At 45.2% G+C, this 283,973-nt stretch overlaps 9 protein-coding genes across 24 annotated transcripts; 5 read left to right on the top strand and 4 right to left on the bottom strand.

Moving 5' to 3' along the window:
- Positions 1-45,181: 45,181 nt before the first annotated feature.
- Positions 45,182-60,787, top strand: PTGR2 (prostaglandin reductase 2). 3 transcript variants are annotated; one of them, XM_040975316.1, is made up of 9 exons: positions 45,182-45,827; positions 47,897-48,015; positions 51,307-51,498; positions 53,956-54,126; positions 54,865-55,074; positions 56,304-56,425; positions 56,905-56,992; positions 58,940-58,979; positions 59,840-60,787. In XM_040975316.1, the coding sequence occupies exons 1-9, from the start codon at positions 45,791-45,793 to the stop codon at positions 59,914-59,916; spliced, it is 1,056 nt and encodes a 351-aa protein (XP_040831250.1). In that variant the 5' UTR covers positions 45,182-45,790; the 3' UTR covers positions 59,917-60,787. The 3 variants fall into 3 exon arrangements, with proteins under 3 accessions (XP_040831250.1, XP_040831251.1, XP_040831252.1); XM_040975317.1 differs by lacking the exon at positions 53,956-54,126; XM_040975318.1 differs by lacking the exon at positions 54,865-55,074.
- Positions 60,788-62,650: 1,863 nt separating this feature from the next.
- Positions 62,651-85,613, top strand: ZNF410 (zinc finger protein 410). 6 transcript variants are annotated; one of them, XM_040975310.1, is made up of 12 exons: positions 62,651-62,735; positions 66,082-66,245; positions 67,204-67,339; positions 69,748-69,966; positions 71,458-71,649; positions 73,603-73,753; positions 74,218-74,399; positions 78,132-78,221; positions 80,744-80,869; positions 81,563-81,703; positions 83,013-83,140; positions 85,544-85,613. In XM_040975310.1, the coding sequence occupies exons 2-12, from the start codon at positions 66,213-66,215 to the stop codon at positions 85,580-85,582; spliced, it is 1,437 nt and encodes a 478-aa protein (XP_040831244.1). In that variant the 5' UTR covers positions 62,651-62,735; positions 66,082-66,212; the 3' UTR covers positions 85,583-85,613. The 6 variants fall into 6 exon arrangements, with proteins under 6 accessions (XP_040831244.1, XP_040831245.1, XP_040831243.1 ...); XM_040975311.1 differs by lacking the exon at positions 62,651-62,735 and adding an exon at positions 64,300-65,171; XM_040975309.1 differs by lacking the exon at positions 62,651-62,735 and having other exon boundaries at positions 65,996-66,245.
- A 1,755-nt stretch (positions 85,614-87,368) lies between these two features.
- Positions 87,369-98,924, bottom strand: FAM161B (FAM161 centrosomal protein B). 2 transcript variants are annotated; one of them, XM_040975308.1, is made up of 9 exons: positions 98,871-98,924; positions 96,283-96,602; positions 95,229-95,773; positions 93,538-93,893; positions 92,661-92,788; positions 91,082-91,246; positions 90,733-90,832; positions 88,104-88,246; positions 87,369-87,660 (listed from the first exon to the last, which is right to left on the bottom strand). In XM_040975308.1, exons 1-9 carry the CDS (start codon positions 98,922-98,924, stop codon positions 87,525-87,527), a joined length of 1,947 nt encoding a protein of 648 aa, XP_040831242.1. In that variant the 3' UTR covers positions 87,369-87,524. The 2 variants fall into 2 exon arrangements, with proteins under 2 accessions (XP_040831242.1, XP_040831241.1); XM_040975307.1 differs by having other exon boundaries at positions 87,369-87,663; positions 88,107-88,246.
- Positions 98,925-99,213: 289 nt separating this feature from the next.
- On the top strand, positions 99,214-111,216 carry COQ6 (coenzyme Q6, monooxygenase). Its single transcript, XM_040975306.1, has 12 exons — positions 99,214-99,408; positions 103,452-103,586; positions 104,703-104,761; positions 105,011-105,134; positions 107,360-107,490; positions 108,115-108,222; positions 108,299-108,361; positions 108,569-108,676; positions 110,065-110,267; positions 110,344-110,459; positions 110,579-110,745; positions 111,097-111,216. The coding sequence occupies exons 1-12, from the start codon at positions 99,243-99,245 to the stop codon at positions 111,124-111,126; spliced, it is 1,410 nt and encodes a 469-aa protein (XP_040831240.1). The 5' UTR covers positions 99,214-99,242; the 3' UTR covers positions 111,127-111,216.
- Positions 111,217-112,125: 909 nt separating this feature from the next.
- On the bottom strand, positions 112,126-140,848 carry ENTPD5 (ectonucleoside triphosphate diphosphohydrolase 5 (inactive)). The gene is made up of 16 exons (XM_040975305.1): positions 140,803-140,848; positions 138,964-139,044; positions 132,215-132,287; positions 129,420-129,694; positions 127,500-127,579; positions 123,999-124,142; positions 121,586-121,661; positions 121,354-121,389; positions 120,950-121,038; positions 120,597-120,676; positions 119,977-120,038; positions 118,921-119,022; positions 116,974-117,114; positions 116,343-116,399; positions 115,611-115,726; positions 112,126-114,485 (listed from the first exon to the last, which is right to left on the bottom strand). Coding segments are annotated over exons 3-16 (1,347 nt in total). The 5' UTR covers positions 132,217-132,287; positions 138,964-139,044; positions 140,803-140,848; the 3' UTR covers positions 112,126-114,398.
- Positions 140,849-140,954: 106 nt separating this feature from the next.
- Positions 140,955-172,187, top strand: BBOF1 (basal body orientation factor 1). The gene is made up of 12 exons (XM_040975296.1): positions 140,955-141,140; positions 143,806-144,034; positions 149,388-149,453; positions 151,857-152,000; positions 158,411-158,491; positions 159,240-159,310; positions 160,705-160,849; positions 161,523-162,016; positions 164,100-164,201; positions 167,522-167,596; positions 167,754-167,866; positions 172,057-172,187. The coding sequence occupies exons 1-11, from the start codon at positions 141,085-141,087 to the stop codon at positions 167,860-167,862; spliced, it is 1,572 nt and encodes a 523-aa protein (XP_040831230.1). The 5' UTR covers positions 140,955-141,084; the 3' UTR covers positions 167,863-167,866; positions 172,057-172,187.
- Positions 169,439-196,820, bottom strand: ALDH6A1 (aldehyde dehydrogenase 6 family member A1). Of its 3 annotated transcripts, XM_040975294.1 has the most exons (14): positions 196,814-196,820; positions 194,780-194,782; positions 187,049-187,109; positions 181,703-181,759; positions 179,720-179,794; positions 179,414-179,575; positions 179,123-179,201; positions 178,463-178,765; positions 176,079-176,200; positions 174,402-174,591; positions 174,012-174,193; positions 172,538-172,717; positions 172,182-172,280; positions 169,439-170,891 (listed from the first exon to the last, which is right to left on the bottom strand). In XM_040975294.1, exons 3-14 carry the CDS (start codon positions 187,094-187,096, stop codon positions 170,787-170,789), a joined length of 1,602 nt encoding a protein of 533 aa, XP_040831228.1. In that variant the 5' UTR covers positions 187,097-187,109; positions 194,780-194,782; positions 196,814-196,820; the 3' UTR covers positions 169,439-170,786. The 3 variants fall into 3 exon arrangements, with proteins under 3 accessions (XP_040831228.1, XP_040831227.1, XP_040831229.1); XM_040975293.1 differs by lacking the exons at positions 194,780-194,782; positions 196,814-196,820 and having other exon boundaries at positions 187,049-187,243; XM_040975295.1 differs by lacking the exons at positions 194,780-194,782; positions 196,814-196,820 and having other exon boundaries at positions 179,453-179,575; positions 187,049-187,243.
- On the top strand, positions 187,525-269,408 carry LIN52 (lin-52 DREAM MuvB core complex component). Of its 6 annotated transcripts, none has more exons than XM_040975299.1 (6): positions 187,525-187,704; positions 192,502-192,576; positions 193,917-193,954; positions 196,806-196,872; positions 198,565-198,648; positions 268,398-269,408. In XM_040975299.1, exons 1-6 carry the CDS (start codon positions 187,674-187,676, stop codon positions 268,451-268,453), a joined length of 351 nt encoding a protein of 116 aa, XP_040831233.1. In that variant the 5' UTR covers positions 187,525-187,673; the 3' UTR covers positions 268,454-269,408. The 6 variants fall into 6 exon arrangements, with proteins under 6 accessions (XP_040831233.1, XP_040831232.1, XP_040831234.1 ...); XM_040975298.1 differs by lacking the exon at positions 268,398-269,408 and adding an exon at positions 228,955-229,280 and having other exon boundaries at positions 187,658-187,704; XM_040975300.1 differs by lacking the exon at positions 268,398-269,408 and adding an exon at positions 202,299-202,912 and having other exon boundaries at positions 187,658-187,704.
- LOC121152974 (ADP-ribosylation factor 1-like) lies at positions 205,914-206,459 on the bottom strand. Its single transcript, XM_040975297.1, has one exon. It carries the CDS (start codon positions 206,457-206,459, stop codon positions 205,914-205,916), a length of 546 nt encoding a protein of 181 aa, XP_040831231.1.
- Positions 269,409-283,973: the final 14,565 nt, after the last annotated feature.

The following is a 283,973-nucleotide window of genomic DNA, read 5'->3' as shown; positions in this document are numbered from 1 at the left end:
AAGAATTTAGCTCACAGGGAACACTTAGTGCTGTGTAAATATGATCGTGATTAAAACGGAAAGAACGCGCTTTACCAAGCAAAACACAGGAGCCGGGTGGAGGCAACAGAATCCCTAGCGTCAAGCTCAATGTGAGGATTTACCCAGGCTCTGCCCCAAACTCAGCCTCCCGGTTCGGCCCAGCTTTCCAAGCTTAACACCCGTGTGTGCAAAAACAAGCCTGCAGCCAATGTGGTAACATCTCTTTACCCCTACCAAGAGCTAGTCCTGATCCGTTCTGCCTGATTCGATCTGGCTCCTTCAGAAGACCACGCCAAAGTGGCCAACAAGCCCTCTTCCCTTAGAACTGGTGGGGGAGGAGCCAGGGTCAGAGCTGAACAGACAGGCTGACCCCCAGGTAAAAGAAGTTCTGGCAAATGGAGCAAAATACTGAAAGGCAAAACCAGGAGCAGCCAGAGAGAGACTAACAAGTTGGAAAAGGTAGAATTTGGGTACAGGTTCAGAAATGGAGGCCACAAATGACAGTCCTGGCGCTTAGCTGGATTCGGTCGGTGTGTCTATGCCCAAGTGGACAAAATATGATGACTACAGTCATTTGCATCATCATCCTCACCACCATCATCACTTCCTAGGGTAAACACAATAGAGGCTTCCGCTGCTTCTGACAAGGGACAGGGGCCGAACAAAGGATGTGATGGAAGCCACGACCCCCAAGGAAGGTGCTTAACATCTCTAAGCCATGCTCCTAGGTTTTCTCAGGATAGAACCCCACGGGGATGTGTGAAAATCCTTGGGGAAAGGACCAGAGAACAAGATGAAGCCAGCAGGAGAGAGGAAGGCGGAGGCATTCCAGGCGTCCAGGGATGCATGGGAGGTAGGCATGCCTGCCACCAGTGGTTTAGACAAACCCACAGACAGGGTCACAGGGTTAGGGCTGGGGAGCAAGGCAGGGCCAGCCCCTTGTGGGGACGGCCTGGACTACCAGCCTAGACAGTGGGGAGCCATTGAAGATGGCTGAGCAGGAGGGTGACCCTTGCAAACAGGCGTTGCAGGGGAGATTACAGAACAGCCCTTTATGCGAGGCTTATTCAAAGCCCTGTGTGTATTTCAAGTGGCACTTGAGACGGAAAGTCGTGCTGCCCTTGCCCCTCTGTCATGCAGACGGGGGACAGGAAGGTCTAAGGATCTTACAAACAGATGCTTCAGTGAAAATGAGAAACGGGGAGGTGTGTGGGGTGTTGTAGGAAGGCACAGTTTAAAGCAAGAAACTGATGTGCCAGCCATGGCGTCTGGGAGCTTGCTGCCCTTTCTTGTGGGGCTGGGATGCTAGGTTTGTTCTGCTTCCTTCTTTGGACGTGGGTTGTGATGTCAGAGCCCTGAGTTGCAGGGCTGAGGAGGCAGCTGCCAGGAGGCAGAAGGGGGGGCTCTTTTCTGCATCTCTGTCTTGGGGGGGGGGCCTGAGGGTGTCCACTGAGCCCCCGAATTACCTCCAGCTAATGCCCCTCCCCACCCCCACTTAGAACCAAATAACTTCTTTTTGAAACAATCCATCCAGTTTTGCATCCCTGGCCTTTTCATTATAGCTCCTCATTGTGCATCCAGTTGCTGCTCAGGGGACCACCCACTGGGATGTGGCTTCTTAGCCATAAATCAGCATTTGTGTACAGCGGGAGAGAAAGTCAGGATGAAGTTCTTGGCCTGTGTACAACAGCAGGGCAAGCTCCGTGAAGGCCAAGGCCAAGTCGTGTGAGCCAAGGAAGAGGCCCAGCCAGCCAACCTTCTCCTGCTGCTCCACACGAGTGCCAGCACTCAGAGGTGTCCTGGTCAGGTGATACAGCTAACCAGGGCTTTTGACGGTCAAGTTCAGTAAAGACCCAAATGTTCTTAGTACAACAGCAGGTTGTGCAACCTGCGGTGACTGCTCCTGCCCCGTTTGCTTCTGTTCTAAGCCTTGTTGCTCTGACTGTCCTGATTGTATGTTTGTCCTCCAGTCTCTGGAAATACATGGGGACCTGCCAGGAACTGGGCCTTCATGTTTGGGTTTGACAAACGGTCACTGTGTCCGTAACACACGGCTGGCTCAGGGCTGCAAAACAGTATTCACTCTCAGACGGAGCTCACTTAGGTCCTCCTCCTGGAGTGGGGAAGCAGGCCAGGCAAGGAGCAGCCCCCCAGGGGGCCAGGACCACTCTGAACACACACAGGCTGCCTGTGTACAGCTGCAGGGCGGTGTTGCCAGTTCACAGAGCAACCTGGCATGGCCGAGTGCTGCCCTGTAAGTCTTCTCGCCCTGACAGAGCAATAGCATGTTGAGGTCTGGGGTGTGGGGAAGACCCGCCCTGCACAAACCCGGCTCACACTTTCTGATGCAATATGAAACTCCTTTCCTGCATGCGGCCACCTTGGAGTCCCCCTCGCTGGGGGCTTGGCATCCAGCATGGGATGGTACCACTCCATGCTGCAGGAAGTTGGAGAAAATGCCCGTGAGTCACTTCCTAACACTATCCCTACCCCAGACACGGTATACTCTCAGAGTCCCAGCAGCTTCCCTTAGCCAAGAGCATAATAAAAGAATTAGGGCCCTCCACTAAGTATCTGCAGGTGTCAACATCCAGGCTGGCCGGCTCAGGCCCATATGCTTGGCCAAGTTTTACAAAGGGAGGCCCCATCCAGACACCCTGGCACTTTGGCTAGTTCGAAGATCTTTCTGTGTAGGGAAGGCAATAGCCATCTCCTAGCCCCTTTTCCTCCTGATGTCACCCCTCATTTTTCCCCCAGACACAAATAAGGGTTCAGTTCCTGAATTAGCTGTCCCCACTTCCTAAGGCTGCCCTCCTGGGTCCACCCCAACTTGTCAGGCGTTCAGTAAGTTGTCCAAGGTGAAGAGAGAAGCAAGGACATAAATCAGCCAGCTAAAGGCAGGTGAAAGGGCACCAAGAACTGGGAGACTGTGGCTCAGGCCCAGATCTGTGCTGGGCATTTGCAATGCAAAGCTGCGTGTTGTTCACCACCACTACCATCTTGCACAATAGCCTGTGTATAAACATGCACGCCAACAATGCCTGACTGCAATCACGCAGTAATTACAGGCCGGCAGGAAGCTGCTGCTAGGAACTGCACTGTTCAGTCTTCACACAGCCCAGCCCCAAGTCTCTAGGCTCCAACGGCGCATACACTGACCAGTCCTGCGCCCTCCACCCCGGCGGGGACACTGAGCCCCAGCTGCAGTATCCAGGCCTGCTCACTGACCCGCCAGCCCCTGCAGGGAGTTATAAACTTCTCAGCTGGCTCTTGCAAACACCCAGCACCACGAGGCTCCCCAGGGTGGTGGTGAACTGCAACTTTCCCCGGCACACACAGTCCTGCAGCCCCAGGGAAGTTTTAGGAAACAGAAAAGAACTCGAGGCCACAGAGTCCAGTGGAAGCAACTTTGTAAGCTTTAAATAGAAAACGCTCCCATATGTACGTAGGCGTGCTGACAGTTTTTATGGCTAAATTGCAAAGTGTTAGGCCTTAGCCATTACTGTAAGCTCCAGGCCAGGGTGGGGGAGGAGGGCCGGCAGGAACGTGTGTGTGTGTGTGTGTGTGTGTGTGTGTGTGTGTGTGTGTGTGTGTGTGTGTGTGTGTGTGTGTGTTGGTGGGAGAGGGGAGCCAGGGGATTTGTTGGAAGCGGGTGAGGAGTGGAGATGCGTGGGGGCTCTGTGGGTTTTTCGTTTCCTGCAAATGCCTCAGTTAGTTTTTCCCAACTTGTGAGTGGCTCTGCTCCTCGTCGCTGGAGGGCCTAGCAAATAAAAATGGGGGGGGGAGGGAGAAGTTCCTCCAACTTCCTTCCTGCGGACCTCACCACCGAGGGCTGCGGAGAGGAAGAGCGCACTTCCCAGGGAAACACGGGGGTGGGGGGGCGGTCTGCGCGGGGCGCCTAGGACTCACTCCACACACCTAGGCCCCGGGGAGCCCCTTCTCCCCGCACGGCTCCTCTCTCTCAAGCTGCGCCCCGAGCGAGTCCGGCTGCAGCCCTGCTTGCTTAAGATCCCCACAGCAAGCAGATGGGGTGCACCCTGCAACGCCATCACCCCACCCCCGCCCCGACCCGGTGTCCACGGTGGCTTCGCTGCAGCGACTCCCCTTTACCCCCGCCTCACCCCGGCGCCCTGCTCGGCCCAGTCAGGCCCGCCACATCCCCACCCGCGTGGCCGAGTCCGAATCCCGCCACACGTCCGAGCCAACCCCTCTCAGCCCGCAGCCCCGCGGCCGCTCGAGGTTGGGGGCTGACTGGGGAGGTGAGAGCGCCGAGCCCCGCAGCACCTCACCTTGCGCGCTGAGTCCGGAGGCTGCTTCGGAGGGACGCAGGGGCGCAGCCGAGCGCGGCCCGCAGACTCAAACTTTGTTGCTGTCGGGACGGCTCAGTCGTCACTTCCTCGCCGAGCGGGCGGTGCAGCCCGGCGGTGACCCAGCAGCTCGCGCGGCGGCGCGCGGGGCCCTGCAGCCGCCCGCCTGCCCCGCCCGCGCCCAGGGTCCCCGGCGCCGACTCCCGCCGCTGGACGCGTCCTCGGCTGCGGGAGCAGCAGGCGGCGGCCGGCGGGAGTCACCCCGACGACGCCGGGGGCAGGCCAGCTCACAGCGCGCGGGACGGAGTGCGGTGGGAGGCGCCGCGCAGCGCCCGGCTCTCCCAGGCTGGTGGGGAGGGTGGTGTTAGGAGAGGATTGGGAGCTCTGGGGGCTTCGTTCAGAGGAGCCTGGATCGTAGACGCCGGAAACACACACACTCACTCACTCACAAAGGGGCTGTGGGAGAGAGAGGGAAGTTACTGTTTGATCTTGGGGCCAGAAGCCCTGTGTGGCAGCCGGTGCGTTCAGTGCTTTGGGGAATACTGCCCAAGCTGGGCCTTCAAAACACCAGGGTTCCACAAGTGTCACTGCCCTCCCCCTGCCGCTCAGGTCCCTCCACCTCTTTCTCCTCCAACTCGCACTCATCGCCTGGGAGACCTCCCAGGGCCCTAATGCATTCCTAATGCACTCATTGCCGGCCCAAAGTGACTGCGAAACAAGGGTGGAGTCCAAAGAATAGGAGCGCCAGGCCGTGGCGCCCCAAAATACCTCTACTTGCAGAGTTTGGAGACTACCCCCACCCCAACAGAGGTCCTGCTTTGGGGTTTCGGGATAAGTAGCAACCACGTGATGACTCAGCGGGGGTTCGTGGAAGAATTCTTGCTCTCAGAGGCTGTAGAGGAAAAAATGGAGTGAGCCCTTTGCTGTGGTTTTGTTGTTATTGTTGTTGTTTGCAAGCAGCCTTTGGAAATGCAGTGGAGGCCTTTCCTAATGAAACATGAGATGTGTCTCACCAGGGGACTTTAAAAGATGGCCCAGGAGCCTCAGCAAGAGATTCCCCCACTCCCCGCTTTTCCCAAATTCTGCTTCTGTCAGCACGTTAATCAGATGAAATCTCCCCCTCCGTGACTGCTGTTTGTTGGCTGGTTTTGCTACAGCACAGCAAACCTCTGGCAAGATCCTGCCACCTTTGTCCTGGCAGGAAAAATGACATCTGGGAGCTCAGTGCCTCCCCGGAAGCCACAGGTGGACCCAGCCTCCCCTAACGCCGTGCCATCCTCCACAGGCTGGTTCTTTCTCCTCCTGAGACATTCATGGCACATGAGCGAAGAAGCAATCATGTGGCTTTGAGAAATACGTGCATTATTGTTAGATTGGGGGTTGAGAAAATACCAACATGCTTGTGACAGCACACTGCAGGGGGGACTCGCTCGAGGGGTTCCCCTGATCAGTTTTGCGTCCTGGTGAAGGTCACCAGAGATTAGAGAGGCTAGTGCCACTGCCGAGGGCCATCACGTGACCCTTGGTAGCCGACGAAACAATAGTGGAGTATTTCTTTGTTTAGTCTTGTGATTCTGAATCCTCGGGCACCACGCTTTCATGAATATTCAGGACTTCTGCATGCATAATTAACATACAGTGTCACTATGGGAAGGCCTAACATACACACACACACACACACATTGCTTTTGCTCTATGCAGGATGGCATCTGTACCCAGGCATTGTGTTGGAGGATATGGCAGACAGCCTGTGACATGAGCCCCTGCCAACCATCTCTACCTCTGGAAATGTATTCCTTTAAGTGTTTTCTGGATCCTTCAACTTAATTCTAACATGTGCAATGTGGTCCAGGCAAGATGCAGTAATTGAAAATACAGGGGGTCCTCAGGTCCTGACGCAGCTTTACTGCAACCTCACAAGACCCTGCATCCCTCCCCAGCAAGACAGTCAGAAGCACCCTGCTAAGCTGCCTTGATTCCCAGCCCAGGGCAACCGTGAGCTCATACATACTTGTGGTCTTAAGCTATGGTGTTTTGCAGGCAGGTGTAAGACAGCCAGGGATACCTGATGTAGCACAGAAGTCCATGGGGGCCAAATGACAACTCCACATGTCTTTCCCAATTCCCTCCTCTGGAAACTGGGACCTGGAAACCAAAGTGCAATGTGTAAATCCCGAGAATGGGAGCTCTGGCTCGCATTCCTTAAGCCAGCAAGAGTTGTCCGTGGGCTTGAACCAGGTCAGAGGGTGCAGAGTCCCACGCCTCCTTGTGCTGGGTTCACCTACATGACAGTATGTACTGCTGGCTTTGTGTCCCAAGAACTGACACATGTCCAGGCATCCTCTGGCTCCTTCTACTAGGGTAGTTATCTTGATCCCTGTCCCCAGGCTTCCACACAACTGGATGTCAGGGCTTGGAAGGAGAGCTGGGTGCGGGCTGGGAGAGCTTCCACTCCGGAAGGGGTGGGTGATTTAGGTGAAAAAAAAAAAAGCTAAATAGAAAGGCTGTTGGGTCCTGCAGTCCCAGAGCAAGCCAGGATTCTCTGGTGAGAATCCTGTCCATGCTACTACCAGAACTAGGCAAAATATTCTGTCCACGTGACAGTGTCTTCAGCATCATTTCCTCCCGGCTGGAACGAATGATTGAAAGTAGAAAGCAAAGTTGTAGGAAGCAGGAGAGATATCCTACTCTTCATCCCTCATGAGGCAGGCATCCATTTGCAACAGTGCCCCGGGGCCCCACCCCCCAATCAGTCCCTGTAGGCAGTTACAGAGGCCCTTTCTGTTTTCGCTCCACAGTCGCTGGGTTTTTCTAGTGTGCGGTGGCCACAGCTGTGGGTTGCCATGCCGTCATCCGGTTGCTATGACTTATGAGGTGGTGAATGCGCCAGAACGTGAATCTATTAATTTAACAGGAGCTAGGCTCAGCACATATATTCCTTGTTAGGTCATTTGCTTTGCTACCTAAACCACATCCAATGTGTTCCACCATGGGCACGTTTCCTAGAGACTGACTTGGCAGAAATGTCAACTGTTGTGAATTTTGAGTCTGCACAGTCAGTGTTACACGATGAAACGATGAAACGATGAAACACCTGGGGAAGGCATCAGACATTGTAGCACAAGGAGCACATGCAAGGTATGTTGGGGGATTCAAGGGAAAGAAATGGCTAAAGTCTCCAGGGTCTCTTGTCTCATTGAAGCCTCCCTGTAGGAGATAGCCTAGAATTCTCCCCAGCCCAGGCTGCTGACCTAACTTCTGAGCTCTCCAACCCCAGACAATCAAAGGCACCACTGATGCTTTTTGTCCTTGTTGTTTCATTCACCCTGTGAATCAGCCCTGCCTGAGTGTCTGTGGTAGCTGTGCTTTGAATGCACATGTGAAAAGGACAATTTCTCCCCAGTAGGACACACATGAACTCCAGGGCACTGGGGGCAGAATTGGATTACAACTTTGTGTGGGTATTCTGAGGTCTCAGCCTGGGAGAAGGGTCAGATGTCACTACCAGTGCTTGGTGCTTGCATTAAAAAAAAAAAAAAAAAAAAAAAAAAAAAAAGAGAGAGAGAGAGAGAGAAGGAAAGAAAAAGCAAAGAAACGAAATGTGGGGCCTGGTATGATGGCTCAGTTGGCTTAATCCTTCACCTGCAAGCACCAGGATCCCATACAGGCAACAGTTCTGTCCCGGCTGCTCTGCTTCCCATCCAGCTTCCTGTTTGTGACTTAGGAAAGCAACAGAGGATGGCCCCAGTCATTGGGTCCCTGCACCCACATGGGAGACCTAGAAGAAACTCCTGGCTCCTGGCTTCAGATCAGCTCAGCTTTGGCTGTTTTGGCTATTTGTAGAGTGAACCAACAGATGGAAGATCTTCCTTTCTGTCTCTCCATCTCTCTACAAATCTGTCTTTCCTATAAAAACAAAAAAAAATCCTTTAAAAAAATAAATAAATAAAGTCTGGTGCAGTGGTTTAGTAGCTAATTCCTCATCTAGCATGCACCAGGATTCTGTATGAACGCTGGTTCATGTTCCAACTACTCCACTTCCCATCCAGCTCCCTGCTTGTGGCCTGGGAAAGCAGTCGAGGATGGCCCAAAGCCTTGGGACCCTGCACCCACATGGGAGACCCGGAAGAAACTCCTGGCTTCAGATTGGCACAGCACCGGCCATTCTGGCAATTTGGGGAGTGAACCAGCAGTCAGAAGATCTTTCTCTCTGTATCTCCTTCTCTCTATAAATATGCCTTCTCTCAATAAAAATAAATAAATAAATGTATAAATAAACAAATATATATATTATGTGAGGCTTGTGCTATGACATAGTCTGTAAAGCTGCTGCCTGTGGCACCAACATCCCATATAGGTCCTGGTTCAGGTCCTGGCTGCACTTCTGATGCAACTCCTCCTAAAAAACAGGGTAGAGGATGGCCCAAGTCTTTGGGCCCCTGTACACATGTGGAAGACCTGGACAAGCTCCTGGCTTCTGAATTCAGACAGGCCCAGTCCCAGCCATTACAACCATTTGGTGAGTGAACAGACAGATGGAAAATCTCTCTCTCTTTCTGGCTCTCTACCTTTCAGGTAACTCTACCTTTCAGGTAAACAAATAAAATCTGAAAGATTAAATAAGATAATAGTGGGCCTGACATGATAACCTAGCAACTAAAGGCCTTGCCTTGCATGCACCAGGATCCCATTGAGGCCTGGTTCTATTACTTTTGGCCCTGCTTCCCATCCAACTCCCTGCTTGTAACCTGGGAAAGCAGACAAGGATGGCCCAAAGACTTGGGCTCCTGCACCCACATGGGAGACCTGGAGAAGCTCCTGGCTCCCGGATTCAGACAAACCCAGTTGCAGCCATTGCAACCATTTGGTGAGTGAATAGACAGAAAATAGTTCCCTCTTTCTCCCTCTCTTTCTGGCTCTCTATAACTCTACCTTTCAGATAAACAAATAAAACTTTAAAATTAAATAAGATAATAGGCTAAAAGGTTATATATTACTCCACTAAGTAATCATCATATTGCGTGCATGGGTTTCCTTTGCATACTGTATACATCTATATTCATATGAACTCAGAATGTAAGATGAAGATACTCCCTTCATGCAAAGACGTAGGAGAGTTCTGGGTTTTGAAGTGTCATGGTCCAATGTGTGTCGTTCTAGCAAAATACCTGAGGCTGGCTGACTTATAAGAAGGTTTATGTGGCTCCAGGCAGGATGTGGCGCCCAGGTTAGAGGAGCCTCTGGCTGCGTGACACCCTGGTAGAGAAATGAATTAGCCACAAACAAAAAGGAAACCAGCTCGTCACCATCACCTGTCATGGTGAGAACGAACTCACTCCACGAGAGACCCACGTGAAAGTTTTTCCAAAATAAATAAGTCTTTTTCTAAAAGGAGACTGTGAAAATGTGGAATTACAAGTTTCATTTATTTTATTTTTTATTTTTCTTAAGATTCATTTTTATTGTAAAGTCAGATATAAGAACAGGAGAGACAGAGAGAAAGATCTTCCATCTGTTAATTTATGCCCCATGTGGCCACAGTGGCCAGAGCTGCACCGATCTGAAGCCGGAGTCAGGAGCCTCTTCTGAGTCTCCCACAGCGGTGCAGGGTCCCAAGGCTTTGGGACATCTTTGCTTTCCCAGGCCACAAGCAGGGAGCTGGATGGGAAGCAGGGTCACCAGGATTAGAATCAGTACCTATATGGGATCCTAGTGCGTGCAAGGCGAGGACTTTTGCCACTAGACCACCATGCCAGGCCCAAGTTATGTTTATTTTAATGCAAAAGATTGAAATCCGTGCATAGATTTTTCATTAAGTTTTTAAAGACTACTTGTATGTACGAATTTTTGTTTTTTTTAATTTAGTTATTTGTTTGAAAGGCTAAGTTACAGAGAGGGGAGACAGAAACAGAGATCTTCTGTCTGCTGGTTCACTCCCCAACTTGCTGCAACATCGAGCCCAAATCCAGGAGCCAAGAACTCCATCCAGGTCTCCCACGTGGGTAGCAAGGTCTCAAGCACTCTGACCATCATTGCTCTGCTAAGGGTATTCACTGGGAGCTGGATCCTAAGTGGAACAGCTGGTACTCAAAACGGGGTTTGTATAGGATATTGGAGTCACAGGTGAATACTTAATATGATGTGCCACAATATGGGCCTTAAGATTTTGAATTTTTAAGCCCCAAAACAAATTTCTCTGAATTCCATGTTCCACAAATTATATACAAATGCATAAATGAGAGAGTGCTACTGTCCTCTGGCTGACTCCTCAAATACTAGGACCAGTCTGGGGCTGAAGCTGGGAGTTAGGAACACAAAATTCAGTTCTCCCATTTGGGTGGTAAGAGCTTAGTTACTTGAGCCATTACTGCTTTCTTCTAAATTCTGCATTAATAAGAAGTTGGAGTTAGGAGCCAGAGCCCACAGTTAACCTAGCTGCTGCAGTATAGATATGTCAATGACCAGGCTAAACGCCTATCCATCCGTGAGTTTTTTAAAGTCCCCTGATAAAGTATGAATAAAATTCGGCTCCTACACTCATGTGGATGTCATAAGTGAGCGATAACAAGAGTAGAAATAACCCAAATATGCTTGTTAGAAGTGGACTGGTGGGAGTGCTCAGGGCACTGGGGGCTTGCCCTTGAGGGTAATTTCCTTGGGAGGGGTGGTCACATAGCTTGAGCCAAACCCAGCATCCTCTCTGCTTCCTGGCATGCCACCGGATTGCTCCTCTGGCCACACGCTGCCAGCAAACAGCCACGCCAATGAGCCCCACCCCAATCTTGGACTGTGAGCCTCCCAAACATGAGACAAAATAAACCTCCTTCTTTTTTCATAAGTGGCCTGTGTCCGGGATTTAGCTATGACGAAAAGATGACTAATGATGCCATCATGCATACTTGATAAGGTTGTTAGGTGAATTAAATTAGTCTGAAATGGTTCTGTATGCATCAGGTATGTGAGTAACTCATTCACTGAGCAACAGATTCTATACGGCTATCACATGACTCCAAAACCTCTAAATAGGATTGCCAGTTAAAAAAAATTCCTCCAGGACCTGGAGGCGTGGCCTAGCGGCTTAAATCCTCGCCTTGAATGCGCCAGGATCCCATATGGGTGCTAGTTCTAATCCCGGCAGCTCCACTTCCCATCCTGCTCCCTGCTTATGGCCTGGGAAAGCAGTCGAAGATGGCCCAAAGCCTTGGGCCCCTGCACCTGTGTGGGAGACCCGGAAGGAAGTTCCTGATTCCCGACTTCGGATCGGCGCAGCACTGACCGTTGCACTCACTTGAGGAGTGAATCATCAGACAGAAGATCTTCCTCTCTATTTCTCCTCCTCTCTGTATATCTGACTTTGTAATAAAAATAAATAAATCTTTAAAAAAATTTCCTCCAAATATCAGCTAATGGAGGACTGGATCAGCTATAGACTTGCACACTTAAGATCTAATACAGGAACTGGCACTGTGGCTCAGCAGTTAAGCCACCGCATTCAACAAGGGCCTTCCATATTGGAGTACTGTTTTGATTCCCAGCCAAACCACTTCTGATCCTGCTCCCTGCTAATGTGCCTGGGAGGGAAAGCAGCAGAGGATGGACTAAATACTTGGGCCCCTGCCACTCCCAAGAAAGACACAGATGGAGCTCCTGACTGCTGGCTGCTGCCTGGCCCACCTTGGCAGTTGCAGCCGTCTGGGGAGGGAATCAGTGGATGGAATCAGTTCTTTATCTTCTTCACTGTGTCACTCTTTCAACTAAATAAAACTATCTTTAAGGAAAGAAAGATGTAAAATAAATTAGATTTAACTCCTCCACACAGTCCAGATGGGAAGACAGACATTTAAGCTGATGCCTATGGCTGGGCAAAGTTACTTAGAAAGGCCAAATAATGGTCCTCCCCACCCCCAGTCCATGTCTTAACTGATATGTGAATGTTTCATTATGGGACAAAAGGAAAACCGAGAGTTTGCAAATGGAATTAAGGTTGCTTATTAGCTGACTATAAGACAAAGGGATTATCTTGGGTTATCAGGGTGGGTCCAAATCATCACAAGGGGCCTTGCAGATGAATGCAGGGGAGGCAGGGAGGCATGCAAGCTAGAAGAAGATATGACCATGGAAGAATGTGGGAGTGGTCACACAGATGCAGCACTGCTGGTTTTGCAGATGGGAAAAAAAAAAGAGAGAGAGAGAGGTCACAAGCTAAGAAATGCAGGTGGCTGCTACAGGCTGGCATGAGCCAAGGAACAAATGCTCCCGTAAGAAGGAACACAGGCCTGCACCTTGACCTTAGCCTGGTGAACCAGTGTTGGACTTCTCACCTACAAAACAGTGAGTTTGAAAAAAGAACTTCTGGGCCGGTACAGTGGCGCAGTGGTTAAGGTCCTCACCTTGCACGCCTGGGATCCTATATGGGCGCCAGTTCTAATCCCAGCAGCCCCACTTCCCATCCAGCTCCCTGCCTGTAGCTCAGGAAAGCAGTTGAGGATGGCCCAAGCCTTTGGGACCCTGCACGTGTGTGGGATGCCCGGATACAAAATGGTGTCCGTATGGGATCCTGGGGGTTGCAAGGCAAGGACTTTAGCCACTAGGCTACCCTGCTGGGCCAAGAGCCCTAGTTTCTTATTGGATTCTGAACAGGATGTAGGGCTGGTGGACTAATACTGGTGGACCAGTATTCCAGACTACCAGGAGGACTTTGGAGTAGCTGGATGCTAGAAACCAAATGACTCAAAGCTCAAACTCAAACTCAAAGATAGTATCTTCAAACAAACACACACACACACACACAATGATATTAAGCATTTACTAGTTATATGCCTATGAATGTATTTTATTGAATTTTTATAATGTTTACAACATATTTTTTAGATATATACAATATTTAGGGCATGGTGTGGTAGCCTAAAGGTTAAATCTCCGCCTTGCAACCGCCAATATTTCATATGAGTACTAGTTCATGTCCCAACTGCTCCACTTCCCATCCAGCTCCCTGCTTGTGGCCTGGGAAAACAGTTGAGGATGACCCAAAGCCTTGAGATTCTGTATCCATTTGGGAGACCCAGAAGAAGCTCCTGGCTTCTGGCTTCGGATTGGCTGAGCTCCGGCCATTGCAACCACTTGGGGAGTGAACCAGCAGATGAAAATCTTTCTCTGTATCTGCTTCTCTTTATAAATCTGCCTGTCCAATAAAAATAAAATTTTTTAAAAAAGATTTATTTTTATTATTATTTTTTTTATTGGAAAGGCGGATATACAGAGAGGAGAGACAGAGAGGAAGATCTTCTGTCCGATGATTCACTCCCCAAGTGAGCGCAAAGGCCAATGCTATGCCGATCCGAAGCCAGGAGCCTCTTCCGGTTCTCCCACGCGGGTACAGGGTCCCAAAGCTTTGGGCCATCCTCGACTGCTTTCCCGGGCCACAGGCAGGGAGCTGGAAGGGAAGCGGGGCTGCTGGGATAGAACCGGCGCCCATATGGGATCCCGGGCGTGCAAGGCGAGGACCTTAACCACTTGTGCCACCGCAAGTTAATTTTTTTAAAAAAGAATAACACCATTTAAAAATACATACAATATTTTTTAAGTTATTTACTTATTTTATTTGAAGGGAGGAAGAGATCTCCCATACAGTGGTTTACTGGCAACAGATGCTTACAACAGCGAGGCTGGGCATGGCTGAAGTCAGGGACCTGGAATTTAATTCCTATCTGCCACAGGGGTAGCAGAAACACTCAGGTCCTTGGGCCATCATCTGCTGCCTCCCACAGTGCACAGCAGTGAGAAGCTGGATTGGGAGTGAAGGAGCCACAGGCCCACAATGGAATGTAGGATCTGAAGCGCCAAAGGTCTACTTCTTGAAATGTATTTTTGTTTCTGGTGGACATATAGGAATGGTGCATACTTGTGGAGCACAGTGGGACACTGATGTGTATAACCGTCAGATCAGGAGCTCCCTGCCACCTGTGATGTGAGTCATTTCTGTGTGTTGGGAGTATTGGGAAGATGCTCTGGGACAGCATCTTGAACGTGTGAGCCCTATGCAGACCCCAGGATGAAGGATAAATTTTAATTCACACATCTTTTCCTGGAATTCCTCAAACTTGCCAGTCTGCTAGATGTAAAATGGTTAGCAAACATAACCCAGAAGCAATGGCCAAAAGTTGGTTGGGGCTGGGGGAGAAACTGGTGTGGAGATTCTGGTCACTGGATGAACACAGGGGCACAACCAACATGGCTGGTAACTAAGTCTTGCTTTTCACAGTGACTAGACAAACCCCAAGGATGGAGACAACCAGTGGCATGGCATCCCTGGGCCCCAGCTGGTCAGTGATGCTGCCGTCAGCCTATGTTACCTGCTCAGGTGGCTTTGCCACATTTGAGACAGGTGAGTATTCACTTCAGCTGAATAGCTCAGAAAGAGGAAGGCCTTTCACCACTCTCCACTGGTCACACATGTCACAGGACATCGGTCCTAGCTTAACTTGTGAGGTTTCATTTGGGTTCACAGCCAAGAGGTTGCTAGGCACCATGACATTCCTTGAGGACCTCTGGCTTTTTTGGAGAAGTGCCACAACAGTCAGAACTGAGCTGATCTGAAACCAGGAGCGAGGATCTTCCATGCAGACCAGGGAACAAATGTTCCCTTAAGAGGGAACACAGGCCAACCTACACCTTGACCTTAGCCTGGTGAACCATTGCTTGAATTCTCACCTACAAATCAGTGAGTTTGAAAAAAGAACTTCTCTATTTCTGGGGGCTACCTGGTTTGTGTCCTCAGGCTTTGGGCCATCTTCTACTGCCTTCCCAGGCCACAAGTAGGGAGTTGGATGGGAAGTAGAGCAGTAGAGGCACTAACTGGCACCCATGTGGGATCCCAGCTTATGGAAGTTGAGAGCTTTAGCCACTAGTCTACCATGCTGGTTCCAGGAAATCTTTGCAAACTGAAATTCTTTACAGCTAGCTCTCAAAAACTCTGTTGTCAGGACAGACATTTGTGCAACAATGAAGACACACCGGTGGCATTCATCTCCCCACATCCCATGTTGGAGCCCTTGTCTTCAAGTTCTTGCTCAGCTCCTGATTCCAGCTTCCTACTAAAATACTTCCTGGGAGGCAGCAGGTGATGGCTCAAGAACTTCCTGCCACCCACATTAAGAGAGTTCTAGACTCCTGATTTCAGCCTGGCCCAGCCCGGCTGCTGCAGACATTTGGGAAGTAAAGCAGCAGACGGCTTCTCTCTCTTTCTCTCTTCCTCTTTCTGTCTCTTTTTCTCTATGTGTATATCTTTCAAATTAAAAGAGAGAGAGAGAGAGAGAAGGAAATAGTGGTAGTGGTCAAAAAGCCCCTGTAGTTTATTGGTTAGGCAAGGAAAAAGGCTTCGCAGATCTCCTCTAATTTATAACCCCCTATTTCCCAACTCCACGTAAAGTTCCCCAGAGGTGATGAGATTGGTGAGCTGGCTTTAATTACATCTACATCATACTTCTTGTTAGATCAGCCCCTCTCGGTTCACGCTCTTGTGGGCTCTGTGTTTAGAATCTCATTTAGAATCACTCTCAAAAGCTGTCCACTTAGACGGCCTTTGCCCTGTGGTATTGCACTCTGCCTATTTTCTTAATGCAACTTTTGCCCTTTGCCCCCCCAGTGGGAGGGTGTGGTCACTGAGTCATCTGCTGGGATCTCAGTGCCCAAGTTCAGCCAATGGGTTAACTCCCTTGTGATGTAGGTGACAAGGAGCCCAGGGACCTGTGGAATGCCAGACTCCCACTCTGGACCATATCTCAGTTCCTGGCCTGGTTTCGGCAGGGCCTTTGAGCTCCTGACCCAGGCTGCGCTGGCCGAGGAACAAAACCAACAGCCTTGAGGCCTGACAGCCCAATGCCTAGATTCTGGGTCTTGTTTCTGGATATACAATATCTGCCCAAGAGATGCAGCTCACATCACAAATAAAGCCTGATGTCATGGCCCATCTAGTCCTGGACTTGATACAAGAGATGGATGTGCATCCTACAAATAGCTATAGGATGAACCACCCTGGCCTCTCCTAGCATGTACCATGTCCACAGTGCACAGAGCACGTGCAAGCCTCCATACCTCCACCTGCAGAGATATGGAGCTGCTAGGGCTTCCTAACAGGGGCACAAAGGAAAGATGTGAATCATCTAACCCTTGTAAACATGGCAACTTGTAGGTTATATTGACTGGAGAGTGAAACATGTGCCTCGGTCCTCACACAGGATGCCAAATGCTCTCTCCATAACTGGAACCAGGAAGAGTTGATGTGGAAAGCATAGAACTAATCGGTGTGGGCCCCTCCTTCTCCATCCCTCGCCTTCCAGTGTAGCACACGACAGAGGATCAAGGAATAAGCGACTTGTATCTTGGGTCACTGCCAGTCTGCACTTCAGGCTGCTCTCATCTGCTACCTGCACAAGTGTGGTGCCCTCTAGCTCGACTTCAGTCTACCTCCAAGGAAAGTTAGAATTACAACCCAGGGGCTAGAAGTGTGGTACAGCAAGTTAAGCTACTGCCTGTAATGCTGCTATTCCAAATGGGTACCAGTTTGAGTCCTGGCTGCTCCACTTCTGATCCAGCTCCCTGCTAACGGCCTGGAAAGCAGCAGAGAATAGCCTAAGTGCTTGGGCCCTTACCACACACCTTGGAGACCCAGATGAAGTTTCTGATTCCTGGCTTCAGCCTGGTCCAGCCCCAGTCACTGTGGCCATTTAAAGAGTGAATCAATGGATGAAAGACTTCTCTCTCTATGTCTGTGAACTCTGCCTTTCAAATAAAGAAATACATCTTTTAAAAATGTTTATATGAACTCTGCCTACTGAATCTGCCGCCGCCTTCCACTCTGATCTCTTTATTCCCAGTGAGCTGGCCAGTGACTCCCTTTTCAGGCTCGGCAGGCTTGTAGGTGTGCCCAACACACAGCCGCTGCTCCCTGCATGGTAATTCATACACCGAGCCCTCTTGTCTCCAGTTGACATGGGCCATGCTTGCAGTTCAGAATGTTCTTTCCTCTCCTACCCTCCCAGCCAGTTTCGACTGGTCCTTTTGACCTCTACCTAACATCAGCTCCTCAAGGAAGCCCTTCTTGTATTCTTGTGTTAGATGCACCTGTGTGTGTGTGCTCTGGTCGTCCTCTGTCATAAAGAGGCAGGACTATAGCAGGGCAGCTGGGAGCACAGGCCCTGAAGTCAAACTATCTAGATTTAAATTCTAGGTATGCCCCAACTGTGTGACCCTGGGCAAGCCACTCAACCTCTCTGTGCCTCCTTTTCCTCATCTGAAGGATGGAAATAGCAATACCTACTAGTGTTGTTCCTATGAGGATCACATGAAGCAGTGCCTGGTCAGTGACTTAACTCAGAGTTGGCATGGAAGCAGCATTCAACAAGGTTTGCTACTGCATCAGCATACTTCCTAAGCTATTAATTTTTAAAAAAGATTTATTTATTTGTATTGGAAAGGCAAATTTGCAAAGAGAAGGAGAGACAGATAGAGAGGGATCCTCATCCTCTGGTTCATTCTCCAATGGCCTCAAAGGCCAGAGCTAAGCCAATCTGAAGCCAGGAGCTTCCTCTGGATCCTCCACATAGATGCAGGGTCATTCACACAAATTAGCCCCTCTCCTTGCTTCTTGAGGCCCATTTTCCTTGCTCTGCCTGTGGTCACATAGGGATACACACAGCACAGGTGAGAATCTGAGACAGGCAAGGAAGGCAGGCCCAGCCCCAGGACCCTCTGGCTCCCAGGAAATGGAGCAAGTCAAAGATGAGGACGGGGAGAAGCAACACCAGGAGAAGGCAGGAGTGAGGCTGGCAAAGCTCAGAGCCCTGCAGGGAGAAGGCAGGAGATGGCATCCTTTAAAAAAAATTATTTATCTATTTGAAAGGCAGATTTTGCAGAGAAGATAAATAGATGTTTTGTCTGCTGGTTCACCCTGAAATGGCCAGAATGGCCAAGAGCTGAGCTGATCTGAAGCCAGGAGCCTCTTCTGGGTCTCTCACTTGCGTTCAGGGTCCCAAGGCTTTGGGCTGTCCTTGACTGCTTTCCTAGGCCACAAGCAGGGAGCTGTGGCTCCTGTCTCCAGCTTCCTGCTAATACAGACCCTGGAAAGCAGCAGAAGGTGGGCGAAATAACTGCATCCCTGCCACCTACATGGGAAACCTGGCCTGAGTTCCAAGCTCTTGGCTTCAGCTCAGCCCAGTCCTAGCTTGGGCACTGGAGGCAGCTGGGGAGCAAGCTAGTGGGTGGGAGATCTCAGTCTCTTATTTCTTGAATAAAGAAATAAAATGAATAGAAATAAAAAAGGAATATGGAGGCAAGACAAAGGATTAAGAGCAGAGATGCCCAGAGAGAGATAGACAGAGATCTTCCGCTACTGATTCATTTCCTAAATGTACATGGTAGCCAGGATGGGGCCAGGCAGAAACTGGGAACCTTGGACTCAATCCGGGTCCCCTATAGGAAAAAAGATTAGCAGGAAGCTGACATCTGAGGCAGAGTCAACACTCGAACACAGGCACTTTGATGTGGGAAGCGGCATCTCAAGCAGCAGTTTTATAACCACTGCACGCAAGGCTTGTTCCATGCAGCTAAGCCTGGCACGATAGCGTGATGGCCTGATGGCTAAATCCTGACTTTGCAAATGCTGGGATCCCGTATGGGTGTCAATTTGTGTTCTGGCTATTCCACGTCCAATCCAGCTCCCTGTTTATAGCCTGGGAAAGCAGTAGAGAATGGCCCAAAGCCTTGGCACCCTGCACTCACATGGGAGACCTGGAAGAAGATCATGGCTCTCGGCTTCAGATCGGTTTAGCGCTGGCCATGGTGGCCATTTGGGGAGTGAACCAGTGGATGGAAGATCTTTGTCTCTCCTTTCTGTAAATTTGATCTGCCTTTCCAATATAAATAAATAAATGTCTTAAAAGCAAAACATTTCAAAGTCTCCACATGATAGCAGTGGTCATTTTGGTTTATCTGCTGATTGGACAATTAAAAAATGAAGGAGACTAATAGGTAAGATGCCCACATACCATTATCGTAGTGTCTGATTTGATTCCCAGCTCTGGCAACGCAGATTGTAACAGGAGGCTCAAATATTTAGGTTCTTGCCACTCACGTGAAAGCCCCTGATTGAATACCCAGCTCCCTACTTATGTACAGCTGTCTGTTGTTTGCTTTTGGCGAGTAAAAAAAACAGATGGGGGCTATGTATGTCCCTGCCTTTTTCAATATCTCTGACTTTCAAATTTTCAAACCATAAACTTTGTCTGGTTTAAGGAAATTTGTGTCCAATAATCACACAATGACATCTATGGCCCTTTACAAAAAATTTAAAATCAGCATTCTTTAAGGTTCAAAGTTAACACCTGCATGCCAAGCTCCTGCCCTGTTCCAGTCCAGGAGGCTTTCTTCTTTCTTACAACTTACAGGAACTAGTCACCTAAGGTTCTGATAAAAAAAAAAAAAAATACAAGGGGTAGGGTGCAGCGTGGTAGCCTAGTAATTAAACCCTTGCCTTGCATATGTTGAATCTCATGTGGGTACCAGTTCACATCCTGGCTGCTCCACTTGTGTTCCAGCTCCCTGTTTGTGGCCTGGAAAAGCAGTAGAGGATAGCTCAGGGCCCCGGACCCCTGCACCCACATGGGAGACCCAGAAGAGGCTCCTGGCTCCAGGCTAATGATTGGCACATCTCTGGCTGTTGCAGCCACTTACGGGGGTGAACCAGAAGATGCAAGATCTTTCTGCATCTCCTTCTCTCTATATATCTGTCTTTCCAATAATATAAATCAATCTTGAAAAACAAGTTACAAGCGAAACTAGAGCATTGAGCCAATGCTTCACACTTCCATTTAGTACCAAACCCATCAAGACTGATACTATGATGGAAGAGAGCTGTAGAGCAGGTGTGATTGGGTGACGCCTGTGACCTTCTGCCTACCCACCTTTGGAATCCTTTTCCTGGTTTATGGAGGACTCTGTCTTGTGAATCTCCGCAGAAACAGGAAGCCACCGTTCACCTCATTGTAGAGGCTGGAAGTGCTGACATTTGCCTTCCAGCCTCCTTTCTTGGCAGGGCTGCCACATGTGACCCCATCTCGGCTCATCAGGGGCACTGCCCCAGACTCCCCACTTCATGCTCTTGGATCAACCCCAGAACCTCATGAGAGTAACCAGAAAGGACCACTTGTCCCAACAGCGGCAGCAGGATCACTGTTCAGAGCCCCGGGCTGTGGTTGTGGCACAGGCTGACCATGGGTCTGAGACCAAGGCATCCAGCATAATTTCTGTGTTGCTGTTTTTGGCTACACTCCTGGCTGCCGTCCAACATCTTTTTGCTCTCTATCATGTCCTGAACCTGACTCCTCTGTCTTCCTGGAGACTCTGTGAACCACACATCACCTTTTCCATCAGTTCCCCCTGTGCTTGAGGGATTCAGAGCCAATTCCTCTTTCATTTTCAAGCCAGAGCTCTCATCCATTCGCAGTCTGATGTCTGCCTCAGCCTCCAACCTACTTTTTCATTTTGCTTTGGCACACTCTGTTCTGAGGGAATTCTGATCATACAGATGGAAGGTTAAAAATAATAATGATAGAAACCCTAGTGCAGTAATCATGACATACTGTTCTATTGGTGCCATCTATCCTGAACCCACTTATTAAGCCTTTGGAGATGGATCTGTCGTTAACAGTCTGCCCCCTCCCCTGGCCCTGCCCCCCTCCCGCCATGCCTTGGAATACATATTTATTTATTTACTTGAAAGGCAGAGTGATGGAGCAGTGAGAAGCAACAGAACGAGGAATCTGGAACTCCACCCAGGTTTCCCACAAGGGTGCCAAGGACCCAAGTGCTTGAGCTCTCATCTGCTAATTGCCCAGGGCGTTATCAGCAGACCGGGCTGGAATAGAGGTAACCTGGGCACAAACTGGCTCTCTGGTACAGGATTTGGGCATTCTAAGCAGCAGCTAAGCAGCAGCTTCATCCTCTTCACCCCAACACTGATCCCAAGTTCCCCTTTTGTAAATGAGAAAACTCACTGAGTAGTTTGCCCAACGCTGAGGATTTAAACCAAGGCAGTTTTGTTCTAGGGTTTGTGCTCCTAATTCCTACAAACAGAACTTCCCCCAGAGCTTCTTTTTAGATCTTCGAGTGTTCTTCATCTAAGGGTCCCACACTGGCACGGTGAGTTAAGCTGCTACCCACAGCACCAGCAATCCCGTATGAGAGTTGGCTTCAATTCGGTCTGCTCCACTTTGATCCAGTTCCCTTACTAATGCACCATGGTAGGCAGCAGAACACGACTCCAGGGCCTGGGATCCTGCTATCCATGTGGGGAGCCAGTTTGCAGCCTGGCCCTGTCCTGGCCATCACAGCAATTTGGGACAGTGAACTGGCAAAAGGAAGGTCTTCTCCCTCTATCTTTCCCTCTCTGTCTTTCTCTTGGTAACTCTGCCTCTCAAACAAATTAAATAAATCTTTTAAAAAATATTATCCAGGTCCCGACACCATGGCCTAGCAGCTAAAATCCTTGCCTTGAATGCACCAGGATCCCATATAGTTACCGGTTCTAATCCCGGCAGCCCCGCTTCCCATCCAGCTCCCTGGTTGCAGTCTGGAAAAGCAGTTGAGGATGGCCCAAAGCCTTGGGATCCTACACTCATATGGGAGACCTGGAAGAAACTCCTGGCTTTGGATCAGCACAGCACCGGCCGTTGTGGCTGCTTGGGGAGTGAATCATTGGATGGAAGATCTTCCTCTCTGTCTCTCCTCCTCTCTGTATGTCTGAGTTTGCAACAAAAAAATAAATAAACCTTTAGAAAAAGTATTATCCAACTAAACCAAACCAGGAGCTAGAAAGTTTCAAAGTTGAATGAGCAACAATCCAAATATTCAACAAGTGCTCTTCGCCTTCATCACAACCATAAAAAGCAGGCAATAAACAGCTAAAACTTGCAACCTGCACTAAGGGAACACGCTGGTCAGTGCTCCCGGTTGGAGGCCTGGTGCTTTATGGAGCCTGGTCCATGTAAACACGGGAAGCACTCAGCTCTTCATTGCTCTGCTCTTCCTGTGTAGGCATGCCCAGGCTGGCGAGGAACCATGAGCTCCACGCGACACACCCACCCACAGGGCCAGCCTGGGCTCAGAAGCTCAGAATGCGAAGGCGAGCTTGTGCCAAAGTCTACACAAAACTAAGTTTACAAAAAAATCTCTGGCACGCTTCTCACAGGGGTACAGAAGCCAATGAAAGAGCTCCTCGTGGCCAAAGTTGGGACTTGGGCAACAACAGCAAAATAGTTTTGGGTGATGACTTGAAGCATGAATTTACAGTTTCTTTCTTAAGAAGTAGAACTGGGTCCTGGCGCCGTGGCCTAGTGACTACAGTTCTCACCTTGCATGCATTGGGATCCCATATGGGCACCAATTTTCGTCCCAGCTGCTCCACTTTCCTTCTAGCTCCCTGCTTGTGGCCTGGGAAAGCAATCGAGGACAGCCCAAAGCCTTGGGACCCTGCACCCACATCAGAAACCCAGAAGAAGTTCCTGGCTCCTGACGTCAGATTGGCTCAGCTCCGGCCGTTGTGGCCGTTGTGGCCGTTGTGGCCATGTGGGGAAAGAACCATCGGATGGAAGATCCTCCTGTCTCTCCTTCTCTCCATAAATCTGACTGGAACGATGTCTGACTAAAATCCTTGCCTTGAATGTGCCGGGATCCCATATGGGTGCCAACTCATGTCCCGGCTGCTCTACTTCCCATCCAGCTCCCTGCTTGTGGCCTAGGAAAGCTCCTGGCTTTGAATTATAGAGTAAAAACTGCAGTTGGAAGATTTTTCTGTGTCTCTGTCTCTTTGCTTTTCAAATAAAATAAAAGTAAGTAACTTTTCAATGAATAATAAACCATTCTTATTGTGGCCAAGTAAACACCTTATAAGAGCAGTTCTTGAAATATTTCACTATCTTTTGTTGAGCTCCCTGGGTCCCCCCATGGTAACAGAGCACAGTTTGACCCCTCACAGAGCGGTTCTGGTAGAAGGGGAATCAAGGATAACGGCCTGAGTCTCTGTCCATAGAACTCTCTGGAACCTCTGAGCTGGCAGAGAAACTCCACGCTTCCAGACAAAGCGTTTAAAATCAACTGGGTAACTCCTTGCCGCCCCCACACTGCCACCTAAGACACCACAAGCAACTGTTGGAGGCCGAGAGTGCAGTTGTCTTTGTCCTGTGGCTGCCAGTCAAGGCCAGGGCAGCAGGCTGGGATTAAGTAGGGCAACAGATGGTTGGAACATGTCCCCTTCAGTCTCAGCTGCTAAACTGTGTACATTTCAAACGACAGAGGGTCCCCGAAGAGCAACACCTAACGATTTTACAACGCTTGCTGAAGCACTTGGCTAATCCTTGGGTGTCCTGGGAAGAGAGCTTTAAAAACCCCCACTTAAATCCAGTGCAGGGGACCAAGTACATCCTGGGTGCTTCCTTGGCTTTGAATCCAGATCAGGCTGTCCTGGGCGGGCAGTGGGACATTTGTCCGGGATCCCGTTGTGTGCTTTGCTTTCTGTGCCTTTGGGAAGGATCAGCTATTTAGATTCATTTGTTTACTGGGGTGAGGGTAAGGAAGGGAAGGGCTCTTTAGTAGGTAGGTCTGAATCGTCAGGCACTGCGCATCCCGGCACCTGCCTCCTCGTGTGGCCCTGGCAGGCTCCAGCTCTCTTCCCTGGACCTGGCTCAGGTGCTGTTTGTGTCCTTGCGTACTTGCTTCCCCACCCTGGATCATTACACTCTCCTGCTACACAGCAGCACCTCCCACCTTGAATAGCCCTTTTCTTGTTCCCCTCCCTCCATCACATCTCTCTCCTGCTACTACTTTCATTTTTCCACACTCACCACAAAGCTTCCTGAAATAAGAGTGTGCCATCACCCAGTTCTCTCCTTCACTTCCTGTTCACTCACCTGCCTTTATGGTTCCACTGAAATTTCCCTTGTCAAGATCAACAGCAGCTTCCGTGTCGTAAAATCCAGTGGGTCTCTTTCTTCCTTGAACTTGACTTCTCATTAGCATTCAGCACATTGATCACTTGCTTTTCCTTGAGAAACCCTTCTCTCCTTTTTTAATTTTTAGAGTGTATTATAACAGGAAGCCACAGAGATCTCTGTTGACTGGTTCACTCTCCAAATCACACCCTCCCCAACAGCTGGGGCCACATCAGGAATTCCATGCACAGCTACTGCGTGGGTGTCAGGAACTCAGTGCCTAGAGCCCCTCCTTGTTACCTCCAAGGGTGAGCGTAGGCAGGAAACTGGGATCAGAAGTAGATTTAGGGCTCAGACTCAGGCACTAGGATAACAGGATGTAGGCTTCCCAAGCAGTGTCTTACCCACTACGCGCAATGCCTGCCCATCTTTTGGTTTCAAGGATGACGTCTGTCCTGGTTTTCCTTCTTTCCCTTTAGCATCCTCAGTCTCCCTGGTCAGGTCAGTGCCTCCTGCCACTGCGTGTGGATACCTATGAGCTTGGTCCTAAATGAGCATACCTCATTTCTTTTTTTTTTTTAATTCATTTTTTATATTTTAAGATTTATTTATTTTGATTGGAAAGGCGGATATACAGAGAGGAGAGACAGAGAGGAAGATCTTCCATCAGATGATTCGCTCTCCAAGTGACCGTAATGGCCAAGAGCTGAGCCAATCCAAAGCCAGGAGCCAGAAAGTTCCTCCAGGTCTCCCACACGGGTGCAGGGTCCCAAAGCTTTGGGCTGTCCTCAACTGCTTTTCCAGGCCACAAGCAGGGAGCTGGATGGGAAGCAGGGCTGCCGGGATTAGAAGCGGCGTCCATACAGGATCCCAGGTGTTCAAGGCGAGGACTTTAACCACTACGCTATTGCACCGGGCCCGAGCATACCTCATTTCTATCGAAGATTCTCAGGATGATCTCAGCTATCCAAGAGCTCAGGCACCTAGGTCCTGCTGACTCCCAACTTTCCGTCTCCAAGACCAGACTGTTCCATCCCTGTCTGCACTTGACTAACAGGCACAGCAAATAATAATACCTTTCTACAAAGGAGCTTCTGATTCCTTTCACCTCCTCTGTTCCCTGCTTTTCTTCTCCCCTCCACAGTTACCTCCTATTCTAAACTGCTACCATGTTTCACTTGCACATTTTTTCACTGTTTCGTAATTGCCCCTCTCAAATTCATTCCCTAATGGGAGTGAACAATAAACGTTTCAAAATGTGGCTCAGTGGCATTCAGCCATTCTTTTCATAAAGAAACCTGTGGAGAGGGCCCAGTGCAGTGGCCTAGTGGCTAAGGTTCTTACCTTAAACGCACCAGGATTCCATATGGGCGCTGGTTCTAATCCTGGCTGCTTCACTATCTGACTTTGCAAAATAAATAAATAAATCTTTAAAAAATGTATCTGTGGAGAATGTCTGCCTACATGTATTGCACTGAATGGATAGAAAGAAGTCCCTGCCTTTAAAGAACTTGTAGCCTCTTGGTGGGAAACAGGCACTCGACATAATTAGAGTGAACTGATGTGGCCAGCTCTGATTAAACTGCCATTTGCATTGCCAGAACTCACATCAGACTGCCAGTTTGAGTCTCAGCTGTCCTGCCTCTGATCTAGCTTCCCGGTAACGTGCCTGGGAATGCAGCGGAAGATGGCCTGAGCACTTGGGCCCCTGGTGCTCATGAGGGAGACCCAGATGGAGCTCCAGGCTCTAGGCTTCAGCTTGGCCCCGCCCAGACTATTGTAGCCATCTGGAGCGTGAACCGGAGGATAGAATATCCCTGTCTCTCCCTCTCTCTCTCTTTGTTGCTCTGCTTTTGAACTAACTAAATAAATGCATCAGTTTTTATTTATTTCTTTAAGGAATCTACATTATATATAACAGGCTACAAAAGTGAGCCTTGTAACACATCAGGTTAAGCCACCACTTGAGACACCCGCATCGCATGTCAGAGCACCAGGTGTGAGCCACTGCTTCCCATCCAGCTTCCTGCCACTGCACCTGGCCCCTCTGCGCCTTGAGCATCTGCCATTCATGTGGGAGCTGGCTTTCGCTTCGGCCAACTCCAGTTGTTATTCCATCTTTCATATAGATGCAAACATTTTAAACAGGAACGGGTGATTAAGAAGTTTCATAGGTGATGTGTGCTGTGGGCCCCTCCTTTGCCTTTGAAGTAGGGTAATTTGAATGCACCGGCTAGGTCGCTAAAGTGCCTGTGGCAGGATGGCTTGAATGGAGTCATGGTTACCTTCAGGCTCCACCCTCTGGAGCCATCCATGATCCAAACTGCTTTTTGCTTTAGATTTAGCCCCTGCCCGTTGTGGCCACCTCAAAAGGCTGCGGTGAATAAAGGATGAGTGATGAAGGAAGTCCGTGTGGTCCTCCGCAGAGATGGTGGTCTTTGGACCAAAATGTAGTTGTAGATATATCACTGCCTTATTAAACCCCTAAGAAGTTTTTATTAGAGAGGAAGGGAACTGGAAGAGTTGAAAAGGGAGAGGGAGGGAGAGAGTGATCCCTTCCACTGGATCACACCCCGGAGGCTCGTATTAGCCAAGACTGGGGCAGGCTCAAAGGAAGGAAGGAAGGAGGGAAGGAGGGAAGGAAGGGAAGAAGGAAGGAAGGAAGGAAGGAAAGAAAGAAAGAAAGAAAGAAAGAAAGAAAGAAAGAAAGAAAGAAAGAAAGAAAGAAAGAAAGAAAGAAAGAAAGAAAGAAAGAAAGAAAGAAAGAAAGAAAGAAAGAAAGAAAGAACGAGCTAGCATGATGTTTCCATTGCTCCTGGTCTTACATCTGGCCTGGAACTGCCACTTCCATGAACTTCTCCAGCAAACTGAAACCCTTTTGCCAGAATGAACAGGCTTAGAGCTGGCCCCAGCACCAGGGAACTACGGGACAACCTCGGGGACCCAAGGGACCTAAAAATATTTTGAACGGAAGCAAATGGGGACATTCTGTCCTTCAAGTTAAGACCACAAGCCGGCTTTTGGACATGAAGCCTCAGAGATCGCAGTAATGCCCTAAGTTGCAGAAACAAAATGCCACCAACCAGGTGGCTTCACATTACAAACATGGGTTGTGTCTCTTCTAGAGATTCAAGTCCAAAATCAAGGTGTTGCTAAGGCCCTGCTCTGTGTGATTTGCCTTATTTGCAGCCCTGAACTCTAATCAGTTATCGATTTGAAAGGCAGGGGAAGACCAGTGTTACAATACAGCGGGTTAAGCCACCACTCACTATGAGTGCTGGTTCAAGTCCTGGCTGCTCCATTTCTGAATCAGCTCCCTGATAATGTCCCTGCTAAAACAGTGAATGATGGCTCAAGTGCTTGTACCTACCCCTACACCCACATGGGCAACTCCAGGCTCCTGGCTTTGGATCAGCTCAGCTCTGGCTGATGTGATCATCTGGGGAGAAACCCAGTGGATGGAAGATCTCTCTGTTTTTCCCTCTCTTGGTAACTCCTATAGCTCTGCCTTTCAAATAAAGAAATAAATAATAATAACAAGAAGAAGGAGGAGGAAGAGAAGAAGAGGAAGAAGAGGAAGAGAAAGAAGAAGAAGTTTCTGTTGTTTGGTTTACTCTCCAGATGGCTGAACGGCTATACCTGGACCAGGCTGAAAACAGGAGCCTAGAACTCCATCTAGCTTTCATGGATAAAGGGGCCCAAGAACCTGAGTATCTTTTGCTGCCTTCTCCGGAGCATTAGAGGGAGTTGGATCGGAAGTGGAACAGTTGGCACTCACATGGGCATTCAGTGTTGCACGCAACAGCTTTACCTCCTGAGCTTCTGTCTGTATGGACACGTGTCCCTGCATGTCTGGCTTCACTTGGCCATCTACGACACCAGTCACGCCAGATTAGGGCTCTGTTCTACTCCAGCACGACCTCATTTACTTACATTTGCAATGAGCTGTTTCTACAGGGGCTCTGACTTGGAGGTGTTGGAGTTCAGATATCATATTTTGTTGAGGGGATTGCAACGCAACCTGTCACGGAGGTATTTTTACAACCAAAACAGGATCTAGTGTCCTGGGGGACTTTGTGAGATCCACTTGTTCTGGGCTCTGGCACCTGCTTTCACCACAGCATCCCTTGTGCTACAGAGTAACTTACTCTCCATCTTGGCTGCTGTTGCTTTTTTTTTTTTTTTTTTTGAAGGAGCAACTGTAAGAGAGATTTTGCCCATCAACCGCTTAAATGCCGGCAACAACCAAGGCTGGGCCAGGCTGAAGTCAGGAACTTGAACTCCATCCAAGTCTCACACATGGATGTTGGGAACCCAAATACCATCTGCTGCCCCGTGGGATGTACATTAATAGGAAGTTGGGTTGGAAGTGGAGATGAGACTCGAACCCAAGACCTCTGGTATAGGATACAAATGTTCCCAGCAACAGCCTAAATGGCTGTGCCACGGTGCCTATTCCATCCTGTACTTTTATTAAAAGATTTATTTATTAATTTGAAAGGCAGAGTGACACACACACAGAGACAAAAGAGAAATGGTCCAAGCCAAACCAGATGTCAGAAATTCCATCGAGATCTCCCACTCAGGTGCAGGGAACCCAAGAACTTGAGCTAAGAACTGTAATTCCCAGATGCATGAGCAGGGAGCTGAATTGGAAGAGTAGCAGCTGTGACTTGAGAAGGTGCACAGATATGGAATCCTGGAGATTTAACCTGTTGCCCCAATAGCTCCAGCCCCAATTTCCTGCATTTCTTATCAGGTAGAAAGTACTGCCTCTTTATGACCTGGACCTAGCACACAAAAGCTCATCAAATAAAAATAAATGTAGCAAAGCACTTTGGAAACCATAGATGACTACTTCCAGGAACCAGCCTCCTTGAATACCACATTTGGTGCCCTTAGCAGCTGATAAAACTGGCTGTGCCCTTTAGCTCATTTCCCACCTTCCTGCCCATCCTCTTGCTCAATGCCACTTGCCTCCTTTTCCATAGGTTGCCACCTACCACAATTTTCCCAATGAGCAGTGACGTTTCGACGGGCGTTGGCTCCACTTCCTGGGTGCCTCCTCCTGACTGTCCCACACGCCTCCCTTGGACAGCTCCTGTGGGGGCTGGCTCTGCTCACTCCACCCAGAGTCATACTCAGGGGCCCAGGCTCCTGCTCACCCTCAGGGGATCATGCAGCCTATGACCTGCCTTCATTTAGATTGCTGTCTTTATGGAGATACAGGCCACATGTCATAAAATCCACCCTTTGAAAGTGTGCAATGCAGCAGTTTTAGTGTATGCAGAGTTGCGTAACTGTCACACCCCCAAGACACCCTGTGCCCATCAGCTGTCACTCTCCATTCCCGTGTCCCCTCTCGGCTGCCACTAACTCTCTACTCCTTTTCTCTACGGATTGCACCTTTTTAAATATTTCGTATAGAGGGGCTCACACACCATTTAGGGGACTTTCACTTAGCATGTTTTCAGAATTCATCGGTGTGCAAGGGCCTGGCATTCTGGGGTCAGTGTCTCATATGAGTGCTGGTTCCAGTTCAGGTTACTACACTTCCAATCCAGCGAAGGCATCTGGGAAAGCAGCAGGAGTTGGCTCAAATGATTGGAACCCTGCCACCGACGAGAGACCCTTACAGAGTTCTAGACTCTTGGCTTCAGCCTGGCTCAATGCTGGCCATTGTGGTCATTTGGGGGGTGAAGCAGCAGAGGAAAGCCCTCTCTCTTTCTTTCTGTAACTATTTCTAATAAATAAACAATCTGTAGGAGGGAAAAAGGCAGCAACACTTTGTTGCTTTTTATTGCTGGATACTATTTCATTGTGTGAACACGCTGCATTTTATTTATCTGCTTATCATTTCATGAGTTGTGGGGTTATTTCCCCTTCTTGGCCCATAATGGTTAATATTGCCATAAGCATTCATGTACCAGTTTTTGTGGGAAGATACGTTTTCAGTTCTTTTGGGTAATTTCCTAGGAGTAGGGCTGATGAGTCACAAGGTAACTGTTTGTGACTCGATGAGCTACCAGATTTTTTTCCGAAGGATCTGCACTGTGTTATGCACCTGCCAGCAACATCCAACGGTCCAGTTTCTCTCCATCCCAACCAACACTTGTTAATATCTGTCTTTTATACTGCAGACATTCTGGTGGGTATGAAGTAGTATCCAGGCACTCTGCTATGGGATATGGGCATCTTAATTTGTGGCTAAAACCATAGCACCGTGGCATCTGCCCCCAAGGGCAAAGCATTTTACAGCAGGTTGATTTGCAGTCATTTGCTTGGTATTGTGTGCCGCTGCCTTTACCGTGGGAAGAAGTGGTGGCTATTTCATTCTGTGAGACAGACATTCCCACCCTTGACAACATGTCTGGATCCAGTGTGCATGGGATCAGGTATGTTCTCCGCCATCCGCCTGAGCCTCTCCAGGCCTTGACAGCCCTGGGGGTGACTTGGTAAGGACAGTCGTCCGTGACCTCAATCATGCAGAAGGAGTTGTACAATTGTGACGTCTGGAAGGGGACTTGCTGCTCGGCAAGCTGTCACCTCACCACAGGCCTGACCACCCGGGGTCCCGGAGCATCTGTGGTTCATTGTTCTTGGCTTTAATTATTCAGTTCAGTCATTGTCTGAGCTGTTCTCTGCCAAGATATTTGGGTTTGGAAATCTTTCATTATGGCTTTGAGCAAATGACATCACATCTCTCCAAGTTCTGCATGCATCGATCTCTTTAAGTTGTTAGTGAAGTTAGCCGTAGTTTCCTGGGCTGTTGGTTATGTTTGCTTATTGCTCCTCTCTAATTGGTATGGGTTTTCTTTCCTAATTTTTTTTGACAAATCCACCAACGTTCTAATTACTGGAATTCCTTCCAAAACAAAAAATAAATTCATTTTTTAAAATGAAATTCTCTTTTCCATCCAATTAGACTTTTCAGGATTTGGATTTAGCATACCTAGAAGAACAAAACCAGAAAGAAGGATACTTTAAATCTGATACATCTTTGCTTATGAAGTCCTTACTTTATTCTGGTTTTGGACCTACTGAATATTGTGCTTAGCTAACCACATTGCTAACCTCCCAATACTTGGTCTAGCAAGGACTAACTCCGTATATTTCCACAATGAAATAATCACATTCCCTAAGGAAGAATTAAAATCTGGCCATCCTAAGTCTTTACTTTTTTTAACCTAAAAAGTAGCTAACAGAGAGAGGGAGAGACAGAGTTAGAGATCTTTCATTCATTGTTTTTCTTCCCAAATGGCCACAGTGGCCAGGTATGGGCCAGGCTGAAGCCAAGAACTCCATCCTGGTCTCCCACGTGGGTGTCTGAGGGTCAACTTCTGCTGATTGCCAAGGTGTACCAGCAGAAAGCCGGCTCAGAAGTGGAGTGGCTGGGCCTCAAACTAGTATCCACATGAGATGCTGGTGTTGCAGGTGCCAGCTATGTCATCATGCATAATGCTGCTCCCAAGCTTTTTTTTTTTTTAATTAAAAATTTATTTTGAAAGTCAGAGAGAGAGATCTTTTGTCTGCTGGTTCATTTCCCCAGAATGATCACAACAGTCAGAGTTGGGTCAAGATAAAGCCAAGAGGCAGGATCTTCTTTGAGATTTCCCATGTGAGTAGCAGGAACACAAAACTCTGGGTCATCTTCTGTTGCTTCTCCCAAACACACTGGCGGGGAGCTGGACTGGAAATGGAACAACCAGGGTACAAACTGGTACCCATATTGGATGCTGCTATAATATAAGCAGCTTTACCTAACATTCCAGTGCCCAGGCCCCTGAGTCTTTGGTTTCTAATAAGGTAGTCTACGCAGGATTGAATTATGGCTTGGTCACTCTTCTAAAACAGAGTGGAGGCCAGTGCAATGGCTCAAATGGCTAATCCTCCACCTCCATGCCCTGGGATCTCATATGTGTGCTGGTTTGTGTCCTGGCTGTTGCACCTCCCATCCAGCTCCCTGCTTGTGGCCTGGCAAAGCAGTCGAGGATGGCCCAAAGCCTTAGGACTCTGCACCCGCATGGGAGACCTGGAAGAAGTTCCTGGCTCCTGGTTTTGGATTGATTCATCTGGGGGACTTTTGTTTAGGGTGGATGGAAGATCTTTCTGTTTCTCCTTTTCTCTGTAAATCTGTCTTTCCAATGAAATTAAATAAATAAGTCTTTAAAAAACTAGAAAAAAAAAGCCCCATGACCATATCCTGTGTTGTAGGTGAAGAAATGGTCACCATCCTTCAGGAAGCTTCTGTGGCAGGAAGCTCCTGTAAGCTCCTGTACAGCAGCTTACAGAGCACAGCAGCTCTTGGCTGCCCGAGCTGCACACACTGGGAGGTGTGGAACCGAGGAAGGGTCTGGCCTCTGGTGCTGTTGACTTGCCTCTGGATGTGCCAGGCTTTCTGTCCTGTAAGTGTGGGGTCCCGGCCCAGGTCACAGAGCACCAGGAAGCCTTAAGGGCCCTAACTAGGCTAATAATAGCTATGCAAATTCCACATGATAATGAACCCTTGAAAGATGCTTAGGGTAGGCAGGCATTTGGCTCAGGAGGCAAGACGCCCATATTGCACATGAGAGCATCTGGTTTGATTCCTAGCTCTGTTCCTGATTCCAGGTTCCTGCCAGTGCAAACCCTGGGAGTCAGTGGTAAGGGCTGGGTCCTTGTCCCCACATGGAAGGCCTGGATCGAGCCCCTGGCTCCTGTCCCAGCCATTGCAGACATTTGGGGGTGAACCAACGAATGGGAGCTCTCTGTGATTCTCGAACTTAAAATTTAAAAATTTAACTTAAAAAAGAAGAATCTATTAGAGTTCCTACTGATGCAATTGAACTGAAGCAGCTATAAAGTGAACATAGTATGATGACTCTTTGGATAAAATGTGTAGGAAAAGAAATGTTTCAGAATGTTTTCACCATGTGATATACTTTTTCCATTTTATACTTTTTCCCAAAAACCCCTGTAATCTATTTTACTTCCCTGATAATAATTTAAAAAGTCACCTAGTTCTGTTTAAGAAAAAAAAAAATTTAGGTCTTTGGCCTGAACTCAAATGCATGTTTAGAATTTTAAAAATTCGCAGCCAAGAGCACACATTTGAATGTGTTACTCGACAGGAAACCTTAAAAATAAGCAGTCTTTAATGGCGGAGGAGCAGGCCAAATGTCTGCTGTTGAAGCACCCGGGTGGCCCTAAATTCCAGGTCACAGGGCAGGTTGCCAGCGCGGAAGGATCAGCATGCGTCTTCCCCCTGCTGGAGAATACAGGAAAGTGCAGGCATCAGCCAGTGCCGCTGCTCCGGGGGAATGACCCTGGAGAAGCTAGGGCTTTAGAATTCTGCAGCGCTTGCAAAACCTCATTGCTCAAAACTTCTGGAAGAATCTTGCCTTGGAGCAACCAGATATGTAGCAGTCTTTGCACGCTCCTTATCTCCTTACTTTAAATATATAAAAAGATATTTCAAAAAGTGTGTGGAAAAAGGGTATGGTGTACCCCTCAAATGCCTGCAACAGCCTGAGGATCCTGCATCCACGTGGGAGACCCGGAAGAGCTCCTGGCTTTGGATTGGCTCAGCTCCAGCCGCTGCGGGCTTCCATGTTATATAAAACATAGATAAACTAAATTTGTGTGTTTTTCTCTTATTTTGTTGTTGTTCATTTCAATGCATTTATTTTCAATGTAGTCAACAGGCATGGAGACAGAGAAAGACAAAGCCCTTCCATTTGCTGGTTCACCCCCTAAAATGCCCACAACAACCAGGGTTGGCCCAGTCTGAAGTCAGAATCCTGAAATTTCTTCCCAATTTACATGGATGACAGGGACACCGGTCCCTGAACCATTGTTCCCAGGATGTGCATTAGTGGGAAGCTGGATCAGGAGTGCAGAACCAGGCATTCCTGCATGGGGTGTGGGCATCCTGTATGATGAGCTCATAACTGCTGTGCCGAACACCCACCTTCTCTTGTCTTTGGTTATAGTGGTAAATAACAATTAATTTTGCATCAACATAATATTGGGTGAACTTTCTGACGTCCCCTGGTGCATGCCTGCTTCCAGGGGGACTGTGTGTCTGGGCATGGTGGACAGTAGGGCCCTGAGCAGCTGTAGCATCCCAAGGGTACCTTATGTAAAGAGACATGGTGGTTGACTGCAGGACTGACCGAAACCTGCCAGCACCTGCAAACCTCCTTAACATGAGTTTCTTTTTTGCTGAGCAAAAACACTCCCAATAATGTACTCAGAACAAGATCACATCGGACACCCACAATGCTTACTTTCTTCTTCATGGGTTCATCTTCTCGCTTTTACTAGGTGCCTGTCACTTAGCTGTTTCTCAGGATGATTGTAGCAGTTGGCTTCTTGGCAATTACTTCTCAAGTAGTTTCTGAAAATAGTGCTTAATTGAATGCTTTGCCTGAGAGTGATTTTATGCCATTGTCTAGGATCGGGTTGCCTGTTGTGTTTTAGACAAGGTGCATTTGACAGCCCTTGCGGTTTATTTTCATTTCTCATTTTCTTACACATACCCGACCCTTCTCAAGGAACAGCCTTCACCTCCCACTCACCCGACACATCAGTTGATAGCACTGTGCTGGCTGTTGGAAGATAGTATTGCAATGCTTATTAGTGATTTTGTGTTCAGGTTGAAAATTGGTGAAATCGACTAAAAGATAGAGTCGCATTAGTGTTCATGAACTATGTTAGAAAACAAAGAGGACACTGCTGTGCTTGAGAATGGATAATGGGTTAAAAACGGAGTTTTTAGTAATCAGTCACTCTACTGCTTATGTGCAAACTCATGAGTGCAGAGGTTGCAAATAAGGCTTCCTTCTCTGCTCGCAGCTTCTGTGGAACAAAGATCAATCAGAGAAAAACCAGTTTAATTAAGGAAGAATGCACTAGTGTCCCTTAAAAATATGAGTCAGGGGAGCCAATTGGTTCAGTCCTTGGGTCCCTGAACCTACTTGGGAGACCCAGATGGGATTCCAGGCACCTGGCTTCTGCCTGGCCCTGCCCTAACCATTGCAGTCATTTGGGGAGTGAACTGGTGGATGGAAGATCTTCCTCTCTCTGCCTTCATTTATAATCTCACTTTTCAGGGGCCAGAGTGGTGGCATTTCATGCTAATCCTCCATCTGCAGGAACAACATCCCATACGGGAGTCAGTTCACATCCTGGCTGCTCCACTTCCAATTCAGCTCCCTGCTTATGGCCCGGGACATCAGTGGAAAGTGACTCAAATCCTGGGGCCCTTGCACCCACATGGGAAACCAAAAGGAAGCTTCTTGATTCTGGCTTCAGATCCACACAGCTCCTGCAATGGCAAGCATTTGGGGAGTGAACCAGTGGATGGAGATCTCTCTTTTCTCAGGTTCTCTCTATAAATCTGCATTTCCAATGAAAAATAATAAATCTTATTTAAAAAAAAAAAAAGGAAACAAGACCAAAAGAAAGCCATTGCCTTTCACATAAATGAACAAATCTATTTTTTTAAAAGGCATGGAAAATGCCTTATATGAAAAATTATTCATGAATTCCAGAAAGTTTTTACATAAAGATGAACTTGTGGCGTTTAGGCACAGTGCGATGTCTCAATTGGCTAACTCTCCACTTGCAAGTGCCAGGATTCCATATGGGTCCCAGTTTACATCCCGGATACTCTACTTCTGAACTAACACTCTGCTTGTGGCCTGGGAAGGCAATAGAGGATGACCTTGACACCCTGTACCCTTATGGGAGACCCAAAAGAAGCTCCTGGCTCCTGGCTTCAGATTGGCTCAGCTCTGGCCATTGCAGTCACTTGGGAAGTGAATCAGTGAGTGTAAGACATTTTGCTCTGTCTCTCCTTCTCTCTGTAAATATACCTTTCTTAGAACAAAGTATTTGGGGCCCGGCGGGGTGGTCTGGCGGCTAAAGTCCTCGCCAGGAATGCACTGGGAGCTATATGGCACAAGTTCTAATCCTGGCAGTTCCACTTCCCATCCAGCTCCCTGCTTGTGACCTGGCAAATTGGTCGAGGACGGCCCAGGGCCTTGGGACCCTGCACCAGAGTGGGAGACCTGGAAGTTCCTGGCTCCTGGGTCCGGATCGGCACAGCACTGGCTGTTGCGCTCACTTGAGGAGTGGATCGTTGGATGGAGGATCTTCCTCTCTGTCTCTCCTGCTCTTTGTATATCTGACTTTGTAATGAAAATAAAATAAATCTTTAAAAAAAGAGGCATTAAAAAAAGTATTTGCACCAAGATGAACTTGTGTTTTTATGTGTATAATTTTCTTTTCTTTTCTTTTTTTTTTTTATTGGCAGGCGAGAATAGCCCAAAGCCTTGGGACCCTGCACCCGCTTAAAAAAAAAAAAAAAAGCAAAGCAAAATGTATTCAAAATAGCAGCTAAGGTTTTTCCTACAGCACTTGCTTTTTATCTGAAGGTCTTGCTTCTAAGCAATAACTCAGCCCAACTCTTGTTTTTAGATGATTGTGAGATGACAAGATCACAGATGACAGTGTCATTCCTGCCATAAAGTGTGCTGAAGGAGAAAACTCTCTAAGCAATGGAATTTAACACTTTATTTAGCAATAGCATCGCCTACTAATTCATATTGAAATATAAAACCAATTCAGTTAAGAAAACATTCAGAGAAGAGGAAATGGGCCATGATAATGGTATGGCCATTCAATTACAGATTTTATGTTGTGAGGCATACACATTCATTTCTTCAATGTTTTATTAATGTTCTCAATAGCTCCAGTGGCAAATGTGAAGGAAGTCAGCTAAGAGGTGAGAACAATGAGGCAAGAGATTTTGTCACTGCCCGAGTTACACAGAGGGGGCAGAGAGAGGGGGCTTCACAGCAGCCTGCGGCTTGGGCTTCTCCTTCTCTGCTTTCTAGTAGTGTCTCTTGTTCTACCCAGCCTCTCCTGTTGAATTTCTTCAGGCCTCTTGCTCGGGCTCTTTCCTATATTTCTTTGTATTCATCTTTCTGGGTAATCTCATCTAGTTCTACAGATTCTCACATTCTAATGTGTATCTCTTGTCCAGTTGTCTGTCCTAAGTTCCACATAAACTCATCCATTCTTTACCCACTGGCCATCCTCACTTCAGTCACTTCATTACCAAGTCTGTTCTTTCTAACCCCTAAACATCCCATACTCTGTGTGTTCTTTCCATTCCCACTCCCCTTGCCTTTATTCAGGCCACTCTTTTAAAAGAAAGCACATCTACACAGAGAAGAACAGACAGAAGGATTTTCCGTCCTCTGATTCATTCCCCAAGAAGCCACAACGGCCGGAGCTGTGCCAATCCGAAGCCTGGAGCCAAGATTCTCTTCTGGGTCTCCCATGTGGGTATAGAGTCTCAAGGTTTTGGGCCATTCTCTGCTTTCCAGGCCACAAGCAGGGAGCTGGATGGGAAGCAGGGCAACTGAGATTAGAATCGACGCCCATATGGGATCCAGGTGCATGCAAGGCGAGGCCTTTTTACCACTAGGCTACTGTGTCAACCTGGGTCTTGGGATTTTAAGCATTTCCTGACCCCTCCTTGTTGGGCAGGAACCTAGGGGTAAAAGGTTGCCCATTGGTGGTCTCTTAACCAGTTAGGAAATGGCTGGGTAACTCTTTTGCTAGCCACTTGATGGTGTGGCCAAGATTTCAGCAGCCTTGGGTGGTCTAATTCCCTCCTCTTGGAATCCCACATCCTGCTTCTATATGGGTAAAGGGCAAGGATGTCTTCCAGGTACTTCCAGCTGAAATGGGGCATCGTTCAGATAAAGGGGCCCCTGGAGGTGCGGGGACCACAGAGTGATGGTCTGAATTATCCAAGTTGCTGTGACAGAGTTGATTGTCACACAAGGTTGCTTGTTTAGGGTCATTTGAAGACCCCCTGTGAAGTCTTCAGTTGAGTTAACCACGTGGCTCCAGTCTATAAATATTTTTCATGCTGCATGTTGGGCGCCAAGGAAAATGTTACCAGAAAACCTTGATGGGGTCTTTCCGCAGCTTAAAAGCCAGGAACCGGTTGCAGACAGAGAAGTTTTATTTGCAAAGTGACCAGGTAAGTGAGAAGAGAAGAGGAAAGGGGAAAGTACCTCTTGAGAGAGAGCTGCGAGGTGAGGTGCCTCTTGAAAGGAGACAGGGACAGACCCCCTGAATTGGAGTCTGTAAAATGGTGGTTTAAAAGTATTTGCATCCAGCATTTTTAAAAAGATTTATTTATTTTTATTGGAAAGTCAGATATACAGAGAGAAGGAAAGACAGAAAGATCTTTCGTCCCCTGACTCACTCCCCACAGCTGAATCAATTTGAAATCAGGAGCCAAGAGCTTCTTCCGGGTCTCTCATGTGGATACAGGGTCCCAAGGCTTGGCCATTCTCTACTGCTTCCCCAGACCACATGTATCATGGAGCTGGATGGGAAGTAGAACATAGGGGCCATGATCCGACACCCATGCCATGTTCAAGGTGAGAATTTAGCCATGAAACTATTGTACTGGGCCCTGTCCAACTGTATTCAACAGTCCCTGGCTTGTGTTAAAGCCTGAAGCCTAGAACTCAATTCGGGTCTCCCACGTAGGCAACAGAGCCTCAACTATTCCAACATGAATAGGAATCTGGAGTCAGGTTCCTGATATATGAGATGCTAGCATCCCCTCCACTTCCCTCCCCCACCTTACATTTCATTTCATTTCATTTCATTTCATTTCATTTCATTTCATTTCATTTCATTTCATTTCATTTCATTTTTAGGGAGAGAGAAAGATAATTCACCCCCTAGATCACTTTCCAAATGCCTGTAACACACCTAAGCTAAGCCAGGCTGAAGCCAGGAGCCAGGAGCTTTTCATGGGTCTTTCACTTGGGTGCAGGGGCCCAAGGATTTGAGCCATCTTCTGCTGTTTTACCAGGTGTTTTAACAGGGAGCTATACCAGAAATGGAGCAGCTAGGACTGGAACTGGCATCCATATGGGATGCTGCCATTGCAGGAGGTGTCTTAACATAATATGCCACAATAACAGTGCCAATATTGGCATTCCAACATAATTCTTGTGAACCTAAAAACATTTTAAAAAAATTATTTATTTGAAAGGCAGAATGACATAGACAGAGAGACAGATAGAGATATCTTCCATCTGCTGGTTCACTCCCCAGCCACAAAGCCAGGAGCCAGGGTCCCGGTTCCGTACAGGGTCCAAGCACTTGGGAAATTAGCTGCTTTCCCTGGACATATTAACAGGCAGATGGGTCGGAAGTAGACGCAAACCAGCACTGTGACATGGGATGTCAGTGTAGCAAGCTGCAGCTTAACTTGCTGTGCCACAACGCCAGTCCCATCTCTAAGCTTTAGATCTGTGCGGAAGGTTTATTTACTTCCAGTCTTTTCTAGGCATGACAGGATGGAAGGTGCGGGAGGTTGGGAAACACAAAGTGAATGACACATGGACTTTGAACGTCCTGCAGACTAGAGACATGGGAGTGGTTTTTAACCCTCCCCTTGTTTTTTTTTTTCTGTAGGAGATATGTTTATGGTTGCATTTTCCACCTCCGTGGAAAGATAATTATTTAGCATTCAGCTCTCTCTGAAGTTGCAGTTTGTGCTGTCTGTCACGAGCATTGAAATATGCCTTCTTCTGAGTAATGCACATTGGGCAGAGCTGACTGCATAGACATCTGACAGAGATGACTACGTAGCCACATGAAGTCACTGTAATTTAAAAATAATTCATGAATGAACATATACACATATCATATTGAGGATGTGCATTTACACTGGAGTGAAACAAAAACATCGCTTATTTTGGGATGAGGTCAAGTTGACACCACTCTTCAGGTAGGTCTGGAAAAGGATCCACTACACTGGCCTGCAGGGAGGGAGCAGGGCAGAAAAGAGAATTTCAGATATATCATAGGGTGAGGTGCTTAGACACAAGTATGTGTGCTCCTTTGTTTTTTAGTTACCATACCTGACTCAGGGCTTAGTTAATTTAACCTCAGTTTCCTCATTGGTAAGATGAGGGAATGACAGCTAATGGGATTGTTTTGCAAAATAAATCATGCAGGCAAAAAAAACAAGGCATTCGCTAACTCACCCTACGTGATAGGTAAATAACAGAAATCCTTAGTGGTAAGGAGAACTTAGAAGTAGAGGAGAAACAAGATGAAAATGTACCAGTAATTCCTTCACTTAGTTCTTGAATTCTGGGGAGTGGAAACTCATCCTGGAGAGAAATGACCTTTGTCACAAGGAATCCACCAGCCTTAGATGAACTTACTATTGCAGGATGCTTTTTTAGTTTGAAATAGTTTTTAAAATTTACTTATTTTTATTGGAAAGGCAGATGAACAGAGAGAAGGAGAGACATTGAGGAAGATCTTCCATCTGCTGGTTATTCCCCAACTGGCTACAACGGCTAGAGCTGAGCCAATCCAAAGCCAGGAGCCAGGAACTTCTTCTGGGTCTCCCACATGGGTGCAGGATCCCAAGGCTTTGGGGCGTCCTCCACTGCTTTCCCAGGCCACAAGCATGGAACTGGACGGGAAGTGGAGCTGCTGGGATTAGAACCAGCACTGATATGGGATCCTGGGTGTCCAAGACAAGGACTTTAGCCACTAAGCTTCCATACCAGGCCCATGAAATAGTTTCTCTTAATATCCAGTTTAGATGATTGCTTTTTAAAAAAGAATTATTTGTTTTATTGCGAAGTTCAGATACACAGAGTAGGAGAGACAGAGAGAAATATCTTCCGTCCGATGATTCACTCCTCAAGCGACTGAAATGGCTGGTGTTGCACCAATCCAAAGCCAGGACCCACCTATGTGGGTCTCCCACATAGGTGCAGGGTCCCAAGGCCCTGGACCATCCTCCACTGCTTTCCCAGGCCACAAGCGGGGAGCTGGATGGGAAGTGGAGCCGCCAGGATTAGAACCAGTGCCCATATGGGAACTTGGTGTGTTCAAAGCAAGGACTTTAGCCTCTAGGCCACGGCACCAGGCCCTAGATTTTTTTTAAGTATTTATTATATTTTTATTTGAAAGGCAAAATACAGAGAGAAGGAGAGTCTGACAGAGAAATTTTCCATCTGCTGGTTCACTCCCCAAATAGTTGCAATTGCCAGAGCTGAGCCACTCTGAAGCCAGGAGCCAGGAGCTTTTTCCAGGTCTCCCACGTGGATGCAGAGGTCCAAGGACTTAAGCCATACTCTGCTGCTTTCCCAGGCCATGAGAGCAGGATGGAAAATGGAGCAGCTGGAACTCAAACCAGCACCCATATTAGATGCCTGTGCTGCAGATGGAGGCTTAGTGTACCAGGCGACACCGACCCTATATTACTTTTTTTTTTTTTATTTCTGTTTGCATTTTTTTCATCATTTGGTCCCTGTTATTATATGACATTATTGAAAGTGTTACCTACATACAACAGCTTAGCTGCTGTCTAAAAGTGCTTCCAAAACGGGACACTTCCCCTGCAAACTTAGTAGCTTCCCCAAAACTTAGTAGAACACAACAGGAAGTGATTAATCATTAATGAGAGCGAGACATCGCGTTCACACTAGGAAATCTATCTTTGAGGTGTTTGCGATGATCTGTGAAAGGAAAGACGGGGCGGGCACACGGCTATGGGCAAATCCCAGCGCTTCCCCCAAACCATCGGCTGGACGGCAGGTGGCTTTAATTAGGTCAGGTTCTCCATCGAAAAAATAATAGATGAGCTGGACGGTAATTCAGTGGAGCAGAGGGGAACAAAGCAGGAGCAAGCCACGGGACACGGATCCAGCTTGGCTTATTAAGGATCTTTGCCCAGATGAACATCTTTGCAAGTTCTGTCCAGGAGAAGGTGGCGCGGGATCCAGCCTTAACTTCCAAACACCGCCCCTGGGGGGTGGACCGAAAGAGGCCACGGAGCCAGCGGCGTCCGTCCGGCGCCTGCGTCCTGCGGCCCGAGCGGGGCCCCTCGCCGCCCCGGAAATCACGCGAGAGCTCCGCACGCTCAGCCCGCCCTCCACCTGAGAGAGTCGCGCGGCCGGCTGCTGGCGCTGAGGCCCCGGAAGCCAGGTGTGACCCCGCGCCGAGGGAGAGGACACCCGGGCAGGGTGACCCCCTGGCGTCCTCCCGGGCAGGGGGCTTCTGGGGGGGCTGTCTAGGACGCTACGGAAGGAGGAGGTCTTTAAAAGAGGCTGGGAGTTAGCCACTTGGAGCTAGTTAGAGTTGGACTCGTCCCTTGTGCCAGGCGCAGAGGGCACACGCACACATCACCGACCGAGTGGGCACGAAGCCTAACCCGCTCAGCGCTGCCGGGCTGGGCTGGAAAATGCTGGTGCTTCGGTGGTTTTCCTGGGAGCGATGGGCGCGACCCCTGGAGAAGGCGAAGCGCTGAGGAGGGCTCAGGTGGCTTCCCTTAATATCATGCCAGGCAAATGTGATTTACTGAGGTCCACCTCCCCCACCCCGGGAGGGCTGCATTGAGCCCCCCCTTTTCCTTTCAGATCTTGAACTTTTGTGTCTAATTTTAGATGCCAATTTTTATGATTAAGTTTCTTATATAAAAATATATATGTAAAGATTCATTTTTTTTATTTGAGAAAAAGCAGTTAAAGAGAGCAGGTAAGATGGAATCCACTGGCTTACTCCCCAGATGCCGCCGAGGCCAGGACTGGGCTGTGCTGGGGGAGGCAGGGATGAACTCAGGAACTCTAGCAAAATTCTGCCCAGGCAGGCACAGATTCCACTCAGGACATCTTTTGTTGCTCCCCTGCCCCCAACCCCTGGCACGTTAGTACGAGCTGAATCAGAGGTGGAGCACCTGGGGCCTGGAGTGATAGCCTAGTGGCTAAGTTCCTTACCTTGCACACAAGATGAGGACTCTAGCCACTAGGCTACCATGCTGGGGCCAAGTTCTTTATATATATTAATTAATATATATTAAATATTTATTATATTTTTATCACAAAGTTAGATATACAGAGAGGAGGAGAGACAGAGAGGAAGATCCTCCCTCCACTGATTCTCTCCCCAAGTGACTGCAACAGCCCATGCTGATCCGAAGTCAGGATCCAGGAACTTCTTTCTGGGTCTCCCACGCAGGTGCAGGGTCCCAAGGCTTTGGGCTGTCCTCGACTGCTTTCCCAGGCCACAGGCAGGGAGCTGGATGGGAAGCAGGGATGCCAGGATTAGAACCAGTGCCCATATGGCATCTTGGTGTGTTCAAGGCGGGAACTTTAGCTTCTAGGCCTCTGCACTGGGGCCAAGTTCTTTATATTTTTAAGGTGATGTATATTGTACTATCATGAGATATTGTGTAATCACCCTACATTATTTAAATATAATATTTGACATTTGGAAAAAACACTTTAAAGCCTTAGGACCCAGCACTCATTGGGAAACTGAGAGAAAGCTTCTGGCTCCTGGCATCAGAGCAGCCCAGCTCTGTCTGTTGCAGCCATTTGGAGAATGAACTTGAGGATGGGAGTCCTCTCTGTAACTCTACCTTTCCGATAAAAATGAATCAATATTTTTTGAAAAGTGGGGCCTAACGTGATAGCTTAACTGGCTAATCTTCTGCCTCCAGGTCCTGGATCCCATATGTGTATCAATTCCTGTCCTGGCTCTTTCACTTACTGTAGCTCTGTACTTATGGCCTGGGAGAAGAACAGAGGATGGCTCAAGTCCTTAGGATTTTGTACTTGCATGGGAGATCTGGAAGAAGCTCCTGGCTCCTGGCTTTGAATTGGCTCACCTTTGGCCATTGCTACCATTTGGGGGGTGACCCAATAGAAGGAAGATCTTTGCCTCTTCTCTGTAAATCTGCCTTTCCAATAAAAATAAATAGATCTAAAAAATAAATAAATAAATAAATCTTTTTTAAAATATGTACTTCTCGTATCAAAAAGCAGTTTTTGGAAAATCTGTAGTATGTATATTTTAAGGAAATAAAACATGCTATTGGATTTAATTGGAAAAAGGGAAAATATTAAACTTCCAAAAAATATGAAACTGCATATGGTATGACACTTTTGAAAATTTAGTCATCAAAGTTCTATTAATAACCACTTCAGGATGGTTTAGCCCCATTTAATTTGGAAAAAGAAAACTCTTTAATTTCTTAACATAATTTACTCGGTGATTCACCATGTAAATTTCATGGACTTGATGTGAGGAAGTGGGCTACAATGCAGCACCAATTTTAGAAATTTTTGCCTAAAAAAGTCTTCTTGAGCTTGAATCTAATGAAGTGTCTGGAGCTAACTGCCCGTCAGGGGCAAGGAGAAGAGACTGAAGCGCATGAGAGATGACAGCACGAGGAAGCAGGTGGAGGATGGCCACAGACAGGAATGAAGAAAGCAGTGATGTCAAATAAGGGAGGAGGGGCTCAGAACTTTAAGCAGGTGGGCCCTGAATTTTTTTTTTTTTAAGATTTATTTGTTTTTATTGAGAAGATAGATTTACTGAGAGAAGGACACACAGAAAAATCTGTCTGCTGGTTTACTCACCAAGTGGCTGTAGTGGTTGGAGCTGAGCTGATCCAAAGCCAGGAGTCTGGAGCCTCCTCCAGGTCTCCCACATGGGTGCAACTGCTTTCCCAGGCCACAAACAGTGTGCTATATGGGAAGTAGGGTCACCGGGATTAAACCAGAGTCCATATGGGATCCTGGGCATTCAAGGTGAGGACTTTAGCTGCTAGGGTACCATGCTGGACCCTATTAAATTTTTTTTTAAGTCATTATTACAGTCCTAGAGTGAGATCTTCATCTGCTGGTGCATTCCCCAAGTGGCCACAATAGCCGTGGTTGAGCCAGGCTGAAGCGGAGAGGGAGGAGCTTCCTCTGGGTCTCCCACGTGGGTGGCAGGACTCCAAGCACTTGGGCCATCTTCTGCTACTTTTCCCAGTCTATTTTTCAGGGAGCTGGATCAGAAGTGGAGCAACCGGGACACGAACCAACACTTGTACAAAATGCTGGCATCGTAGGTAGTAGGCAGCTCCAATGCTGCCCCAGGAATTTCAGTTTTAATAAATGAATAAAAGAACCTTTTAAAATTAGGTTATATTTCAATTAAGCAGGTAATTAGTGGTTTTATTTTGCCACCTAGATTAACTGGCTGGCTCCAGAGAAATAGATCATGTTGTTTTCTTTTAATCAAGCCCCAATAGGAAGCTTAATCATGCTACTGTGAAGATGAATGTGCTTGAATTCTGTGAGGCCCAAAACATTTGCCTCACTCAGCCTTCAATGCATTTGTTCTTATTAGCTGAGAATTCTCATTAGAGTCACTTCTGCCCTCCCCACTCCTCCCACCCCGCCGCCATGTATTAGCTTTAGGAGGCAAATTCTGATTAAAAAAAAAAAAATAGTGTATGTTTCTGGATCCTAAGTAGGAGTTTTTTCTCTTTGTTCTGGAATACAAATGGACTTCTTTGAATATTTTAAATCTTTTTTTGTGATTTAATGATTTTTCTATTGATAGAAGTTATTGCCTACAGAAATCTGTGAGACCACAAGGATGATCGTGCGGAGGGTGGTGTTGAACTCTCGACCTGGTAAGTATTTCTGATGAAAGAGCACCTGTGACTTTGATAATTACTAAGGCAAATGGGGAATTACAAGCTAATAGGATGTCCAAGTGATAAATTAAGGTTGTAAAGTACTAACATTAGTGAAGATATTAGAAGCTCTTGACATAATGGGCATTCAGTTTTACAGATACCTATGTCTTATTTTTTCTTTATAATATGTATCACTGATTTTTAAAGTTATTTGAAAATGTTTATTTTCCTTGAAAGTCAGATTTACAGAGAGAAGGAGAGACAAAGATTTTCTGTCTGCTGGTTCACTCCCCAAGTGGCCACAATGACTAGCTGAGCCCATCTGAAACCAGGAGCCAGGAGATTCTTCTGCGTGTCTCATGTGGGTGCAGGGTCCCAAGGCCTTGGGTCATCCTCTACTGCTTTCCCAGGCCACAAGTAGAGAGCTGGAAGGGAAGTGGGGCAGTCAGGAAATAAACCGGTGCCCATATGGGATCCTGATGGTTGTAAGGCAAGGATTTAGCCACTGGGCCATTGCACTGGGACCTATCACTAATTTAAAAAATTATTTATTTGAAGTGTAGTATTACAGAGAGAGAAGAAGAGACACAGATTTTCCACCCATTGGTTCGGTCCCTCCTGTGCTGCTGCCCTGCATAGCTACCATGGCTGGGGTTAGGCCAAGCTGAAGCCAGGAACCAGAGCTTCTTCTGGGTTTTCCACATGAGTACAGGGGCCTAAACACTGTACTAAACAATGGGCCATTGCCTGCTGCTTTCCCAAATGCATTAGCAGGAAGCAGGACGAGAAATGGAGCTTCTGGGACTCGAATGAGATGCTGGTGCTGCAGACCGCAGCTTAACTTACACGGCAGTGCTGGCCTCTGTCCTCGCTTCTTACTCCACCCATTTTCTTTCTTTTTTTTTTTTTTTTAAGATTTACTTATTATTTATTGGAAAGTCAGATTTACAGAGAAGGAGAGACAAAGACATTCTATCCGCTGGTTCACTGCCCAAGTGAATACAGTGGCTGGAGCTGATCTGAAGCCAGGAAGCAGGAACTTCTGCGTCTCTCACACAGGTTCAGGGTCCCAAGGCTTTGGGGTGTCCTCTACTGCCTTCCCAGGGCAGAAGCAGAGAGCTGGATGGGAAGTGGAGCAGCTGGGATCTGAACTGGTGCCCATATGGGATCCTGGCAAATGCAAGCTAAGGACTTTAGCCACTTGACTACTGCACTGGGCTTTTTTTTTCCCCCCTCTCTTCTCTCCTCTGCTGTCTATCTCTCTTTCTCTCCCTCTTTTTCTTTCTTTCTTTTTTTTTGTTATTATTTTCCTTGATGCAGTTTTGTAGATATAGGGATATAGGGATTCTTAGAACTCACTTTCCTGTTTTATAGGAAATGCACTGACTTATGTCAATGTTGAATTATAGAACTTTAGGTACGGGTGCTGGTGTTGTGGTACAGCAAGTTAAGCTACTGCCCGCAATGCCAGCATCTCAGATGAGCATCAGTTTGAGTCTTAGCTGCTCCACTTCTTGCTCCCTTTGAATGCTCCTAGGAAAGCAGCAGAAGATGGCCCAAGTGTTTGGACCCCTGTCACCCACATGGGAGTCCTGGATGAAACTCCTGACTCCTGTTCATCCCGGCCCAGCTTTGGCTGTTGAAGCAATTTAGAGAGTGAACCAGTAAATGGAAGATCTCTTTCTAAATGTCTTTCAAATGAACGAATGAATGTACTATGAAAGTAACCTGAAAGGACTGAGTAAACCACTAGATGGAAGCTCTCTCTCGAATTCTTTCAAACAAATGCCAAATTGAGGTGGAAGTATCCTGGGATTGAGGTTTGATTGAGCCCACTGTTGCTTTGGGCCATTGTCTACTGCTTTCCCAGGCCAATCGCAGGGAGCTGGATGGAAAGCTGAACAGCTAGGACAGGAACCTCAGCCCATATGGGATCCTGGTGCTTGCAAAGTGAGGATTTGTCTGTTGAGCCATCACACCATGTGGTGAAAGTGTCTTTTAAAAGAATAATGTCTGCATGAAAAGAAGTGTTTTTTTAATGTGTCTTTTGTTTAATATCTTAGGAATAAATGGTATTCCAGTGGCAGAGAATTTCCGAGTGGAAGAAGTCAGTTTACCAAATACTGTCAATGAAGGAGAAGTGAAAGTTAAAACTCTGTACCTTTCTGTAGATCCTTACATGGTAAGAATCAGGAAGTCTTGATGCAGAATAATTTTTATGTTATTGCATTTGAATGTTATTCTGATTGGTAAATATTTGTGCTGAACTTAATCTTTTTAAAATTTTTTTTGTTTATTTTTAATGTTGTTTACATAGTTGAGAGGGATGCATGCACATGTGGGCCTCCAATTAGGGTGGGGAGGGTTGAGGTGTGGAGGAAGGTGGGTGGGACAAATGTTTCAGTTCTTTTCTTTTTATTCTGCTGGTCTGCTGGTTGAGAGTGGGAGAGGGAACCCCTCCTTGCTATCAAACTACATCAGCACCCAGGGGTGGGAAATAGTCATTTGATGATGCCTTAGAGACCCTGATGTAGGGAAGAATGCTCCAAGGGTGTTACTTGAGTGATTTTTGTTGTTCTCAGACATTGTTGGCTTTGTTGCACCAGAGTTGAAAAAGTCATTCCCGGTTCTACTGGCTGACCAAGTCCACCTCAGTATGCATCCACAGACCCAGACACTTGGTGCAAAGGTTGGCCTGGAGTGTTATCTAAACTGTTGCGATTCCCATCCTCTGACAAGGCACTTGCTGTCCCTGCTGGCCTAGATGAGCTGGTTATTATGTCCCCTCTGTGCATCTAGACAAGCTGTCCACTTACAGGCATCAGCAACCAAGGAGGCCCAGTCCTGATACATGCTCTCCATGGTGGAACCAAATATCTTATCATTTTCTCTGTGTCTGGGATTTGAGTCTAGCAATCTAGTTGGGGATCCCCCCGCCGCAAGAAAGCTTGCCTGCGGTGACTTCAGGCTTGATTCTCATATGTGCTAGGTAGTGCAGGATCAGGTTCAGACTATTAACGTTCATCAGCCAAAGCACATACTGGTGAAAGCAGCTACCTGTTGAACTGACAGGTGCTGTGGCCTGGCCCAGCCCACCACAGACCCTGTCTTCAAGCACCAGCAGGTGCAGTCGCCTAGTCTTGGCAACTCCCAATAATCCTTGCCAGGCCCATTCCCAGCCCTGGTTTTTGCACATACCAGCATGTGCTGCAACCTAGCATGATCAGTGCTGTCTCTCATCTGGTTCTCATGCACACCCGTGGCTGCTGTAGATTAGCTCAGTGTGCCCTGCCCTCAAACCTGACCCATACATATGCTGAAGGATGCTGCCTCCTTGACCAGTCTGGCCTACCCCTTGCCCTGGCTGTCATGCTCACCAATGGGAGCTGCTACTCAGCAGGGGTGTGCCCATAGTTCCCCTTTGAGGCCTGCTTCCAGCCCTAGATCTTTTTTTTAAAGATTTATTTATTTTTATTGAATGGCATATATACAGAGAAGAGGAGAAGCCGAGAGAAAGATCTTCCATCCATTGATTCACTCCCCAGGCAGCCGCAACAGCTGTAGCTGAGCTGATCCGAAACTAGGAGCGGGGAGCTTCTTCCAGGTCTCCCACATGGGTGCAGAGTCCCAAGGTTTTGAATCATCCTCCATTGCTTTCCCAGGCCACAAGCAGGGAGCTGTATGGGAAGTGGAGCCACCGGGATTAGCCCAAATGGGATTCTGGCACATTCAAGGCGAGAAGTTTAGCTGCTGGGCTACCACACCAGTTATTATTAATATTATTATTATAAAAGAAGCTATATCAATATATGAGAAAGATTTACTAGGGGAATTGACTCACACTGGAATAGAGACTGAGATGTTCCACAATACCATGATAATACTCTGTGTATGCAGGGGCCCAAGGCTTAGGCCGTCTGCTGCTGCTTTCTCAGGCACATTAGCAGGGAGCCTGATTGAAAGTGCAGCAGCAGGGACTCAAACTGGCTACCCAGGACTGTTCTTTCATCATTAAATTGTCTTGGCACCCTTACTGAAAGTCAGTGAACCATACATATGAGGGTTGTTGACTCAACTCTCTTCCACTAATTCATGTGTTTATGCTAATACTTTCCTGCCTTGATTGCTGTAGCTTTTTGCCAAGTTTGAAAACTAGAATGTATGAGTTTTCCAACTTTGTTCTTCTTTCTCATGATTTGGCTATTCTAGGTTTCTTGGATTTCCATGTGAATTTTAGAATCAGATTGGCAATTTCTACACAGAAGCCAGCTGGAGTTTTAAAAGCAATTGCTTTGAATCTAGATCAACTGGGGGAATGTTGCCATATGTGATGGTTAATTTTCTATGTAAGATTGACTCTGCTATGGGATACCTAGGCATCTGGTCAAACCTTGTCTTTGAGGGTTTCTCTGGGAGAGCTTGGCACTGAAGAAATGGCCTGAGTAAAGCAGATATACCTCTCCCATGTGGGTGGGCTTCATCCAGGCCATTGAAAGCCTGAGGGGAACAAAAAAGTGGGGGGCAGTTGAAGTAACTGCCAGACTGGCTGAGCTGAGACTTCTGTTCTGAGACATCCAACTGCTAGTTCTCATGCCTTTAGACCTGGTCTGAGATCTGGCCTGTCAGCTCTCTGCTCTGAAGGCAATTGAGCCCATTGCTCTGGGCCCTAATTATTTTTCCTATAATCTAATCGCTGGGCTCCTGATAATGGAGCAGAGCTAGGAAGACACTATAAATGCCTCACCACAAGTAGAAGTGAAGGGCCAGGCACTGACAACACCAAGCCCTAACCCTACCTGAGTCTGCAAGTGGACCCCACATAGGACTTGGATCTGCAGCTTGGTGCAGTGGCTCAATGGGCTAATTGTTCCCCTTCAAGCACCAGGATCCCATATGGGTGCCAGTTCATGTCCTAGTAACTCTACTTCCAATCCAGCTCCCTACCTGGGAAAGATGGTCCAAAGCTTTGGGTCCCTACACCCAAACGGGATACTTGGAAGAAGCTCCTGGCTCCTGGCTTAGGATTGGCTCAACTCTGACTGTTGGAGCCACTAGGGGAGTGAACCAGCAGACAGAAGATCTCTCCCTCTCTCTCTTCTTCTCTCTGTATTTTTGCCTTTCCAACAATAAATAAGTTAAAATCAGTTAACTGTGAATGTGTGGTTTTATTTCTGGGCTTTCTAATCAGCTTCTTGGGTCTTGAGTCGACTTTATGCTGGTACTATGCTGTTGTGATTACTACAACCTAATTTTAGAAAATCCTTAAGTTTCTTTTTTACTTGTACTTCCTGTTAGTGAAAACTTTTTTTTTTTTAAGAATTAAAAAAATACGAAAGAGAGAAATTAAGATAAGTATATTTTAGTTGCCTAACTTGGCATTACTTGTGTTACACTTTTAATCACTTAGTAAATTAGTGACTGATTCAATATTATGTGATAAAATTGCCTTTATCTTTTTAAATTTTTTTTTTAGCGTTGTAGGATGAATGAAGACACTGGTTCTGACTATCTTACGCCTTGGCAGTTGTCTCGAGTGGTTGATGGTGGAGGTGTTGGGGTTATAGAAGAAAGCAAACACACGCATTTGACTCAAGGTGATTTTGTGACTTCTTTTTCCTGGCCCTGGCAAACCGAGGCTATTCTGGATGGAAATAGCCTTGAAAAGGTGATGTATATTGTAACAGTGTTCCTTTTTTCTTCGGTCTGATTTTCACTTTGTACATTTAGCATTCAGTTCTGCTTATCATCTGGGAAGAAGTAAAAATATAGTTCCTTTTTAGCTAGTTGCCAGAATGTGGAAAACTTTTGTTCCTTGTGCACTCCTGAGCTGTAACTGTCTGGAACAGCTATGAGGTTGCTAGAGAATGCTGTCACTTTGCAGATTTATTTCTCAAATTATATGTATGAAACTTGTGCTGTGGCATTAAAAATGTTTTATGTTGCTCTGAAGACAACGATGAAAGAAAAAGAGGTTTTAGACTAAGAACCAAAAGTTCCCTATAATTATGTGCTTTCAAAATATCCTGAGAAATGCCCGCATAAGAAATTCACTTGCTTTGTGCTTGAAATTCTATCTGCTGTCAGTTCGCTTTCTACCCGAAGGTTGATTCCTCTGAAATGACCCATATTATATATTTTGTTTTACATTTTCTTTGAATGCAGGGAGACAGCGACAGACACGGAAATCGTCCATCCACTGTTTTAAGTGATCTCCATAGCCAGAGCTAGTCCAGGCTGAAGCCAGGAGTCCAGAACTCAGTAGGGGTCTCCCCTGTAGGTGGCAGGGCCCGAGGGCCCGGGTCACCATCTTGCTGCCTCCAAGGGTGCACATTAGCGGGACACTAGATGGGAAGCAGGGGCAGGACTCAAGCATAGGCTCGCTGATACAAGAAGTGATGTCAGAAGCAGCATTTTTAACTTCTTACCAAACATGTAGTCCTTTTTATCTGTCTTCACCTACCAAAAGAAGTAATCTTCAGGCACTTCAGTTGAACTGCTGTGTCATTTAGGTAATTATTTCATATGCTTATCCCTCAGTCTTCTGATGTACAAAATAAAAAGAGTAACTCTTACATAGATGTAAGTGTTAGTGAGCTGGAACTGAGAGTTGGGAATTCAATCCAGGTCTCTCACAAGGGAGGTGGGACCCACTTAACCCGTTACTGCTATTTTCTAGGATCTGCACTAACAGGATGGTGAAGTCTGGAGCTGGAACCTGGTACTTGGAGAGGGGACACAGGCATCTTAAATGCTTTCCCCTCTAGGACCCAGCATGATGGCTGCAGTGATTAAATCCTCACCTCTTGTGAGCCGGATTCCATATGAGTGTCAGTTGTCCTGACTGTTCCACTTCCCATCCAGCTCTCTGCTTGTGGCCTGGGAAAGCAACAGAGGACGGCCCACAGCTTTAGGATCATGCATGCACATGGGAGACCCAGAGGAGGCTCCTGGTTTCACATGGGCTCAGTGTAAGCCATTGTGGCCATTTGGGGAGTGAGCAGCAGATGGAAGGTCTTTCTCTGTCTCTCCTCTCTGTAAATCTGCCTTTCCAATAAAAATAATAGATCTTCTACCTCTTGTAGTGTTTTTTCTTGTTAAGCATTTCATAAATTTTTATATATTTGGGGCATTACAAAAAAAGGATATTTAGTTTATTTTATGGGGAAATTATCTTCAAATGTTTATTTATTTGTTTTTAATATAAAGGGAAGTAATAGTCCTTTTTTTTCCTCTTTACAAGTAAATGACAGAGGGCCTGGCATGGTAGCGTACCAGCTAAATTCCTCACCTTGCTTGAGCTGGGATCCCATATAGGTACTGGTTCATATCCTGACTGCTCCATTTCCCATCCAGCTCCCTGCCTGGGAAAGCAGTTCAGGATGGCTAAAGCCTTGGGACCCTGCACCTGTGTGGGAGACCTGGAAGAAGCTCCTGGCTCCTGGCTTCAGATCAGCTCAGCTCTAGCCATTGTGGCCACTTAGGGAGTGAACCAGCAGATGGATCTTTCTGTCTCTCCATCTCCCTGTAAATCTGACTTTCCAATAAAAATAAATACAATCTTAAAAAAATAAATGACATAATTTTAACAAAACTGGGCCATAGTTTACTGTTCCAGTAACACTGTTAACTTGTTCATTAGACTGTTTGGGCTGCCATAACAAAATACCACAGGCTGGGCGGTTCAACAACAAAAGTATATTTTCTCACAGTGGCAAGAGGCTAGGAGTCCAAGATCAAGGAACTGGAAACTTTGAGTTCTGGTGAGGCCTCTTTATGTGGCTCAGAGAGCCTCTTCCCCAGTGTGTATGTAACTGGCCTTTGAGAGAGAGACAGACTTAGTCATGTTAAGAAAGGATTTCTGGAAAGCAGTTGAGGATGGCCCAAAGCCTTGGGACCCTCCACCCGTGTGGGATACCCGGAAGCAGCTCCCGGGCTCCTGGCTTCAGATTGGCTCAGCTGCAGCCATTGTGGCTGCTTGGGGAGTGATTCAGTGGATGGAAGATCTTCCTCTCTGTCTCTCCTCCTCCTCTCTGTATATCTGACTTTGTAATAAAAATAAATAAATCTTTTCTAAAAAAAGGATTTCTAGGGTTATTTTTGAATGCTTTGTGTTTTATTTTAGGTAGTCCCACCACTTGTAGATGGACACCTTTCCTATTTTCTTGGAGCGATTGGTATGCCTGGCTTAACTTCCTTGATTGGAATACAGGAAAAAGGTCATGTAACTCCTGGAGCTAACCAGACCATGGTTGTCAGTGGAGCTGCGGGGGCCTGTGGATCCCTGGCTGGGCAGGTGAGCCTGCTGGAACTAATTATTTTTTAAAGGAATCATAATTGAATCTCTGAACATATGTGTATAATTTAAACTAAAGTTTTATTTATAATTATTTCTTACGTTTCTGGTGGAAATACTGGTTTTATTACTTAGACTGTCTTAATTATGAAACAGTTTTTTTTTCCCCTCTCATTGTCTAATAGCCAAAAATAGATACAGTAAGTGATGATACAAGGCTCTCATCAATGTAAGGAAGAGAATCATATCGAATCTATCTAGAATTTCATGCATTACAACCAAATCTAAACTTTAAACAAATATTGTCAAATAAAACACTTTGTTGGCCCTTCATAGAATTTTATAAAGTACATTGTTTTATAAAGCATAACCCTTGTTGTGTGAAAATACTGAAAAAATATATTTTATCTTAGCTGTGATTTTAGTTCTTTGTGAGCCCAAAAAACACTGAATTGTAAGGTAACAATGTTTTGGATTTAACTATTTTTATGAAATGAGGTTTAAATTGTGAATGTATCAACTCTCAAACTAAGTCTACTTTCATTTGACTTTGTTTTGAAGGATGACGTAGTGTGCTCAGTGCTTTTGCTTGCAGATCACTTGTGACTAGAGGCAGTATGATAATGCACACGGTGATGAACTCTCTCACAGCCTGCAGGAATAGCTCGTACAGATTCATATTTTTACACTGAGATGTGATACTATACAGCCATTCCACTTTCAAAAATTTCTCCCTAGATCGGCCATTTGCTGGGCTGTTCCAGAGTGGTGGGAATCTGTGGAACAGACGAGAAATGCCTCTTCTTGACCTCAGAACTGGGCTTTGATGCTGCAGTCAATTACAAAAAAGGCAACGTGTCAGAACGACTCCTTGAGCTGTGCCCCGCTGGGGTGGACGTGTACTTCGACAACGTTGGTGGTGACGTCAGTGATGCAGTGATAAGTCAGGTTGCTTGCTGATTTTTTTTTTTCCAAACAGTTGTGATTATTGCATTGTATTTGTTTTAGAAAATTATAGGTTTACTGTGATAAATAACATGATGATCAGCATTATGTTGAAGTGAAACAAAAAGCTTACTGCTATTTCTTCCATTTTTATGCAGATTTGCATTATGAACTTTATTCTTAGTTCTTTGCTGGCAATATTATCTTTTTCATCTTAGTTGTATTTTTATAAAAGGTTTAGTTATGTCATAACAGAATAATTCTGTACCTGCTAGTGCCAGCATCCTATATGGGCACCAGTTTGTGTCCTCAATGCTACACTTCTGATCCAGCTTTCTGCTTATGGCTGAGGAAGGCAGCAACCACATGGGAGAGCAGGAGAAAGTGCCTGGCTCCTGGCTTTGGATGGGTCAGTTCTGGCCATTTGGGGAATGAATCAGCAGATAAAAGAGCGCTCTCACTGTCTTGTCCCTCCCTGTCAATCTGACTTTCAAAAAAATATTTTTTTTAAAATTTATTTGAAAGGAAGAATTAGAGATAGAGAAAGAATCCTCATCCATTGTTTCACTTTCCAAATGGCTGCAGTGGCCAGGGCCGGGTCAGGCTGAAGCCAGGAGCCAGGAGCTTCATCTGAGCCTCCCTTGTGGGTTCAAGGGCCCAAGCACTTGGGCCATTTGCTACTTTTCAGGTACATTATCAGGGAATTGGAGCAGAAATGGAGCAGTAGGACTCCAACCATTGTCCATATGAGTGCTGGCCCTGGAGGTGCCAGCTTTATCTGCCACGCCTCAGCACTGCCTCAGTTCAACTGCATTGTTGAAATTGTTCTCATCTCCAACTGACCATTGGCCAGTGCATAGTCAGGACTCCTGACTTTAGTAGGGAATGAACTTAAATACCAGCATAAACTACTGCTGCATGGTCCTTTTATACAATTGTTTGCAGTTGAGATTAATTAATCTAAATCCAAAGAAAGATGTTACTAAAAGTAGCAGGTACATGTAATTTAACACTTTTGCCCAAGCTGTGATTTGTCTTTATCCTCCTTATTTTTAGCTACTTAGAACTCTTGTATACAAAAGGATGGGTACCAAAGTTGATTGGCTGGAAATGATGGATTCACTGTAGGGGCTGAAAAGGCTTTTTCACTGAGGTAGCTATGAGATCAGCACATATAGGAAAGGGTGTACTCAGTCTGTCACAGGGTCTAATCATCCGTTTTCTCTGTGCAGATGAACCCTAACAGCCACATCATCTTGTGTGGGCAAATCTCTCAGTACAACAAGGATGTGCCCTACCCTCCCCCACTGCCTCCAGCAATTGAAGCGATCCTGAAGGAAAGAAACATCACAAGGTGTGTTCTCTCATTTGCATCTATTCTGAGGTTCAAGGTGGTTTCTGTATTACAGATGCATCAGAAATGCATTATTCTTCATTTACAGCTCTTCCTCATGAAATTAAACTTGGAAAAGAGACATTTTAAAAGTCAAGTTCAATGTTTAGGTTTTGGTTAACTAGTTCCCTGAAAGCTGAGACTTAATGAGTTCGACTGGCCTGGTTAGGTCCCATGAGAATGGGGAGAGAGTATGCCCAGAGAGGGAAAAAATATCACAGTGCTGTTACTAACTGGGGCTGTGGCTGTTGGCCTGGCAAAGACAACAGAAGCCTATGACACACCTGTCGCCATAATTAAAACCGAAAGTGTATCTGACCAGACACGGGATGATGAAATCCTAATATTTTAAGGGCTCAATGAGAATTATAGAATACTTTGAAGGTGAACTCTTTCCATCCTGTTTTCTGATCATTATCCTTTTTTTCTCCCGACTACAGAGAAAGATTTCTGGTGTTGAATTATAAAGATAAATTTCAGCCTGGCATTCTACAATTGAGTCAATGGTTTAAAGAAGGAAAGCTAAAGGTACAAACTGCTCGTGTTTTATCTCACGTAATTCTTCCTGCCACTTGAAATTACTTTTCCATTACTTGGATTTATTATAGCAAGCATACTAGTTTTCATTATAAAATTCCTATAGAAGTGCACTGAAGATTATTATTATTGTTGGAGAAACAGGAAAATAAGAAGAAGTAAGTTTCTATTTTCCTGGCTCACTCTCCAAATCCCTCATGCCACAGCCAGGTCTGAGCTGGGGTGAAGCTAGGAGCCGGAAAGTTGAGCCGGAAAGTCAAACCGGTTTTCTCATGTGGGTAGTTGGAATGCAACCTCTGGCGCCACCATGGCTGCTCCGGGATCAGCCTGAGCAGCAAGAAGATGCACTCTGATATGGGAAGCAGGCATTTCAAGCAGTCTCTGGTAGGTAACACACCCACACCCATATACTGTACATTACCTCTACCTCCCAGACAAGTGTAAGCTCCTAACTGAAAAGCCTTCGCTCACTATTCTCATTATCTGACAAAGTATTGAGCTGTACTTTCTGTAGATTATGTGAGGGTGCTTCAAAAAGCTTGTGGAAAAATGGAATGAAAAAAATGTTCAGGGACAGGTGTTTGGTCCAGCGGTGAAGACACCAGTTGAGACGCCTGCATCCTGAATGAGTGCCTGGGTTTGGCATCTGGCTCTGTTTCCAGCTTCCTGCTAATGTACATGCTGGGAATGTACATGCTGGTAATGTACATAGCTGTGATGGCTAACGTGACTAAATTCTTGCCACCCATGTGGGAGAGTTGATTGGAGTTCCTCAGCTTCCAGCTTCAGTAGGATGTTGTTGCAGGCATTTTTTTTTTTTTATCTGTTTCATTTATTTGAAAGGCAGAGTTACAGAGAGAAATAAACGAAGAGAGGTCTTCCATCCACTGGTTCATTCTCCAATGGCTGCAGTAGCCGGAGCTGGACCAGGCTGAAGCCAGGAGCCACAAGCTTCTTTCAGGTTCCCCATATGGGTATAGGGGCCCAATCTATATTTATGTGCTAATGTACTTTAAAAAATACTTATTTTTATTAGAAAGGCAGATACACAGAAAGAGAGACAGAAAGATCTTCCATCTGCTGGTTCGATCCCCAAGTGGCCACAATGGCCAGAGCTGAGCTGATATGGAGCGAGAATCAGGAGCTTCTTCTGGGTCTCCCATTCAGATGCAGAGTCCCAAACCATCTTCTACTGTTTTCCCAGGCCACAAGCAAGGGACTTGATGGGAAGTAGAGCAGCCGGGACACGAACCACCACCTATATGGGGTCCTGGTTCATGCAAGCCGAGGATTTAGCCACTAGGCTATCATTCCTGGTCCAGTACTTAAAAAAAAAAAAGAAAGAAAGAAAAAAAATTAGAGTTCTGTGCCATGGAGTGGCAGGCTAACCTTCATCTGCGGCACCCTAAGCCCACAGGAGGTCTGCTTCATGTTTTGGTAGCTCCACTTCTGATGTAGCTCTCTGTTTATGACCTGGAAAAGTAGTGGAGGATGGCACAAGTTCTTGGGCTCCTGCACCTACATGGGAGACCTGAAGAAAACTCCTGGCTCCTGGTGTCAGATAGGATTTACTTCTGGCCATTTGGGGAGTAACCCAGTGAATGGAATCTCTCTCTTTCTCTGTTGATCACTTTCTCTGCCTTTTAAATAAAAATGAATCTTTTATGAAGGGAGAATTATACATTGTGATTTGCTAGTAACTTTAGATCACTCAATGGAAAATAAGATTTTATTAAAAAAATTTAATTAATGGGAGACTTGTGCACCTATATGAAATAAATTTCTATCTTTACACAAAAGTGCCAGATAGTATTTTTTTTAAGATTCATTTTTATTTGAAAGGCTGATTTACAGAGAGAGGGGCGAGAGAGAGACACTTAAATATAGAAACATTAAAGTTTGAGAAAGAATATTAAATCTAGCTATTTTGATTAACAGATCAAAGAGACTGTGATAAATGGATTGGAAAACATGGGAGGTAAGGTTAATGAATATTTGCATACCCTTTTTTCTTTTAATGTTATCTCTCTAGTATGCTTTCTTAAACTATTTATCTATAATTATTCTGTGTAAAACCGCCCTACAAGTTTCCTTAAATCACTTGACTGAACTCCGTGAAAGTTTAGTGGTATTTTTTTAAAGGTTTATTTATTTTTATTACATAGTCAGATAAATAGAGAGAGGAAGAGAGACGGAGAGGAAGATCTTCCATCCAATGGTTCACTCCCCAAGCAGCCACAACGGCCAGAGCTGAGCTGATCCAAAGCCAGCAATCAGGAGCTCTTCCTGGTCTCCCATGGGGGTGCAGGATACCAAAGCTTTGGGCCATCCTGAACTGCCTTCCCAGGCCACAAGCAGGGAGCTGGATGGGAATTGGGGCTGCCAGGATTAGAACCAGCACCCAAATGGGATCCCGGCATGATCAAGGCGAGGACTTTAGCCACTAGGCCACCACTCCAGGCCCTGAAAGTTTAGTGGAATTTAGGAAGTGTTGTTGGACCAGTGTTGTAGCACATAGGGTAACTACATAGGCTTTTTAGTCTGGCCACTGTGTGTGCTCCCCTGCAGCTTCCTGCTAAGGTTCCTGGTTAGGCAGAGGAAGGTGAGATTTGCATATAATATTCAGACGTGGTATGCCAATCTCAGACATTTCTATTTGAAGAAAAAACAGTTCTTAAAAGATGTTAATTGGATTCATTTGTAACTTTGCCTGTCCTTTCTTTTTTTCATGACAACTTCCTTCTCTATGGAAATAAATGAAGAAATTATTTTAACATAGTTTGATGTGTCTGGCCTGCTGACAGACAAGATAGTGATACTTCTCTTTTTTCTGCCTAGTTGCGTTCCAGTCCATGATGACAGGAGGGAACATCGGAAAGCAGATAGTTTGCATTTCTGAAGAAATCTCTACATAATCTCCATGTGCATTCATCAAGGAAATAGATTTATTTCCATTTTACACAAACTTTTTAAAACTGCATTGAAAGCCTTCGAGTACAGATAGCTCTTGATTTCAGTGTGATCACAGGTAACTTTTTCTTAGTTGCAGAATTCTTTCCTATATCTTTAATGTTATATATATATATATACATATACACACACACACACTAGGTTGAAGGCAATGATATACTTTCTCTCTCTGACTGAACTTAATATACATGTTATTTTTATGATACACTAAAAATACTGGAAATTTGATACAACTGTTAGTGGGTCATACAGAATAGATTTCTAAAATGGAAAAACTTTTATTAGTTTGAAGTAGAATGCTTGAGAGGTTATGAGTATGCATTTGTTCCATTGGATGGTTCTTAAGTGGACTTGGGAGGGCCTTCCCGTGACGTCAGTAAAAAGGGACTCAAGGATGTGTGCCTTGGATAGGATGGGAGGGGCTCCGGGTGTGTGGGAGAGCAGAGATTTGGGGTCTGGAGTAAGGTGATGACTGAGCTTGATGAAGCTGATGGGGAAAGCCTGGATTTACTCTAGAGGATGATCTGTGTGTTCTCTGCCAGGTAATTTGCCATACAGACTAACAGCTCAATAGGTAAGATAAGAACATACATTTATAGCATGTGCAGATGGTCACCAAGTTGTGAAGATTTAGAGGGTAGAAAGAAACATTTGGAATTTTAGGTGATAAAAAAAAAGAGATGAAAACAACAAAAATTGTTTCAGAAATGACAGAAATGGGCAAAGGAACAAATGTCTGTAAACACGTCTTCGAGATGTACTAATATACTCCCAACTGTATCACTAACCATAATAAACTCTCCCAGAACAGTCAAATGTTTGTGTGAATGTTGTGGTTTACGGTTGGTGATTTACACAATACCAGTATAATTCTGTATGCAACATTTGTAATAAGTAGATTCCAACTGTGTTGGTAATCAGACTTGTCTGTTGGACCATTTAAACTCAGCTGGGAGCTCCATCTCGTCTCTGTATCATAACCTCCAGTCTCTCCAGAATGTTCCCTCTCAATAAACAACCCCTTGGTGCCCCAAACTTTGCTAATACAAGAGCAATTGGCAGGGTTATGGTGGTGGCCCTGAGGGTTAATCCTCTACTACACGTGAGGTCTCCATCAGGTAGTAGAGTCCTGGCTGCTTCTCCTCTGACCCAGCTCCCTGCAGCAGGTAGCTGGGTTCCTCACCTCAGCCCGATCCTCGCAGCCATCTGGGGAGTGAACCAGAGGATGCAAACTGCCTTCCCATCTCTGTGTGTTAAATTGTGCCTTTTTAAAAAAAGATTTATTTTATTTTTTATTGGAAAGTCAGATATACAGAGAAGAGGAAGAGACAGAAAGAGGAAGATCTTCCATCCATTGATTGATTCACTCCCCAAGTGAGCACAACAGCCAGAGCTGTGCTGATCCGAAGCCAGGAGCCAGGGACCTCTTCTAGGGTGCAGGGTCCCAAGGCTTTGGGCCATCCTCCATTGCTTTCCCAGGCCACAAACAGGATGGGAAGTGGGGCTGCGAGGACCAGAACCAACATCCACATGGGACCCCAGTGCGTGCAAGGTGAGGACTTTAGCTGCTAGGCTATCGTGCCGGGCCCATCAAAGCTTATTTTTAAGTGAGGGACAAAATATCTTTGAAATACATGAAATCTGTCCCCTTTATGTTAATAAATTCTTTAATTTAAAAAAGCTTTCATATAATTCCTCAGGCTTTTTAGTAAATTCCTTTTTAAAAATTAATTTATTATTGTTGGAAAGTCAGATCTATAGAGAGGAGAGAGGAAGATTTTCCATCTGCTGGTTCACTCCCCAAGTGGCCACAATAGCTGGAGCTGAGCCGATCCAAAGCCAGGAGCTTCTTCCCAGTCTCCCACGCAGGTGCCAAAAGGTTTTGGGCCATCCTCAACTGCTTTCTCACGCCGCGAGCAGGAAGCTGGATGGGAACAGCCTGGCCCCCATATGGGATCCCGGCGGACGCAAAGCGAGGACTTTAGCCACTAGGCTAATCACACTGGGCCCCCTGTTAATAAATTCTTTAAAAGTTTTTTTTTTGAAATTCCCCTTTTAGAGAACTCTTTTAGCTATTACTGTTTTTATCATGCCCAACCATTCTGCAGCGGTTTTGAAGTCATTCAAATTACTTCAAAAACCAGTCATTTGAATCAAACACATCAAGTCCAACAAGTGGTAGCATCTTAACTGTCGCATTCCTTCAGATGGGACATCCTAATACCACGGAACCGAGACTGTAGAAATTCAGAATCCCTTCTTAAATAAGTCGTGCCTGCGACTCACCTCGCCCCAGACGCAACTGCAGCAGCTTAATTCTGAACATCCCCATCTGAGGCGATGAAACTCTCAAGATCCTCTTTCACGGAGCTCTCTAACGCAGCTAATGTTTAGCCATCTCTCCTTTCTGCAATGCACCCACGGGAATTCCTCTAGCCCCGCGAGGGAAACAAGCGGGGAGGCCGCGACACTGGCCAGCACCCCGGGCGCCTCCAGGGTCCGATGCGGAGGCGACGTCCCGCAGCCTGGCGGTGCGCTGCAGCTCGCCTCCCTGCACCGGCCGGCCCCGGGGGAGGCGGCGGCAGCCACGGAGGGCCCTGAGGCGAGCCAGTGGGTGTGTGCGCGCGTGGGGAGGGGTAGGGGCGGCCAAACTTCCTGTCCCGCGCTCGAGCTGCTTCCGGCGGGAGCCGGAAGACGCTGTGTGTGGACGGGATTCGGGAGCGACTGACTGACGGCCGGTCGGCTGCCCGGGGACGGACCGGAGGTGAGCTCCGTGAGGGGGAGTCTTCCGTGCCGCCTGGACTGGGTGGTTCCCGGGAGGGAGAGGGCCGGGACTGGCTTCTTGCGAAGAGCTAGCACTGAGTTTGCCTTCGGATGGGGATGAGGAAAGCCGACCCCTTCGGGCACTCCTCTGGGGTCTGGCGGGCCCGGGATCGGCCAGTCTGCAGCCCCAAGGCCTCGCCTTTCCCCTCGCTGGGTTTTTGGGGGTGATGTTTGGGCTGCTTCTTATGGTTTTAGGGGCGGGGCTGAAGTCACTAGACTGTCCTGGGGAAAGCCGGGTCGTGGGAGACCCCGCTGTGGGCGTTCGGGCATGGCACCTGCAGCCAGGGCCTGCCCGCAGACCTTGGGGCCTTACCCTGATGTCTTTGTGTTGGGGCAAGGGGTCGCGCAGGGAGGTCCCTGCTCTGCGTCTAATCCCACAGCTCTCTGTCCTCGCCTTGAGTCTGCTTACTTTCCTGGGTCCCGAGGAGAGGCGGCGGCCACCCAGCCGCTGGGCCCCGGGTTCGCCTGTCAGTCCAGTACAAAGTGTGGACAGAGGGAGGTTTCTAGCCTGTATTTGTGGCGCCGGTTGAATTGATCCTCGGAAGTTAGTCACGGGAGGAGAATCCACTCTAGTTTATTAAACTTTGTCACACTTGTCAGCACTCTTTAAAAAAATGCATGTGAACACTGTATCTGCAAGTTACCTGTTAGGAAAGTTGGAACTTAAGAATTTGTTCTTATACTTTGACACAAAGGACAGTGGTAATATTTTTTGTAGATAACTCTTAAAAAAAAAAAGGTGAAATCACAGTTGGTGCAGAATAAGGGGAGCTAGCCTAACACTAGGTTTAGGTTCTAACTTAAGTTTTGTATCTAAGTATAGGTCTAATTTTTTGCGAGTTGATCTCCAACTTTGGATGAGTTTTTCTTTTTAAAGTCAAGCAGGCCAATTAGAAACTCGTTTTTATTAAGATTTATTTATTTTTATTGGAAAGCCAGGTAGGCAGAGAGGAAAGACATAGAGGAAGATCTTCTGTCCCCTGATTCATTCCCCAAGTGACCACAGTGGCCAGAGCTGAGCCGATTCTAGGCCAGGAGCCAGAAGCATCTTCCAGGTCTCCCACACGGGTGCAGGGTCCCAAGGCCTTGGCCCGTCCTTGACTGCTTTCCCAGGCCACAGGCAGGGAGGTGGATGGGAAGCAGGGTGGCCAGAACACAAAACAGTGCCCATATGGGACCCTGGCACATACAAGGCAAGGACTTTAGATGCTAGGCTACTGCACCAGGCCCTAGAAACCCATTTTTTGAAAAATTTATTTATTTTGATTACAAAGTCAGATATACAGAAAAGAGGAGAAACAGAGGAAGATCTTCCGTCCAATGATTAACTCCCCAAGTGAGCGCAACAGCCGGTGTTGTGCTGATCCAAAGCCAGGATCCAGGAACTTCTTCCCAGTCTCCCACACGGGTACAGGGTCCCAAGGCTTTGAGCTGTCCTCGGCTGCTTTCCCAGGCCAAAAGCAGGGAGCTGGATGGGAAGTGGAGCTGCTGGGATTAGAACCGGTGTCCATATGGGATCCCAGGCGTGTTAAAGGCAAGGGCTTTAGCTGCTAGGCCACTCTGCCGGGTCCTAGAAACCCATTTTAATAAGTTGGGAGACCTGAAGAAGGCATTCCAGTAGGAATTAAGTGTTCAGGACCAAGAATCACTGGGATTATTTATATGTAGAATGTTGAAGACCTAGAGTTTGCAGTGGAGTGGGAGGAGGAAGATTGGGCAACGATGGAAGGGATTACCCAAGAAGAACAGGTTTGGTGGGGCAGACAGTCATCTGGATTTTGGACTTGATTGAGTTTGAGATGCTGCTTATGTGCCTATATGTGGGGATGCCCATCTAGCAGTTAGAAGGTTTGGCATTCAGAAGTCAGGACTACAGAGGAAAATTGTAGTATTGTGAATTGCAGTGTTGTCTGCATTTGCGGTGTTACGCATTCATTATGCAAATATATACAGCCTGTGAGGAAGTTGGGGGAGCTCTTTTGTAAGTCCAGCCTTGAAACTGGGAAGTGACTGGTGACTGTACAGCTTTTCTTTCAGGGGTGATGAGAATGTGAGATGGATTGTGGTTACAGTTGCATTGAATCTAACAGTCAGTTAAAGTGTTCTCCTTAGATTGGTGACTTTTAGCTCAGTGAAACTTACTTTAAAATTGACATGCAATGGAGTTTTTGCAGTCTGTTAAATGGATATTGGAATTGGGAGTAGAAAAAAAATGTGGTTGTGAATTTACTTTTACACTGCTGGCTGGTGTGTGCATAGCAAACACTAGGTTCCAGGTGCAATGCACGTGGCGTACTGGACAGGCACTGAGAGCTGTGCGGGCGAGCTCTGCATCCCCGGCCTGCTGCAGCATGTGGCGCTGTCTTCTGTTCACAGAGTACGTATACTCCACCCTGAACTTGGGCATCAAAATTAAACCTCAGAATTATCCTAATACGTGTACCCAGTGGTTCCAGAGAGTAACTTCTGTTAATTTTAAAAGATTCTTACTAAAATAAAAGCACTAAAATTAAAAAAGAGGTCCTGAGCAGTAGAGAGAGTTTCTTACAGTCTGCAGCCCTGAAAGTTGGAGGAACCCTAAGTAAGGAGTAAGCAAATTTCTGCTGGTTCTCTAGGCTTACTGAGATGACTTGGAATGGGGAAAGAATGCTTAAGCCCTGAAATTCACAATAAAACCCAGAGAGAGAAATTAACCACACAATTCTGTATAGTCTGGGATTCGCCTCCCCCCATTTTATTTTCTTAATTTTTAAACACTTATTTAAAAGAGTAGAGGAAGAGAAATCTTCCCTAGGCTCAGTCAGTCTTTGCAGCAGTGAGAACTGAGCAAGGTCAAAGCCAAAGTCCAGGAGCTTTGTCTGGGTCTCCTACATGGATTTGGGGCTCAAATATCTGGACCATCCTCTTTTGTTTTTCCCAGGCCATTAGTGGTGGGCTGAATCAGAAGTGGAACAGCCGGGACATTACCTTGCACCCATACAGGATTCTGACAGTGGCTTTACTTGCTGTGCTGCAACATTGGCTCCAGGCTTGTCTTATTTTAAATATTTTTGGGGCCAGCATGGTGGCTCAATCCTCTGTCTGCAAGCTTCAGCATTCCATGTGGGTGCAGGTTCCTGTCCTGGCTGTTCCACTTCCCATCCAGCTCCCTGCCTGTGGACAGGGAAGGCAGCAGAGGGTGGCTGTACTTTTTTATTTGCTTGTTTGTTGTATGAAGTGCTTTTGTTTGCTTGCTACATTTTCCACTGTTCTTAATATTCTGTGTCTCTTTTTCACTCCTATTTTAGGCTCAATTGATTACCTGCCAAGAACAGCATAGCATTCCCTAAAGGAATATGAGCAAAACAGGGCAGCATCATTGACTGAATTAAATTTGAACTTGTCCCCTGAACAGCTACAACATTTGGAAATTGAATCAATGTTATCAGATGAGTTAGAATCCAAACCAGAGGTGAGACTTATTTGTATGCTTTATTGCTTTATTTGGAAGACTTACAGAGAGCTTCCATGTGCCACTTGACTCCCTCGGTGGCTGTAACGACTATTGCTAGGCCAGGCTGAAGCCAGGAGCTTCATTTGTGTCTCCACACACATGAGCGAAGCACTTCGGCCGTCTTCCACTGGCTTTCCAAGGCCTTTAGCTGGGAGCTAGATCAGAAATCGAGCATTCAGAACATGAACCAGTGCCAATATGAGATACCAGCCTGCATCAACTTGTTACATCACAGTGCCAGCGTCTATATTTTTTATCAGTTTTCTCAAAGATTTAAACATTTTATTATTAACTTCTATTATTTTTACAGAATCTTCTTATATCTCTAAATGCATAATAGTTCTATACTTAACTAATCTATATAAAATACAAAGCCCTTACATGTATCTCATGATGAGTACAGGCATATGCGCATATTGATTTTTCTCACTGTAATTTTAGTACATCTATATTGCATAGTGGAAAGGTCATAGGATTGGGAATCAGATTGCTTATGGTAACTAGTCATGTGACCTAGACTAGTACTACTTAATATCTTCAAGTTGATTTTTCATCTGTAAAATACCATGGTTTGATTTGAGAAATAAATAATCCAATACATGGAAATGTGCTTTGAAAATGTGACTCAGTACATTGCAGTTCATTTTTTAAACTAGCTATTATTGAAAATATTTTTGTTGTTTCTGTGTTGTGGAAGGTGACAGGTAATCATCTAAATCAGTCTTTCTTGAACAGAGAACTTGGTAAAATATCTTTAAATACCATGCTGTGGTTAATCTGGATTTCTTTGAACATGACTTGAATCAGTGGATCACCATGGTTTAATTACATCATCACCATTTGGTACATCCCGAGATTAAGTTCCATTCCTAACAATCTTTGTTCTTTGACATTATCTTTTGTTCCCCTCCCTCAGCTCCTGGTCCAGTTTGTTCAGAACACGTCCATCCCACTGGGACAGGGGCTAGTAGAATCTGAAGCTAAAGACATTACTTGTTTGTCCCTCCTTCCGGTGACTGAGGCCCCAGAATGCGGTCGGCTAATGTTACCAGGTAAAAATTGAGATCACCAAAGATAGGGTAAAGATGTCTCAAGAGGTTAACCGACTCCATGGTGCCGGTGGAATGGATAACTGACTGCTGGGAACTGAAAGCTGGGGGCTGAAGAAAAGCAGCTGTGGGATCTGTACGAGTGTCAGTAGTTTAAGCCAAGGAAGTAGATATGATCACCCATGAAGAATGAGAAAAAAGTGCCAAGGCAGGACTCTGTGGAAGTCATTGTTTAAGGTACTGGACAATTCAGGAGACCAGGGGAAGGACGGGAGGAGGAAAAGCAGAGTGGGGTTGTGGAATCGACAGGCAGCCAGTGTTTGAGAGGCTCCAGAGAGGCCAGGGTTGACCTGTCCCACAAGGTGGGGTAGGTGCAGAGGCTAGAGGGAGTTACCAGTGTAAATGAATAACTACTTCCTAAAAGCTCTTCTGCCCTGAGAAGAGAAAAGAAGAGGTGAGGTAACAGGAAGTTTAAGATATGAGATATTTGAGAGGTGTTATATGCTAAGTGGGGCGGAAGAAACAAGAGAGGAAAAGATAGTGCATAGTCGGTTAAGGGGGCTCCAGGAGAAGTAGGAGGGAGTAAAGTCTGAGAGCAGGAAGTGAGGTTAGCTTTAGATGGGAACAGGAATTCTGATTTGACTGTTAGCATGGGGACATTATTTTCACACATAATAAATTCCACATATTCTGATCCTTGTTTTAAAATATGAAATATCAGTGTTAATAGCCTGTTCGTACAGCTTTGTTTGTTATAAAATCTTTGGCTTAGTTTCCTCTACTCATCTTTGTTTTTTAAGGTTTATTTTTTATTATTATTTTTTTAAATATTTATTTTTATTACAAAGTCAGATATACAGAGAGGAGGAGAGACAGATAGGAATATCTTCTGTCCGATGATTCACTCCCCAGGTGACCGCAACAGCCTGTGCTGTGCCGATCCGAAGCCAGAACCAGGAACCTCCTCCAGGTCTCCCACACAGGTGCAGGTTCCCAAGGCTTTGGGCTGTCCTCGACTGTCCTCCCAGGCCACAAGCAGGGAGCTGGATGGGAAGTGGAGCTACTGGTATTAGAACTGGCACCCATATGGGATCCTGGCGTGTTCAGGGCGAGGACTTTAGCTACTAGGCCATGCTACCGGGCCCTGTCTTTTTTTTTTTTTTTTTTAAATAATCAGTTTTTAATGATTCAACAAGGGTTCTGACACGATGGCTTAGTGGCTAAATTCTTTCCTTAAATGCTCTGGGATCTCATATGGGAGCTGGTTCACGTCCTGGCTACTGCAATTCCCATCCAGCTGTCAGTTTGTAGTCCTCGTTTTGCAAGTGCTAGGATCACATATGGGCGCCAGTTCGTGTCCCAGTGGCCTGCTTCCCATCCAGCTCCCTGCCTGTTGCCTGGGAAAGCAGGTGAAGATGGTCCAAGACCTTGGAACCTTGCACCCACACAGGAGACCCAGAAGAGGCGCCTATCTTTGGATCAGCACAGCTGTGACCAATGTGGCTGCTTGGGGAGTGAATCAACAGGTGGAAGATCTTCCTCTTTCTCTTTCCTCTCTGTATATCTGACTTTCCAATTAAAAAATAAATGAATCTTTTTAAAAAGTTTTTTTTAAAAGATTTATTTGAATTACATAGTTAACAGAGAGAAAGATCTTCCATTCGCTAGATCACCCTCTAAAGGACTGATGGTCAGGGCTGAAATCAGGAGCTAGCTCCATCTGGGTCTCCTGTGTGGGGGGCAGGTGTCCAAGCACAGGGCCATCCTCTGCTACCTTCTCAGGGAGCTGGATTAAAAGTGGAGCAGCTGGGACTTGAACTGGCTTTCTTGTGGAATGCAGCGTCACTACTAGGAGGTGAAGCTGCTGTGCTACAGCATCGGCACCTTGGGCCCCTTGATTTATTTCTTTATATTCAGTATAAACCTAGAACCATAATGAAACATTGATCATTCTAAAAAAATTTTAAAGTTCCCCCAGACTGTGTTTTTGTCTTCCGTGATCATTACCAGTTTCATGTGTATTATGAAAGTTGAGAGGATTCTGACTCTGAAAAATAACTGAAAATTTAAATTCTGTGAGTTAATTTTCTTTGTATCACAGTGTTTTCCAGTGACAAAGTAGTGGTTTCTGGTCTCAAGAAGGACTAAGTTCTGTAATTATCCAAATGTGAGTTTTTATTATTGCTTACTGCCAAGGTCAGAGGTATCGTTTCCTCACATTCCAATTATCTGTGGAGCCTGAAGACACCACTGTTTTTCCCTGAAGCAAATTTGATACTTGTAAAATGAATGTGCTGTGTACTCAGGTTCAGGTGTTAGATGTGGAAGGATGTTACCAGAGTGGTAGAGTCTGTATCACAATGGTGAGTTGAAGGGTGCCGAAGGAAGCTGTGGTGTTTTCTCTTTCCTAGATGATACCCCAAATCACACCAGTTCCTCCAAAGAAGTCCCTTCCTCAGCTGTGCTAAGAAGCCTTCAGGTCAATGTGGGCCCCGACGGAGAGGAGACGAGGGCTCAGGCTGTGCAGAAATCCCCGGAGTTCCTGACCACTGCAGAGTCTCCCAGCCTGTTACAAGACCTACAGCCAAGCGACAGCACTTCTTTTATTCTCCTTAACCTAACAAGAGCAGGTATTTTTTTTTCTTATCATTTTCTAAATTCTGCTCATGTTTAAGGAAGCACCTGGGGGTAGGACCTGTTTAACTCAATCAGCTTGTAGGATTGCTGTGGTCTGGGTACCAACAAGTGTGTGGAGAAAGAGGAGGAACCCAGTAAGACTCAAACATTTGTTTTGAAAGTGGACTGGTGCCGTTTACTCAGGAGGGATAGACCTCAGAGGAGGAGGAGGAGGGTTAGTTTGCATTTGCGTCTACAGTGTTGTGATTTCAGAGGAGCATTTGGGCCAAGGTGTTCTTCAGAGAGTAAGAAATGGGAATCCAGAGTCCTTGAGAAGTATGGCATGAAACAAATAGTTTTGAGGCTTGTTAGCATTCACAAAATGTGTGAAACATTGACTATAGGTTTTTTTTTAAGATTACATATTTTATTGGAAAGGCAGATTTAAAGAGGGAGATACAGAATGATCTTCTGTCTGCTAACTCACTCCCCAAATGGCCACAACTGCCAAGCTGAGCTGATCTGATCTGAAGTGATCTGAAACCAGGAGCCAGGAGCTTTTGCCGGGTCTCCCACATGGACGCAGAGTCCCAAGGCTTTGGGCCATCCTCTTCTGCTTTCCCATGCCATAAACAGGTAGCTGGATCAGAAATAAAGCATACAGGACATGAACCGGTATCCAGATGGGATGTTGGCACTTGAACGTGGAGGATTAGTTGAGCCATCACGCTGACTATAGATTATTTGATTCAAGAGAAATACAAAACAAACAGAAAAGAATTAAGTCTGGGACCCTGAAAACCAACGTGTTATTGGGCAGCAGCAGAAGGAGCAGTTAAAAGGAGTTGAGGCTGGTAGGAGGTCAAGGAAGGAAAAAGTTTTAAGGAAGACACTGAATCACACCAAATATTTCAGGATGGTATAATGAGATGGAGTGTCTTGTAACCTTAGCAAGACAAATTGTTTTGGAGGTGATAGAAGTGGAGGCCAGGGTTAGAGACAGGGAAAGGTTGGGGGATGAGAAAGTGGATACACAAGTTAGAAAGTATACTTGACTTTGAAGCAACAAATGAGAAAGTGATAGCTAGAAAACCACTTGGAATTTTGTTTGTTTTTTGAGTAAATATGGAAGAGACTTGAATTAGAGTATATTTAAAGACTGAGGCAAAGCTGGCCAGTAGAGAGAAGTGGGTTCTAGATGGCAGAAAGGAGATAACGGAAGAATGTGGAGGTGCTCACTGAAGATTGGAATTGTGATGCTGTACGGGGTTGGGGTGGGGTGTTGATAGACTGGTAGCCAGGAAGGACAGCTCTGCCTGTGAAACTGGAGGTGGCAAAGGCAACAGCAAGCCTGCGGGCTGGGGGTGGAAAGGTGATAGTCTGCTCTGAGAACAGAAGCTGGACGAGAGAGGGAAGAGTTGCAGTAGCTGATTGAGGACTTTGATGTTTCTGAGTGAGGGCACATGGAATGTTCTTCCTGACCTTCACGGATCTTGTTTCTGCAGGCCTGGGCTCTTCTGCTGAGCACTTAGTGTTCGTACAGGACGAAGCAGAGGACTCGGGGAACGACTTCCTCTCCAGTGAAAGCTCTGACAGTAGCATTCCTTGGTTCCTCCGGGTGCAGGAGTTGGCCCATGATAGTCTGATCGCTGCCACCCGTGCACAACTTGCAAAGAATGCAAAATCCAGCAGCAATGGTGAGACCTCTATGGTATTTTCTTTTCTTTTCTAGTAGTATTCTGTGCAAAGAAATTTTGGTAATATAATGATTATATTTTGAGTTAGTATATTTCAAGTTACTCTTTTTTTTTTTTTAAGATTTATTTATTTTTATTGCAAAGGCAGATATATAGAGAAAGGAGAGACAGAGAGGAAGATCCTCCATCTGATGATTCACTCCCCAAGTGACTGCAAGTGGTGCTGAGCCAATCCGAAGCCAGGAGCTAGGAGCTCTTCCGGGTCTCCCATGCAGGTACAGGGTCCCAAGGCTTTGGGCTGTCCTCGACTGCTTTCCTAAGCCACAAGCAAGGAGCTGGATGAGAAGCGGGGCCACTGAGACATGAAACAGCACCTAAATGGGATCCCAGCGCATGCAAGGCAAGGATTTTAGCCACTAAGCTACCATGCTAGGCCCTAGAGCCCTCCCTTCTACACCATTTCCTGGACGTGCCCGCAAGAACTGGTCTGAGAGCCAATGAGAAGCTCCTGTTAGATAGGCAGAAGTGGGATGGGGTGGCATGGAGGACTGTTGCAGGGGGGTTAAGGTCCTGAAGGGCAAAGGTCAGGAGGGGGAGCTGCAGGTGGTGCTTTCCCTTCAAACATCTGGACTTCCTACCACCTCTACCCTGAAGGGTAGAGTAAGAGTGAAATTAGATGCAAGGAGTTTTTGGGCCCTCTGATTCTATCCAAGCCTCCCACCTCCCCCTTTCCTCTCCCCCAAGAAATAAAAAGAAATCCAGTGGAAACATAGACACACCCCCTAAAATTCAGTAAGCTGCTTGCTACACTTATCATTGAAGGAGGCGTGGATATCTTCCACCTTATGGTTCTCAAAAGTTACTTGGGCCCCCAGGGCCTTCAAATTTGGAGATGCAGGGAGCTTCCACCTTCTGGTAAATGGCAGTCCAGTCAGTTGTGACAAAGCACTTGATGTCACTGACCTTGTACTTGAGGTTCCCAAAGTGCTTGGTCCCTCGAGTGAGAGCTGAAGCAAGATGGGAACCGCCCCTTCCCAGAGACAATCTTCTCATAGATCTGAATGGGCTGGTCAGTGAAGAACAGGGAGCAGCCAACGGCCATCTCATTGGAAAATTATTTGACAAAGATCTATCCGCTGCGGCCACTTAGGGATGAACCAGCAAAGGAAGCTCTCTCTCTTCCCCCTTCAGATAAACCAGTCTTTAAAACAAAACAAAACAAAACAAAAAACAGATGGTGTTCCTTTTCTCTCATTTTAAGACATAGCTGAACAGCAATAGAAAAAATAATTCATAGTTTTACTGTGAACATATGAAGCTTTGTCTTTCTACTATATATATGTATATATATATTAGGAATAAGATTTTTATATCCACATTTCCCTCTCAGCAGCCATAGGTTGGGCAGGCCTTTGGCATAGTGGTCAAGATCCCATGTGAGACAACCGTGTCCTCCATCAGGGTGCCTGCGTTGGGTCCTGACTCCCCTCCTGATTCCAGCTTCCTGCTCATGTGCACCTGGGAGGCTGACAGCTCAGGGAATGCAGTCCTTCTCACCCCTGGGAGACCTGGCCCGAGAGTGCAGCTCCTGGGCCTGGCCTTCTTCAGTCCTGGCGATTTGGGGCATTTGGGAGTCAGTCGGTGGGTTGGAGAGCTTAGTATGTCTATCAAATTAATCACTCATTTTGCTTTTATAGATTTCAGAACTATTTTGGCTATTATATTTGTCAAAGAGGCCTGTGAAAGCATTGTAGTTGTTGGTGGCTGTCTGGAACGTGAGGAGGGGGATGTATAGCACTCTCATTTCTGATAAAAGTGGGTTCAGAGCTGGGCAAGATGAAATTAGATATCCTGTTAACAATCACCAGGTACACACTATTGGAGCTTTATTGCTTGAACTTAGTAAATGAGCAGGGCCCTTCCCTGGATTATGAACATGTGACTCATTTATAGGAGAAAATGTCCACCTTGGTTCTGGTGATGGGCAACCCAAAGACTCTGGACCTCTCCCTCCAGCGGAGAAGAAGCTGAAATGTACAGTTGCAGGCTGCGATCGGACATTCGTGTGGCCAGCTCACTACAAGTACCACCTCAAAACTCACCGGTGAGCAAATCCAAGCTCTAGTACCTGCGACTTGAGAACATGTCAGTGCTTACAGACGAATTTGTCCCTCAAACTGATACAGGAAAGTAGAGCCACAGCTAGCTGGCTTCTGGTTAAGGTGTTGCTTGTTCTTTCATAGGAAGACTTGCATTGTCTCACCTTATTCTTGATAAGTATTTAAGAAGACATTTGACATCTGAATGTCTTAGAGCAAGAGTTGTCAAATCTTATTATAAAGCATTATAATGAAGACTTTTAAAAATTTCTGCATGTAAGGCCTATGAGATCAGTATTTGGGCAGGGGGTTGTGAGTGGGATCTGTGGTTTAACAAGCTCTTCAGGTCATTCTTGTATCCAGATTTGAGATTTGCTGTCCGCCCTGAAAGTTGGTGAGGGAGCTTTGATTTGTCATTTGCAGCAGAGAGTATGCTTAGATACTGTTACTTACTGGACTACTTTTTCAGAAATGACCGCTCCTTCATCTGCCCTGCAGAAGGTTGTGGGAAAAGCTTCTATGTGCTGCAGAGGCTGAAGGTACACATGAGGACCCACAACGGGGAGAAGCCCTTCATGTGCCCCGAGCCGAGCTGTGGGAAGCAATTCACCACAGCCGGTAACCTGAAGAACCACCTGCGTATCCACACAGGTGTGTGCCATCCAGCATTCCCAGGGCCCAGGGATTTCTTATGTTTCCTGAGGAGAGGCTGAAGTGGGAACAGAGTGAAGATCCCAGGGTTAATGTGAGGGCTCTGAAGATCTCCTTTTCTCCAATGCTGCTTCCCACCCATTCAATAACATTTACTGTACTTTCTGTGTGCAAGAAATAGATAGTGTTTATTTTACATCTTGAAGCCAGATGTGTAGGAGTAAATGTGAGACCTCAGAGAAAAATGATGTGAGCAGATGTGAACTAGCTGATCAGTTTCCAGATCCATTGAATACTGCACAGTTGTTATGTTGGACAGTAACAGGTACCAAGTCACGCAGTTTCCGCCAGTGAGGTTCTAGGGACCAAAAGGGGAAGATGGGGAGAGGTAGGAAATACACACTGCAATCCCAGACTTTGAGAGTTTTGTTTTCTGGTTAGGAACTCACAGCATCAGAGGCAGAATGAGGAAGTGACTTGCTGTGGATCTCACAGCATGTTTCTATCAGAAGAGAAAAATAAAAATGTCTGTCAGATCAAGACTCTAGGGTGCTTTTGCAATGATTTTGTGATCCATTTGACACAGCATGCGTTAGTTTCCTGCCAAAGTTCTGTCACCAGACTCAGACGACTGCCTTAATATGTGTAACTACTGCCACCTTTCTTGACACTTTTTAAAAATCTTTATTTGGAAAGTCAGATATACAGAGAGGAAGATCTTCCATCCGCTGATTCACTCCGTAAGTGCCCAAAACAGCTAAAACTGTGCCGATCCAAAGCCGGGAGCCCAGAGTCTCTCCTGGGTCTCCCACATGGGTGCAGGGTCCCAAGGCTTTGGGCCGTCCTCGACTGCTTTCCCGGGCCACAAGCAGGGAGCTGGATGGGAGGCAGGGGCACTGGGATTAGAACTGGTGCCCATATGGCATCCTGATGTGTTTAAGGTGAGGACTTCAGCCAGTAAGAGAATAAAGGATTCACAGACTACAAAAAAAAGATTCATTGATTTTTTTATAAAAGTGTTGTGTATTTTTTTGTTTTTTATGGGTCCTGCATGATGACTCAACATGCTAATCCTCTACCTCAAAGCACCAAGATCCCATATGGGCACTGGTTCGTGTCCCTGTTCCCACTTCCCACCCAGTTCCCTGCTTGTGGCCTGGGAGAGCAGCAGAAGATGGTGCTCTGGCCATTGTGGCCATTTGGGGAGTTAACCTCAGTTTGCCTTGGGAACTCTGAGTTTCCATGCTTTGTTCACACTACATCTTGTACCTGAAATTCTTTTTCAATTTCGTCACTTTTTTTCTTTTTTTTAAGATTTATTTATTTTTATTACAAAGTCAGATACACAGAGAGGAGGAGAGACAGAGAGGAAGATCTTCCGTCCGAGGATTCATCCCCAAGTGACCACAACTGCCGGTGCTGCACCAGTCTGAGGCCAGGAGCCAGGAACCTCCTCCAGGTCTCCCACGCAGGTGCAGGGTCCCAAGGCTTTGGGCCGTCCTCGACTGCCCTCCCAGGCCACAAGCAGGGAGCTGGATGGGAAGTGGAGCTGTCGGGATTAGAACTGGCGCCCATATGGGCATTCAGGGTGAGGACTTTAGCCACTAGGCCACGCCGCCAGGCCCTACTTCTTTTCTTTTACATCTTTGTTAAGATCAGCTGACATTCCACTTCTTTCAAAAAATGATCACAGGGATGGGTACTTGGCCTAGCACTTGAGACACTGGTTCGGACAGCCATCTTTGTCCTGCATTGAAGTTTTAGGACTTGACACGTGACCGCAGCTCCTAACTGCATCGTCCTGCTGGTGCAGGCCTTGGAAGGAATGTTGATGATTCAAGTTAACTGTGTTCCTCCCAGCATGTAAGACACCTGCATTGAGATCTCAGCTCTGGGCTTTGGCCTAGCCTCGTGCTGTCCATTGTGGATGTTTGGGGAATGAATTCGTACATGAGAGGAATTTCTCCTTTAAATTTTGGTAGCATTCTTTGTATAGGAACTTAATGATATTTATAGGAGCCAGTGTTATGGTGTAGCATGTTAAGCTACTGCCTGTGACCTGGCATCCCATATCGGCCCCAGTTGATAGCTTGGGGTGCTGTTTCTGATCTAGTTTGCTGCTAGATTCATTCAGGCTCCTGTACCCACATGGGAGACCTGGATGAAGTTCCTGGCTGCTTGCTTGAACCTGACCCACCCCTGGCCATTACAGACATTTGAGGGGTAGATCAGTGGGTAGATCTTTCCCTTTCTCTCTGTCTTTCACTCTTGTTGCTAATTCTACTTTTTAGATAATACCTTAAGAAACTTTATAAATACATATGTCTCTCACACTAGCTTGTGACCTTGGAGGCCAGAGACCACCTCTTTGATTCTTTTCACTTTTGACTTTGAAGTATTAATGAGCTCATAGAAAGTTGTGAGAACAGTGCAGAGTGCTGTGTGTATCCTTCCCTTATCTTCCCCAAAACTTGGCATCTGAGGTATATAGTGCAATATTAAAATCAGTGAATTAACATGCCATTATTATCAACTAGTCTGTGGACCTCAGATATTTAAACTAATACAGAGTGTTATGAAATGGAAATTATAGATAAGCACAGAAAAATCAATATACTACTATGTAGATGTGGCTTTTGTTTAATTTTAAGATTTATTTATTTTTTTATTGGAAAGTCAGATATACAGAGAGGAGGAGACAGAGAGGAAGATCTTCCATCTGTTAATTCACTCCCCAAGTGGCTGCAATGGCTGGAGCTGTGCCGATCCGAAGCCAGGAGTTTGGAGCTTCTTCTGGGTTTCCCACACGGGTGCAGGATCCCAAGGCTTTGGGCTGTCCTTGACTGCTTCCCCGGCCACAAGCAGGGAGCTGGATGGGAAGTGGGGCTGCGGAACATAAACCGGTGCCCATATGGGATCCTGGCACATGGCAAGGCAAGAGCTTTAGCTGCTAGGCTATCATGCTAGGCACATATATGGTTATTCTAATGAAATTTTTACAGCCTTTTGTGTAATTCTCTGAAATATTTCATTTGCTTATTTTCTTAAATGGTATTATATTTTACTGTCTCCTCTTGCCTTTCTAATAAAAATAAATAAATCTAAAAAATAAGAAAGGGGCTACATATAACACCTACTTAACAACTTTTAAAAATGTTTAAAATTTTTTCATCTTATTTTTAACATTGTTTATGTTCTTGAGAGGGATGCCTAGTATGCCTCAGATTAGGGTGGCAGAGAGTTAAGCTGTGGAGGAAGGTGGGTAGAATAAATGTTTCCATTGCTTTTTTTACTCCTGTGTCCACAGTGGGGGAAAGGGAGGGAGCCACTCCTTGCCTCTTTGCTATCACACTACATCAGTTCCATTTGATGACACCTTAGAGACCCAAGCCTGCCCCAGCCCCAGTGTTTGTATGTGGCAGCATGTCTGCAGCCTAGCCCCACCCATCCTGCATCCTGTCCGGCTCTCCTGCACACCTGTGGGTGCTATGGATTATCTTAGCCGAACCCACACCCAGACCTGACCCACACATAGGCCGTCTTGTCCAACCTGGCCTGTCCCCAGCCCTGGCTTGAGAGGCAGCACTTGCTAGGTAGCCAGTTGAAATGAGATAGTATAAATTAAAAAAATCAGAATAAGTAAATCCCTAGAAACAGTGGAGTGGATGAGAACAGGGTGCTAAACAGTGCCTTCCTCCCAGGGCTGAATCTTACCTTGTTCTTTCTCTCTAGGGGAGAAGCCTTTCCTTTGTGAAGCCCAAGGATGCGGCCGTTCCTTTGCTGAGTATTCTAGCCTCCGAAAACACCTGGTGGTTCACTCAGGTAGTAGGATTTGTGCCCTTCCTAGATTTCTAGCAAAATAGAGACTGTAACAGGATAAAAGGGTGGGTGAATGGTATAAGGAAATGTGAGAAGAAACAAACTGCTCACCATGAAAGTAAATACAGCATCTCTTTGGCATGGCAGAGTCCAGTCAAGGCACTCAGTAATTGTATTCAGAGGTACTTACCATCAGTGGGGGAAAATCTGGGTACGATTTTCAACCAACTCATTAGAAGATTTTAGACCTTTTTCTGGTGATCACATTTGGTACAGTATTTTGAGAGTTGTGTCCAACAAGGATCCTGCTTTTTAGGAATGGACATTTGTATTCCCCAGTGGAGGATTTCAGGTCGTAATCAAGTAAAAAGGTAGAGGTTGATGGCAGCAGAGCCAGTGATATTACTACCTTTTAAGGAGACCTTAGTGACCCTGCTGTAATCACTGTGTTGGCAGAAACTATGTGTCTGGCAAAGAGAGTCACACACAGAGGAAGAGACAGAGCTCTTCCACCTGCTGGTTCATGGCCGGAATGATCCAAGATGGGCCAGACAGAAGCCAGGAGCTTCTTGCAGGTCTACCCCATAGGATTTGAGCCGTCTGCTGCTACTTTCCTAGATGCACTAAAGATTTGTTTCTTTGAAAGGTAGAGTTATAGAGAGAAGGCGAAACAGAGATCTTCCATCCTCTGGTTAACCCCCGAATGGCTGAAATAGCTAGGGTTGGGCCAGGTTGAAACTAAGAGCTTCATCCATGTCTGTCACATGGCTGAGGGGCCCGAGCACTTGGGCCATTTCCACTGCTTTCTCAGATATATTAGCAGTGAGATGGATTGATAGTGGAACAGCCAGGACTTGAACCAATGCGTTTATGGGATAGTAGCAGCTTAACTCACTACTCTACAACGAGACCCAGTTTGTTACCTTTTTTTTTTTTTTTTCAATTGGAAAGTCAGATCTACAGAAAGGAGAAAGATCTGCTGGTTCACTCCTCAAGTGGCTGTAACTGCCAGATCTGAGCCGATCTGAAGCCAAGAGCTAGGAGATTCTTCCTGGTCTCCCATGGATGCATGGACCCAAGGCTTTGGGCCATCCTCTGCTGCTTTCTCAGATCAAAAAAGGAAAGTGCAGCAGTTGGGATACAAACTGGCACCCATATGGGATCCTGGCACGTGCAAGGCGAGGACTTTAGCCACTTTACCACACTAGGCCTGTACTTTTTTTTATATATAGATTTATTTATTTTTATTACAAAGTCAAATATACAGAGAAGAGGAGAGATAGAGAGGAAGGTCTTCCGTCAGATGCTTCACTCCCCAAGTGACCTCAACGGCCAGTGCTGCGCCGATCCGAAGCCAGGAGCTAGGAACTTCCTCCAGGTCTCCCACGTGGGTGCAGAATCCCAAGGCTTTGGGCTGTCCTCGACTGCTTTCCCAGGCCACAAGCAGGGAGGTGGATGGGAAGTGGAGCCACCGGGTTTAGAACCTCTGCCCACATTGGATTTTGGTGTCGCTGGGCCTTGCTGTCCAGTTTTATTATTATTAATAATTGCGAATTTTTTCTCCACATTTATAAACTGGGAGACTTTCTTTTATAGTCATCATTCCAGTTTTTCTTAAGAGAACATTAGGGAAGCTGGTTAACCTGCTCCCTGGGATCAAGTCTCACCTTTTTTCCCATTCTTCTTCCTGCTAATGCTCCTGATAGGAGTAGGTGATGGCCCAAGTACTAGAGTTACTGCTGCCCATGTGGGAGACCCAGTTGAAGTTCCTGGTTCCTACCTTTGGCCTGGTCTGACTCCGGCTATTTTGAACATTTGGAGTGTGATCCAGCAGATGAAAGATCTTAGTTTCTCTCTGTTTCATTCTCCCTTTCAAAAAAAAAAAAATCACTGCATCTTTTTTGCAGAGTCAGAGGATGCAGCATTAGTAGCTCTGTGTTCACACGTGGAAATCCTTGTCTAGAATTGAACAACAGTTGTTTCTAGGATACTGTGGCCCAGCTTAGCCATTTCACTTACTTTTGCTTCCTGCTAATTCGGTGAATTTTTGATGCTTGCTCTGAAGCATGGCTGTCTGGCTAAGTGAAATGTAAGCTGAGCTTTAGGGCTTAGGGACATAGAGGATGGTTTAGAGCATTAAATTAGAATCACCAGTGTGAATATTGGAGACTCCAAAGAGTGGACCATGGAATAATGTAAGCCTGAGGGTGGCACACGCCCTCCAGGTCATGGAAGACTGAGCAGAGCAACCACAGCCATGTGTGATTGCTGTGATCCCCAAGCAGGGATGCCTTTGTGAAGGCAGCAGTGCAGTGAATCTGAAAGAGCAGAGTATGGCAAGCCCTCCTAGGGTGTGCGCCCTGGCTTCCCCACGTGCTGAAGGTTGAGGGGCTGGGGAAGGTGGGGAGTGGGAGAAGCGGTGGTCTCTTGGGTTTTGTCATATACTCTCTGGGCCTTTGTGTCCAGTCTTGAGTCCATTCTCTCCTGGTCAGAATGTCACCCTGTCTCTTACTTGCCTGTTTCAGGAGAGAAGCCTCATCAGTGCCAGGTCTGTGGGAAGACCTTCTCTCAGAGTGGGAGCCGGAATGTGCACATGAGAAGGCATCACCTGCAGCTGGGAGCGGCCGGGAGTCAAGAGCAGGAGCTGGCTGGTGAGGAGGGCTGTGAGCGGGGCAGGGCTTGGCCTGCTGGTAAACCGGAGGCTTCTTTCTGATTCTAGATTGGTAGAGAGAGCTGGTCTCATTTGATAGGCTGGTGGTTTCCGGACAAACTGTGCACTAGGTTCTTGCACAGCTCCTAACACATGTGTCTTTATTGTTTGTCCTCCCCTCCTAACAAAACCCAATAGATGACAATAGTTTGTAAAATCCTAAAGTCAGTTGTTTTAAAAGTTTCCTGGTAATTAGTCATGATCCACTGCAAGCATTTCTGTAGCAGAGTGAGTAAAGGTTTCTGTATAAGAGATTAAGCTTTTTCTGTTGTTGTTATAACTTAAACTTACAAGTCATGATTACTTTTTTGCCCTAGTGTAAATTTTGATAACTTTTAAAACTCGTATTCCTTTTCCTTGTCTTTAATTATTTGATTCCAAATACTCAAAAGGATCTACATGTCCCGTTTGACATACTGATCCTTCAGGCGGTGATCACAGGCAAGGATAAGGGGCTTACCCTTCCTCTTCTCCGTGTTTATTCTCTGTTCCTGAAAGCCGATGAGAAGGGAGGGCAGCCAAGATACAGGTTCACGTCTAGTACTTAAGGAGAAGGCCAGTTTCTTGTGAAGGCAGAGGAGGACCAGGCACAGCCTTGACTGCTGTATTCTCTCACATCCTGTTCTCTGTGCAGCTGAGCCACTCATGGGCAGTAGTTTGCTTGAAGAGGCTTCAGTCCCCAGTAAAAACCTGGTGTCTATGAATTCCCAGCCCAGCCTTGGTGGAGAGTCCTTGAACCTACCAAATACCAATTCTATCCTGGGAGTTGATGATGGTAAGATTTCCAGCTCTCCTTCATTTGGGGAAGATGGGCTGTGGCTTGGGGCCAAGAAAAGGGTGTCTCCAAAATGGAGGTTTTAATGCTGGTAGCTACGGAATGACTGAGTAGCATTTTGTTCTTACTCAGTGAATCTGTAAAAATAAAAAATCTTATTGAAAATGATGTGGCAAAAGAATAAAGAGAATTTTTTTTTTTGAAAGGGAAAAGCATCCATAATTCTTCCAGCATCACAGCCCAACTCTTTCTGTCTTTCCTATTGCAGTTCTGGAAGAACTTAATTTTTAGAACATTTAAACAGAACATAACCAGGTTTTGCAGAGGAGAGGTAAAGCAGTTTCTCCATATCTTCAAAAGCCAGATCTTCTGGAGAGAGAAAGGGCTTTCTAGGAAACAGTTGCTCCTCTCTGGTATAGAAATTTCATCCAAGGTACACAGGCCAGGCCCTCTTCTCTGACAGACTTAACAGGTGAGGTCAGCATGCATTTATTTAGTGCCTACTGTGTGCCTGGCACCATGGAAAAGACAAAAATTCATGTCTTTAAATCCAGTTGAAAAATCAAAGCTTACGCTTACATGAGAAATGACATTAAGTAAATAGAATGTAGTATATCAAGCAAACATTAAATTATGTGGCAAAGCTCTTAGAAGAGACTTGTAGTTGATTTGAAGTCCAAGCAGTACATCTGTGGGCTATTTCCAGATAATTCTCATGCTGATCCCATTGATTAACACTTACTAATAGTCCATGTTTAAGTTACTAAGGCAGTTCTGAATACAAGTCTGTGTGAGGATGCTACTAACAGCACTGCCTCTTCTGGTCCCAAAATAACCCTAGTGGATAACCAGCATGAGGTACAGAGACTGTGTGGAGCTGGTTTGTCAACCTTGACAGGAGTCCTAAGAGAGGAAGGGACACTGAATAGGAACGGGTTTTTCTTAAGTCCTTGACCTGCAGTGATTGGTCTGTGGTGTGCATGGTACATTGAGGGCTGGCTCTAGTCCCTGGAGTAGGCAGCTTTGACCTTGTTTTATACACAGCTGTAATCCTTATAACACTGCTAACACAATCTAAACTGATAGACTGAAAAATGGTCAGCTCCTATATCAAGATGTCTTGCCTTTTCTTCCCATCCTTAGCTAATTCTTGCCAAACTTGCTGATAATAATTACCAGACAGGAATTAACTTGGAAGAACTATGGAAATGCAGGAGGCTTATTAGAGTTCCTGATGAGAGGCTCGGTGGTCTAGGTGGGTGTGTCTGCGGATTCCCTTCATTCGCACGTTTGTTTTGCTGTCGTGTAGAGGTGCTTGCTGAAGGATCTCCACGTCCCCTGTCTTCAGTGCCTGATGTGACACATCACTTGGTAACCATGCAGCCTGGGAGGCAGTCGTATGAGGTTTCTGTCTTGACTGCAGTAAACCCACAGGAGGTAAAGCTGTCTTTTCGTCCTTGTTCTGTTTCTCTGGTGACTACTTGGAGAATGAAAATGAATCTGGTTCAGAGGATCTGAAACATTCTCCACTTTGGTTTCTGTAACCTTGACAACAGCATTGTCCTTTAAGCCAACCATGAGGCCCACTGCAAAGGAGCCGGGATGTCAGGTTCCTGTGAATTGGGAGATTGTTCTGTTGCAGCTGAAACATTCAGCCTTAACATTCTTTTACGCACAGTCCTTAATGAATGATACCCCATTCTTACTGTTCTCTGCCCCACTGTAGCATGAAGTTTTTTTTTTTTTTAAGATTTATTTATTTGAAAGGCAGATCTACATAGAGAAGGAGAGACAATTAGCTTCCATGTGCTTGTTCACTCCTCAAGTGACCACAATGGCCAGAGCTGAGCCGATCCAAAGCCTGGAGCCAGGAGCTTCTTCCAGCTCTCCCACGTTTATGCAGGGTCCCAAGGCGTTGGGCCATCCTCCACTACTTTTCCAGGCCATAAGCTGGGAGCTGGATGGGAAGTGGAGTAGCCAGGGTATGAACTGGAGCACATCTGGGATCCCGGCACTTGAAGAGGATTAGCCAGTTGAGCCATTTCCTTATGAAGATGTTTTTATAAAGAAAATAACATTCTGAAACAATGTGATGCCTAAGCATTAAAAAAAAGAAAAAGTGGTAAGAAAATCGTTAAAAATAAGGCTCAGTTCCTCCAGGGTCAAGTGTGTGGGGAGATAACTGGGCTTACAGGAATGTGTTCTTTTGCTTGTGGAGGAACAGTCACCATTAGCATCAAGGAAGCACATTAGCTAATTCTAAACACCTCCAGCTTTGTGGTCTTTCCCAGAAAACAACAGAAAAACCAACCAGAATGTTAGAATCTCAGAGTGCTTTACTGGTCTTATGGCAATGGATAACTTCATCACAACCTTATTTCATTTGTGTAAGCTTCAGCTAAAACCCGTGTAGCTTGGGCCTGTTCAGTATGATAGCGATAAAGCAGTGTGATCCATTCTTCCCCTCCCTTTTTTTTTTTTTTTTCATTATACTCTTTGCACCACCAGTAGGCTGTTCAGTCATTAAAATGACTGCATCTTGTGTTGAATATTCACAATTGTGTAATATCCCTGGGAGTCCCCAGGATTGCACGGCTCTGGGCTTGCACCTTCTTTGTATTCAGTGCTGAGCTGTGACCCGGTGTCTAAGCCTTGTTGTATTACATTGAGAATCTTCTGCTGTTGGTGTCATTGGTCATCAGACCAACCACTTCTGCCTCATCTGTGGGACTTTACTCTTTTTAGTCTTCATTTTTATGCTTTCAAGTTTTTATTAAAGTTTTTGAAGAGTGTGAGAATAATGTAATGAATCCATATATCTAGTACTCAGTTTCATTTACTTTATACTATTGTTTTATCTTTTTCCCCTTGCTTTTGTTGCTTTTACTGGAGTATTTTAAAGTAAATTGTAGACAGACATGTCATCTAAATCTTGCAATATATACCTGTTATAGAAAAATTAATGAGTTAGTTTAATTGAAAGGCAACAAGGCAGGCCTGGCTCTGTGTGATGGCTCGGTGAGTAAATCCTCGCTGATGGTAAACATTCAGCGAGCAAGCCAGAAGATGCAGGCTCTTTTTCTCTCTCAAATAGATCAATCAGATTTAATATAAAACAAACCTCATAACACCCCATTCCCTGCCACACAGCATTAAATGAAATCTGTGGTTTTTTGTTTAGCTTTGTTATTTTCCTTAAATTACCTATCACTAAATTCTATAAAATTACATAAGTCACCAAATAATTACAAGCACAATAGTTTATCTGTTTATATTTTTAAAAGCCCAGAATTTATTCTTTCCTTTAAAGCTTTATTGGGCCCAGCGCAGCAGCCCAGTGGCTGAAGTTCTCGCCTTGCACCCACCTGATCCCAAATGGGCACTAGTTGGTATCCCAGCTGTTCCACTTCCCATCCAGCTCCCTGGTTATGGCCTGGGGAAGCCATAAGCCCGTGGAAGTCCTTGATTCCTGTGAGCAGGTTCTCCTTCTCAGACAGCCAGAAGGGAAGGGCTCCTGTCTGAGCCTGCAGCCTGAGCTTTGGGCAACACTGACTTAGGGATTTCTGGGCTCAAAGTCACTCACTTTGTACAGCGAGTACCTGACTGTACAAACGGCAGTCTGGCTTTCAGACATGGTGTAGTTGATGACCGTGATTTCAACACCAGCCTCATGCACTGGCTGGTGTGCCAGCCCAGGGCCTTTGTCCACCTGGGTGAGACATGTCTCTGTTCGTGGCTTTTCCCTCGCGGTGCACTCCCCAGCCTCCACTCATCGTCCTTTTACCTAGTGTGGAGTCTCTCCTGAAAACCTACTCTAGGTTTGTTTTCAATCTCTTACAGTTACTAAGCCAAGGCGACTTAACTGACAGACAGACATGAACATGGGTGCCGACTCCTGGCGGACAGCTCTGATGGCAGAGTGCACACAGCGGGAACAGCCTGCCACAACCAGGGTGAATCCGTGAGGATCTACACCTGCCTTCACGTTCCCTGGCACTGAAGGTCGATGTGGGCGAGCTTCTCCTGTCTGCCATCGGATCCAGGCAAGGGGCCAGACAGAGGCTGGGGGCTGCCTGCCTGCCTGGCGCTGCAACTCTTCCTGCTGCAGAATGCTGGGCTCGGCATCTCCCCCCAATGCGTTTGGGTGTGCGTGGGCCGGGCCTTCTCGTGACGGCTGAGGGGAGGTTTGTTCTGAGCGTTCATCCCGCACTCAGCGCTGCTGTTCCCGGGGGTGAGCTTCGCCAGGAAGTTGAGCTTTCAAGATGCCTTGTTCCTTTAAAGGAGGGAGGGATGTCAACCTGTGGCTATTTCTCCCTCTGGCCACCTGAGTAAGAGACTCTGCCTCTGGGCTGCAAAAAATAAATTACTTGAATCTCCTCCTGGCCCAGGCTAAGGTACTATCTTGTCCTGTGCGCCTCTACCCGGTCTCTCTGCTTTCCTCATTCATGAACATTCAGAAGCATGTTGAAGATTTTGATTTTTTAAATTAAAAATCAATGATTCAGAGCTTCAGTTTTCCTTTTAAATAAACAAAACAGCCCAGTTAGTTATTTGACTCTTGTTTTGGATAAAATGTGTTTTCTTAGAGAGATTAAGAAAATCATGCCGTCTTTCCCTTTAAGGCAGAGCACCGGTTTACCCTTGAGATTCTGTGCAGGTAAAGCAATGGCAGAGCGTCAGGCAGCACGGCCCGACGTCAGGTGGCACGGCCCGGGCATCAGGCAGCTGACATCAGGCAGCACAGCCCGACATCAGGCAGCACAGCCCAAGCATCAGGCAGCATGGCCGGAGCATCAAGCGGCACAGCCCAACGTCAGGCGGCACGGCCTGAGCGTCTGTCTTTGTAACTGGGAGGCCAGAGTGCCCAAGCAGCACTCAGCCACCAGTAAGGGCAGGTGTGAGCCTAGAATGGCAGTAGAAATATACACAGGCATTTTTCCAGGAAGGCAGTTAGAAGGGTGCTTCTGTAAAAGGTAGACACCCTTACTCTTCCCCAGTCTACAGCTTCTTGATGAGAAGAGTAGTATTCCAAAAATCACTTGTTAGTAGAGAATCGTGGCTTGAGAGATTTTATTTGAAATGAAGCTCATGCTGACACGGACAGATGCCCACATAGGGGACATTCTCAAGGACTGTACAAGTATCTGTACAAGGAAGTAATTACAGTTCTTGATTAACATGCATAGATAATCATCTTGCACTATGTAGACAGAATTTGTGGCAATGACCTATATTCTTTAAATGCCAGATTTTGCTTCCTCTGGCCTTACTCTTAGTGTTTCCCAATGAGGGACATTCCTGCTCAACAGGCGACATTTGGCGTTGTCTGGAGGCCTGTTTGGCTGTCGCAGCTGAGGGAGGTTTGCTGGCAACTGGGAAGAAAAGGCCAGGGATGCTGCTAAACCCGCAATCCACATGTCAGCTCCCTCCCTCACACAGCAACAAGGTGCTGGGTGGAGGCCCCACACCACAAGGTGCATCTTTGTCATCCTCCATGGGCTAAATCTGATACGTGTGTTTTGTTAACACTCACATAATATTCCTAAACAATTCTAACAAGTTGCAGTATGCAGCTGTCTGGTTTCTCAGGGAATGTGGCAGATTGCCGATTCTTGGTCCATGCTGTCGATACTGCCCTGCTGTCACAGATCCCTTCCCTCCAAGTCTGGTGTGTGTTTCCTGACTAACCTCCTCCCTGTGCGTGTGTTCCCCATGGAACCTAGAGAGCAGGAACCCTAACTTGGTTACGATCCCTCTACCCTCTGACTATTCTGTCACCTGCTATTTCCATTTGTTCAGAGGTTTCGTTTGAGTGTATTGATTAAGCAAGTGGTTTGAGATTGTCTGGGTACTCATAATTCAGCCCCTCCAGTTCCTCCTGGGGATGGGTAGGCCAGCCCGGAGAGTCCTCAGGATCCTGCTGTGGCTCTCTGGTGCCAAGCTCTGTAATTTCATGAGTGCTGCAGAGGAAATGAAGGCATTAAGAAACAGAAAATGTTCACTTCAACAGAGATCGTGCAAGGCATCAGAAAGTTCTCCACATGGTAGGACTTGGGTTAGCAGTGAAGAGGCTGGCTGGATGCCTGCAGCCTATGCTGCAGTGCCTGATTCAAATACCAGCTCCACCATCCCCCCCCCCCCATTCCAGCTTCTTGCTGCTGTGCCCCTTGGCAGGCAGCAGCTGATGGCTCGACTAGCTGGGTTCCTGTCACCTATACAGGAGGCCTGGTTGTGTTCTGAGCTTCTTGCTTTGTCCTCAGTATTGGACCATTAGGGGAATTTGAAGATTACTTACTAATAGTGTGGTGGTTTCCAAATACCAGTTGCTGGTCTAAGAGTGCCCCCTGGCGGTGTTACTAGGGATAACAGGGAGCCGCAGAGTGATGGCGGCATCTCAGATTACCTAGGCAACTCCTTGGCATGGACTTCCTCCCCTTGTACCATCTTGCAGTCCTGGCCCTTGTTCTTCACGAAGTCTTCCTCTAGCCCGACCTGTTTCAGGGCATCTTGATACCGTTGTTCGGCTGCTTTTCTGGCAATGTTCTGGAGGATGGAAATTACATCTGTTGGAGCCGTTTCGTGAATGACTGCATGATGCTAAATCACCTTTTGAATTAGTATCCGTATGATACTCACACTACCATCGCATGCTGTGTTGGCACAGATTCCGGTGGTGACTTGGAGCCTTGTTTTTTAAGCATTAATGTACGTGTGAGTCCTCCAAGGATTTTGCTAAATGCACATTGTCATTTGTTAGGACTCAAGTAACGCATGCAATTCTGTATTTCTTTCTTGTTTTCTCAATATTTATTTTAAGGACAGGAAGAAAGAAGAGGGAGGGATGGAGAACGAGAACAAGGGAGGGCACGAGAGGCCGTCCATCCTTCTGTTTACCGCTCAAAGCCCTGTAACAGGCAGGTGTGGGCCTGGCTGAAGCCAGAGCCTGGGTCTCCATCTGGGTCTCCCCCCTCTTCTGCTGCCTTGCCAGGTGCACTAGCAGGAAGCTCAACCAGAAGTGGAGGAATCAGTGCTCAGGCCATGAGGTGCATATATCTCAAGAAGCAACAGCAGCTTAACCTCCTCTGCCACACCACCACCCCAAATTCTACATTTATTTTATGATAAGGATGTTATTTTTATTTGAAAGGTCGAGTTAGAGAAGGAGATACAGAGAGGGAGATCTTCTGTCTACTGATTCCATCTTCAAATGGCTGCAACTCCTAGAACTGAGCCCATCAAATACCAGGAATCAGGAGCTTCCTCTGGTCTCCCAGATGGATGTAGGGGTCCAAGGCTTTGGACCATCCTCTGCTGCTTTCCCAGGCACATTAGCAGGGAGCTGGATGAGAAGTGGAGCAGTTAGGACATGAACCAGCACCCATATGGGATGCTGGCACTGCAGGCAGAGGTTTAGCGTACTATGCCATGGCTCCCCAAATGTTATGTTTCTAACACTTCCAGGAAATGTTAATGATTGATGTGGCAGCCATACCTTTGAAAAACAAAGACTTGGGCCCGGCATGATGACCCGGTAGTTAAATACTTTCCTTGCATGCACAGGAATCCCACATGGGCACTGGTTCATATCCTGGCTGCTCCACTTCCTTTCCAGCTCCTTGTCTGTGGCTTGGGAAAGCAGTCAAGGATGGCCCAAAGCATTGGGATTCTGCACCCACATGGAAGACCCAGAAGGGGCTCCTGGCTTTGGATTGGCTCAGCTCTGGCCAATGCGACCACTTGAGTAATAAACTAGTGGATGGAAGATCTTGCTTTCTGCCTCTCCTTAGCTCTCTAAATTTGCTTTTCCAATAATTTAAAGATTTATTTATTTTTATTGGAAAGGCAGATATATAGATAGGATGAGAGACAGAGAGGAAGATCTTCCATTTGATGATTCACTCCCCAAGTGGCTACAATAGCTGGAGCAACACTGATCTGAAGCCAGGAGCCCAGATCCTCTTCTGGGTCTCCCACGCAGGTGCAGAATCCCAAGGCTTTGGGTCATCCTCAACTGTTTTCCAAGCCACAAACGGGGGGCTGGATGGGAAGTGGGGCTGCCAGGATTAGAACCAGTGTCCATACAGGATCCCAGTGCTTTCAAGGTGAGTAGTTAAGCCACTAGACCACTGCGCAGGGCCCAAGGTAAATAAATCTTAAAAGAGAAAAAAAAAAAAGATTTCCGCCTTTCTAGACTACTCAGGGGACCCCAGGTTTCCTTAGGGAGATCCTTACCTGTGTCTGACTACTCTAAAAATAGAAAATACAATAGTGATTCTCCCAGTCCAAAAGCTACTTCATCTGGAGAGAGCCTTGTGGAGTGTTTGGGAGCATTCTGACCCCTGGCACCTGTCTGTGTGCCACGCTCTAGAAGCTGGCAGTGCCTGGGCCACCAGCACGCTGCAGAGGCATGCACTGGCTCCAGACCCAGGAAACAGCCGCTGTGTGTCTGGATCAAGCGCCCACTCTGGTTCAGTCTGAGTGAAAAATTTTGGCAATGAAATGCAAATCCCAGGGCTGGCGTGTGGCACCACACATTAAGTCACTGCATGTGGCATCCTCTGAGGGCACTGCCTTGCACCTGGCTGCTCCATTTCTGATGCAGCTCTCTGCTAACGTACTGGGAAAAGCAGCAGCAAATGGCCCAAGGGCTTGGAGCGCCCCAGCTACCCATGTGGGAGACCTGGATTGAAGCTTCTGGCTTCAATGTGGCCCTGGTCCTTACCGTCATGGTTACTTGGGGACTGACCCAGAAGATGGAAGATCTGTTCCTTTCCCCACCCCCGTAAGGAAGTATGTCTTTAAGTAACTCAATAAATTTAACTATAAATATATTACCCTTTACAGATAGATGGAATCTAGTTTGGATGAAATTCTAACAAGCACTTTTCACTATTAATTTGGGAAAAGATGGTAGGAATAAGAGTTTGTGAGCTTCAAGGAAATGTTTGACCTTCGCATTGTAAAACTTTGGTAATTTTTAAAAATTCTTTCACCCAAACAGGAAAAAAAAGATAGCGGCTTGGCTTTACCTTTGTGACTTGTTCAAAGAGGTAGGGGCGTGTCTGTATTCTCCTCTTCATTTCCTCCAATTCTCTCTTATACTCTTTTGTTCTTTTACGGTCATTGTTCCTGGAATTAAAAAGGTTTCTAGCAACAATGCTGTCTTTTCCAATCCAGGGTGCCCTCCCAGCTAAGCAGAGAATGTGCCCCAAGCCTTGTAAACTAACTGCTGCGTGGTCCTGGGCACCCTCGGGACTCCACGTGCTGCCTTCAAGGTCTGCCACCCTCAGACCCCTTAGGGGCCATCCTCGGACCCCCTAGGGGCCATCCTCGGACCTCCGTAGGGGCCATCCTCGGACCTCCGTAGGGGACACTGACCGGTTCTCTTTCAGCTTTGCTTTGAACACTTCCTCCAGGCTCCTGTGGGGATCCATGGCTTTGGCACGCAGGGTCACAGATTTAGACATGGCTTGACAGTTCTTCTTGTGCATCTCCAACCACTGGAGGCCCTCATCAGCTCTGTCCTTTTTTTCCAGTGAATTTCTAAAGGGAGGAGGTGGGAAGCAGCATAATGGGAAGCAGTCTTGGCAGCCCCTTGGGGGGTCAGGCTGGCATTCTCTGTCAGCAGTGCTGGCATGTTCAGCGGGAGCAGGATCCTGCGATTGATTCTACTGGCAAATGAAGTCTAACACTGCAGACACAGTGATTCGGAGGGCATGGGCGTTTAAACAGCCTCAACAGGTCTTTGCTAGACTTCCTGCCTGCCTGTCTGCAAGAATACCAAGAGCTTCCATTTACTGAGCCACCTGCCATGACCCAGCACCACGATACTATGTATTCTTCATGACTGCTTTCAGAGGTAAAGACTGATGTACAGAGAGGGTGAGCCACCTGCTCAGAGATACCCAGCCTGCCAGGGGCTTAGCCGGGCTCTCTGACTCTAACCTGAGGACTCGAATGTGCCTAGGTTCATGGTTTTTGGGGATGCAAATCTCCATTTCTAGGTAGACAATATGGGGCCAAACGTGTAGCACCCAACTGGTGTGACTGTTATTTTCTAAGGTGCTATGGAGCATTCCCCCACCATGAGACAGTCACAACGTGTGTTTGGATGTGTATGTGAAGAAGAGCGTGAAAATGCGTCACCTCTTAGGTCCAGCTCCCCACCGCGGGGAAGCAGATCTGATCCCCGGGAGGTTTGGGTCACCTGGCCCAGAGGAGGTGGGTGTGTTTGGCGCTGACTTGGAAGCTCCAGCTGGGAGGTCGGAGGGGGAAGGGAGCACCCCTTGGATCCTAAACTGCAGTCCCTTCGGGAACTTAAGGAGTGGAGGAGGCCCCAGGTATTTCCCTGTGAGCTCTGTGAGGAGGCACGAGGACGACAGGCCTCTCCCAGGACCATGCTGCTCACCACCCTGGTGACCTCGCCTGCTTGCTCACACATGTGCAGAGGTGACCCTGCAGCAGGGGTCTCTGTGGTCTGTGCCTGGGAACTCTCGTCTTGGTGGCAGGCCCAGCTGACTGCTTTCCTCTGTGGGAAAACCCCTATGGGATTTCCCATGTTGCTCTTTTTATCTGGCTTACTCCTCTTTATTCATCAAGTTTTTCCTTAAATAGCCCTTTTAAGACACGAACGAGCCGGGACAAGGCTGCCCAGCGCCCGCTGAAGCTCCCAGATGCCCTTCCTGTACGCCTCCTGTGCGACTGTTGCTATTGCTTTGCTATTCTGTGTTCCAGACAGGATGTGACACCACAGGCTTCCTGAGGAATCTCCAGCCTGACACGGCGCCTGGCAGTCAGATTCCCCCTGAACATGTGCTTCACCGAAAGCTCTGCTCCCCAGCCGCAGGTGTTCCTGCCCTCATCAAGGGGTCCCCTCCGACTCAGGGAGGAGCTAGGAGGCCCAGCTGTGGGGTACTCTCCAGCCCCAGGACTCAGCAGAGTGCCACATCCCACTCACCTGACAGCCAACTCCCGCTTCCTGGTGGCATCCGTGATGTGCACGGGCAGAGTGTTGGCCGAGAGGGCAGCCAGGCCACTCAGAGAACGACTCCTTGGCAGGGGTGTGGCTGGTGGCCGCGGGGAATCCTAGGAGAGATGAGGGCCGCAGTGGGTAGGCCTGTCTTAGCCAGGATCTGGCTTTAGTGAAGGGCTGACAATGGGAGGCCTTCTTCCCCACCCAACCCTCCACTGCCCTGCAGGGATCAGGCTAGGAGAATGAGCTCTCAAGTTCAATAATAGACGTGTCAACTCTCAGGTGTTCAGTCAACGAGAAGACTTGGCACAGGGGCAAAAGGCTGATGGCCACTGCCTGCCTGCAGATCTGCTTGACCCTCTGCTTGACCCCTCAAGCAGGCAGAATTACGGAGAAAGGGAGAGACAGAAAAAGATCTTCCATCAGCTGGGTCACTTCCAAAATAGCTGCAAAGACCAGGAGTGGGCCAGTCCAAAGCTACAAGCCAGAGGCCTCCTCTGCATCCCCCACGTGGCTGGCAGGAACCTGAGCACTTGGGTCATCCTCTGCTGCTTTCCCAGGTGCATGAGTGGGGAACTAAATCAGAAGTGGAGCAGCCAGGGCTCACACAGGAGTTCATACGGGGCGCCAGCAACACAGGTGCAGCTTCACGTGCTACACCACAACGCCGGGCCCCTCTGTGATGTTGCTTTAACAGGAATTTGAATCTGCTCATAACTGAGCAGTTGGATTGTTTTGTTTGTTTGTTTGTTTTTTTATAAAGTGAAGAATGACTTGAACAGTGTCTCCCTGGGGCCCTCCCCAAGGTTCGGGTGTCAAGCTCTGGCCACTCCATGTCTCACCAAAGCTGCTGGGCTCTCACCCTCTTCCCTGCGGTGGCGGCACTGGTGGCAGTGGCACAGGGCCGCTGGCTGTGTCGCAGGTTGGCAGTCCTCAGCGAGAAGGGCTGGCTGCGCGTGGCCTCGCGGCTCTGCCATCCCCTGGCCGCTCTCCTCTGGAAGGCCCTGTAAAGGCCCTCGTAGTCGGGGACTGAGGGGTTCACCCGGGGCTGGAACCCAAAATCAGCCTGCAGAAAGGCCAGCTTTCTTTCCTGGGTCCGCGCAGCTGTTCGGGGCCGGGGCTCAGCCCCGCTGCTTGGGGCTGGGATCGGGGAGGAGGCCATTTGGAGGGTGTCCAGGGCACGCATCTGGATGCGGATTTTCCTGAGCAGCTCGGCCTCTGAGGAGACAGAGCATGATGGTCAGCGTGTGGGCAGCATGCCTCCTACCAGGACCCTCCCAGTCGCATGCTGGGGCTATCTGCTGACTTCTGGGGAGTTCTGAGGGAGCCTACATCATCCAGGAAGCTGGAAGTTGGCTGCGAGAGGAGTGTTTGGGCAAGCATGACAAAACAGCCTGCTTTTCATCTTTTCTGGGCGCCTCACTGGTAAACCCTGCCCAGGGTGCCATGGCCAGAGCCGACCAGATGACGGAAGCAGCCACATGCCGGCAACCAGCACTGTCTGTGACTCCCACTGCAGACCGGAAGCAGGAGGAAGTGGCCGGGCTGCTCTCCCATCTCAAAAAGGCTCCTCCAGCCACCTGTCACCCAAGCCCCACGTCCAAGTCATTCTGGACCGCTGCCTCCTCAGCCACGATCCTGCCGTCCCCTCGTCTTCAGCCTCTTGTGCTCCATCCTCTGCCATCCCTGTTTCATTTTCCAGCACACTTGCTGGCTTCACCTCCCCTGGGGTTGGCATCCCTCCACTGTGGCTGACACCATTAGTTACAGCCCCAGCATTGAGCCCGAGCAGCTCGTGTGCCTCATACAGCGCCCAGGAGATGAAGTCCAAACACCTGCCCGTGGCCTCCGGGTCCCCTGGGGCGGGCCTAAGCCGCTCCTTTCCCTTCCCTGCCCCTTCTCTTCACCCTCTCAGCTTCCTCCCATCACCATCCTCCATCAGCCTGGTCAGCCCTATGACCGCATCCACCAATGGTTCCTCCTTCAGGGTGGTCCTGGGCTCACTTCCTTTGGGAACTGTCTGTCCCAAACAGGCCCCACCCAACCACACCCTTGGTCCCTCTGCCCCCTTTAGTCTTCACAAGTGATGGCTGCAGTTTCTAATTGTTTCTGTCTCACTCACAGTCTGTCCACTGCACTGTAGTGGCACATGTAATTAAAGGGCGAGTGAGGCCTGTGGCCCTCATGCAGAGCCCTACTTTGGAGGAGGCGTAAATATCCACTCTGACAGTGATTGACAGGCCTCAACCTGGCTGCCGAGGAGGAGCAGGAGCAATCCTCAGGTGCAGCTGATCTGAGGTGACACCACAGTCCCTGACCGTCTCACTTACTTTGTTCTTGCACCTGCACTGTCACCTGAGAAGGTAACAGGAAGGCATGGGGGCAATGCAGTAGGCTTTCCCACTGCTCGCACTGCACAGGGCTCCCCACTGTTCACCCCCCTGCTAAGCCTTCTCCCACAGCCTGCCCTGAGCATGCAGCCCCTCATGGGTCTGCATGAACTGCCTGTCTCTAAGCCAGGCTCCCCCAGGCCACAGTGATGAGCTGTCTTACCCTGGAGTTTATCCCCAAGGGCGGGCTCGAGAATGGACTTGGGGATCCTCCTGGCCGCCTTCTGCTTGGTGGCCTTGGCCTTGGCTGTGGCAGCCGTGTCTTGGTGTCTGGCAGCTTCCTTCCGTTGCTCTTCCTTCTGCAGGAAGCTGAAGGGCTTCAGGGAGGACAGCAGCAGCTCCTTCCTCTCCTGGATCCCCGCCTGCCTGCGTGCTTCACTGCGTGCCACCAGCTCCTGGTAGAGGGGCAGGTAGACGTGCGCAGGCACGGGCTGCGCCCGGAACTGTCGCTGACACTCGGCCTCCTCCTGGCCCTGCCGCCTCCCTTGCTCGAAGGAGGTGGGGGATGCCAGCCGCTGTGCCTTCTTGCGGGCCTCGCGTAGCGTCATGCGGAATGGCCGAGGGACCGTGATGGACGAGGCCCAGGCACTGATGCTCCTGTGCTGGGATGGAGGCCTGGAGCCCTGGGCTGGCTGGAGCTGAGAGCTGGTGCTGGCCCTGTCCAAGGGGAGGCTGCCCAGGGAGCTACAGCGCCTCGTGGTGCCATACCTAGGGGACAAAGCAGAGCTGTGTCTTGAGGATAATCCTTGTGCCCAGCGCCCAGTGCCTGGCAGGCAGTGCATGGCCTGATTTTAGTCCCACAGGCTTCCCTCTCTCCCATGGGCAATCCTGGCTGCCCTGACGGAAAGTCTGCTCTCAGAAGCAACCTGAGATCTGCCAGCATGCGGGTGACATTTCTATAGAAGACAGACCAGGACAAAGGGTAGGGATGGGGGATTCAGTCAGACTTCAAATCTGGCCACGGTTCTGCTACAGCCACGCATTTCTCGGGTGCAGAGTGGCAAAAACAATACTGAGTTACAGAATTACAGGCAGGAGAAAGGAAATATGCAGTGAAGTAATGTGCACTTGACCAAGGTGAAGGTACTACCCATGTTCATGCCCGGGGCAGCACTGGGGAGCCAGCATCTCCCCATCCTTGCCCAAGACAAAGAGAAGAGCCAGCCGGGATCGCCTGCGGCTGCAGAGTAGGCCAGTGGCTGGCTGCGCAGTCGTACCTGGGAGACAGAGGCTGCACCACAGGCTGCTGGTCCTTGCCCTGGTCTTGGAGGAAGCCATCCAGGTCTTCGTCATCTTCAGAGGGGTGCTCGTCACTGTCTGGGTCCGACGGAAAGAGAGACTCCAGCAGACGGCACCTGCCTTCATGCCCGAGCACCTGGGGCTTCTCCCGCAAGCTCTCTGAAGAGTCCCAGGTAGACCCTGTCTCCTCCTCAGAACCAAGGAACTCAGCCAGTCGGCCGGCCCTGGGCAGAGGCAGCCGGTCCGCAGAGAACTCCTCTTCTGCCTCCGAGTCTGAGGAGGACTTGGGGGGAAACACCTAAAGCAGAACGGAAGCAGATGGGGTCTGGGACCAGCCACCATTTTAAAGGCATCCCAAACAGCACTGTTCGCGTCACTTCTAATGATGGACTCGATGTAAGTTTCTGCACGGGGGAGTGAGGAGGGTGAGCAGGAGCCAAAAGCTGTGAGATGGGTTCCTTGCTCTAAAGGAATGCAGAGTGTGCCTGGCCAAAAGGCAGGGCAGGGGGTCTAACAGCCCAGGCCGGCCGCCTGCTCCATGTGGTGCAGTAGCCTCCTCAGCAGCCAACGTGTACCAGGAAGCCTGCCCTGCCCCCACCAACGCACATGACACCTGCTTGCTACCCACCTCCCTGCTCCAGCAGCCCATCTGGCTGGCCTCTGGCCTCATGTTCTAGCTGCTTGTCACTGTCACTAGGAATGGATGATTCATGAGAGAGGGGTCTCATGGAAAAAAACAATGTCCACAACACTAGCTAGGAGAGGCAGACAGTGTGAGATGGTAATAAATTGAATGAAAGGGCCAGTGCTGTGGCTCAGTTGGCCAATCCTCCCTGTTAAAGAACCTGGGTATGGCAATGAATAAAAAAATCACTATTTAGAGCCTGGCGTGGTAGCCTAGTGGCATGGTAGTCTAGTGGGACCCCTTGCCTTGCCTGTGTTGGGATCCCAAATGGGCACCAGTTCTAATCCTGGCTGCTATACTTCCCTTCCAGCTCCCTGTTTGTAGCCTGGGAAAACTGTCAAGGAGGGTCCAAATCCTTGGGACCCTGTACCCATGTGGGAGACCCGGCTTCAGATCAGCTCTGCTCTGGCCATTGTGGCCTCTAGGGTAGTGAACCAGCAGATGGAAGATCTTTCTATATCTCTTCTGAATATCTGCCTTTCCAATAAAAACAGATAAATAAATCGTAAAAAAAAAAAAAGAAATGACCATTTAGAAGGGAGAAGTTAGCCATTTTGCAGCCAGGGACGGGGACGCTAAGAGACCCACTGATTTTTCTCTCTGATCTTGCCGCAGGCTGCACTGACGTCCATGGCCGTCCGAGCTGTACCTTCCTGACTCTGGACTGACTCTTATTCGCTCCCTGTGAGGGAATTTTGGGTTGACACCCAGCTTTCCAAGGAGTCGGCCTCGCTGAGGTTGGCTTGGAATGTTCCAGGTTTAAGGAACAGGAGTCACAAAGGCCTTGAGGAACAAGGGTGAATCCAGAGTCCCAGAGGGGCTGGGGGACAGCACGTGCCGTGTCCCAGCTGAGGCAGGCATGTGGTCAGGCTGAGGCGAGATGGACATTTACAGAGGATACCTGGCAGGAGTCGGGGGCGGAGGGGCGGGCCAGGGGTGCTCACACATGTGGCACTGGGTGATGGTTACATTGGATTCTCTAAGGTCCAGCCACAATCCCCGATTTTGAGGCGAACTTCTTTTTTTGTTTGTTTTTGTTTTTTTAAGATTCATTTATTATACTGGAAAGTCAGATATACTGAGAGGAAGATCTTCTATCCACTGATTCACTCCTCAACTGACCACAATAATCAGAGCTGAGCTGATCCAGAGCCAGGAACCAGGAGTCTTTTCCAGGTCTCCCACACGGGTACAGGGTCCCAAGGCTTTGGGCCATCCTCCACTGCTTTCCCAGGCCACAAACAGGGAGCTGGGAGGGAAGTGGAGTGGCCCGGATACAAACCCGTACCCATATGTGATCCTGGTACATGCAAGATGAAAATTTAGCCACTAGGCCATCGCATTGGACCATCCGTTTTTTAGGTCCGCTGGTGCCATAGCTAAATCCTCATTCCGCCCTGAAGAAGCTCCTGGCTCTGGACCGGCTCAGCTCCGGCCATTGCGGCCACCTGGGCAGTGAACCATTGAAGGAAGAGCTTTCTAATCTCCTCTGTGTAAATCTGTCTTTCCAATAAAAATAAATATATCTTTAAAAAACAAAAAGACCCCCACACTTTTTTCACAGTCATCCTTTATTTTCTGTAATTCCCTCTCCAAACACACACACCACCGGCAGCAATCACGCTCGAGGCGGCCGCCACTCGATTTTTGGTTTTTTGATTTTCGGTCTCTGTGGATCAGAGACTCTGTGCATTGGCCTTCCATCCTGCAAAATGAGGATGGTGGTCGCATGAGGGTCCCAGGAGGCTGCAGCGCGAGTTCGCCCGCCCCTAGCGACACGCCTCCATGGACGTCGGTCTCCATGGCAACATGCACCCGATTCCTCCCTCACGGATTCCTTCCCGAAGCGCAGCCCCGCTTCCTCCCTTTGTCTCTGCTCACCTGGCGGCTCCACTCCGAGTCACCGGGCGCTCCCGCAGGCCTCCCCACGGTCATCTCTCTTCAGCCAAGCTAGTGCAGCAGCCGCGGTGACAGCTGCTGGCGACGCCACCGCCTCGGCCACCGACCAGCCAGGTTCCGCCCCTTTCTCAATTTCGTTGTCCTGATTGGCTTCCAGGACAACCTGCTACCAAATCCTTCCCACGAGAAAAAAAATCTCGTTTTGTGATTGGCTTATCCTCTTCCTCCGTGCGTTCTTATTTCCGGTTCCGAGGACGCGGCTGAAGCAGCACCGGATTGGAGGGCTGAGCTCCGGAAGTGCTGCTTAAGGTGCCCCTGGCGGGACGTCTGGGCTCGGTGGAGCAGATCAGCACCATGGCGGCCTGCTTGGCCGTCTCCCGGTGCGCGGCAGCACCTGTGGCTGCCCGCCGAGGCCCGCTGGTCTGCAGCCGGAGGTGGTCCGGCGCCTCCGCAGACACCGTGTACGATGTGGTGGTGTCGGGTGGAGGCTTGGTGGGCGCGGCCATGGCCTGTGCTTTAGGTAAGTGCGTCTCCAGCTCCGGAATAAGCGGGGAAGAAACAAAATAGGGCGGCGGGGGCGTCACGCGGAACTTGGGGATCCCGGCGTTGTTTGCGCCCCCCGAGTCTTGATTGTTCCCTGCTGCCCTCCCGGAGTGGACTCCAGGAAGCGTTTGCTGCTTCGGGGGCCAGCAGGGTCCAGAGTGGGCCGGGCCTTTCTCAGTGAACCCCGAGGAAAAGCAGGGTTGGTGTGGAGCGCAGGTCGAAGTCATCAGCCGTTAAGTGATGAAACCGGTGCGGTAACCTAGCGGCTAACGTCCTTGCTTTGAACGTACCTCATCCCATCTGGGCACCGGTTCTAATCCCAGCGTCCCAGCTTCCCATCCAGCTCCCTGCTAGTGACCTGGGAAAGCAGTCAAGGACGGGCCAAAGCCTTGGGACCCTGCACCCACTTGGGAGACCCAGAAGAGGCTCCTGGCTTCCGATCAGCTCAGCTGCAGCCATTGCGGTCATCTGGGGAGTGAGTCAACGGACAGGAGATCTTTCTGTCTGTCTTCCTCTCAGTATATCTGTCCTTTCAGCAAAATTAAGTAAATCTTATTTTAAAAGTAGACTGATTGTCTAAAGCAGATGTGGTCCCTGACTTGCTCGGCTGCCTTCTTCATTCTGGCCATTGCCTCTCCCTTCGCTCTCACCCTGGCGAGGCCACTGCCCCACAGATGCCCACTCCATACCTCTGACTTTCTAAGTGTGAGCTCATTAAGCCTCTTCTGGGTCAAGAGCCTGGCTTTGGGTATCTTATTACAGTCCCAGCGAATGGACGCCTATGCAGCTCCCCAGGGAGCTGGCAGGAAGCCATACCTTGCCTGAGACAGTCAGGCTGGTGTTACCTAGGTTAAGCCTTAAGTCTGCACACATTTTAATTTAATCCCTGCAATAACCTTCAGTGTAGATTGTACAGATAAAGAAGTTAAAACTCAGAAAAGTAGCTTGAACCCAAGGACAGATTCTTAAAGATGCAAAACTTTGTTGAGAAGATAACCCTTCCTGGTGGGTTTAAATACATCCCTGCTCACTGGCAGCTGCTTTGTCCCTGTTGGTAAGTGGGCCAGAATCCTGGCTCTCAAACTTGGGTGCATTTTGTTTTTCTTGGATTTTGGGTAATAAGACAGGAAGATGCCAGGTTCCAAAGTACTTACTGGTATAGCCATTTACGGTGGAGACTGTGTGTGTGTAGCACGGGGTGAGCCTTGCAGTTTGATTGCTCACCCCCACTTCGGCACAGCAGTCAGGTTGCCAGCTGTGGGGCAAATTTACAAAGCGAGGATTCCAGATTCTGCTTCCAGAGACCCTGACTCAGTTGGTTCAGGTGGACCAGGAACTCTTGGGTTTTGCTTGGTTTTTTTTGAAAGTGGAGTTACAGAGAGGGAGAGAGAGAGATTGAGAAATCTTCCTCTGCTGGATTGCTTTCCAAATGGCCGCAAGGGCCAGAGCTGAGCCAATCTGAAGGCAGGAGCCAGGAGCTTCTTCCAGGTTTCCCATGTGTGTGCAGGGGTCTAAGGACTTGGGCGGGCATCCTCCAGGGCACAAGCAGGGTGTTGGATGGGAAGTGGAGGAGCTGGGACTCAAATGAGCACCTATATGTTGTATCCTGGTGAGGATTTAGCTACTGAACCATCACAGTGGGCTCCCAGTATAAGATTCTGCTTGTAAGCATATGGAAGCAAGCTGAAGGCTGTGTGCACCAGGTTATAAGAGTCGCTTGCTGCTGTCAGTCGAAATTGCCAAATGCAGATTTACCAAGGGGTCACACAGCAGCTGGTTTCCTAAGGTCATTCAGGGAAAAACAAAAACAAAAACCACTATGTTAAACCCTGAAGGCTGACGCTCTGGGCTGGGAGCTGTTTTCCTGTTAGATGAACAGAGTGAGATGGAGAGGCCGTCTCCGGAGGTCCTCTCGGCCTGCTCAAGGGCAGTTGTGGAGCGTGGGTAACACGTGCTCTCCTTGATGCTTGCAGAGGACGTGCTGGTCATGGTTTACACAGCCCAACCATCAGCATCCCCTTAGCTGCTTTAAAAGCAAGAGTGTTACCTGGCAGGCTCTTAATAGTTCGCCGGGAGACAGCCCGTTTTCCTTTGAGTCTCTCCTGTTTAAACTCACACGGGTTTGCAGCTTGAACCATTAAATTTCCCTACCACATTATTTGTAAATTCTCTGGTGTTTTTTTTTCCCTCTAAGTGAGTTTCCTGAAGTGTTATGTAAAACAAATGAGAAGTAAGATACCAAACCTGGCTCTATTTCATTTTTTTTTTAAATTTATTTCTATTACAAAGTCAGATATACAGAGAGGAGGAGAGACAGAGAGGAAGATCTTCCGTCCAATGATTAACTCCCCAAGTGAGCGCAACAGCCGGTGCTGCGCCAATCCGAAGCCAGGAACCAGGAACCTCCTCCAGGTCTCCCACACGGGTACAGGGTCCCAAAGCTTTGGGCCGTCCTCGACTGCTTTCCCAGGCCACAAGCAGGGAGCTGGATGGGAAGTGGAGCTGCCGGGATTAGAACTGGCCCCCATATGGGATCCTGGCACGTTCAAGGCGAGGATTTTAGCTGCTAGGCCACGCCGCCGGGCCCAACTTCATTTTTTTAAAATATATTTTTATTTGAAAGACAGATTTTACAGAGAGAAAGAGACAGAGAAAGATCATCCACTGGTTCACTCCCCGAAATGGCACAATAGCTGGAGCTGAGCTGCTGTGAAGCCCGGAGCCAGGCTCCTCTTGTGGGTTTCCTACGTGGGTGCAGGGTCCCAAGGACTGGGCCAACCTTTGCTGCTTTTTCTATGCCATTAACAGAATGTTGGATGGGAAGTGGAGTAGCCAGGACACGAACTGGCATCCATTTGGCATGCCAGCACTGCAGGATGGAGGATTAGCCTATTGAGCCATGGCACTGGCCCCCTGGCTGTGCTTTGTGATGCTTGTCGGAACTGAGTCTTCTCCCTTTCAGTATCCCAGTCCATGTCACCCTGCAGACACCCAGGCTGTACTTGATGGGTACAGACTGCAGGAAAGAAATGTCCATTTCTCAGCCCTTCTTCGCTCCCCCTCCCCAGGGTGGAGGTGGCAGGGGAGGGCGATGGGAGGAATGAGCTGAAAGCTGCCCTGGGGGAGTGAGCCTGCGACCCTGCCCCAAGGAATCTGGGGAGCTCTGGCAGGGGGAGCAGCTGCCCTTCCATTAAGGTGCAGGGGTGTGAGGACGGAGGGCACTGTCCTCTGTGTGGGTGGCATGTCCCCGCACCCCAGCCTCCACAGAGACTCCCATGGTACCCACAGGGCACGACGGCCAGTGGGTTCAGTGCCTGTCCCTGCTGGCTCCCCTGGAGTGGACTTGGGCTTTTGCCCTTGCTGCTCTAGATGCTGTAACAAAACCTCTTTTTACACTTTGGTTCTAAACCACTTTCTTACGTCATGAGGTAGAAGTCTGTGCGTATCCTTTTACAAAGTAAAACCTGTGGTGTTTTTCTCCCCCTGGTGATCACTTCACAGCTTGGCTTGAGCCATCCTCTGCTGCTTTCCCAAGTGCATTATCAGGGAGCTGGATGGGAAGTGGAACAGCTAGAACTTGAGTCGGTGCCTAAGTGGGACACCAGTGGACAGGCTGTGGCTTTGCCTGCTGTGCCACAGCTCTGGCCCCTATATATTCCGTTTTTATGTCGAGTAGTGACTTACTACTCTGAGGATTGGAAATGGCTGGTTTTTGAACACTGTAGTCTTTTCTATTGTGTTCTTCCTCAGGCATGCAGTTTGCTAGTTAGGGCCTTCTACATTAAGTGCTTCTCTGCGTGGGGCAAGTGGTGGACTCTGGGGAAGGCGGTTCTCGGGCGGCGTGGTGGGCTCTGTCTCCATGTAGGACTCCACGTGCGTACTGCTGACCTCACATGCCCCGCAGGAAGTCTATGCTACGGCCCAAGAAACTAGTTAATCTGTTGGTTATCTTGAAAATAGGAAGGGGAGTAATTCCTAGATTTTCCTAAAATGATATGAAACGTTGCGTTCTCTTTTTAGGCCATGATATTCACTTCCGTGACAAGAAGATTCTGTTAATAGAAGCAGGTCCAAAGAAAGTATTGGAGAAATTGTCAGACACTTACAGCAACCGTGTCAGCTCCATCTCGCCTGGCTCTGCAACCCTGCTCAGCAGTGAGTAAAGGCCTCTTTCCTACACCCATTCCGCTTCCCTTCTCAGTCTCCAAGTGAGTCCCTGGGAAGTGTGCCGTGCAGAGCGCCTGGCCCAGAGGGCCTGCCCAAGGCCATGCCCAGTGGACAGTGAGCCCGTGGGACACGTGTACCCCACTGTGGAATTGAAACAGGATGAGTGCCCCCTTTTCATTCTCAGGGTCAAGGCAGACAGACATATGCAGTGGCTGCGCCAGGGCCTGTCTAAAGGCAGTACCCCACAGTGGAACACCTCTGTCACTGCCTGGCCCCGTGGTGCCAGTGTTCCTCCCTGACACTGCTGTGCGACTGTGGTGTCTGGTCAGTGCTCCTCTCGCCAGTGACAGTGGCAGCTGCAGAAGGACAGGGACTTTATCCATCTGGTTTCCCGCTTGATCCTCAGAATTGGAGCTGTATCTGGCACAAAGGTCCACAGTAAATATTTCTTCAATAACTGAATAAAAGCTGGAGAGTTTGGAGTTGCAGTAGGAAGATGAGGACAAAAGAACAACATGGATCCAGCTTCCTTTTTTTTTTTTTTTCTTTTTAAGATTTATTTATTTTTACTGGAAAGTCAGATTTACAGAGAGGAGACAGAAAGAAAGATCTTCCATCCACTGGCCCACTCCCCAAATGGCCACACTGGCCGGAGCTGTGCCAATCTGAAGCCAGAAGCCAGGAGCTTCTTTTGGGTCTTCCATGTGAATGCTGGGTCCCAAGACTTTGGGCTGTCCTCTACTGTTTTCCCAGACGACAAGCAGGGAAATGGAAGGGAAGTGGAACAGCCAGGACAGAAACTGGTGTTCATATGGGATCCAGGCTCATGCAAGGTGAGGACTTTAGCCACTAGACTGTCAGGCCCCCAGCTTCTTTAATTGCTGCTGCTGTAATGTGTCTCGACTTATTGGGTATCTTTCCATGCTGCACAATCTGAAACTGGAGAACAGAACAGCGCAGGTCCTGGTGCCAAATCCAGCAGGCAGGGAGGATTTTCTTCTCAGAGAATACTGAAAACAAGTTCTTACTTGACCGAGTGTGGGGCCCAGGGCTTCGCTGGTCCCTGTAGGGCCGCTGTGGTCTATGCATGGTTTTCTCTCGTAGGTTTTGGTGCCTGGGACCACGTCTGCAACATGAGGTACAGAGCCTTCCGGCGGATGCAGGTGCCTCCCCCTTCCCTCTCGACAAGCTGTCTGGGTCTGCTTCCTCCTGGCTTTCTGTGAATGTGTGAGGAAAGACAGAGTGCACACTGAGCCGGCAGAAGCAGGGGAAGAATCCTCAGGGGAATGATCTTACTTTTCCACCTCTACCATGGTGGTGTCTCTGCTTCTGTCACTTGGGAAAGTAGAACTTGGTTCGATGCAAGTCAAGCTTCCTTGGTTTTAATGCAAACTCTCCTCTTGTGTCTCCAGGTGTGGGATGCCTGCTCAGAGGCCTTAATAATGTTCGATAAGGACAACCTGGATGACATGGGCTACATCGTGGAGAACGACGTCGTCATGCACGCCCTTACCAGGCAGCTGGAGGCTGTGTCCGGTGAGGTGCCACGCGCCCCTGTCTTCCATTCGCCTTCTGGGATGTGAACTGCCTGGGACTAAGTGAAGCTGCGGTTCTTTTTACAAATACTGAGTGCTCACGCTAACAAATCTCCACTGGCTGCTCTCAGCTTTGATTTTAGCAGCTTTAGTCCCATATAATGTTTATTTTGGTGGAAAAAAAAAATTGAAATCCTTGCATACAGTTGATCTTCACAAAGGTCATGGAAAATACATGAAAAAACATAGTTTCCTCCAAAACTTATCCTTTAACTCCATTTTCTGTGAGTACTCCCCTCATGTAAGGCTTCTAATTTCTCTACATCCTTGCCACCACTTATTTTCCTTTTTTTTGTTAAATTTATTTATTCTTATTGGAAAGTCAGATATACATAGAGGATAAGAGACAGGCCATCTGCTGGTTTACTCCCCAAGTGGCCGCAACAGTCGGAGCTTAGCTGTTCCAGAGCCAGGAGCCAGGAGCTTCTTCCAGGTCTACCAAGCAGGTGCAGGGTCCCAAGGCTTTGTGCTGTCCTGGACTGCTTTCACAGGCTACAAGTAGGGGACTATTGCCCATATGGAATCCCGATGCATACAAGGCAAGGCCTTTAGCACTGGGCCCTGGATTGCATTTTTATGACTAACAGTGACTTTCCGTGTAATTATTGGCCATTAGTAAACCTCTGAAGAAATGTTATGTTCAGAATTTTCTCATTTTAAAATTGGATTATATTATTTTTAGTTGTAGGAGTTCTTGTACTCTGGATATAGATTTCATCATATATATGCTTTGTAAGTATACATATATGATAGCTCAAGGTTCTAAAGAAGTAGAAGTTGAAAGCATTTTAGTGTTAAAAAATGCTTTTTCAAGAGGAAAAGTAGTTCATTCATGCAGTAAACTAGCGTTCAGATTTGGGTTTTTTGTTGTTTTTAATTATTGTAAAGACAGATAAAGATGGTAGCCTAATTGCTAAAGCCCTCACCTTGTATGCATTGGGATCCCATATGGGTTCTGGTTTTGTATCCTGGCTGCTCTACTTCCCATCCAGCTCCCTGCTTGTGGCCTGGGAAGCAGTGGAGGACCGCCCAAAGCCTTGGGACCCTGCACCCACGTGGGAGACCTGGAAGAAGCTCCTGGCTTCAGATTGGCTCAGCTCCAACCACTGTGGCCACTTGGGGAATGAGCTAGCGGATGGGAGATCTTTTCTCTCTCCTTTCTGTAAATCTGACTTTCCAATTAAAAAAAAAAACTTAAATAAATAAATAAAATAGACTGGGTTTAATAGTTAGTTATTTAGATGTCCCATGAGATACTGGTACAAAAAGTGTATTTCAGATGGTTACACCTGCGTGTGTGTGCATGGCATGCATAAATGTGTGTAATACATAAATCATCTGGAGTTCTGTACACTAAAGCTATAACTGAAGTTTTCAAAAGTTTTTTTTTTATTTATTTATTTACTTGAAGGAGGGGGATAGATCAATCTTCTATCCGTTGGGTCACTCTAAATGGGACACCTGGACCAGGGCCCATCCCACCCCTGAAACCTGAGTTCCTCAGGTCACTGGCATGGGTGTGGTGGCCTAAACATTTGGTCCATCTTCAGTCGCTTTCCCAGGCACATTGGCAAGGAGCTGGATAGGAAGTGGAACAGCTTGGATGAAAGCCGGAGCCCATGTGGGATGACGACACTGCAGGCAGTGGCTTTTCCTGTTTCATAGCGCCATCTGTAGTTTTCCCTGTACGATGAAAGGTGGTTTTGTTTTCTCTTTCAACCTTTGATTATACTTTTACAGTGAACTTATTTAAGCCACTTTATTGAGGAACTACTGATATACAGAACACTATAGATACTTCAAGCTTACAATTTGTTGATTTAGCAGACAGCTTATAATTTTTGTGATCTGGAAAATGAAATGACTTGCAGTGGGGAAAACTGACGCAGCATAATGTTTGTTTTAGTTTCTTGTGAAAGCACTTGAGGGCTCCTTTAAGGCTGCAGGGAGACCCGGAACGGGTGTGTCTCACGCTGAGACTGCCAAGCGCTTAACTGCCCACCCTCTGCGGTCCGGCAGGCACTCCTGCGTGTGCTGCGACCCAGCTCCCAGGCCGTAGCGCTCAGCACTTGGGTTGCTTTTCCAATCTTTTGTTTGGCAATACATTTCAGGCCATGGGACCATGTCTTTCTAATATTTTACTCTTTTCTCCTTTGACCTCTACAGACCGAGTGACGGTTCTCTACAGGAGCAAAGCTGTTGGTTATACCTGGCCTTTTCCGTTTTCCATGGCAGACTCCAGCCCTTGGGTCCAAGTTACCCTAGGTGATGGCAGCACCCTCCAGACCAAATTGTTGGTAGTTGAAGATTCTTACTTTGCCAGAGATCACGCATGACTATGTGTTATCCTGGGTTTTAGGGCTTCCAGTTTTAGAGTGAAGCTATAGTTAAACTTAGTTTTAGGCAAGAGCTTGGTGACTAGTCCACATTCAAGCAACCCAAGTGGAGATGGTCTTGCAAACCTTAGCACCAACTTTGGTCACAGAGCCAGGCAGGCAGGCTGCTCTGGCTGTCTTCACGGTCCTGCGGACACTCCTGCCTTTGCTCTCTGCGTTTTCATCAGCTCCAAGTCCTGTTACTGGGCAGCCATCCCTAGGCTCATCAGGCCTGTTCGGCTCCAGTGGAGGCCCACACTGAGCCTTTTCTTGCTGCCGCCTAGTTTAATATTAAAGGGATCTGGCTCACGGACTTAGAGCTGGCAGCTGCTAGACCAGATGAGCAGCATTTGCTCTGCACGGCTCTGCACACATGGTGAGGCCTACCCTCTAGCAGCTATGAGGGAGGCAGGCCTGACAGAGTTTCCCTGCACTCTTGAGCCAGGCATCGGCTGGCTGTAGAGAACTCCAGGCAGCAGAGAAAGTGGGTGGAGCTGGATGACCTAGAACAGGACGCAGGACTCAGCAGCTCTTGTCTCCTTGCAGATTGGAGCTGATGGTCACAACTCGGTTGTACGGCAGGCTGCGGGAATCCGCAACGTGAGCTGGAACTACGACCAGTCCGCTGTGGTGGCCACTTTACATTTATCCGAGGTAAGCTCCTGAGCCACCAGCTAGAGGTCCCACTCACAGATGCCAGGCATTTCTCACGGGCACTCCTCTCTTGCAGGCCACAGAAAACAATGTCGCTTGGCAGAGATTTCTCCCCTCTGGGCCCATCGCGCTGCTTCCAGTAAGAGTTCCCCTCTGGCTGGTATTCTGAGCACAGCCAGCCGCCTCCTTCAGGAGTTTGCTTGCTCTTGCTCGCTCTCGTCTTTTATCTGGTTTCAAGTGGATCTGTCCAGGCCCATTCGTGTTCCCCTTCATGACTTCCTTTCTGCTTGACAACTCCTAAGTTCAGAGGAATTTCAGCCCTGGCATCCATGTTCTCTTGACACAGCTCTCGGACACCCTGAGTTCCTTGGTTTGGTCCACATCTCATGACCACGCGGCAGAGCTGGTCCACATGGATGAGGAAGAGTTTGTGGACGCCGTGAACTCTGCCTTTGTGAGTGTCCACTGTCCGCCTGCCTATGCATTGAGGGACAGGAAGAAAAAAGGGGTTTGGAGGAAGGAACAAGAGCTAAGCTGTAATCAGTTGCCTGTAACTAACCAGTGATCTGGACTGTGTGGAAGGTGCCTAGGGGAACACACAATTTTGGCAGTGATACAACTCCCGTTTGGGTGGGGTTTGCAGCTGCTGATTCACCTTGACCTTTGAAATGGGGTTCCTTTGTTCCTGAGACCCAACTCAGTGACATATTCCAAGAGAGGGCTGGGTACCCTGCAGCTCAGCAAAGCTTACATATGCACCTCGGAGCCAGGCCTGGGTTCAGGGTTCTGCACTGGCACCCCTATAATCTGAAGAAGGGGAATGGGTCACCTGCCTGTCTGCAGATTTTAAAAATGAGGATGTATGCAACGTGTGAGGAACATATCTGGGATATTGGAGCTGTGCAATCAGTGATCATAATTGTGCTGGAGCAGAAACGGCCCTGGCAACTCTGTTTTTGAAATTTAAATGTCACATTTGTCTGTACCCATTGCTAACTGTGCTTACCATGTCCCAGTTCCAGAGTAGTTTTATATGGATTTAAGGCAGGGGAGCTGCATCTGAAGTAGAGCGGCTGAGAGTTGAGTTGAACTGATGCGCATATGGGATGCCAGCACTGTAGATGGAAGCTTAGCCTACCACACCACGGCACTAGTGCGAGGAGTGTGTTTCTTGAATTGCTAAGCCTTATGTCCTTAACTAAATTCTTCATAGTGAAGAGTTTTCACTCCACTGTTCTGTAGTAGTGATGAGAATAGAAGGAAGTAAACACTACAGTGGATTCCAAGGTCAGTGGAGCATGCTGGACGCCTGGGGCACTCGGTGTACTCCTGACCCAGGCCAGCATGCAGTGACCGTAAAAGTTACATGCCTTCTCTGTCACTACAGAAACAAGAGGAACTGTCCCCTCTTTCTGGAATCTGAGTGCCAAAGGAGAGGAAGGTACCTAAGCAACCATCAGTGCTGTGGCATCCCAGGGAAGGAGAATGCCTAGAGGAGGGCACAAGAAAAGGTGGCATCTTCCAGATACTTTAAGAGAGTGGCATTGTGGGGACATGAGGCAACATGACAGTCCAAACAGAGCGAGTTCTAAATGCAAAAGCATTCTCTGTGTGGAGCCGTGCTGCGGCCTGCGTGTGCTGGCTGAGGGCAGCGACTAGAGAAAGGTGCCGCACAGGCAGGCAGGGGGTTTGGGGGTTCTGTCACCTGTGGTCATGGTCTCTTCAGGAATGTTCGGTGGCATTACTCTTAGCTTTGCTTATATAGAGGCTTTCCTATTGAAGTTGAATTCCTGCAGTTGCTGATCACTTCTCATCTTGTTTTTTCTTGGCTGTGCTGCTCAGTGGAGCGATGCTAACCACACAGACTTGATTGACTCCGCTGGTGCCCTGTTGCAACATGCTATTGCCCTTCTGCGGCCTGCCAGGGTCTCGGCACGCCAACTGCCCCCAAGCGTGGCCCGGGTGGATGCCAAAAGCCGAGTGCTGTTTCCCCTTGGCTGGGGACATGCTGCTGAGTACGTTCGGCCTCGAGTGGCACTCATTGGGTAAGATCATGCACGGTGTGGGGCTGCTCCCCTCTGCACAGCGGGAAGCTGCAGCTGAACTGCGCTTTCTTCCTAGGGATGCAGCCCACAGAGTCCATCCACTTGCAGGACAAGGCGTCAACATGGGTTTTGGGGATGTTTCCAGTCTGGTCCAGCACCTCAGCAGCGCGGCCTTCAACGGGAAAGACCTGGGTAAGGACCGGCTTCCACAGACTAGCTTGGCAGTCAGAGCTTCCTTTGCTGCATCTGCTTTTCTAGGAGAGGGAAGACAACTTCTGGGTTGGAGATTTCCCCTTTCCGCTTTGTTCCAGGCTCCATGAGCCATCTCACGGGCTATGAAACGGAGCGACAGCGGCACAACACCGCGCTGCTGGCAGCCACAGACTTGCTCAAGAGGCTGTACTCCACCCGGGCCACACCGCTTGTGCTGCTCCGGACGTGGGGGCTGCAGGCCACCAATGCCGTGGCGCCGCTCAAGGTAACATGCTGTGTGTGGCGCTCTGCAGGAAGACTTGGAGAGGATCCCTGCTGCCTTTACCTGTCTACCTTGCTCAGTGGTTATGAGCAAAAATGACATCCTTGGCTTGTTGGGGTTAGGACCCACGAATAGTAACCATATTTAGGAAGGACTTCAAGTAAGGAGACAGGGACTTGTGTACAGTTTAAATCGTGTTGCTTGTATGGCTTCTTACCTGAGAAACCTGCAGTTATGCCTTGTTAGCAGAAACAAAATTAGGGAGTCTTTACTTTTCGGGTATTTGAAGTGTTTCCTCACTCCCGTGACCACGTTCAGTGTTGCAGTGTCACTCACTGTTTCCTTTTCCTCTAGGAACAGATTATGGCCTTTGCAAGCAAATGAATGCTGCTGCTCTAACAGAGAGTATGAGCAAAGAACATCCCAGCTGAAGACCATCACAGATTTCCAACACTGAATAAATTTACATTAAAATTCTTGTCTCTCGCTTTCAGTCTGTGGAACCCCAACAATGAGTGATGGTTTGCTATGAGGACAGTCTGTCATCTAGGCCAAGGGAAAAAATCCAAAAGACTCTTAGGATTTGGCTAAAAAGAGCTTTTTATTATTCAACAAAAATCACCATGGGACTGCCTTATTCATTTTCCCTTGTTAATCCATTCCAGATTTAGTCTTTTAAAATACTGCTCATAAATTTATAGTTGTAAAACAGTTAGAAATACTCAGTTGGTGTGTTTTTAAAATTAACATCAGAGTGCAAATCAAGTAGAAACTGCTTTAACTCTTGATATAGGTAACACTGGACCTCATGAGAAGAAAACCTAGTCTTAATGCTCCTTACTTCCACACACAGCACCGGATCTGAGTTTTGTTTCTGGTTCCTATCTGGGCCCTCCACTTTCTGCAGTAACCAACAGTTTCACCACACAGGTTGGAAGACCCAGGAGACCTGATGGCATTTGTTCCTGTTTGCTGTCCGACACGGAGACAGCAGGACTGTGCTGTGCTCCCTTCACACTTTGCCTCACAAATAAAATTTGAGGCCTGCTAGATTTGCATACTACACACCAACTTGCCCTGGCCTCTAAAGATGAAATAAAGGAATCAGTCTGCTTCTGTTGGGGCTCATCTTGGAAAGCATAGGACATCTGCCACTACAGGGCAGCTTCTTAGGCAAAATGGGAAATTGGGAAGATGCTTAAGTGAAAAAAATGATGTCACAAACCTTTCTGGAATCTTAGAAAATGTGCCCAGAATAAAAGACAGCAACTGCTGGGATTATAGGTAGAGACTACAGGGACAAAGATACAAAGGGAGGCCGAGTAAGGAGAACATGGACTCCTCAAGGATGCAACAATTCAGCCAAGACGGGGAATTCAAAGGCACGCCTTGCAAGGACTTCATGGCCCACAGAGCATGTGCTTCGGGGGTGGTAAACACACCATCCACTCTGCGCCAGGCTGTGTCCACAGTCCATTAGAAGAAACCAGCCAGCAATACTGCAGTCAATAGGGTCTCTTAGTAAGAGGCCACAAGGGGAAGAAGGGACATGTCAGATCTCGAAGAAACATTTTCATTCCAAGTTACCATTCAACAAATGGGTTAATTCTCCAGAGGTTCTAATGTAGACTCACACATGTAGCTAAATGTCTAGTCAGCGCAACACCCAAGGGTTCTGGAGGATTCAGGAAGACTAGAAGAGTGACCTGTGCAGGACGTATGCTTTACAGATATGGCTCCTGCTTCTGAGACGTGTCAGACCCAACCTGGGCCAGGGCTGTCTCCTCTCAAAGCCTGTGAGTCAGAAGTCTAAAAGGACTTGGTTTCTGTGGGAAGCAGTCTCTCCGTGACTGTACAGAACAACATATAACAATATACCTTCTGGACAAAGGTGAGGGGTCTGGAAGCCATATCGTTTTTAAAAAAAGGACCATAAAGAATTGGGGGGTGGGCAGTTCTCTGAAAATAAAGAAAGGCCTTTGAAGGAGAAACTATAGCAGAACTAAAGCCCACTGAGCAGGCTGACTTCAGCTCCATGGAAGGAGCTCCCCACCCCGCCAGCAGTGCAGGTTCACACAAAACAAGCACAAGGATCACCCACTGGAAACGTGAAGATTTCAGCAGTGGTGAAGGGCTGGATTCTATCTCTTGGTGGTTTCAAATTCAAAAAGTCTGGCTCCATTATGTATTAGAACTTTTGAGGAAGGCAACAGTTAAAAAGGTGATAAGAAAAGTCTGAAGAAATACCACCATGGATTAAAAAAAAAAAATCAAAGCCCTAAACACTTGAATTTCCAAAGTACCTTGTGCACAGCAGGTAGTATTTATGGACCCAGAGGAATAACTTAAAAACACATTTCCCCAGGGACTGATGGGAGGGCCTGGCACATTTAATGTCCTGGATGAGGAAGCAGAGGGGTAGGGAGGCTCCTAGGGAAGTCCATGTTTAGGAAAGCTACAAGCTCTTCTAGGGAAGAAATCTGAGAACCACATTTTTAGGGTGAGCAGAGAAGCAGCACAGGATGTCATGTGACAAAAAACTCAAGATAGTGAATTTGGAGGGATAACTCACAAAACTCAGAGCTCTTGAGCATGCAGACTCAGAGAACCTGAGCATAATTAAACAGAGCTCTTGACATGCTGGTCCAGCCACCCTGACAGGACCAACAGAGCCAGTGAGACCATGTGAGGTCGTGCATAAGGGCTGAAAGCCCTAAGACTAGCTGAATCAAAGGATGTGAGATCAGATGACCAGGGACCAGGGCAGGAAAGTAGAGCTACAAACACTAAGAGGACAGAGGCCGTGACCTTGAATAGTGTGGGCACAGACCTCACCACAGGCCAAAAGTCAGGACAGGATCACAGATAATCTACTATCACTACTTTAGCCTGGGAGGCAGTACTGGCACTGAACACACACATACCCATAAGGTTGGATGTGTTAATTAATCCCAGAGTTCACTGACAAAGTTGATTATAGGAGGTCCAATCCAGACGGCCAGCACACCTTCCCTAAGGTCCCCAGGGCCCTCTGGCCTCCTTTCGCGAGGCTGTGATGTGCAGTCACGAGTCCCTCCAAGTCTGTTCCTGGTTCAGCTGGCTGTCTGGACCTGGCGTACAGCGGAACTACCCACTGCCACGCTGGACCCCACATGTGAGCCACACTGACAGCAGCATCACGCAAGGATGGGACCAGCCAGTGCATAGGGAGGAAGGACAACACTGGTACTGATAGGTCATGCATTGCTTAATTTAGCAGGGAAGAGACAATGTTTAAAGGAATGAGGCACTCAAAAGGTTGAAATGACACTTTTCTTTGGTTCCCAGGGACCATTCCCTGAGCTCTAACTCCAAGGTTGCATCCCAAAGCTACTCTTTTTGGCTCCTGGGCTCTCCATGACAAAGCAACTCACAGGTTTAGCTGTGGGGCCAGGTGTGCACTCCAAGTGGTTAGGTATAAGTTCACATTAGATGTGTAGAATTAATCCAATCCAACTCCGTAGGCTCATGGGCAAGATCCAGCTATAAAAGCCCTTTCCCCACAAGAAAGCCAGCTGCTGGGCTTCAGTCCGGCCTGGCTCAGGAAACAGCCATGTCATTTCTCCTCTCTTTCCGAAGCTTGTTGGCTGACACAGGCCTCAGAGGAGTGACTGACCTCAGTAGGAGATGCCCAGGGACTGCAGCAGGTGGAATGTGGCGCCCAAGGCCCAGCCTGTCTCTATGTTGTTCACTTTCTTGGTGAGCTGTTGAGGAGAAAAGAGACACTATTCATATTTTAATCCCATTTGCCAACTCTAGCAAACAGTACTTGCACAGACAACATGTGCAAACTCCCACATGGGCAAACCAAGGCAAAACTCAGAGGCCAAGTTTTGAGGGTCCTTCGAAAAGCTGCTGACGGCCTCCACATCTGCCTTTCTGATCCCTAATGTCTCTGGCCCAAGTAGTAGTCCCAAACAGGACTTGTAGAGAAACTGAGTTGAGATTCTGAACTCTTCCCTTAATTCTGAAAATAACTGCAGCAGCCTCTCCTGTTTTCTGCTGAGTCACCAGTTTCTGGTAAGGCAACTTCTCATGAAATGCTACAGGATGGAGCAGAAAGGGCAGAACTTGGAATAGACTGAGCGCTGAGAAAGGCCACAGCAAGCTTAATTCATATACTGTAAGGAACCATCTCTCCTCAAGCACTGAGATGGGCCAAGCTCAGAAACTACCTGAGGCCCAGCTAAGGTACCTACCTCAGCACCCATTGCAAGTGCATGAGGCACTCAATATTGGTGGGTTTTAGCCACTGGTGACATCTTTCTGGTCCACCACATGCTCTGAGAAGTAAAACTCGCCTAATGCTTGGAGGGTGAGCCAATGCCACTGGCCGCTGAACACAGCAGGTTTGGATGATGGCCCCAGACATCTGTCTCCATGCTTCCCTGACAAAACTTCAATCCTAGTACTTGCAACCACTCTATCAGGAGTGCAGAGAGACAGGGAGATACACAGCCAGGACAAGGACCACCCAGCACTCAAGAAGGGCAGATGGCCAACCTGCTTGCACCTGCTTGTGTGTTCATTTCCCTCATCTCTTTCCCCTTGTTTCCTGCCCTGGGATCCAAACTGACTGAATAAACCATGTGACTTGGGCACCTTAACCTGGGCTGTAGGACTTTGTTCTGTGACCTCCAGGGTCACAGAGGTCCGGTTGTACACTCTGGAGGTTCCCGCTGTAGGCCCAGGGCCCTGTCCACAGCCTGACGGGAATCTCTCTTTATTCCACCTCTAGCTGCTCTGATTACTAAATACATTCTCAACTCCTTTTCTCCCCAGCCCCAAGGGAAGCAGCATGCCACGTGCCCTGGTGTCCCACCTCTCACCTGCAGGACAGTGCTGTCTGCGAAGCCAAAGCCATCCTTTAGCAGGGCTGTGATGTAGCTGAGATCCATGCACAGGAAAGGACTCTCTGAGGAGAACGCCTCCAGGTTATTGCACACTGAAGGAAGAGGGGGTGCTGAGTGGAGCTCACACCTGGAGCCCAGGGACCCAGGGCACTCTCCATGCATAGACAGGTAGCCTGGCCAAGCCTTGCACTGACTGCTCTGGCTAGACCACAGTGTATTAGAAAAGTGCATGCTGTTGCTGTGACAATGTGTGGACTCAAATTTACACGACTTAGTTTATCTGCCCCAGGCTGATGACCTGTGGTAGGCACCTGGCTCCAAGCCCCTGATCTAATCTAAATCTAAGGCCCAGGAAACAGGTAAGGTCCAGGAAGCAACATGGGCCCCTGGCTCAGATCCTTTACTGTTAGATTGGTCCTCAGCGGGACCTCCGTGGTGCTTTCCCAAGTACCCTGGCCCTCAGAGTGTCGCTAACTGTGGCAACACTACCTCAGTTAAAACACAGAAAGGAAGAAATGCGGGCAGAAAACAAGAGTCACAGCTTTCCCCGGTGCCTCACCTGTTCCCATCTTCTTTCCCAGCTAAGAAGGCCAGGAGACCCAGGGAGGGAAGCATTTCCCGAGACTGGGCACTGACCTGCTTGGGCTGTGCGGTATGGGTGGACTGCCAGAGGTGCCAGTACCACCCTAAGGCCTTCCTCACACTCACCTTCCTTGGCTTTTCTTTCAAAATCTTCCACCTTTAAAACACCTCCTTTCTCATAATCTGAAATAAAACAGACCAGTAGTGACATCAGAAAGCCTTCACAAAAACAAATTTGATCCTAGTGCTGTAATAATGAAAAATTCAAGAACGGGATGTGCAAGCATGCCACATCCACACATCATCTACACAGCCTACTGTACTCATCTACCATAGTATATTTACTGCAATAAAAAGCAAACACATAAAAACACGCAGAAGTGAAGGGAAATGCATTTGTCTCACAGCCTGATGGATGGGAGGCTCACTCTCCTGGTTCAACAAAAGCACTGCCTTTGTGCTGGGGCAGAGGCACTACAAAGGGCAGGAGGAAACTCTGGGCCTAACAGGAGTGTTCACTTGAATGCAGTGATGCATACACTGGCTGTGTATGTGACAAAGTCTGGCAACTGCGTGCTCTAAGCACGCACTCACTGATGGTCGATCACACCTCATTGAGATGTGAAGAAAGACAATGGCAAACGTAGCGTCTGTGGCAAACACTGCACATCACACCCAGCCTTCCACTGTGTGTGTGGAGGAGAGTATGCACAAGGCTTCCGACACTCCTGCTCGGCCGGCCCAGGGGTGCACTCACCAATCATGCCCGTGTCCACAGCCCGATCGTAGTAGTAAGAGAACGCGTAGAAGGAGCTGCGCCGTACCTCCTCTGGCTGGTGCAGCTTCCCCTGCACCACTCGCAGCACTTCGGCATAGCAGTGCTCAAAGCCCACATCCCCTGGAAAGGTGTCAAGGGGCAAGGTGAGAATGGGGGTGGGCAGGGGCATGCTCTGTGCCAAGCTGTTGCAGCCAATGTGGGAGGAAAGGCAAGGAGGGTGCACAGCAGCCTGCCTGCTGCCCTGTCTCCCCAGGCCGGCCCTCCTTCACCTGCGGTCACAGCTGCACCAGCGGCTGAGCAGCAGGAACCCAAAGGGCTCACCCATATGCTTGATTGGAAAGCTGATAGCTTTTATAAAAGCCCAAGATGAGTTACCCTTCCTTAATGTCCCAATTCCAAGCCTTACTAAATAATTAAACTTTAACTGAGCCTAAAACAAAGTTCATGCTGCTGCCTCTGGCCAGGCTGAGAACGGGTTCCTCCCAATACTCCACCAGGGAAAGAAGGACTACCCCTTTACACTGGTCATCAGAGGCACACCGCGGTCAGGAGAGTCAGTCCCTGCAACGTGACAAGCCACTCCTGAGCTCCAGACTTGCCACAAGCTCTGTTGTAAAGGTAATTTCAGCTAACGAGAGGTGGGTGTTGGGAGCAACAGTCAAAACACTGCTCAGTACCCACACTGGAGTGCCTGTGTTTCAGTCTTAGCTCTGTCTCTTTATTTGAAGAACATATCTACTTATTTGAAAGGCAGCCATTTGGTTCACTCCCAAATGGCTACAATGGTAGGAGCTGATCTGGGCTGAAGCCAGGAGCACAGAGCCCCATCCAAGTCTTCCATATGAGTGGCAGGGGCCCAAGGACCTGGGCTATCCTCTGCTGCCTTCCTAGGCACATGAGCAGAGAGGCTGAAGCAGAAGTGGAGAGGCACTAGAGCTGGCACTCTGATATGGGATGCCAGCATCGCACAGCAATTTAGCATGCTGCACCACAGTGTTAGCCCCTGGCTCTGCTTCTGATGCCAGCTTACTGGAAATGCACATCCTGGGAGACAGCAGGTAATGGCTCAAGTACTTGTGTCCCTGACACTCATGACTTATGACTGAGTTCTGAGCCTCTGCTTCAGTCTAGCTCAGCCCCAGTTGTCACAGGTATTTGAAGAATTAACTAAAAGATGGAAAAATCTCTCTGGCTTTCAAATACATAAATTTTTAAAAATTGGATCTGGTGTAGTAGCATAGTAGCTGAATTCTTGCCTTACATGAGCCTGGAACCCATATGGGCACTGGTTCATATCCTGGCTGCTCCACTTCTCATTCAGCTCTTGTTTGTGGCCTGGGAGAGCAGTCAAGGATGGCCCAAAGCCTTGGGACCCTGCACCCACGTGGGAGACCCAGAAGAAGCTCCAGGCTCCTGGCTTTGGATTGGCTCAGCTCTGGCCATTGTGGCTACCTGGGGATTTAATCAGTGGATGGAAGATCTTTGTCTCTCCTTTTCTTTGTAAATCTTACTTTCTAATAAAAATAAATAAATCCTTAACAACACATTTTTTTTTTAAATCGTCTCACTAGGGCTTCATGTAGTGCCCTAACAAAGTAATCCTCCACCTGAAAGCGTCAGCATTCCATATGGGCACTGGTTTGTGTTCCAGCTGCTCTACTTCTGATCCAGCTCTCTGCTTATGATCTGGGAAAGCAGTGAAGGATGGGCCAAGGTCTTGGGTCCTGTACCCATGTGGGAGCCCAGGAAGAAGCTCTTGGCGTCCTAGCTTTGGATCAGCTCATCTCTGGCTGCTGTGTCCCTTAGGGGAGGGAACCAGTAGATGGAAAATCTCTCACTCTCTGGTCTCTCCTCTTTTCCCTATAAAAAATCTGGCTTTCAAATAAAATAAATCTTAAAAAAAACATCTCTAACACAGTTACTCACCTTCCTGGTTGCCACCATATTTGTATTTCACACCCCCAAAGACCCACTCTGCTTCCAACCACCGTGGCAGACAGGCACTGCGGAAAGTGTGTCCATCGGCTCCTGAGAAAAGCCAAGGCCTGGGTAAGAGGCAAGAACACTGAGAGATGGCAAGGAATGAGCCAGAAGCACCGAGAAAGCTGGGCTGCCAGTCTGAGATGAATTCCATGACTGTGTCCCACAGCAGGAACTGTCAGCTCAGGGGTCACGGGCAGTTTGTTGCGGGTGGGTGAACCTTCAGAAATGGAAAGCTAAGTTTTGTGCACACCCACACTGGACAGGGTGGTCTGTCACTTTCATCACATCTCACAGAAATCCAAATCCACAAGAGCTGAGTTTCTTCCTTTCTAAAAACAAGGGAGAAAATACTGTGCTACTCTATGGAAAACGTTTTCTAAACTCTGAAATGTTATACACTCATAATTCTGACTTTGAAGTAAATCAATCAATAAATCATTTTAAAAAAAAAAAAACTACCACTATCACCAGCATCAAATAATTTACTATGAGTCAGGCATCATACAAAATGCATTAAATGAAATTTTATTCTAAGGTGGAGGTGGAACAAAGGGGCACAGAAAGGTTAATCCACCCAAATCAGAAAACTGGCACTGATTCCCATCCTGTATAACCCCAACTGTGAGGAAATGGATGGAATCACTCAGTTATTCTGTCCTGTAGGCAAAACAGACTTATCTGCTTCCTGCACCTGCCAAAGAAAGCTAAGGGCCTGCACACACTCCTGCAAACACACCCAGACCCCTGCAGGTCTGCACACACTTCAGCCTCAGCCACAGGGAGTCCCCTGTATGAGCAGGCCTCACTCTGAAACAGTTAATTATATATGTTAAACATCCGCACTTACAAAATACAAAAGAATTTGCTATTACATCCATTTTACAACATCTGCTACCCTATTCCAATATGAGATTTCTGCCATGAAATTGCTTCCAAGGGAGGGAAGAGGCAAGCTGAATAGCGGTGTCACTCCCACCCGCCGCACGTCCCCAGACGAACCTTCCATTTCCAGGGCTCCCAGGGTTGCCAGTCTTGCCGCTTTCAGTCCAAATCCCAAGTAACTGTAAAACACAGGATGGACTGGCCTCATAAAGGCCCTCCAGCTCCCCAGTCCCAGAGGCTGCCTCTTGCAGACCTGACGTGTTTCCCCATCTTCCCCTGGAGAACCCAACATCTTATGTTCTGGAACCTATTCTTCACGTGTGCTCAGCAGTGGCTGTTTCTACAGTTTGGGGAAAGGTTCTGCAGGAAGAAATTTTGCAGTTGGGGCAAGGTTGCTGCAGTTCCTGAGTTCCCAGCACAGTGCCATTCCCAGAACGGCTCTCTTATCAGCCTGGCTAGCACACCGGAGTTTGAACGTCCCAGGGTTCCCCTCCAAAGGACCTGGCTTGGAACTGGGGGGTGGACCTGCTCCAAATGTCCTCTCTGGAAAGAAAACTCTCTTAAGTTACATACGTTCAAGGTCAAGAAGGGAGAAGCCTCTTGGAAGCCTCTGGATTGGGGGAGCGGCTAAGGCTTCCATGGAGATACAAGGAGACTGGCCAGCTCTGTTGACAGAGTGTACGGCCAAGTTGGGGGAAATCCTACACATGAATAGCCTTCCCTGGCCCTCTCCTCACCTGTGTGTATAGAGCTTGTAAGTGCTGTTAAACATGTCAAAAGAAGTGAGGTAGTCCCTAGGGGTTTGTTCCAGGGTTTTCTGCAAATCAGAAAAAGCAAAAAAAAAAAAAAAAAAACATTCAGGATCTGCACTCTTCAGAAGATCTTATCACCACCAGCCCGTCCTTCCCCCACAAATATCAGAGATGGCAAAGGATCAGGCTGTTTGCCTCATGAGTACAGACTCCAACTGACAGAAAGCTTCAAGTTCACTCGGCCCGTACTGGCCCCCTCTCAGCCCGGGGGACAGGAGGGGAGCTGCCTGGCTGGTGCACATGCTCTTGTTTGCCAGGTGCTCTTGTGCATGACTCACCTGAAACTGCGGCAGAAATGTGATTTGGGTGGAGGCCCCGCCCAGGTCCAGAGTCCCCATGGTCTCCTGGCCACGACCGTGCAGTTGACCTGTCAACGAGAACCGGCTCAGCATCTGCTCCACATCTGGACAGTCCACAACATCTGTTCCTCCCCTGCTCCAGTCATGCATCAGATTCATCCCATAATCCTCCTGGGCATCCCGACCCCATACGCTCCAGAAGACTGTCCTGGGTGGACGGCTGCAGCTGAGGATCTGAAGGCAGGTTACAAAGATGAACTGCCTGTCTTTCCTCCCCTCACCAGTTAAAAAAAAGGGGTGCAGGGACGGAGGGAAGATACTCTCCCTCCTGATCATGCCTATGAAAGTCACTTAAGGTCCAAGATAAATTGAGGATGTATTACCTGTCAGGAAATTCACAGTAACCCAAGCTAATATGCCTAAAAAAAACAGAAAGATGAAGATTACATACCATAGCACTTGTATGAATTTTCCTTCTTGAGCCTTGGGTCCTGCTGTCCCTCTGTTTCCCTGTTCACTCTCTTTCTCACCAGTGCCCCTCCCTGTTCCTAGTTTCTTTAATTCTTGCAGTGATCCGACCCCTCCCTCTAGAGCAAAGGTCACGGCCTCTCCCACCTTCATAGGACCCATCCATGATGCCAACACTGTCATCTGGTACCAGGAAAGGTGACTTCTTGAAGATTTCTTCTACCTAGAGTGAAAACAAAGAAGTGTTGTTGGTGGGGATATGGATTCCCTAAGGCAATCCAATCAATTTTCATATTTTGGCCATTTTACAGAGCTTAGAAAGCTATTCTTTTCACTTTCCCTAGATAAAATTTCAGCTTACTCATCCCCTTTACCTAAGGAACCAGAGAAGAAACTAGGTGAGTCATTATCAGTTTCTTGTAAAACTTCTAACTCTGGGGTTCCTCATTTCACTTTAAATCTCAACCCAGCCATCAGCACTGACAGGTGACTGGACCTAGGAAAGGGCACAGGCTGGACCTGCCAGCTCTGATCAGGAAGCAGCTGGTGAATTCTACCAGCACACACACTACAGGCGGCAGGCTTTCCCACTCCACGCCCTGGAGGAATGCCTGTAGAAGAGCTGAGGTACTGTGGCCCAGGCCTGGGGCCTCCAGAGCCTGAGTGGGACCAGATTTAGACTTATGGAATCCCATTTTAGGAGATGGCAATGAAAGTCTTGTACAGCTGCCCTTGACTCTCCATAACTACAGGAATTAGAGAATCACCATGGAGAGAAAATTCTCCAAATAGGAACAGGAATCTGTTTGCTGTTCTCATCACCAGTGGGACAGAAGGTATCATACAGTGGACTCTGGACCCTCTTTCAAACAGGAAAAGCCAGTTCCAGGATTGATAAGCACACATCTAAGGAGAACATAGACAAGCAAGCAGGAAAAGGCTTTCTGCTTTTGCCTTCACTGCTCTCTCCTTCCCCAGCTTGTTCTCAACACAGCAGCCAGCATGGTGTTTTCAATGGCGGTCAAATTATGTTTCTGCCCTGCTGAGAACCTGCTGCTGGTCTCCTCCTTAGAGAAAAAGCACAAGTCTTTACATTGGCCTTGGAGACCCTACAGGAAAAAATGCCTCCATCCCTCCCATGTCCCATCCCCTCTATCCTCCACACCGCCCCTAACATACACACCCACACGCTCTTCCACCTCTCTGATCCCAACTTTTACTTCCTTCTGGGTCCTCTTCAGCCATGCCTGTGTCCTGGATGCTGCTCTTGAACTCTGTACAGCACACTCCTGCCTCTGGCCCTAGCACACTACTGGGTTTTTTTGTTTGTTTGTTTTTTGTCTGGAATTTTCTTCCCACAAACTATCTTCTATAACTTGCTTATTCATGCTCCTCAGGTCTGTGATCCAGTGGCCCTTTCCAGCAAGTCCGCCCCAACAGCCCTATTCAGGCTGCCATCTCCCCACCACTGCCAGCATCCTGTTTTCTGTTCACCATGGCAACTTCAGCACCAGCACACTTTACACTGTCCAACTGCTTGTTTTCTCTGTCCCTGACATTAGAATATAAACTCCACAGGGAGGGACTTTTCTTTTTCATTCCTTGCTTTGTGAATTTCTGGTAACTTGACCAACACCCAATACTTGTATGTGGAGTGAATGCGTGAATGACGAATGAGTGAGTGAGGAGTCAGGATTCAGATTCTTGCACAGACATGCCAGGCTACTAATACTTGCACAATGCACTTACATCCCTGTGCTAACAGTCAGAGTAAAAGTGGGTTTGCATGATAAATTGACACACCTGCAACACAGAATCCTTTTCTATTGTGCTTTGGTATAACAGGATTTTATATAGCAATATGCTTTATAACATGAAATTTAGATATTATTAATTTAAATATTTACTGCATAATAAATATGGAACAATAAAATGAAAAATATTGAGGTATCACCTCTATATATTTAATTTTTTTGTCTGAATAAGTAGTTGAAATAATGACTAAAATTTTCCAAACTTAAAATTCCAAGATTATTCTCAAAAACCATGCAAAGCCAGACATAAAAGAATATGAACGCCAAGATTCCATTTGTACTGAAATGCAAGATCACCCAAGACTCACCTGGGGTGACAAAGAAGATCAGGGGTTGCCTGTGTTAAGGAATGGGGGAACCTGACCAGAAAAGGGCATGAGGAAACCTCTTCATGTTTGTAAAAGTTCATTTACTTGCACATTTGGAAAGGATATATTTTATTGTATGTAAGTTTACCTCAACAAGGAAGGTTAAAACCAATTTCTACAACTGTGATTTGAAAAGTGAGAGAAGCTGGGAATGTCAACAACACTGAGTACTCATAACATTTTAGGGAAAGCTCTGTATTTTCTTGAGAGTATTGGACAAACATCAAAACAACTCACTATGACAAGAGCCTGAGTCATCACATAGCTTTCCCCAAGGCAGGACACTGACACGACAGCCACATCCCCAAAGAGCTAAGAATTCTGAAAATACTGATGTAGGGAAAAAGGATGATCTGAGAGGCAGATTTCGTAAATTACCTCGAACAGCAGAGCCTGGGCTTTCTGTTCAGGCAGCAAGCGCAGTCCTGCAGTTGCCTTCAGGACCACCGGCGTCCTCTTCCAGTGACTTTGGGGAATTGCATCTTTGGCCAGGTCTAACAGTCCTTGAACCGTCTCAGCACCCTTCAAAACAGAAGGCCCACTCGTCCCACTGACAGCCCATTTGTGGCACTACTCAACTCCTCCAACATGCTTTGAGGGAGCAGAAGGACAGAGGTGGTAAGGGACTCCACACTCTACTCTCTATACATGTGGGGAACTTTGAAGAATTCAACTAGTCACAACCAAATTTAAGTTGTTTATAGTAGGGTCACTGTTGTTGACTGCTATTTTATTATATTAAACTTAGAGGGGCAGGTACCCTGGTGTACTAGGTGAAGCCTCTTCCTGTGGTGCCAGCATCCCACAAGGGTGTTAGTTTGACTTTCAGATGCCCTAATTCTGATCCAGCTCCCTGCTGATGAGCCCACAAAAGCAATGGAGAAGGGCCAAGTGGGCCTCTGCACTCACATGGGACATCTGGAAGAAGCTCCAGGCTTCTGGTTTCAGATTGACCCAGCTCCAGCCTTTGTAGCCATTTGGGGAGTGGACCACCTAATGGAAGCCCTCTCTCTCCTTCTTCTTCTGTAAATCTGCCTTTCAAGTAAGAATAAATAAATCCATTAAAATACATTTTATTTGAACAGCAGTTATAGAGAGAGGGAGGGAGGGAGGGACACAGAGATCCTCTATCCCCTGGTTTACACTTCGCTGCAATGGCCAGGGCTGGGCCACGCCAAAACTAGAAGCTTTTTCCTGGTCTCTCATGTGGGTGCAGGGGCCTAAGAAATTGGACCATTTTCCATTGATTGCTCAGGTACATTTCCAGGTAGCTTGATTGGAGGCAAAGCATCTAAGACTCAAATTAGCACTCTGATCTGGGATACTGGCATTGTAAGAAGTGGTATAATCCATTGTGCCACAATACCAGTGCCATGAATTATCTTTAGGCTAAAGAAGAACCTGGAGGAGCTGAAATCACCTGACCTGCTGCTAGAACTGTGGCCTAACACAGGTCATTTGGTTTCCCAGGTGACAGGGAAGACTTGCTTCATAGCAACGCTTAGCAGGTGCACACTTAGACAAGGTATATGGTTACCACTCACCTGCCAGCCATAGCTGCTATCATGGTGTGGTTTTTTTCTGATCACTAATGCTCATTTTTGCACTTACCAGCACTTATATGCAAGGCATATAGTAGATGCTTAACTTATAATAAATAAAAATCATTATTTTAAGTTTACTGTTTCCTTGAGCAACAATTTATTCTGATATCACACTCCATTAGTCATCATTGCTATTATTAACCACAACACAGTAATCTCTACCAAATGTCTAATTAGGAACAGGTGCTGTGACACATCAGTCAAACTGCCGCTTTGAAATGCCCTGCATCTCATACTGGAGTGCCTGGATTTAAGGCCTGCTTCTGCTTCTGACCGAGCTTCCTGCTAAGGCACCCTCTGGAAGGTAGCAGGGTATGGGTCCAACACCTGGGTCCCTGCCAACAATACGGGAACCCAAATAGAGTTCAGCCTAGACACAGCTCTGACTGTTGTGGGCATTTGGGGAGTGACCCAGCAGGTGGAATACCGATTCTCATATTCATTCTCTCCCTCCTCAACTTCAAAGCCTTCCAATAAATAAACAAGAGCTATCACTGGATTGCAGTGATAAACTGCTGTTTTTAATGCTGGTACCCCAACTGGAATACTGGTTCCAGTCCCAGCTGCTCTACTTCTGATCCAGCTTCCTATTAACATTCCTAAAAATGCAGAGGTCCAAGTACTTGGGTCCCTTCCATCCATGTGGGAGACTAGGCTGGAGTTCCTGGCTCTTGGTTGTGACCTGACCTATACTTGGGCAGTGAACAAGTAGACAAAAGATCTCTTTCTGTCTCTCCTGAAAACCTTTCTCTATGACCTTCTAACTTTCAAATAAATCTTTTTGAAAAACTGAAACTTTAGATACTAATCAGTTTCAGATAATAAAGTGATTGCAGTAGCTCCTAATTTTGTAGCAGATCCACTATTCCATTGAGAAAATATACATCCTTGCAGCTCTTTATCATTAAACCATTTTTTATAAAGATTTTTTTATTGCAAAGTCAGATATACAAAGAGGAGGAGAGACAGAGAGAAAGATCTTCTGTCCATAGATTCACTCCCAAAGCAGTTGCAATGGCCAGAGCTGCACTGATCCATAGCCAGGAGCCTGGAGCCTCTTCCAGGTCTCCCACACGGGTGCAGGATCCCCAGGCTTTGGGCCATCCTCGACTGCTTTCTCAGGTCACAAGCAGGGAGCTGGATGGGAAGCAGGACTGCTGGGATTAGAACCGGTGCTGACATGGGATGCGAGGACTTTAGCCACTAGGCCACAGTGCCAGACCCTAAACCATTTTTAACATCAGGTTTTCTTAGTTAATAATCTTGGGGCTCGCATTGTATCACAGTGGGTAAAACCAGCACCTCTAGTCCCTTGTTAATTGGTCTGGGAAAGTAGCAGAACATGGCACAGGTACTTGGGCCTCCACATCCATGTTGGAGACCAGGAAGAAGCACCTGGCTTTGATCTGGCCCAGCCCTGACTGTTGCAACCACCTGGGAAGTAAACTAGCAGAAGGAAGATCTCACTCTCTTCACTTGCTTGCTCTCTCTGTAACTGCCTTTCAATTAAAATAAATAAATCTTTAAAAATTGAAAGGCAGGGTTAGAGTGAATGGGAAGGAAAGGAGAGGACGAGAGGGAGAGGGAGAGATAGGGAAGGAGAGGGGAGAAAGAAGGAGAGAGTGAGGGGGAGAGAGAGATTGAGAGAGACAGATCTTCATTTGCTGGTTTACTCCCCAAATTCCCATAAGCAGCCTGGTTGGTCTAGACTGAAACCAGAAGCTGGGTCTCCCACATGTGTCACAGGGGCCCGAGTCCTTGGGTCATCCTCCCAGGTACATTAGCAGGGAGCTGGATTGGAGGCAGAACAGCAGGGGCACAAACCAAAAGTCCCAATGATGGTCCCTAGTGATTACTCGTCTGACACTGAAAAATTCTTTTATATCTATTCCCAGAGTTCAGCATTCTGCCTCACTCTATGTTATGTCACAATGGCACCCTGTGCTCCAAGGTGAAATACAGTCACAGCTCCTCTCTGTGCATTCTCTGTCATCAAAGATTTGTCATCACAAGCTGATATCCAGTTCTCAGGCACAGGCATGGTTCTATCCTGCATCGGGGCACTCTGCCAGAGAACTCACTGGCTCTTCACCCCTAGGTTGCCATGTCTATACCTCAAACGCTACAGACCTTCATGGATCTCGTTTATATTCATACTACCCAGCGCAGTTGATGGTGGCAGTTCAAAATCTCAGACAGTGGATACATAGGGAGAAACAGCTGCTAAGCTACTGCTGACCCTGCAGGACCCCTTCACAAGCCATGAGAAACTCACCTGCTTAGGTTCATCTACAAAAGCAGAAAGTCCTGGCTTCACAGATTCAAAAATTTCCCCTTCCAGGATTGGCAGTTGTCCTATTTTTCCATTGGAACAAAACAAAAGAGAGATGGATAATTACCAAAAGCTAGCCTGTTTCTGCCGGCTGCTGGGGTCCATCAACTGTCATATGTTTTATGCTGCTCTGGCCTCAGGCTATTCCAAACCAATTCACTTGTGAGGAATATCTTGCAGGAGAACTAGATAAGTGGAAAGGACAAAACTATCCCAAAGTTCGTCTTCAAGGTCACCTCAGGTTCTTCTCCAAGGATGGCAGTGAACATCTCACAAACCTTTCTCTCGAGAACACTCCCAATATGAGGATACCTCAAGAGGTTCATGGAAAAGCAGAACTAAAATTCTGAGTTTATTTTGTCACATAATATTTTTGAAATTCATGCAGGTTTTTTTTGTTGCTGTTAATTATGTGCAATGAACTGAGAAAATACATCCTTGTGGTTTTCTATTATTAAATTCTTAAAAAATGTTATTTGATAGGCAAAGAAAGCAGGTAGATTTTCCTTTGCACTTACACAGCCTTTGCTGTACCACTCCCTAAAGGCCCACAGCAGCCAGTCCCTGTCCACGCTGAGGCCAGGAACTCAACCAGGGTCTCCCACATGGGTGGCAGGATCCAAACACATGATCCATTATCTGCTACCTCCCACCAGGGCACATGTTAGCAGGGAGCCAGACTGGCTGCAGAGTAGCCAGGACTCAAACCAGGCATTTCAATATGGGTTGCAAGCATTCCAAGTAACAAGTTTACTTTAACATCAAATACCTGGTAACAGGTCGGTGCTGTGGCACAGTGAGTAAAGCCACTGCCTGTGGTGCCTGCATTCCATATGGATGCCAGTTAGTCCTAGCTGCTCCACTTCTTTTTTATAATTTTTTTTAATATTTTTTATTGGAAAGGCATATTTACAGAAAAAAATGAGACACAGAGTACAGAAAGAAAGATTTTCCATCCACTGATTCACTCCCCAAGATTCTGCAACAGTTGGAGCTGAGCCAAACTGAAGCCAGGAGCTTCTTCAGGGTCTCCGATGTGGGTGCAGGGTCCCAAAACCTTGGGCCATTGTTTACTGCATTCCCAGGCTACAAGCAGGGAGCTAAATGGGAAGTGGAGCCGCTAGGACATGAACAGATGCCCATATGGGATCCTGGCACAAGCAAGGCGAAGAGTTTAGCCACTAGGCTATAGCGCCAGGCCTGGTTGCTCCGCTTCTAATCTAATTCCCTGCTAAAGTACCTGGAAAAGCAGAGAAGGTAACCCAAGCGCTAGGGTCTTTGCACTTACACGGGAGACTCAGAGGAACCTCCTGACTTCAGACCAGCACTGCTCTGGTTGTTGCCACTGTTCAGGGAGTCAACCAGCAGATGGAAGATTTTCATTCTCTATGAAATTCTGCATCACAAATAAATAAATCTTTTTAGAAAAAATACTACACAGAGATTTTGAATAACAGTAACATGTTATGACAAACTACACATGAATTTCTAATCATAAAAAGCTATGCTATGGATTTCAAAATATTCTTGACACAAAATAAACTAATGATTTTAATTGTTTCCTACACAACTTTTGAAATATGCTTACGTTTTCAACACTCTGGACCCCAGGCAACATTAGGAAGGATGAACCACAGCTATACTTCGTGGACACATGGGTTTCAGACTAGAGGCAGGTCCAGACTCTTAATTTCCAATGTAATTAAATTACAGGTTCAATTTCAGTCCAAAGCACTCTCTGAAGAAAGGCTTCCACCAGCCTAAGATCTGCAGCCCACATCACACACTCCAATATGTTCGTTCTGGGGGAAGGAACGCTGAAGTTTGGTGTCACAAAACCTGGCGGGTCCCAGTGGCATTTACCTGGATTTTTCTGCACAAAGGTGTAAACGTGAATTCGTGTTCCAGTACTCCCTGCATCAAACATAATTCCGTAATAAGTGCTGGCACTGACGTTGATGGGGCACATGGAAGACAAGAAGACCCCCTGGAACCATGTTGACTGTTCCCTGTGGCAGACACTGCTGCTGCAGGCCCAGGCTGCCCCCAGGATCACCAAGACTGGGCTCCAGTGAGCGCGCATCCTTGAGTCACAGTGGCCCTGAGGCTGTCGCACAGCAGTGCTGCTGCTCACACACCTGCAGTGGCTGACGGGACAAACACACACACAGGTCAGTACACCTGGTGATGGTGGTTACACCTCTGAAAGAAACAATCACCGCAGAAATCCCTCCCCATGCTTAACTACCTCTTCTCCATTTCTAATAACCAGTACGACAAGCTAAGCCAGGCTGCAGGCACTTAGCACTGTTGCTGAAGGGTATCTAGTTTCAAAAGGAAACTGAGATTTAAAATATATTTTCCCACACTTTGCTTCTAATTACTGTTACCCTACGAGATGGTTCTCACACTCAATGGCTTTCCCTGCCACTCTACTCTGGTTGTTCAATCTGATTTTATTCTATTTTGACACATTTGCCTTTAAGTTATAAACTAACATTCTAAGATAAGAAGCTTTAACTTCCATTCTAGATTTTTACTGCAGGTTATGCAGGCTGGATACTGCTGAACACCTGGAGTGTGCTAATGCGGAGCCCAGAGAAGGAAGCACAGGGGCCCAGGCCAGCAGCCCGGGGGTCAGCCCAGCATCTCCCTGTGTTCAGGTAGCTGCGTGACCTGGGAAAGTCAGATAGCTGCTCCCAAACTCCCTGTCCTCACACATCCGGCAAGAAAGAGCTTTTGCCCTGCTTATCGTTCCTCCAAGGTGATTAGGAAGATAAAATCAGATTCTTCATTTACATACACACACACCCCCCAAAAGTTTCAGTCACAATGCATTGTTCAATTATTACATAACATCTTTCAGGCACTGTCCTAGGTCTGAAGTTGTAGACAATAGGAGAGAATGGTTTGTTATCATTACTGAGAAATATTTGGGGTGGGGGAATAATTTTTTTAACGTGGAAGAGACTTTGAAAAATTGCTTTGTAATGAGGTTATTATGTGTTTGAATACCCTTGCAGCCTGTGATAAAATATTTAGTCTGGGGTGTGCATTATGGCATAGTGTGTTATTACCACATTCCAACCCAGGGTCCCTACTTCGAGTCTCTGTTATTCTGTGCTGCCAAGCCAGTCCCCTGCTTCTGCTTCATGGACACTATTTGAAAAGTAGTTAGAGAGGCAGAGAGCACTTCCATCTGCTGCTTTACTCCTAAATGTTGTGATGGCAAGAGCTGGACGGGTCCAAAGCCAAGAGTTTTTGATTGTCCCACATGGGTGCAGGGGCCCAAGGGCTTGGGTCATCTTCTACTGCTTTCCCAGGCATTTTAGCAGGGAACGGGATCACAAGCAGAGCAGCTGGGACATGAATAGGCACCCAAATGGGATGCTGATGTCATAGGATACCTTGACCTGCTTCACCAAAACATTGACTTCTCTTTTTTTTTTTTAAGATTTATTTTTTATTGGAAAATCAGATATACAGAAAGGAGGGAAGACAGAAAAATCCTCCATCCACTGATTCACTCCCCAACAGTCCGCAACGGCTGGAGCTAAGCCAATCTGAAGCCAGGAGCCAAGAACCTCTTCTGGGTCTCCTATGTGGGTGCAGGGTCCCAAGGCTTTAGGCCGTCCTCTACTGTTTTTCCAAGCCACAAGCAGGGAGCTGGATGGGAGCAGCTGGAATATGAACTGTGCCCAGATGGGATGCTGATGCAGGCAAGGTGAGGATTTAGCCGCTAGGCTATTGCACTGGGCTGTCTCCTTCTTTTAAGTAAGTAAATATTTAAAAAAATATATTTGGCAATGTTAAATAGACTAAATCCATTCTACCTGGCAACTTGAATGTAACTTCTTGTCTTTTTTTTTCCCTTGGAGGGATGCTAAATAAAAACATCATGATTTGTAACTGATGGGCAGTCAATCTCAGGCTATGTCCTGAATGATTTTATATGCAAAGAATTAAACTCTTCAAGGTCAGGTTCCTCCCGGTCAGCAGCACCCTGGGCATCTACTCACTAGCAGCTAGTAAACTCCCTCCCCCACCCCAGTTGTGATTACACCAAAAATGTCTCTAGATTATTGCCAACTGTCCCCTGGCTCAGTTGTATTTCCTCTACTCCAGGGGCTGTAGTTTACTTGGTATTAATGAATAATTTCTTTTTTTTATTTTATTATTATCTTTTTTAATGAATAATTTCTTATCTATACTCTACCAGTTACGGTTCCTTAACTGTCCCTTATATTTCTTGTGTAAGTCATTGTTACTTGTTAAGCGACAACCTACGGGCCCCAATTACCTTATTTCTCAGTATCTTTATGTCCAACAGAATACCTGATACAGTTGGTGTACAGAACTGACGATTCCAAATCACTCCCAACCCTGATGACCACTGAGGCATTTATCGAAAAGCCTCCTCCCTCCCTATATGTGATATACTATATTAAATGAAGCATTCTAAAGATTAGTGCACTTGGAATTTAAAACTACCTGAAGCAACCAGACAAAGGCAGAGGTAAGGTCATCTGTTGGAGCCCAATTCAGAGGTGAAGTTCTATCCTGTAGTTAAGCAGAAGGACAGGCTAGGAGAAGGAATCCCACACAAAGCATGCTTCAACCCAGGAAGTCAACCACTGCCTGGCCAGATGCGTACTCACATCTTAAATCACTCCTCTGGCTGATGCTTCTGTTGCCGCAGACGGGCTGGTGGTGCAGGTCAGACCTAAACAACTGAAAACAGACACACTCTTCAGATCTGCTGAGCATGAATGGATCCTGCTGTGCCCACACTTGTCCCTCCTTGTCCCTCGGGAAGGAGACCAGAGAAGCTCTAGGCTCCTCCCATCCCCCCACCCCCAATCTGTGACTGTGTGGCTTCTTCAGGAATCACATGGATTTTCTGTTTTATTGTGGCTTCTGCAAAACCTTTCCAGCTTCTAGTTCCATTACTCAAACATTTGTTTTTCTTCCAAAACAGATTTCAGAGGAGGAAAAAATATGCATCCAAGGTATCCGTTTTCAGAGTGAAAACTGCAGAGTCATTCCAGGTGTTCATTGTGAAATTACACAATAGATTTTAGAGAAAGCAAAGAATGAACACACAAAACGCCTCTTCTGCTCTTGTTACTTACCTTCTAACATGATTTCAACTTCATTTTCCCTTAGGATTAACTATTTTTAAAGCTTTAGAAACACCTATAATTCAGAGTTTAAGGAATGGCACTACAGTTTGCATCAGATGTTCACCACTTCATGAAAATTTTGGCTTAAGGATTACCTTCTTGGGGGACCTGCCTTAACCTCAGGATGTACACTCGCAACCCACAAAGCCACTGGCCCATGTTCTACCTCCCTTCCTTTTACTTTTCTCCATAGCACCTTTGCACACACTGCACAAGTTAGTACTGTTGTTTATTTTCATGTTCCCTGCCTTTTGGCCCCAATCCTCCCCACGCGCTATGCACGACCTGTGTTGTCCCGTCTGCTTCATGGTGCTGGAACAGCACTAGTATGCGGTAGGTATTAAATCAATGCTCTGCAGGGATGAACAGTGTGATCTAGCAACTCGCACACCAGAGCTCACCAATTTCACAAGAGTACAGTAGCTGGCTTCTTTCTTAAAGATTAGTTATCCACCCATTAGAAGACCACTGTTGTATTCCAATGGCAGGGGTGTTCTCCAGACCTGCCAGCTGCAAAAAGCTACCCCGAGTCAAGTTCTATACGCTATTCAAAAATAATAATACAGACAATCATGTTGACTTTCTATTGGCTGGCAAGTATACAGCAGTATATTTAAATCCATTTCTTACACTCCGTCTTGTAAATATCTCTCTCTCACCGATTCACCTAGAACAAAACCCCCTCTTTAATTCCTTGGAGTCTCTGGAGTCAGCCAGTGATTGTGACAACATCCACCTCACACTAAGGTTGCTTCTGTGTGCCTCTTTACACTGGCAGCAAACCCTAAGGCTTCCCACCCAGCCTTCCCAGAATTTCCTTCTGGCTCCCTTGTTTCCAAGTCTCTCAGAGCCTGACTGACCACACAGTCCCAGGGCACCCAGACCCCATCTGGGCACTCACCTGCCTGTGTCTGCCTCTTCCCTGTGACTCCTGCTTTTCACTGCTGACTGCCTTTTTGCCCTTTGCTCCTCGCTTCACGAGCCACACTCACCTTTGTGCCAGTTTGCAACTACCTGTGTGGCACTGTGTTAACTCACTTCCCTTCTTTCCCCTTTACTCCTCCCTCATGCACTTTGATTCTCTGCGTACATGACTGCCTAGTTCATCCACTTTTATGACAGTCAAGTGCCAACCAGCAGAATTACTGCATGTAAGGCACAAGTTGTTCAGGGACTAAACTTCATATTGTTTTCTTGTGTGTGCAGAAATAGCAGGAGAGTTAAGAGCATTTAATTTCCATGCAATAGCTTCCATCTCAAGATGAAACTTAGAGAACTGGGTATCTAATTAACAAACATTCAATCACTGTGCTAGTTCTAGATATAAAAAGAATAATCAGCTATAGGCTCAGCTCTTAGGAAGGCTTCAATTGATTACAAAAAAAAAAAAAAAAGACAAATAAACCAAGAACTCAAATGTACCATGAGAAGTTCTTAGGAAAAAATGTCCATGAAGTACTGTAAGGAGTAAATATAAAGGAAGGAACCTCAGCTTTGCAAGGGAAGGGAGTGGGAGGCTTCCTGAGGGATGAGGGAATCCCAGAGGCAGATGCTGGGTCCAAGGTAGAATCACCCTGGGGAAGGGACCTCAGCAGACTGCTGAGAACTTCAAGCATAACACCTCAGGAGGAGGGAAACCTCAGTGTAAGAAACGCAGATGTGGGCCCGGCGCGGTGGCGCAAGTGGTTAAGTCCTCGCCTTGCACGCCCGGGATCCCATATGGGCGCCGGTTCTAATCCCGGCAGCCCCGCTTCCCTTCCAGCTCCCTGCCTGTGGCCTGGGAAAGCAGTCGAGGACGGCCCAAAGCTTTGGGACCCTGCACCCGCGTGGGAGACCCGGAAGAGGCTCCTGGCTTCGGATCGGCATAGTATCGGCCCGTTGCGGCTCACTTGGGGAGTGAATCATCGGATGGAAGATCTTCCTCTCTGTCTCTCCTCTCTGTATATCCGCCTTTCCAATAAAAAATAATAAAAATAAATCTTTAAAAAAAAAAAAAAAAAAAAAAAAAAAGAAACGCAGATGTGTGCCAGAACAAAGGGGGCAGGTGTGAGAAAGATGGTCCTGCAGACACCAGACCAGATCTCAAATGCAATGGACTCTGTTTTCTTTGTAAGATTCTATGATAACACTGGTTATTAATTGTGCTTTCTATTCCCTCCCTAAGCAAATATCAATATTGATTGACTTGGAACAAATGACACAGTGTTTTCCAACAACGAAAAATAATGGAATGGGCTAGGTAGCCAGAAAGATCCACCAAAAGGTTAGAAACAGTGAAATGTAAAAAGCTCCCACTGCCAATCTATCTGCACTCCACGGCCAAGTAAGCTTCATAAAGTTAAAAATTAATCATCAGGCAAGTTTAAAATGTTGCTAGGATGAAATTTTTAAACTATAAATTGAATTATGGGAATAGACATAGCCAAGCCACCAGTGTAAACACTAGCCAACTCAAGCAAAACTCAGGAGAGTCCAATGGGGTGAACTGGAATGAATTTTAACCCCATTTGGGAATATAACATAGGACATGCAGATCCAATACAGAGGGTCAGAGCCCAGGAATGGTTTGCTTTTAGAAGACTGTCTGAGATGGAGGTGGACGATGTCTTTTAAATTTTCAAAGTAATAAGTCTAGAACTTGTTAGTACTCTTCAGCGATTGTACCCGAAAAGGACTTGGTACAACTGGGCTAACAGAACTCACAGATGCAAGCTCTGAGTCAAGGGCTACACTCGTTCCTATGTTTCACAATGGCCTATGTATTATATCTCTAGCTCCCTCTTCTCTTTCCAAAAATCCATTGATGGTGTATTATCCTCAGAATCCTTCTTATTAACATACTACTTACACTACATTCATTTAGTTATTCCAGAGGCAAAATAAAGTAAAAATTATAGCTTGCAAAGATGAATCATCTTAGATCTACCTTTTATAAGAGAGGAAAAAATACCTATCCGTAAACTCCCTCCCAAAGTGACAATGTGACAAGCAGCCCAGTTACTCTGCTCTGAGATGTCAAGGCTGGGAAACACCTCCAAGTGGGATGATCAGGGTGACTGTGATGGAGACAAGCAGATTAGCAGAGGAGAGCTTTTCAGGTCTAAGAAACTGTATGAATCAGACACAGATGCTGAAAAGTGATGGGTTAGCTAACCACCGAAGGAAAAAAAAGGTAGGAAGGCAGCTTACGGTGGACCAGCAGAGTACACCAAATACCTAATGAAGGAATTCAGATTCGGCTCTGGGGGAGACAGCAAGTACCCAGAGAGACAGGCTTTGGTACTAGAGTGCCTGGGCTTGAGTCCCGGCACTGCTGCTGAGTCTAGCTTCCTATTAATGTGCACCCTACCAGGCAGCAGGTGGTGCTCACGCATTGAGAGAGCCAGATTATGCTGGCAGGGCTCCTGCCGTGTGGCCTGGTCCAGGACCAGCAGTGGCAGGCACAGGAGATAAAACCAGTAGATGGAAGATTTCTGTGTCTCTTTCAAAAAACAAAAACTTCAACATCACAAGTTTTTTTTCAAACTAAAGAGGAAGTCACTTAAGAGTCTGAGCAGGACAGTATCACCAATCTGGATTTGCAGTGCCACGCAAGGAAGACTGCAGTGCAGCGCACTGTCACCACTACTCACCTAATGATCACAGATGTGCAATAAATGCCTGGTGCCAGAGTAAAAGTTCTGTAACAGAACTTCAAGATACCCAGGGTCTGGCACAGGTGACAGACATATACACCCACAACCACACCTGGGGTAGGCACTGTGGCACATGGTGGGATGAAGCAAACATCCCACACTGGAGTCCCTAGCTGCAGATTTAGCTACTCTGCTTCTGATCTAGTTTCCTACTGATGTGCATTTTGGGGACAGCAGATGATGAATCACATCCTGAGTCCCTACCACCCATGTGGGAGGTCCTGGATGGAGAACTGGGCTCCTGGCTTCTAGCCTGCTGCCGCCATATGGAGAGTGAACCAGTGTGCCAGAGTCCAGCTCCAGCTGAGTTCGGGACTCACGAAGGGTGCGTGGAGTAGGCATAGAGAAAAATGGACCACTACAATTTCAGGATCATAGTGGGCAATGCAAGAAAGCTGTCCCCTTTATTTATACAGAAGCAGTCACACACTTGCTCTTAACCTCTGGGTGACCTGGGAAAGGTTATGTGAAAACGGCTCTAAGTAAAGACAAATATGGGGATAAGGTGGGGCAGAAAACGTGCCGAGACGAGGCTAGAAAACAGAGACCTGCACCAGCATGTGGGAGTCTTAGTGATCTGAACACCTTCAAGAGTTTTTGATCTCAGCTCCTCACACTGACTCAGCATGCTTCCAGAGTTCTACTTTTGTGGCTAGTATCCTGCCCTGGGGCCCCTTCCTCTCTCACGAGATCTACTCGCTCCTTCTTGCCCTCACAAGGCTGCTCACTCCAGTCTTCCTTCCCGGGAGCTGCCACACACACTGGTGACACTCCTGCTCAAAGTCATCAATGGCTTCTCAGCGCCTACCAAGCCCAAACTCCATGGCTGAGTATTGGGTATGCATTATTATTCAACCCAATCTACCTTTCCAACTTTATTCTGTACTGGTTTTTTTTTTTAAGATTTGTTTTATTTTTATTGTAAAGTAAGATATACAGAGAGGAGGAGAGACAGGAAGATCTTTTGTCTGTTGATTCATTCCCAAGTGGCCACAACAGCCAGATCTGAGCCAATCCAAAGTCAGGAGCCCGGAGCTTCTTCCAGGTCTCTCAGTTGGGTACAGGGTCCCAAGACTTTGTGCCAACCTTAACTGCTTTCCAAGGCCACAAACAGGGAGCTGGATGGGAAGTGGAGCTTCCGGGATTAGAAACGGCACATTAAAGGCGAGGAATTTAGCTGCTAGGCTACCCGGCTGGGCCCTGTACTGTTTTTAAAAAGTTTTATAGACCGGAGAGGTAAAGACACTCACATAGAGATAGAGAGATAGAGAGAAGGGGAGAGAGAGAGAGAGAGAGAGGTAGGTACAGAGAGCTCCTTCCCACTACCCATTCAAGATCACTCCCCAAATACCCACAATGGCTCAAATTCAGGACCAGGAACTCTACCCAGGTGGCAGAAACCTGACCACTTACTGTTTCCTCCCACGGTCTGTGTAAGCAGGAAGCTGGGGTCAGGAGACTGAGGTAGGTATCGAACCCAGAGCCCTCAGTGGGGCGTGAGATTTCCCCCGTACTGACTGGCCCTTCTTAACAGCCGGGATGCCTTCTTTGTGTTTAGATCAGCAGCAAGATACAGGATGGGTAACAAAATGTACTGAGCCCACAACTCCTTAACCCCCATAGAGTGTTTACTGATCAATTTTAAAACTCTGGATCTGGGCCAGAACTTAACACTAAAAACGTCTTGTCCATTTTTCAACCGTGGCCTGGCCACAGTATCTGTTGGACAGTGGCTCCAAATGGCCAGCGGAAGGCACGGAATTGGGTAATTTCTGTCGTCACAAGGGTAAGTGGTCTGAAGTTCCATATGTGGAACTTTTTTGGAATCTTCACTCCTGCCCTTCCCTATGCTCCCCGTGTTTCACGACTCAGGTTCTCCTGGCCAAGGCTAAGCCCTCCCCATCTCCCAAGGATCTCCTGGACTTTTCACTTAACTATACCTTTTCTGAACTGCCAGAACCTTTAGGACTCACGCCGACTGCCTCTCTTCCTCCCCCACCTCCTCTGCCAGCTTCCCTACACATCTTTCTCTGAGCCTTCGGCCTATCCGCCTCTGTACGTTACCCCTCCAGTCCCTCCACCATGTTCTGAGCTCACCTCCTCTTTGGTCATCTCTTCTCCGCTCCCAATCCTTCTGTCATGTTTCCAGACTCCCTCTTCACTTCCCCAGTCACTGCTGGATTCCAATGTCACCTTTGCTTCACCTTTATTTCCCTACCATGTTCCCAAACTCTTCTCCTCCCGCCCATCCCTTATTCTATCTAGTCCCATCCCTTGCCCCACCTTATTCCACCCAACCCCATCCTTCTCTTTGTTCCTCCTTTTTCCCACAGTGCAGAAGATCCTTGTGGTTGGTGGTCATCATCTAACAGTCATGGGGAAGAGAACAATCTGTACTATTTGGCAGACACTAAGGGAATCAAATTGAAAAATGAAGCAAAGTACACAACCAGTAAGTGCCCAGGCGCATACGAGGCACATTTACAGCTGCAGCCAAGCACAGCTGCTAATCTTCCGTCAGACACCTACCTTATCCACAAGGACCATAATGACCTTGTTTGCATCAGAATTCAGTCCAGGCAATCCATGTTTCTAAGTTGGCCAGGAAAACTGGGCAGAAAAAATAAAATTGCAAAACCAAGTCAATAAAATGCTACAGGGTTTACTCCAAGTTCTCCAAGCATTGACATTCTCAACAAAGCACACTGACTCCGCAAAACAGAATCTCCCAAATTTCGAAAAATAACCTGCCATCAGGAAGGAAATAATCTACCAGACACATCGCTAAAGAGCAACTTCCTGCTCCACTACCTGTCGCTTTTCAACAACAGACGACTGAATAAACAACATCCAAGTTCTGTGGTGCAGAACATGGAGATTCAAAAAGCTTCAGATTCTAGAACCCCTCTACCAGAACATCCATTCTCTGTATTTCTCAGTCGCATTCATGTCACAGAAGTTCCATCCATAAAAATCTATACACACTATCTTGTCACAGGCAACTTATCATGTTTTTAAAACTAATCAGCAGGTCTATCTTCAAATGATGAAAATCTGGGCTTTGAGTTTCATATCAGAAAGTCACCAATTTTTAGAATTCACTTTTAATATACAGCCTGAGCCAGGAGATAGCCTACTTTTTCTTTTTTATTTTTGCAAGTTATCGTTAATGCACCTACCCAGAAATTGAAATACACATTAACCTTAACTTTACAAACTCCATATTCAAAGCAACCCCTTCCCTGGACAGCTGTGGGTGTCACCACCCACAAGGACCATAGGAAAAGTAGGAAAAGAGGTGGGCGGGAGGGGATTCAGCAGAAACACAGCATGAACCACGGTCCTGCCTGCAGACAAGATGGACAACCTTGAAGGGCCTTTCGGAATTCGGAAACAGAAGTGTGTGTGTGTGTGTGTGTGTGTGTGTGTGTGTGTGTGTGTTTGAGCGCGCACAAAGGACAGGGGAACGAGAGGTCAGGAAGGGGTGTCCCCCAAAGAAACCTCTCCAAGGACGGTTGATAGTATCTGAAATTGAACTGCACGCAGAGCAGCCCAAGGCTCTTAACTGTCAACTGGGTGGTAGAAAACCTCATCTTCCTAATGATTCGTACTGCATGAAGGTAAAATCACCAACATTTCGTCCTCCAGAAAGAAAGAGAGAAAAGAGAGAGAAACGCTTTAAGTATTCTCTGTTTTAAAGGTGTCTTCTGCAAGAGCTTTGCAACTTCACGCAACTTGCATGAAAACCGAGCTGCGGAAGCCGCAGCTATCAGCAAATGGGAACCTGGGGGGGTCAGTCGCACACCGGCGGCTCCGGGCCCGAGCCCCACACCCCGTACCCCTCGGCAGCACCTTCCTTTCCCTTAGCGCTGGAGTCTGGGGCGCCCGACCGAGAGGCCCTTCTGAGAGCCTCGCCCTCAAACCAATGCCCTGGGACAAGTCCTCAACTGCCTCTCCAAACATGCTCGGCCCTGGACGTCCGCTGGACGCGTTCTCCCTCTCACAAGCACCCAGAGCTACGAGGCAGGAACCGGAGTGCCGGTCGAGCTGGGGAAGAAGCCGCGAGGTCAGGCAGCCCTGCAGCCACGCCGGTTGCGGCGTTCTTTAGAAGGAAGGTCCTCGGGGGAAACGGGGAGAAAGCTGCAAACCCGGCAGCGACGGCTCCGCTGAGCGCGTCGGGGGCTGGCGCGCACGGGCACCGACCCAAGCCTCCTGAGGTGAGGGCGCCCCGACTGCCCAAGAGTCGCGGGGCCTGCAGGACCGCGGTGCCACGGCTCAAGGCCGGTCCACTCCAGCCTCCCCCTCCCGTCCGCCCTGCCTGGGCCCTGGACAGGCACGGCTGCCCGCCGCGGCTGCTCGCTCACTCACCAGGAGCGCGCGCGCCGGCCAGGCGCGGCAGCCCAGCGCCCTCGGCGCGATCTCCGCCCCGCCCTCCACGGCCCGGCCCCCCGGCACCGGAGCGTGGCGGCCACGTCACGGCGCGTGCGCGGTGCGCGCGCTCCCAACGGCCGCGCGGGGTTGGGGGTGGGGAGTGCCAGGGTGGAGAACGTTACCGCCTCGGCGTGCTGGTCTCCGTAGAGACGGAGCGGGCCCCTGGCCGCGGCGGCCTGAGGTAGAAAGGCAGCGCAGACCCTAGGAGGAGAAGCCACGATGTCGTCGAAGGCGAAGGACAGGAAAAAAGCCAAAGCCAAAAGCAAGAAGGGGAAGTAAGCAGCGGCGTCTTGGGTTTGCCTCTGCCTGGACCTCCAGGCCCTCCGGGGTTTGAGGACGGGGTGCTTACCTTCCGCTGGCCGACGAGGACCGGCTCTTTCTCGCTGCGATGTGGCTCAGATGACACTCTTGCCAGATAGTTCAAATAGTTCTGTGCAGCTTTTGGGCAGCCCACGGAACCGGAAGGATTGGACTAGATTATTCCCCAGACCTTCTGTGCCCTGAAAGCAGGTCGTGACCTAGCCCTGGCCAGTCTGCGGGCTGGCGTTGCTGCTGGACGGCCTGACGGCCTTTTGGGTGATTCTCGGGGTAGTTCCTAGACGCTTTGGGGTGTTACCTAATGTCCAAAAGCACCATAAATAGAACCACGATGGAATTCCCCAAACTTGGGGATGTTAATAAAGCCCCTTGAGTACTTCTCACTCAGTCCCAAAAGTTTGGGAACCACAGAAAAATACCACAGGAGGGGGGAAAAAAAAGAGTGCCTTAAATTCCGTTACTCGAAGATAATCATTACTGTCATTTGGAACATCTGCTTTTCCTGGTAAAATGATAATCCAGCAGATATATTGTTTTGTAGCTGACCCACCCCATCTCATGTGTTAATGTGTTCTTTTTTGAAAAAAAAGTTAAATTTTTATTTAAAAGACAGACTGAGATACAGGAAGGAAAAAAAGAGAATGTGGAACTAGTGATCTCACCCACCTTCTGTAGCCCTTGACCTTAATCCCCCTGATTAACTATGTAAAAATCATCAAAAATTAAAATAATTTAAAATTTTTAAAAAAAGATCTGCTGGTCCACTCCAATCAGCAATAGCCCGATAGCCCAAGCCAGAAGTCAGGGACTCTGTCTGGTCTCCCACGTGGGTGATGGAGACCTGAGTATGGGGAGCTATCATCTGCTGGTTCCTGGGCTATACCTTAACAAGAACCTGAATGGTGAGCAGAGAAACCAGGACCCCAGACCACACACTTCTGATCCAGGGATACAGTGTAAAAATCACTCAACTGCTGCACCAAACACCCTTCCCAGTGTCAGTATTCTACAGTTTGAATTTTTAAAATGTTATTGCACAGTTAGTATAGCTGTTTTCGTTGTTGTTGTTCTTACTTGTATTGGAAAGGCAGATTTACAGAGAGGAGGAGACAGAGAAACATCTTCCATCATCTGCTTCACTCCCCCAAATAGCCATAATGACTGGAGCTGAGTAGATCCAAAGCCAGGAGCCAGGAGCTGCTTCCAAGTCTCCCATGCGGGTGCAGAGTCCCAAGACTTTGGGCCATTTTCCCTTGCTTTCCCAGGCCACAAGCAGGGAGCTAGATGGGAAGTGGAATAACCAGGATATGAAACTGCACCCATGTGAAATGCCAGCACTTGAAGGTGGAGAATTAGCCTGTGAGGCACCGTGCCAGCTGCACTCTATCTCTTTTTGAAAGGGCCAAGGGCTTGTAACATTCCTGGAACTCACTCGCCTGTTTCTGCGTTTGGCCAGGACCTTGGCAGCATGGGTGAACAAAGAGCAACATATCTTTTGCTTGGATTTTCCAAGGCTCCTTGCTTGATAAGAACTGAGTTGACTCTGCTGTGTGATTGCTCTGCTCAGAGGTGTCTGAATCCTTTAGTGCTGTGTACAGTTTACACCTCATACCTTGCGGGAGCAAGTGGATGTTTACAGAAAGTCAGTCACTAAAGCCTAATTAATCGTGGGGATGAGGAGATGTAGACAAGGGGGTTGGGAAATGGGGTTGACCTGAAGTGAAGGGAACCAAAGGGTGAAATTAGGGGTGGAAGGCGGGCTGAAAATCAGGAATGGGGAGTGGAAACAAAATGACAGTATAGAAAGGCCACACATGTGTGAGAATATGTAGAATTCAAATGTGCCTGGAGTCTTTTATATTGTCTGTTTCTGTATCTGGTGCCAGCCCTGTATATGGGACGCTGTTTTGTTAATCCTAGTACCATAAGTCTTATTTTCTAAATCTTGTTGTCTCTCATTGAGATCTCTGCCTTTTTTTTAAAAAAAATTTGATTTGAGATCTCTGCCTTTTAAAAAGTTTCCTCTCCATCCCTTTATGAAGAATGATGGTTTATTTCTTAGGCATCTTCAAGACTGTTACACAGTGGCACCATGGATGTTTCACATACTTGAACTGTGAAGCGGATTCTTATTTGGTCCAAAACGTAGCCAGAAGCAAAGCAACACCCACCTGGGGGATGGAGTGGGTGGAGTGGGCTAACAGCCGTGTTACAAATAGACCTTCATGCAGTAGGGTAGTAAATGCTGTGGAGAGAACCAAGATAAACAATGAAGGAAGTAGGAATAGAAAGTGTGATTTAAATACAGGAGAAGCAGACATGTAAAGGAAAAGCCATGAAGGTTGAAACACATTTGATTTATTGTTCCTTTCCTCTTCATTTTTTCAGTCACTCAGAGTTATGCTTCAAAGTTCCCCTCCTCCAAGAAGAAATACCTCTTTAACTCTCTTTTGTGAATACTGGCAAATGTGTATTTCTCATTAACTTAGCATCCAACGGTATTTACTCGTGTGTGCCAGGCAGTGGCAAGCACAGGAGGCTTTGAAAGGAGCAAGAGGTACAGTTCTGATGTGTGGTAGAACAGAGAAGGACTCACAACCGTGCTTTTCCTCTGCCCTGCAGGAAGTCTCTGAAAGTGGAAGACTCCGTGGTGGAGAGAGCCAAGGCCAATGCCTCTCTCTGGGAGGCCAGGTTGGAAGTTACCGAGCTTTCCAGGATTGAGTACCGTGATACCTCCAGGAAACTGGCAAAAAGTAATGAGGAGCTAAAGAAACAGCAGTACAGAATGGAGAAAGACACAATGTCTGTACTAAGCTACCTGAAAAAACAGGACCACGAGAAAGACAATACGGTAGGTATGTAGAACACCTCCTAAACCTCATTACCTATCTTTGTGGCTGTACCAGTATGAAAATGTGGTTCATGGGGCTGGCGCTGTGGCATAGCCAGCAGGCCTGGCATCCCATATTGATGCCAGTTTAATTCCTGGCTGCTCTGGCAAATGCAGCAGATGAGCCAACTCCTTGGATCCCTGTACCCCATGGGAGACCCACATGAAGTTCCTCTTTGGTCTGGCACAGCCTTGTTCCTCATAGCCATTTGTGAAATGATCCAGTAATTGGAAGAGCTCTCTCATTATGTCTCCATCTCTTTATTTTGCCCTTTCTAAATCTGCCTTTCAAATCTAAAAAATAATTTTTTCAAAGATTTTTAAAGATTTATTCAATCGAAAGGCAGATTTACAGAGAAAATGGTGGGGGGAGACACAGAGAGGTTTATCTTCTATCCACTGATTCATTCCCCGAATGGTAACAATGGTCAGAACTAGGCTAGGATGAAGTCAGAAGCCAGAAATTCCATCTAGGTCTTATGTGGGTATCAGGGGCCTAAGTGCTTGAGCAATCTGTTGCTGCTTTCCCAGAAGCATTAGCAGAGACTTTGATTTGATGTGGAACAGTAGGGACTCAAACCAGAATTCATATGGGATGCTATTGCAGGCAGCAGCTTAACCCGTGTGCCACAATGCCTACCATTTAAAGATTTTAATTGTTTGAAATGTCATTATAGTTAAGACAGTTCGGTTGACTTTAACTCTCCTTTAAACAAGATGCTATCTCAGAATAGTTTTACTGTCATTGGCTCTGTCATTTTCAGTTATTGTCTCATGTTTTGTCATATGAACAGATTGACGATAAGAACATTATGATCCATCTTATTTTAAGATCACCATAGTATGTGGCATTTATAATTCTAAAATAGTAGGAATTTCTCTTTCTAAAATATTTAGTATATGGGAGAGGCAGAGACAGACCTCATATTTCCTTTTTTTTAACAGCTGATAATTTTTAAATTCAAAAAACAAAAACTGTGAAATAATACGGAGTTGTCATATATCCCATGCCCAGGAATGCAGAGAGTAAGAGCTTCTAGTCTGTTGGTTCACTTCCCAAATGGCTACAAAAGCAGCTGAGCCAGAGCCATGAGCCAGAAGCTTCATCTGGGTCTCCCACACAGGTACAGGGTCCCGAGGCTTTGGGCCTTCTTTCCCAGGCCTCAAGCAGAAAGCTGGAAGGAAAGTGGAACATCTGGAACACGAGCAAGCGCCCATATGGCATCCCGGCACATGTAAGGCGAGGACTTTGGCCGCTAGGCTACTGTGCCAGGCCCCAATAAATAAAGCTTTAATTAAAAAAAAAAAAAAAAAGAGGGCCCAGCATGGTAACCTAGCTCCAAGATCCCATCCAATTCCCTGCTTGTGGCCTAGGAAAGCAGTCAAGGATGGCCCAAAGCCTTGGGATCCTGCACCCATGTTGGAGACCTGGAAGAGGCGCCGGGATCCTGGCTTCGGACTGGCACAACTCTGGCTGTTGTGGCTACTTGGGGAGTGAATCAATGGACGGAAGATCTTCCTCTCTGTATCTCCTCCTTTCTGTATATCTGACTTTGCAGTAAAAATTTACATTGGAGGGCCTGGCGCGGTGGCGCAAGTGGTTAAGGTCCCCGCCTTGCACGCCTGGGATCCCATATGGGCGCCGGTTCTATCCCAGCAGCCCCGCTTCCCTTCCAGCTCCCTGCTTGTGGCCCGGGAAAGCAGTCGAGGACGGCCCAAAGCTTTGGGACCCTGCACCCGCGTGGGAGACCCGGAAGAGGCTCCTGGCTTTGGATCAGCATAGCATCGGCTGTTGTGCTCACTTGGGGAATGAATCATCGGACGGAAGATCTTCTTCTCTGTTTCTCCTCTCTGTATATCCACCTTTCCAATAAAAAAATAATAAAAATAAATCTTTTAAAAAAATTTACATTGGAAAGGCAGATCAGATTTGCTCGGAGAAGGAGGCACAGAGAGAAAAATCTTCCATCTGCTTGTTTACTCCCCAAAAGGCTGCAACAGCCAGAGCTGGACTAGGCCAAACCTGGGAATCATTTGAGTCTTCCCCATGGCTGGAAGGGCTCAGAAAAACAGGCCATCAGCTGCTTGCTTTCTTGCATTGGCAGAAAGATGGTTTAGAAACCAAGTAGCCTGGACTTGAAGCAGCATTTCAGTGTGGGCTGCCAGCCTTACAAGGAGCTAGTTCCACCATACTCTGTTTTGAAATTCTTTCCTAATTGGTTTATAATAATTCTATTAGGTAAATGAACCAAAACTGATTTATTCCTACCCTTCTGTTGGTCATTTAGATTCCATTTCAGTGTTGCAGACAGACATCAGGTGGACATTTTGGTGTGTGTGCTTGCACCTACGTGTGAGTTTGTATAGAGCAGCCAGCTGAAAGTAGGTTGCTACATTGTGGAGTATGTACCACTTGTATTTCATAAGGAATTTTACCAATTTTTACTGTCACAAGCAGTGTGTTAGAGTGGATGTTTGGTTCACCTACAGTTTGAGCAACAACTAAACTATACTGTGCAGCTTTTGCCAGTCTTACGGATGTAGGTGATCTCATTATCTTTTTTCATCACCCTTTGCAAATTGTTTCTGGTTTTGCTTCTGCACACATCCTCGTGTGAGTTCATAGTGGAATGCCAGAGAAGCATGGCTCCAACACAAGACCGAAGCACATGCCTATGAATTTTTCTGTAGGATTTTCAGTTGCCACCTCATTGAGACCCTTTTCCTCATCACCCTCTTTAAACTTTGAAACCATTCTCTTCCTCACTTGTCTTAGTTTCCTTGGCACATGTACTGAGTTCCATCTACTGTAACACATGTTTCTTTTTTTTTTAAGATTTATTGTTATTTTTTAATTAGAAAGGCGGATATACAGAGAGGAGAGACAGGAAGGAAGATCTTCCGTCCGATGGTTCACTCCCCAAGAACGGCAATGGCTGGAGCTGAGCCGATCCAAAGCCAGGAGCCTCGTCCAGGTCTCCCATGTGGGTGCAGGGTCCCAAAGTCTTGGGCCGTTCTCGACTAATTCCCAGGTCACAGGCAGGGAGCTGGAAGGGAAGCGGGGCCGCCTGGATTAGAACTGGTGCCCATATGGAATCCTGGCGTGTTCAAGGCGAGGACTTTAACCACTATGCTATCGCGCGGGTCGAATATAGCACATGTTTCTTAAACACTTGCTAATTGTCTTAGTCTGGTTAGAATAAAACCTCAGAGAAGTGAAGAATTTAGACTCTTTTTTTTGTTGTTGTTGGAAGTACCATATTGTTAGTGCATAGAACAGACTGTCACACATAGTAGGCATTTGTTACTTCTTTCCCTTCTTGAATGAGTAGTTTGTGAGTACGCCCGTGCCATGAAAAAACTAAAAGCAGTGAAACCTAAACCCAAGATGATATTGGAAGTAGAAAAGTCAAACAACTGAACATTTGTGTGAAGTATGTACATTTTAAAAATAACTGTGAGCTGACGCTATGGCTCACCTGGCCAGTCTTCCACTGAAAAACGCCAGGATCTTATATGGGCACTGGTTCATACCTGGCTGCTCTGCTTCCCATCCAGCTGAACAGCGGTGGAGGATGGCCCAAGTCCTTGGAACCCTGTCACCACATGGGAGAACTAGAAGAGGCTAGTGGCTCCTGGCTTCAGATGTGGTCAGCTCCAGCTGTTACTGCCATTTGAAGAGTGAACAAGAGGATGGAAAATTCCTCTGTCTCTTTCCTTCTCTCTGTAAATCTGCCTTTCTAATAAAATAATTAAATTTAAAAAAAGAACTACAATTTTTGTGGATTGATGTTACCCTTTAAAAAAAGATTTATTGATATAAAAGGCAGAGTTTTGGGGACAAGAGGGCATATAGAAAAATAGAAAAAGAGATCTTACATTTACTGGTTCAGTCCCCAAATGGCTGCATTGGCTGGAGCTGGACTGGTCCAAAGCAAAGAGACAGAAGTTTGTTCCACATCTTCCACATAGGTGCAGGCTCCCATGGGTGTGGGCCACCTTCTGCTGCTTTCCCAGGATAATAAGCAGGGAGTAAGTCAAGGGCCCTGTGTGGTAGCCTAGTGGCTAAAGTCCGTGCAACTGCTGGGATCCCATTTGAGTTCCTGTTCGTGTCCCAGCTGCTCCACTTCCCTTCCAGCTCCCTTCCTGTGGCTTGGGAAAAGATTAGAGATCAGCTCAAAACCTTGGGAGCCTGCATCCACTGGTGACCTGGAAGAATATCCTGGCTCCTGGGTTCAGATCAGTTTAGCTCTAGACATTGTAGCCACTTGGGGAATAAACCAGCAGACAGAAAATCCTTTTGTATCTTGTTTTCTCTGTAAATTTGCCTTTCCAATGAAGAAGCAAATATATTTTTTTTAAAAAGTAAGTTGGGCTGCCAGATCTCCAATCTAGTGCCCATATAGGATACCAGTGATAACAGGTGGCAACTTTACCGACTACACCATAAGGTCAGTTCTTTTCCTTTAAAAAAAAAGTTCAGATTTCTTTATAAAGAAAATTGTTACTCACATAAGAGAAATGCACCTATGGCTAAACTATACTAAGGTATCATCTCACGGTAACAGAGAAAACAAACTAAATGTTGACATGGGTATAGAGAAATTAGAATCATTGCACAGTTGGTGAGAATGTAATCACCATGGAAGCCATGATTGGATTTCCTCAGAAGTTGAAAGTAGAATTGCCAGTTTCGTCCCTTGATGTGTAGCTAAAAGAATGCCAAGTCAGCGTCTGAGAGAGCTGCTCACACCCAAGTTCATGACAGCGCTGGTGGGGACAACAGGAATCAATTGACAGTTGCATGTGGTAGACATCATGCTAAATGCAAGTGAGCCAGTCACAAAGGACCAAACACTGTACAGTTCTATACATGAAGTATTTAAAGAAATCACCATCAAAGGATGAGAAAATCAGAAGGTGATTGCCAAGGACTTGGGAAAGAATATATATTTAAACATGATTAAGTCAATTTTGCAAGATGGAAAGTCCTAAAGCTACATGTATTGAGCAGTGAATATATTGGACATGACTAGCTGTATGCTGAGAAACAGCTAATGCACATGAAAATTTTAATACTTATTGTTGACCACAATAAAACAAGTCAATCCAGGTTTTTCTCATGATAACTGGGTTTTGAGAACTGAAAATTGCAGATGAAGGTTTTGGGTGAGTTCCTACCTTCTCCTCTTCCCACTTGACTGTTTTTCCTACCCTGTTAGCTTGCGCATTATGCAAAAAGTAGGCCACAAATAAAGGTAGGACACAAAGCAATTTCTTCACCTTCCTTACTCTGTATTTTCATTTTCTGCAGATTGAAAAATTGAAACAGCAGTTAATTGAAACAAAGGAAAAAGCTGAAAAGGAAAAAGAAGAAATGGTGAGTTACCTATGTTTACTAACATTTTCCTGTGAATTCAGGTATTTAAGACTCAGTAATTGTAAGTTGTGTAAACTTCTCAATGACTTTAAAGCCCAGACACTTGATTGTACAGAAAGTCAAAAATAACCTTATCACCCACAGGCTAAGCCTGCTCCTTATGGCCTCCCACAAGGGCACCAGTTTGGAGTCCCAGGTGTTCCACTTCCCATCCAGCTCCCTGCTTGTGGCCTGGGAAAGCAGTAGACTGTGGCCTAAACCTTGGGACCCTGCACCCACACGGGGGAAGCCCCTGCCTTTGGACTGGCTCAGCTCCAGTTATTTTGACCATTTGGTGAGTGAACCAGTAATGGGTGATTTCTGTTTGTCTCCTTCTCTCTGTAAATCTGCCTTCAAATAAAAACAAGTACTTTTAAAAAATACATCAAATATGCTATTTCAGAAAATTATCTGTTGTTAGAAATGCTTTTTGATCCTGAGTTTGTTATTGCTTCTAAAACTTTTCAGTAGATGAAGTTTAAGATGTCTATATTTTAAAGATTTATTTATTTCTCGTTTTTATTGGAAAGACAGTTTTACAGAAAGAAGGAGATACAGAGAGAAAGATCTTCCATCTCCTGGTTCACTCTCCAAGTGGCCCCGGTAGCTGGAGCTGAGCTGATCTGAACCCAGGAGCTTCTTCCTGGTTTCCCACGTTCTTCAAGTGCCAAGGTTTTAGACCATCCTCAGCTGTTTTTCCACACCATAGGCAGGGAACTGGATGGGAAGTGGAGCAGCCAGGATACAAACAGATGTGCATTTGGGATGCCGGTAATTGGATTAGCCAGTTGAGCCATCATGCTGTCCCTGGAAAATGTAATTGGTATCCCTGTCTTTCCCACACCATCTTCTCCCTGTTCCTGTGGATTTCCATTATTCTTTCATGGTTCTAGAGGCTAGAAATCTGAGGTCAGATGTCAGTTCCGGAAGGCTCTTTGTGAGGGCTGTCCTGGGTCATGGACCACTGCCTTCTTGTATCCTCACGTTACTGAAAGTTCTGGTGACCCCATCCTTTTACAGACACCAAACCCTTAATGGAGGCTGCACCCTCATGTCTGCATCTAAACAGAATTAGCTACCAAAGGCCACACCTCTAAATACCATGGCACTAGGGATATGGAGTTCAGGATGGGCGATAACATGCACCCCACGGCAGTCCCCTTTTGCCAGAAGATATGGTTGTTCCCACTTCCTGGTGCTGCAGTCAGTGATCCAATGGAGAACCTCACGGGAATCTTCACATCTTGGCCACTGTGTCTTTGGGAGTAGATTCCCAGAAGTGGTATTGCTGATTCAAAAAAAAGATGAATCATTTTTCTAGATGTTTCCCAATTTCCCTCTATAGGTCTGAAACTACCCATTTCTGCAATGTTACCAATAATGCATTGTCATGCACTGATACAGTGCATTGATTTTTGCCAATGTGATTGATGAAAAATGTTAGTTAAGTAGTTTCAGATTATATTGTGAGGTAGGCAGGCTAAACATGTCTTATTTTTTTTTCTTTTTTTACCTTTTTGGGAGCCATTTGGTTTGTAAATATCTTCCGTTCATCTTGATTACATTCTCAAGCCTTTTCTCCACCCCTTTCCTTCCTTTTTTTCTCTCTCCTTCCTTTACTTCTTTCTCCGTTGATTCCTTCTCCTTTTCTACCTCCCTTCTTTTTTGTTAAGACTTACTCCTCCTTTCTCCTGTTCTTTCTCCTTCGTTTATGAGGCACATTTATCTTCCCCATGTTTCTTAGCTCAATTTAGATTACGGATGTTATTTAACCTTACAGAGTAGATTATTTCTTTGAAATAAATATTTACATTTTCATCCTTTCTACAATCCTATATGGAAAATTTCTAAAAATTTTATTTATTTTTTTCAGGCAGTTAATATCTTTTTATAGAAACTGAACTTTATGCAGGGAGCAGGCATTTGGCATGGCAGTTAAGTCAAAGTTGAAGTGCCCAGGTTGGAGTCCTGACTGTTCTCCATTCCGGCTTGCTGTTAGTGCATGCCCTTGCTGCAGCAGGTGATGGAGACAGTAGGTAGAGGCTCAGCACTAGAGTCTCTGCCTCTCTCCTGCGGGGGTCTGTATTGAATTGCTGGCTCCTGGGCTTGGCCCTGCCTGGCCCCTGCTGTTATGGCCATTTGGGGAGGAAACCAGTGGATGAGGAGACTGCTCCTTGTCTTTGTCTTCCTCCCCTCTCTCTCTGCCTTTCAAATAAATAAAACATTAAAAAACTTTATACAGAATATGAAGAGGGAGATTTATTCAAAGATGTACAAATGGCTCAGGGTTGCAATGGGAACCTGACTCTGTAGAAGTTTCTGTTCTTTTTCCAAATTCATTTACAATCTCTTTTTTGAATGCAGGAGCACAAGTACACCATGCAAATACACCAGCTGGAGGGACAGTTCCATCAAAGAATCAGAGAAATTGGCATGATTCAGACAGAGCTGAAAACAATAAAACAGTTTCAGAAGAGAAAAATCCAAGTAGAAAAAGAATTAGATGATGTAAGTTTTCTTTTCCAAGATTAGAACTAACTACTTACACCTACAAAAGCCTTCACAAGCTATTTACTGCTAAGAGACAGTAAAGAAGTCTCGACTTTTTTTTTAATTAGCCAAGAGAAAAACAGGAAAACCTACCAGGTCACACCTGGGTACCAAAGATTTTTGACTGCTAGACCTTTTTTTTTTTTTTTAAGATTCTATTTATCTTTTATTAGACAGATTTACAGAAAAAGGAGAGGCAGAAAGATCTTCTGTCTGCTGACTCACTCCCCAAGTGATTGCAATAGCAGAGGCTGAGCCGAAGCCAGGAGCCAGGAGCCAGAAGCTTCTTTTGGGTCTACTGTGCAGGTGCAGGGTCCCAAGGCTTTGGGCTGCCCTCCACTGTTTTCCAAGTCCACAGGCAGGGAGCTGGATGGGAAGTGGAGCAGCCAGGACAAGAACTGGCACCCACATGGGATCCTGGCACATGCAAGGAGAGGACTCTAGCCACTAGGCTATCATGCTGGGCCCTGCTAGACTTTTTTTTTTTTTTTTTTTTTGCTTTAGAGAAAGCTTTATTTACGACATACATCCCCAAAATGTACTGCAAATAGAACAAGATGCTAGACCTTTTAAACCTTGATTTCTTTATGAACTTACCCAGAATCAGCCACCACAATGCCCTTCCCCATGTTTATATGTTTACGCTGATGAAGAATAATTTTAGAAAAACTTAAAAAGGTCTGTGGTTTGAGTGAGTAGGGCCGGGTCACTAAGCGCTTTCAGGAAGTTTCTCTGACATGGCTCTTTTAAAGAAATGATTCAGGGCCCGGCGCGGTGGCGCAGTGGTTAAGGTCCTCACCTTGCACGCCTGGGATCCCATATGGGCGCCGGTTCTAATCCCGGCAGCCCCACTTCCCATCCAGCTCCCTGCCTGTGGCCCGGGAAAGCAGTCGAGGACGGCCCAAAGCTTTGGGACCCTGCACCCGCGTGGGAGACCCGGAAGAAGCTCCTGGCTTCGGATCGGCATAGTATCGGCCCGTTGCGCTCACTTGGGGAGTGAATCATCGGACGGAAGATCTTCCTCTCTGTCTCTCCTCTCTGTATATCCGCCTTTCCAATGAAAAAATAATAAAAATAAATCTTTAAAAAAAAAAATAAAAAAAAAAAAAAAAGAAATGATTCAGAATAGGGTTTTACTCTGCTAGTGATAATGCAGTAGATAGCACAAGAAGGTGCCAGGCAGCTTCCACATCTGTGAATGTTGACTATAGAGTTACTGTCTCATAGAACTGTAGAAGATTAAAGGAATTAATGTAAAGTACTTAAAATAGCAATGTGTCATATGGTAAGAATTATATCAACTTGTTACTGAAAGCATAGTCCTGGTCCTGGTGCCAAATCAGTGTAACAAGCACAAGGTTTGAAAGTGAGGGAAAGATTATTGCTCAGTGAGAGCAATAAGCCAACTTTTGTGAGGCTGGTCTGGGAGCTTTAAAGGGAGCTGACAAAGAGGTTGGGCCACTGAGCCGAGTGCTGAAGCTGCGTTGCGAGTCTGCTAACATTTCTGGATGTCAGTCCAGTTCCTTGGGAAACTTGCTTAGTGGCTTGACTTTATCATGAGGAGGTCATAGCAGGATTTTGTGTGCCTCTAAGTAGCTACAAACAAACATGATTTGGCTAAGGCTTGGAAGAGGCAAAGCATCCTGTTAAGAGATATCAAGGTTTCATTCATCAGGTTGAATGAAGCTCGCTGATGCTGGAACCCATGTTTATCATGCCCTTGGTTATTTAGGTTCCTTTGCATTTTATTGCAACAAATTCCATTCATGCTGCCTGGGGATACAGATTACTTTGCAACTGCAGCTGGCCAGTGTCTAAAATTCACAAGCAAGCATTATTTATGTTTGAACAGACACTGTAGTCAGTCCCAGGCTCAGTAGTTTGCTCTTGTGCATCAAAAAAGGCTAAGGAAAAGAAAGAAGTATTTGGTCCAGTTATAAATTGATGCGCATTCTCTGTAAAGAAGTGCCCATGATTAATTGTGTTTGCTGATTTCCTCCCTTCTACAGGGTAGTCTTAAACCATCACAGGCCTGACAATGTCATGGTCAACTTGGTGAAGCATTGTCCATTGATAGCAGAATTACTGTCAGGCACTTTGGTGTGAAAGTTAAGACCTTCCACCCACATAGTAATATTATCATTTAATCCCCCCTCCCCGTTGTATCCCTGATCTTTGTCCATTAAAATTTTACCAGCTGCTCAAAGGCTCAGCTCAAATGCATGCTCTCCCCAGGCTGTCACTCACATTTGTCGTATTTCTACTAGATTGCAAATTCTTTGAGGCATGAACCATATTGTCCTTTGTGTCAATTAAAATGTGAAATAGAACACACATATACACACAAGAAAATACAAAAAAGAACTAAGAGGGACATAGCAACATTCCATAATTTTTATCAAGTGGTGAGGCTTTCTAGTAGTCTCACAGGAGGTCCTGGGACTCCTGGTGCTTGTCCAGCGGCTCTCCCATAGGCCGAGCGCTCCCTCCAGGGGGCACTGCTTGGCCGAGATGCCATGAGCTAACCGTTACCAGGAACACTGCAGCCAGTTAGGAGCTCAGGGTAATAAGACAGCAGAGCAGCCTTCTGTAGGACAGAGTGCTGAGCAGGTGTGCTTCTTCCTGTCCAAGAAGCTTGGTGGAAAGGGGCTGCCGCCGGCAGGAACACCACGTGTGCCGCGCAGGAGCCCCTTGGTGGTCCGGGTGCAGAAGAGGTGGACGGCCCCTTCCCAACCTGATGATACTGAAGAGTGTGGCAGTACCCAAGCTGCGGGGGGACACGAGCAAGGACAGGAGCCCGAGATCTTCGAAGTGGTGTGCAAGTTCACTTGTTCACGTTCGGCGAAGCAGGCGGGGGCCCAAGGACGAGGAGGCAATGACAGGCTGCGAGCTGGACACGGACAAGGAGTGCAACAAGATCTACCGACGGATCCCCAGTTCTCCGAAGTCTGTGTGGCCCCAGACAGGGTCCTAGGACCATGAGTAAGATCTTGTGCACTCTGTAAGGGCTGTGAGGAGACGGCCTTCCCGGGGACAACTGCAAGTTCCTCTGCGGCAAGCACAGGTGGCAGATGGAGGGCAAACTCGACAAGGAGCCGCCACAGCGCCTGCGCTGAAGTGAACAAGACCGGGAACGCGGAGGTGCCCTGCAGGTGTTTCAGCTGTTGCCAGGCCTTCCAGAACTGCGTGGTCACCAAGTGTAGACATTACTTCCGCAGGAGCTGTAACCAGCACCCAGCTGACCCATGGCATCTTCAGACCAGCCAGAGAGTTGGTAGCTAAGCAGGAGAAGCCTGGAGCTACGGCCCAGGAGGACACATCCAGTTCCCTAGCAGACCCCATACCCTACACCGAGGTGACCCAGAACTCACCAATTTCAGACATGTTGTTCTGTTAGACATCTTAAAATAGCTGAAGGCATGTCAATTTTTGTTTTATGTGAAAATGCAACAAATTAATCTAGTTAATTTTACAGGAATTCTCAAAATAGTCCTCTTCTGTATAGTGAGCCCCAGTGTGAGATTTTTGTTATTTTTTTAAGAACCATATTGCCACCTAATGGTGAAATGGATTGTAGTCTTTCCACAAGAAGCTGTTGGGGAAAGACTTAAAATTCACATGCAAAAGACATTGATCTGTAAAAAAAAAAAAATCAGTGATTTTATGGAATCCCAAGAGGGCAAGAATTAAGACAGGTGTGAAGGTCTGAGAATATAATGTTGAAAGAAATGTCAGGAAAGAAAGTCAATTATAGGGACTTGCGGCGTGGCCTAGCAGCTAAAGTCCTCGCCTTGAACACACCGGGATCCCACATGGGCGCCGGTTCAAATCCCGGTAGCTCCACTTCCCATCCAGCTCCCTGCTTGTGGCTTGGGAAAGCAGTCGAGGACAGCCCAAAGCCTTGGGACTCTGCACCGGTGTGGGAGACCTGGAAGAATTTCCGGCTTCAGATCGGTGCAGCACTGGTTGTTGCACTCACCTGGGGAGTGAATCATCGGACAGATCTTTCTCACTGTCTCTCCTCCTCTCTCTATATCTGACTTTCCAATAGAAATAAATTTTTTAAAAAATTTAAAATGTCAATTGTAGAGAGTGTGCAGAATTCACTATACAAATTAAAGAGAGACTAAATAGATTATCAAAAGTTATTCAGGGCCCAGGTGATGGCTCAGTGGTTAAATCCTCGCCTTTCATGCACTCAGATACCATGTAGGTGCTGGTTCGTGTCCTGGCTGCTCCACATCTATCCAGCTTCCTGCTAATGGCCTGGGAAAGCAGCAGAGATGGCTCAATGCCTTGGGACTCTGTACCCACATGGGAGACCCGGAAGAAGTTCCTGGCTGCAGGTTTCAGATCACCTTAGTTCTAGCTCTTGTGACTTTCCAACATGAAAAGGCAAAGTAAGAGGAAGAAGAGAGGTGAGTGAGAGAGATCATCCATTTGCTGGTTCACTACCCAAATGGCTGCAACAGCCAGAGCTGGGCTGATCTGAAGCCAGGAGCCTGGAGTTTGTTCTAATCTCTCTTTTGTGGGTGCAGGGTACTAAAGTCTTGGACCATCCTCCATTTCCTTCCCATGCCATTAGCAGGGAGCTGGAAAGTGGAAGAGCTGGTACTTAACCAGTGCCCATATGTGGCTTAGGTGCCGCAAGCAGCTGCTTAACTTGCTGAGTCACAGTGCTGGCCCTGGAGGATATGAACTTGTATGTTGACATTATTTGTGCAAGTCTTAACACAATGTAAGAAGCCATTTTTTTGAGTTGTGAAAAAAAAAATCACCTAGAAAGAACATCTAAAAGAGATTATATAAAAAAGGAAATTTAATGTAGAGATTACAGTTATATAGTAAAGAAATTTGTTAGTTATGGGGGATAATATTAGATATAATAGCAACCTATACATTAAATGGCTGCTATGATAAGCACTTTACATGTATTATTTATTTACCCCTTACCTGACCCTTTGAGACAGAAATATTACTCTCCTGATATACCGGAACATCTGAGGCTTAGAAAGCTGACTGGCTCAGAGCCAACCAGTTGGTCAGAGAGGCAGCTCTGTGTTCTGTCTACTGAAAATCCTTTGCTTTTTTTGTAGCATGGATAGTGCAGCAAGTCTGCATGTTTCAGTTTTACTCATTAAAAAAAATTTACAGAAAGAGAGAGACATCTTTCATTCACTGGTTCATTCCCCACATGGCCACAAATAGCTGGGGCTGGAGCTGGGCCAGACTAAAGCCAGAGTCCTAGAACTGCTGGGTGTCCTACATGGGTGCAGCGACCCAAGGACTTGGCCCATCTTCCACTTCCTGTTTAGGTACATTCGTAGGGAGCTGGATTGGAAGTGGAGCAGCTAGTGCTTGAACTGGTACACATGTGGGAACCAGCATTGCTGGTGGTGGCATAATGCACTGTGCCATGATGGGGCCCTACTTTATTTTTAACCATTAAAATATTGACTTACAGAGGATTGATTTAAATTAATTCTTACCTAAAGCAATTACATATGCCTTTCAGTCTGTGTAGTTTTTTTTTTTTTAAAGATTTATTTTTATTAGAAAGTCAGACATGCAGAGAGGAGAGACAAAGATCTTCCATCCACTGATTCACTCCCCAAGTGGCCTCAATGGCCAGAGCTGAGCTGATCCAGAGCCAGAAGCTTCTTCTGGGTCTCCCATGTGGGTACAGGGACCCAAGGCTTTATGCCATCCTCAGCTGCCTTCCCAGGCCACCGGAAGGGAGCTGAATGGGAAGTGGGGCCTCTGGGACACGAACTGGCACCCACATGGGATCCTGGCGTGTGCAAGGCGAGGACTTTAACCACTAGGCTACTGTTCCAGGCCCAAAAAGTGTTTTTGAATTGATGTTAGGGAGAATTGTTTTATAAAGTCAAGAGTTTATTTAGCTCCTTAGGAAGATCTTTTAATATGGAAACTTAAAATGGAGACCATTAGAGGGCAGCCTCTAGTGTATTGTGAGATTTGAACTAGTGACATGTGTTTCTTGGAGTATTTTCCTTACATTATGAAGGAAGATTGTATAAGCCGATTTCTCCGGCCCCTCCTAACTCTAAAATGTTGTGAGTCTGTGATTCTACGTGTTTGAAATGATGATACTTGGAAAATGAGAACTTGTCCTTATGTTCTGGAAGCTGTTATTTATGAAAGGCTTTTTAAAATCTCAGTATTGGTCATAGACATTTATGGAAGGATGAATGAAACACGGTGATTAGAGGGAGGGAAGCCACATTTTTCTGGATGTTCAAGATTAAGAGGTAATGTATAGCAAGATGTTGCTTTAGTGAGAATTTTCTCGCAAGAGGTCCCAATGAAGCCCATTTCCTACTGACCACTTTTTGTTTTAATTTTAGCTGAAGGAGAGTTTAAGGAACACGGAACGTAAGCATCAGGAGACTCTTAGAAGACTGGAAAGCAGATTTTTTGAAGAAAAGGTACAGATAATGTGTGCTGGTTAGAAATGTTTTGTTTTTGAGAATAACTTAAGTGTATATACATTCTGATAAGCATCACCCTTCCAATTAGTACCTTATTAAAGGACTGTAATAGAGTCATAGCTGGGTAATAATGGAGAGGGGCTATTCCAGAAATTTCAGGGTCTTACATTTTTCCTCTTTCCATTGAGAGATTTTTGAAATTTGATTTATTTGAAAGGCAGACAGAGAGATGAGATCTTCCATCTTCTGATTCACTCTTCAAATACCTGCAGCAGCTAGGATGGGCTAGGCCAGAGCCAGGAGCTGAAACGCACTCTTTTACTGGGCAAGGACCCAAGTGCTTGGACCATCTCCTGTTGCCTCCCTGGATGTGTGTTAGCAGTACATAGGAATTGGAACAGAGTCTGAACTTGAACCCAGGCACTCTAGTTTGGGAGGGGCAGGTGTCCCAAGTAGCATCCTAACTGCTATGCCAAATCCCCACTCCAATTCCTAAAGTCTCTAAAAGGGATTATCATGTTACAAAGGCTTCAGAATACAACTTCCTCAGCTTGTTACTCCCCTGGAGGGATTAAGGCACCATATGCCTATTACATAGGAGAGATGAGATTACGGAAGTCACTGTGGGAAGATCTTCCTCTCTGTTGCTCCTCCTCTCTGTATACCTGCCTTTCCAATTAAAATAAATAAATAAATCTTAAAAGAAATATAACTATGTATTTAAATAGCCTGTTTTCTTTTTTAGCACCGGCTAGAACAAGAAGCTGAGAAGAAGGTAATAATGTTGGCAGAGCGAGCCCACCATGAAGCTATCGTGTAAGAGACTGCTGCCCTTTGCTGATAACATCTGGACTGTCTTCTCCCTTGGCTTGCTTTGTTCAGATGATCTGGTCTGCTTTCCCTTACTATTTCTTCCTCTACCATTTCTGCAGCAATGTGTGATATGGTGGGAAAGAACTGGACCTAAAGTCATTGTTATTCTTTTACCTTACTTTGAAATTAAATTTTGTCATCTAAAAATAGGGTTAATAATAGCAATTTTGTAGGGTTGTCAAAGGTATATTAGTGAAGATATCATAAACTGCTGTGTTAATAAATGGACTCCCAAGGATGGCATTATGGCTTAATGGTTAAAGCCACTGCCTACACCAGTCTTAATTCCATATGGACACTAGTTCAAGTCCTGGCTGTTCAATTTCCCATCCGGCTCCCTTTGAATGCACCTGGGGAGTCAGGAGAGGATGGCCCAACTGCTTGGTCTCCTGCGTCCATACAGGAGAGTCAGAGGAAGCTCCTAGCTCCTGGGTTCAGCGTGGCTCAGCCCTGGCCAAGATGGCCATTTGGGGATTGAACCAGGAGGTGCAAGATCTCTCTGTGTCTGTAACTCTGCCTTTAAAACTTACAAGTATCCACCAATAATTCAGTGACTGGTGATTGCTAATATTGAGGGTAAAGCAATCACTTTTTAAAAAATATTTATTTATTTAGGAAAATCAAATAAACAGAGAGAAGAGACAGAGAGGAAGATCCTCCGTCCCCTGATTCAGTCCCCAAGTGGCCACAACGGCTGGAGCCAAGCTGATCTGAAGCCAGGAGCCAGGAGCCAGGAGCCTCCTTCAGGTCTCCCATGTGGGTGCAGGGTCCCAAGGTCTTGGAACACCCTTGACTGTTTTCCCAAGCCACAGGCAGGGAGCTGGATGGGAAGTGGGGCCACCAGGACATGAACCAGTGCCATATGGGATCCTTGAGCATGCAAGGCAAGATCCCCAACCATTAGGCTACTGTGCTGGGCCCATTTTTTTCAAAAAGTTTTATTTTTATTAGAAAGTCAGGTTTACAGAGAGAAGGAGAGAGATAGAGAAAGATCTTCCATCTGCTGGTTCACTCCCCAAAAGGTCACAATGGCTGGCGCTGAGACGATCTGAAATCAGGAGCCATGAGCTTCTTCTGGGTCTCCCACATGGGTATAGGGTACCAAGGTCTTGGGCCATCCTCTACTGCCCTCCCAGGCCACAAGCAAGGAACTGGAAGGGAAGTGGAGCAGGTGGGACGCAAACTGTCACCCATATGGGATCTTGGCGGTTGCAAGGCAGGCGAGGACTTTAGCCATTACGCTATTGTGCTGGGCCCAACAATCACTTTGCTTGTTGGTAATATCTGAAAAAAAAATGTAGGCCTATGTTTTGAACTCTTATATTTCTATATTTCAGGCAACTGAATAATGCTGGAAGAAGTGTTTTTAAAGAGAATGTTTATCTCCAGAAAGCTCTTGCCTACCACCAGAAGGAAGCTGATACTCTACAAAAAAATTCCCAGAAGCTGAAAGAGAATCATACTTTCCTTTTACATCAAAAGGTTCTTGTTCTCATTTCGATGTTTTTAAAGGATTGAGCTGATGAATACCAGGGATTGGGCATAATAATGAGGCATAAGCACGGTGCAAGTATTTCTCTTCTCTCTGGATGACACTTTCCATAGCTGAGTGACTTCAAGAAACATTAGATTCACTTTATAAAGAACTATCAGAGGGCCTGGCGCGGTGGCGCAGTGGCGCAGTGGTTAAGGTCCTCGCCTTGCACGCCCGGGATCCCATATGGGCGCCGGTTCTATCCCGGCAGCCCCGCTTCCCATCTGGCTCCCTGCCTGTGGCCCGGGAAAGCAGTCGAGGACGGCCCAAAGCTTTGGGACCCTGCACCTGCGTGGGAGACCTGGAAGAGGCTCCTGGCTTCGGATTGGCATAGTATCAGCCGTTGTGCTCACTTGGGGAGTGAATCATCGGACGGAAGATCTTCCTCTCTGTCTCTCCTCTCTGTATATCCGCCTTTCCAGTAAAAATAAAATAAATCTTTTTTTAAAAAAAAAGAACTATCAGAAGCATAAATAAAACTCTTACCCTATACTGCTTTAGAATACACACTCTGTTTTGCTCATAATTAGTCCCCGAGTCATTCAGAAATAGGTTATTTGTGGGAAATAGACCTGACATAAATCATGTTATCACATAGGGGTTTATTCTTTCTGTTTTTAGGAGATCAATGACCTGTTGGTTAAGGAAAAGATAATGCAGCTCACCCAGCAGAGGTCACAGATTCAGACTCTTCAGAAGAAGGTGGTGAGCTTGGAGAATGCTCTAAGTTATATGACCAGAGAGTTTGAGACTGAAGTTTTAAAACTGCAGCAGCAGTCCATGGTGGAGAACCAAGCTGGCCGGGTGGAAATGGACAAGCTGCAGCAGGTCCTTCAGATGAAGGACAAGGAGATGAATCGCGTGAAGAAGCTGGCCAAGAACATACTGGATGAAAGAACAGAAGTGGAGAGGTTCTTACTAGATGCTCTCCACCAGGTGAAGCAGCAGGTCCTGTTCAACAGGCAGCACTATAAGCAGATAGCACAAGCTGCTTTCAACTTAAAGATGAGAGATGCATGTGCGGGAAGAACCGAGTATCCCAAAATCAGAACGTTTGATGGCAGAGAACACAGCACCAATAGCGTGAATCAGGATCTTTTGGAGGCTGAAAGATGGTACTAACAATACCTGCTTATCTTTTACGCTAATATTTCTGTGCTCTTTAGAAAAATGAGAACTCTGAACAGTTGAGCTTGATAATGTCAAAGTACAGACTGTGTTTCTCAGTAAAGTACCTGCGGACAGGAAGTGACCTACTCAACTTTGTAACTCCTGTGCTTAGAGTAGCATGTGTGGCTTGGTATGACAGGCGCTCCCCGACCCCTTCACCCCGACCTCACCCTCGTTTTCTCATGTCAGAGGCTTGTTAAAGAGACTAGATTATTTGTCCTGTTGGTGTCACTGTAATATCTTTGGTTTTTCTTTTCTCCTGGAAACTGGACATTAGTTATGAAGAGTTAAGCAGATTCAAGTTAAATATTTTTGATAAGCATATTTTCTCTCAGGTATTATATGTTTTTTCCTCTTACTATCCTGTGCAAGGAATGGAAGTCATGCAGTAGTGCCCCTCACTGTGTTAGCTTACACTCCCCCTGGAGAGCCATTGCCACCATGGTAGAGAGGGGCATGTGTGAGACGGTTGCAGACTCTGCACAATGATTTGTTTCTGGCTACCAATTTTGTCTTTTAAAGCGGCCTTCCCCCCTATAAAATTAACTATTATGCATTCTGAAGATTATTTAGAAAAATGTTTTATATTCCAAAGCAATTTAGATTTTTCAAAGGCCCTAACTTCAAAAGACTCACTATTAGTATGAACTTAACATCTTATTAAGAGCATTTCAAATGTGTCTTCAGCTTTAAATCATTTTTGAAGGAACTCATTTATAGGTTCTCTTGAGTCATGTAGCTGTTGGGTGGGTGGATATCCTCTGTGACTTAGTCTTTGAAAGAGAAGATTCTTCTTCAGAAATATCTATACTATATATATATATATATATATGGATATATATATATATTTATATATATTTATCTTCTTGCCATGTTCATAAGTCTGTAGTATCACTTTTGTTACCAGGAATTTTCCTATGATTTCCTTTTTAAAAAAATGAGTAGTCTGAGTTCTTACCATGCACACAGCTTTCATCTAATGTATGTGGGAAAGCTAACTAAAATGATTCTGCGTGTAGTTGCGTTGTACTTATTTTGCTTGGTGTAAGACGTGTTTGTTCTTGGGCAAGTTACCACCTGGTAACTATATAGTAAAACATTAGCAACCATATACTAGAAACTGCTACAGTCTACTAGTTGTTTATCCCAATATTCATTTCACTTCTTCCTTTCCTGTTTGGTAATACCTCCCCCCACGTTTATTTTTTAGGTTAGTCTTCTGTTGTTTTTACCAGCAGGGCAGAAATAGTGGTTAAAATATTACACCGTCTGGTGAAGAGGCAGACTGGGGACAGACAATTAAAATATATGGTAAAAAGAAAAAAAAAGTAAATATATGGTAATCATAAGGCAAAATGTAAGCTTTCAAATAAACTCACTCAATGAACCTGTAATATAAAAATGTCTCTTACATTATATAACATCAGTATCAACATGTTAAGTTTTAGAACTAGCAAGCAGAGTATGCATCTGCTGGGGAAGTCAGAGAGTAGACAAAGGCCTGCCTGGCAAGCTTAGCTGCAGCCTTAACGGCAGGTCAGAAAAGAGACCAGATGAGGTACAGATAACTGTCTGGATTCACTTTTTGTGACTCTGTTTTCATAGTAAAAGATTGAATTCAAAAAAGAAATGTTAAAATATCTATCAATAATCTCACCAAATAAGCATTTGTTTTTCTTATTCTGTTTGTGCGTATTTCTGGTACAAATATTACATTATAATTTTCTACAGTTTAATATTTACATACTCATTTTTTCATGTTGTTGCTTTGGGTCATTAAATAACATTTTAAATTGGCTACCATCTAATTATCTTTTCAACTTTTGCTTAATAATGCACAATCTGCCTTGTAGTCATTATAACCACTAGGCTGCTGCGTGCGGCCTTGCCTTGTAGTTATTATAAAATATCAGTTATGGTGTGGAATTTCTCTTGTATTTATGTATTAAATGTATATGTATATATATGTATATTTGAAAGAAGCTTACTTTGTAATTTTCCTTTTTTTTTTTTTTTGAAATTCTTCAGGACAATTACTCAAGGAAATGTGGATATTGGAGATTTGACGTGGGAGCAGAAGGAGAAAGTCTTAAGGTTGCTGTTTGCAAAAATGAATGGTTTTGCCCCTAGGTAACTCTCTGTTTTTACAATGAAATACTGAGTTGTTATCAACCCTAGAAACCACATTGGAACAATGAACTTATAGAATTAAAGGAATGAGAAAGGACTAGCTAATACAGGGACCCTACTGCTTAGCTACTACAACTCCCTAAGATAGAGTGCAGACGCAGAACACAGAAATGGTAGATCAATTGGAATTACAGGGGAAACAGATTAATCTCAGATGTTTAATTTAATGCTTACTAATAATTCCTTACAACATTTAGCTGGAAGGCAACTGGAGAGAGGCCAGATGACTCAGAATTTTCTTGGTTCGCAAAGATAAGGAAACGGTTCTCAAGGTGGTTACGAGGAGGATTTCTAATACAAGAAAGGTGTCTGACAAGGAAAACAGAAATCCTCAGATAGTCCATGTAATTCCCTTTGTACACTGACAGAACACTGACGTGTGTGGTGAGCTGGAAGGACCGGAACAGCACAGGCGACACTGCGCCACAGTACTCCGGGCGTGCGGCGGGGAGGGCTTTGGGAGGAGTGGAGACTGTCAGGAAGTTAGGGAAGATACTGAGACCTGCTAGGGAGGAATCAGGATTTGGTTTAAAAAAAAAAAGTAAATGTCTAAATCTTATAACTCAAAATGAATGGTGGTATGAGAGATAAATGAAAATTTGGAGAGCCAGATTGAAGGATTTAAATTTTATTTAGTCCTTTGATGAATTCATCTAACATACACACTGAGTACCTCCTATTTAGGATTTAGTGTTGATGAAATAAAGACAGCTGGTCTAATCTCAAGGAGTTTATTATCCAGATGAGGGAAAACATTGTCCAAATCATTACACAAATCAATTTAAAAGTGCAGCTGTGACGGAGGCTCAGAGGAGCTAGCTATGGGAAATCCTAGATAGAGGGATCTGACCTAATCAAAAGTGTGCAGGTGATTTCTAAGAAAGTAAAAACTTGAGCAGATTTGTAAAAGCTGAATAGGACCAAAGAGAGGAGGAAAACATTTTCAAGGAAGAAGTGGCGTTTTCAGTGTTGAACTAGAGATGATGGCATTGAAATGAAAGATAGCTTGAAGGCATTTGTAAATAGAAACTGGAATTTGGGGAGGGGTTTTCAAATTTAGTAAAAATTGAAAGCTGAGTCTAGGAGAGTAGATAGAGGTAGAAAAGTAGATTGCTGAGCTAGGAACCTTTATGAATAATCACAATTTGGAGACAGGAGAACTAACAAATACAAACTAAAAGGAAAAAGAGATGAACTGATTCAGTTTAAAAAAAGAAAAAAGGTTTGAAGAGCTACTTCGAAATGGCCCTCTCCTTCCAAAAGGCACCTCACCTCCTGGCTTTCTCTCTGGGGTGCTTTCCCTTGCCCTTCCCTGCTGACTTGGTCCCTTCGCAAATAAACTTCTCTGTCTGCAACAGAAAGAGAGAAAAAAAAAAAAAAGAAATGGCTGGTTTATTAATTAACTAATTAATTAAATTTTTATTTATATTGGAAAGTCAGATATACAGAGAGGATCAAAGACAGACAGGAAGATCTTCCATCCGATGATTCACTCCCCAAGCAGCTGCAACAGCTATAACTGAGCTGATCTGAAGCCAGGAGACAAGGGCTTCGAGCCTCTTCTGGGTCTCCCATGCGGGTGCAGGGTCCCAAGGCCTTGGGACGTCCTCCACTCCTTTCCCAGGCCACAAACAGGGAGCTGGATGAGAAGTAGAGCAGCTGGGACATGAACTGGTCCCCAGTAGTGAAATCTAATTTGAGGGCCCAGTGCAGTAATCCAGTGGATAAAGTCCTCACCTTGCACGTGCCGGGATCCCATATGGTTGCCGGTTTGTGTTCTGGCTGACCAGCTCCCATCCTGCTCCCTTCTTGTAGCATAGGAAAGCAGTCGAAGAAGGCCCAAAAACTTGAGACCCTGTACCCGCGTGAGAAACCTGGAAGAGGCTCTGGGCTCTTGCTTTTGGATTAGCTCAGCTCTGGCCATTGCAGCCCCTTGCGGAGTGAATTATTAGATGAAAGGTCTTCTCTGTTACTCCTCCTCTCTGTATATCTGACTTTCCAATAAAAATAAATAAATCTTAATTAAAAAAAATATTTCATTACCAACAAGCTTCTGTTCTGTTTCTAAACATTCAGACTTGGGTCTGTCTCCATTGGGTAACCATTCTGTGGTATGAGGTTCTTTTTGTGGGAAAGAGGCTTTTCTGGGTGTTTTTGGTCAGTATTCCAGTTCAGCCCTGCCCTTCATCATTAATAGCTCTTGAGTATTATCATGATAATCACTGTGAAAAATTTGTATTTCTTCAGTTCAACAAATTTCAACTTTTTAAAAATATATATATTTATTGGAAAGGCCGATTCACAGAGTGAAGGAGAGACAAAGATCTTCCATCTATTGGTTTACTTCCCAAGTGGCCACAATGGCCAGAGCTGATCTGATCTGAAGCCAGGAGCCAGGAACTTCTGCCAGGTCTCCCACAAGGGTGCAGGGTCCCACGGCTTTGGTCCATCCTCTACTGCTTTCCAAAGCTACATGCAGGGAGCTGGAAGGGAGTTGGAGCAGCTGGGACATGAACTGGTAGTACCCATATAGGATCCCAATTACTTTACATATTTACTTGCAGCATTTCAAGTGAGGATTTTAGCCACAAGGCTACAGCACTGGGCCCCAAATTTCAACTTTGAAACTATATTAGTTAATTTAGTTAGCATTATACTGCATCTCTGTGTGTTTAGAGCTTATTTTGAAAATGTGAGGCCAATTCAAGTGACACATTAGAACATTTGAAATGATAGCTGAAGGGTAGGTATTGTGGTACAGTGGTATGGACTGCACCTTGGGACGTCTGCTTCTTGTAATACCCAGGATCAAGACCTACTTCTGTTTTAGAGCCAGCTTCATACTAATCATACCTAGGAGGTGGCAGACGATGGCTCAAATACTTGGGCCCTTTTCTCACCCACATGGGAGTAGAGTTCCTGACTCCTGACTTTATGTTCCCTGTCCATATTGGACCACCAGTATTTGGGTCCACGTTCTCCCAGTTTCAGCCTGCTGCTAATACAAACTGTAGGAGGCAGCTGGCAGTGGCTCAAGTAATTGGGTTCCTGCCCCTGACATGGGAATCCCAGAATGAATTCTGGGCTCCTGGCTGCAGCCTGGCCCCTTGTGGATCTCTGAGAAGTGAAATATGTGTCTGCCCTCTGCCTTTCAAATAATTAAGTATGTTTGAATATTAAAATTGTATTGTAGTTGAAATGCAAGGGCGTGAGGAGAGCAGGCCTTATTGTGTCTACTGACTTTTATTTACCCAACATAGGAAATACAGCCAGAGTTCCAGGCCTCCTGTTCCAGAGTATGTGGCTTCTGACAGTGAAGACTCAAAGGAATTTGGGTAAGTCCTCTCCTGTCCTGGCATGGCAGGCGAGCTCCCGAACTCGATGGTTCTTACGGGCATTAAATGTGCTAGAGTGAAGGACAGTAAACTGTTGTTCTGAACCATGTTCTGTGTGTAGACAGTTGTTAACAAATCTGTTATTTTATTATCACAGGGATGAAAGTAAGCCTCAAGACCAAACCTTCATCACTCAGCAAGTTCCAATATCAGACTGCTCTGGTGAAATGATGTTACCCAGTATCCCACAAGGATCGCAAGAGTAACACAGTAAGGAGTCGGTAATTTAATGCAACAATACCCGTGACTGCTAACTGTGCCCTAGGAGCTGCTTGCTGACCCACAGTTCTTTTCTACTGTCCAGAAGTTCTCAGGGAGCAGTGGAATAAGTAATAATCAACACTGCAGTGAGCTCACGGATCTTCTAACATCATCTACACTCTAAGTAGAACATATATATAATGCAAATGCGAATTTGTGCTCTTTCACTATGAAAAACCTATAGGTTGCCTTGTGACAGAAGCAGTCTAACACAAATGTGTATTATCTTTTATAAAAGAATAAACATAATCATCCTGTGACTCCTGGCTTTGGACTCAGGTGTGAAGTCTGAATTACTACAGCCTGGGAGACAAAAGCTTTAGAACAAAGTATGATGTCATCAACAAAAAGGCATATTGTTTCTCCTGAGGGCTTTGTTTAAAAAAAGATTTATTTATTACTCTTGCAAAGTCAGATATATATATATAGAGAGAGAGAGAGAGAGGAGGAGAGACAAGAAGATCTTCTATCTGATGACCTCCCCCACCCAAGTGACCAGAATGGCCAGATCTACACCAATCCAAAATCAGGAGCCAGGAGCTCCTCCAGGTCTCCCACACAGGTGAAGGGTCCCAAAGCTTTGGGCTATCCTCTATTGCTTTCCCAGGTCACAAGCAGGGAGCTGGATGGGAAGTGGGGCTGCTGGGACCAGACCCAGTGCCCATATGGGATCCTGGAGCACACAAGGTGAGGACTTCAGCCTCCAGGCCACTGTGGTGGGTCCTTGACGGGTTTTTTATTTGTAATCTGTTAGTCATAATCAGTATAATGTAAAATCTGAAAGATTTCACATGAGGCTGCATTAGATTTTTAAAAAGCACGAAAAAAATTTTAAACTGTTACAAACATGAACCTAGCTACTGATTTTTTTTCCACCCATGAAATTATCCTGAGCAGCAAGAGTTAAAAGTTTTGAGTGGGGCCGGGTGTGGTGGCGCAAGTGGTTAAAGGTCCTCGCCTTGCACCCCCGGGATCCCATATGGGCACCGGTTCTAATCCCGGCAGCCCCGCTTCCCTTCCAGCTCCCTGCCTGTGGCCTGGGAAGGCAGTCGAGGACGGCCCAAAGCTTTGGGAACCTGCACCCGCGTGGGAGACCCGGAAGAGGCTCCTGGCTTCGGATCGGCATAGTATCGGCCCGTTGCGCTCACTTGGGGAGTGAATCATCGGACGGAAGATCTTCCTCTCTGTCTCTCCTCTCTGTATATCCGCCTTTCCAATGAAAAAATAATAAAAATAAATCTTAAAAAAAAAAAAAGTTTTGAGTGAATTGGTCAAATGAGTTGATTCCAATGACTGCAGTACAGTTCTGATTAATTAGCATCTTAAAGTGACTTAAATGTAAGGAAAATGTTACTATGTAGTGACCTCTATTTAACCTACTCTATAGTTGTTGAGTTGGATTAAATATCACCTTTGTCAGTTGTGATAAAAGCTAAAACAAAGGTCAGTACATCCTCAAATTATAAATTTCTATTATCTCATCTTCAGGAAGGAAACAAAGATGAAGGACCAAGTAGGGTCATCTGTCAGCATATTTTATTAAAGGTGTAGACACCTTAAGTGATTGAAGAGTGACATTCTGTGCAGCAGGTGGTTGTAAATGACCCTGAAACACAGAGTGCACAGCCTTTCCGAGGTTTTCTGCTATGCTTAGTTCTCTCAATAATCTCCGTGGGCAAGTTAGCACTAGCCAAGAAACTAATGAGGAGGCATAAAAATAAATGATCTATGCCACTTGGCAAAGGACCAAATATTACATGAGAGGTCGCAGCCTACTTCTGGCTCAGAAAGCCGCTTTCACTCAGGATGGTGAATCAAGAATCTGTTCTGTTTAGCACATCTGTTTCTGACAAAAGGAAGGATAAAGGCAATTCAATTAGTAGCAGCATAACAGTAAAAAAAAAAAACCTTTCTTTTTTACTTCTTTTATAATAAAAAAAACTTTGAAATTTCTTCAAATAAGTATTCTACATGAAGAGTTCTTCCATTAAAAAATGCCACTAATAGAAATGCAGGAAAGGGAAGAACACAAAACTTGGCAAGTAGTAGGCTAAACTTGCTTAAGGCAAGAGTCTTAATCCACTTTCATGATTGGAATACTTAATGATTTGTAGGTCTAAAATAACTTTTGAACTGATTCTTTAAGACTATTGGGATCTGAGTAAATGGCTGACGCATCAGTTAGTAAGTACTAAAGCAAACCTGAAACTTAACACTTGGCAGATGTCGCAGAAGGGTGATTTACACATGGTGTCCTAGGGTGTCCTGGAGAAGCGAGTAAAGAAGCCAGAGCAGTGACAGTGACGGAGAGAAATCACAGCCATGAATCGCAAGGACAGGAAAATGGCATCCAGTGGAAAGGAAAGCAGGAGCTGTCACAATGTTGTAACAAGCAGAATGGATTCTAATTTGTGTGAGATGCATGTGAAATTCAGGACAACTTTTAAAGCAGGCTTTACTGCACCGGCATTTGTGCAGGGCTGTGATGGAGGTTTAATCACACGGTGAATCATTTCTGTCCGGACGTCTAAGAGCTTTCCCAAATATTGAAAGGTCTTGTAGAAACTCAAGTCATCAGAGAAGGGGAGCATTTTCAGAAAACTGCTCTATGCTCTTATTTCAGATAAACATCTCACAATTAAAACAGTTATTTCAGAAAAGAAGAATGAAGAACAAGTGAAAGTCTAGTTTCATGATTAGATGAGGATTCTCCCTATAGCAACTTTGAAAGGGGGCATTAGTCCTGAGAAATAATTCAGTTACAATGGATGCTGATCCCCAGGATACGACCCGATCAAGGTGGCAAATGGACTGGGCAAGACCAAAGTGAGATTGGTTGAGGTTGGCTGAGTCTGTCCCAGGTTTGTTTCTAACGGCCCATGGTAGGCATGACTACAGCAGGTGTTGAAAGAGTAGCATCTTCTTCTTTCCACTGAGATGTGATAGTCTTTAGTTGAGTGTAGAACTGGATGCCCTAAATAGAACAAAGGAAAAACAAAAAGTTGACATTGGAAGGAAGTGCTCTGAGTGCTACTCATGTTCCTGTTTGAGGAAGAGGCATAATCAAGCAAGATCCAGTTTTACTATTTGTTAGATAATCTACTTAAAAAATATTTTCCATAGGGCCCGGCGCGGTGGCGCAGTGGTTAAGGTCCTCGCCTTGCACGCCCAGGATCCCATATGGGCGCCGGTTCTAATCCCAGCAGCCCCGCTTCCCTTCCAGCTCCCTGCCTGTGGCCTGGGAAAGCAGTTGAGGATGGCCCAAAGCTTTGGGACCCTGCACCCGCGTGGGAGACCCGGAAGAGGCTCCTGGCTTTGGATCAGCATAGCATCGGCCGTTGCGCTCATTTGGGGAGTGAATCATCGGACAGAAGATTTTCCTTTCTGTCTCTCCTCTTTTCTGTATATCTGCCTTTCATATAAAAATAAACAAATCTCTAAAAAATATGTAAATAATGAGAGTTTCAAAGTGGTTTATATCTGTGGTCCTATAAAGGACTTGTATTAAACAAATGTTTGGGAAGCTTATGTACCATGCAGTGCAGATAATAACACAGTAATCCAGTGGCTTAGAGTTCAGTATTTCACCAGGCCTCTTCCTGCCTTAGGACACATGTGCCTGCTGAAAGGTTGTAGTGGTGATTTAGTCCTCATAACCCTGTTAAATCTCAGTATCACTGTTATTGTCTCTACACATGAAGAAATTTGAGGCATACAAGGATATGCTCTGATATCACACAGCCAGTAAAGGACTGAACTGCACTCTGAACCCAGGCAGTTTGGTTCTGGAACTACTTTCTTGTTCAGTATACTCCTAGTTTCTGGAATAGTGTTTGGTATAAGAAAGGTGCCCACTACAACGTTGTGTGAACGAGTACAATTATAGGAGAAACAGGTGCCGATGGAACAACCCACTGACTTTGAGGAAGAGAAGGGGGCTGTTTAGAGGTGGTTTTCTGGAGGTGTCTATTTAAACTGAGACATGACAGCAGTAGCCAGACTAAAGAGGCGGGATGGGAAAGAGGGTCTCAGGCAGAAGAAATGGCAAATACAAAGTCTTCTGTTTCCCCATGATCTTTCCTCAAAATGTGCATTAAGTTATTCAGAAGGCAGCATCTTAATGTTTACATTTTTTCTAGGGAAATTTCTGAGACCCACTGCTGAACAACACATGGTCCCAGCGAAGCTGCTGGCAGAATCCTCATTCCCGAGATGTTAAAGAAAGTTTCTTAAAGGAAAAAATATTATTTTATTCAAAAGTTACCTGTTTGCCATAGAAGTTGGTGTCTCCCCTGAAGGAAGATCTAGAACCAGTGAATGAGAACATTGGCAAAGGCACTGGAATGGGAACATTCACTCCCACCTAATACGGAAAAAGTTCATTATCAGACACCAAGCAAAGAACTCAAAGAACCCCCTCCACAAGGAAGCACAGAGGTATCCAGTACCCAGCCTCCACCCCAGGAAGCTCGTGTGTCTTAGAAGAAAGGAAAGCACCATGGGAGATTAGAGGCACAGTCTTTAAGCAAGTTTGCCTCACTGATCACTGTTTGGAATCTCCTCTTAGGGAGAAGATACTATATTAACTAGAGCAGTCTCCTAAAAATACTGTTCACAAACCTGTCCGACGTCCACCAGGTGGGAGTATTTCCGAGCAGTGGCTCCATTCGTAGTGAAGATGGCGGTTCCATTTCCATACGGATTGTCATTTACGATCTTAATGGCTTCATCCAATGTTTCCGTCTCCAGAACCACAAGCACTGGACCAAAAATTTCTTCTTTGTAACAGGTCATATTTGGCTGCCAGGAAGGATGCACCAGGAAATCAAGCCTTTTGCATTTTGAGCATTTTACACTTAATTGGTACTTTCAGTAAGCATCTATATAAACAGATTCCACGTTAGGGACCTTTTCATTTTAAATCACCTACTGTTCATTTTCAGTCACCTACTAAAAAAAGTCCTCTCTTACTGTGTCCAGTCTTCTAAACAATCAATTATATAAACAATCTAAAATTCTCACTAACAAAATAACCATATTCCTTTAAAATTTTCATTTCCATGAGCAATTACTGGCATCCTGATACCTATTACAACCAGTTTCATGTAATGGGAATGTTTCAAAAAAAGTACACGAAAACAAATTTTCCTATGTATTAAAAACAACAGAAGAATGTCTGTGCTTAGAGAAATCTTGTGCTAAGTTCTCTGTAACAATGGCAGTCTGTTCTCATTCACTCTTGTTTCCTCCAAGTTGGTTCATTTACATTTTGTTAGTGTTACTGGTTACAATTAAACATTCAACATTCAACTTTTGATTACTCAGGATTTACAGCAGGGATGTGTGAACTTCAAAACAGCCTCAGAAACTCAATTTAGTCCTGTTAGCTGAGATACTTTTATAGTCTTAATAAATAAAAATTAAACAATTCTTTTCTTTTTTTCCCCTACTTTCTGGTGAAGACATTCTAAACTCTATGCACAGGGTACAAGGTATTCAATAAATATTGAGTAGTTGACTGAGACAGTGCAGTAACTCTGAGCCAGGCAGCAAAAAGGAGAGGAGAGGAAAAGGCACAGTAAATAAATGACACAGCAGAAGGTAAGACAGCTGGGAGGTTAGACAGCCTCTGGGCCAAACATGGTTGTTGCCAAACGTGGTTGTTGCTCTATTTTTATGCAGCCCACAAACTAAGCAAAGTTTCTGTATTTTTTTTCTCAAAGAGTTTATGTATTTTTAAGTGGTTGAGAAAAACATTTCATGGCCTATGAAATGATCTGAAATTAAAAATTTCAGTGTCCATAAATAAAGTGTTAGTGGAGCACAGCTATACAATGTTTATGGCTGATTTTGCACTGACTGTTATGTCAGAGTTGACATAGTCTCTGCAAAGCACAGAGCATCCCCTTATGAAAAGGGTGCTCAGAGCCAGTATGGTAAAAAGGACTAGTTTAGTAAGATAATCGAGCAGTCCTGGCAGGAGACAAAGTCTGACATCATGACATATTCTCACGTATATATTACAGGAATGAGAAACTATAGTCTCTAAGGGTCTTCAGCTCTCATACTTGTGAAATAAATAAGAACTGTTCACCTTTACATTGGAGATGATGGTTGGTCCAACAAAGTTACCATTTTCGTAGCCTTTCACTTTAATTTTTCGCCCATCAAGAAGGATGGAAGCGCCCTCCTTTGGTCCACTTTCAATCAGGTTACAGACTCGTTCTTTGGCCTGGGGAGTTATCAGAGGGCCAAGATCAGCCCCAGGCTGGTCTCCTGCAAAATAATGTTAAAATACTTTAGGTCTTCGTCAATATGAATTATGACTGCTAACAAGAGATGTATCCAAATGGCAATTAAAGTGTAAGGAGAAGCAATGGTAGGGAGAGACATAATTGCTCCCATTGGTCAAAGCCAATGCTAACACTAAGGGTCTAGTGCCACGAATGCAGTGAGTAGAGGAGGCAGGCAGAGAACAGGAGACCTGCGTTGACTCTCAGGTTCTTGGCACGTTCCACCAGCTCTGGCAGCCACTTCCTGGCTTCTCCCACAAGGATTGCTGTTGAAAGAGCCATGCAGCGCTGACCAGCAGCTCCAAATGCTGCCCCAACCAACTGGTTCAGTGTATTTTCCTTATTGGCATCTGGCATGACCACCCCATGGTTTTTGGCTCCCTAAAGAAACATAAAAGGTTCATGAGTCTCCCTGAGCCAAATACAGTTTTAAAAAACTTAGCAAGGAACCAAAAGTTTCAAATGAAACTAGAGAATTCAACCTTGGGATCTATTAAGCAATTCTGCATGTCACTTTTCTATTTTCCAGCTGATAAAAAGCTGACATGTATTTAGTCAAAACCATTACCAAAACAGAATAAAAACCAATCGCATTCAAAATGCATCCATAAGCCAAAAAAAAAAAAAGCTCCCTTCCCTTTCATGAGGCAGATATAGGAAAGAATTCATGCCTGTTGGGGGTTCCCATTTACATAAAAAGCATGTAAACTCAATTTGCAGTAATAATGCTACATACATTCCAGAAAGGTCTCTCAACTTGGCTAGTTTCTAGATACATAGCTTTGTGTAATTCTTTGCTATGTACAATATTTAGTCATCTCTACATTTAAGTTTCCAGATAAAACCACAGCTGAGGGCCTGGCGGCGTGGCCTAGCGGCTAAAGTCCTTGCCTTGAACGCCCTGGGATCCCATATGGGTGTCGGTTCTAATCCCAGCAGCTCCACTTCCCTTCCAGCTCCCTGCTTGTGGCCTGGGAAAGCAGTCGAGGACGGCCCAAAGCTTTGGGACCCTGCGCCTGTGTGGGAGACCTAGAGGAAGTTCCTGGATGCTGGCTTCGGATCGGCCATTGCGCTCACTTGGGGAGTGAATCATCGGATGGAAGATCTTCCTCTCTGTCTCTCCTCCTCTCTGTATATCTAACTTTCCAATAAATAAATAAATCTTAAAAAAAAAAAAAACCACACAGCTGAAAGTGTGGACACATAACCCACAACTGCTGCTTAATTCCAAAACACATCATTTTGGACACATAAATACATTCAGAATGGAGTAAACTAGAAGGGGCTTCAGTCAAAATGACCAAAAATCACTCAGCCACTGTTCATTCAGCGGGCATATCATGAACAGTTTCTAAGCCAGTGTACAGATGGCTGTCCTTGGTGCATCATTAGCTTATGAAGGATGAGAAAGGGGACTTCATGCTTAGTATCAAAGATTTCCTAAGTATTTGGCAAGGAACTAGTAAGAAAACAGCAAAACACCACGACCAAGGAAATGAAGCCAACTGTTCCTTAAGTAGCCTTTAGCAGACTGGAAACTTGGGGAAGATCTTTGATCTAATAGGGTAAATCTTAAAATAAGAAAGGATTAAGGATGAAAAGCATGGTATAAAAGAAGAAACAGGACCAGAACCAGAACTGGACTGTTACTGTGGAAGCCTGGGAACCGGATTAACACTCTCAGGGAGGACTGCCGTGTGTCCTGTGTCGCCTACATAGATGTAGGCTGAGAGGTGACTCTCTTGACTTACAACCGTCTCACGGCTAAAGAAAAGACTTTTGGGATGAGAGCAAGTGCCCTTTTGCTGAGCTGCTCCAAGGAAACTTAAATATAATGCAGTTTGGAGATAAAAGGAGTAAGAAGTCACCATATTGGCTTGAACTCTCTTGCCGTTTCTTGATCCTCTCTCGAAGATGTACTCTCCTGCCTGGTTGGAGCCCACAAAGCTGATTGCTTTGATGTCCGGATGATCACAGATAAAATTTACAGCTTTAAGAAGAAAATAAACAATCAGCAGAGAGAAAGAAAGAAATGGCCACCAGCTTTTCAGCACAACACATTTCTCTCTTTTGCCCACTGCTATGAATTGTAAGTTCTCATGTACTTCTTTCCTCCACACTGGATTCCCCTTACCAAGTTCTCTCTTGCCTTTTCCACTTAAATTCTTTAATTTATAAAATGTATTTCACTTCTTCCCTTTCATTATTTTTCTTATCTGCCTTGTAATATTCCTTGTTCTTTAAGAATGTGATATTTCGGGCCCGGAGCGGTGGCGCAAGTGGTTAAAGGTCCTCGCCTAGCACGCCCAGGATCCCATATGGGCGCCGGTTCTAATCCCGGCAGCCCCGCTTCCCTTCCAGCTCCCTGCCCGTGGCCTGGGAAAGCAGTCGAGGACGGCCCAAAGCTTTGGGAACCTGCACCCGCGTGGGAGACCCGGAAGAGGCTCCTGGCTTCGGATCGGCATAGTATCGGCCCGTTGCGCTCACTTGGGGAGTGAATCATCGGACGGAAGATCTTTCTCTCTGTCTCTCCTCTCTCTGTATATCCGCCTTTCCAATGAAAAAATAATAAAAATAAATCTTTAAAAAAAAAAAAAAAAAAAAAAGAATGTGATATTTCTGGGCCCAGTACAGTGGCCTAGTGACTGAAGTCCTTGCCTCACACATCCTGGGATCCCAAATGGGCACCAGTTGCTTCTAATCTGGTGGCCTCGCCTCCCATCCGGCTCCCGCTTGTGGCCGGGGAAGGCAGTTGAGGACAGCCCAAAGCCTTGGGACCCTGCACCCATGTGGGAGATCCAGAAGGGCTCTTGGCTTCAGATCAGCTCAGCTCCAGCCGTTGTGGTTACTTGGGGAGTGAATCATTGGATGGAAAAGCTTTCTCTCTGTCTCTCCTCCTTTCCCTATAAATATATATATCTAACTTTGCAATAAAAAATAATTTTAAAAAAAGAATAATGTGATAATTTCAGGCCTGGTGCAATATTCTAGCACCAAATCTCTCCTTGCATGCACTGGGATCCCATATGGGCACCAATTCTAATCCTGGAGGCCCTGCTTCCCATCCAGCTCCCTGTTTGTGGCCTGGGAAAATAGTGGAGGATGACTCAAAGCCTTGGGGCCCTGTACCCGCATGGGAAACCCAGAAGAGGCTCCTGGTTCCTGGCTTCAGATCAGCTCAGTCCTTGCTGGTGCAGCCGCTTGGGGAGTGAATCAGTGGATGGAAGAACTTCCTCCCTGTCTCTCCTCCTCTCTGTATATCTGATTTAACAAAAACAAAAATCTATATTGTTGAGAACAAAATTTTTTTTTAAAGATTTATTTTTATTATTTTTTCATTGGAAAGGCGGATATACAGAGAGGAGAGACAGAGAGGAAGATCTTCCGTCCGATGATTCACTCCCCAAGTGAGCGCAACGGGCCGATACTATGCCGATCCGAAGCCAGGAGCCTCTTCCGGGTCTCCCACACACGGGTGCAGGGTCCCAAAGCTTTGGGCTGTCCTCGACTGCTTTCCCAGGCCACAGGCAGGGAGCTGGAAGGGAAGCGGGGCTGCCGGGATTAGAACCGGCGCCCATATGGGATCCCGGGCGTGCAAGGCGAGGACCTTTAACCACTTGCGCCACCGCGCCGGGCCGAGAACAAAATTTTAAAAAAAATTTTTTTAAATGCGATATTTCCTCAATTGTCAGCATGTGCTGCGACTCTCGATGACAGATGTATACTCGTGTGACAGGATTTATACAACATAGTAATTAAAAGCCAAAGGTAGAGCTAGCTTTTCTGGGTCCATGCACATATGGTAATTTCTAACAGTATGACTTTGGGCAAGTTATTTAATTTCACTCTGTTTCAATGTTCCTGCCAAAAGAGACTGTCATACAGATTAGGTGAGCTTATGTGTAAAAAGTACTAGAACAGTGCCTGAAACACAGAGCATAAAGTATTGACTATTAATGCAAGAGTTAGAAGATCTTCCATCTGAGATCTAAAAATTCTGAGTTAAAAAGTACCTTAATGAATTCCATCAATACTAAAGCTTAAACTCTCTTCAATCTCAACGCATATTTCTGGTGTCCCCAAGCATGGTGTAAGTTAAGAAGCAGTGCTAATCCCAGATGGTTAGCCATCTCAGCATACAGAGCTGGAAACCTGTCACCAAGCATTCTTTTCTCATCCTAAAAGCCCCAGTCACCACTCAGCACCTTGAGCATAGCTGGATCTAGGTAGCGAAATGCAGAAGAGCAGTTACCTTCATGTTGCCCGTGGATGATGTTCAATGTTCCATCAGGGGCCCCTGAGTCCTGCAGCAACTTAGCAAGAAGCATGGTTGCTCCGGGAACTCGCTCTGATGGTTTCATCAGGAAGGTATTTCCGCACACCATGGCCATGGGAAACATCCAGAGGGGGATCATGGCAGGAAAATTGAACGGAGCGATGCCTGCGCATACACCCAGGGGCAGGCGGTAGGAATAGAGGTCCATGTCTTTAGTGATGGATGGCATGGTCTCTCCCAGCATGAGGGATGTCACACTGCAGGCATGCTCCACCACCTCTGGAACAGAGAAGAAGTCAGGCCACCAGCTCTTCACGCTATGTACTACTTAGCGGTGTCATGCTCAGGCCTTCTATCAAGGGGCTGTGCAAAACGTGATTCTCTGAATAGGGAAAAGACAGTGAGATACACACACACACACACACACACCGCAAGATCACTGGAGTCAAAGGATCAGATAAACCCTACTTGCAGATACCTGACAAGTACTACAAATTTAAAAAAAAAAAAAATTTTAAGTATTTTTTTAAGTATCAATAGTAAAGACGACTTAAAGAAGCAATCTCCCACTCTGGAATCGGCCTCCCAGCTTCCTTTTCCCTTCCCAGAAAGTCCCTGGAGGAACTCCCAGCTTACGAAGGCCTCGAAATACATCTCCTTCAGCATCTGCTAAGGTTTTCCCTTGTTCTAGTGTGATTAACTTGGCGATTTCTTTCTAGGGAGAAAACACACATATAGAAATGAATGTAAGAATGTTTCTCCCATTCAACTCTCAGGTATGCAAGGAAGAGCACCAGTGAGGGAGAAGCAGTGACAAGCCAGAGACCCAAAGCAGGGTAGTTAGGGAGGGCAGCTAAAAGGATCTTTGGAGGAGGGGCATGCACCCTGCAAGCAGCGCTGGAACACTGCCCCCTTCAGGTTTCTTACCAAGTTTTCCTTAATAAGTTGTTGATAGCGGAGCAGGACCTGCTGACGGCTGAGTATGGATGTGTCTGCCCAGGCAGGAAAAGCACGTTTGCAGGAGGCAACGGCTGCATCCATCTCAGCCTTGGTAGAGTGAGGCACCCGGCCAATGACTTCATTGGTGGCCTGGCAGGGAAAAGCAGCATGTTAATCTTTGTCCCCGCTCCACCTTGTCCAGGTTCCCCTGAGTCACAGAGATGGCACTCTGTCCCCACCTTTTCACCAGGTTCCCTGAATCCCCAGTTTAAGCCCCAAAGGAACTTGGCTTACTGGGTTGTGGATGTCAATCCATTTGTCACTTTTGGATTCAATGAATTTCCCATCAATAAAGAGCTTCACAGTTGGCTGAGGGAAAAAAATAAAAGGACTTGTGAATTGCATTCCTTCTCCTTTTCTTTCCTTTTGTAAACAAGAAGGAAGATTAATAATTGCATCTTCTGGTCTCTAGAAGGATAACCACTAGAAAAGATGTGTTGTAGTCTGTGACACCAGCCTCCCATATGGTAGCTGGTTTATGTCCATGTTGCTCCACTTCCTATCCGGCTCCCTGTTTATGGATTGGGAAAAGCGTCAGAAGATGGCCCAAGTATTTAGGTCCCTGCCACCACATGGGAGACCCAGATAAAGCTCCTGGCTTCTGGCTTGACCTATACTGGGCTGTTGTGTCTCTAGGGATTGATTCATCGGATGGAAGATCTCTGTCTCTCCCCTTATCTCTTTAACTATTTCAAAACAAATCAATAAATCTTATCTTTTAAAAGATATATTTATTTTTATTTTTATTGGAAAGGCAGATTTACAGAGAGGAAACACAGAAAGTGACTCCACAACAGCCCAGAGCTGAGCTGATCTGAAGCCAGGAACCAGGAGCTTCTTCAGGGTCTCCCACATGGGGCAGGATCTCAAGGCTTTGGTCCATCCTCTACTGCTTTCCCAGGTCACAAGCAGGGAGCTGGAAAAGAACTAGAGCAGCCAGGATATAAACTGGCACTCATATGGGATCCTGGCACATGCAAGGTGAGGATTTAGCCACTAGGCTATCACACTGGACCCCAAACCTTATTTATGTTTTTTTTTTCTTAAAGAAAGGATGTAGCAGAGCCTCTTAATACTCTTTGAAAACTGGAAGTTCCCCACTATTCATACAGTGAGCTTCCAGTGCTGATCTGAAGTGCATCTACTGAAAATGCAGCACTTCTGTGTTAACAAAGACCCCTCCCAGTGCCTTGGCCCAGCTGATTCTCTGCCATGGTACCACAAACATGGATTACCTTGACAGTGGAAAGATTTGTTAATGATGATGTGCGAGCTTTTTTTTTTTTTCCTTCCAGGAGCAGCTCACTTTCACTACCCTTCACTACCCTGTGAACATGTGTGGATCAGATTCCCGCTGCAGTAACTGAAAGCCTGAAGGAGGGTCATTTACAAAAGAGAACCCAGTTCTGGGGCTGCATGTCTAGGATGGGGCAGTCACACCTGGCACTGGCCTCGTGCTGCCTCCTAACACGGTGCAGAGGTGAAGGGTGAGTGGTTGGTGCGGAGAGACAGGGAATGAGAGATGGCCTCACTCTAACTTCTCGCTCTCAACAGATTGCCACAAATCCTGCTTAAGGACCTCACCTCCAAACACAGCCACTGTGGAAAAAGAATCTTAACATGAGTTTTGGAGGGGACATATTCACACCACCACTGGATCTGGCAGTGCATCCTTCCATTGAGTGCATCCTTCCATACGAGAGGGTTTGGGGTTGCAGTCTTTATTAGGTTTATTAAGTTTATTAGGTTTTAGGTGCCACAAATGACTGACGAACAGGTGGTCTGGAAAAATTATTCTAAAGATTGTTAAGCAGAAAGTGACTATCTGAGAAGGTAAACAAAACCTCTAAAAACCATGGATGTATTATTTGACCCAATAGTCCTATTTCAGAAGGGAAATATTCCAAAAGAAGATAAAATAATATATATACTTTCTATAGTACAGGAAAAAAAATGAAGCCATCTAAATATGCATGAAAAAAATATGAGTTCAACCTAACTTGTACTCCATAGAATATTATGCAGTCATTAGAAATCCTAATTATAAAGATCATCTTTCAGTGTTGAAAAATGCTTACAACTTAATACACCTAAGGCAAGAAAACCAAGATAGAAATGTCACATATCCTCAGGTCACAAGCATGCAAAGAAAATCAAAGAGAATACTCCTGCTGGGTCTTCTCTCAGAATTCTACCTTGAGAGCCAAACACACTTACCACTGAAGAAGAGAAAGAAGATGCTGGGTACCAGCTGTAGTTCACCTTAGAAGAAACCTGTGAGAAAAAAAATATATGAAAAGATTATTTTGATAAATGAGAACAGAAAACTATTAAAAACTTAGAGGATATACTATCTCTGCATTATTAGCAACTGTAGTTAAAAAGAAAAAAAAAAGACTCAAGTGTTCACTCTCAAAGAGCATTTCTGAAGAGATATGAGGCAGGCTTTAAAACTTTTGGGGACTAGCACAAGAGCCTAGTGGATAAATCCTCACCTTGCATCCACTAGGATCCCAAATGGGCCTTGGTTCGTAGAGAAGTCTGACATAAACAATATAAGCTGGATGATTTCTTTTTACGTAAAACTATTCAAACTAACCTGTAGAGTCAGGAAGCAGATCAGCAGTTACCTGGGATGACAGAGAATTGGGTAAGAGGGCTAAGAGGGAAGCCTGATGAATATGAAATGTGCATTATCTTTTTTTAAAATTTATTTTTATTACAAAGTCAGATATACAGAGAGGAGGAGAAATAGAGGGGAAAGATCTTCCGTCCGATGATTCACTCCCCAAGTGAGTGCAACAGCTGGTGCTGCGCCGATCCGAGGCCAGGAGCCAGGAACCTCCTCCAGGCCTCCCACACGGGTGTAGTATCCCAAAGCATTGGGTCGTTCTTGACTGCTTTCCCAGGCCACCAGCAGGGAACTGGATGGGAAACAGGGTCGCCAGGAATTGAACTGGTGCTCACATGGGATCCCGGCGCATTCAAGGCAAGGACTTTAGCTGCTAGGCCATGCCGCCAGGCCCTGAAATGTGCATTATCTTGATTGGGATGTTTTCTCAAGGGTACACAAATGGTAGAACTACTGTGCAGGTCGAATTGCAAACTTTGGCCAGAGCTGGATCAAGCCAAAGCCAGGGACTAGGAGCTTTATCCAGGCCTCCCCTGTGAGTGGCAAGGGCCCAAACACCTGGGCCATCTTCTGTTACTTTTGCTAAACCATTAGCAGGGAGCTGGATCAGAAGTGGAGCAGCCAGTATACAAACCAGTGTCCACTGTGGACAGCAGTTCTACCTGCTAAGTCATAACAACAGCCCCAAACTACACACTTCAAATATGTATCTTCTATATCAATTTTATTATCAGAAACCTGTTTTAAAATGCCACACAGGTGCCTTATAGGAAAAAGATGTGTTACTTTTGTAACATAAAAGCAAGAGTGATGGAGGGTCAATTACAATAAGGCTATTCTCCAACTATAACCTCCCTCCCCAAATGCTTGCATGTATGTTGTCAAAGCTGATTTAAGAAATATTCAAATCTAAGCAAAGTGAGCAAACTGAAACTCAGGTCTGAGATGCAAAAGAAATAACAATCTAATAATTTCTTATCTTGTCTAAAGAGAGACCATCTTAAGGCAAAGGCCTTGGGGTCACATGAAGGCGGAGAGTTTGTATGTCTGCAGTACTTTCCAGGGTTAAGGGCATCACTGGCCTTTGGGCCTAGCAAACACCTAGTGAGCTTCCTCTCCCACTCCACAAGGGCAGGCACTGCCTGTTTTGCTTCCCCATCTCACAGTGACCATGATCACGACTGTGTAGGTGTGGGACATAGCAAGCATGCCTTGGCACTCATTAAATATTACGGTGATGAATATTTATTTGCTTTCACTCTTTCAGAATGAGTGTCAAAACATTCATCTTGGGATCAGCTTTGTGGTGTAGAGGGTAAAGCTGCTGCCTGTGATGCCAGCATCCCATGATGGAGGATTCTTGGATGCTCCATTTCTAACCCAGCTCCCTGCTAATATGACTGGGAAAGCAGTGGAAGTCGGCACCTTGGGCAGAGGCAAACTGGTTAGCCATGCCCTCCTTCCCAGGACTCCTTTCCTCTTCTGGGACATTCTGGCATCTCTTTGGTCACATTCCTGCCTCTTTGTGGGATCACCCTCCCCATAGCTGGCCATTAACCCCGCATTCCTAAAAGTTTGGTTCTAAGCCTTTGGTTCTTTTTCCATTCGCTATCCTTCCACAACTTTATCAGCCGCTGAGGCTGGCTCATCTGATTCCTGATGCTGTCCAATCTGCAGGGCTTCGCCAGGATCTGCTTCTTGAAATAAAACCCACCAAACTGTCTCTATGACATCACTGGCTGTGATTCAGGCCCGTGTTTAAACTTGAACATCACCCCCAACTCCTTCTTCTCTCTCCATGCTGAATCAAACAAATTTTCTTGGCCTTCTGAACTCCTAGAGTTCCGCAGAACAATTATTCTCCCTAGCACTCCTGCTATTTCCCAGCCTTTGTCTCTCATTTGGATTTCCATAACAGCTTCTGAAGGGGTCTCCTATGTCCAATCTGAATCTAATTTTCAAAGCATAAGTACAGGGCCCTTTACAACACAAATTTGACCAGAACCCTTCCCTGGTTTTGAATCCTCCCATGGCTTTCCACAGTTTTCCCTATTTTCTGAGAAGTTGTTTAGGAGGCTCTCCATAGCATCTTCGCTGCTTTAACTTCATGGCTTGCTGCTGTCCTCTCTGCTCTGTGCTCCAGTCACCTGGAACATCCTGTGTGCTCCTGGTTCTTGCTCATGCTGTCTCCTCTTGCCTAGCAGACTGGCCAATTTGCTTGGCTCAGTGCTTTTCCCTCAGGTCCCCATTTGGCCATCACTATCTCCAGGACCTCTTCTGGGCTAATCCTGGCTATGGGCAGTCACAGGCATCTGGATGGATCTCTTTTCCATCTCACCATTATAGAATAACAGCTTGCCAAGATACTAAGTTTCCCTCCACTTCTGCAATAGCACATTGTATCCTCAGCCCCTGGCCGGTTCACCTTTCTAAAGTAACAGCTTGCCAAGTTACTAAGTTTCCCTTCACTTCTATCACTAGCTCATTGTATCCTAGCCGGGTTCCTGGAATGCAGTAAGCAAGCACTCAGTAATACTTAGCAGAAAGGAAAAGACTGAGTACTCAGCAAGCAGTAAATGGATATGAGTGCTGTTCTGTGTGCTCTGTTAGAGGCAGAAAATGCACCAGCTAAGCTGAGCACTCCAGAGCACATGTAGGCTGTACTTTCTCACTTGCACAAAAGGCATCACCACTGGCAGGACATCATTGTATGGTTATTGAAAGATTTGGGTTCCAACCATCTCATTTCCCAAGAAATACTCATTAACAGTATCGCTGAAGGCAAGACTCTTCTGATAACTCACACCAACTTTCTGCCTCCCAGATATTTACTTTCTGCTTTTATTTGCTATACCAGGAACTCCTCTCTCCTCTTGATAGTCTTGTGGCAACACTAAGACACAGAGTTAACCCCTTCTGGAAGCTTTTCCTGATCTGTACAGGTGGCCCTAGAAGCTCTTTCCCTGTGCCTGAGGAATTCCCACTAGTCAGGAATGCACCTGTTGTTATGTTCCCATCAGGGACCTCTCAGTGATGAAAGGCTGAAAGACTGGCACAGTACCCGACGCAGACAAAGATACTAAGATATGAGTCCAGAATTCTCAGCTCCACCAAGCGCTAGGTGACTGACTGGAGGATAACTTCAAGTGTCAGAGAAGTGACTTCACAACATTCCTTGATTCCAATCTTTACAAATCACAACTAGAAAGTGGCGGAATTGGGGCAGAACTCAGGTATGAGTATGCCTGCGAAGTCTGCTCTTACCAGCTCACCGAGGTGAGGTGATAAGAATCTCCTCATCTCTGGATGGGTGTGATGCCGCCACAAGGAGCGGAGATTCTAGGCTCAGACTGAGCAGCCTCAGGAACAGAGGCTGTAAACTAAACATCTCACTCAGCAGAACACTTCAGCCAGCTAAACACTTGAGATAGCTTAATGCCTTAGTCAGTTGAACACTTCCACTCTCACCTTCATAGATCCCTTAGATAGCCTTCTACCAGTCAGGGCTGCCAGAATCTAGAATACTCTGTATCAAAGTGTCACAATACAACCAGGCCCCAGTTGGCTAAGGGCTATCATTTTTGTTCTTTTTCCAGGTCGGTTGGGAAGTTTCACCAAATGATTCTGAAAACTGTTATCTGTTTCTGAAACAAAGCACATGGGATGAGAGATTCCCCAAGTTGGAAGCAAAAACACAAAACATCTGAAGATTCTCAGTAGGCATTAATGGGGGAAGGGAAGGGGAAAAAAGTCAATTTCAGCCCAAGATTTGAAGGAGCAGTTGATAACTGACAAAATAGGGTGGGAACTTTATCTTCTTATTGCTTAAAACCGACTCACACACCAGAGCAGAACTAGAGAATCAAGGCCAGAAATAGGAGTAGAGCCAGTCCATCTGGCAAGCCCCTCCAACCCACGTACCACACTGTGCCACCCAACTCCGACCTTTGTGGACTCTGCCAAGATCCCGAGAAAGGCTTTTGCCTCTGGCAGAACCCACTCAAATAAGGTGCAGGCTAACATGACCTTAAAGTGCAGCCACACACAGAGGTCCCCGCTTGAGCCTAATGAGTCAGAGAGGCATCGTGGCTCCCTGCCTATTGTCAATCTGGCCAGATCCAGGGGAATGTTCTGCAGGGCTAGAGACATGCAGCCGATGCAAGGCAGGACTCAGTTCGACAAGGACAGATGCCAGGGTGTACTGGCACTTGAAAGGGCTTTCTGAGGGGCAGGAGCAGCTCCATCTTCTGCCACCTGTTGTGGAGATGATTAGCCCTCTAAGGGACAAGGAACACTGTGGTGAGCAGAACAACCATAAAAAATCGTTAACTTTAGTGAGAGAAAGTTTAACTGAGTGTTGGTCAAGAACGGCTCCAGCTTGTGGAAAATACAGCCGTTAGCAAACGACTGCTGTGGGTTTTGAAAGCCTGGTGCACATTTACTTGCACGGCGAGATTCAAAGTTCACTCGCTGACCCTCGCCCCTCGCAACCCCCCTCCCTCCCTTACCTCGGTGTATGGAAAGTGAACGGGTTGGGGGGAAGGGAGCCATTTGGAAGCTCCTGGCAGAGGGAAAAACAAACAGAAAGGTGACCAGAAAGAAGAGTTTATGCAGGGAAAAATAAGTAGTAGCTGGTGCAGAGGTGACAGGGAAAGACGGCGAGGGGGCAGTGGATCTACAGATGACAGCGAGTGGCGACAGGGAGCACGCAGGGTTGAGGTCTGTGGGCAAATGAGTGTGTGCGCGCGTGTGTGTGTGGGGGGGGGGCACGGAATGATGGTGCGGGAAGCGGGGAGAAGAAACAAGGCCCCGGGGGTGGGAGGGGAACACAAGGGACGCCCAAGAAGTCTGTCCCGCCCGAGGATGGCTCGGAGCGGACGGGAAGGACCCAGGTCTCAGCTTCGTGGTCCCTTGGTGCCACCCTCACTCGCCTGCAGGATCCGGGCCCGCACGGCTGCCGCCGCCACCACTGCCGCCATGGTTCCCGGCCGCCTCGCCAAGGATCCTCTTGCCTTTCACGGAGGGCGCTTGCCAAAAACACTAGGGCGGCCAGGCCTGCCCCTCCATCCTGCCGGACCTCCTCATTCGTGGAGACGGCCATTTCCCCTAACCAATCACTCGCCGACATAACCCCCGACTCTGCCCCGCACACCTCGCCTGGTGGGTATGGGATTGGGCAGAAGCGGAAGCGCTCGCGGCCCCTCCCACGTCAGGGAATACTATTGGCGGAGAGCGGGAAACCGTCCTGCCTTAGGTACTCCACATTGGATACCCGAGGAAGACGCCCCCTAAGTAGCCACTCCGATTGGCCACAGGAACGATCGAAGCCCCACCTCAGCCTGCTGAGGAAGTAAATAAGACCTTCCAAGAGATTTGCAGTCGCTCCGCCTCCAGAACTGCGAGGGGCGTGGTTGTCCCCAGGGGCCGGGCCAGGCAAGGAATGCCCTACCCGGAGCAGAAACGAGATTAGGCTGCGAGTTGGCGATAGGGTGTCTCCTTAGGGGCGTGGCTTACGGGTCCTCGCTTTCCCGCCGACGGTTGGCCACGTCACGTGACATGGGTTGGAAGATGGCGTCTCCCACAGACGGTAAGAGCCGGGTTAGAGATCCTTTTCTCGCAGCGTCTTCTTTTGCTCCCTTGGGATCTTCCACTCTCCGTGTGCCGCTCTAACGTACACTTGGGTCTTGGGAGCCTCTTCTCGCTCTTCCTTGCTGTGTGTCTCTGTTTTCGCCTCGCCGGTTCTGCACAGCTGTTCCGAGGGTGCCGGGTTTCCCTGGTGTGCACTCAGAGAATGGAGGAGGGTATCCGCGAGAGACCCATCTCAAACACCCGTTTAGCGCAGGACTCTCCTTTCGTCCCATTTGGATGAGGCTGAGGGATGAGGAGCTGATGCTCCGAGAAAGAGGTGCTTTATCAGAGTCTGCTCCTGTTAGGATCGTTTCTATTTTCATTGAGCACGATTGGGACGATTCCGGTCCCCACTAGGTCTGGTGGCCGACCCGTGGTCTGAACTGCAGGAGAAGCGTGTTGTCTCCTCAGCTTGGGACCGTGCCCGTGACATCGAGTGAAACGGGGACCTTTCCATATCTTAGCCATGGGGGTCCCGAGGAAAATGACAGTTGAGCTTTTTTTTCAGGAGATGGTATTTGTGTACATCTCAGCCTCTACAGGGCCCGCTGTGTGTGTTTCTTCAGGCAGAGTTCAGGAACAATTTTTTGCCTATATGCTAAGGTGCAAGTCATCTCAGATAACTAGGTGCTTTTGCACAGGGTTCTGCTTTAAAGAGCCAGGGACTTGAAGTCTTGGAATTACTTTCATTTTTGTTTCTGCTGTCCCCCATGTCAGTTTCATTGATATGCAGTTTTCTCTCCTGGAACACATTTTGTTTTTGAAATAAATCTTCGACGGGAAAGAGGCAACTGAATCCCAGGAGAAGCTGTGTTTTGAGTAGCTGCTGTGTGGAAGGCATCTTGCTAGGTGCTTCGGAAAGTGTAGGAATGAATCAGACATGTATGTTTTCGTTTTCAGAATGAAAGAGGTGTGCCCAGCACACGGTCTTCAAGTTGCCCCTCCACAGTTTTCCTTGTCTTTATTGTCAGCATATTTATTCTGTTAGGGTTTTCTCTTACACAGATTATAAATTCCACATATGTTTGGCTCATTGTTGAATGCTCAGGTTTCAGCAAAATGCCTGGCAAACCCTAAGCTTCAATAGACGTTTCTCCTATGAAGAATTCAGTCTATGCAGGAAATACTGTTTTGCCGGAGCTTCGAGCACAGGTGCCGGATGTTCAAAGTCAGATGTAATTCTCCTGCCTGGGCTGTGTCTGGACAGAAAAGTAAAGGAGGGAGAGGGTTATTTTAAAAATCGTCAAAGCCATGGGGAGAATTTTAATTTGAGAAGGTGGAAATGTTCTGGAGTTGGATGGTAATGATGATTGCACCATACTGATGTAGTTAGTGCCACTGCACTGTAAACTTAAATATTGTTAAACGAGATCATTTTTGGTAGTTTCATTACTTTTTTTTTAAAAAAAGAAGCTAACCAAAGGCTGATTTAACCAGGAAGAATATTGGATCCATTCTTTTGTTTTTCTGGCCATCTCTGTAGTCACTTTTATTTGCACCTTTTTTTTTATTATTATTATTTTGTTATTGGAAAGGCGGATGTACAGAGAGGAGAGACAGAGAGGAAGATCTTCCATCCGATGATTCACTCCCCAAGTGAGCGCAACGGGCCGATACTATGCCGATCCGAAGCCAGGAGCCAGGAGCCTCTTCCGTGTCTCCCACGTGGGCGCAGGCTCCCAAAGCTTTGGGCCGTCCTCAACTGCTTTCCCAGGCCACAGGAAGGGAGCTGGAAGGGAAGCGGGGCTGCCGGGATTAGAACCGGCGCCCATATGGGATCCCGGGCGTGCAAGGCGAGGACCTTTAACCACTTGCGCCACCGCTCCGGGCCCTTGCACCTTTTTTTTTTCCTTTTTTGAAAAGCTTTGTTGTTTCGAGAGACAGAGTTCCTACTGTTTTTTTCCCCATATGCTAAAGCTGGTAGCTGGGGACACCATCCAGATCTCCCACGTGGGTGGCAGTAACCTGATTTCCTGAGCTGTTAGCATGACCTCCTGCAGTGGGATTAGCAGGAAGCTGTTGTCAGAAGTCAGGATTTGGACACCTATACTCCATGTGGATGTCTTAACCAAGAGGCTAAATGCCTGCTCCTGTTTGGGTTCTCTACAGAGTTTCACTTTTTATCTAATCTTTTCTTTTTTATCTGAAATAAGTCAAGCATTTTGAACTTAAATTCTGCTTTTAAGTAGAAACTCATCCTAAAGTATTCCACTGTCTAGTTTTCACTTCTTCTTCTTTTTTTTTTTTGAGTGTGTCTCTGTCTTTAAAGTTTAATTCATATAATGTAGGTTTGTAAAGGAACTTAGGTCTTTTACTCTTTGCTTTCAATACTAAATTTACTGGTACTTCTTTGAAAGGAGGAAATTAAAATCTAAGTAAAAATCACCTTATTTATTTAATTTATGGATGTAAAACACCAGGGTCTGAGTTATTACCTTTTTGTGGTACTATAAGGTCACCCATGTTGGTTATTGGATCTAACCCTTCAGTAAGTTTGCTTTTGTTACAGTCGAGCCTCCCTTCAACAGCAATTTGAAGGATGGCATTTTGTGTTACATATAGCTTTTGCTTTAGTTAATACAGTGATTAGAGTTGGATCCTTTACCAATAGGATGTTTTGGAAATTCCTTTGGAATATTTGGTAAAACAAGCTCAGTTTGGAAAAGCATATGGTAAAAGGTTTTGCACGTAAACATATATATATTTTTTAAAAGATTTATTTATTTTTATTGACAATTCAGATATACAGAGAGGAGGAGAGACAGAGACGAAGATCTTTCGTCCGATGTTTCAATCCCCAAGTGACTGCAATGGCTGTTACTCTGCCGATCTGAAGCCGGGAGCCAGGAACCTCTTCCGGGTCTCCCACACGGGCGCAGGGTCCCAAGGCTTTGGGTTGTCTTCAACTGCTTTCCCAGGCCACATGCAGGATGGGAAGCGGGACTGCCAGGATAAGAACCGGCGCCCATATGGGATCCCGGCGCATTCAAGGCAAGGACTTTAGCCGCTAGGCCACGCCGCCGGGCCCCTGAACCTAGGTATTTTAAGATTTAATTTTATTTTTATTGTAAAGTCATACACAGAGAGGAGGAGAGACAGACATGAAAATTTTCCAGATGTCGATTCACTCTCTAAGTGGCTGCAATGACCAGAGCTGAGCCAACCTGAAACCAGGAGCCTGGAGCCTCTTCTGGGTCTCCTATGCAGGTGCAGTGTCCCAAGGCTTTGGGCTGTCCTCAACTTATTTCCCAGGCCACAAAGCAGGGAGCTGGATGAGAAGCGGGGCCACTGGGAAACAAACCAGTATCCATATGGGATCCTGGTGCATGCAAGGCGAGATCTTTAGCTGCTAGGCTACTATGCCGGGCCCTGGACCTAGATACTTTGACATGAGATGCAGGCCTCCTAAGTGGTGTCTTTTTTCTTTTTTGTAAAGATTTATTTATTTTTATTGGGAAGTCAGATTTACAGAGAGAAGGAAAGGCCTTCCATCCACTGGTTCACTCCCCAAGTAGCCGAATGTCTGAAGCTGTGCCAATCAGGAACCAGAAACTTCTTCCGGGTCTCCCACATAGGTGCATGGGCCCAAGGCTCTGAGCCATCCTCAACTGCTCTTCTAGGCCACAAGCAGGGAGTTGGATGGGAAGTGGAGCCAGCAGGACATGAACTCGTGTCCTATGGGTTTCTGGTACATGCAAGGCAAGGATTTTAGCCACTAGGCTACCATGCCAGGCCAACTAATTGGTGTTTTAACTGCTATGTCTAATGTATGCAAGCCTCTAAACTTAGGCTTAGTTCTGTTTTTCTGCAGAATTAAGAAAAAAAAATATTAGAGAGACACAGAATACCCTCTGTGCTGGTTCATTCCTCAGTGACCTGCTGTGAGAGCTTATTTATTTTTATTTTTTTAAAGGATCACTATAGGCTGTTGGGGTGTAGTGGGTAAAGCCACCTGTGATACCAGAATCTGGTATGAACATCAGTGTGAGTTCCAGCTGCTCCCATTTCTGACCCATCTCCCTGCTAATGCACCTGGGGAAGCAGTAGAATAGGACCAACGTGTTTTGGCCCATGCCTCCCATCGGGGAGACCAGAATGGAATTCCTGGCTCCTGGCTTTGGTCTGGCCCATTCTTGGCAATGTGGCGTTTGGTGAGTGAACCAACAAATGGAAGATGATTCTCTGTCCCTCTCCAGCAGATTGTTCTCTCTCTCTCAGATTTAACTCTGCCTTTCAAATACAGACAGGGAGACGCAGAGAAAGTTTTTCATCATTTGATCACTACCCAAATGATCCCACGGGTGGACCTGGGCTGGGTTGAAGTCAGGAGATTGTCCTGGGGTTCCTCATGGGGGGCAGGGGCCCAAGCATTTGGAAATCTTTCACTGCTTTCCCAGGCACATTATCAGATAATTGGATTAGAAGTGGAGAAGCTAGAACTCTCACTAGCACCCATAGGGAATGCTGGCTCTGCTGGCTGTGGCTTAACTTACTGTGCCACAGTGCTGACCCTAGTAATCATTTTTCGTAGCACTACTCTAGAATATTACTTCTGTTTTAAAGATTAGAAGAATCAGATTTTGTTAGCATGAGTGATTTGCTTGTATTACATCATGGTACAGACACATCAACAGTTGGAGAATTTAATCTTTAGGCTTCCAGTGAACGTTCCAGTTTGCATTCTTTGAGATTGAAATTTCATGAAGTATAAATTGTGTTTCATGTCTTTTTGGCTCATTCGAGTGTTTTGTTCTAGGGACAGATCTGGAAGCATCTTTGTTAAGTTTTGAAAAACTTGACCGTGCGTCACCAGATCTCTGGCCAGAGCAATGTAAGTCTTTGCTTTCCTTATATGAAAACCAACGTTTGCTTGCTGTATCCTCTTCCTTCCTGTAGCTAGCGTGAAGTGATCTCTGAAAGTGGTTTCCTATTTATTTTATCCAGAAAGCCCCACAAGTTCATATGAATCAAGAAATTTAAATCTTCATATTCGTTTTAAAAACCTCTGTGGAGCTGCCTGGGCCATGAAGGTTATAGATGGTTGAAAAGCCACCAAGTCTGAAAGCTGTTCCTCCTCTTACAGAAGTATTGTGTTTCCATTTTACAGCGTTGGAGATGGAGGGTGTGCCCAGGCTAAGCAGTGGGGCTGGACACCCAGTTCATGGCCCCAAAGTGGTGGAACTTGTGCTGTTGCACGTGCCTAAAATGCAGAGGAGTGCTAGGCTGGAGGGATGTAGATTCTCTGATCATTGAACAAGTCCAGGTGGACAAAACAGCTGTGACATACCAGTACCCGTGGAACTCAGATTTCACTGATACCCACGCCCCTGGTGCCACAGTGAGATGATCCTTATCAGAAAGGAACAGGTGTGACTAACCCACAGGAGGAAGTGGCCCAGAGGAAAACAATATCCCAGAAGAAACGGAAAAAAGAAAAGAAACCTGCGGCTCAGAAAAAAAATTTAGCATACAGTAAATGTAAATGACCAGAAAAAGTTTACCTGTTCCAGAATAAGCTTGACTTTTCATCCCAATTCTCCATGAACTTGGGAAGCGTCTTTGTTTCTGTGGGTAAAGAAGGTACCTATTTCCTCACAGACTGGCCAGTGCTCACCTGGGTGGCGCATACACTGCAACTGGAACAAACAGAGAAGATTTAGTATGGCCCCTGTGCAAGGTGGCTCACATACTAGCTGATAGCAGACGTAACTGATCCATACCATTTTTAGTTTGTCTTTCTTTTTAGTGAAATTGAACAGTATTCCAGTTTAGAGTATCTGATTTGTATTCTGCTTTTTAATGTTTGATTCTTGCTAGAAGACATTGTAATGAATGATTGCATTGATACAACAGCATGCCTGTGAAGAAGGTTTAGATTTCTGGTAAGAGATATTACATCTCCCCACTGTCCCGACCAGCTCACTCCTGTCCCTTCACAGTTCCGGGGTGATATTCTCTGAGAAGTTGCTTCTTCACTCTCTGTCTGATTTAGATTTAGATTTCCATTTTCTGCCCTCCCATAGCACCTGTTATTGTAATACTTCAACAATATTACAGTTACTCAGTTATTCCTGGTCCTCTTGTAAGCTCCTTGAAGGAAGACTTTTATTACTCAAATTGTTTATGCCTACATGTACATGCTGATTGAATTGATGTACTTTTTCTTTCTAGTACCAGGTGTTGCCGAATTTGCAGCTTCTTTCAAAAGTGTAAGTAATAGCTTACCTAATAATTAAGTTTATCCTGAGTTTTTTTGAGTACAATCTCAAATTTCTGTTATTTCTTTATTTTTATAACCTTCAAATAATTTTGTAACTTCATTATTATAACTGCTTATATTGTCAATGTGTTAATTGATGATAATACCTGTTGCTCAAATGCTCTATTTTGACATTAAAAAAAAATTTCTTTTTTATTTTTACTTGAAAGAGTTACAGAGAGAGAGGGAGATCTTTCATCTGTTGGTTCACTCCCCAAATGGCTGAAATGACCAGAGCTGAGCTGGTCTGAAGCCAGGAGCCAGAAAATTCTTCCGCATCTCCTTCATGGGTGTGGGGACCCCAGTTCTCAGGTCATCCTCTGCTGCTTTCCCAAGCCATTAGCAGGAAACTGGATTCGAAGTGAAGCAGCTGGGGCACAAACTGGTGCCCATATGGGATGCCTGTGCCCCAGGGTGGAGCATTAACCTGCTAGGCCAGTGTGCTGGTGCCTATCTTGACTTTTTTTGTTTATTTGTTTGTTTTAGATTTAATTATTTATTTTGAAAGACTAATTTTCAGAGAGAAGTGAGACAGATAAAGGAAGATCTTCCATCCAGTGGGTCACTCACCAAATAGCTCTAATGGCTAAAGCTGGGCCAAACCAAAGCCAGAAGACAGGAACTTCCTCTGGGTCTCCCATTGGAAGCAGAGACGGTAGTACTTGGGCTGTCCACTGATGCTTTCCAAGGCACACTAGAAGGAAGTGGAAGTAGAAAAATTGGGCCTCCAATCAGTGCTTGTAAGAGGAGTTGGTACTACAGGAATCAGCGTAACCCACTATACCACAGCATCAACCCCTAATTTGACTTTTTAGATCAAGATTTATTTATTTGAAAGAGTGACACAGAGAGAGGAAGAGTCAGTTCTATCCACTGGTTCACTCCTTAAATAGCTACTGTGGCTGGGGCAAGGAGGTTCTTAGAGGTCTCCCATGTGAGTAAAGGGGCCCAAGCACTTGGACCATCATCTGCTGCTTTCCAAGGCACATTGACAGGGGGCTGGGTCAGAAGTGGAGCACCCGGGCCTTCATCCAATGCTGCAGGCAGTCACTTAATTCACTACACCACAACTCTGGCCAGTATTTTCACATTCTGAATTGTGTTTCTAAATTGCTTTTCTCAACAAAAAAACTTTTAAGCTAGAGCAGTTGGAATATTTAAGGTCACATAAGTATTCTTTTTGTTCATACTGTAATTTTCTGGGAAGTGCTACTCTTTTTATTTGTTGTATTATGAGCTTAACTTGTACCTCCTTAGAGGATTTTAAAATTTGTTTGCTCCATCAGAAACCTGAAGGAAGATGTTTGTGAGAGCCAGGGATATTTCCACTTTTTTTTTTTTAAAGATTTGTTTATTTATATTGGAAAGTCAGATATACAGAAAGGAGGCGAGACAGAGGAAAGCCGGATGGCCAAAGCCTTGGGACCCTGTGTCTCTATGGGAGACCCAGAAGAAGCTCCTGGGCTCCTGGCTTCGGATCAGCTCAGCTCTGGCCATTACCGGCAGACAGGAAATCTTTCTCTGTGTGTCTCCTTCTTTCTATAAATCTGCCTTTCCAATAAATAAGTCAACCTCTTTAAAAAGAAGGGGAAAAAGCACAAACTGGCAGCACAACTTGAAAGTTATTCAGATTCTACTAAGTGGCAGACAACTTAATCCATGCCTGTCAGATTTGAGAGCCCATCTTCTTAGTTTTCAGCTGTGTCACTGAGGAACAGAAAATAAGAATTTAAAAAAAAAAAAATGTAATTCAGGGCCTGTCCGTGATACCAGCATCCCCTATTGGCATTTTTGTCCCAGCAGCTTCACTTCCGATCCAGCCCCCTGCTAATGACCTGGGAAAAGCAGCTGAAGATCACCCAAGTGTTAATGCCTCTGCTACCCATGTGGGAGAACCAGATGAAGCTCCTGACTTCAACCTGGCTTTTGCTGCCATCTAGGAAGGGGATGAGCCTATGAAAGATCTCTGTAATTCTGGTTTTCAAAATAAATATTAAAAAAAAAAATCTGATTCAGCATCTACACCTTTAGGTTGAAAGTGTGCACATACATATTAGAGTTTTGTGTCTAGGGTATCAGGAACATTCTGGGATGCCACATAAAGACCTCCCAGTATAGTCCTTCCTCTGGGTGGTGAAGTGGTGATTCACAGACTCAGGCTCTAGACCCAAGCTGCCTGGCCTTTGAATCCTGGCTCCTCTCACTACATAACATGAGGAAAGTGATGTTTAATCTCCCCATGTTTTGTTTGTTCTGTAAAATAGGGATAATATGTATTTTTAGGATTGATTGCTTGTAAATATCATGATGCGTATGAAGTGTTTTGTATGTTACATGTTACTGAGTAAATGTTAATTTTTTAATAAAAAAATGGACTCATCTGAAGTAGCAGTTCTCAGTCTATTTGAAAAATGCATACGTGAAATTCTTTTCGATTGGCCTTCGTTAGGCTTCTGATACTGTAAATCAGTATATCTGGGGTGTAGTCAAGCATTTTGTGCAACCAAGGTTGAAAACTGCTAATCCAAAGCTGTTTCTTATCATGCTAGTTAGCATATGCCTGAAATAGTATGTGTAATCAGAATTAATCATTCTAAGTTCATTTATCTGAGACTCACTTTAAAGATAAATACTTACATAGTAACTAATCTTGATCCTGGGTAACTGGATTTTTTGAAACTATAATTTTCATTATTCTCATACAACCTGAAGGGTGTGTATGTGACAAGCTACATTGAAGAAGGAAAAGTGGGTCTCATACTCTGCATGTATTTAAGTGGATATGTTCTTATTTTTGACAGCCTATTACTAGCTCCCCACCCAAATGGATGGCTGAAATAGAACGTGATGATATTGACATGCTGAAAGGTAAGCAGCACCTCTAATTGATGATCCCCTATTTATGTTCCTCCTCAAATCATCCTTTCAATTGCTCTCAAGTTCATGGAAAAAATGGAATTAATGGTTAGTTTTAGTGCCAAAAGAATTAAAATTTAAGTTCATCTTTTATAACACAAATCCCTTATTTAGAATTTACTGTCATACAGTGTTGTCAGTACTGTGAAATGGCAGTTCCTTAGATTCATAAGGTGAAACCTGCCTTTATTTCTTTCTGTCCTGTTAATTTCTTCCATGAAGAATACCATAAGTCGTGCATACTGATTGAAAAATGACTTGAAACTCATTCATGAAGTAGAAGTTTAAATTTAAAAAACATTAATTTTCTTTGATTTTACTCTATTTATTTTTCATCATCCTTCTGGTGATAAAATTCATGATAGTTGTGAAATAATAGACTGAAATGAAGGTGAGAAACCACGGTTCTTGAACTGTGCAAGCAACTGAACAGGTCAAGAAGGTTAGCTTAAGCCAGATGTAGATAATGACTGAAGCATGATAGATGAGAGGGGAAAAAAAAGGAAAAAAACCCTTTATTTGATTTCAGAAGTGATTTATCGTGCTATAAGCAATGCTGAAATGCAGATCCCCTCCTCCACCTGTGCAAAAATTAAGTCACAAAGACATCTAAAAGGTCCATTGTTCTAATGTTCCAAATAATTATTTGTCTATTAGCCCATCAGTGTGTATTTCCCAGAGAAACTTTTCAAGTATTTTTCAGACGGATCATTCTGATGTACTAAATGCTACTTAGATGAAAATCTGAGAGTAAATTTTTTTTTTAAATATAACCTCTGAAGGGAAAATTTGTATTTATGTTCAGGTTTTGTTTTGTAAACTTATAGAAATGGTGTTTTGTTATTATTTCGTTGTTAATAGAAATAATAGTGATTTAAAAATGACAATAGATATAATGTCCATTTATCAAAATAGAGATATCAGTAAGGCTTTCTGGATGCTATGCTGAATCATACAAAGTTTTATATTTTAATGGTGCATTCATTTTGTGCGACAAATTGAATGTTATAAATGGGTCTTTATGTGTTATTGTATTTGTACTCTTTTTTAATTAAGTGGATGTACTCATTTAAGACATTCTACAATACTGGAAATTTTCACTGATTTTGTAGGAGTGTATGTATAAATGACTGTAGAAGGCGTATGAATCCATTTTCTACTTATCCAATAGAAATTAAGCTTGAAGGGTAGACAATTACGTTGAAATTAATATGCTGTTTGGAATGCCCACATTTGCTATTGAAGTCCCAGGGTTCAAATTCTGGCTCCATTCCTAAATTCAGCTTCCTGCCAATATGCACACTGCAGGGGATCAAATGATAGCTTGGGAGTCAAGTGCCTGGGTCTCTGTTAGTTGGGTGGGAGATGCAGCTGGAGTTTCCAGCCCCCGCAGCTTAGGCCTGGCACAAGCACAGCTATTACAGGTATTTGGGGAGAAACCTAGAGAATGGGAGAGCTCTAGCTTTTCTCTCTTCTTTCCTCTCTCTCCATTCTACCTTAGCTAAATAAGTCAGTAAATAAATATTTAGGAAAACCATTTTCAGAAAAGTGAAAATGAAGCTTGACCAAGATTCCTAGCCCAAAAGAATTGTTTCTAGAAAATAGTAGAATGAAATGCTATTGAAATAAATTAATCTGTTTCAGAGCTGGGAAGCCTCACCACGGCTAATTTGATGGAGAAGGTACGAGGCCTACAGAACCTGGCCTATCAGCTGGGGCTGGATGAGTGTGAGTACCTGGATCCCCTTTATTTAGGGCTATAACTTGTAGAATGCAGGATAAGTTCTGATTATAATTTAGAAGGTGTCTCAGTTAAAGAAGAGTGTTTGAAGGTAAGCCAATGTAATTTAAAGTATGTATTTTATGAAAGAATATGCTGGAATAATAATTGTACTTGGAAGATATCTTAGTGCAGTAGAATATCAACAAGGGTGAGCTTAAACAGAGAGGAGATTTTATTATTTCTTGCTTCACATGACTGAGAAGTCTGGGGACAGAACTATCTTTAAGGATCTCTAGATCCATGACTCTTAGAGGTGTGGAGTGGACATCCTCTGCTTCACCTCAAAGCTTTGCTTCCTTCGTGCCTTGGTCTCATCTGGATTGCTGAGGGTAGCTTTCTTCTGGCCCTGGAGAGAGGTGAGCAAGAGCTCCGGTTTATGTGTCTTTAAAAATCACGACCCTAAGGGAGTGTTACCCTGCCCTTACCTGCTCCTAAAAAACTTCCCAGGGAAGACTGCCCTGTTCCGTCTTGGCTCAGAAACCCGTCCTTGAACCAGTCGTTTGGCCAGGGAATCTGCACCATTTTGCTGGACCATCCTGAGTTCTGGATGCAGATGTTGATGCTTATTAAAGGGGCTGATCTGACCCAAATAACAAAGGGAGATAGCACAGACCAATAACATACTGGCCGCCATGAGTAATGCTTTAACATTTCCCGTTTACACCTGTTTGCTCTTCACTCATTCAGTCTAAAATCATTCCCTTATAAATTTTATCACTTTTAGTAGTGTGTTTGTTGTAAAGCTAAAGAAGAAATTATAATGAATTCTCACTTTGTAAGACAAGCAGTTGAAGATTTGTTCTCAGAGAGAGTCTTCTGAGACCTTCATTAATCACTATTTTGAGAGTAAGTATTGTTAGTATGGTTCTCATTTTTTAAAAATGCAGGTTTGTAGCAATCCCATATATAGTTTGATAAGTTATCTTTATTGTTTCTTTTAAAGTGCTATATTTGTTCACATCATTGATAAAAAAAAGACATGCAAATTTAAAATTTCCTTTTAGATTCAATTTAGGATTCCTAGTTTTTGACCAACAAATCAATCATTTCCTTAGCCCTCTGTATCTGTTTTTTATTTCCATTATTACTGTTAACAGCAATTGGCTTTCTTTTACCAAGAAACATTTTACATCATTTCATGAATCAAGATACAGAAAATAACAAACTTCTTTGAGATATGGTTGCTAGGTGGTCTTTTAGGTTCGCTTACTGGTCCTAAATGCATACTAGTGATTTATTTCTTCTGATTAAAGTTTATATCTTGGCAGAATTACTTATTACTATGTGTGTCATGGAACTCCATGGTTTATAACAAAAAGGCAAATCTTACATGATTAAATTCATAATGCTAGGTCTGTATAGAATAACATTTCTTGATTTTCCTTCTAATTTTGGATAATAAACACTGTAATAATCATAATGACCAACTTTTTATCAGTGGGATAATGGGATGCCAGTGCGTGAAACATGAGAAGTTTAGCCACTAGGCTACCAGGAGCATGTGGCTGCACTTCTAATCCAGCTCCTTGCTAGTGCTCCTGGCAAAGCAGCAGAAGCTGGTACAAATGCTTGGGCTTCTGTACCCATGTGAGAGGCCCAAGGAAACCTCCTGGCTCTTGGCTTCTGTTTGGCTCAGTCCTGGCCATTGCAGCCATTTGGGGAGTGAACCAGTGGATGGAGGATCTCTCTTGCTCGCTTGCACTCCTTTTCTAACATTGCCTTTAAAATAAATAAAATACATTTTTAAAAAAGATTCTATGTTAGCAAATGTATTTGCAAACTATATTGTTTTCAATTAGTTGCAGCTGAATCTGGTATATTCCCTCTGATTAGCTTCTTTTTCTGCTTTCTTAATAAGAAAAATAAGGAAATATTTATTCCTACTTTTAACCATGAAAAATTTTAAACATATGCCTGAGTAAAAGACAACAGAATAAGGAGTTCATGTTTCCAGGATCCAACGTTAGTAATTAATATCCTATAGCTATTTTAAAGCAAATATAGACATATTACTTCATTGTCACATAAATTTTTATTTGTTTCCCCAAAAGACAGAAAGGATAAGTAGGAATAAAATTTGTCAAAAATTATCACAGTTCCTTTATTGTATTCTAAAAATGTTTAACAAAGTCATTTAATATAATCAACCAGATCCAATCCCTGTTTCGTCAAAAATGTCTTTATCCAGTTGGTTTGTCAGGATCCAAAGAATTTTCCAATACTATTTGATATATTTCTAAGCCTCTTTTAATCTTAGTTTTACCTGCCTATTGTTTTCCCTTGTTACTTATTGACGCTAGTCATTTGCTCTCTAGATATTTCTCACATTCTGGATGTTTTCTTTAAAGATTTATTTTGTTTTTATTGGAAATTCATATATACAGAGAGGAGGAGAGACAGAGAGGAAGATCTTCTGTCCGATGATTCACTCCCCAAGTGGCCACAACGGCCGGAGCTGAGCTGATCTGAAGCCAGGAATTCAGAGTCTCTTCTGGGTCTTCCATGAGGGTACAGGGTCCCAAGGCTTTGGGCTGTCCTCGACTGCTCTCCTAGGCCACAAGCAGGTAGCTGGATGGGAAGTGCAGCTGCCAGGATTAGAACTAGCATCCATGTGGGATCCTGGTGCATGCAAGATGAGGACTTTAGCTGCTGGCTACCACACTGGGACCACATTCTGGATTGTGTTGATTGCATCCCACTAGAAGTGATCACCTAACTGTTAAATGGTCCCTTTTTATTTACCAGTGATTTAGATAGAAATGCATAGATACAGGCTTGATTTTTATTTTCATTTCAGCAGAAATATTTCATATATGGTGTTATACCTTGATCAAGGGAATACCTTGCTTCCTTTTTATGATATAATACTAGTAGTTGATAAAGGTATTATCTGCCTGATCTGTTCAGTATCAATTTCTCTTATCAGACTTACACACTTTTATTATAGGTTGCAAGGTGGTGATTTTTTGAGTCTATCTTTTCTTCTTAGTGGCTAGTGTTTTCTATGATGGATTTGATCCTATCAGCTGCTCACTTTCCTTGAAAACTGTTCCTACTAACACAGCAGAATAAATGATTCTCTTTATTTTTCAGTTTTCAGAGTCATGAGTCAGCTCCTTTAAACATTTTAGTGTAATATTGTAGTGGCTTTCACAAAATCATAAACTTGATATGATTTTTAATTTGCTTTCTGATCCACACAGCATTGCTACTGTTAAATGTTTGTATTTCTTAAAAAAAAAAAAAAATTAAGGTTTTTGCATGAGGATTTGAAGTTGCCTAACCCAGTTACCTTAAACTGTATAACAGAAATGATGGTTTCTGCTGGAAAAGTCCTATGAACACCACTGAAATTTTTCAAAATTATATTTAGCTCACATTTCAGCCTCACTTCAACTTCTGTAGCAAGTCTTTGTAGCTGACTGCCATTTTCCTTGGCCATAGCAAAGTTAGGTGACATTAAGAAAAAAAAAGCTTTAAAGGTAGAATTGGAAGTAATTACAATGATATATATTGGACTTCTGGGATGCAGTCTCTTTGTTTTATTGTATACAGTGTATTTGCATAAAAACAAGATTTTTTTTTGTCATTACAGATTACTCATCTACTCTGGGGGTTGGCTTTTACTTGACACCCTAATCTGATATTTCGATGTCTCAATCCTCTTTCCTGCATTAATTGAGAGGATGACATGGATGAAAAATAAGCAGTAAGAAATGAAGAGTCCCTAAAGACCAGTGAGCCCGTTTTCATGCAAATATTGACACTGATAAAGATGATGAGAAGGAAAAAAAATGCAAAATATATTTGTCCTCAAAACATAATTGTTTGCAACTTCCCGAGAGCATGGTTAAACATTAGTGTAGAGATATTATAAGCCTTTGCTTTGCTGACAGTAAGTTGATTGTGGTTTTTGGGACATGCAGTCTATCCTTTGATGTGATCCATGACTGTGCCTCAGATAACTCTTTTGGGGTACAGATTTTTGACTACATTTGTAAGCTGTCACATAATAAGCACCGCTTAGCTTGATTTGAACCATTAATTTGTATAGAATTCCTTTGAAATATATAGAAAAACAAACCAAAAAAAGCAAAACTCTGCTTTGGTATATAAAGAATTCTATTTCTAGAGCTGACTGAGTTTAGTGTTCTTCCTCATTTAGTAGATCTGTAATCATCTTCTAACCGGTCAGTGTCTTTCAATGACCCCAATCCAATTCATCCTATTCAATACTGCCAGATTTGTTTCTGTGAAGTGTCATTTACCAGTGCTGGTGTTGTGGTGCAGCAAGTTAAAGGACCATTTGCTTCTGCTTGGTCTTTGCTAATAAGTCATTGGTAATACTTCATTACTATTCAGATTCCTGGAATTCAAATTCCACTGAAAATTTTCTACACTGAGTCCCTTGTATCATCTCTAGCTTTCATACTTAATATGCCCAACCACAACACCATATGCTGTTCCCACTGGAAATGCTTTTCCTAGAACATTTTTTCATCTTCTTAGTTCTGTTCATGCTATTCCTTTTTCTGAGAATGTCCACTCTTGGTTTTCAGAATTTCTTTTTCATGCTTGGTCTTAAAGTGAGCTGTCTGCTGGGCTCTTTAGTTCACTTGTAAGACACATAACCATTCTTTGAGGAGACCTTTCATATGTGCCTCACCCCTGGGATTGACTAACTTTTTAAGGTGAGAATTATTTTCTTAGGCTGCCTTTGTGGCTCACAGAGGCCAGCATGTAATAAGCATGCAGGGTGTTTTACTTGATGACTGAGTTATCATATGATACCTTCAAATGAAATGACAGAATTCTAATGTAGTTCATTAACTTAAAATTGAAAAGGTAGATATTGAAAAGGTAGATGCTTCTGGAATTGTTCTTTAATTTCTTTCCTTTTTTTTTTTAAGATTTATTTATTTTTATTGGAAAGGTAGATTTACAAAGAGAAGGAAAAACAAAGAGAAAGATCTTCAGTCTGCTGGTTCACTCCCCATATGGCCACAACAGCCAGAGCTGGGCCAATCTGGAGCCAGGAACTTCAGGTCTCCCAGATGGGTGCAGGACCCCAAGCACTTGGGCCCTCCTCTACTCCATGCTTTCCCAGGTGCATTAACAGAGAGCTGGATGAGAAGTGGAGCAGCTAAGAAAACAAATGACATGCATTGGGATGCAGGCATTGCAGGCAGCAGTTTGACTTTCTATGTGCCATAATACCAGCCACTGTGTGTGTATTCTCCATCACCTGTTGTGATTACTGTAGCTTTGTGGTAAGTTTTGAAACTGAGATATATGATGTGTGAATTTTCTACATTAGTTCTTTTTCGAGATTGTTTTGGTTATGCTAGGTCCCTTCAGTGTCCTTACAGCTTTTAGCAGTTATATTCAAAGTGCAGATCAGTTTGGGGAGTGCTATCACTTAAATAATATTATGGCCCTCTGTGAACATGGTACATCTTTCCATTTACTTATGCCTTTTTTAAATTTCATAAATCCAGGGCAAGCTTTTGGACAGTTAGGACGCCAGTTGAGATTCTCTCATCAGAATCCTCAGGTATAGCACCAGCTCCACTCCTGCCTCCAGTTTCCTGCCAGTGCACACCCTAGGAGGAGGGCAGTGATGGCTCAGCTCCCTGGGTTTCTGCTACCCACCTTGGGTGATGTAGATTGGTTCCTGATGGCTGGCTTCTGCCTCCAGCTGCTACTGCTGTATTTAGGGAGTGAGTTGGTGGATGATGGGTGCTAGCTCTATACTATCTGGCTATTTCTGCCTCTCATTAAGTAAAAGTTAAAGGGAAAAAAGTAAATCTAATGCCAGTAATGTTTTTGTGGCTTTCTTTCTTCTTTTTTTTTTTTTAAATGATTTATTTATTTGAAAGCAGGGAGTGGGGAAGAGTACAAACGATTGCTTCCATCTGTTGGTCACAGGTCACAGCAGCAAAATCTGGTCCAGATGAAGGCACTCCATCCTCACCTCCTACATGGATGCAGGGACCCAGGTTCTTAGGCCGTCTCTGCTGCCTTTCCACGCTCATTAGGAAAGAGCTGGATCAAAAGCAGAGCAGCCAGGACTCAAGCCAGAACTCTTGATATTGGATGTTGGTGTCTCAAGGGGAAGCTTCACTTGTTGCATTACAACAATGGCCCCGGTTTCTCTTTTTTAAAAATAGAGTATTCTAATAGCCGTGATTACAGTGTCTATCGACATGAAAACTGCCAACTGGTGTGCAGAACAGTTGATCACCAGTTGTATGTTAGAAGCAGTAAGAGGTCCCAGACACCACATAAAAAGAATTCTGGAATATCCTTCAAGATCAATTTAAAAATTTCTGCTTCTTAGGGGTTTATCAAAATACAGAAGAAAATGTAGAGGTCATCATCATTTTCAAAGGCAGATCAGACTCCTGCAAGCTGAGAGAGAAGCAATTTTGCACATGGAGATGGCGGGTATGCTCGGGATCTGCCACCCTCCTGGCTTACCGTGCTCCTGCTGGCAAGACACCAGACATCCTGCCAGCCAGTCTGAACAACACTGTGAGCATGCAGGTGCTGTGGACAGACAGGTTCCCACTCTGGCCATGTACTTACCAAGGAGGCATGAGGGGAGGAAGGCATCTGTGGCCACCTGGCCCATCTGTGATGAGACAGTGTGAGCACAAGTGCAAACATCCCATCATGGAATTCAGGGAGGCACAGAGTGTAGTGTGGTTGGCTTGGTCACCATTTCTTGGATTCCCAAAGGGTAGCAGAGAGACCAGCCAGTCTGGATTAGTGCTCAGGCTCTCACACCAGAGCTTACACTAAGTAGCAGAGTTGTTCAGTGCTCTCTTTAGCTTATTTTTAACTGAAAAAGAAGAAGAAGAAAATCCCTGAATACAGGTTAAAAACCAGTCACCAAACGGATCTCAGTAGATCTAACTCAGAAATGAGTCTGGCACTTAATTTAATATGGTTATAGATTCCTGGAGGCCAGGCATCAGTGTGACTAAATCCCCTCTCAGTGCCCAGCCATGAGTTCATTTTCTTTTTCCAATGGAAATATGTATTGTGTACCAGGAACTGCCTCAGTGGAAAAACTATTTACATTGAGTAAAAACCTGGCTGCTGTCTGGGCAGCATGCTATGATGTACACTGTGGCCAACCCAGGGCGACACGGAGAGGAAAGCCGGGGCCCGAGAGAGGGCAGTGGACTGGGGCGGCATTCCCCCTTCACTTCTGGTTCTGGAGCTGTTTGGACAGCCAGTCCAGGCCCTCGTAGAGCCCGTCCCCGCTGGTGGCGCAGGCGGCCTGGATGTACCAGCTCCTGTGGCGGAGGGAGTGTAGCCCCAGCTTGTTCGTGATTTCAGCCACGGTCATGGCGTTCGGGAGGTCCTGCTTGTTGGCAAACACCAGGAGGGCGGCATCTCGGAGCTCTTCCTCCATCAGCATCCCCAGGAGCTCCTGTCGCGCCTCGTTTATACGCTCTCGGTCATTGCTGTCTACCACGAAGATCAAGCCCTGGGTGTTGGCAAAATAGTGGCGCCACAGCGACCGAATCTGGTCCTGGCCGCCCACGTCCCACATAGTGAAGCTGATGTTCTTGTACTCCACCGTCTCCACATTGAAACCCACCGTGGGAATGGTGGTCACGGTCTCCCCGAGCTTCAGCTTGTACAGGATCGTTGTCTTCCCTGCGGCATCCAGGCCCACCATGAGGGTATACATTTCCTTTTTGCCAAAAAGGCCCTTGAAGAGGTTTGTAAAGGTGTTCCCCATGTTTGTAGACAAACTGGAACCCGCAACGGTCGCGGGGGATGGCTTCTCTGAGTCTGGCGTTGGTTTCACTGCCACGAGATGGCGGCTGTGACGGCAGTTACTGCAGCGCACGTGAAGCCGCCGTGGGGCACCATAGTTATGTAGTTTGTTTGTTTTAAGATTTATTTTTATTGGGAAGTCAGATACTGAAAGAAGGAGAGGAAGAGAGGAAGCCAGCGGCCTGGCTTGCCTCTCTCACCGATCATCTTCTGTGCCAAAAAACAATGCAACTTTTCAATTGGCAATAGTTCCACAGAAAAACTTGTGCGTCTAAGTTGGCTTGTGATGTCACAGACTCATCTACCCTCTGGGCTTATGATTTTTGAAAAAGCGGCTACTTGTACATAGCAATTCTTTTCTATCTGGATAAAATTTCTGTAGAACTCTGTTGAGTTTTAATTTTAGTAGATGAGGAGGGATGGGGAGGAAAATAGCTGTAACTCTTACAACCTGGATATGCTTTTTTGTGACCTGGCAAGGTGGTTTTCTGCCTTGGGTTCCCCTCCCCACCCCCTTGGGTTTTGAAGCCTGTTCCATCCTCCTGTAACACTCCTTACTGGATGGACAAGACTCATTCAGCTCTTAACCTCTAGATGGCAGCATGAGTCTTACTGTACTACTAGTTTTTCCTGTGTTTTGAATTGGATTTCTGATTTATGTAAAACAATGTGGTTTTGCCAGTCTACTTGCATAACTTTATGATGCTTTGCTTGATTTTTTTTAAAGATTTATTTATTTGAAAGTACAAATTACAGAGAGAGAGACACAGAGGCAGATCTCCCATCTTCTGGTCTGTTTCCCAGATGTCTGCAATGACCAGGGCTGGGCCAGTCTGAAACCAGGAGCTAAGGACCAGGGGTCTCATCCTGGTATTCTATGTAGGTGCAAACACTTGGAGCATCCTCCACGACCCCTTCCAGGCAATCGGAAAAGGGAGCTGGATTAGAAGCTGAGCAGTGGGACATGATCTCTTGCCCATATGTCTCAGGTATTGCTACATCTACACTGAACCCACCTTGCTTGATTTCTACACTTTTCTTTTTCATTTTTTAAAAAAGACTTATTTAGAGGAGATACAGAAAAAAGATCTTCCATTCTCTGGATCATTCTCCAAATGGCTGCAATGGCCAGAGCTGAACTGATCGAAAGCCAGGAGCTGGGAGCGTCTTTCAAGTCTCTCCCATGTGGGTGCAGAGTCCCAAGCTTTAGGTCATCCTCTACTGCTTTCCAAAGCCACTAGCAGAGAGCTGTGGCTTTGGGGACACGAACCAGCACCCTTATGGGATCCTGACATTTGGAGGTGGAGGATTAGCCAATTGAGCCATCTTGCCAGACCCAACATGTGTTTACATAACTCACTGTGTTGTAATGCTGGCCCCGAAATAGTCTTTAAAAAGTTTTTTAGGCCTGGTACTAGCCTAGTGATTAAATCCTCATTTTGCAACCACTGGGATCCAATATGGGTGCTGGTTCATGTTCTGGCTGCTCCATATCCCTTCCAGCTCCCTGGTTGTAGCCTGGGAAAGCAGTCAAGGATGTCCAAAGCCTTGGGACCCTGCACGTGCATGGGAGACCTGAAAAAGCTCCTGGCTCCTGGCATTGGATCAGCTCAGCTCCAGCCATTTCAGCCACCTAGGGAGTGAACCAGTGGATGGAAGAGCTCTCCTTCTCTTTGCAAATCTGACTCTCCAATCAAAATAAATAAATCTTTATTTTTAAAAAAAGCCAGGGAATTTGATTTAAAAACAATGTTAAAGTGTAATATTAAGTTTAAAATACAAGTTTCTCAATGCCATCTGTAACTTACCTTTGTTATATTTGTTTTATACACAGCAGTCATTAATGTGGCATCCCATGTAGATGGTAATGCTATATAAAATCTAGAAACCCTACTTCTAAGAGACCCAGAGTTATTTCTCATAATTTAAAATTGTCCATTTAATTTTTAAGTATCTTGTTTTTAAAAATGTATTATGATAATGGGAAATAAAACATGGTTATTTTTCCATTTTTCCTTTGGTTAACAAATTAGAATACACAAACCCTCAAATTACCTTTAAGGCTTATATGCATTATATCTTTTATCCATTAGTCAAGTTATTTCATAAACCCAGTGTTGCCTCTGAAATGGTTTTAAACACAAAGAGGATTTTATCATAAAATGCTTGTATTGTTTTCTTCTGATGATTTTGGGGGGAGGGGAAAGCTAGTGGAATATTTTCAGTGTATGAATTAATTTGGGTGGGGGTTTGTTTTAGAGTATAATTCTGCAAAATGTATGATAGGTGAAAAGTTCATGGTGAAACCAAATTCAGTATTTAGGGAATAACTAAGTGAATTATAGCTCATCCTCAATGTAGAATGCAATGTAATGATTAAAAATCACATTGAAATATTAAAAAGCACTTAATGACAGATGAATGTTGATAATATGTAAGGACAGTAGCAAGCGGGGGAGAAAAGGTCCTTTTCTTTTTTAATTTGTTTTTAAAGTTTTTATTGTATTTGAAGAGAACAAGTGAACTCCCCATCCTCTGGGTTACTTCCCCATATGCCCCAAATTGCCAGGAGGACAGGAACTGGGAGGCAGACAGTCCAGGCAAGAACCCAGTATGGAGCCATACCTGCCGCCTTCCAGGGCCCACATAAGGGAGAAGCTGAAATGGATTATGATACAGCAAGTTAAACTTGGACACCTACGTTCTGTATCGGTGTGGCTGTTGAAAGTCATATCTGCTCTCTTTCAATCCTGCTAATGTGCCTGGAAAGCATTATATACTGGTCCAAATTCCTGGGCATCTGCCTCCCACAGAGAAGATCCCAGTGGAAGTGCTGGCTTCTGGCTTCAGCCTGGTCTGGTCCTGGCTAATACTGGCATTTGAGGAGTGAACCAGTCCCCCGTCTCCATCTCCTATTCTTCTCTATCACTGAACCTTTCAAATAAATACATAAACCCCTTTTTAAAAAGTGTAACTTACAGGGGATGGGTATTGTGCCTCAGCAGGTTAGGCCCAAGTTCTGGCTTCGCCATTTGTGATTCAGGTTCCTGTTAATGCATGCTGGGAGACAGCAGATGATGGCTCAAGGGCTTAAGCTCTCCACCCGTGTGGGAAACCTGGATGTCTCTAGGCTTTGGCATGGCTCAGCTCTGCTGCTAAAGGCATCTGGGGAGTGAACCAATGTGTGTGTATGTGTGTGTGTGTGACAGAGAGAGAACTGCCTTCTAAATAGTGAAGAAAAATAACAATTGAAAATGTAGCTAGGAATAGAACCTACATAGGATACTGGTGTCTTGATAAGTTAACTTCTAAGCCAAATTTGATCTCTCTATGTGCTTTTAGAAATACTACTTTACCATTTAGCAAGATTTTCCTTTCTGGTTAATGCTATCTGTAATCCCTGTTATTTAATTTGGGCTATTATAATGTTAAACCTGTAGCATTTTATAAATAAATAGTAAATTTGGCCTAGCTGAATTCCTTTCTCTATTTTTGTTTAAAAGATTTATTTATTTTTAGTGGAAAGGCAGATTTACAGAGAGAACGAGAGACACAAAGATGTTCCATTTGCTGGTTCACTCCCCAAATGGCTCTAGCTTAAGCTGATCTGAAGCCAGGAACTTCTTTCAAATCTTTGGGACATTCTGTACTGCTTTCCCAGGCTATAAGCAGGGAGCTGGATGGGGAGTGACCAATCCAGAACACAAACTGGTGCTCATATGTATCCTGGCATTGGTGGTTTAGCCAATTGAGCCATTTCGTCAGGTCTTTCTTTCTTTGTAAAAGTTCAGACTGAGAAAAATGAAGCTCTGTCTTTCTCTTTTTGAAGTTTTCTGACAACCCACTTGAGTGATGTGCTTAAAATTGTCATTTAAACATTCTTGAAACACCATCTTTCTTGAAAACCAAAGTGTCAGTAGAAAAGAACTTGCATAAGGAGCTAACAACTCAGCTGTTTTTGTGTAAATATTTTAGAATTAGAAAGTAATTAATTGGGCAAATTTTAACTAAAGAACTAAAACTTAAGTCACTTCATTATCAAGTCAGGGACTAGTGCTGTGGTATGGTGGGTAGAATCACTGCCTTCATTGGTGGCATCCCATATGAGTACTAGTTTAAATCCTGGCTACTCTACTTTTGATTCAGCTCCCTGCTGGTGGCCTGGGAAGGCGGCAGAACATGGCCCAATTTCTTGGACCCCTGCCTCAATGAGGAAAACTCAAAAGAAACTCCTGGTTCCTGGCTTTGGACCGACCAAGCTATGGCTATTGTGGATGTTTATGGAGTGAACCAGCAAGTGGAAGATCAGTTTCCTTCTCTAACTTTGCCTTTCAGAATTGCAAATACTTAAATAAATGCTTAAAAGCATTTATTAAATCCATAGACGTCAACTTCCTGTAGTTACATGGAAACCGTTATGGCTAGTGGTGTAAGAAGTAGAGAGTGAATTAGTAATATGTGATGATGGAGACAGGAGACCATCTCCTGGTTTCTGTCCAATTTTAGTATATGTGCTGCCAAAACGAGCACAGGTTCCTGGCTTCAGATTGGCTCAACTCCAGCCATTGCAGCTGTTTGGGGAGTGAATCAAAGGACGGAAGATATTCCTCTCTGTCTCTCCTTTTCTCTGTATATCTGACTTTCCAATAAAAAATAAATAAATAAAGGTTTATTCATTTTTATTGGAAAGGCAGATCAGATTGACAGAGAGGAGAGATAGAAAGATCTACCATCCATTGGTTCACTTCCCAAATGGCCGCAAGAGCTGGACTAAGGTGATTCAAAGCCAGGAGCCAGAAGCTTTTTCAAGGTCTCCCACACTGGTGTAGGATCCCAAGGCTTTGAGCCATTCTTTTCCAGGCCAGAGGCAGAAAGCTGGGTGGGAATAGCAAGGATACAAGTCAGTGCTTGCAAGGGGAAGAATAGCCAATTGAACGATTGCACTGGGCCCTAAAGTATAGCTTTTAACATTAAGAAACAATAGTAATGTTGTAAGAACTGGAGCTACACCTTGAGAAAATAAATCCCTGTCTACTTGCTCAATCAGCAGAGAAAATTAAAAAGCTACATGAAGAAGGAAACACATTTTCATGCAAGTTTCTTGAGATACAGTGCCTGAAATGGACAAGTCTGGAAGCTGCTGTCGTTAAAGCTTAGGAAATCACTGCAGCAGCATCCCTCGTGGCTTCCTGTCTGGGAGTTTCTCTATTTCAGTTTTTAGACCCTCATAAAGTTGAATACATTATACCTAATGTGAAAAACAGGAACAATGACAGTAAGTCCCTGTTCCATACATCCAAAAATATACACTTGAAAATAATCTGTTTGTTTGTTTTAAGGTTTGCTTGTTTATTTGAATCGCTGTCAATCTTGCCACTCCAAGCACTATGAGATCTTTGAAAAATCAACTGATTGACATAGTCCATCATAGCTGAGATGGTTGGTTGACCTGTTCTGTCTTCTCTGTTTTCTTTGTTAGGGTTCTGAGTCCAGCATTTAGATTAGGAAGATCTCCAAAGAAACTTCTTGTATGTGCTAACAAGTACAGGGCCTGGCACCCAGGCAAAGAGAAAAACAGACAGATCTTTGGTTCATTGGTTTATTCCCCAAATAGCTGTAATGGCCATGAGTGGATTGTTCTGAAATCAGGAACCAGGAGTTTCTTGCTTGTCTCCCATTAGGGCTCAGGGGTCCAAACACTTGGGCCACTGCTTTCCCAGATCATTATCAGGGGCTTGGAATATAAATGGAGCATTGGGACTCAAATCCAGTGCCTATATGGGGTGCTGGCACCACATACAGGGGCTTACTGTACTACGCTATAGTGCTGGCTTTGGGCATTATTTTTCTTTGTTTTGGTTTTGGTTTTTAAAGATTTTAAAGAGTTCAGATCCAAGGAATTAAATCTCTCCTATAATTGACAAGTTGGAAAGTCTCTGTTTGTCTAGATTTTAAAAAGCTTTGGGAAAAGTATATTGCTTTGTTTTAGTGAGACCCTTGTCAGACTTATTTTTATCCAAAATGTAGCCCAAGAAATGCCTGTTTAAGGAAACATATAATGGCCTGAATATAAGGGGAAGAATAGCACCAGGAGGATAAGTAGGCAGGAGACAGGTGCAGGTGAGGTCAAGAATCATTAAGTTTGAGCCCTGAAGTTCTGGACACAAACCAGCGCTCATATAGGATGCCAACATTGCAGGTGGTAGCTTTACGTGCTACACCACAGCACCAACCATTTTACTCTTAAAAAATAAAAATTAGACCCAGAGAATTTTTGTTTATGTGTGTTGTATCTGTTTTCACTGTCTTAGAAATTAAAACTGAGGCATTGCTTCATAAATTAAAACTTTTATTAAAAGTCTAGCTTGATAGAGTACAATTGAGTTGTCATATATCTCTCTCTGATTTTTTTTTTTTTTAATATTTATCTGAAAGGAAAAGAGCTCCCATTTGCTAGTTCACTTCCCAAACTCTTAGTAGCTGGGACTGAGCCTGATCACAGTTGGAAACTAGTAACTCAATGCAGATCTTCAGTGAAGTGGCAGGGACCCAACTTTCTGTGTCCCCTGCAGCCTCCCAGGGCGTGTGTGTGTATTAGCAGGCAGCTGGATTGGGAGTAGAGGAGATGGAGCTTGAACCAGACAGTTCAGGATAGGATGCAGACATCATCTCAACTGCTAAATCAAACACTTGTACCAGAATATTATCTTTATTGTTTGATTTTACTATCTTATTCATGAAACTCTTCCATATAATCCCTAATAGTTAATAAATGTTTAAAAACAATATTATGGGTAATGTATAATTAAAAATAATTTAAATATTTTTTATTTGATTGAAATGCAGAATTAGAGGGAAAGACAGAGAGATCACCATCTAATGGTTTACTCCCCAGGTGGCCACAATGGCCAGGGCTGAGCCAAGTCGAATCAGTGGCCAGGAACTTCATCAGGTCTTGCACGTGCAAGGTAGGGGCCCAAGCACTTAATCAATGTGTCATTGCACTGGCTCAACCTAAGGGAAATTTTTTTGAGCAAAGACGTATTTATTTTTATTGGGAAGGCAAATTTACAGAGAGGAGGAAAGACAGAAAGACATTACCATCTGCTGATTCACTCCCCAGATGACCAAAACAACCAGAGCTGAGCCAATCCAAAGCCAGGAACCAGGAGCTTCTTATGGGACTTCCATGTGGGTGCCAGGTCCCAATGCTTTGGGCCATCCTCCACTGCTTTCCCAGGCCAAAAATAGGGAGATGGAGCAACTGGGACACAAACCATTCCCCATATGGGATGCTGATACTTGCAGGTAGAGGATTAGCCAGTAGAGCTATTGCACTGGCCCCAAGAAATTTTGTGAATAACAAAAATTTGATTATTTATGCTGTTGGGATGGTGATTTTCCACCACATAGAAGATGGGATGGCGGGCCTGGCATGGTAGCCTAGTGGCTAAATCCTCACTTGGCATGTGTCAGATCTCATATGGGCGCCTGTTCATATCCTGACTGTTCTACTTCTCATCCAGCTCCCAGCTTGTGACCTGGGAAAGCAGTGGAGGATGGCCCATAGCCTTGGAATTCTGGACCTATGTGGGAGGCTGGGAAGAGGCTCCTGCCCTCAGATTGGCTCTACTCAGGTCATTGTAGTCACTTAGGGAGTGACTACAATGGCAACCAGGGCTGTCAGGATTAGAACCGGAGCCCATATGGGATCCTGGCACATGCTAGGCGAGGACTTTAGCCACTAGGCTACTATGCCATGCACTGGGCCCTTGTGTCTACAAAATAGAAGTAATAATAATGTCTAGCTGTATCTGATTGGATTCTTGTGGGTTTAAAGCTGCATGGTGATGATTGTGAATCTTAATGATCTTGAATTTTGACATCTGTTCTAAATTTTTGTTCATTTATTTTTGAGACAGAAAGAGAAGAAAATAGAGAAAAATAAACAGACAGTATCTCAAATGGCTGCAGTGGCTGGGGCTCATCCAGGCCAAAGGCAGGAGCTGGGATCCTGATCCAAGTTTCCCCATTTGGTGGAAGGAATCCGACCCACTGAGCCCTCATGCTGCCTCCCAGGGTGTGTTAGCAGGAAAGTGGAACCAGGTGCAGAGGTGGGACATTCTCACATGGCATGTGGTGTCTTCTTGTTCTTATGTTAAGCAGTATCCTATTAACCAATGAGCCAAATACCTGTACCAGCTTCTTTCTATAACTTACACATATTTACTTTTTTATTTAAGACAAAGAACGGCAGAGAGAAAGAGACAACAGACCATGGGCGTGGAGTCTTACATGTTATAGTGAAAATGTGAACAATAAGAGAAAGTATAGGCAAATGGAATATTATTTAAATTAGAATGGGGGTTCATATTGTGGTGCAGCAGATTAAGCCACCACTTGGGATGCTGACAATCCCATGTTGGAAGGCTTTGAGTTCTAAGTGCTGTCGTAAACAATCTCCCTGCTAACTTGGATCCCTACCACTCAGGTGGAAACTGGATGGGGTTTCTGGAGCCTGTGTTTGACCTAAGCCAGCTTTAGCTGTTGTGGCCGTTTGGGGAGTAAACCAATGTGTAGAAACGGCCTTTTTCTCTTTCTCCCTCCCCATCTCATGATCTGCTTTTCAAGCAAATAAATTTGTCTTTTATAAGAATTTCAAAATTTTGTGCATTAAACATTTTCAGGAAACTGAAAATACAACCCACAGGTTAGAAAAAAAATATTTTACAAATTATGTATTTTATAAGAGACGTGTGTCCAGAAGAAAGAACTCCTCAACAACAAAGATACACAATTTTTAAAATGAGCAAGAAGATTCTGGAGTGTAGGCTAATTGCCTGCCTGCCTGCAGCACCAGCATCTCATCTGGTGCCAGTAGTAGCAGCTTCCTGCTAATAGCCTGGGAGAGCAAGGACTGCTGCACTTCTGTTGGAAACTGGGAAGAAGCTCCTGGCTTCTTACTTTGGATCAGCTCAGCTGAAATGAAAATAAAGAAGTGAATCTTTTTTTTTTTAAGATTTATTTTTATTATTTTTTTATTGGAAAGGCGGATATACAGAGAGGAGAGACAGAGAGGAAGATCTTCCGTCCGATGATTCACTCCCCAAGTGAGCGCAACGGCCGATACTATGCCGATCCGAAGCCAGGAGCCTCTTCCAGGTCTCCCACGCGGGTGCAGGGTCCCAAAGCTTTGGGCCGTCCTCGACTGCCTTCCTGGGCCACAGGCAGGGAGCTGGAAGGGAAGTGGGGCTGCCGGGATTAGAACCGGCGCCCATATGGGATCCCGGACGTGCAAGGCGAGGACTTAACCACTTGCGCCACTGCGCCGGGCCCAGAAGTGAATCTTTTTTGAAAAATAATAAAAGGAAGGAAATGAAGTGGCTTTTCCCAGGGTTACCTACCTAGTAAGTTCGTGATGGAACCAGTCATCTTTTATCTTGGAGCATGGAGATTGTAAATATTACAGATGCAGAAACAGGCCAAAAATCTAACTTGGTTTGCCTAAGGACAGCTACCAAATTAAAGTATCATGAAATCACAAGGAGGGAAAGACGGGTAACATTTTTGATCCTGTTAAGTTTTATACACGTGCTTTTTCAATTAATTCTTACCAATATTCTTTAATCTCATTTGAACAGATGAAGTAACTTAAGTTCATGTTTGCCTGGGGCTTGACTGCAAGTCTTGTGATTCTTTACTCAGAATAAATAGTGGTTATATTTCTTGGCTTCACTGAAATACTTCATAATTGATAAAAAAAAAAAAGTTGTCTGTCTCTTAGATCTTAAAATTAAAACTCCTGCTATTTAACAGTTCCCATTAATACTGGACACTGTTCTGACGTTTATGATGCTGATGTGCCTGGGAACTTTGCATTATAAGTGAAAACACGTTAGAGATCATATGAGTAGGATAGTCTTATTGAATGAATAAAATTGAGATCCTCATACTAGATTTCACCTACATTTTTGTGGTAGTGATTGTCTGGGATGAAACCCGTAGCATTTTCTTATTTTTTGTTTTTATTCTGTAGAGAATAAAATCTTAATATATAAAATCAAAATGACATTTGGGTTCTCTGAAGTGTAAAATGGGCTTTAAGTCAGCAAGGAGTCAAACAGGAGCAGAATCGAAACTTTGTCAATTGTATCCTGCTGCTCTCTAGAAAACTTTTATTTCTTAACAGGGCTCAAAATTTCTAAGTCATATTGAAGATCATACGAGTGAAGCATCATCCTATAGAACTGTACAAAGATTCTAATGACTTTTGTATACTTTTGTTGGCATTCTTGTTTTGGTTCAGTTATATGAATGTTGATCAGTAATATCTGTGTTTTACATTACTGCTTTTTAGAGAGAGCTTGTGATTGAATTGATATTTTTAATACCTGTCAGTTATATCTAAGTAAGTTGAAGAAGGTGGAAGAAAGTAGCATATGATAGAATCTTCCTTCTCTTTCTTCCCCCTCTCCACCCCCTGTCCTATGTCCATAGAGTTTTATAAAAAGCCTTATAAAATAGAGGGACCAAAAATTAACTCACTTTATTGTAGTCTTTAACAGTTATGAATCTTTTAAGTTTTATTATTATTTAAGCGATAGACATTAATTCATATCTTTGGTATTTTTCTCATTTGCTTTATTGTAACAAGAGTTGCACATTAATTAACACATTAATCAATGGATGCAGAAGAGGGTACATGACACTATGAACCCTCAGTCTACTATCGAAAAACAAGTATCCCCCAAAGTAATTCTTATTCTAGTATCAGATATAACTGACCTTTAAAAATCTCCTTTGGAATGTTGAAAAGAGACCAAATGAAACCTTCAGAATGGTTATTTATTGGGGAACAAGAAACCTCCAATTTCATTCGCCCCTTGTAGCTCCAGTTTCTCATTTTAATGCTCAGTCCACAGTGGTGATGGTAAAAGATGTCCTGCACCTGCAGGGATGGCATGGGAGAGGGGACATCACCTCTCTGTTTATTGCTTGTTGCAATTTGGCCTGTTTGCAGACAGAATTGCTCTGTGGATGCTTCTAGTAGAGTGGAAGAAATCAAGATAGCAATAAGAAATCCGCATTTCCACGTGACCAATGAATTAGCTAATTTTTACATGCAGTTAGTTAAGAAATGATTACAGCCTGCAGAGTCATGACCCCTACTTTTCATCAGCTCCATTGGATTGTGCCTCAGTTTGGAAATGAAGGAGGTATACGGGAAGTTTTAATTGTACCTGTGTGATTTATCCCTAGTCAGCTCTTTAATTTCTTCTGGCTGTCTGAGGTTTCCGACATGCTGTAAATTTCCCCAACTTTTTCATTATCTGCAATTTCTTTATGACTCGTGAATCGGAGTGGAGAGAGAGTGTGGATTTACAGCGGAGATAAACATGTCCATAAAGTCTGTATCTGTGTCAGTAATTGTACTGCTGTCAGTGACTGTCCTGTTTTACAGGCCTCTCTTGGGGAAGGAACAGGCTTCAGTCCCAGCAGCACTGAAGTGCTTGCTTTGATTTGCATTAACTTGCGAGGGGATGAAGTAGGAATGGTGGCATAGGGATTGGTCCTGGACCTTGGGCTCTTTTGTAGGTCAGTTAGTTGATTTGAGGTTAAATGGCCTCCTAGGATAACTGTGTGTTGGAATTAAAAATTGGAGGACAGGGTTCCTTTCCTCAATAAAAAGTATAATTTATATTGAGATGGAAAACATAAACATAAAAACTCTAGCTTCTTCTGAGGTCTAGCGTGACTTCCCTTTGCTATCTATCCCATTGATAATTAAACTTTGTGTTTCTCTTTCAGTTCACTATATCCTTCTCAAGAATTGGTCCAGCTAGAGTTAAGATGAAGACTATATCTGCCTTAATCCTCAACTATTATTAGTTCTTTCCAACTACTTAACTTGGTGTGGCCATAACTACTTACTATGAAGAAGGAGCGCATAGAGATAAATTGATGTTCTTGTCTTTAAAGAGCCACCGGGATCTCTTTAGTGTTTTCTTACAGCAATTTTGAAAGAAATTACAGAGAAGTCTGTTTTACATTGATGGCAACACAAATACTTTTCTTCTAGTACATTTGCTACTCGAGTGATCTGTCCTTTTCATAGCCTGAGCCTCCTGCAGGGAGTGGGAAAGCAGATAACAGGGCAGTTGAATAGCAAGAAGCTCAGATACATGGCCCGTCTCAACCTTCACTGAGCTCACAAGTCCAAGTCATATGGAAAGGTACCTAGCTGGTTTCTCCATGCCTTTTTATTGGTCTTCTGCTTACATTCTTTTTTTTTTTTTTTTAACCACAGTCATCTTTCTACCAGTTATTGGCTATGGAAAGGTTAAAGGAGAGACAAAACTATTTAGTTCCTTCCTAGGAGCTGTGGTAAAGCATAGTTAGAAAAAATTGTGGCTAAAATTCTTTGTCTCTCTTATCACAATAGTAGTCTTACTCTCAATCTCTCTCTCTCCTTTTTTTTTTTTAAGGCTGAATGTATTTATTTTAAAAGTTAGAAGTTATACAGAGAGAGACCTTCCAATCACTGATTCACTTCCCAGATGGCCACAACTATCCAGAAGCCAGGACTATCTGAAGCCAGGACCTAGGCCACCCTCTGCTGCTTTCCCAGGCACATTGGCAGGGAGCTGGATCTGGAGTGGAGCAGCCAGGGCATGAACCAGCACCCATAAAGGATGCTGGCACAATAAGCAGAGGCTCAACCCGTTGTGCCATGGCAATTCTCTTCTTAACAGCTTGTAAACTACTCACTTGAGTGATAGAAATAATCTATTTAGGATGTTTTGCCCATAAGTTTAGAACAGGGACCCTTCATTAAAAATAAACAAGTATCTTGAAAGACTTTTCTTCTTTGCTGTTATGCCAAAGTGTTCTTTATGGTTTAAGCTTATGAATTTGCTCTGCTTTCTAGTTTTGGAAAACTTCTGGGATATGACTGTCCACTGTAACAGGCAATACACAATAACATAAAAACAAGCAAACAAAATCCTCAGGCTCTCCTGCACTTGATGCTATAACTGCTGGTTTGGGGACCCAGCGCGTTAGCCTAGTGGCTAAAGTCCTCACCTTATACACGCCAGGATCTCATATGGATGCTGGCTCATGTCCTGGCAATCCCACTTCCCATTCAGCTCCCTGCTTGTGGCCTGGGAAGGCAGCCAAGGACGGCCTAAAGCCTTCAGACCCTGCACCCATGTGGGAGAACTGGAAGAAGCACCTGGCTTCAGATTGGTTCAACCTTAGCCATTGCAGCCATCTGGGAAGGAACCAGTGGACAGAAGATCTTCCTCCCTCTCTCCTTAAATGACTGCTGGTTTAGTTTTATAAGCTTGATTGTTTTCTGTACTGGATATCCATACTGCAAGTACTTAAATGTATTTGTTTTATTTTGACTTTTATAAATTTCATGCAGTGTGACGATAAGCACAGAAAGTTTGGACTAAATTCAGTAGTTTGATCTGTGTGTCTACTCAGCTTGGCAAAAGAAGAGCGGACTGTGTAGCTGGATCTCAGTAGGAAAATAAGCCTTCTGATTGTTCAGGTTGAAAGCATATTTTTTACTAAGAATGTCAGTAGTATGCTAGCTTCACAGAGGAAGCTTTTTTTTTTTTCTGTCTTGTAGGGAAGGAAAATAGCTTATGGTTGTCTGCTTCTACTTCTGTTGCTCTCAGCTGTCAAGCTTGATAAAAAAAAAATAAAAGGGGGGACTTAATTAGCCTACAGTCTCACAGTATTGTAGGAAATTGTCATTTAAAAAGAAGAAAACAAGAAAAGAGCTTTTGAATACTGATTTGTTTACCTGCTATTCTTTGAAGTAGTTCCTAGGCAGGGATTGACATTTGTCTTGAAGATTTAATAATAAATACAGTGCTGGAAAACGGTGCAGTCATGTGCTCCAGATTGCAGGGGAATGGGCAGCTTGTTCCTGCCCCACTCCCCCTCTCCCCCACCACCACCCTTAAGAAGGCTGCAAATGGAATCCAAGAGTAGCCAGGCTTGAAACTCAGAGAGAGTAGAGTATTGATCTGCCAACTACTTGTAGAAAGAATCATTCCTGTGTGAAAATCCTCATATGGTGTTTTATTTTTTTAAGATTCCAATTTTCCTTAGAGATGTTGATTTCAATTTTGTGTTTTGAATTGTCAAGTAAGAGAATTATCAATGCCACAAATAGGTCAGGAAAGAAGCTTAGAGATGCCTTTAAGTCTTCCTTTCTTCCTTCCAAAGGCTTATTGAAAAAAAGGCTTTTTTAAAAAAAAATTAATTTATTTTGTTTGAAAAGCAGAAGGAGAGACAGAAAGATCTGTCCACTGGTTCACTCCCCAAGTGGCCTCAAAGGCTAGAGGTGAGCTGACCTGAAGCCAGGAGCCAGGAGCTTCTAACAGGTCTTTCATGCAGGTACAGGATCCCAAGGCTTTGGGCTATTCTCTATTGCTTTCCCAGGCCATAAGCATGGAGCTGGGTGGCAAGTGGAGCAGCCAGGACACAAACCATTGCCCATATCAGACGAAGATTTATTGTGAAAAAGTCTTAAGCACCATTGGGCCTCCCAATTGTGTGGGTATGCATGTATGCATGCATAGTTCCTCCCTTTCTAACCATTGATACTTGACTTGTAAATACTGTAGCAATTATTTCCTAAGAGTTGCAGGCAGCAACTTTACCCTCCGTGCCATAACACTGGGTTCCCAAGCAATTTTAATTGCTAGGCCAAATTCCTGCTTTTTGAATGGCTGTTTTAGTAAAACTAATATCCAATCAGGGTTCAGGTATTATAAATGCCATATATATACATTTTAAAGATGTATTTATTCTTTTGAAAGTTAGTTACAGAGAAAGAGAGATTTTCCATCTTCTGGTTCACTTCCTAGGTGGCTGCAGTGGCCAAGGCTGGGCCAGGCAGAACCCAGAAACCAGGAACTTCTGGATCTCCTTTGAGTATGACAGGGACTCAAGTATTTGGATCATCTGCTGCTGCTTCATTAGCAGGAAGATGGATTAGAAGTGGAGCAGCTAGAGATTGAACAAGCATCCAAATGGGTTGCTGGCATTGCAGGAGGCAGCCTTACGCACTGTGCCACAATGTTGGTCCTGCCATTTTTACAGTCTTGATAGTAAATATTTAGTACTAAGTTCTGCATTGCAACTCTTTTAGTAAGTATTTACCAGCTGTGGGGTCAATGTTGTGGCATAATTTCCAACCAAATCAGCTGTAGAATTGCTCTTTTCTCCAATAACAACTCCTTTCTACAACCAGAGTAATATTCTTGAAACAAAAACTGACATTTGGCCCCATTTCCTTTAATTCATTCATTCATTTCCTAAAATTCATCGTAGCTTTCCATTGTTCTTTACAATAAAAAACAAAAATCAGGAACTTGGCCTTTCAGCTCAGCATGATCTGGTCTTTAGCACCATGCACATCTCAGGCCAGGTACCTTTTCTGAGCATGTGTTGTACATGTTGCTGAAGAGAGGAAAGTGAGGTGAAAGAGTCAGGGAACACCTCATGGATTTGATAACTAATATGTGCATATGGGAGATAATACCACAACCTGGGAAGCCATTTCTGTGTATGGATTGGCTTAAGTACCAACAGAAAAGCGTGGTTAGAAAAGTGGTGAAGAGTTTGCTGTAGAGAACCTGGCCTGATAGCAGCCCTCAGTGGCTGGGAGGCTCCTGTGATTTGGAAAATACCATTAGGGGAGAACTTGGGGAATACATTATAAAGCTTGTTTTGTTTGCTGAAGTATTGTTTAAAGCATCCTTTTGAACACTGTTTATTCATTGACTTGAAAGGCAGAGTGACAAAGCAGGGAGAGAGAGATATGTTCCACCTGCATATTCATAGTTCTCAAATGGCTGCAACCACCCTGGCTGGGCAAGTAGAAGCCAGGAGCCTGAACTCTATCCCAGTCTCCCCTGTGGATGGCAGGGACCCAGACGCTTGAGTCATCACATGCTGCCTCCCAGGGGCATTAACCAGCATTGCGTTAAGGTATGTGGGTGTCTAAAGAGTCAGCTTAGCCTGTTGTGCCACAATACCTTGCCCACACTAAAGCATCTTTGAAATGAATAATTTAATGTCAGGCTTATCAGCTAAAAGATGGTGGGTATTAGGTCTGTTTATCAGGATAATGTACAACCACTTATTAACAGGCAATCCAAAATGATTTTAGCTTTTATAGGTAGAATTGTTGGTTCCACAAAGAGGAAGGCTAGAGGTTAGACAGGCTGAGACATGAAAGGGCAGCTCACAGTGCCATAAAGTTGCACTCCACGTTCTTAGTAGGAGCTTCCATCCTCGTGGATGCTGGGAGCTCTCACTATCAAGCCAGAGGTATGAAGCCAGAAGAAGGTGGGAAGCACAAGAGTCAAACAGGGGTCCTGTTGAGATGATGCTGCCTTCCCGGAAGCCCCACGGTGCTCAGGAGATGTGTGCAAGAGCATTGGACCAGTAGAGATGTGATGCTCTGTTGAGAAACTCAGAGTAATTTAGAGGTACATGTGCGGGTTTAATGTTTGTGATGCAGTTATGAATCAATATATCATTTGTTGATCATCTTTTTGTAACCATTTTAAGTATATTTGGTTCTCTAAACGAGTGTATGCACGTACAGTTGTCTATGGGATCTTGCAGACTTTGTTGTTTTCTGTTCAAGGAAGTAAACATTAGAGAGCCTCAGCTCTTTTGAATCTTTAGGGGAAAAACCACTCAAGATCAGCTTCTAAAATTGTTAAATAGAATAAATGTATATGTATTTACCAAACAGATTTTTAAGATTAAAAAAATTATTTAAACAATAGTTTCTTTTATGTAACTAGCATAGATTAGTGAATTGAGTTGATTTTTATTTTCACCCCATTTTATGTAACCACAATTGTAATAAGCTATCAGTGGTGTGTAAATGATTAAATTACTTAGGCAGCTCTGCATGATATAGGCTCTGCTGACACTGAAATGTTAATGGAAGACTTCACCATTTAATACAACAAAATATGCTTTAATAGTTATTTTTTTAAATGAAGTTAAAAAATTAAAAGTAAAAAAAACACTAACAAAAAAATAGAAGTAACTTCATTTTTTTAAAGCTATAAAACACCTTTATATTATGTAATGCACATATTAATATATTAGTTTTGTATTTAATATATAGCAATTTTCCTAACTGATTTTTTTAAAATTCTAAGTCCTGGGCCCGGCACAATAGTGTAGTGGTTAAAGTCCTCGCATTGCACATGTCAGGATCCCATATGTTTGCTGGTTCTAATCCCGGTGGCCCTGCTTCCCATCCAGCTCCCTGCTTGTGGCCTGGGAAGGCAGTCGAGGACAGTCCACGGCTTTGGGACCCTGCACCCATGTGGGAGACCCGGAAGAGGGTCTCCTGGCTCAGCCGTTGCGCTCACTTGGGGAGTGAATCATCAGATGGAAAATCTTCCTCTCTGTCTCTCCTCTCTGTATATCTGCCTTTCCAATAAAAATAAATAAATCTTTAAAATAAAATAAAATTCTAAGTCCTAAGAATACTTTTTAGAAAAATATGTGAAAATGGGTAGATTCCTTTAAAAGTGTTTTTTTTTAAACCCCAAATGACAAGTGAATCTTTTAAGTTTATGCTGCTTAAGATGTCATAAATTGGCATTTTACTGTTGATATTTAAAGGCAACTTCTTACCTTCCTTGTAGCACTTTGTCTGCTGCGCAATGTACATGATTTTGCTCTACTTACGGTGACTGGATTCCCAGCCTCTCAGTGGGATCAATATTAAGCCAGCCTTCTTTACCTCCTTGATTCATATTAAACCTGTCTTGGAAAGAGTCTGTTTATTGGATAATGTAGCTACACTGAGGCTCTATGACAATATCTTTTGCTGCCTCATTAACTCTTGAGCGTTAGAACAAGATAAAAATGCCCTAAAGCCTCTTATCTGATGTCTGCTGTAACCTGCTGAAAAGCAGGAGTGCTATTAGTTTATGTTAGAAATCAAATGGCCCTCTCCAGTGCAGGAAGTACTGATTAAACATGAAGTGTCCCTTGAGGACACTACAGCTGTCAGAGGGGTGGTGGCTGTCCCTCATGAAACTAGAAATCTGGGCCAGAGGTCCCAGCGGGGTGGTGCTTAAAGAATCTGCACGTGGCTGCCCCAGCTGTTCTGCTTTGCCTAATGAATTGTTTTACAAGAAGAGGCTGGGTATTATCATCACAAGCTGCCTTCCGGAGGGACTGGAGCTGGCCAAATAATAAGGAATGTTAGTGATGGTAATTGAAATGTGATGACTCTCCTGAGATCCTTACAGGCTCCTAGCTGGTGGGTACTTGTGGATTGTCCTGTCCTACCAAGGCCTCATTTGAAGTGCACCATATTTATTTATTTTTAAATTTCATAATGCTTGTGTGTGTGTGTGTGTGTGTGTGTGTGTGTGTGAGTGTGAGAATTATTTCCTCGCTGTCCATTTTGGAAATTCATGAACAAAAGTGACCTTTAAGAATGTGATAGCGACATTAAATACAAAAGGAACAATTGACTTTTTTCATTGAAATTATCTGCACTGACAGTGAAAAAAAAGGACCACAGATTCTTAGGCTTTTCAAAGGCACCACTGAAAAGATCTCTCTGAGCCTGTACAAACAATAGAAGTTCTTAAGTATTTTTTAAAATGTCATGGAAGGATGTGAAAAATAAAACCTGCTGAATGGACCCTAGGTAGCCACCACTTTGCCCACAAATGCTACTCCTTTGTGTATATAGCCAGTTTTAGATACATTACTACACACAGATGAGATCATAATATACAAGGGGCCTTTAAAATGCTTATGGGAAGTGTGTATTGTAAAAAAATATGTAAATTTTGATTTGGGGAGGGGGGCACCAAACAAACTTTTTGAAGCACCTTTGTATTTAATGTTTGGTGACTTATTTTTCATCCTTTAGTGTACTTCAGATATCTTTCTATAGTAATAATGGAGAGCTGTGTCCTTGTTTCCCAGTTGCAGCATAGAATTTCATTGCATGAATGCACCAATTCAACACTCTTAGTAGAGGCACACACTGTGATAGAGGGGGTTTAATCTGCCACCTTCCATGCCAGCATCTCATATGTGCATTGGTTTAGTCCCTATTGCTCTACTTCTGATCCAACTTTCTGCTAGTGCATCTGGGAAAGCACCAGAAGACTACAAGTGCTTGGGCTTTTGCCACCCATGTTGGGAGACCCGGAAGGTGCCTGGCCCCTGGATTTGGCTTGGCCCAACCCTGGCTGCTGTGTTCATTTGTGGAGTTGAACAAGTGAAAGAAAGGCATTTCTCTCTTCTTCTTTACACTCTTCCTTCCCTACCCTGTATCTCTGCCTTTCAAATAAATAAGACAAATATTTAAAATAGATTTTTTTTAAAAGAAAAGACTTAATGATAGTTTGTCTTGGATTTTATGAGCAAATGCTTACTGTACCAAGCTGGTTTGTGTTCTATAATTTAACCACTAATTCCACTGTTTTATATGAAGTGTTTTATTTCAGGAAGTGGGGTGAGTATTAGCTTTTTGTCTAGGATTTTTCAAATTATTATTATTTGTGTGAGATAGAGAAAATGAAATTTTATCCACTAGTTCACTCTCCAAGTGTTGGCAATGGTAGGCCAAAGCTGAGTCAGGAATTCAATTCAGGCCTCCCACTTGAGTAGCAGGAACCCAGTGGCTTAAGCCTCCCATGATGTGCAGGAAGCTGGACTCAGAAACCCACCCAGGCATTCTGAGAGAGGATTCAGGCATCTTTTCCCTATAAGCATTCACCTTTAAGATTGCTTTAAAATAGGAAATTCTGGGTTGAAGTCTTAGCTCCAAGTTTGAGATTCCTGCTAGTACTTGAGTCAGTCATGTAGCCACCCACATCAGACCTGGATTGGGCTCTGACCCCCTAGCTTCTTCCTGGCCCAGCCACAGCTGCTGCAGACATCTGGGGGAGTAAACAAGAGAATCGGAATGTCTGTCAAATGAAATTAATTGACTCATTAACTAAAATTAAAGTAGGAAATGTTATAGGTGAAACTCTTTGGTGGATTGAATAGTCTTGCACCAGTCATCAGCTGGATGGATGTTAGTGGGGGGATATGCACCCTGCTGTGTGTTCAAAATTCTTTGCTTAGTTAACTGAGAAGCATTCTGTCCCAAACATGGATGGGAAACATAAATAACCTTGGATAAATACTGTCCTAGGTGTTCTTCAGGGCTTCTTCTAAAGTTGAATAAGTGCTTTCTCTTCAATTTTCTACTTCAGAAGTTCCGGGAATCAAGTTTTGAATGCAGTAATAGACTTGGGAAATGATTTTGTCAGCATGTGGAAATGAGGACTTGGGTTTCTTGTGAAACAGCTTGGCTCACAAAGCAAGGTTGTGCCTCATGAACTCTGAGGGCTTTGCTGGGAGTGGCAGTGTAATGAATGAAGCAAAGCAATTTTCCAGGAGCATTTCAGGTCAGTGATGGGAGAAATCAGTTGTCTTTTCAGGCAAACAAAAACCTAATTTTAGTTGCATCTGTCTTCAATAAGAGAATCTATATGCAAATTGAAGGATAGAAATTTCCACTTTCATCAAAAATGGAAACATTGCATATCTTTTTAAACTCTAAGCCCATTAGACCCATTCTCTGAGCACTTAAAGGTCTGGTCTACTGGAAGGTAATTTACTAATAATTGTGAAATATCAGCTCGGTTTGTTTCAAGTTTCTTCTATACTGTTTTCCTGCCCTTGTTACTGTGACTTCAACCAATACACAATCCTTAATTTAATAAGTACCGAATATAATTAATGATAGTTACTGTTATACTTCATTAATTTCTTATCCAAACGCTGTGCTCAGGGCTGTTTGAGTTCCTCCAAACTTATCATGTCCCTAACATGAATCACTACCATTATATGTTCACTTAAAACTATATAAAACGTAATTCCTCAGTCATACCAGTTAATACGTTTGGACAGTACTGTTTTAAACCAAAGGTTGGCCTCTATGGCCCAGAGTCTGTTTTTGTAGAGTATGAAACCGACTGTGGCCCATGGAGCCCAGCACATCCACTGGCTCTTTGCATAAGAGAAAGCTGCCTAATATCCACTTTATTGTGTACTTCTCTTGATGACCTCCCAGTTTTCTGACCAAAGATTGTGACTCTATTAACAGAATAGGTGAATTTCGGAGTGAAGTTTTTAATACAGACAGACCACGGAATGAGTCCCAAACCTACACGAGGAGCTAGCACAAGTGACATGAGTGTTTGAAATAGGGAAAATGCTTTGTGATAATAATTGTTGACCTGCTACTAGCTTTGTAATACCTATAGTTTATTTTTCTTTTAAGATTTACTTATTTTTATTAGAAAGGTAGACTTACCAAAGAGAGAGAAAGATCTTCCATTCCACTGGTTCGCTCCCCAGATGGCCACAATGGTCAGAGCAAAGCCCATCTGAAACCAGGAGCCAGGAACTTCTTCCAGGTCTCCTACATGGGTGCAGGTTCCCAAGGCTTTGGCCTGTCCTCTACTACTTTCCCAAGCCTTAAACAGGAAACTGGATGAGAAGTGGAGCACCAGGACAGACTGACCCCTAATACCTTTAACAGATTATCCTTCTGATTTTTGTACATCATTTTCTTTCTTACAAGTGCTGTGTGCCCACAGTGTACTCTGAAACATAATAAATGCATCTCAGCGGGTGCACATGACATTTTTAGTGAAGAATTTGTCGTGAAAAATTTAACTGTTAGGTTATTTCAGTCCTTCCTAAAAAGAATGAAGCAAAAAAAAAAAAATTTCTTCATTTGATATTCTCAACATTTAAGAGATGCTCTTCCCTTGCAAATATTACTAACACTTTCTCATTATATGAAAGGCTTATAAAGCCTGCCTATAAAATGAGCTTCTGGCCCATATGAGGTATAAATGAAATATCTCTTAGTTACATAGTCACATACTTGGGCTGTTCTCTATTATCTAGTCACATTAGCAGGGATCTGGGTCAGAAGTGGAGCAGCCAGGCCTCAAGCCAGTGCTGCAATTTGTGATGCCAGGGTTCCAGGTGGCAACTTAAGTACCACAACACAAACCCCACAAAGGCATGTTCTTAAAGTATATGTCAGTTTTATGTATGTTTAAGTAATACTTGTTATGACTTAAAAACCTTTCCTTTTTATGAACTTGCTATTTTTTTCCAAATCACCTAATGTTCCTGGGCCATATGTTTCCCAAATCATTTTCCTGCCTTCTCTGCTTTCAGTACCAAAAGCTTTCTTTGTTAGCACAATTACCAAGGCATTCCCACATGCTCTTAGGTACACCAGCGAAGCATTTACTTTACAGATCTGAGATGGCCCAGGAAAAGCACATCATCAAACTTTGTCGCAGATCAATGGAAACTTTTGGCCTGCTTCAGTTTTCCATGAGTTTACTTTTTCACAGCCCAGGGAAATGCAGGTGCTGAGTGGAACTGCAGGCTCCCCAGCTGGCTGACTTGCTGCTTCAGTGTGTGAAGCTTTATTCTTCAGCAGATTTGCAAGTAAGCCTCTGTGTTTTGACTCTCTTGCTTTCACAGTAGAGATGCTATAATCTGGGTTGTTTGAAATAACTCGGTTGTTTCCCCCATAAGTGTGAATTGTAGAAAAATTGTCTTCCTATGTAATAGAACTATTCAGCAGTTTTTGCAGTGCTTTATTCTGATTTTCTCTGGAAGATTTTGTGATACTGTTGCCAAAAAAATAAATGTTCTTGCCATAAAGGATGTTTGTTATTTCTTTCTTTTAAATTATGAATTTTTTGTCCTTAGAGATTACCTGGAGGTTTGTTCCTGTTGTTCACTACTGTATGAAATGAGAGGAAGCAAAAGGGACTGTTACCACCTTCGCTTATATAGAAACTGCTTTGTCCTTTGTTTAGTCCAAGAATGAAACTGATGCGGAAATGCAACATACCCAGAATAGCTAAACGACAGTCTTAAAAAGGGACAAAGTTGAAAGATATCTATTACTCAGTCTCAGAATCTCTGGTAACCAAGACAATGCAGTAGTAGCATGAGAATAGCATTATAGATCAATAGGATGGAATTTAGAACCCAGAAATAAACCCACACAACTTTGGTCAGTTGGTGTTTCATAGAGATGCCAAAGACCATTCAGTTGCGGGGATAAATGTCTCTGCAACAAGTGGTGCTATACTCGCTACCTCATACCATATACAAAAGTATACTGAATATGGGCGCCGGTTCTAATCCCGGCAGCTCCACTTCCCATCCAGCTCCCTGCTTGTCTGTCTCTTCATTTCTGTCTCTCCTCCTCTCTGTATATCTGACTTTGCAAAAGAAATAAAACAAATCTTTTATAAAAAAAGATTTATTTAATTTTTATTGGAAAGGCAGATTTATATAGAGAGGAGGAGAGATGGAGAGAAAGATCTTCTATCCAATGATTCACTCCCCAAGTGACCGCAATGGCCGGTGCTGCTCCAATCCAAATCCCGGAACCAGGAACTTCCTCCAGGTTTCCTATGCGGGTGCAGGGTCCCAAGGCCTTGGGCCATCCTTGACTGCTTTCTTAGGCCACAAGCAGGGAGGTGGATAGGAAGTGGAGCTGCCAGGATAAGAACCAGCACCCATATGGGATCCTGGTGTGTATAAGGTGAGGACTTTAGCCACTAGGCCACCGCACCAGGTTCGTAAATAAATCTTTTTTAAAAAAAAAGCTTGGAACCCGACAGCCTAGTGTCTAAATCCTTGCCTTGCATCCATCAGTATCCCATATGGGTGCCAGTTCTAATCCTGGCAGTCCCACTATTCATCCAGCTCCCTGCTTGTCGCCTGGGAAAGCAATTGGGACTCTGCACCTGCATGAAAACCTGGAAGAAACTCCTGGCTCCTGGCTTTGAATCAGCTCAACTGAGGCCATTGCAGCCATTTGGGGAGTGAACCAGCAGACAGAAGATCTTTGTCTCTCCTTCTTTCTCCTTCTCTCTGTAAATCTGACTTTCCAATAAAAATAAATAAATCTTTAAAAAAAAAAAGCAAATGACAGCCTGTTTCTTAAAATAGGCAAAAGAAAATTGAATAGAAATTTGAATAGAAATTTCTCCTATTTCTATTATGATATGTAAGTGACCAATAAACATAGGATAAATGTTCAAAAATATTAGTAACTAAGGAAGTGCAAATCCAACTCTTAAGATACTTTATACTCGCTAGAATGGCTGTAGTAAAAGTGAATGGACAATAATGAGTGTTGTTGAGCATGTGGCAAAATTGGAATGTTCCCACATGGTTGGGGAGAATGCTAAATGATAGCCCAGTATGGAAAACAGTATGGTGATTCCTGAAAAAATTAAAAACAGAATTGCCATATGATCTGACAATTTCTCTCCTGAATAGGTTCCCAAAAAGAGCTGAACAGACACTTAAGTATTTCTATATCCATGTTCAAAGCGGCATGATTCACAGTTGCTAAAAGGTAGAAGCATTCCAAATGTCCTTAAACAGAATAATAGATACATAAATGGTGATGTATACGTGTAAAGAGGTATTATTCCACCTTTTCAAAAAGGGGGAAAAACTGACACATCTGTGAGGATACTATGCTCAGCAAAATAAACCGGTATCAGGGAGCAGAATTGTGGTGAAATAGATTAAGCTTCCACCTGCAGTTCCACCATCCTGTTTGAGTGCAAGTTTGAGTCCTAGTTGCTCTATTTTTTTCATCCAAATCTTTGCTTATGTTCCTAGGCAAAGAGCAGACAATAACCCAAGTGGAGTTCCTGGCTCCTGGCTTTTAGGCTGGCCTCTGGGCCATTGCAGCCATTTAGGGAATAAACCAGTGGATGGAAGATCTGTTTCTTTTTCTGATCTTCTCTCTGTTTACAAAAAAAGAAATGGAGGGAGGGAGAGGGGGAGGAAATACAATGCTGCTTGCCAGAACTGGGACAATGAGTTATTATTTCAGGGGTACACAGTTTGAGCTTTGCAATACTGAACAAATTCAAGAGGAGCTAGTATTGTGGTACAGTTGGTTAAGCTGCTAGTTGCAAAAACTGATATCCCATATTGGAGAACTGGTTTGAGTCCTAGCTACTGTACTCCGAATCTAGATCCCTGCTGTTATGCCCTGGAAGGTAGCAGAGGATGGAGAGAGAGAGAGAGAGAGAGAGAGAGAGAGAGAGAGAGAGAGAGAGAGTGTGTGTATGCAAACAGATATGTGTGTGTATGTGTAAATTTAATTCAGGTGAAAAAATGACACATGTCTAAAGAGTCTAAAAAGGGTTTGGAAAAGTCCACTGAAGACCTTTTTGGGTATGCACTGGTTATATTCTGCCTTCCTCAATTCATGATTGGGTTCCTTCCAATTCTCCTCTTCCCTTCAGTCCTTCTCAGGACAGATGTGAAGCAATCTCTTTGTCTTCCTGGTATGTATTTTACCATTTGGGACCTTAGGGGGTTCACAACTATGTCTTAAGATTTGGATATTATCTACCTGGCATGGTAGCCTAGTGGCTGGAGCCCTTGCCTTGTATGCACCAGGATCCCATGTGGTTGCTGGTTCATGTCCTGGTTGTTCCACTTGCCTTCCAGCTCCCTGCCCATGCCTGGGAAAGCAGTTGAGGATGGGTCAAAGCCTTGGGACCCTGCACCCAAGTGGGGGACCCAGAGGAGGCTCCTGGTTCCTGGCTTCAGATTGGCTCATCTCCAGCCATTGCAGCCGCTTGGGGAGTTAATCAGTGGATGGAGGATCTATTTTGCTCTGTCTCTCCTTCTCTCTGTGGATCTGGCTTGCCAATAAAAATAAATAAATCTTTTTGGAAATTTGGTTATTATCATAGTAAATAAGACATTTGTTTATTATACTATGAAAAGCAAGGCCATATAAACTAGGCATCAAAAATACTAAGTTCCTCTCAAGACCCTTACTAACAGAATGGTTATGGAAACAGGACAAATATGCAAAAAGATAACCATGATACAAGAGAGCATGTACCAAGAGACACTGGATAATACAGAGGTCCCCAGAGTAAGAGGTCAGAAGCTAAAGATGACTGGGGAGTCTGACCGAAAGAAAAAAATATTTAAACTGGAATGAGAAAGACAAATCCTATAAATAATCACTGGCAACTTAGTTCCCTCCTCACTCTAAGGTTCTCCATATAAAATATAACATTCCATGTAGCAGTTGCTATTTGATTCTTATCCAGATCCCTTTTACCTCGTTTCCATTACCTTTGCTGGCAGTTCAGTTTTCCAGTATGGTGAAATACATAGTCTGTCTGATCTTGTACGTTTGGGCCAGTGAGTAGGTAGGGAGGTGAACGGGTCTTACATCCTTGTTGGGCCACAGTCAGCAGCAGCCTTGCCAGGTTTGCCCTGTAAAGATTGTGAGTGGCAACAGAAAATTAGGGGTAGCCACTGCCAAGCTCTGCTTCCCTGCCGAGTCTGACATACATTTTTGACAATGATTTTACTTATTTATGCTTTCTGTGCTGAATGAATTGACTACCTGCTAGAATCTCAAGTAAATGCCCTTAATTTAAATAATACATTGATTTTCTTTTCTTTTTTTAATGTTAACCTTCTTAATGACAGACAGTAATGATTTTTGAATTTTCATTAGGCACAACTCATTGTTGAAGCTCTGAAGTAGTTGGCTACTATATCAGTTAATTCGTATTTAGGTAAAGACTCCTTTAAAAAAAACAGTTTTCAGAATTCATAGCAGCATGCACACACACGCATGGGCGTGCTCCCGCGCACACACAGACACATATGTGTATATATCACTTCTGGCTTGGCTGACTCTGACCTAGGGCTATGCAGTATTTTATTACCATCAGCTACATAAGGATGCATACTTACATACTGCTTTTGTAGCAGATATTTTTATAACTACTAAATGATTAGACTGACAGCAATTCTCTAAACTCATATATACTAAAATATTCAGGCAGATGTCTCTTTTTGGCCTTTGAGACATCATGATGAGATAAGACTGTACCAGGTCTGATTGGTACATGAGTGAGGTTAGGCATAGTGTTCTCATGTTATTGACAAGGGTCTTTGTCACTCTAAATGAGAGAACTCTTGGGGGAAGAGTTCCTATTATACTAATTCCAATTCAGTTCCTGCAATATTCTTGTTCTTCAGAAAACTTGTTACTTCAAACATACCACATGCCATCAGGCAAGAATATTTGTATGATTTAAATTGTAGAGAAATACCTTTGAATTTTCGCTAGAACAACTTAACCTGGGCTTGAAAACATTATCTTTTTGTCTAGGAGTTTTGAGGTATAGATTGGCATTAAGAGCTTGGCATTGGAGTTAAGGAGAACTTGGGTGGAAGAAACCTACCAGTGAATATGAATTAGCATATAGTGATAGGGGAACACAGACTCTACTTACCAGCAACCCCTGGGTTGCAAGTCATATTCCTCAAGGAGGGACTGAGAGTTCTGGGAAGGTCTCACATCTTGAACGCTGTTCTGAGTTCTTTTTCCTTGAGTGCTTCCTCCCTGCTTCTTGTGTCTGATTCTGTTAACTAGGAACAATTTGTAATTCAAAGATTGCTTCCTTGCTTAGAAGAGGCTCTCTGTATCGAGTGACTAATGGTACAACCATTTTGGAAAACTGTCGGGTACTATCTACTAAGGTTGATATGTACCCATGACTTCATAATTCTAGTGCTAAAAATACAATGGTATCTCAAAAAAAGTTTATGGGAAAGTAGAATTAGTGTCTGTGGTTTAAACCCATGTGTAGTTTTTGAAACTCAGTTAGCTTTTCATTTATCCTGGTCTTTTTGAGGGCCACTTGTCTACATGGATTTCAACCTTTTTTACACCACAATAAACTTCATTTTTCATGTTACTTTTTTCTTGAACTTTTTGAAGCATATTCTAGAAATAGAAATGCATATATTTGTGTATCAAAAGATATATATGCTGAGAGGTTCCAAACAGAATTATTCAGAGTATACCCAAACTAGGAATAATCCAAAGCCCACTGTCAGTAGACTGAATAAATAATATAATTGTTTATGGTACAACAGTAGACTACAATGCTTGCAGTCAAAGTTCAAGAATAAGCAAAGCTAATCTATGGTGGTATAAGTCACAGTTATGATTCCATTGGAATTCTGGTGTAGACCGTGAGGGGGCAGAAGAAAGAAGGCTTCTGGGTTATTACTACAAATATTACACAAATATGTTGACTTTATGAAATTTCTCATGTATACTTATCTACTTATTTTTCTGTATATATGTTATATTTCAAAAAGTGAGCTAATGGGCCCAGTATTGTAGGCCAACCGCTGAAGTCCTTGCCTTGAACACACCAGGATCCCATCTGGGTGCCTTGCTTCCCATCCAGCTCCCTGGTTGTGGCCTGGGAAAGCAATCGAGGACGACCCAAAGCCTTGGGACTCTTCACCCATTTAGGAGACCTGGAAGAAGAACTCCAGGCTCCTAGCTTCAGATAGGCTCAGCTCTGGCCGTTGCAACTGCTTTGGGAGTGAATCTATGGATGGAAGATCTTTCTCTCTGTCTCTCCTCCTCTCTGTATATCTTACTTTTAGCAAAAATAAAATAAATCTTTTTTTAAAAAATGAGCTAAAAAAATTTTTTTTCCAGGCAAGCATTGGGTAAGAATGGAATCAAATCCACCCTCAAATCCCATAGCTGGTCATCCTATAAAGTGCCGTAATACTTCTTAAATGCCTGGTTTGATATGGCAAGCTCATGAAGCAAAGGTGCTGAAGCATCAGTAGTTTTACATTCAGTTGAGAATGGAGTATGTTGAGGATGAAAGCAACTGACTCGCAGATTTCAAGATATTTCTTAAGCAAGCCTTACATAATAGGGTAAGGATAGTAGGAATTCTTCCCTCATGTGTTTTGGTCACAGGCAGCTGTGTTTACAGCGTTTTAAGCCTTAAAGGCTAGTTTTTAACATAAACATACTTTGTATTAACATTTTTGTTCCCAGGGAATCACTAAGTGTGGTTATCACTGGACTAGAGAAAGGGTGGTGATGAATGTGATGCAGTAGATGGCAGTATTCCCTTTGGAGTTTTTAGTTAAAATGTGACTTCTTAGGGATGGCTCTTAGCAACTTTTTTCAGTAGCAGTGGAAAAGGGTTACATACTAGAACAATAGCACCAAAAAAGGACATTTTCTTATCTTACCAGTTTTTTGTTGTTGTTCATGCATTACTATTTTGAATGAACCAATAAGAATTGGTCCACAGATATCAAGGACACATTTTTTTTCATGTTTTTCTTTATTTTTGACAATCTTTACGTAATTAGGGCAAAAAGGTTCGGGGCCACAGGAAACTGGGTAAGACTATTATTTCCACATTGTTGTTTTTTTTCCTGTATCTGGGGTAAAGGGGGAGATAAAGGGAGAAGCCCCACCCAGTCTCCCCCCATCCCAGGTCCTCAATGTGGAGCATGCTCCGAGGGTCTTGCTCAAGTGGTTTTGATAGTTCAACAGTTATGAATTGCTGCCAATCTCGAAGGACACATTTTTTACATAAAGTCCTAGAATCATTACCTACAAGATAAAAATGTGTCTGAAGTGGTAATGCTTTTAAGACAGTGTTAATGGATATTCAGGAAGGGTTTGAGCCTGGCCTTTTTCTTTTCTCTTTCTCCTGTCTGGTATTTTCAGAATAAGTATATGTCAAGGTTAAGATAAAAACTATCTGCTTTGGACAAAAGTGCCAGCAAAATTTATTGATGAGAAGATTAAGATGCAGTTACAGAAATTAAAAGGAAAATTAAAGTGACTGACCAGTCTGCTTTTGCCAGTTTATCTAATACAAATCAAATGCCATTTGAATGATCTCTTTTTTATAATACTGAAGTTTTCTTAATAAGGTAATGTTCAATTTTTTAATAAGGTAATGTTAAATTTATCTGTAAAGTTGTCGAGTGTACCTAATAGGGACATTGTCTTAAAGGTGCTCTGTCAGTGGTGATGCACTTACAAATGGGCCCTATGTGGCTTTTACAGTATTCAGCTAATTTTTGTTTCCTCAGGTATTCTATCTGGTGAATATTGAGAAACATTGATATCATAGCTCCAATAGCCATCACTATGAGTACCTGCTCATTGGTTCTGTACGAAAGGATCTAGGTGCATTCTCTCTTAAGCATTGCCTTGTAAACCTTGTAAGTTGGACTGTTGATACCACTTTTACATTTGCAAAAGTCTAGATTAACCTAAGGTCTGCAAATCAAATCTGAACCCACAGCCACTGCTTTTAGTATACTACACTCTGCCTGCCATTTTTTGCTTTCTCACATCTAGGATTTTGGAAGCCAAGGCCTTATACAATATGGTGTTATGTTTGTAGACTGGTCCTTGAAGATTATGTTTCACCTAATTTAGTTTATTTGAAAGAGCTACAGAGATAAAGAGAGACACAGAAAGAGACCTTCCATCTGCTGGTTCGTTCTCTAAATGGCCACAGTGGCCAGAATTGGACAAATCTAGAGCCAGGAGCTTCATCTGGAGCTCTGCATTGGTGCTAGGGCCCAAGCACTTAGACCATCCTCTGCTGCTTTCCCAGGCACATTGGTAGGGAACTGGATTAGAAGTGAAGCAGCTGGACCTGGCATGGTGGCCTAGCGGTTAAAATCTTCACCTTGAACACGCCGGGATCCCATATGGGCACCAATTCATATACCAGCAGCCCAATTCAATCCAGCTCCCTGCTCGTGGCCTGGGAAAGCAGTCAAGGACGGCCCAGAACCTTGGATTCCTATGCCCATATGGGAGACCTGGAGGAGGTTCCTAGATCCTGGCTTTGGATTAGCTCAGCTGCAGCTGTTGTCACCACTTGGATGGAGGATCTTCCTCTCTGTCTGTCCTCTCTGTATATCTGACTTTGCAATAAAAATAAATAAATCTTTAAAAAACAAAGTGGAGCAGCCAGGACTTGAACCAATGCTCATTGGGATGCCAACATTGCAAGTAGTGGCCTGATCCACTGTGCCCCAACACTGAGCCCAGTTTCCAGAATCTTAATGCATGTAATTTCTAATTTGGGAGTATGGATTGGTACTCCCAACTTGAGCCTATGTTTTGTCTTTAGCCAGAACATAGGCAAGCTACTTACTGAAGATTCAAATTCAAAGAAAGGAATAAAGAGTAGCATTATAGAATCTAAAGAGAGTCAGTGCCTGAATGGAGAAAATGTCATGATTTTGTTTGTAGACATCCATCCCACTTGTATCTTATTTTAACATTAGAACTGGCTTACCTTTTTCTGTGTGTTTTAGAGGGGTTCTCATTTATTGTTATTCTAATAACCATTGATGCCTTGCACAGTGATATATTCTATAGAATGCACTTAATACCAACAACCAGCAACCAGACATGCTAATAACTAAATATAGTGTTTCTGTTTCTATCAGGTTAAAATAAATACATGAATACATGTATATAAAAATGTTCATTTTAAATGTTATTTTTGGTATTCTAAAAACATGTGCTTTCAGTGGAAAATGATTTCTTGAAAGTCTTGTATCTTCTGTTGTAACAGCATAAGAATAACTATTCATCTTATCTAGTTGTTAAGTGGTTTTTATTGCACAGTCATTTTAGATATAAAAGAAGATTGTGAAGATTTCCCATCCAGTTTTTCCTGTTACTATTAATGTGGTAATGGGTAAAGTCCATACTTTTTCAGTGTTTGCTTGGTTCTTTCCTAACGCCTTTCCTCTGTCCCGGTTGCATGCAGGAGGCTGTGTTGCAAGGAGTCCTTGGATCTCCCTGGGTGCCTCTTGGCCATGACAGTTTAAAACTGTGACTTTCCATGTCCTAGTTGACCTGGAGAGTTTTTAGGTGTGCTGGTGAGGTATCCCTCTGTTGGGATTTGACTGATGGCTCCGTCATGATGATAGCTCTTTATTTTCCACCAAGTAAGTTAGGCCGTGGGAGGGTGTTCATACTGCGCTTGGTGAGGAGCAGATTAGCATGTGAAAATACCAGCTGTGACTAACCGAAGATGTACTTATTGATGTCAAATCATTGGTTGCAATCTTTTTTTTTTAATCTCTTATCATTTTTCATCAATTCTGGCTAGATGCAAAAAGATCTAGCTAATATAATCTGTTCATATCCCTAAAAGCGTTTCTTTTCTAATTGTATCTATTAGGACAGTTAGGATAGGTTTAATGTTACTCCTAAGAGCTTTATTTAACCTATATTGGCTTCTTAGTTAGTAATGAACAGTTTTTGGGTGAATTGTGAATTGATTAGAATTGTGGAAATTATGCTAAAAGCCATTTTGTCACTGCAGCCTAGAACAATGTCAGATTAAAACAACATCTGGTTTATTTACTTGTTCTAAGATGAATGCTTGGAAAGTATTATTTTCAGTGGTTTGGGTTTGTATTCCAGCCTGGGTTGGGTTTTAACTCTGCTAAGAATGATTGTCTTTTAAATCACTGAAGTCCTCAGTTCTACTCCATTAAGGGCCACTCCTCTGCCAATCAAAAAGCAGCAGCCCTCAGGTTGGTTTTTGTTAACAGCGGATAATAATGGCTGCCTGGTGACAACATTCCCAACTCTTTTATGTAAACAGAAAGCAATCAAATAAGTACTAATCCAAGGATTATGTGGACCCAAATCCCGTGGCCAGAGGAACCTCAGCAGTGTGTGTCCCTGGCTGGCTCTTGGCCTTCTACTGCCAGGCAGCCCCTGTTCCCTCCCAAAAAGCTGCCGATGTCGCCTGTTAGATTTCAGCATGCTAAAACCCAAACGCTGCGGCTCCTGAATGGAATTCAAAAAGACACTTACATTTCCATAAATAAATTAGGAATTCAGTAGTTTCTTCGGGCTAATCAGGGCAGGCTGATAAACCTTGCTAGCTGTTTAATAAATGAATTGTGACTGATTACCTATTAATATGGACGCCTCAGGAATTCACCCTAGGGGAAGCAGAGCAGTGAAATAGAGAGGGGCACGGCCCCTTGGGAAATCAGGGCTTCATGTTTGCAGCTTAAATATCTCTGTGAAGTATCAATAAGGAGGTAATTGAATTTTGAACACAAACATGAGCGCCCGGATGGATGAAAGGGGGAGGGGGATCGGCTCGGCTCCTCTCTGCCCCTTCATTCTCCCCTCCCCTTTTCCTTAGAGACCACTCTAGTAAAGATAGATGCTAAATCCATTAAATAAAGATTAGACTCTGTCGTAGTAGAAAATGGCAGCTTAGCTAGATCCCCTGGAAAATTGGGGGCTTTTGCAATATAGAAAATTAAAATATACATTTTTAACAAGTGTGCTATCGTCCTAGCAGTAATGTGGGGCTAGCTTGCCGGGCTTGCTCCTCCTTTGGATGGGCTTTTGTCTGGGCGGATCACTTTCTCTTGTGTAATGCCAATCTTTTCTGTATTCCTGGAACAGAAGGGGCTGGGGTTATTTATTTATTTTTAAAGCTTCTGTGGAGGCCTTTCCTCTAGCATCCTGCTTGTGTGTAATCAGAGGAGCCGGGAAGGAGATTAGTGCCCCATGAATTGAAGGTAGATAAATGTCCCCTCCCCTTAACTGGAGGGTCCAGAAGAGCCCAATCACTTGTATTTCAGGGATGATTGGAGACTGTACAGCCAAGCAAGGAAAGGGCTTACAGACCGAAATAAACATTGATGTTTTAGGTGCAATTTTACGTGGCTTTATTTCCTCTAAAGAAGATTATTGATTTGCTTTGTCCTCCTATTTTAAGTCACATAAAGTCATATTAATGTAGCAAAAGAAGATGGGCATGATTTGGTTCCAGAGGGCAATACTTAGCCCTTTTAAAGCAATAACAAGAAAAAACAAACATCCAGCCTTAAAAACTTTGTTATCTTTGTGTGCAACTGAGTACTGACTTGTTTGATTCATCCTTGCTAATGTCCAGCTACAGTCCTAACAACCCTTTCTGAAGACTTTGGTCAACCAGCCTATCAACAAGTATGTGTACATTTGTTAGATATGTGGCATTCTTAGTTGTCATTGTCAATGGTTAAATAGTCCATATTGTGCTCTCACAGTTACTCCTTAGAAAACAAAACTAACCATGTCATACTCCTTTTTGTATAAGTTCTTTAGCTTCTTGAGTCCTATAAAGTAAAATTCTAACTCTTCAGGTGTTCATAAAAGAATCTTCCCACCGTTGACCTAGTCTTTCCAGTTTCATTTTTCCTTCAGGCCATTTCACATCCATTTCACGTCCCTCTTCTTGGAGTATCTGCTTGTGTCTCTGAGTAGAGTACAATTTTTGTGTTATTCAATGTTGGGTCTCAACTATTATATGTTACAGCCTTTCCTAATATTAATAGATTAATGTAAGTAAAATGTGCTTTCTTATGTGTATTAATAATTTTCAGAATAGATACATCTCTTTAATTATAAGAATGATTTACTTCCAGAAAATCTTTGTTTAAGTGGCTGTTTAGAAGATTTACTTATTAGATTGAAAGGAAGAATGACAAAGAGACAGAGAGGATGAGAGAAGGATCTACTATCTACTGATTCACTCATGGATGCTGCTAACAACAAGGGCTGGGCTGGGCTGAAGTCAGGAGTCAGAACTCCAACCACGTGTCCCACACAAGTGGCAGGAGGCCAAAGACCTAGGCTGCTGTCACTGCCTTCCAGGAACTTTAGCTGGCAGCTGGATCAGAAACGGAAGCGATGGGATTTGAACACATACTCCAGTATGGGGAGCAGACAGCCTAACCTATAACACCACAGTGCCTGTCTTTACTTTTTGATTGAAAGGCCAAGAGATAGAGAGAGAGACAGTTTCAGTCCCCGGTTCATTCCCTTGCAGGATGCCCACAACAGCCAGAACTGTTAGGTCAGAGCCAGAATCCTACCACAGCATTCAGCTCTTCCACATGGGTGGCATTACCTGCTGGCTCCCAGGATGCATTAGCAGGAAGCTGGATTAGAAGTGGAGGAGTGGGGGCCTGAACCAGCACTTTAATAAGCAGTAGCTGAACTCACTGTACCACATACTACTAGAAATTCTAACGTTAAAAAATAAATTAAGAGTCCGGTGTGGTAGCCTAGCAGCTAAGTCTTTGCCTTGCACTCGCTAGGATCCCATATGGGCACTGGTTCTAATCCCAGCAGCCCCAGTTTCCATCCAGGTCCCTGCTTGTGGTCTGGGAAAGCAGTCAAGGACAGCCCAAAACCTTGGGACCCTGCACCCACATGGTAGACCTAGAACAGGCTCTAGGCTTCTGGCTTTGGATCAGCTCAGCTCTTGCTATTGCAGTCACTTGGGGACTGAATCATCAGACAGAAGATCTTCCTCTCTGTCTTTCCTCTTTGTATATCTGACTTTTCAATAAAAATAAATAATTCTTTTAAAAATTTAATTAAAAACTTCATTCCAGTTATCCCGAAACTTCAAATAAAGAATGCTATTGGCTTTGTCTCTTTTTTAGAAAAGGGGGGGTGGTAAAAGGGAAAAAAAAAACCCTGCCTTTCCTAATGCTTTCTGGCAACATTAGCATGACAGAAAATATCTCTCATGCCTGGTGTGATGGATCAGTTGGCTAATCCTCCCATTGCAAGTGCCAAATCTTGTTTGGATGCCAATTCATGTCCCAGCTGCTCCACTTCCCATCAGGGCCCCTGCCTGTGGCCTGGGAAAGCAACAGAGCATGGCCCCAAGTGCTTGGGACCCTGCATCCACATAGGATATTCAGAAGAAGCTCCTGGCTCCTGATTTCAAATGGGCTCAGCTCCGGCTGTTGTGGCCATTTGGGGAGTGAGCCAGTGAATGGGAGAACTTACTCTGTTTCTCCTTTCTGTAAATCTGCCTTTCCAATAAAAATGAAGTAAATCTTAAAAAAAAAAAAAAAAGTATCTCTTGCCTGCTTTTGTGTATGTTACAAGGGTACTTCAAAAAGTTACTTGGAAACATTTAAAAGGTCTTACTTTGATACAAAAGCTTCAAAAAGCTTATGGAAAATGTGTGTGCTTGAAAGTATCTGTGCCAAAGTAAACTTTATTTCATTTTTCCATGAAATTTTTGAAGTATCACACATAACACAATGTATTAAAGTAACCTTTAGTCAAGGTTACAGAGAGAGAGAGAGAAAGTGCTCTTTGTACTGCTGGTTTACTCCCCAAATGACTGCAGTGGCCGGAGCTGAGCCAATCTGAAGCCGAGTGATTCTTCTGGTACAGGAGCTGAACTGCTTGCATCTTCCAGTGCTTTCCCTGGCAATGATCAGGAAGATGGGTCAGAAGTGGAACAGCTGGGGTGTGAACCCAGCATCCATATGGGATAACAGCACCTCAGGTAGAAGCTTGGCCTACTGCCTCATTAGCATTGGCCCCCTTTGTCCAGTTTTTTTTTTTTTTAAAGATTTATTTTTATTATTTTTTTCATTGGAAAGGCGGATATACAGAGAGGAGAGACAGAGAGGAAGATCTTCCGTCCAATGATTCACTCCCCAAGTGAGCGCAACGGGCCGATACTATGCCGATCCGAAGCCAGGAGCCTCTTCCGGGTCTCCCACGCGGGTGCAGGGTCCCAAAGCTTTGGGCCGTCCTCGACTGCTTTCCCAGGCCACAGGCAGGGAGCTGGAAGGGAAGCGGGGCTGCCGGGATTAGAACCGGCGCCCATATGGGATCCCGGGCATGCAAGGCGAGGACCTTTAACCACTTGCGCCACCGCGCCGGGCCCTGTCCAGTTTTTTAAAATTGGATTAGAGATTTCAGCCATGTGATATTGTATCCTTCCCATCAAAGCATTGTTGGAGTCCCAGTCCAAGCAACTCAGAATGAAGCCTTTTTTGGGGATGTTCTTTACAAAGACATAGGGTTGAGATGAGGTCATTAGTGTGGGCACATTCCAGCATGACCGGTGTCCTTATATAACGGAAATTTTGGACATAGAGACAAGCATAGCTAGAGGGTAGGCAATGTGGAGAAACACAAGGAGAAAATGGCCATCTGGAAGTCAAGAGAAGGAGCTAGAGAAGTTCCTTCCCCCACAGCCCTACCAGGGCCTTAGTGCCAGGCTCCTGGCCTGGACCATGAGACCAGGTGGTTCTGTTGAGGAAGCTGCTATTTCTGTGCTAGTCGGTTGGTTATCACAGCCCTAACAAGCATCCTCTGTCAGGGTGCTTCTGTAAGTTACAGAAAACACAACTAAAATGACTTGCAAAGGACAAGAATGTTCCATATAGCATGAAGTTCAGAGTCACTTCATTTCTAGGATCAGTTAACTCAGTGACTCAGCATTATCGTTAGAAACCCCTCACATGGTTTCTTCTTGCTGTTGTGCCAACTTCAGCATGTTAGATCTCTGTTAGATTGACTCTAGCATAGATGCAAAATGACTGCTGTAGTTTTTTGTTGTTTTTGTTTTTGAGAGGCAGAGAGCTCCTATACACTAGTTACTTCCCCCACGTGCTGGCAGCAGCTGTGACTGAGCCAGGGTGAAGCCAGGAGCCAGGAAACCAATTCAGATTTCCATCTGGGTGGCAGGCACCCAACTGTTTGAGCTATTCCCTGCCACCTCCCAGTGTATGCATTACCAGGAAGCTGGAATCAGGAGTAGAGCCGGGACTCAAATCCAGGCACTCTGAGATGAATTGTGGGCGTCTTAACTGCTAGGCCGAACACCCACTATACACGTTGACATCCTATGCTATCAACAGGAGCCTGATGCAGAATAAGGAATTGTTTCTCCCTGTGCATCTTCTTATTGGTGAGTAAACCCAAAAATCTCTTAAAAAGAAATTTCTCCTCAAGTGCCATTGAACAATATTGATCACATTCCTGCACCTACGTCAGTCCCTGTCAAGAGGAATGAGATTGCCATGATTGGCTCAGATGGGTCAAGAAGGATTTGTCTTCTGGAGTTGAGAAGGAAACCAGTATGGGGTCACTCTATACCTGAATAAAATCACAGTTTTGATGATAGAGAATTAATTTGGGAATAGCTAGGAATAAGCAACTGCCAACCAGGGTCCTCAAAAAGCCAAGAGACACTGTTTGTAAAGACAGGCAATGTTTTCAAAGTGAGATACATAATCTTCTAACCACATACCTAACCTCAGCCACATGCCAACCCACTTCCTGTCCTTTTTAACAGTGGCTGTGATCCTCCACCTTCAAGCACCAACATCACATATGGGCGCCAGTTCCTATCCCGCTGCTCTGCTTCCCCTCCACAGCCGATCTGAAGCCAGGAGCTTCCTCCGGGTTTCTCACACAAGTGCAGGATCCCAAGGCTTTGGGCCATCCTCAACAGCTTTCCCAGGCCACAGGCAGGGAGCTGGATGGGAAGCGGAGCAGCTGAGATATGAACTGGGGCCTTATGGGATCCCAGTGCATGTGAGGTCAGGACTTTAGCCACTAGGCTACTGCACTGGGATGTCTTAAAGAGTCTTTGTTAACCAAGTTTGGTGATGGTAGTGCCCACTAGAAATTAGCAAATGAAGTCATCGTGGCAATCTGGTCTAAATCAAAACCCTGAGGGGAACAAATAGAAATGGTCATTACTCTGAACCGATCCATCAAACATAAGACCTGTTATATCCCAGCTTCTAAGAGACATGCAGCAAACAACCTGAACACACTTAAAAACTGTAGACACTTTTTCCTGGCTTCTCCTATTCCATTACTGCTAGATCTCACCTCTTCTGGAACTCTCAAAAGTACACAAATTAGAAATCATTAATCCTCTACTCCCTAAAACTTGCATATGCAAGTTTTTAAATTGACAGGTAAAAATTATTGTTTTTAGAGAATTATTTATTTATTGGAAAGTCAGATATACAGAGAGGAGGAGAGACAGAGAAGAAGATCTTCTGTCTGATGATTCAATCCCCAAGTGAGCGCAACGGGCGCAACATCCTAAGCCAGGATCCAGGAACCTCCTCCAGGTCTCCCACACGGGTGCAGGGTCCCAAAGCCTTGGGGCATCCTCAACTGCTTTCCCAGGCCACAAGCAGGGAGCTGGATGGGAAGCGGAGCTGGCGGGATTAGAACCAGCACCCATATGGGACCTTGGCGCTCAAGGCAAGGACTTTAGCCACTAGGCCACGCTACCGGGCCCCCAAAAAATTATTTTTATATTAGTTATTTACAGTAAAGGACTTTTAAAAGAGCATTTGTACTTCTATTAAACATTAACTTATTCTTTCGTTTTGCAAACACTGAAGGTGATGCTGGATTATAACTACCCTTATACCTGGACATTCCACCAGCCACTTTCTTCAGTGTGATTTAAGGCAGTTTCTAATCTCTCCTTACAATCTTAAGGCCAGTTTTCAATTCCACACACTCATATATCCTGGCTAGTTTTAATTAACTTTGCAAGGAAGTTGCCGGGCGAAGCAGTATTAAATGCTTTCTTATAAGCAAGTTATTTTATCTGTTGGGTTCCTGTCAGTCACTAATTTCATCACAACAAAATGCTAAACTTTTTCCCATAGTTGGTTGTTTGATCTTATTCATTAGTTCTTAGTCCTGATTTAGATAACCTTATTTTATGGTTATCTTGTTCAGAATTGATGTTTCAGAATTGCCAAAACTTTTGATGGTGTTAGCTCTTCTTTTCTTTTTTTTTCAAAGATTTATTTTATTTTTATTGGAAAGGCGGATATACAGAGAGGAGAGACAGAGAGGAAGATCTTCCGTCCAATGATTCACTCCCCAGGCAGCCGCAACGGCTGCAGCTGAGCCAATCCGAAGCCAGGAGCCTCTTCCGGGTCTCCGAAGTGGGTGCAGAGTCCCAAAGCCTTGGGCTGTCCTTGACTGCTCTCCCGAGCCACAGGCAGGGAGCTGGATGGGAAGTGGGGCTGCCGGGATTAGAACTGGCGCCCACGTGGGATCCCAGGACGTGTAAGGCGAGGACCTTAACCACTGCGCCATCATGCTGGGCCCAGCTCTTCTTTTCTTTAAATGTATTTATTTTAAAGGCAGAGTTATAGAAAGAGGAGAGGCAGATTGAAAGAACTCGCATCTGCTGGTTCCCTGCCCTAATGGCCACAGCAGTTGGGTCTGAGCTAGGATGAAGTACCCTTAAGTCTCCCACATGGATGGCAGGGGCCCAAGCACTTGAGCCATCCTCCACTGCTATCCCAGGAGCATTAACAGGGAGCTGGATCAAAAGTGGGGCAGCCGGGTCATGAACCAGCATTTACATGCTCACAACCAGAAAATGGTTTTCGGCTTAACCCATTAGGCTGCATTGTTGGCAGGATTGTTTTACTTTTATTGGAAACTCAGATCTACAGAGAGAAGGAAGGACAGAAAGATCTTCCATCCATGGTTCATTCCCCCAAAAGGTTGCAATGGCCAGAGCTAAGCTGATCTGAAGCCAAAAGCCAGGAGCTTCTTCTGGGTCTTCTAGGCAGGCAGGTGCAGGGTCCCAAGGCTCTGGGCCATCCTCTGCTGCTTTCCCAGGCCATACACAGGGAACAGAATGGGAAGTAGAGTAGCCAGGACACAAACCAGCTCTTATAGGATCATGGTACTTAGGGAGGTGGATTAGCTAATTGAGCCATCATGCCACATCCCTCAATTTTTTTTTTTTTAACGTTAGGATTTGGGGATAGGCTTGATTTCATATTGCATTCTTTTTATTTGCTTTTTATTTGGACAATTGTATCAGCCAGGATCCAGTCAGGAGTGATTTGAGCAGGGAAGTTTGAAAATAAAAAGTTGTGAACTAGATGACAAATGGTTAACTTCTAAAAAGATAAGACACCAGGGTGTACAGAGTTAACAACTGCAGAAAGTCACTGACTTCCCCGGGCTGAAGAAAATTGAATGTCAGCAGAATTTGGGAACTTAGAGGCAGTACCCCCAAGGCCAAGATTCAGTGACTTGCGTAGTTCCAGAACTCAACAGGCTGCTGGGATTGCGCGGAGGCTGACATTCACAAGCCCGCCTCTGACCCTGAGTGTTCAAACAGCTTCTCTGCCTCCTTCTCTGACGAAAGGTAGAACAATTAAAGATGAGCAATACTTAAGCAAAACGACATGAAAAATAAAGATCAAAGGCTGCGAAGGGTAAAAATCAACTTGGAGAAAACAGACTTTGCTTTCAGGAAAAGGAAATTGACAAATTGCCTGATCATCTCAGAATCTGAAGATCAAGGCTGACATAGATTTCTGTAACTGAAATTAGAGATCAGCACAAAGAAAACCAAGCAAAACAAAACAAAAAAAAACCCCAGAGAATACAAATAATAAGTGCCAGAAAAGAGAAGTAATCAAAGTTTATTACATGGCTTACCTATAAATAGCATTTATCCAATCATGATAATGTGGAAGCTGAATATTGATCCACAAAAAGTTACCATATACAATCATGCACAGCATAATGATGTTTGCTGAAATGACAGTGGTCCCATAAGATTATAAGATTTGAAAAATTACTCTTACCTAATGACATGATAACCATTATCATGTTGTAACAATGCATTTCCTCATGTGTTTGTGGAGAACTGGGTGCAAACAAAGGACTGCACTGGCTACCTATGGAAGTATAGCACATGCAGTTCAATACACTATATAACATAATACAATGTTGCTGGCTTGTTATTTACTATGCGTTTTATCATTGTTTGAAGCATACCCCTTCTACTCATATTTTAAAAGTGTTCAGTGAGACACTATGCCATGTTATGCTCACAGTGGCCTCATACAACTCCTGTTCATCACATCTCTTAATTGTATTATTTTCTTCTGTGCTTGGTTTTAAATCTCATTCTTTGTGTATCGTGGCCCTCAGGATGTTAGCCTATACCCTATTGCCTGGGTGTATGATGTGCCATACCATCTAACCACGCTATGATGTTTGCACAATTAAAGTCTTGAATGACTGCTTTCCACTAAACAGTGTGTGCTGTGTAATTGTGAAAGGATGAGAGGTAGGTGATTGTTCCTGTTGTGTGAGCAATAAGGGTGGAAGGGAAGAGCAGAAAAGAGCTAAATCATCACTGTCTTTGGTGAGGGAGGGGAGTTGATAATGCCTCATTCAAAATCAAAAAGTAATATAGACTTGTTACTAGTTATTTAAAAACATAGCGGTAATACAAAATAATCAGTTACACAGGGTGAAAGTAATTGTTGGGAAGGATTAATGGGGAATTATCCTTTCTTTTTTAATAAACTTTACAAAATTCCCTGATTTTTAAAAAGTGTGCACATATAACTTTAAAGAATTGCTAAAAATTTTCATGTTTTATGAAAAGGAAGCTAATTGCTTTGAATTAAAACAATTGATTATGTATTTTAATGTTTGCCTTGTAAACTCTGTATTCAAACTGATTACAATCCAAAATAAATAACACACAGTTGCTGGATGAAAAACAATATTTCTACCCCATGATGGGCAGCAGAGCCCCCAAATTCAAGCCATTAGCAATATATTGGTGTCATAATTTGATTAAGAAACAAATCCTGTCTTTCTTCCCTTCATATGTTGTAGTTTTCTTAGTATTTGATTGTATTGCAATTCAGTTCGAGAAAAAAAATTAATTCTATGGTAATTTTCATTATTAGGGTTCCTGAATTCTGACCACTCATAACTGACAGGTGTTGGAGAATAGAATTCAAGGTTTTTTTTTTTTTTAAACATGACACTGAATTGTGCATTTAACCCCAGACCTGGGTGATCTCTCTGGGAGGACAGAATTGATAGATTCCTTTTTGTCAGTCCCAGGTGCCTGTCGGGACAGCAGGTGTTGCTGGGATAGTGCCTGCATTCAGAAGTCATAGAGCAAATCCGATCAAGGCCTGTATTCCCCCGACCAGCCTGGTGTCTCGCGGGGTAGAAGCCAACATTGCCCTCTTAGGCTTTTTCTAGAAAAAGAAAAAAAAAAAAGGATGGAAGGAAGAAAAGAAAAAGAAAAACTAATTATCAACCTACAACAAATGTCATTCAGCCCAAATCCCTGAAGGATAATGGCCTGGGTGACAAATGTTCCTGGAGAGAAGGTTGAGCTGTCACTTGTCTTTTTAATGGTTCATTCGTGTTTGGCTGTAGAATCACAGACTGTTCCTTCTCATTGTGTGTTTTCATCGGAGGAAATCTGAGTAACTATAAGCCTAAGAAAATAGTACAAGTTTATAAATCTCTTAGGATGAAGAAAATCCTAGTGTGTAGGGGATTGATGGGAGATATTTTCATTGCTCAACAGTATTCAAAGACAGTTGTCTATTTTTCAATTTTTTTGTTTGTTATCTTTTGTAGGTGGGAGGCAAGGACAGCTGTCTATCCACTTATTATTCCTAATGTGTCGCCTATGTTTTCCTAACTTTTTTTTTTAATTTTTAAGTTGACACCTACTAAGTATACTAGCTTGGGTACAGTGTGTAATGATCAGAGTAGCCAGCATATCTGTTATCTCAGGCACACATAGTTTTTGGGTTTTTTTTTTTTTGTGTGTGTGTGTGTGTGTGTGTGTGTGCTGGGAGCTTTTCCGTTCAGTTAGACTTATTACAGCCCATTTTGTTTTCCTTGACTGTGAACTTGAAGGAAGGAATAATCAACTCTGAGTATAGCTTTCACTCTGAAAAGACACGTGAAGCTGGGACTTGAAGAGTGCATGAGAAATTGTCAGATGGGCATAAACAGCACAGGAATACAAAAGAGGATGGGGGAGATGGCCCAGTGGAAGTAACTGGGATATACACAGTCATGGAAGTGGAGGTTGCATGCTGCCTTCAAGGACATACCAGTTTGTGCAGCTTCAGCATGCGAGAGAGCAGCAGGAGACAAGGTCGTCCCTGGCTGTAAGCTTCCTAAGTGCCAGGAACTCGGCTGGCTCCTTTTTCGTTGTATTTGTGTTGCCTAGCACATAATGCTTAGTGAATCTCTGATAAATGAAGATCTGGAAGTAACTTGTAAGATAGGAGATTGTAACATTGTTCTGAAGTTGCTCACTCCTCTAAGGATTTCTTTGTAAACAGGCATTATATAGATTTGCCTGCAGAAAAATCAAGTCAGTTGTTGTGCGGAGTGTTTTTGGAAAAACAAAATGACACTGAAAGGTGAGTTATCCAGGGAAGAACAACTAGAAAGCCTAAACTAAGGCAGTACAGAAAATCTGACTGATGTGGGATGTGTTACAGGGACTCGCCAAGATTTAGTGACCACTTAGGAAGATGGGGTGGCGGGGAGGGGAGTGAAGAAAGACCCTGGGGGTAGGCAATGAGCATAGCAATTAAAACTCTGTACTCAGGTACCCAGGTACTCTGTAGTGTACCTGGGTCCATGCCTGCATGCAGCATCTCACTCTTCCTGCTAATGCAGACCTAAGAAGACTGCAGGTGATGGATTAGGTACCTGAGTCCCTGCACCCTATGTGGGAACCTAAATTAAGTCCTCAGCTCCTGACCCATCAGCCATTGTATGCATTTGGGAAATGAACCAGTAGATGGAAGTCTGTTTTTCTCTTTCTCTAATTAAAAAAAAAAAGAGGCCAGCATTGTGGCATGGTGAGTCTACCATTGTCTGTGACACTGGCATCCTATATGGGTGCTAACTGTGTCCCAGCTGCTCCACTTCCAGTCCAGCTCCCTGCTAATGTTCTGAGGAAAGCAGTGGAAGATGGCCCAAAGGCTTAGGACCCTGCACCCGGGTGAGGCTCTTGTTTCCCAGTTTTGGCCTGGCCAAGCCCTGGGCTTTGCAGCAATCTGGGGGGTTGAATCAGCAAATGGAAGATCTCTCTACCTCTCCCCGCTTCCTCTGTAACTCTGACTTTCAGATAGATAAATAATTTTTTTAAAAAATGATGTAACAGTTTCTGCATTTATCTAGCAGCTTTTTATACCCTCATTTCTCTTCACACACCCCTTTGATTTCTGGGAACTTGTACTTCCTGGTTGTATTCTTTCCTGTGAATATCTGTGAGGATTTCTGAAGGTTATACCTTCTCCGAAGTGCTGTCCACCTGTGCCCTTTCCTGTGAATGCCATTCTGAATGCCTTGGCCCTAATGGCTTCTGCTTGTCCTTCTGCTTGTCCTAATGGCTTCTACTTGAATCTTATTTGCACACACTGGCTAATTCAAGCTCAGTACTGTGAGTCTTGCAGTCTGTAGTACTAACTCCCTGGATTGTGGCCCTTAGCCAGAATTAATGTTAATAGTTGTTTAGATGTTTTGGTACCCGGTAACATTCTTAGAAGATCTTCTACATTATGGAAATACAGTCTTTAGTAAAGTCCTTGCAAAGATAGGCAAACAGTTAATGGAATGTTCTGAAATCTTTATCAGCTGTGCATTCATAGGTTTTTAATTGCCCCAATAATTATCTTGTGTGAGAGCTTGAAATTCTGTCATTCCTTTCAAATAGAGCTTTGATTACACTCTAAAGCCTCTTGCTGCCCTCTTGTGAAGAGTGAAGTAATACTACCAATTCAGAATGCTAAGAAAAGTGAAGTGATTTTCACTGGAATTCCATTAATGCTGGCCTTTCTCACACTTAGGATTTTTGTATCTTCTACAGAATCTCCAGCACAGTTCCTAATGGATATTTCTTTACTTTCTATGTGTTTCTCAGGTGACTATGAAATTGTAATGCTGCATTTTTCCAAATGACTGTTCATTTATTCATTGTTGTTTATTAATTTGAGAAGCAGAGACAGAGAGGCTTCCCAATCCACTGGTTTACTCGTCCCAATACTTGCAAAAGCAAGGCCTAGACCAGGCCATAACCAGGAACTCAATCTGGGTTTCTCACATGGGAGTCAGGTCAAAACTACCTAAGCCATCACCTGTTGCTTCCCAGGATGCTCAACAGGAAGCTAGCATCAGGAGCACAGCCAAGCCTCAGTTGTATGCAGACAGGCACCTGCCCCTGAATGACCAATCTGAAAGAAAGTTGGCTATGTGGTTAAGACCTTGCTCACTCCTCTCCCTCATTCCTTCCCTCCTTCCCCCATCTCTAAAACTGCACCTTTCAAATAAATAAATGTCTTTAATGAAAATAAACCGCGCCTTTATATTCCTACATGGTTTTAGAGGAAAGAGATATTTAAGATTAAAGCTTATTGGGGAACTACTTCATTTCTAGGTTTGTTAGAGAATTTATCTTTCAGTCTTTTCCATCAATGAACTTATTATTGAGTCAGGTTGAGAAAATAAACTATACATATTTGAAACAAGTAATTTGTTTTAACTTGGACAAATCAACATCAGTCAGGTTAAAGTGATCAAAGTAGGATTAGTGAAATCATTTCAGCACATATTTGTTGATAGCAAGAGGGCAGGCCAGTTGAATATTAGTTGGACTAGTAAGAGTTCATGCTAAGCTGTTCCTTTTTGTAACTTGCTAGCTTTCATACCGGTCTAGACCTTGAACTTAGTTAGCCCTTTATCAGTGGCTTCTGAACAAGTTACAGCGCTGCTTGTAACACCGGCATCCATATCAGAGTGTACCCAGGAAGGCAGCAGAAGATGGCCCAAGTTTTTCTCTCGTGAAAAACAGGAGGGGTTCCTGACTGCTGGCTTCAGCTGGACCCAGATCTAGCTGTTGTAGCCATGTGGGGAGTGAAATAGCAGATAGGAGAACTTATTCTGTCCTTCTCTCTGTTGCTCTTTCAAATATATAAAGCAATCTTTAAAAAAAAAAAGCTTGTGAGAAGATTAAATAACAAGCTGTGAACTCACTCCTTCCACCTCACAGAGAATCTTGTAGAAGCCACATGTTGGAGGCAGGGAGCTTCACTCTCAGCTGCTTCACGGGCAGAGTGTAATTTGCTCGTAGATTTGCAGCTTCATTTCTTAAGTAAGAGAGAGATCGGTTGGAAGGCAGCAGCTTTTCATTATTTGACTTACACTGAGTTCCATTTGGTAGACGTAAAAAAAAAAATATGTAGTCTGTTTTTGATTGTTGATCATGTGTAATTTGTTCCTCATCCAAAGAATTTAATGACAGAAATAAACATTCATGACATGAAAAGTTATCCTCTTTCTGAAGCTTTTCCGGTCCATCCATTTCCATGCCCTCTGCACAATTAATTATTCCCACCTCTGGTCCCTGGCCCACTCTTCCCTGAGTACTCATTCATGTTGCTTTTAGCTTTATGAATTACATGATGATATGCAGTGTTAATGAGAAAAGGTCATATTTCCAGAAAAGTATTTGGTTGGGGTGAATTTTTTTTTAATTATGAAAAATTTCTGAGTATATTCTAAAATAGGAAAAATATTGTAATGAACTCCAGGTACCCAACCCAGTCCCTAGCACAGCTTTAATATTGGGCAACTTTCTGCTATTTTAATGTTATCTGTGTCCCCTTATACTGCACTTTTTGTTGTGCTTATGTTTGCTGGGATATTTTAAAGCAAATCTTAGATCTCATATCATTTCATCTATAAATGCTGTAGTGTGTATCTTTACACACAAAAAAAAGCTTACCCCTTTTATTTCTTATTTTTAAAGATTTATTTATTTGAAAGGCAGAGACAGAGAATGAAATGAATCTTCCAAGTACTGGTTCACGCTCCGAATTGCTCTAACAGCCAGAGATAGGCCAGGCTGAAAACAGGAGCCAGGAACGCAGTTAAGGTCTCCCACATAGATGGGAGGGACCCCCCCACAATCCCCCACATCCCCCCCTCCCCCGCACTCAGCCTTCCTCTGCTGCCTTCTTCCCAAGCACATTAGGAGGAAGACGCATAGGAAACAAAGCAGCAGGGACTCTGCTCTGGCGTTCCACTCTGGGATGCATGGCCACAGCAGTGGCTTGATTTACTCCCTTCTAAAAAACAAGGCTACTGTTATTACACTGAGCAAAAGAAAATAATAGCTCCTTAAGGATAAAATTATGTTTTCCATTGGTTTCTTTGAATCAGGATCCAAGTGAGGTCCACAGACTGTCGAGCTAGATGACTTTTTTTTTAAAACCTATTTTATTTTGTTTTATGGTATAACTAGATGACTTTAAGTCTCTTAGTCCTCATTAATGTCACACCCCCACACCCTCCAGGATTTTCCCCCTCTGTGACATTTAATTGAAAAAAATTGGTTTATTTGTTCTATAAGATTTCCAAAGTTTTAATTTTTGATGATACCTTAGAGGTATTGCCCAACATGTTCTTTCTCCCAAAACTTTCTATAAGGCATAGAGCTTGAGAATAGATTGTTTAGTTTTGAACTCAGTGTCTTTTGGTTAGAGTATTTCATAAGTGGAACAGTATGTTTCCTATTGCTTCATATCAAGCAGTATATAATGTATTCCATTTTGAGTGAAGTTCAGTGGATTTGGTTGTATTACTATGATCCTATTCATAATAATAATATCAGTAATAGTAACCTTTTTTCTTTTTTTTGTTTCTTAAAGATTTATTTGTTGGGCCCATCATGATAGCCTAGTAGCTAGAGTCCTTGCATTTGATGCATCAGGATCCCATATGAGCACCAGTTTGTGTCCCAGTGGCCCTGCTTCCTATCCAGCTTCCTCTCTGTAGCCTCAGAAAGCATGAAGGACAACCCAAGGCCTTGGGACCCTGCACCCACTTGGGAGAACCAGAGGCTCCTGGCTCTTGGTTTCAGATTGGTTCATCTCCAGTCATTGTGGCCAATTGGGAAGTGAACCAACAGATGGAGTATCTTTCTGTATGTATTTCCTTTCTGTGGATCTCACTTTCTAATAAAGATAAAATAATCTAAAAAGAGAGAGGGTCCAGTACTGCGGCCTAGCAGCTAAAAGTCCTCGCCGTGAAGATGCCGGGATCCCATAAGGGCAGCAGTTCTAATCCTGGCGGCCCCGCTTCCTATTCCGCTCCCTGTTTGTGGCCTTAGGAAGCAGTCAAGGATGCCCCAAAGCCTTGGGACCCTGCACCCACGTGGGAGACCTGGAAGAGACTCCTGGCGCCTGGCTTTGGATTGGCACAGCTCCAACTGTTGTGGCTGCTTGGGGAGTGAATCATCGGACAAAAGATCTTCTCTGTATATCTGACTTTGCAATTAAAAATAATAATAAATCTTTTTTAAAAAGAGAGAGATTTGTTTATCTGAAAGATGGAGTTATAGAGAAGGGTTGGAGGGGGTACAGAAAGACAGAATCTTGCATGTTCCCCTCCAGATGGCTTCTACAGCTGGAGCTGCTGAAGCTGCTGCACCACAAGGCAGTCCCCTTGTCTCCTTTCTGCCCTCGTGATCTTTGCTGTTTCTCACTTTCAGGCGTGGCAGAATGTCCTTCATTCATTTATTTCACCAGGTTTGATATCTTATCCATTTCTCCAAATGACTCTGGTTCCTTTTAGTATTAATCCAGGTCCTGAATAGCATTGGTTGATATCAGATTGTCATTGCTTCTAGGCCTTTCTGGAAAGAGAATAAGAAGGTATGTGTTCTCTCCAAAAACATATCCAGTTCAAATTAAAGATGTTAAATGGGGAATAACATTGTGGTGCCAGCATCTTACATGAGCACTTGTTTGACAGCTCCACTTCCAAACCAGCTCCTTGCTAATGGCTGGGAAAAGCAATGAAAGATCCCCGAGTATTAGGGCCCCTACTGCCCATGGGAGACCTGGAAGAAGCTTCTAGTTCCGGGCCTCAGCCTGACCCAGGCCAGCAGTGTGGCCAGCTGGGGAGTGACTGGGTGGGTGATCTCCTTCTCTTCCCTCATTTCACTCTCACTCTTTCCTTGTAACTCTTTCAAATGAATAAATCCTTTTTTAAGGCTTATTTATTATTTTCTTATTAGAAAGTTAGATTTATAGAGAAAAAGATCTTCCATTTGTTGGTTCACTCCCGAAGAGGCCACAATGGCCAGAGCTGAGCCCATCCAAAGCCAGTAGCTTCTTCTGGGTCTCCCACATGGATGCAAGGTCCAAGATTTGGCCACAAGCAGAGAGCTGGGTGGGAAGTGGAACCGCCAGGACACAAACTAGTACCCAAATGGAATCCCACAGCATGCAAGACCAGGACTTAGCCACCAGGCAATCATAGTGATCCCCTAGACATTTGCTTTAACATGATATTCACACCTATGTTTTGTTCACTTCAAGTACTGCTTGTATTTATTACTGATCACAAGTTCAAAATATAGAAATGCTGGGCCCAGCACAGTAGCCTAGTGACTAAAATCCTCACCTTGCATGTGCCGGGATTCCTTGTAGGTGCCAGTTCTAGCCTGGCTACTTCACTTCCCATCCAGCTATCTGCTTGTGGCCTGCGAAAACAGTAGAAAATGGCTCAAAGCCTTGGGACCCCCTTGTGGGGGAGACCCAGTAGAAGCTCCTGGCTTTTTGGCTTCAGATTGGCTCAGCTCTGGCCATTGCAGCCACTTGGGGAGTGAACCAGCAGATGGAAGATCTTTCTTTCCTTCTTTCTGTGAATATGGCTTTCCAATAAACAGAAATATATGCTTGTTTGATTCTGGAATATCTGCTTTATAAGAAAACAGAAAAACACACTATTTCAGTACTAACTAAATAAATCTATTTAGCATACATTTCTGTATTTTTTTATTTAGTGATGCTTTTATCTTTAAAATACCATGGCAAAACTATCCCTGAGATACCTCTAGTCTTTTAAAATGGTATACCTTCTAAGTATCCTATATATTTCACACAAAAAAAATTATTTAATTTGTATGCAACTTGTTTTACAAGTATCTGTTAAATGAACTTGAGTAAATAGCATAATCAAAATATTGTGCAACAATCTGTTAATTGCCACAAAATTAATCTTAGGGGGCAATGATTTTCTTGGGACAGCACTTACTGCGCACTTTAATGTATTATCTTTACGTCTTATGGTAACCCAGTAAAGTAACCGGTCCCTGGGGCACAGAGAGGCTGCATGGTTTATGAAAGTTCACCATCTAATGTAGGATAGACTTAAACCGAAGGGTCAGTCCTGTATCATCATAGGTTTCCCGTCATAAGTATTAGAAAGTTCATTGAGCAAGAAAATAGATCATAAGGGAAATACATTTTTCCTTGCTGGTATTCTAAATTAAATCCATAACATTTCCAATGAGCCAGACCTGAAGATTCACAGACATTTTCTTTGACATCTTAAACTAGAATGAGCTACAGTTAAAACCCAGATTCTCATCCTACAAAGAAGGCTCCCTCTAACAATATTAAAACAACATTGTATTATTCTGTGGCTAAAAGAATTTTCCAAATAACCATGAGAATGTTTGTAGTGTGAAGACAGCATCTTAAATCTCTATGCAAGTCATATACACAAAGTGTTACTTCAGTGAGAAAATAGTAGTGTGAATAATACCTGCTAACAGCCCAACACACTTGATGTATCTTGGGCCTTGGTGTTTGTTGGATTTTGTGATTTCAGGAGAAAGATTTGCGGGGCTTTTTTTTTTTTTTTTAAGTTCTATATTTCTGTACATCCCGCTTGATGTCAGATCTGTATTCTTAGGTTGTAGGGTTCCATTAAAAATAAATAAATAATCTCAGTCCCTCCTCTCTCCCCCCCTCCCCCCACACACTCATTTTGTATAATATGGTAATGATATCACCGTAGCAGTAATTACGGGTCATCTTCATTTCTTTCATCTCTGCCTGTTCTGATGGCTTCATTCCTTTGACGGAAAAGATTTGGCTCTGGGTGCTATGATTATTTTGTTAAGCGTTATTCGAATAGACAGGAGTGAGAGAAATTAATCAATCCAAATGCAATTAGCATCATGTTTAACCCAGTGATGGACGTCTCAAGGTGAAACAGCCAGGGGAGTTTCAGACATTATTATTCAATCCAGTGGTTCTTATCTAAATTATAATCAAGAGAGATTTTATTGGCTTCTCCGTGTAAAGATGAAACTCTCCCTGCCCTGGAGGAGGGGGCGGGGGTCCGAAAGACCAGCCTTCTTCCTGCTCGCTATGCTTTCACTGCTGCAGGTACCTTGTAGGGGGCTGGACCAGGCATGAAAGCTGTCTGCATAGCCACGTCATTTGAAATTGCATACTCTGTGATCCTGGTCTGATTGTCCCTGGAATTGAACATAGCCTGTGAATCCGTTACTCTGTTCAACCTGGGGCCACACATTCTGTGTGCTGATCAAGTCACTTTGACCAGTTGTTGTATCGTAACCTTACATGATAGATTATTATAGCTATTCTCACTTTATAGATGAGGATATTAAGACTGTGTGAAGCTACTAGCCTTTGATTATAATAAGTGTTTCACCAGGATGTATTGCTCTGTAAAGACCCTGAAGCATGAATGTTCTGCACAAATTTATGGATCTTTAATAAAAGTTCTGGCCCCCTAGAGTATTAAGCCATTGCTTTGATCTCATTACCTCTCTTCACTCAGTTGAGTTTTACCCTTGAAAAGAGAACCAAGTGATACTGTGAAATAGGCCTGTGGGGCCCTCTGAAAAGGAACAAAATCTTAAGTCGGAAGTTGTTAGCTCTGGTTTCTGGAGCACAAGTCTTTAGGTTTTTGGTGGTGATGGTGGTTTGGTTGGATTTTCAGTAAGGAGGAAGATGATAAGAAAGATGGCATGTTTGAAGTCTAGTCTTGTATTGCTGTTTAAAGCAGGCATAGCAAGGGAGTTGATGGAGAAACACAGGCTCTCTCCTGAATACAACATTTTTCAAATCCCTGATAATTAAAATTCTTCCACTTCTGCCTTCAATCTGCAGGCATCATGGCTGACACTTGCCATATTTTATGTTCCTGCTTGATGTTTTATATTCTGAAAATAAATCTGTTGGCTGGATATTTCAGTCCTTTTTTTTTCTTGTTATGAAAAGCCATTAAAATTATTTTCCATATTGGAACTGTCCAAATGTGTTTACCTACACATTGAGTCCTGGATTTTCTTTTTCATATTACTCCTTGGATAAACATTCTCTGGATATTGCCTTACTGTGAATTGAAGGGGGAAAAAAGTTTGATAGCCTGATATTAAATTATCTAAGTCTGAAGTCACTAGAGAGGACCCTCTTCTTAGCCACCCACCCTTTTGAAAGAAAAACTCCTGTTTTTCAAGGGGGCGGGGAAATGTGATAGAGCCAGTAGAAAGGGAATTCAGAAAGTGTGTCCCAAAAATGATTTGTTTTCAGTTTACAAAGCAACATTTATTAAAGATATTAAGGATGGAAACCTGTCGTGGCAGGAGGGAGGTTTTAGGAGAGAAAGATATCCCTTACCCCAACCCAGAAAGAATATTTTAAGAATTCTGGGGATGAAAGTTTTGCTAGTCCGTGACAGTTTGGTCACAGATGCAGCACCCAAACTGTTGTTTTCTTAGATTTGTAGTATTTCAGTCTCCTTTTTGAAATATTTAATTCAAAAACCTCAACACTGTTCTCCTTACCTTCATATGCCACAGGTTTGTTTAGCGAAAAGTGGAGTTTCTACCCAAGATTCTTATTTGTGGTTACTTTTTCTCAAGTGTTGATGGAAAATGGTCATGAGCCCTTATTACAGTTACACCAACTGCACCAAGGATCCCCGTGGAATGAGGTGCAAGGTGACGTGAAGCTTGTCCAAGGACCCACTTGGTTCATGGCTCCTGCTGTTACAGTGGGGCCAGCATCAGTGGCTCTTGTGATGGAGGCATTAAAAAGTGCTCTATCCTTGACTTGAATTATCGATCGCCTAATGGTACTTTCTGGGTGGAGAGCTGACTTCAGGCTGGAGGGTGAAGAATCTGTCTGGCAGACTGCCTTGGATCTGTTCTGTGCCCCAGCAACAGGCCAACTTGCACAGTCCTTGGAAGCAGAAATCAGCATTGTAAATCACAGTGGTTGCTGCGAGTTCTGCTCTAACCCACCAGAGTACCTGTTACCAGCTAGCTCCCCACCACATGGCCTCGGAGAATGGTCTCTCCCTATCAGAAAGCATGACATGGCATCCATTCGACTCTTTGTAAGCTCTTGTATGTAGCAGGCATGCCACCTGCTTCATGCCACCCATCCACATGATACATGCCAATGCCAATGCCTGAGGTCAATCCCTGTTTTTTTGTTTTTTTGTTTTGTTTTGTTTTTTAAGATTTATTTTTATTGCAAAGTCAGATATACAAAAAGGAAGATGTTCTGTCTGATGATTCACTCCCCAAGTGGCCACAACAGCCAGAGCTGAGTTGAGCCAAAGCCAAGAGCCTGAAGCCTCCTCTGGGTCTCCCATGCGGGTACAGAGTCCCAAGGCTTTGGGCTATCCTTGACTGCTTTCCCAGACCACAAGCAGGAAGCTGGATGGGAAGCAGGGCCTGCTTCCTGTTGTCTTAAACCATCAGAATTCTTTCAAGGTTTCAGGGACCAAAAGAGCAATCCTGTGAATCAACATCCTAACAAATGGCATCATTTCTACAAAATATCTTTTGTGAAGTAAATTAAATGAACAGCCTTTTATCACATTAATTAAGGTAGGATTATGTGTTCCGTTTTGTTAATGAAGGATAGTGGCTACCTCTGATACTCAGCCTCGCCTCCAACAGTACTTATTGTACCAATAGTGTGTGTCGCACAGGTGCAAATCATCCATGATGTCTGTTCTGCATTTGAAGATGTTGGAAAAAGTTTTTGAAAATAAGCTAGGGTTGACATGGTGGCTCAATAGGCTAAAATTTTACCTACTAGTTCCAGCATCTCATTTGGGTGTTGGTTCTAGTCCTGGCTGCTCCATTTCCGATTCACATCCTGCTTGTGGCCTATGAAAGCAGCAGAGGATGGCCGAGAACCTTGGGACCCTGCACTCCTGACTTTGGATTGGCGCTGCTCTTGCTGTCATGGCCATTTGAGGAGTGATTCAGTAGATAGAAGATCTCTCTGTCTCCTTTCTGTGAATATACCTTTCAAGTAAAAAATAAATAAATTAAAAACACACACACGCTTAGACTCCTTTTGGCCAGCCCTGGTGCTATATTGTGCTTACATAGCCCAGACCTCAGGCTCCAGTGCTCACCCTGGCTGAGGAATGAGTCAAGCCTGAAGACAAAGATCATCACTGTGAAGGTGCCGGGCAGGAAGGTTCCAAGCTGCAGTTTCTAAGAGGCCTCCTCCACTCAATAAACTGATGAAAACCCCTTGTGAACAACAAGCAGATCCGATTCCAATTTGATAGGAGACCAATTAATGAGACAGACCCACCTGCACAATTGGAGCTGCAGTTGGAAGCCGTAATTGATGCGTGTACTCCCTCAGCAGACAAGGGGTGCAGGGAGCCTGCTCTTCACACCACTGACTCTGTTCCCCGAGACTGTGAGTAAATTAGAAAGCTACATCTCAGTCACTGCATCCTGTCTCTACTCTCGCATTCCTCATTCTCTCTCCTTCCGCATCCTTTTATTGGGCATCAAATGACTGGCCTGTGAGCACGAGCATATTGCCCTGTTTCTTTTTTAAACCAAATGACCAATGAACTATCTTGATCAATATCAGATGGAGACAGGAAGGGAATGAAATAGCGAATCTGTTGGAAAATACCTGATTTCCTGCCATCTCTTTATATTGTTATTTTGTGCTTAACAAAAAGAGGGGAAAAAATTGTCTACCTAGTTCAATTGGAGAATTTCACCTTTTTTTCGTGTCATTGTAAAAATCAAAAATAATTCTGTAACTTTTGCACACATAGCTGTTACATAGAAAACAATATGTCTGTAAGTAGGGATTAATTTCTCTAAAACAAATGAGTCTTACATGCTTTTCTATCAAGCATCTTGTTGCTTGCATAAACTTTTTTGGAATGAAAATAATTACAGAATTATAAAGTGTCAGGACCAGTGTTGTGGCTCAACAAGCTAATCCCCCACCCTGTGGCACCAGCATCCCATATGGGTGTCAGTTCAAGTCCAGGCTGTTCTACTTCCAGTCCAGCACTTTGCTTAAAGCCTGGTAAAGCAACAGAGGATGGCCCAAGTCTTTGGGATCCTGCACCCATATCAGAGACCTAGAAGAAACTCCTGGCTCCTGGCTTCAGATCACCTCACCTCTGGTCATTCTCACCATTTGGGGAATGAGACAGCACATGGAAGATCTTTCTCCCTTCTTTTCTCTATAAATTTTCCTTTCCAATAAAAATAAATAAATCTTAAAAAAAAAAAAACTTGCAAAGTAGCTAGTATTTACAGATGTCCATGTGAACTTTGTTTTAACCTCACTTTGAGATTAAAGATGACTCAGAACTTGGTACTTCCCACATTGGTCCAGGATCAGAGTCAAAGCTGAGTTCAATTCTACACCTGTCCAAGCCTAAGAACCAAATTATACCATCCTTTGTTTACTCATCACTTGTATAGAACCTCTTAAAAACAGCCTGTTGCTCTTCTGAGTGTGAAAAAAAAACTATGGAAAGCAGCTCTTCTTCATGTCACAAATGTTTCTGATGCTATCAAGGCACAAAACCTTTAAAGTGCTCTGGAACTGAAAACCAAGCATTATGAACTTCTTCCATTTCATTAAAAAGTTACTTAATCTTTATATTATTCCTCTACATAAAAGTCGAGCAGAATCTTCTCAGGCAATTGCCTCCAAGTTATAATCTGAAAAATCCTTCTGTGATGAAAGCCGTATGTCATGGGCAAAAGGTGCAGAGCCCTGGCAGAAAGGGCCGGTCCCAAGGGAGCTTCCGCACCCAATCTCGTTAGCCAGGGTGCCTCTGGTCATCTCTCATCCCCTCACCAGTGAGAAATCAATCTGTACCACTGAATCTTTTTCAACCAGCCACCAGAAAATTTACTACAGTGAAAGCAGCTTGGGGGGAAGTCATTGTGGAAAGCAAGAGGCAAGGCTAAATGTAGGATGAAGGAATTGGAAAATCTGAAGAAGAAGAGATGATATTGAACTAGGCACCACCTTCCGAGCAAGCACGCTGGGGTCCTGCCTTCAGCCCTGCCCTCTTCCAGTGTACTCAGGTCTTTACAGCTGCTGTGAAGCTGACTGCCCTGGAGAAACCATGTTAGAGGGTCATAGAAACAGCACCAACCTGGGAGTCTGTGTTGGTGTAGGCGAACGCTGGGCTTCAACCTCTATGAGCAGTCCCCTCTGCACACACTGCACACAACAATTCGCCTGTTAGTCCTGTGCTGGCAGTGGTGGCTTTCTGTTTGTGACCTGTGTAACTGCAGAAAAGGACCCGTGTAAATCATAGCTTCACACGGGTTCCTTCTCTCCTGCCCTGCCCAGCGTACCCCACTATGGCTGGTAACCAGGGAGTCATTCTCGGCATAGCTGTTGGATTGGTAGCACTGTGGCATTCCTCTGGAAACTTGGGCTGTTAAAGAGTAAATCCAAAAGCAGAAAACAGTAGGCAGATTTTGCTCTTAGTCAAACTGTCCTCTAGCACCCCTGTTGTTCCTAGGATGTCACACGTGGGTGTATTGGAAGGGACCAAGGAAGTATGGAGGAACAGAGAATGCTGGGATCAAAACCATGGAGTCCTAGCCTGACCATTCACGCAAAGTGAGACCAAACTAACTTCTGGGAGGAAGAGGAGATGGAATCCAGCAGGGGAAATAGAAATGTGTTACCGGAAACAGGCAGAAGTCGTCTTGCAAAGTGTGTCCCTGGAGACATGTAAAATCCTTGGTGGGAGGTTTTTTTACATGTAAAACCCTACTGGAAGAGGTGTGTGTGTGTGTGTGTGTGTGTGTGTGTGTGTGTGTGTGTGTGTGTGTATGTGTAGATGAGAAATACAGAATAGTAGCAGAAGGCTGTCTCCCTACTCCTAATGGGATTTTGTGGCAGCATGTGTGAGTTTGTTTCAGAAGTCAAAAATGAACAGATGTTGGTATAAATTACCTCTGTGTCTGATGTCTTGCAAATTAAAAGCGCGGTTGGCATCACTAAACAATTTTGCTGGGTTGGGGGGTGCGGTTAGCGGGCTGTGATTACTGTAGCAGGTCGGTAAGAATCTTCTCACTGCGGCAGAGCAAGCGAACGAGCAAGTCTGAGATCTGAAATAAGGGCCCCTGAATTAATCAGGAATGTTAACATCTCTGATGACAAGTGAACAGGAGGGCACGCGCGCCGCAGCAGCCCCTGACCCACAGCAATTTCTCGGTGTGCAGAAAGGGGACGGTTCTCAGGTTCTGATTTATGGGGCACAGCCCTCTGCGAGGGAGCGGCTGTGTCACACATGTGTATATCTCCTCTATGGGACCTGCGGCAGGAAAACTTTCTCCCCTCCCATGTAGGAGATGATGTCTTTTGAATTACTTCCACTTTTACGGTGGTTTTCCCGCCGCCCTGTGTACTTGGATTAGGTTGAAGCGGGGGAGGAATGATTGAGTGGAAAAGGGGGTTGCTAAAACATCAGTGACATCCAAGCAGAGCTTGCCAGTGAGGCCCTTCAAAATCTTCACCTTATTTTAAACTCTTTTGTGATCTCTGAAATAGTTTGAGTCTTTTAAAATACTGAATTTTTAAATATTGGTCATTCTATTTAGGGTGGAGGGGGACAGCAAGGAATTGGAGTCTGAAGAGCAGCGGGCAGGAATCACGAGTGAGACCAACACAGTGCTCCTGGCCCAGGGTGTTGGGAACAGGACTCTATTCTGCCCACCCGATTTCTGTCTTGTTCATTTCTGCTTACAGAGCACCTGCTGCTGGCCCTGTCACAGGATTATCTGGTGCATTTTAAAGGCCTTAATAAGCATTTGAGAGTAGGCTGAATAGCACCTTTAGAAAGAAATAGTGAGGTCCCAGCATGATAACCTTGAATCCACTGGGATCCCATATGGGCACTGGTTCATATTCCCAACTGCTCCACTTCCCAGGCAACTCCCTGCTTGTGGCCTGGGAAAGCAGTGGAGGACAGCCCAAAGCCTTGGGACCCTGCACCTGTGAGGGAAACCCAGAAGAGGCTTCTAAATTCCTGGCTCCTTGGCTTCCGATTGGCTCAGCTCTGGCTGTTGCAGCCACTTGGAGAGTGAACCAGTAGGTGAAAGATCTTTCTCTCTGTCTCTGCTTCTCTCTGTGTGTCTGCCTTCCCAATAAGAAATAAAATAAATCTTTAAAGAAAAAATTCCTCTAGGGGCAGCTGAGGGGAAAGAGTTCCCAGGAGATGGGGTTTGGAGATTGCTAGCCTTCCCTAACACCATTGCCTCACTCGGGAAATCCTGGACCCATGGGAACATGCCTGCTCACCTCTGCAAAGCGTTGTGGTTAATGATGGCCACTGTGCCAAGCTAATGTCCAGGAGAAGAGCAGGGCAGGTGGCATTAGATGCTGCCCATTTTACAGATAAAGCTCTCTGAATCCCCGTTTTCCTAAGTATTAGAGCAAGAACTTAAACTGACATCTTTTTTTAAAAACTCATTTTATTTTTATTAGAAACTCACATATACAGAGAGGAAGAGAAACAGGAACATCGTCCATCTACTGGTTCACTCCCCAAGTGGCTACTTCAGCCAATGCTGAGCCGATTGGGAGCCAGAAGCCAGGAGCTCCTCCGTGTCTCCCAAGCGGGTGCAGGGTCCTAAGGCTTTGAGCCATCCTCAACTGCTTTCCCAGGCCACAAGCAGGGAACTGGATGGGAAGTGGGGCTGCCAGGACAGGAACCAGTGCCATTTTGGGATCTTGGCACATGCAACAAGAGGACTTTAGCCACTAGGCTACTGCATTGGTCCCCTGGCATCAAATCTTATGATCTTCTTTCCTTCCTTTCAATTTTTTTTTAAGATTTCTTTCTTTATTTTAAAATCAGAACTAGAGAGAGGATGAGAGATAGAGATCTTCTTTCAAATATCCACAACAACTGAAGCTGGACCAGGGTGAAGAGGGTGAAGGCAAGGGTCTAAGCTTGTGGCCATCTTTCGCTGCTTTTCACAGGCTGTTAGCACAGAACTGGAAGTGGAGCAGTCAGGGCACGAACTAACACCCAGATGGGATGCCAGCTTTACAAGTGTCAGCTTTACCTACTATGCCATAGTGCCAGCCCCAACCTTGTTTTCTGAAAGACCATGTTGCCCCCATGGACAAGAAAGTACTCAAGCAGGGGCCAGTGCCATGGCATAGTAGGTTAATTCTGCCTAAGGTGCTGGCATCCCATAACTGTGCTGGTTGAACCCCAGCCACTTGAATTTCCCTACTAATGTGCCTGAGAAAGCAGAAGAAGATGGCCAAAGTCGTGGGGCCCCTGCACCTAAGTGGGAGACCAGGAAAAAGCTCTAGGCTCCTGGCTTCAGACTGGCCCAGTTCCACACAGTGTGGCTACATGGGGAGAGAACCAACAGATGGAAGATTCTCTCGCTTTCTGCACCTCTCTCCTCTCTATGTAAATCTACCTTTCATATAAGTACTTGATTAGATTTTTCCCAATAGAGTCCTTTACCTGTGATCTCTCCTTTAATTTGGCATTGCTTCCCCCAGGAACGACAAGAAGAAATAGCAAAATTGGAGCAATGAGTTCACCCAATTTTCCCTAAACCTTGATCCTTCCCACCCTGATCAACCATGTAATTACTATTAAAAAAAAAAAAGATATATATATATATATATATATATATATGACATTACCTCTAGCAAGAGAAATAATTTTTCTTACCAGATAAGCCAGGTACATTTTTAAAAAACCCTCTAACTGTGGGAGAGGAAGACCAGTCCATTCTTTGTGGACAGGAAGGGAATTACCATTTATATGTGCCTTCTTGGTCTAGTGCTTTTATCATTCATCCAACTATCATTTATTCAGCAGGTACCATGTCTGGTACCAAAGAGCTGCCCTCGGTTCTTACATTTCAGTGGAGGAAGACAAATACGTAAACATGAACTTGTATGGAAATCTTATACAGGAACTTTGAATGTTGAGGGCTTGCAGTAAATCCATGAAGGAAGAAATGCTCCATTTGATTTGTACCAGGATGGGACTGTGAACCTGTGAGGCAAGAACCAGCGCTAGGGTCTTCACTGCTTGTTGATGGACTGTGTGTGTTCTGTTGTTGGAGCTCAGGATCTGGTGAAAGAGGTGGGAGCAGGTGTGTTGCACAGACTGAAGTTATCACAAGCATCCCAGTGGTAACAGGGCTTATATTGAGTTATTCATTCTACACCCCCCACTACCTACAAAAAACAAAGAGCCCAGTGACTTTTGACTGGGCTGGAGCACCATTCATCTAGCACCACTTGCTAAGGACTTGGAAAGGTAGCAGGAGACTAAAGCAGAATTCCTGTCCTTCTTGGGGGGGTGAGAGGGGAATAGAGGGGGTGCTTGTTGAAGGTTTGCTTAGCAGAGCTCAAACAAGGGACCTGTGAGTGGCCCTTGCAATTGAGACGTGTTCAGCTTTCATTTCAGAGCCTGGTAGGTGGGAAAATAGCTGTATAAACCCACTGGTAACTACAGCACTCAAAGATTGATGGTGCTGAAAGTCAGAGAAAGACATATAAACCTTGCCTGGCTGTATTAAATATCTAAGGATTGACAATGCCAAGAGAGAGAAGACCAAAGTTCTATAAACCCTATTTTATTACACCGTCCCCAGATGAACCGCACTGAGAGGACATAAACCCTGTTTGTTGTATGACAGTGTACTGGGACTACCACTGCTGGGGGATGGGATACATAATCTCTAATTTTGATTTGAGATTATTAAAAGAGTCTGGAGGCCAACAAAGCACAGAAGACTAGAAGACTCATTTCGGTTGGATTTTAGACCTAAAGAGCAATAGGGGGTGCTCACTTAGGTTCCCCAGGGGGGATGAATTCTCGGGAAATTCCCTGGTGACTCTGAAAGGTGGATGATAAAGCCTGTGCCTGTAACAGTGAACAATTTCAGGCTGACTCTGTGGTGTCAATCATGGTTTGTGGTCCTCTATTTTAGGAGGTTGGTGCTGATTGAATCTGTTATGGTAGCAAGTTGGAACTTGGAATACAATCTAAATCCATGTGTATTTTTTAAAATTAATTCTAAAGAGCATCACTTCTTCTAATTTAGGTTTTCATTGAGCTCTCATTTGCTTTATATTCCAGCCAGAGAGATGACACGAGGGAAATTCCTCAACATTCTAGAGAAGCCCAAGAAGTAGCAGCAGCTGCTGGTGGACAGGAGGTCTAGGGGACTGGAACCGAACACCCTTCCTGTGCAGTGCGGATGCCGCCCAGCTCACCGCTTCCTCCCAAGAGACCAGCAGGTGTGCCCTGGGACTGCCCCTGCCCCTGCCCCTGGCACTCTGCACCTCTGAGGACACTCGGCGACGCGAGAAGCAGTCTGCTCTCCCCAAGGATCATTGCAGTCACTCAGTAAGCTTCCACGCTTTAACTGTCTCAGCTTCGGATATTGGTAACAACAGAGGCCCCGTCGTCAAAGGCCCAAAGTCCTGCTTTCTTCTTTGCTGAAGTGATTTGGGGCCCAGGATCTTAGTGTTGGCTTGATGACTCAGTGTTGGCCAAGTCAGTTGTGACATGTCGCGTGGCTGGGTTCTGTTGAGTTGTACTTGATTTCTTAGGAAGTATTTATGATGCAAGAATACCAGAGACCAACTGGATTCTGGGCCACACTGTACAGACTGACTTGTGAACTCTCCAGTGTATATTAGGTTCCAAGAATCTTCATCTGGAGAAACCAGAATCTATTCAAAATATAAACCTGCTGTTTAAATTCTACATCTCTCATAATAGTCCCATGCCCTGGTGTCTTCCATTGTCCGCTGTCCAGATATACCTTCTAGCTCTTCTCCTAGCAAGGGGTTCTCTGAGTGCTGAGGCTCTCTTGGAACTAGCTTGTGTAGTGAAAGGCCCAGGCAAGTTGCATTGTGCTCGAGACCTCAACAATATGCAGGTGACAGAAAGGACTTATGAGTTCTAGTTCATCTGTTACAGGTTCAAGTGAAATGGCATGAAAGAAGAGGATGATTTATGGAGTGCCCATTTGGTTAAAAATTAGAAACCCTAACTGACCCCAAAGGAACCTGCTGATTCCTACTGGGAGATAGTGGCAATGGTTTGTCCCCCTGTCCCTTCTTATAGTACACTCAAATAACATATGACAGAAACACACACATATACACACAAGCAAAACTTTGATTCAAATATGGCTCTCATGTTCTTTGCCAGTTACCTGTTAAAACCTGCACATCTAGGCCATGGATAAAGTCAGTTAATGTTTTGGGAAATATATGGAATTCCTAAAGTTTATTAAAGAAAATTCCTGGGGCAGTATTGAACACAAGGAAAGTTCTGGTGAAGTTTTTAGCCTTGAATGTTGCGCTAGTACACAGCACTCGGATTCAGTAACCATCTTCTGACATCTATGCCTTTATGGCCGTGCTAGAATTAGCTTTGGATTTCTCTCTCATGTGTACCATGCGTCCATCCCTATAATTTTTATTTATTAAAAGGAAAAAACAAAAACATTGAAAGCAAGACACAAAAGATGAGTATGAGAAGGAAGACACTCTTCTGGGTGATTCATAGAAGGTTCAGTTGTTAGGAGCTTTGATTTTAAGTTAGGCTTATTCTTGACCTTTCTTAATCTCACTAAATGCGGTTGAGTGTATGTGTGTGTGTGTGTGTGTGTGTGTGTGTGTGTGTATGGCTGGCCAGAATACAGTGTCATAGTGTCAGATTTTCTTTGCTCTGTTTTTTGAAAGTTTATGACATCAGGCACTTTTAAGTGTTTGGGGAAATTAAGAAATATGGAAAAAATATCAGATACCTCCCCCAAACCAAGTCAAGTCTGTAACCAGAAGCCAGGTAGTTGGTTTTCTGATCTGCTTTGGCCCCTCTCTTCTACTGTCATCTTATTCACCAGCACTTAGTGTAAGTTGATGTATTAGAATTGTGATATTTATTGGTTTTGTATTTGTTGTCCTTAGAAATGTTGATGATGTATTTTTATATTGATAATATAAATTTATGTGCAGTGTGTGCATGTATGTATTTCAGAATGTTAGAGGATTGTACTTTGTATGTGGTATTTTCTGTGTCTTCATAATAAATATGCCTCTTTTATTGGAGAGTTTTGAGTTTTCGTGAAGCAGCCTATTTGCATATTCAAAGCATAGACCACTTCCAAAACTCAATTGCAGTTCCAAACAGCCCAGGGTCTTCAGCTTAATATCGTCCTGGATGGTCTGGGGCTTATGGCCACCCAGCCTCTGACCTGTCTTACCAACCGTCAGGCTCACTACTGTTTGTCTTTTGCCAGAGTTGTAATTAGCAGCTTTTTGTGCCTCAACCTTTTGTGCATACTAACACAATCTGATTCTGGCATCCCGGCATTGTGAGATTCTGTGTGTGACCCAGACTGGTCTTCTGCTGTGGCTTCTTCCTCACCTAAGCATGAAGCTTTGACTCCTGGGACTCCAAGGAAGCCCCAGGTCCTCTCCCAAATGCACGCATCATTAAGTGTTCTTAGAAAGGCTGGGGTCGGGCCCGGCGCGGTGGCGCAGTGGTTAAGGTCCTCGCCTTGCACGCCCGGAATCCCATATGGGCGCCGGTTCTATCCCAGCAGCCCCGCTTCCCTTCCAGCTCCCTGCCTGTGGCCCGGGTAAGCAGTCGAGGACGGCCCAAGGCTTTGGGACCCTGCATCCGTGTGGGAGACCCGGAAGAGGCTCCTGGCTTCGGATTGGCATAGTATCAGCCATTGCGCTCACTTAGGGAGTGAATCATCGGACGGAAGATCTTCCTCTCTGTCTCTCCTCTCTGTATATCCGCCTTTCCAATTAAAAATAATAATAATAATAAAGAAAGGCTGGGGCCCCTCGTATACCTATCAAGCCTGTGTAACCCCTAGTGATGCAGTTGAACATGTCCCTTCTCTCCATATTCCTATGTGTATCCTCCCTTTGACTTGCACAACACTCTGCCTTATATTTAAGTGATCTGAATCCACATCTTATTGTCCTTCTAAACTGTAAGTCCCCATGACACATCTGCTTCTTCAATGTTTCCTTCACACTGGGAACTCAAGAGATCTGTTGGCAGACAAATATTTCTTCGCCATCTACTAGAACCCTGGTGTGAGTTCAAGAACTAAAGAACGAGTCCCCATTAGTGAGACTGCTGTCAGCTGTTGGTAGTTTACCTGCTCTAGCCCAGAGCATGCTGCTTTAGAGAAAGACACCCCTGTTAAGGAAAGCAAATTACTCGGTTTTGTTTTTCCAAGAAAACATCTGGGTGGACAGTGGATGTCTGTCACCTGGAGCTAAACTGGGACAGCATTCTGAGTGTTCTGCTCTCCAGCTTTAGGAATCATTTTTCCAGGAAATACTTATTTATTATTTACCCATAGTTTTTTGTTTGTTTTTGGTTTTGTGGGTTTTTTTTTTCCCTCTTCTTTGCCATCTGTCGTGTGATGCACCTGTTCACTGGGCAGCATTGTCTGCAGGAGCAGAGCACTGGGACTTGCAGGCATTTTTTCGAATTCTTACTGATATCTTACCAATACACTCTGGTTCTTGCTGTCTTCAGTCTCTCAGATTCTCAGCCACTTTGCTTGGCTCTCCTGTAAACACAGCACTTAAAAGTTCATATAGTATTAATTAGCTTGATGGCTGAATAATATCACTACTTTATCCTTTTGCTACCAGGAATGGTATTGATAATTCTTTCTTTACCTTTTTGAAATTATTTCTACATGAAAGGTAGAGACAAATGAGAGAGACTGCCTATCTACTGGTTCATGCCTCAAGTTCCTGCAGTGGACAGTTCTGGGCCAGGCCAAAGTCAGGAGCCCAGAACTTTGGCAGCTGGGTCTCTCCAAGTAACCGGGTCGTCATTTGCTGTCTACCAGGATACATTAGGAGGAAGCTGGATCAGAAGCTGAGTAACCAGGACTTTTAACAGGCACTCAGGTACAGGATGTGGCTTCACATGCTGAGCCACCTCCCCTCACCCCCCAATGTATTTTTCAAATGGAATCTTGAAGACTACTCTTTGGTTTGGGTTCTCTAGCTACTGCATGTTGGAGTTTTCTGGACTCGCCCGAGTCAGGACCTTGAACATGAAACATGAAAATCATCCCACAGCCTGAGCAGAATGATTTGACTTCCGCAGGAGCTTTGCGATGAAGCCAGTGATCGGCTGAGATCCCTTCTATCTCTGGATTCAGTCATCACAGCCAGTGAGGCAATGAGAGATAAGCCAAGGCAGATGCTGCTCCTAGGGGCTCACATAGCACAATTTCTTAGCAGCTCTCAACCTCGTGCTAAACTCCATCTCTAGATGTGTGTTCTCCATTTTCTGTTTTCTTCATCTTTTGTTGCTACGACATCACCCGGAGCCTACGTGGTCTTTGTGTCATCAGAAAGTCTCGTATCTGCCCACCCCTAGAGTGAGTGGACAGTGGTCTTTCCAAGTTCATGGTTCTTTTTGGCATGCCAGGGGTGTGTCTGTGACTGTGTGTAAAGAGGCCACCAGCCCTCCCACCCTTTGCCAAGTCCTTTTTCTCCTCCAGCAGGGGCAGTTGCAGGGTTCAGTTGCTCGGTTCTGGCAGAGCCTGTTAATTAGCATGGGAACACCCCCGATGCTCCATTAGCCAGGCCAGGCATTCGGAACCTTCCCTCCTAATGAGAGCTGGGAGAAGGGCCCTCACAAAACATTGCCTCAGAAGAATATTCCGCTTTGTTCCCACCAATAACCGGGGCTGACAGGATCACTCTGTCCATTTCTCTTCTAATTAGCACAATTCCAGAATGGCCTGAGCCAGCAAGTGGAGAAGAGCGATCAAAAGCGATCGGACAAGCGTACCGAGTCACAAACACAAAGAGGCCCATTCCCTGTAATTAGGTGAGACAATTCCTCTGTCTTTTCTCGGCTGGAGTTTGCTGCTAAGACTCTTGCTATTTGGGTCCCAGCAGCACAAGTTACATGTCTCCCTGGGTCACTAATAAGCCCCAAATTGTCTTCCGCTTCACACAACCCAAACCGGGGGGGACAGATCCGGGGTGGGGAGGAAGCAGGGAGCAGTGATGGGACAGGGTCTCTGAACAGCTGCTGCAGTGACTTCCAGGAGGCAGACCCAGGCTGTGGGCAGAGGGGAGCAGAGGCAGGTGGGAGGAGACATGCTCTGAACGCAGCCTAGAACTCACTTAAGCTGTTCTCCCAGGTGCTTAGAATTCCTGACCCTTGGAGAAGCCCACTCTGGTGCTTGCATTGTCCTGGTCGTTCACCTGCTTCTACCTGTTGTCCCCCTCTCCACACGGGCAGCTGTAAGTGTGGCCATTCCTGAAACTGTTTTGAAGCCCTTCACAAACTGTATTGAAGTCCTATACAATTGTAGTTATCCTATTGCTTTACCTTTTTTTTTTTTTTTTTCAAAAAATAAATATTGGGACCAACATTGTGGCACACTTGGTTAAGCTGCCATCTGTAACAACAATAAAAGTGAACTGATCTTGTTGAACTGAGGTATTTGTAAGAGCTTGGATCAAGAGAAAAGAATGTACAAGTCTCTTCTCAGCCTGTTTGCTCAAATCCTCCCCCAAAATATAAAAAGGCTGCTCCCCAGGGGCAGGTGTGTGATACAGGGTCTCAGACACCTGCTTCCCATATCAGAGGCCCTGGGTTTGAGTCCTATTTCCCTTTCAATTCCAGTTTCCTGCTAAGGCATAGCTTGGGAGGCAGCAGGTGGTGACCCAAGTACTTGGGTCCCTGGCACCCATGGGGGAGACCTATATGAGTGTTGTGGACTTCTAGCATTTGCCTGGCCCAGCACAAGCTGTGGTGGGTTGGAGAATGAACCAGAGAAGGGCTCTCTCAGTCTCTGTTTCTCTGCCTTTCAAATAAACACAAATTTTTAAAAAGAGAGAGCCAGCCATGACATGGATAAGAACATTCAATAAGGAACTGCTGTTGGCTCTACAGACAGAGGTTTTAAAGGCCATTTGTCCAGGGCAGGGTTTGCACAGCAGTTTGGTTGCTGTTTGGGATACCCTGGTCCATAGCTCAGAGTGTGTGGGTCAAATCTTGGCTCCCCTACTTCTAGTCCAGCTACCTGCTGATTCTCATCCTGGGAGGCAGAGAGGATGGCTTAAGTGTTTGAGCCTCTACTACCTGCATGGGAAGCCTGAACTGAGTTCCTGACTCCTGGCTCCTGTCTTGCCCATCACTGGGTGTTGCAGGTATTATTTGGGGGAAGTAAGCCAGACTTTCTTTCTCTCTCTCCTCGCTCTCACTCTCTCTGCCTTTCAAAATAAGATTAGAATAGAAAGAACTGTAAGAAAGACCATTTGTTGCTACAAACAAGAGCAGGAAATTAATTTCTGGTAACCTCGGCAGGTTTCTGAGCTGACAATGAGCTTGGCCTGGACCTCCCTCCTGTCTTACTTCACTGACCCTTACGTTCCTGGTATGTTCTGAGCACCTCCCTATTGATTCAGTCACACGCTTCCTACCCATCTTTGCGCCCTTCCCTCGTCAAGTTCAGTACTAACAACTACTAGAGTAGTTCCAGAGATTACACGGGTCCCTGCCAAGTGTCCGCAACTGTGCTTGACCTATCTTACTTGTTATGTAATAGCTTGTAAAACTGGCCTCAGTGTAGTGTTTAATTTATTATACTTGCATAGGTTAAAGATCGATAATCCTTATAGGGATAATATGGTAATCTTCCTTTCCTGGCCTCTCCCAAGGTCCTCTCGGGTCCTTGTAGTCTGCCCTGGGTTGTGCCCTCTCCTGGGGCCCACAGGGAGCAGCCTGGCCTGACTCTGCAGCCCAAGACCCCAGGGTCAAGCGAGGTTGAAGGTCTGGGGCCCTCCTGAATGCAGCCATGCTGGCCCGAGTCAGCAGCTCCATACAAAGGAGCAGCTGAGAAGAGTCAAGTCGGAAAGTCAGTGATCAAGGCTGTGGGAAATGAGAAGGGCTAGCTGCTGCCACCAGGGGAGCTGGGGCAGCCGTGAATCCCACATGGTCTGCAAGGGGAGTGGCTAGGGCACTCAGGGGACTCAGTGGGGCGAGGGGTCAGAGAAAAGCCAGTTCCTGAAAACTTCTCCATCTCAACCTCCTGTTTTCTGCCACCTGCCTCTGCTGCCACCACTTACACCGTGTTAGTGGAACTTCAACCCTTGCTTCCCTCACCACCCTACCTACCCCAAACCAAATGTCCCCAAATCCCACCAAGCACGCACCTGTGTAAATGATGGTGCACCTGCGCAAGAAGCTATTATGCAGCCAGGTAATATAGATTTGTAATTAAGTTAGGCAATCGTGAATGACAAGTCATAGGACAAGTGAAGGTAGCAAGCTATACAATTATTTACAAGGTATTGTTTTGTAACCAACATGTGGGGAGTAAAATTGGAGGGAAGTAGAGGATGAGATAGTAAGAGTGCTTGCTGCCTGGCTGGAGGATTCTGGGTGATTTTTGTGCTACTTTACACTGTCCAAATTCTCTACAAAAGCATGCACTTCGCTGGGAAATTATTTCTTGTTTCTTTTGTTTTGTTTTTAAGGCAGTTAGGAGAGACAGAAGGAAAAATCTTCCATTCGCTGGTTCACTCCCCAGATAGCTGCAAAGGCCAGAGCTGGACTGGTCTGAAGCCAGAACCAGGAGCTTTGTCCAGGTCTCCCATGTGCATGCAGGGGTCCAAATACCCGAACCCTCCTCTGCTGCTTTTCCACATGTATTAGCAGGGAGTTGGACCAGATGTGGAGCAGCCAGGACTCAGCCCAACGCCCATATGGGATACCAGCACTGCAGGTAGCACATTAATGTGCTATGCCACAGTGCCACCTTCCCCCTCCCAACCCTATCCTTGCCCCAGGAATTGCTTTTGTAGATAGAAAAAAAACAAAACAAAACAAAAAAGCCCTTTAGCAGAGTATGTAGGACTTAAAATGCCCTGTCCACAAGCTCATCTTATTAGCTCATGGATGTACACATAGTTTCTCAAAACTCTTTGTATATAATAATAAATTGCTTTTAATATGTAATTTATTTATTTGAAAGGCAGAGTTGGCCTGGTGCGATAGTGTAGTGGTTAAAGTCCTTGCTTTGCATGTGCCGGGATCCCATATGGTCTCCGGTTCTAATCCCAGCTGCCCTGCTTCCCATCCAGCTCCCTGCTTGTGGCCTGGGAAAGCAGTTGAAGATGGCCCAAAGCCTGGGAACCCTGCACCTGCGTGGGAGACCCAGAAAAGCTTCTGGCTCCTGGCTTCGGATTGGCTCAGCTCCAGCTGTTGCAGTCACTTGGGGAGTGAACCATCGGACAGAAGATCTTCCTCTCTGTCTCTCCTCCTCTGTATATCTAACTTTCCAATAAAAATCAATAAATCCTAAAAAAAAAAAGGCAGAGTAATAAAAGGAGAAAATGAAACAGAAAGAACTTTTTAAAAAAAAGATTTATTTATTTTTATCGGAAAGTTAGATATACAGAGAGGAGAAGAGACAGAGAGGAAAATCTTTCATCCGCTGAATCACTCCCCAGGCAGCCACAATGGCTGCAGCTGAGCCATTCCGAAGCCAGGAGCCCGGGAGCTTCTTCTGGGTCTCCCACATGAATGCAGGTTCCCAAGGCTTTGGGTCGTCCTGTACTACTTTCCCAGGCCACAAACAGGGAGTTGGATGGTAAGTGGAACCACCAGGACGTGAACTGGCACCTATATGTGATCCCAGCATGTGCAAAGCAATGTGCAAAGTAGTCTACTTTAGCCACTAGGCCAGGCCTGACAGAAAGAATTTTAATCTGCTAATTTACTCTCCAAATAGCACCAACAGCAGGACCTAGACCAGACCTAAATTAGGAGCCTGGAACTCTGCAGGTCTCCCACATGGATGACAGGGGCACAAACACCTGAACCATCTTCTTTCCCAGTTGCATTAGCAGGGGACTGGATCAGAAGTAGAGCAGCCAGGACTCAAACCAGGTCTCCTATGAAATGCTGACATCATAGGCATTGGCTTAGTCTGCTGTAACGTAACCCCAACCCTGAAATTTGTTCTGTATACAAATGTGTGTCCATCAGAAAACCAGTAAATATTTCCTGAGCATCCTGTCCTTGACTCCATTCATCTCTTGTAAAGGTTGGAGAAGAACAACCTGTTCATTCATCCTGCCAGTCCAACCCCACTCACCTGTTGTGGGAGATCACCTCTGGATCTCCCTGCTTGGCCTATGTGGAAGATCATAGGGACAGCGCACCATGTCCCCAGGGGAGCCCCTGAGAATGATCTTGGCTCACTAAGACCTCAACCTGGCCTGATCACTGGCCATACAGTCAAGAGCAGTGGCTGCACTCCAGTTTCTCTTCTCTGTTCTTGGTGAGCTGTGCTGGGACCTCCTTGATAAGCAACTCTGAGAAGTCAGGTGTAGTCCGTGTTACCTGCCAACCTACCTACCTGTGACCTGCAGCATACCTGCCAACCATACTTGTACATGATTTGTAACATGAGTGGAAGGTCCAGAGAGATAGACATGCCTTCTAGCCAATTACAGTGTCATTGTTGGGTGGGAGGACTGTTGGGAGATGTCCTTCTGTCTTCCCCCTGTCTTAGTCTATGTAAGTTTGCATTTGCTTTACAATAAACAGACATGCCCTACCATTCTGTCTCTGGTGGTTCATGCTGCTGAACACCATCGCCTCAGCCCCTCTGTGGCTTCGGGGACCTGCTGCTCAGGAACCCCCCGAGGACGTGTTATCCATGGAACCTGTGCCAAGAGACAAGGGTTCAGGCAGTGGGGTGGTCAGTCAGTGTTGGGAAACAGCTGTTTTCTTTTCCTCGCTCCATCCCTACACTGAGCAAAGTCTCTCTTGCCAGAGCCTGCCATGAGATCTGGAGGCTGAAATTCACACTCATCAGGCACACAAAGCAAGACCTCAGTGTTCCTTAGCAGCTTCCCACTCATTGTCCCATTCCCAGTGCGGAGCAAAGAGGAAAAGTGTTAAGGGTCAGGAAAAGAAGGGAGCCTGGCACTGGACTGTGCTCTTCACGGATGACCCACCTGGGACACGGCACCATCTGGAAAAGGAACAAGTGTGCTTCACTCGGGTTGGGAGCTGAGGGAGGCTCTCCCCTTCATTGGGAGACACATGTATGTGTCAGTCAGTGTTCCTGCAAGAAGAGAATTGATTCATGAAAGAAAAAGCATCAGAGCCAAAAAAAAAAAAAAACCCTAAAGCAATGTCGAAGAGGCGACTGGTACAGTATCGTAGCAAGCTAGTCCTCCACCTGTCATGCCAGCATCCCATATGAGCACCACTTTGTGTCCTGGCTGCTAACACTTCTCACCCAGTTCCCTGCTAATGGCCTGGAAATCAGCAGAGCATGGTCCAAATCCTTGGAGAGCTGCACCCATGTGGGAGACACAGAGGAATCTCCATATTGCTGGCTTCGGATCAGCCCAACTCTGGCTGTTACAGCCGTTTGGGGAGTGAAGCAACAGATGGAAGAACTCTGTCTTCCTTTCCTCAGTAACTGACTTTCAAGTAAGTAAATAAATAAATCTCAAAGACAAAGAAAGAAAAGGAAGGAAGGATTGGAGAAAAATTGACCCTGTCTGCATGCAGCCCTTAGCACCCAAGTCCCACATCTGACTAGGCCTTGGAGGATCCTCAGGAGATTTGCATCTCATCCTCCTTAGTAGAAATAGATGTGGGGGAGCGGAGTGGTATGGTGACGCAGCTGGTAAAGCTATTGCTTGCCAAAGCTATCTCATGTCAGGGCATCAATTGGTGACTAGCTGCACTGCTTCTGTTCCAGCTCCCTGCCAACAGGCCTGGAAAAGCAGAAGGGGATTGTCCAGGTGCTTGCACTGCTGCCTCACTGTGGGAGGTGGGGAGGAGTTTCAGACTTCATTTTACCCCGACCCAGTCTTTCTCTTTCAAATAAAATCTTCAAAAAAGAAAAAAAAAGAAGAAGAAAAGAAAAGAAAATCATGATGAGTGAGTCAAATCCCATGCGTGCTGTACCTGCTCTCTCCTTCACCGTTAATCTTCTCCTGTCCATCCTGTTCTCAGCAAAACAAGAACAAGGACAGGCAAACATCAGCCCTGTGCAGCCCTGAATCCAAGCCCTACTCTTACAGCAGTTCTGGGGCTTTCAGCTAGACGAGTGGGGGTGGCCAGATCTGCTCTGCCCTCCACAGGAGAGATGAGCGTTCCAGAAAAGAAAGCAAAGCAGCCTTCCAGCAGGAGGAGCTCAGGGGCCAGTGCCACTGCGCAGCATCACCAAAGATTGATGCAAATTGGTTTGGTTCTGACCCTGTCACACCAGAAAGGATAATGACTCGAGCAGCGCCGGGCCTGGGAGGGGCACGCGGTGGGGGCCTTGAGGATTGGTGTCTCACTTCACATCTTCATTAATGATCTGAAAGACAGGGGTAAACAGCATGCTAATGAAACCTGCGGATGATTGGTGTTACAAACCCCAGAGAGGACAGAGAAATAGCACGGCGAGATCCAGGGAAGCTTAGAAATATGGGCAGGAGATTGTCAAATGAGATTCATCCGAGGAAGATGAAAGTCGACATGATGAGGGTGCCTCTGGATGGGGGCCCACAGACCTGGAGAGGAGCAGAGATGGGAGTAGGAGGGGGGAACAGGAGGCTGAATGAGGGGTGAAGGCTGGAATGTTGGAGGGAGAGGGAGGTGGTACAGAGCTGGGCCTCCATTTGCAACCTCTGTTTGTGACAGGAATGTCATTCCAACCCCAACAGGTCCCAGATTCCACCGCGGGTTCCCCAGGGCAGAGCAACACAGTCTAGCTGCCCTTAATTAAGAATTCAGCCCCTGGGCCCGGCGCGGTGGCGCAGTGGTTAAGGTCCTCGCCTTGCACGCCCGGGATCCCATATGGACGCCGGTTCTAATCCCGGCGGCCCTGCTTCCCTTCCAGCTCCCTGCCTGTGGCCCGGGAAAGCAGTCGAAGATAGCCCAAAGCTTTGGGACCCTGCACCCGCATGGGAGACCCGGAAGAGGCTCCTGGCTTCGGATTGGCATAGTATCGGCCATTGCGCTCACTTGGGGAGTGAATCGTCGGATGGAAGATATTTCTCTCTCTCTTCATATATATATATATGTGTATATATATATATATATATATGACTTTGCAATGCAAATAACAAAATAAAAATAGAGAGAACTAATCCCATTCTTAAAAAAAAAAAAAAGAATTCATCATCCCCTGCTGGGAGGGCCCCTCGGGAGCAAGGACCAAGCTGTGCTTTGCTGCGTTTTGGGCCTGCTGTAGGGGCTCATGTGCACAGCTTCCGAATGGATTGCCTGCCTCTGCGGCATCACTTACACTCCTCCCAGGGGGAGTTGGCCACCAATATCAAAGTCAGAAATGTGGTTTTTCACCCATGCCTTGTTTAAGTTGTCTTCCTAAAGTGACTGAATCCCAAAGGAGACAGCACCATTTCAGGCCTGGTCCTCTCCAGCTGTTCTGACTCGTGGCATGGAGCCTGTTCCATTTCCTTTTAGAACCAACTTCCCAGGACCATTCTAAAGTTGCAGCACCTGCAATGTCTAGTAAGGAGCCTGTGTCAGCCCCGCAGGTTACTCTTGGCTGGCCAGTTGTACTCCCAGCCACCTCTGAGACTGAGGCTGTGCATAATTGGACTATTTGGCCCACCAGGGAGATTTCTATGCAGTCCATATCAGAAACCACCAGCCTCTTGTAGCTATTAAACTCGAGTGTAAATACAATTAAAATGCAGTTCCTGGGGCTAGTGTAGGAAGTAGCGAGTAAAGCTGCCACCTACAATGCCAGCATCCCAAAGGGGTGCTGGCTCCAGGCCTGGCTGCTTTTCAAAAGTAGCTGGCTGCTCCACTTCCCATCCAGCTCCCTGCTAATGTGCCTGGGAAAACAGCAGAGTGTACAAGTGCTTGGGCGCCTGCAACCCTGATGGAAACCCAGGAAAGCTCCTGGCTCCTGGCTTCAGCCTGATTCAACACTGGCCACTGCAGGCATCTGGAAATTACAAGTGGATGAAGATCTCTCTGTCTAACATTGCTTTGCAACTTAAACAGGTGGAGGACTAGCTTGCTACGACACTGTTTCCGTCCATCCTCTAGCTGGTTAATAGCCAACCTCGGGTGGCTTCACCCAAAAATCAATGCCTCTGACAGACTGGTTCCCCCATATCTGCATCCTGGTGGCCGTTCTTGTGGACAGACTCCAGGTGATCCCCTCCCAGGGGCTCCAGCCCTCCCTGCCTGTTCACTGCCTCCTTCCTAGGCTCCAGGCACACAGCATCTCTGAGTCTGGCTCCTATGCTGCCCTGATTTCCTCTGGCCTTGGCCTTGGGCCCGCCCCTACCTGAACTCCAAGGGCAGCCCTGCCCCCTCCTCTCCACCAGGTGATCCATTCAGCCCATAGCAATAGGCAGCACTGGGGAGGTAGAAGCAAAAGCTTCCATCACCTGACCCTGCTCAGCCAATTCCCGAAGACAGGATGGCAAGTTAATGAGCCTGTGGGCCTCTAATTAGCTGTCAATTACCTCAAATTAATCAACTCCTCGCCTAATTAAGCATTATCGGCAGGTGGGCACAAAGCAGGCCATTGTGCGGGAGCCCTGAGAAAAGCTGGGCTGGCAAACTTGGTTAGGATCAGTGCTATGCACCGCGCCGGCCTCCCCACAGTGCTCAGCCATGGGCCCAGGCAAGGCCCCAAGGCCCTGGCCCACCACTGTCCCTAGACTGACCGCCTGGGAAGCTGGCGGACTGGGGGCAGGGTTGGCGCGGGACTTACAGGCAGGTGGGGCACAGGAACTGAAGGCCATGGTGAGGGGCAAGCTTCCCATCCCCAGGGGAACCAGCTCCTGTGGTTTAATGAGATGGGCTCCAGTGGGCAAGGGGCAGCCAGGCCACAGCTGGACGGGAGGCCTAGGCAGGCAGGCAGCAGGAGCTGGCCTCCCATCCACCTGTGGCTTAACTGGTTGGAGCCACAGTTTCTATTTTCGAAGACCTTTGTGTGAGGGTTGGAGATCAGTGTATTGAGTTATGACCACAATAAGGCTGGCTGGGTTGAGGCCCAGGGGTGCCTAACTTAAGGAATGCTTCAGCTGTGGTGTACCCCTATATTCTGGAATCCAAGAGTGGGCTGCCTCGGGGCATGCCAGGCATAGCTGGCCACCAAGGGTCTTGACTGCCATGAGTAAACCAAGGGAGTCAGCATTTGTGAAGTACCTTCTGTGTGCTGACAGGAGTGGCAAGAGATTCAACACCTGCATTACACTCATGAGGATTTCCGCATTTGATGAGTTCCTAACTCATCCAGGGAGAGAACATCTATGTAGTAACTGTTCAAACTCAAACTGGAGCCCGGCACAGTGGCCTAGTGGTTAAAGTCCTCACCTTGCACGCCAAGGATCCCATATGGGCACCAGTTTATGTTCCGGCTGCTCTACTTCCCACCCAGCTCCCTGCTTGTGACCTGGAAAAGCAGTTGAGGATGGTCCAAAGCTTTGGGACCCTGCACCTGTGTGGGAGACCTGGAAGAGGCTCCTGGCTTCAGCTCAGTTCAGCTCCAGCAGTTATGGCCACATCGGGAGTGAAGATCTTCCTTTCTGTCTCCCCTCCTCTCTGTATATCTGCCTTTCCAGTAGAAATAAATAAATCCTTTTTTAAAAAAAAAATAATAAAATAAAAATGAATTTAAACACTCAGAGACTGGCTTTTAAAACATAGAAGGGCTCCTACAATTGAAAAGACGGAACCATTGAGCTGACCCCACCCTGTCAGTTGGCCATGTTGGATCAAGTTAGAAAAGCAGAAAAGCGGCAGTCCTGGGGGGCAGGCATGGGGGGCACTCGGAGGCAAGCAGCCCATATCAGAGCGCCTGAGTGCCAGTCCTGGCCTTCTCCCAACCCCTACTTCATGCTACAGCACACCTATGGGAGGCAGCAGGTGCTGGTGTAACTGCTTGGATCCTGCCTTGGTGTGTGAGACACATGTGCGTTCCTGGCTCCTACTTTACTCGGGGCTATTGCAGGTATTTGGAGAACTAACTAGCAGAGATGGAGAATTAATTTCTTTGTCCTCTTTGTCCCCATTCCCGTCCTGTTAAGTAAATAAGTAAATAAATCATTGCAAGTCTTCATCAAAAGAGGACGAAAGGAAAAGGAGTAGCTTGCCATGACTCCACCTTTGCACCTGCGGCTTCCCCGGGACCTGCCCAACCCGAGAGGTGTCTTACATAGAAGGTGGAGGAAAGGCGCTTCTCTGACCGATCGGCCCAGAAGGGAAGCCTTACTGCACCGTGCTCTTGGGAGTCCCTCGGCTGTTCCGGAGAGGCGAGCACCCCACGGGCCGGAGCGCTTCCCGCAGGAGGCGGCGCCCGTGCTATCTGCGTCATCACCACTAGAGGGAGCGGGCTGGCGGCGGCGGCGTCTTGGCGCAGGTGCTTGCAGGGTCTGGAGGGGCGCGACGCCCGCGCCAGCCCCAGGAATGGGTAACCTCGGGCCGGCGGGTCTGTGAGCATGGACTTCCGAGAGTTTTCCAGCACCGAGGAGCCGCTGCTGCTGTGCCCCCTACCCGGGTGAAGGCCCTGCCGACACAGCAGGGAATGCATCACCTTAGAGTCACACCACAATGGCATGCCCCCAGGGGTTCTCATTCAGAGCCACAAGGGTTCTCACTGCAGCCTATTGTCCTGGGGGAAACCGAGGC

The sequence above is a fragment of the Ochotona curzoniae genome, unplaced genomic scaffold (genome assembly GCF_017591425.1).
Source record: "Ochotona curzoniae isolate NIBS_2020 unplaced genomic scaffold, NIBS_Ocur_1.0 contig_2688, whole genome shotgun sequence".
NCBI lineage: Eukaryota > Metazoa > Chordata > Mammalia > Lagomorpha > Ochotonidae > Ochotona > Ochotona curzoniae.
Note: the sequence above shows the minus strand (reverse complement) of the source record. Positions and strands in the feature narration are given on the sequence as shown.

What these genes read in the sequence shown, in the direction of transcription:
- PTGR2 (XM_040975316.1), top strand. Translation starts at nt 45,791, where the DNA reads ATGATCGTGCGGAGGGTGGTGTTGAACTCTCGACCTG. An exon ending in ATGGAAATAGCCTTGAAAAG is followed by an intron (nt 51,499 to 53,955) that starts GTGATGTATATT and finishes GTTTTATTTTAG; the next exon opens with GTAGTCCCACCACTTGTAGA. An exon ending in TGGATTGGAAAACATGGGAG is followed by an intron (nt 58,980 to 59,839) that starts GTAAGGTTAATG and finishes TTTTCTGCCTAG; the next exon opens with TTGCGTTCCAGTCCATGATG.
- ZNF410 (XM_040975310.1), top strand. Translation starts at nt 66,213, where the DNA reads ATGTTATCAGATGAGTTAGAATCCAAACCAGAG. An exon ending in TGCAAAATCCAGCAGCAATG is followed by an intron (nt 71,650 to 73,602) that starts GTGAGACCTCTA and finishes ACTCATTTATAG; the next exon opens with GAGAAAATGTCCACCTTGGT. An exon ending in TATCCTGGGAGTTGATGATG is followed by an intron (nt 81,704 to 83,012) that starts GTAAGATTTCCA and finishes GCTGTCGTGTAG; the next exon opens with AGGTGCTTGCTGAAGGATCT.
- FAM161B (XM_040975308.1), bottom strand. Translation starts at nt 98,924, where the DNA reads ATGACCGTGGGGAGGCCTGCGGGAGCGCCCGGTGACTCGGAGTGGAGC. An exon ending in ACTCGGAGTGGAGCCGCCAG is followed by an intron (nt 96,603 to 98,870) that starts GTGAGCAGAGAC and finishes GTTCTGCTTTAG; the next exon opens with GTGTTTCCCCCCAAGTCCTC. An exon ending in CCGCCACCGCAGGGAAGAGG is followed by an intron (nt 92,789 to 93,537) that starts GTGAGAGCCCAG and finishes CATCTCTCCTAG; the next exon opens with GATTCCCCGCGGCCACCAGC.
- COQ6 (XM_040975306.1), top strand. Translation starts at nt 99,243, where the DNA reads ATGGCGGCCTGCTTGGCCGTCTCCCGGTGCGCGGCAGCACCTGTGGCT. An exon ending in GCAGCTGGAGGCTGTGTCCG is followed by an intron (nt 105,135 to 107,359) that starts GTGAGGTGCCAC and finishes TGACCTCTACAG; the next exon opens with ACCGAGTGACGGTTCTCTAC. An exon ending in CCACTTTACATTTATCCGAG is followed by an intron (nt 108,223 to 108,298) that starts GTAAGCTCCTGA and finishes CCTCTCTTGCAG; the next exon opens with GCCACAGAAAACAATGTCGC.
- ENTPD5 (XM_040975305.1), bottom strand. An exon ending in TACAAGCTCTATACACACAG is followed by an intron (nt 120,039 to 120,596) that starts GTGAGGAGAGGG and finishes TGTGTTTTACAG; the next exon opens with TTACTTGGGATTTGGACTGA. An exon ending in CAGACAGCACTGTCCTGCAG is followed by an intron (nt 114,486 to 115,610) that starts GTGAGAGGTGGG and finishes TCTCCTCAACAG; the next exon opens with CTCACCAAGAAAGTGAACAA.
- BBOF1 (XM_040975296.1), top strand. Translation starts at nt 141,085, where the DNA reads ATGTCGTCGAAGGCGAAGGACAGGAAAAAAGCCAAAGCCAAAAGCAAG. An exon ending in AAAAGGAAAAAGAAGAAATG is followed by an intron (nt 149,454 to 151,856) that starts GTGAGTTACCTA and finishes TTTTGAATGCAG; the next exon opens with GAGCACAAGTACACCATGCA. An exon ending in TAGAAAAAGAATTAGATGAT is followed by an intron (nt 152,001 to 158,410) that starts GTAAGTTTTCTT and finishes TTTTAATTTTAG; the next exon opens with CTGAAGGAGAGTTTAAGGAA.
- ALDH6A1 (XM_040975294.1), bottom strand. Translation starts at nt 187,096, where the DNA reads ATGGCGGCAGTGGTGGCGGCGGCAGCCGTGCGGGCCCGGATCCTGCAG. An exon ending in GAACCTGAGAGTCAACGCAG is followed by an intron (nt 174,194 to 174,401) that starts GTCTCCTGTTCT and finishes ATTATTTTGCAG; the next exon opens with GAGACCAGCCTGGGGCTGAT. An exon ending in CCAACTTCTATGGCAAACAG is followed by an intron (nt 170,892 to 172,181) that starts GTAACTTTTGAA and finishes TGTTCTATTTAG; the next exon opens with GGCATCCAGTTCTACACTCA.
- LIN52 (XM_040975298.1), top strand. Translation starts at nt 187,674, where the DNA reads ATGGGTTGGAAGATGGCGTCTCCCACAGACG. An exon ending in GATGGCGTCTCCCACAGACG is followed by an intron (nt 187,705 to 192,501) that starts GTAAGAGCCGGG and finishes GTTTTGTTCTAG; the next exon opens with GGACAGATCTGGAAGCATCT. An exon ending in TGATATTGACATGCTGAAAG is followed by an intron (nt 196,873 to 198,564) that starts GTAAGCAGCACC and finishes AATCTGTTTCAG; the next exon opens with AGCTGGGAAGCCTCACCACG.
- LOC121152974 (XM_040975297.1), bottom strand. Translation starts at nt 206,459, where the DNA reads ATGGGGAACACCTTTACAAACCTCTTCAAGGGCCTTTTTGGCAAAAAG.